The 250,981-nt window shown below is 46.2% G+C and overlaps 32 non-coding genes and 9 pseudogenes across 32 annotated transcripts; all 41 read left to right on the top strand.

Moving 5' to 3' along the window:
• The first annotated feature begins 5,365 nt into the window (after positions 1-5,365).
• LOC136574083 (U2 spliceosomal RNA) lies at positions 5,366-5,542 on the top strand (annotated as a pseudogene).
• A 7,967-nt stretch (positions 5,543-13,509) lies between these two features.
• LOC136574097 (U2 spliceosomal RNA) lies at positions 13,510-13,683 on the top strand (annotated as a pseudogene).
• A 7,962-nt stretch (positions 13,684-21,645) lies between these two features.
• Positions 21,646-21,835, top strand: LOC136573884 (U2 spliceosomal RNA). The gene has a single exon (XR_010786099.1). It is a non-coding gene; the product is annotated as a U2 spliceosomal RNA (small nuclear RNA).
• A 7,978-nt stretch (positions 21,836-29,813) lies between these two features.
• On the top strand, positions 29,814-29,991 carry LOC136574052 (U2 spliceosomal RNA; annotated as a pseudogene).
• A 2,668-nt stretch (positions 29,992-32,659) lies between these two features.
• On the top strand, positions 32,660-32,850 carry LOC136573773 (U2 spliceosomal RNA). Its single transcript, XR_010785992.1, has one exon. It is a non-coding gene; the product is annotated as a U2 spliceosomal RNA (small nuclear RNA).
• A 7,700-nt stretch (positions 32,851-40,550) lies between these two features.
• On the top strand, positions 40,551-40,744 carry LOC136574100 (U2 spliceosomal RNA). The gene has a single exon (XR_010786229.1). It is a non-coding gene; the product is annotated as a U2 spliceosomal RNA (small nuclear RNA).
• Positions 40,745-48,393: 7,649 nt separating this feature from the next.
• Positions 48,394-48,580, top strand: LOC136573965 (U2 spliceosomal RNA). The gene has a single exon (XR_010786164.1). It is a non-coding gene; the product is annotated as a U2 spliceosomal RNA (small nuclear RNA).
• Positions 48,581-56,546: 7,966 nt separating this feature from the next.
• LOC136574050 (U2 spliceosomal RNA) lies at positions 56,547-56,734 on the top strand. Its single transcript, XR_010786213.1, has one exon. It is a non-coding gene; the product is annotated as a U2 spliceosomal RNA (small nuclear RNA).
• Positions 56,735-64,407: 7,673 nt separating this feature from the next.
• Positions 64,408-64,595, top strand: LOC136573889 (U2 spliceosomal RNA). Its single transcript, XR_010786104.1, has one exon. It is a non-coding gene; the product is annotated as a U2 spliceosomal RNA (small nuclear RNA).
• Positions 64,596-72,560: 7,965 nt separating this feature from the next.
• LOC136574059 (U2 spliceosomal RNA) lies at positions 72,561-72,739 on the top strand (annotated as a pseudogene).
• A 2,687-nt stretch (positions 72,740-75,426) lies between these two features.
• Positions 75,427-75,617, top strand: LOC136574092 (U2 spliceosomal RNA). Its single transcript, XR_010786226.1, has one exon. It is a non-coding gene; the product is annotated as a U2 spliceosomal RNA (small nuclear RNA).
• A 7,676-nt stretch (positions 75,618-83,293) lies between these two features.
• Positions 83,294-83,479, top strand: LOC136573898 (U2 spliceosomal RNA). Its single transcript, XR_010786110.1, has one exon. It is a non-coding gene; the product is annotated as a U2 spliceosomal RNA (small nuclear RNA).
• A 2,695-nt stretch (positions 83,480-86,174) lies between these two features.
• On the top strand, positions 86,175-86,365 carry LOC136574081 (U2 spliceosomal RNA). The gene has a single exon (XR_010786221.1). It is a non-coding gene; the product is annotated as a U2 spliceosomal RNA (small nuclear RNA).
• Positions 86,366-94,131: 7,766 nt separating this feature from the next.
• On the top strand, positions 94,132-94,319 carry LOC136574108 (U2 spliceosomal RNA). Its single transcript, XR_010786236.1, has one exon. It is a non-coding gene; the product is annotated as a U2 spliceosomal RNA (small nuclear RNA).
• A 2,655-nt stretch (positions 94,320-96,974) lies between these two features.
• Positions 96,975-97,165, top strand: LOC136574069 (U2 spliceosomal RNA). Its single transcript, XR_010786217.1, has one exon. It is a non-coding gene; the product is annotated as a U2 spliceosomal RNA (small nuclear RNA).
• Positions 97,166-99,838: 2,673 nt separating this feature from the next.
• LOC136574058 (U2 spliceosomal RNA) lies at positions 99,839-100,029 on the top strand. Its single transcript, XR_010786214.1, has one exon. It is a non-coding gene; the product is annotated as a U2 spliceosomal RNA (small nuclear RNA).
• A 7,670-nt stretch (positions 100,030-107,699) lies between these two features.
• LOC136573934 (U2 spliceosomal RNA) lies at positions 107,700-107,887 on the top strand. The gene has a single exon (XR_010786135.1). It is a non-coding gene; the product is annotated as a U2 spliceosomal RNA (small nuclear RNA).
• Positions 107,888-110,574: 2,687 nt separating this feature from the next.
• Positions 110,575-110,765, top strand: LOC136574046 (U2 spliceosomal RNA). The gene has a single exon (XR_010786210.1). It is a non-coding gene; the product is annotated as a U2 spliceosomal RNA (small nuclear RNA).
• A 2,664-nt stretch (positions 110,766-113,429) lies between these two features.
• Positions 113,430-113,620, top strand: LOC136574034 (U2 spliceosomal RNA). Its single transcript, XR_010786204.1, has one exon. It is a non-coding gene; the product is annotated as a U2 spliceosomal RNA (small nuclear RNA).
• Positions 113,621-116,276: 2,656 nt separating this feature from the next.
• On the top strand, positions 116,277-116,467 carry LOC136574022 (U2 spliceosomal RNA). The gene has a single exon (XR_010786198.1). It is a non-coding gene; the product is annotated as a U2 spliceosomal RNA (small nuclear RNA).
• A 2,689-nt stretch (positions 116,468-119,156) lies between these two features.
• LOC136573831 (U2 spliceosomal RNA) lies at positions 119,157-119,347 on the top strand. Its single transcript, XR_010786049.1, has one exon. It is a non-coding gene; the product is annotated as a U2 spliceosomal RNA (small nuclear RNA).
• A 7,981-nt stretch (positions 119,348-127,328) lies between these two features.
• LOC136574063 (U2 spliceosomal RNA) lies at positions 127,329-127,509 on the top strand (annotated as a pseudogene).
• Positions 127,510-135,464: 7,955 nt separating this feature from the next.
• On the top strand, positions 135,465-135,643 carry LOC136574057 (U2 spliceosomal RNA; annotated as a pseudogene).
• Positions 135,644-143,616: 7,973 nt separating this feature from the next.
• LOC136573861 (U2 spliceosomal RNA) lies at positions 143,617-143,804 on the top strand. The gene has a single exon (XR_010786078.1). It is a non-coding gene; the product is annotated as a U2 spliceosomal RNA (small nuclear RNA).
• Positions 143,805-146,474: 2,670 nt separating this feature from the next.
• LOC136574011 (U2 spliceosomal RNA) lies at positions 146,475-146,665 on the top strand. The gene has a single exon (XR_010786192.1). It is a non-coding gene; the product is annotated as a U2 spliceosomal RNA (small nuclear RNA).
• A 2,659-nt stretch (positions 146,666-149,324) lies between these two features.
• LOC136574000 (U2 spliceosomal RNA) lies at positions 149,325-149,515 on the top strand. The gene has a single exon (XR_010786183.1). It is a non-coding gene; the product is annotated as a U2 spliceosomal RNA (small nuclear RNA).
• A 7,656-nt stretch (positions 149,516-157,171) lies between these two features.
• LOC136574024 (U2 spliceosomal RNA) lies at positions 157,172-157,361 on the top strand. Its single transcript, XR_010786199.1, has one exon. It is a non-coding gene; the product is annotated as a U2 spliceosomal RNA (small nuclear RNA).
• A 2,656-nt stretch (positions 157,362-160,017) lies between these two features.
• LOC136573988 (U2 spliceosomal RNA) lies at positions 160,018-160,208 on the top strand. The gene has a single exon (XR_010786179.1). It is a non-coding gene; the product is annotated as a U2 spliceosomal RNA (small nuclear RNA).
• Positions 160,209-162,919: 2,711 nt separating this feature from the next.
• LOC136573977 (U2 spliceosomal RNA) lies at positions 162,920-163,110 on the top strand. Its single transcript, XR_010786171.1, has one exon. It is a non-coding gene; the product is annotated as a U2 spliceosomal RNA (small nuclear RNA).
• Positions 163,111-165,764: 2,654 nt separating this feature from the next.
• Positions 165,765-165,955, top strand: LOC136573966 (U2 spliceosomal RNA). The gene has a single exon (XR_010786165.1). It is a non-coding gene; the product is annotated as a U2 spliceosomal RNA (small nuclear RNA).
• A 2,638-nt stretch (positions 165,956-168,593) lies between these two features.
• On the top strand, positions 168,594-168,784 carry LOC136573955 (U2 spliceosomal RNA). Its single transcript, XR_010786154.1, has one exon. It is a non-coding gene; the product is annotated as a U2 spliceosomal RNA (small nuclear RNA).
• A 7,934-nt stretch (positions 168,785-176,718) lies between these two features.
• LOC136573924 (U2 spliceosomal RNA) lies at positions 176,719-176,906 on the top strand. Its single transcript, XR_010786126.1, has one exon. It is a non-coding gene; the product is annotated as a U2 spliceosomal RNA (small nuclear RNA).
• An 8,004-nt stretch (positions 176,907-184,910) lies between these two features.
• Positions 184,911-185,088, top strand: LOC136574056 (U2 spliceosomal RNA; annotated as a pseudogene).
• Positions 185,089-193,051: 7,963 nt separating this feature from the next.
• On the top strand, positions 193,052-193,228 carry LOC136574079 (U2 spliceosomal RNA; annotated as a pseudogene).
• Positions 193,229-201,193: 7,965 nt separating this feature from the next.
• On the top strand, positions 201,194-201,373 carry LOC136574066 (U2 spliceosomal RNA; annotated as a pseudogene).
• A 7,615-nt stretch (positions 201,374-208,988) lies between these two features.
• Positions 208,989-209,178, top strand: LOC136573841 (U2 spliceosomal RNA). Its single transcript, XR_010786059.1, has one exon. It is a non-coding gene; the product is annotated as a U2 spliceosomal RNA (small nuclear RNA).
• A 7,957-nt stretch (positions 209,179-217,135) lies between these two features.
• On the top strand, positions 217,136-217,325 carry LOC136573933 (U2 spliceosomal RNA). Its single transcript, XR_010786134.1, has one exon. It is a non-coding gene; the product is annotated as a U2 spliceosomal RNA (small nuclear RNA).
• Positions 217,326-225,218: 7,893 nt separating this feature from the next.
• On the top strand, positions 225,219-225,409 carry LOC136574073 (U2 spliceosomal RNA). Its single transcript, XR_010786220.1, has one exon. It is a non-coding gene; the product is annotated as a U2 spliceosomal RNA (small nuclear RNA).
• Positions 225,410-233,345: 7,936 nt separating this feature from the next.
• On the top strand, positions 233,346-233,540 carry LOC136574101 (U2 spliceosomal RNA). The gene has a single exon (XR_010786230.1). It is a non-coding gene; the product is annotated as a U2 spliceosomal RNA (small nuclear RNA).
• A 7,907-nt stretch (positions 233,541-241,447) lies between these two features.
• LOC136573964 (U2 spliceosomal RNA) lies at positions 241,448-241,630 on the top strand. Its single transcript, XR_010786163.1, has one exon. It is a non-coding gene; the product is annotated as a U2 spliceosomal RNA (small nuclear RNA).
• A 7,982-nt stretch (positions 241,631-249,612) lies between these two features.
• Positions 249,613-249,801, top strand: LOC136574070 (U2 spliceosomal RNA). The gene has a single exon (XR_010786218.1). It is a non-coding gene; the product is annotated as a U2 spliceosomal RNA (small nuclear RNA).
• The last annotated feature ends 1,180 nt before the right edge of the window (positions 249,802-250,981 follow it).

Genomic DNA, 250,981 nt, shown 5'->3' with positions numbered 1-250,981 from the left:
TGCCTCAAGCCTTAGAAGTGGAGTTGGGCGGACCGGGCTACAGGTGAAACCCATTTCGGGTTATCGCTTCTCGGCCTTTTGGCTAAGATCAAGTGTACCTGGTACAGGCGGTCTTAGTCAGAAGGTAACTCGGGTACCCCTCTCCTCTGCCTGGCGGGATCGCCCACTCCGGTGGGCTTCACCCGCCTGCTGCTATCGGGGAGAGGGATTAGTCCCAGGGTAAACGGGTTGCGATCCCCCTGCCTCTTCTGGTCTCCGGGCCAGAGGAGGGCGCTACTATTGTTGAGTCACAAAGCGGTTTTGTGACTTCCCTTCTACAAACATGGGCGAAAGCCCACAAGAAATACCGGCATATGCGCGGATTAAGAACACAGTACGTGTCTCTTTTACGAATAGTGCGGATACACGTGGCCTGAGGTATGTGGTTGAGGACGTGCTACAAGGAGTATTTAATGTGCAAAAGAGAGAGATTCTAGCGATCCAAGACTACCCCAAGCGACGGATCTACGACGTTACCCTAACTGAAACTGGCATATTTCGAGATCTGGTGGCGGCCATCCCAGAGAAGAAAGATCCGAAGCTTGCGGGTGTCTTGCTGGTCGAGCACGTCCTCGACATAACTAAACTCGTGGTGATTAAGATGTACTCTCCTTACATTGACGTGAAAGAGGTTGAGGCTTTCCTATCACGATATTTTAAATCCGTCAGATGTATGGGAAAAATTATGAACGAGTTTGGCATCTGGACCTCGAAGTGGCGTTTCCAGGCCACGTGTATAAGTGACCCCAGTTGGCCGGGGGGAGTGATCTTACCGCCCGCGCGTTTTAAATTGGGCAAAGTGAATGGCGACCTGTACTTTGCGGGAATGCCCGACTTCTGCAGGGTTTGTTCAACATACGGTCACCAAAAAGAAAACTGTGCGAGTACTTGTAAGAAATGTGGGGGCACTGATCACGAGACAAGCGAGTGCAAAAAAGGCAAAGGTTGTTATTTCTGCGGCAGTGTTGGTCACCTCTACACGTTTTGCCCCCACAGAGCACAGAAGACGGAGCAGCAAGGGCGACCCGGACCGAAGGAGCAGCCAGGGCAGCCAGATGACCAAGCAGCACCCCCCCAGGGAGAGGAACCTGAGGAGATGGAGGTCTCTAGTGGACCCCCCCAGACCGGTAAGGAACAGCGGAGCATAAAGAGGAGGGTGAGTGACCGGCGGACAGGCTCTCCCTCCCGGGAAACCGGTGGAGGTGGTAGAGCCGGGGAAGCCGGTCCAGGCCCTCCCAAGATGCCCGCTCAAGCGGTGCCTGAGGTGGAGGACCCAGGGGGCACGGCGGCAGCAACACAGAAAAGGCGGAAAGGCTCGGGAGGCAGGCTCTATTCGGAGGTGGTGCAGGGGGGAACCCCGGAGATTCCGACTCAGTTGGAGGACCCTGGGGAAGTACCCCCTGCGGTGTCAGCCCAGAAGGCCCCTCCCCCTCCCTGCCAGGAGGGGGCGCGGGGTGCCACCTCCGAGGGCAGAGATACATGCGAGAGCCGAGTACCCACCCCGGCGGAGGGGTCAGATATGAGCACGGGAGCTGGCCTGCCAGCCCCCTTGGAGTTCCCAGTAGAAATAGAATCGGTATGGGACTTTACGCAAATCCCTCTCTCGGGCACCGTAGGGGGTCCACTAAGCGAGGTAGGTTCCTCTCCAGCATCGACATTTACGATGGACTCGGATGCGGGGGGGTGTGAGAGTGTCAGCGAGGTCTTTGGCTTGCCCGGGGACTTCTGAGCAGAGACCCACACATTTCCTAGTCCCCCATGGCTGCTCTATCGGGACTCACGTTTAACGTCAGAAGTATCGAGAGCCACGTGAGGAGGGTCGCCCTCTTCAACTACCTGACGATTTTCGCTGCCTCCGTCTTTTTCCTGCAGGAGTGCGGGATCCCGCATAGAGCCCAGTACAAAAAATACCAAGAGGACTGGGTACATGGACCGTCGGTCTGGTCCGGCTCTAACGAGACCAGATCGGCGGGGGTCGCCATTCTTTTTAAAGGAAACGTTTTAATTGATGTTATTAACGAAATTTTACCAGGCAGAATTTTATTGGTCAAAGCTTTTATTAACGGAGTAAAGTGGCAGTTTTTAAATTTTTATGGTGCAACCGATAAGAACACCCGAGCAGAAATGTTAGAGATTTTACCCCTTTTTTTAAACGATTCAGATCCTCTGATTTTAGCGGGAGATTTTAATTGTATTTTAAAGGGGGAACGCCGGCTTTCAAGCTCAGTGAGCAGAAATTATGACAAAACCTCAGCCTTGCTAAAAAACATCATCTCAGACGCCAAGCTCACTGATGCTTACAAAAAATGCAACCCCAACGCATCAGAGGAAGCCGGCGTTACCTGGAGCAACAGACTGTGCAGCTCCAGGATCGATTTTATGTTCTGCTCTTACCAAGTACTGCCTTTTAGATGTGACCTTTTTACCAATGTTTTCTCGGATCATAAGCTTTTATATTTTAAAGTTGATTCAGTTTTAAAGAGAAAATCCGGTAAGAATGCCTGGAAGTTTAACGTGTCCCTTTTAGAAGATCCGCAGGTTTTATCTGATTTTATCACTTTTTATAAAGACTGCAGGCGAGTAAAAGATCCCAACACTCCCACCAGCCAATGGTGGGAGAAGATGAAACTGAAAATAAAAACATTTTTTATTAAGGTTGGGATCGCTAAAGCAAAAGCAAAACGCACATTTTATTCTAATCTGAATACTCGTCTGCAGACCCTGTATAAGTTCAGAGAACATGACATAGAGGTGGACCACGAGATCATCGAGGTGAAGAAAGAGATCGCCCGGTGCCTGGAGCAGAGGGGAAAGGAGATAATCTTCCGTTCGAAAGTGCAACACCTGGAGGAGAACGAGACCTGCTCCAGGTACTTCTTCAAGAAGATAAGAGACAAGCGGACAGTCCTCGATGATCTCGATGGCACCAAGGACATACAGGGTATTTTAAAGAAAGTGTATGGTTTTTATGCGGATCTTTTTAATACTAAACCTGTTGACATTGATTTTATGAATGACTCGTTGAAGGAGATCACTGACGTTTTAGATCCTGGTTCTCGTGAGATTTTACTAAGGGACATCACAGAACAGGAGATTTTAGACACTATTAAAAGTTTTAAACCAGGTAAGGTGCCTGGGCCCGATGGTATACCCATAGAGTTTTATGTCACCTTTTTTGGTATTTTTAAGGATGACCTTTTCTCCCTTTTTACTGAGGTTTTTATGTCTAAAGCCCTCCCGGGGTCCTGGAAGAAGGGTGACGTGTCTCTTTTATACAAGAAAGGAGACAAGACGGACATCAAGAACTGGAGACCGATCACCCTTCTGAACAGTGACTACAAAATAATGGCCAAAATATGTGCAAACCGCCTCAAGACCGTAATAAGCACAGTTGTACACCCCAACCAGGTCTGTGGGGTGCCCGGGAGGGCAATATGGGAGAATCTTAACCTGATCAAAGATTGTATTAGCGACACAAAATCAAGAAGCGGAAAAATGGCAATTTTAACTATCGACTTTGAAAAAGCCTTTGACCGCGTGTCGCATTTTTATCTTTTTAAGGTTTTAGAGAGAATGGGTATACCGGAAGGTTTTTTATTGTCTTTAAAAGCGTTTTACAACAACTGCACGAGTAGAATTTTAGTCAACGGTTTTAGGACACAGGAAGTGCTTTTAAACTCCGGGGTGAAGCAGGGGTGTCCCTTGTCCCCACTACTTTTTATATGCGCCCTAGAGCCTCTTTTATGCACCATACGGCGGGACAAGCAGATCCGTGGGATCCCCCTGCCCGGCGGCGGGGGGATCGAGGCTAAAGTAGTGGGGTACATGGACGATGTGGCAATCCTCGGAAGGGACACCCTGTCGATCCAGAAGGCTATTAGACAAATTGAGTTTTATTGCTGCGCCTCGGGTTTTAAAGTCAATTTTAACAAAAGTAGTGTTTTAAACATCGGGGACCTGCCCTTGCCAGATGTCCCCATTCCTGTGTCCGACTCGGTGCAGATTTTAGGAGTCTCCTTCAACGAGGATAACAGAGGTCTTAACAGCTGGGACTTGGTGGCACAAAAGATAAACAAGAAAATCTGTATGTGGAGCATGCGGCAGCTGACCATGGAGGGGAAGGTTTTAATCACCAAATCTGTGATTTTACCTATTTTATTGTACCTGAGTTTAGTGTTTCCCCCTCCTGGCAGAGTTTTTAATAAAATTGTTAAAGCATGCTTCACATTTTTATGGAGCTCCAAGATGGAGAAACTAAGCAGGGAAATCGTGATGAAGCCGAAGGAGATGGGCGGAAAAGATTTCCCTGATTTTAAAGCCTTTTTATATACAAAGTATTTTAGTTTATGTATTGGTGCTCTTTTTAAAAACCACTATTGGTCCTATTTTATCCGGTATAACACAGGCTATTTTATGAGGAGGAACAATTGGTTCAAGACGGTTTTAAATTCCCCTTACTCTTTTAATCTGCCCGGAGAATACAAGATTTTAGAGAAAATAGCGATTTTATATGATTTTACTGGCAAAAGCCCACAAGTTTTAATGAATAGTAAAGTCATTTTAAAGGATATTAAGAAAAGTGGTTTTTATGTTCAAGTAAGTAATTTTAACGAAAGACAAAGCAAGGAAACTTGGACAATGGTTAATTATTATATTTTTAATTCACAGAAAGATCTGGCCTGGAGCTGCGTCCATGACTGTCTTCCGTGCCGGGCATTCCAGCATCGTAGAGGTTTGACCAACACTGCCGCGTGCCCAAGACCAGGATGTGCAGGAGAAGAGACGACGACCCACCTGATGTGGACCTGCTACATTACAAAAAGAGTATGGACTAAGATATTGCCGCTACTGATTAAGATAACAGGACTTAAGAGACTAACATTGGATGCCGTCCTGTATGGATGCCTGGAATGCCCCACACGGACTCAGAAAATTATGGCATGGAAGATGGTCAATTCGGTCAAAGCAGCTCTATGGAAATCCAGAAATATTTTAGTTTTTAAACATGAAATTTTAACTGTGAAGGACATTTTAGCCATTACTCTTAATGAGATGCACCAGTACTTTTTAGTGGATAAGAAAAATTTCCCAATTTTAGCGAGAAAATGGCTTTTATCAGAATGGAGCTCCATAATATGATGCCACCAAGGGCCCTTTTATGTGATATTATCTTGTTCTGTATTTTTAACATGTATTTTATGTAGACGAATGTTTTAAATGGTATGTTTTAATGTGTTGTTTAATATGTTTTAATGTACTGTTTTTAACAATTGACAAAACGTCTATGTAAATATGTGTTGTACAAATAAAAACGCCCCCCATATGGAGGGCTTGTCAACTTAAAAAAAAATCTGTTCTTATCAGTTTAATATCTGATACGTCCCCTATCTGGGGACCATATATTAAATGGATTTTTAGAACAGGGAGCTGGAAAAAGAGCTTGCTCTGTCCACTCCACGCATTGACCTGGTATTGCAGTACCTCCAGGACCGGTGCACCCCCTTTCCTACAACCGTTTCCAAAAGCAGAAAAACAACACCGACGAGCAAGAGGTGCAGCGCAGCTGTGGCGGCGGCTGCTGCTACCACCACCACCACCCAAGCACTTTGATTGACACTCAGCCCGTCTGCTCGCAACATTGTATCCACTGAGCAGCTGCGTCTGCCAGAGTGTGCACAGCACAGGTACAACTGGAAGCAAAACAACACACACACCAGTTCATATGGCAGCCGCACTCTATAGTTCGTACCTACCGCTGCGCTAATAGCCAAGTTGGAAACATCGGGCAGGCACAGCGTATCCTGGCAGCCTGCGTCTGTATGCTCCACGTATTCGGGTCATGGGTGTATGTGCAGGGGGCCCGGAGCCCTAGGGGGCCCATAAAGTCTCTCTTCCCCACATTGTAAACCAATGCTATCAATGAAGCTTTATAGTTTGGGGGCCCAGTTCCAGACTTTGTACTGGGGCCCCGCAGCTTCAAGTTACACCTCCGGATCAGGATAATGCTAGGCCATTCCAACCAGCCTGTGTGTGTGACCTGCAGTCGCTGGTAGTCGAAAAGCGGCCGGCCCCGGATGCGCGCTTCAGAGTGGACAGACAGCAGCGGACCCCCAATCACACAGGCCCAAGGCTTGCTATGTAGCACGGAATACCTCATTGGACTGCAGCACTCCACGCGGGCTGAGATACACGCTCCACGTGGGATGGGCAGTATTCGTCCATGAAGATCCAGGCCAACGTTTAGAGATGGAGCAACACTCGGGGAGCAAAGAACTCCAACGAACGGACGTCTACTTTACAAGGATGTATTGCTTTATTCAATGCATGGACACAGAAACAGTTCAACCGCTCGATTACAGACCGCAGTCAATACAGTAAAGAAAGAAATGTGTCTGTTTAATGTAAACTTGCATGGAGCTCGTTTGTCAGCCACTGACTGACTGAATGCTGAAACGTGGTCTAACGTTACATGCACCACCAGGGATAAGGCCTTGCCTATAAGCATTCCCCAGCTGGCAAAAACGGAACCTCCCTGCCTATTCCTCACCATGGAAGAACGGAACCTACCTTTTTTTTTTAAAAAAAGAAAGCCACAGCAGCAGCCAACTCGATTTTGGTAGGCCGCTGTCTCCCCCTTGTGTGCTGCATAAAAAATGCACTCCACTAAAAATAACATTGATCCACGAAATAGAGCGTAGGGAGAGAATGAGGCTTCTAGATGAGCCGTCAGGCTATGATAAATTGTATCACACCTGGGCGATATGGATAGATGCCCGGAGCTCACCCCTATTTACTAGGTGGTTACAGACAGGGACATGTGAGTAACACGTTTAAACCACAATCGTAAAGAGAAACAACAATCCCGGAGCCCGCCCCTCCCCCCCCCTTTTTGTTTTATTTTCTCTTTCTCCCGTGTCATAGATACCTACCATCCCTTACCACTCCCCCCCTTACCCTCCCCTCATTCCCCTGTTTGTAGACCTTATAAAATATCACAGACAAACATGATATAGTTCAACTCGAAATTGATTTATTAAGTTTCATTGTCAAAGTTAATTTTACATTGCTTTGAGATAAGGCAAAAGTTTCCCCCCCTCCATGAAACCAATAAAACCTATATTGAATAAAATAAAAATGATGCAGTTACCGGTAGTTCTGCAGCTTCTTGGTGGAAATAAAGACCATCTCCCGTCTCCCAGCTGCAGCAGAGACTGACTGAAATGGCTGCCAAGCCCGGTATTAATGCTTCTAAATTGATGACATCACAAAGGAGTGACATCATCAGCCTTCCAAACACCTGGCTCAATTGCATACAGTATGTATGTATGTATGTATGCATGTATGTGAGTCTATCTATCTATCTATCTATCTATCTATCTTTATTAATTATGTAGAATATAGATATGGATTATTTCTAAATTACAGATTTTGTAGATATAGATTAAAGATAGATTTAAGATTGTTTGTGTGTGTATGTGTGTGTGTATATAAGTGTGTGTGTGTGTATATATATATATATATATATATATATATATATATATAGTGTGTGTATATATATATAATGTATATATGTAAAAAAAATATAAAATCTGTAGTTATGTATGTATGTATGTATGTATGTATGTATGGCGGGAAAAAAAGGCCTGCTGTATGTTTTTAAGTTCTTCGGATGACCATGCCGCTCTAATATTCTCCTTACTAGGGTCTACTAATGCTGGCCCAGGGGAAGGCAATAAAGCCCTATGGGGCCGAAGCCAATTTCCCTTATTTTAGGTAAAAAGTTTCCATCCGTCCCTACTCGAAATGCGGCTGGCCGAAGAGATCCCTCCAACCGACCGGCCGACGCACCTTCAGAGACAAACTAGTGCTTGCTTCTAGTGTCATCGCCGGCTTAACCCTCGTTTGTAGGGAGCTGACGAGTCCTGCAGCAGCAGGCTCTGCAAGCCTAGGATGCGTGAGCTCGGTGCAAGAGGAAGGACTGAGGGTGTGAGGCTGGGCGCGGTTGAGAAGGCGTGGGGCGGGGCTATGTAAAGTTTTACAAGCTCTCCCCGCTGCCTGGGTGCATTGTGGGTGCGCCCAGAGTGCTGGCTGAGCGTGTTGCCTCAAGCCTTAGAAGTGGAGTTGGGCGGACCGGGCTACAGGTGAAACCCATTTCGGGTTATCGCTTCTCGGCCTTTTGGCTAAGACCAAGTGTACCTAGTACAGGAAGTCTTAGCCGGAAGGTAACTCGGGTACCCCTCTCCTTTGCCTGGCGGGATCGCCCACTTCGGTGGGCTTCACCCGCCTGCTGCCATCAGGGAGAGGGATTAGTCCCAGGGTAAACGGGTTGCGATCCCCCTGCCTCTTCTGGTCTCCGGGCCAGGAGAGGGCGCTTTACATACCACATCACAAAAGCGGTTTTGTGATATTCTCAAATACCAAAAATGGGCGAGGGCCCACACGACATACCGGCTTATGCGCGGATAAAGAACACTATACGTGTGTCTTTTTCAGATAGTGCGGACACACGTGGTCTGAAATATGTGGTTGAGGACGTGCTTAAAGGCGTTTTTAACGTACAAAAACACGAGATCCTGGCTATACAAGACTACCCGAAGCGACGGATCTACGATGTAACCTTGACAGAGACAGGCATCTTCCGGGACCTGGTCGCAGCCATATCAACAAAAAAAGATCCGAAGCTGGAGGGAGTCTTGTTAGTCGAGCACGTCCTCGACATCACTAAACTCGTGGTGATTAAGATGTATTCGCCCTACACTGACGTGAAGGAAGTTGAGGACTTTCTTTTACGATACTTCAAAGCGGTCAGATGTACGGGTAAGATTATGAACGAGTTTGGCATATGGACTTCAAAATGGCGCTTCCAGACCACGTGTGTAAGTGACCCCAGTTGGCCGGGGGGAGTGATCTTACCGCCCGCGCGTTTTAAATTGGGCAAGGTGAATGGCGACCTATACTTTGCGGGAATGCCCGACTTTTGCAGGATTTGCTCAAAATACGGTCATCAAAAAGAGTCCTGTGCAAGCACTTGTAAGAAATGTGGGGGTACGGATCACGAGACGAGTAAATGCCAGAAAGGAAAAGGGTGCTATTTTTGCGGCGGTGTTGGTCACCTCTATACGTTTTGCCCCCACAGAGCACAGAGGACGGAGCAGCAAGGGCGACCCGGACCCAAAGAGCAGCCGGGGCAGCCAGATGACCAGAAAACACCCCCCCAGGGAGAGGAACCTGAGGAGATGGAGGTTGCAAGTGGACCCCCCCAAAACGAAGGCAAGGAGCAGCGGAGCATCAAGCGGAGGGTGAGTGATCGGCGGACAGGCTCTCCCTCCCGGGAAACCGGTCGAGGTAGTAGAGCCAAGGAAGCCGGTCCAGGCTCTCCCACGATGCCCGCTCAAGCGGTGCCTGAGGCGGAGGACCCTGGGGGCACGGCGGCAGCTCAAAAAAGGCGGAAAGGCTCAGGTGACAGGCTGTACTCGGAGGTGGTGCAGGGGGGAACACCGGAGATCCCGACGAAGTCGGAGGACCCGGTGAAAGTACCCCCTGCGGTGCCATCCCAGAATGCCCCGCCCCCTCCTGTCCAGGAGGGGGCACGGGGTGCCACCTCTGAGGAGGCCGAGGAAATGAGCCAAGTACCCACCCCGGCGGAGGGGAAAGAGAAGGACATGGGAGCTGGCCTGCTAGCCCCCATGGAGATTCAGGAAACAATAGAATCAATATGGGACCTCACGCAGATCCCTCTCTCGGGCACCGTCGGGGGTCCACTGAGTGAAGTAGGTTCCTCTCCAGCATCAGCGTTCACATTAGATTCGGATGCGGGGGGGTGTGAGAGTGCCAGCGAGGTCTTTGGCTTGCCCGGAGACTTCTAAAGAGAAGACCCACGTTATACCATAGTCTCCAATGGCTGCTCTGTCGGGACTCACATTTAATGTCAGAAGCATCGAGAGCCACGTGAGGAGGGTCGCCCTCTTCAGCTATCTGACTATTTTTGCTGCCTCCGTCTTTTTCCTGCAGGAGTGCGGGATCCCGCATAGGGCCCAGTACAAAAAATACCAAGAGGACTGGGTACATGGACCGTCGGTCTGGTCCGGCTCTAACGAGACCAGATCGGCGGGGGTCGCCATTCTTTTTAAAGGGAACGTTTTTATTGATGTTATTAACGAAATTTTACCAGGCAGAGTTTTATTGGTCAAAGCGCTTATTAATGGTATAAAGTGGCAGTTTTTAAATTTTTATGGGTCAACAGATAAAAATGAAAGAGCGGAGATGTTGGAGATTTTACCCTTGTTTTTAAACGATTCTGATCCTCTGATTTTAGCGGGGGATTTTAATTGTATTTTAAAGGGGGAACGCCGGCTTTCTAGCTCAGTGAGCAGAAATTACGACAAAACCTCATCTTTGTTAAAAAATGTAATTTTAGACGCCAAGCTCACTGATGCTTTTAAAACATGCAATCCCAACGCATCAGAGGAAGCCGGCGTCACCTGGAGCAATAAGATCTGCAGCTCCAGGATAGATTTTATGTTCTGCTCTTATCAAGTACTGCCTTTTAGATGTGATTCTTTTACCAACGTGTTTTCTGACCATAAGCTTTTATATTTTAAAGTTGATACAGTTTTAAAAAGAAAAACTGGAAAGAATGCCTGGAAATTTAACGTGTCCCTTTTAGAAGATCCGCAGGTTTTATCCGATTTTATCGCTTTTTATAGAAACTGCAGACGAGTGAAGGATCCCAACACTCCCACCAGCCAGTGGTGGGAGATGATGAAACAAAAAATCAAAACATTCTTCATCAAGGTTGGGATCACCAAAGCTAGAGAGAAACGTATATTTTATTCCAACCTGAACACTCGTTTGCAGACCCTGTATAAGTTCCGTGAACATGATATAGAGGTGGACCACGAGATCATCGAGGTGAAGAAAGAGATCGCCCGGTGCCTGGAGCAGAGGGGAAAGGAGATTATATTCCGTTCAAAAGTAAAACACCTGGAGGAGAACGAGACCTGCTCCAGGTACTTCTTTAAGAAGATAAGAGACAAGCGGACAGTCCTCGATGATCTCGGTGGCACCAAGGACATACAGGGTATTTTAAAGAAAGTGCATGAGTTTTATGCGGATCTTTTTAATACAAAAACTGTTGACAGTGATTTTATGAATGACTCGTTGAAGGAGATCACTGACGTTTTAGATCCTGGTTCTTGTGAAATTTTATTACGGGACATCACAGAACAGGAGATTTTAGACACTATCAAAAGTTTTAAACCAGGCAAGGTGCCTGGGCCCGATGGTATACCCATAGAGTTTTATGTCACCTTTTTTGGTATTTTTAAGGATGACCTCTTCTCCCTTTTTACAGAAGTTTTTATGTCTAAAGCCCTCCCGGGGTCCTGGAAGAAGGGTGACGTGTCTCTCCTTTACAAAAAAGGAGACAAGACCGATATTAAAAACTGGAGACCGATCACCCTTCTGAACAGTGACTACAAAACAATGGCTAAGATATGTGCAAACCGTTTAAAGACCGTGATAAACAAAATTGTACACCCCAACCAGGTCTGTGGGGTGCCCGGGAGGGCAATATGGGAGAGTCTTAACCTCATAAAAGACTGTATAAGTGACACCAAGGCAAGGAAAGGTCAAATGGCAATTTTAACAATAGATTTCGAGAAAGCCTTTGACCGGGTGTCACATTTTTATCTTTTTAAGGTTTTAGAGAGAATGGGTATACCGGAAGGTTTTTTATTGTCTTTAAAAGCGTTTTACAATAATTGCACGAGCAGAATTTTAGTAAATGGTTTTAAAACACAGGAAGTGCTTTTAAACTCCGGGGTGAAGCAGGGGTGTCCCTTGTCCCCACTACTTTTTATATGCGCACTAGAGCCTCTTTTATGTACATTCAGACGGGACAAGCAGATCCGTGGGATCCCCCTGCCCGGCGGGGGGGGGATCGAGGCCAAAGTAGTGGGGTACATGGACGATGTGGCAATTCTCGGAAGGGACACCCCGTCGATCCAGAAGGCTGCGAGACAGATTGAGTTTTTTTGCTGCGCCTCGGGTTTTAAAGTGAATTTTAACAAAAGTAGCATTTTAAACATCGGGGACCTGCCTTTGCCAGACGTCCCCATTCCTGTGTCTGACTCGGTGCAGATTTTAGGTGTCTCCTTCAACGAGGACAACAGAGGTCTTAATAGTTGGGACTTGGTGGCACAAAAAATAAATAAGAAATTCTGTATGTGGGGTATGAGAAAGCTGACCATGGAGGGGAAAGTTTTAATAACCAAAATGGTGATTTTACCTATTTTATTATATTTGAGTTTGGTGTTCCCCCCTCCTGGGAGGGTTTTTAACAAAATCGTTAAAGCTGCTTTTACCTTTTTATGGAGTTCCAAGATGGAGAAACTTAAACGCGAGATTGTGATGAAACCAAAAATAATGGGTGGAAAAGACTTTCCCGATTTTAAAGCCTTTTTATACACCAAGTATTTTAGCATGTGCCTGGGCGCACTTTTTAAAAACCACTTCTGGTCTTATTTTTTAAGATATAACACAGGTTATTTTATGAGGCGTCACGGGTGGTTTAAAACCATTTTAAACTCACCTTATTCTTTTAACCTGTCACCAGAATATAAGATTTTAGAAAAAATTGTGGTTTTATATGATTTTACCGGAAAAAGTGCGCAGATTTTAATGAATAGTAAATTAATGATAAAAAATATTAAAGAAAGTGGTTTTTATGTTCAAATTAGTAATTTTAATGAGAGCAAAACCAAAGAAATATGGAGAAAGATAAATAACCACATTTTTAATTCACAGAAAGACCTGGCCTGGAGCTGCGTCCATGACTGTCTTCCGTGCCGGGCATTCCAGCATCGTAGAGGATTGACCAACACCGCCGCGTGCCCAAGACCCGGATGTGGAGAAGAGGAGACAACACAGCATCTGATATGGACTTGTTTTTTAACCAAGAGAGTATGGACTCAGATTTTACCATTAATACGAAAGATAACTGGACTGAGGAGAATAACGCTACAAGCAATATTATATGGATGTCTGGAATGCCCCACACGGTCGCAAGAAATTATGGCATGGAAGATAGTCAACTCGGTCAAAGCAGCTCTGTGGAAGGCCAGGAACATTTTAGTCTTCAAACGCGAAGTTTTATCTGTGAAAGATATTTTATCTATGGCTCTTAATGAAATGTATCAATATTATATTGTGGACAGGAAAAACTTTCCTATTTTATCAAGAAAATGGCTTTTAAGGGAATGGAACTCCATCATATAGTGCCACCAAGTGCCCTTTTATGTGTTTTTAATGTGAATTTTAACAACATGTAATGTATGTTTTGAATGTTTTTTATGGTATGTTTTAAATATGTTCTATAATGTGTTTTTAAATGTACTATATATGAACATTCTAACATGTCAAAGTCAAAACGTGTTGTTTAAAATAAACGCCCCCCATCTGGAGGGTTAGTCAACTTAAAAAAAAAAAAAATCTGTTCTTATCAGTTTAATATCTGATACGTCCCCTATCTGGGGACCATATATTAAATGGATTTTTAGAACAGGGAGCTGGAAAAAGAGCTTGCTCTGTCCACTCCACGCATTGACCTGGTATTGCAGTACCTCCAGGACCGGTGCACCCCCTTTCCTACAACCGTTTCCAAAAGCAGAAAAACAACACCGACGAGCAAGAGGTGCAGCGCAGCTGTGGCGGCGGCTGCTGCTACCACCACCACCCAAGCACTTTGATTGACACTCAGCCCGTCTGCTCGCAACATTGTATCCACTGAGCAGCTGCGTCTGCCAGAGTGTGCACAGCACAGGTACAACTGGAAGCAAAACAACACACACACCAGTTCATATGGCAGCCGCACTCTATAGTTCGTACCTACCGCTGCGCTAATAGCCAAGTTGGAAACATCGGGCAGGCACAGCGTATCCTGGCAGCCTGCGTCTGTATGCTCCACGTATTCGGGTCATGGGTGTATGTGCAGGGGGCCCGGAGCCCTAGGGGGCCCATAAAGTCTCTCTTCCCCACATTGTAAACCAATGCTATCAATGAAGCTTTATAGTTTGGGGGCCCAGTTCCAGACTTTGTACTGGGGCCCCGCAGCTTCAAGTTACACCTCCGGATCAGGATAATGCTAGGCCATTCCAACCAGCCTGTGTGTGTGACCTGCAGTCGCTGGTAGTCGAAAAGCGGCCGGCCCCGGATGCGCGCTTCAGAGTGGACAGACAGCAGCGGACCCCCAATCACACAGGCCCAAGGCTTGCTATGTAGCACGGAATACCTCATTGGACTGCAGCACTCCACGCGGGCTGAGATACACGCTCCACGTGGGATGGGCAGTATTCGTCCATGAAGATCCAGGCCAACGTTTAGAGATGGAGCAACACTCGGGGAGCAAAGAACTCCAACGAACGGACGTCTACTTTACAAGGATGTATTGCTTTATTCAATGCATGGACACAGAAACAGTTCAACCGCTCGATTACAGACCGCAGTCAATACAGTAAAGAAAGAAATGTGTCTGTTTAATGTAAACTTGCATGGAGCTCGTTTGTCAGCCACTGACTGACTGAATGCTGAAACGTGGTCTAACGTTACATGCACCACCAGGGATAAGGCCTTGCCTATAAGCATTCCCCAGCTGGCAAAAACGGAACCTCCCTGCCTATTCCTCACCATGGAAGAACGGAACCTACCTTTTTTTTTAAAAAAAGAAAGCCACAGCAGCAGCCAACTCGATTTTGGTAGGCCGCTGTCTCCCCCTTGTGTGCTGCATAAAAAATGCACTCCACTAAAAATAACATTGATCCACGAAATAGAGCGTAGGGAGAGAATGAGGCTTCAAGATGAGCCGTCAGGCTATGATAAATTGTATCACACCTGGGCGATATGGATAGATGCCCGGAGCTCACCCCTATTTACTAGGTGGTTACAGACAGGGACATGTGAGTAACACGTTTAAACCACAATCGTAAAGAGAAACAACAATCCCGGAGCCCGCCCCCCCCCCCCTTTTTGTTTTATTTTCTCTTTCTCCCGTGTCATAGATACCTACCATCCCTTACCACTCCCCCCCTTACCCTCCCCTCATTCCCCTGTTTGTAGACCTTATAAAATATCACAGACAAACATGATATAGTTCAACTCGAAATTGATTTATTAAGTTTCATTGTCAAAGTTAATTTTACATTGCTTTGAGATAAGGCAAAAGTTTCCCCCCCTCCATGAAACCAATAAAACCTATATTGAATAAAATAAAAATGATGCAGTTACCGGTAGTTCTGCAGCTTCTTGGTGGAAATAAAGACCATCTCCCGTCTCCCAGCTGCAGCAGAGACTGACTGAAATGGCTGCCAAGCCCGGTATTAATGCTTCTAAATTGATGACATCACAAAGGAGTGACATCATCAGCCTTCCAAACACCTGGCTCAATTGCATACAGTATGTATGTATGTATGTATGCATGTATGTGAGTCTATCTATCTATCTATCTATCTATCTATCTATCTATCTATCTATCTATCTATCTATCTATCTTTATTAATTATGTAGAATATAGATATGGATTATTTCTAAATTACAGATTTTGTAGATATAGATTAAAGATAGATTTAAGATTGTTTGTGTGTGTATGTGTGTGTGTATATAAGTGTGTGTGTGTGTATATATATATATATATATATATATATATATATATAGTGTGTGTATATATATATAATGTATATATGTAAAAAAAATATAAAATCTGTAGTTATGTATGTATGTATGTATGTATGTATGTATGGCGGGAAAAAAAGGCCTGCTGTATGTTTTTAAGTTCTTCGGATGACCATGCCGCTCTAATATTCTCCTTACTAGGGTCTACTAATGCTGGCCCAGGGGAAGGCAATAAAGCCCTATGGGGCCGAAGCCAATTTCCCTTATTTTAGGTAAAAAGTTTCCATCCGTCCCTACTCGAAATGCGGCTGGCCGAAGAGATCCCTCCAACCGACCGGCCGACGCACCTTCAGAGACAAACTAGTGCTTGCTTCTAGTGTCATCGCCGGCTTAACCCTCGTTTGTAGGGAGCTGACGAGTCCTGCAGCAGCAGGCTCTGCAAGCCTAGGATGCGTGAGCTCGGTGCAAGAGGAAGGACTGAGGGTGTGAGGCTGGGCGCGGTTGAGAAGGCGTGGGGCGGGGCTATGTAAAGTTTTACAAGCTCTCCCCGCTGCCTGGGTGCATTGTGGGTGCGCCCAGAGTGCTGGCTGAGCGTGTTGCCTCAAGCCTTAGAAGTGGAGTTGGGCGGACCGGGCTACAGGTGAAACCCATTTCGGGTTATCGCTTCTCGGCCTTTTGGCTAAGACCAAGTGTACCTGGTACAGGAAGTCTTAGCCGGAAGGTAACTCGGGTACCCCTCTCCTTTGCCTGGCGGGATCGCCCACTTCGGTGGGCTTCACCCGCCTGCTGCCATTAGGGAGAGGGATTAGTCCCAGAGTAAACGAGTTGCGATCCCCCTGCCTCTTCTGGTCTCCGGGCCAGAGGAGGGCGCTTCTACCTAGGCGTCACAAAGCGGTTTTGTGACACCAAACTACAAAATGGGTGAAAACCCAACAGAAATACCGGCTTATGCGCGGATAAAGAACACCGTACGTGTCTCTTTTACGGAAAGTGCGGATACACGTGGCCTGAGGTATGTGGTCGAGGACGTGCTACAAGGAGTGTTTAATGTACAAAAACGTGAGATTCTAGCGATCCAAGACTACCCCAAGCGACGGATCTATGACGTCACCCTAACTGAGACGGGCATCTTTCGAGACCTGGTTGCAGCCATACCGAGCAAAAAAGATCCGAAGCTTGCGGGTGTCTTGCTGGTCGAGCACGTCCTCGACATAACCAAACTCGTGGTGATTAAGATGTATTCACCCTACATTGACGTTAAAGAGGTTGAGGATTTCCTCCTACGCTATTTTAAATCCGTCAGATGTATGGGAAAGATAATGAACGAGTTTGGCATCTGGACCTCGAAGTGGCGTTTCCAGGCCACGTGTGTAAGTGACCCCAGTAAGCCGGGGGGAGTGATCTTGCCGCCAGCGCGTTTTAAATTGGGCAAAGTGAATGGCGACCTGTACTTTGCGGGAATGCCCGACTTCTGCAGGATTTGTTCACAATACGGTCACCATAAGGATTCCTGTGCGAGCACCTGTAGGAAGTGTGGGGGCACGGATCACGAAACTAGTCAATGTCAGAAAGGGAAAGGATGTTATTTTTGCGGCAGTGTTGGTCACCTCTACACGTTTTGCCCCCACAGAGCACAGAAGACGGAGCAGCAAGGGCGACCCGGACCCAAAGAGCAGCCAGGGCAGCCAGATGACCAAGCAGCACCCCCCCAGGGAGAGGAACCTGAGGAGATGGAGGTCTCCAGTGGACCCCCCCAGAGTGGTAAGGAGCAGCGGAGCATCAAAAGGAGGGTGAGTGACCGGCGGACAGGCTCTCCCTCCCGGGAAACCGGTAGAGGTAGTAGAGCCGGGGAAGCCGGTCCAGGCCCTCCGAAGATGCCCGCTCAAGCGGTGCCCGAGGTGGAGGACCCAGGGGGCACAGCGGCCGCAACGCAGAAACGGCGGAAAGGCTCAGGAGGCAAGCTTTATTCGGAGGTGGTGCAGGGGGGAACCCCGGAGATCCCGGCGAAGTCGGAGGACCCGGGGAAAGTACCCCCTGCTGTGTCATCCCAGAAGGCCCCTCCCCCTCCCGGCCAGGAGGGGGCGCGGGGTGCCACCTCCGAGGGCACAGAAACGCAAGTGAGCCAAGTACCCACCCCGGCGGAGGGGACAGAAATAAGCACGGGAGCCGGCCTGCTGGCCCCCTTGGAGTTTCCGGAAGGAATAGAATCGGTATGGGATCTAACGCAAATGCCTCTCTCGGGCACCGTCGGGGGTCCACTAAGTGGAGTGGGTTCCTCTCCAGCATCGCCGTTCTCGATAGATTCGGATGCGGGGGGGTGTGAGAGTGCTAGCGAGGTCTTTGGCTTGCCCGGAGACTTTTGAAGACCCACGTATATCCTAGTCTCCAATGGCTGCTCTGTCGGGACTCACTTTTAACGTCAGAAGTATCGAGAGCCACGTGAGGAGGGTCGCCCTCTTCAACTACCTGACTATCTTTGCTGCCTCCGTATTTTTCCTGCAGGAGTGCGGCATCCCGCATAGAGCAAACTACAAAAAATACCAAGATGACTGGGTACATGGACCGTCGGTCTGGTCCGGCTCTAACGAGACCAGATCGGCGGGGGTCGCCATTCTTTTTAAGGGTAACGTTTTAATTGACGTTATTAATGAAATTTTACCAGGCAGAGTTTTATTGGTCAAGGCTTTTATCAATGGTATAAAGTGGCAGTTTTTAAACTTTTATGGATCAGCGGATAAGAAAGAGCGAGCAGAGATGCTAGAGATTTTACCCCTTTTTATTAATGATTCTGACCCCCTGATTTTAGCAGGGGATTTTAATTGTATTTTAAAGGGGGAACGCCGGCTTTCTAGCTCAGTGAGCAGAAATTATGATAAGACCTCTTCAATGTTAAAAAATCTGATTTTAGACGCCAAGCTCACTGATGCTTTTAAGAAATGCAATCCCAACGCATCAGAGGAAGCCGGCGTCACCTGGAGCAACAAGATCTGCAGCTCCAGGATAGATTTTATGTTCTGTTCTTATCAAGTACTGCCTTTTAGATGTGATTCTTTTACCAACATTTTCTCTGACCATAAGCTTTTATATTTTAAAGTTGATACCGTTTTAAAGAGGAAATCCGGTAAAAGTGCCTGGAAGTTTAACGTGTCCCTTTTAGAAGATCCGCAGGTTTTATCCGATTTTATCACTTTTTATAAAGACTGCAGGCGAGTGAAAGATCCCAACACTCCCACCAGCCAGTGGTGGGAGATGATGAAGCAAAAAATTAAAAACTTTTTTATCAAGGTTGGGATCGCCAAGGCTAAAGAAAAGCGGACATTTTATTCCAACCTGAACACTCGCCTGCAAACCCTGTATAAGTTCCGTGAACATGATATAGAGGTGGACCACGAGATCATCGAGGTGAAGAAAGAGATCGCCCGGTGCCTGGAGCAGAGGGGAAAAGAAATAATCTTCCGCTCTAAAGTACAACATCTGGAGGAAAATGAAACCTGCTCCAGGTACTTCTTCAAGAAGATAAGAGACAAGCGCACAGTCCTCGATGATCTCGGTGGCACCAAGGACATACAGGGTATTTTAAAGAAAGTGTATGAGTTTTATGCGGATCTTTTTAATACTAAACCTGTTGACAGTGATTTTATGAATGACTCGTTGAAGGAGATCACTGACGTTTTAGATCCTGGTTCTCGTGAGATTTTATCAAGGGACATCACAGAACAGGAGATTTTAGAGACTATTAAGAGTTTTAAACCAGGTAAGGTGCCTGGGCCCGATGGTATACCCATTGAGTTTTATGTCACCTTTTTTGGTATTTTTAAGGATGACCTCTTCTCCCTTTTTATTGAAGTTTTTATGTCTAAAGCCCTCCCGGGGTCCTGGAAGAAGGGTGACGTGTCTCTCCTATACAAAAAAGGAGACAAGACCGATATTAAAAACTGGAGACCGATCACCCTTCTGAACAGTGACTACAAAATAATGGCCAAAATATGTGCGAACAGACTAAAGACCGTAGTAAGCAAAATTGTACACCCCAACCAGGTCTGTGGGGTGCCCGGGAGGGCAATATGGGAGAATCTTAACCTGATCAAAGATGTTATTAGTGACACAAAATCAAGACAAGGTCAAATGGCTATTTTAACAATAGACTTCGAGAAAGCCTTTGACCGAGTGTCACATTTTTATCTTTTTAAGGTTTTAGAGAGAATGGGTATACCGGAAGGTTTTTTATTGTCTCTTAAAGCGTTTTACGATAATTGCACAAGCAGAATTTTAGTCAATGGTTTTAGGACACAGGAAGTACTTTTAGATTCCGGGGTGAAGCAGGGGTGTCCCTTGTCCCCACTACTTTTTATCTGCGCCCTAGAGCCTCTTTTATGTACAATCCGACGGGACAAGCTGATCCGAGGGATCCCCCTGCCCGGCGGGGGGGGGATCGAGGCCAAAGTAGTGGGGTACATGGACGATGTGGCAATACTTGGAAGGGACACCCTGTCAATCCAGAGAGCATCAAGGCAAATTGAGTTTTATTGCTGCGCCTCGGGTTTTAAGGTAAATTTTAACAAGAGTAGTATTTTAAACATCGGGGACCTGCCATTGTCAGATGTCCCCATCCCTGTGTCCGACTCAGTGCAAATTTTAGGTGTCTCCTTCAACGAGGACAACAGAGGTCTTAATAGTTGGGACTTGGTGGCACAGAAAGTCAATAAGAAAATTTGTATGTGGAGCATGCGGCAGCTGACCATGGAGGGGAGGGTTTTAATCACAAAGTCAGTGATTTTACCCATTTTACTGTATTTAAGCTTGGTGTTTCCCCCTCCTGGCAGAGTTTTTAATAAAATTGTAAAGGCATGCTTCACATTCTTATGGAGCTCCAAGATGGAAAAACTCAGCAGGGAAATCGTAATGAAGCCGAAGGAGATGGGAGGAAAAGATTTCCCTGATTTTAAAGCCTTTTTATATACGAAGTATTTTAGTTTGTGTATTGGTGCTCTTTTTAAAAATCACTATTGGTCTTATTTTTTACGATACAACACTGGCTATTTTATGAGGAGGAATGGATGGTTCCACACGGTTTTAAATTCCCCTTATTCTTTTAACTTGCCCCGTGAGTATAAGATTTTAGAAAAAATAGTGATTTTATATAATTTTACTGGCAAAAGTGCGCAAATTTTAATGAACAGTAAAGGCATTTTAAAAACCATAAAAGAAAGTGGTTTTTATGTACAAGTCAGTAATTTTAACGAAAAAAAGAGTAAAGAGACCTGGATGATGGTTAACCACTATATTTTTAATTCACAGAAAGATCTGGCCTGGAGCTGCGTCCATGACTGTCTTCCATGCCGGGCATTCCAGCATCGTAGAGGTTTGACCAACACTGCCGCATGCCCAAGACCCGGATGCCCAGGAGAAGAGACAACACTACATCTAATATGGACTTGTTTTATCGCCAAGAAAGTATGGACTAAGATATTGCCGCTCATGAGAAAGATTACCGGACTTAAGAGACTTACATTGGATGTCGTTTTATATGGATGCCTGGAATGCCCCACACAGACTCAAAGAATTATGGCATGGAAGATGGTCAACTCGGTCAAAGCAGCTCTGTGGAAAACCAGAAACATTTTAGTTTTTAAACATGAAGTTTTATCTGTGAAGGACATTTTATCAATTACTCTTAATGAGATGCACCAGTACTTTTTAGTAGACAAGAAAAATTTTCCTGTTTTAGCGAGAAAATGGCTTTTAGCAGAATGGAGCTCCATAATTTGATGCCACCAAGGGCCCTTTTATGTGATTTTTAATTTGTTTTGTATTTTAACATGTATTATACGTAGACAAATGTTTTAAATGGTATGTTTTAATGTGTTATTAATATGTTTTAATGTACTATTGATAAGCATTTTTAAAGCGTCTATGTAAATATATGTTGTGCAAATAAAAACACCCCCCCTTGTGGAGGGTTTGTCAACTTAAAAAATCTGTTCTTATCAGTTTAATATCTGATACGTCCCCTATCTGGGGACCATATATTAAATGGATTTTTAGAACAGGGAGCTGGAAAAAGAGCTTGCTCTGTCCACTCCACGCATTGACCTGGTATTGCAGTACCTCCAGGACCGGTGCACCCCCTTTCCTACAACCGTTTCCAAAAGCAGAAAAACAACACCGACGAGCAAGAGGTGCAGCGCAGCTGTGGCGGCGGCTGCTGCTACCACCACCACCCAAGCACTTTGATTGACACTCAGCCCGTCTGCTCGCAACATTGTATCCACTGAGCAGCTGCGTCTGCCAGAGTGTGCACAGCACAGGTACAACTGGAAGCAAAACAACACACACACCAGTTCATATGGCAGCCGCACTCTATAGTTCGTACCTACCGCTGCGCTAATAGCCAAGTTGGAAACATCGGGCAGGCACAGCGTATCCTGGCAGCCTGCGTCTGTATGCTCCACGTATTCGGGTCATGGGTGTATGTGCAGGGGGCCCGGAGCCCTAGGGGGCCCATAAAGTCTCTCTTCCCCACATTGTAAACCAATGCTATCAATGAAGCTTTATAGTTTGGGGGCCCAGTTCCAGACTTTGTACTGGGGCCCCGCAGCTTCAAGTTACACCTCCGGATCAGGATAATGCTAGGCCATTCCAACCAGCCTGTGTGTGTGACCTGCAGTCGCTGGTAGTCGAAAAGCGGCCGGCCCCGGATGCGCGCTTCAGAGTGGACAGACAGCAGCGGACCCCCAATCACACAGGCCCAAGGCTTGCTATGTAGCACGGAATACCTCATTGGACTGCAGCACTCCACGCGGGCTGAGATACACGCTCCACGTGGGATGGGCAGTATTCGTCCATGAAGATCCAGGCCAACGTTTAGAGATGGAGCAACACTCGGGGAGCAAAGAACTCCAACGAACGGACGTCTACTTTACAAGGATGTATTGCTTTATTCAATGCATGGACACAGAAACAGTTCAACCGCTCGATTACAGACCGCAGTCAATACAGTAAAGAAAGAAATGTGTCTGTTTAATGTAAACTTGCATGGAGCTCGTTTGTCAGCCACTGACTGACTGAATGCTGAAACGTGGTCTAACGTTACATGCACCACCAGGGATAAGGCCTTGCCTATAAGCATTCCCCAGCTGGCAAAAACGGAACCTCCCTGCCTATTCCTCACCATGGAAGAACGGAACCTACCTTTTTTTTTTAAAAAAAGAAAGCCACAGCAGCAGCCAACTCGATTTTGGTAGGCCGCTGTCTCCCCCTTGTGTGCTGCATAAAAAATGCACTCCACTAAAAATAACATTGATCCACGAAATAGAGCGTAGGGAGAGAATGAGGCTTCAAGATGAGCCGTCAGGCTATGATAAATTGTATCACACCTGGGCGATATGGATAGATGCCCGGAGCTCACCCCTATTTACTAGGTGGTTACAGACAGGGACATGTGAGTAACACGTTTAAACCACAATCGTAAAGAGAAACAACAATCCCGGAGCCCGCCCCCCCCCCCCTTTTTGTTTTATTTTCTCTTTCTCCCGTGTCATAGATACCTACCATCCCTTACCACTCCCCCCCTTACCCTCCCCTCATTCCCCTGTTTGTAGACCTTATAAAATATCACAGACAAACATGATATAGTTCAACTCGAAATTGATTTATTAAGTTTCATTGTCAAAGTTAATTTTACATTGCTTTGAGATAAGGCAAAAGTTTCCCCCCCTCCATGAAACCAATAAAACCTATATTGAATAAAATAAAAATGATGCAGTTACCGGTAGTTCTGCAGCTTCTTGGTGGAAATAAAGACCATCTCCCGTCTCCCAGCTGCAGCAGAGACTGACTGAAATGGCTGCCAAGCCCGGTATTAATGCTTCTAAATTGATGACATCACAAAGGAGTGACATCATCAGCCTTCCAAACACCTGGCTCAATTGCATACAGTATGTATGTATGTATGTATGCATGTATGTGAGTCTATCTATCTATCTATCTATCTATCTATCTATCTATCTATCTTTATTAATTATGTAGAATATAGATATGGATTATTTCTAAATTACAGATTTTGTAGATATAGATTAAAGATAGATTTAAGATTGTTTGTGTGTGTATGTGTGTGTGTATATAAGTGTGTGTGTGTGTATATATATATATATATATATATATATATATATATATATAGTGTGTGTATATATATATAATGTATATATGTAAAAAAAATATAAAATCTGTAGTTATGTATGTATGTATGTATGTATGTATGGCGGGAAAAAAAGGCCTGCTGTATGTTTTTAAGTTCTTCGGATGACCATGCCGCTCTAATATTCTCCTTACTAGGGTCTACTAATGCTGGCCCAGGGGAAGGCAATAAAGCCCTATGGGGCCGAAGCCAATTTCCCTTATTTTAGGTAAAAAGTTTCCATCCGTCCCTACTCGAAATGCGGCTGGCCGAAGAGATCCCTCCAACCGACCGGCCGACGCACCTTCAGAGACAAACTAGTGCTTGCTTCTAGTGTCATCGCCGGCTTAACCCTCGTTTGTAGGGAGCTGACGAGTCCTGCAGCAGCAGGCTCTGCAAGCCTAGGATGCGTGAGCTCGGTGCAAGAGGAAGGACTGAGGGTGTGAGGCTGGGCGCGGTTGAGAAGGCGTGGGGCGGGGCTATGTAAAGTTTTACAAGCTCTCCCCGCTGCCTGGGTGCATTGTGGGTGCGCCCAGAGTGCTGGCTGAGCGTGTTGCCTCAAGCCTTAGAAGTGGAGTTGGGCGGACCGGGCTACAGGTGAAACCCATTTCGGGTTATCGCTTCTCGGCCTTTTGGCTAAGACCAAGTGTACCTGGTACAGGAAGTCTTAGCCGGAAGGTAACTCGGGTACCCCTCTCCTTTGCCTGGCGGGATCGCCCACTTCGGTGGGCTTCACCCGCCTGCTGCTATTAGGGAGAGGGATTAGTCCCAGGGTAAACGAGTCGCGATCCCCCTGCCTCTTCTGGTCTCCGGGCCAGGAGAGGGCGTTTTCCCTTTTGGTGTGTGTCACATAGCGGTTGATTGTGACCCACCATTTCTTCTTCAAACATGGGCGAAAGCCCACAAGAAATACCGGCATATGCGCGGATCAAGAACACTGTACGTGTCTCTTTTTCAGATAGTGCGGACACACGTGGTCTGAAGTATGTGGTCGAGGACGTGCTGCAAGGAGTGTTCAAGATACAAAAGAGAGAGATCCTTGCGATCCAAGATTACCCCAAGCGACGGATCTATGACGTGACCCTGACCGAAGCGGGCATCTTTAGAGACCTGGTCTCAGCCATCCCAATAAGAAAAGATCCGAAGCTTGAGGGTGTCTTGCTGGTCGAGCACGTCCTCGACATAACCAAACTTGTGGTGATTAAAATGTATTCTCCCTACACTGATGTAAAAGAGGTCGAGGACTTTCTCTTACGTTATTTTAAATCGGTCAGATGTATGGGAAAGATTATGAACGAGTTTGGTATTTGGACCTCGAAGTGGCGATTCCAGGCCACGTGTGTAAGTGACCCCAGTTGGCCGGGGGGAGTGATCTTACCGCCTGCGCGTTTTAAATTGGGCAAAGTGAATGGCGACCTATACTTTGCGGGAATGCCTGACTTCTGTAGGACTTGTTCAACATACGGTCACCAAAAAGATTCCTGTGCGAGTACTTGCAAGAAATGTGGGGGCACTGATCATGAGACAAGCGGGTGTAAAAAAGGCAAAGGATGCTATTTCTGCGGCAATGTTGGTCACCTCTACACGTTTTGCCCCCACAGAGCACAGAAGACGGAGCAGCAAGGGCGACCCGGAACCGAGGAGCGGCCAGGGCAGCCAAAAGACCAAGCAGCACCCCCCCAGGGAGAGGAGCCTGAGGAGATGGAGGTCTCCAGTGGGCCCCCACAAGGTGGTAAGGAGCAGCGGAGCATTAAGAGGAGGGTGAGCGACCGGCGGACTGGCTCTCCCTCCCGGGAAACCGGTAGAGGTGGCAGAGCCGGGGAAGCCGGTCCGGGCCCTCCCAAGGTGCCCGCTGAGGCGGTGTCCGAGGCGGAGGACCCTGGGGGCACGGCGGCAGCAACACAAAAACGGAGGAAAGGCTCGGGTGGTAGGCTGTACTCGGAGGTGGTGCAGGGGGGAACACCGGAGATCCCGACGAAGTCGGAGGACCCGGTGGAAGTACCCCCTGCGGTGCCATCCCAGAAGGCCCCTCCCCCTCCTCGCCAGGAGGGGGCGCGGGGTGCCACCTCCGAAGGTGCAGAGTCGGAAGCGAGCCGAGTACCCACCCCGGCTGAGGGGACAGAGACGGTCACGGGAGCTGGCCTGCCAGCCCCCATGGAGATTCCGGAGGCGATCGAGGCGATTTGGGATCTTACGCAGATCCCTCTCTCGGGCACCGTAGGGGGCCCACTAAGTGAGGTAGGTTCCTCTCCAGCATCACCGTTCACGATAGATTCGGATGCGGGGGGGTGTGAGAGTGTCAGCGAGGTCTTTGGCTTGCCCGGAGACTTCTAAAGAAAAGACCCACGCATATCCCTAGTCTCCAATGGCTGCTCTATCGGGACTCACTTTTAATGTCAGAAGCATCGAGAGCCACGTGAGGAGGGTCGCCCTCTTCAGCTATCTGACTATTTTTGCTGCCTCCGTTTTTTTCCTACAGGAGTGCGGGATCCCGCATAGGGCCCAGTATAAAAAATACCAAGATGACTGGGTACATGGACCGTCGGTCTGGTCCGGCTCTAACGAGACCAGATCGGCGGGGGTCGCCATTCTTTTTAAGGGTAACGTTTTAATTGACGTTATTAATGAAATTTTACCAGGCAGAGTTTTATTGGTCAAAGCTTTTATCAATGGTATTAAGTGGCAGTTTTTAAACTTTTATGGTGCAACAGACAAAAACACCCGAGCAGAAATGCTAGAGATTTTACCCCTTTTTATTAACGATTCAGAACCCCTGATTTTAGCAGGTGATTTTAATTGTATTTTAAAGGGGGAACGCCGGCTTTCTAGCTCAGTGAGCAGGAACTACGACAAGACCTCTTCCATACTAAAAAATGTGATTTTAGACAGTAAGCTCACTGATGCTTTTAAAAAATGTAATCCTAACGCATCAGAGGAAGCCGGCGTTACCTGGAGCAACAGACTGTGCAGCTCCAGGATCGATTTTATGTTCTGCTCGTACCAAGTACTGCCTTTTAGATGTGATTCTTTTACCAACATTTTCTCTGACCATAAGCTTTTATATTTTAAAGTTGATACCGTTTTTAAGAGAAAATCCGGTAAGAATGCCTGGAAGTTTAACGTGTCCCTTTTAGAAGATCCGCAGGTTTTATCTGATTTTATCACTTTTTATAAAGACTGCAGGCGAGTAAAAGATCCCAACACTCCCACCAGCCAGTGGTGGGAGAAGATGAAACTGAAAATAAAAAACTTTTTTATCAAGGTTGGGATCAATAAAGCAAAAGAAAAACGTACATTTTATTCTAACCTGAACACTCGCCTGCAGACCCTGTATAAGTTCCGTGAACATGACATAGAGGTGGACCACGAGATCATCGAGGTGAAGAAAGAGATCGCCCGGTGCCTGGAGCAGAGGGGAAAAGAAATCATCTTCCGTTCCAAAGTACAACACCTAGAGGAGAACGAGACCTGCTCCAGGTACTTCTTTAAGAAGATAAGAGACAAGCGGACAGTCCTCGATGATCTCGGTGGCACCAAGGACATACAGGGTATTTTAAAGAAAGTGTATGAGTTTTATGCGGATCTTTTTAATACTAAGTCTGTTGACAGTGATTTTATGAATGACTCGTTGAAGGAGATCACTGACGTTTTAGATCCTGGTTCTCGTGAGATTTTATTAAGGGACATCACAGAACAGGAGATTTTAGACACTATTAAGAGTTTTAAACCAGGTAAGGTGCCTGGGCCCGATGGTATACCCATTGAGTTTTATGTCACCTTTTTTGGTATTTTTAAGGATGACCTCTTCTCCCTTTTTACGGAAGTTTTTATGTCTAAAGCCCTCCCGGGGTCCTGGAAGAAGGGTGACGTGTCTCTCCTGTACAAAAAAGGAGACAAGACCGACATCAAAAACTGGAGACCGATCACCCTTCTGAACAGCGACTACAAGATAATGGCAAAAATATGTGCGAACAGACTAAAGACCGTAGTAAGCAAAGTTGTACACCCCAACCAGGTCTGTGGGGTGCCCGGGAGGAGCATATGGGAGAATCTTAACCTTTTAAAAGATTGTATTAGCGACACAAAGTCCAGGAACGGGAAAATGGCCATATTAACGATCGACTTTGAAAAAGCCTTTGACCGTGTGTCCCACTTTTATCTTTTTAAGGTTTTAGAGAGAATGGGTATACCGGAAGGTTTTTTATTGTCTTTAAAAGCGTTTTACAACAACTGCACGAGCAAAATTTTAGTCAATGGTTTTAGGACACAGGAAGTACTTTTAAACTCCGGGGTGAAGCAGGGGTGTCCCTTGTCCCCACTACTTTTTATATGCGCATTAGAGCCTCTTTTATGTACCATACGGCGGGACAAGCAGATCCGTGGGATCCCCCTGCCCGGCGGGGGGGGGATCGAGGCTAAAGTAGTGGGGTACATGGACGATGTGGCAATACTTGGAAGGGACACCCTGTCGATCCAGAAGGCTGTAAGGCAGATTGAGTTTTATTGCTGCGCCTCGGGTTTTAAGGTAAATTTTAACAAAAGTAGTATTTTAAATATTGGGGACCTGCCCTTGCCAGATGTCCCCATTCCTGTGTCCGACTCGGTGCAGATTTTAGGTGTCTCCTTCAACGAGGACAACAGAGGTCTTAACAGCTGGGACTTGGTGGCACAAAAGATAAATAAGAAAATCTGTATGTGGAGCATGCGGCAGCTGACCATGGAGGGGAAGGTTTTAATCACAAAGTCAGTGATTTTACCTATTTTATTGTACCTGAGTTTAGTGTTTCCCCCTCCTGGCAGAGTTTTTAATAAAATTGTAAAGGCATGCTTCACATTTTTATGGAACTCCAAGATGGAAAAACTAAGCAGGGAAATAGTGATGAAGCCAAAGACAATGGGCGGAAAAGATTTCCCTGATTTTAAAGCCTTTTTATATACAAAGTATTTTAGTTTGTGTATTGGTGCTCTTTTTAAAAACCACTATTGGTCCTATTTTATCCGGTATAACACAGGCTATTTTATGAGGAGGAACAATTGGTTCAAGACGGTTTTAAATTCCCCTTACTCTTTTAATCTACCCGGAGAATACAAGATTTTAGAGAAAATAGCGATTTTATATGATTTTACTGGCAAAAGCCCACAAGTTTTAATGAATAGTAAAGTCATTTTAAAGGATATTAAGAAAAGTGGTTTTTATGTTCAAGTAAGTAATTTTAACGAAACACAAAGCAAAGAAACTTGGACAATGGTTAATTATTATATTTTTAATTCACAGAAAGATCTGGCCTGGAGCTGCGTCCATGACTGTCTTCCATGCCGGGCATTCCAGCATCGTAGAGGTTTGACCAGCACTGCCGCGTGCCCAAGACCAGGATGTGCAGGAGAAGAAACGACGACCCACCTGATGTGGACCTGCTACATAACAAAGAGAGTATGGACAAAGATACTGCCGCTACTGATTAAAATAACAGGACTTAAGAGACTAACATTGGATGCCGTCCTGTATGGATGCTTGGAATGCCCCACACGGACTCAGAAAATTATGGCATGGAAGATGGTCAATTCGGTCAAAGCAGCTCTGTGGAAATCCAGAAACATTTTAGTTTTTAAACATGAAATTTTAACTGTGAAGGACATTTTAGCCATTACTCTTAATGAGATGCACCAGTACTTTTTAGTGGATAAGAAAAATTTCCCGATTTTAGCGAGAAAATGGCTTTTATCAGAATGGAGCTCCATAATATGATGCCACCAAGGGCCCTTTTATGTGATATTAACTTGTTCTGTATTTTTAACATGTATTTTATGTAGACGAATGTTTTAAATGGTATGTTTTAATGTGTTGTTTAATATGTTTTAATGTACTGTTTTTAACAATTGCAAAACGTCTATGTAAATATGTGTTGGACAAATAAAAACGCCCCCCATATGGAGGGCTTGTCAACTTAAAAAAAAAATCTGTTCTTATCAGTTTAATATCTGATACGTCCCCTATCTGGGGACCATATATTAAATGGATTTTTAGAACAGGGAGCTGGAAAAAGAGCTTGCTCTGTCCACTCCACGCATTGACCTGGTATTGCAGTACCTCCAGGACCGGTGCACCCCCTTTCCTACAACCGTTTCCAAAAGCAGAAAAACAACACCGACGAGCAAGAGGTGCAGCGCAGCTGTGGCGGCGGCTGCTGCTACCACCACCACCCAAGCACTTTGATTGACACTCAGCCCGTCTGCTCGCAACATTGTATCCACTGAGCAGCTGCGTCTGCCAGAGTGTGCACAGCACAGGTACAACTGGAAGCAAAACAACACACACACCAGTTCATATGGCAGCCGCACTCTATAGTTCGTACCTACCGCTGCGCTAATAGCCAAGTTGGAAACATCGGGCAGGCACAGCGTATCCTGGCAGCCTGCGTCTGTATGCTCCACGTATTCGGGTCATGGGTGTATGTGCAGGGGGCCCGGAGCCCTAGGGGGCCCATAAAGTCTCTCTTCCCCACATTGTAAACCAATGCTATCAATGAAGCTTTATAGTTTGGGGGCCCAGTTCCAGACTTTGTACTGGGGCCCCGCAGCTTCAAGTTACACCTCCGGATCAGGATAATGCTAGGCCATTCCAACCAGCCTGTGTGTGTGACCTGCAGTCGCTGGTAGTCGAAAAGCGGCCGGCCCCGGATGCGCGCTTCAGAGTGGACAGACAGCAGCGGACCCCCAATCACACAGGCCCAAGGCTTGCTATGTAGCACGGAATACCTCATTGGACTGCAGCACTCCACGCGGGCTGAGATACACGCTCCACGTGGGATGGGCAGTATTCGTCCATGAAGATCCAGGCCAACGTTTAGAGATGGAGCAACACTCGGGGAGCAAAGAACTCCAACGAACGGACGTCTACTTTACAAGGATGTATTGCTTTATTCAATGCATGGACACAGAAACAGTTCAACCGCTCGATTACAGACCGCAGTCAATACAGTAAAGAAAGAAATGTGTCTGTTTAATGTAAACTTGCATGGAGCTCGTTTGTCAGCCACTGACTGACTGAATGCTGAAACGTGGTCTAACGTTACATGCACCACCAGGGATAAGGCCTTGCCTATAAGCATTCCCCAGCTGGCAAAAACGGAACCTCCCTGCCTATTCCTCACCATGGAAGAACGGAACCTACCTTTTTTTTTTAAAAAAAGAAAGCCACAGCAGCAGCCAACTCGATTTTGGTAGGCCGCTGTCTCCCCCTTGTGTGCTGCATAAAAAATGCACTCCACTAAAAATAACATTGATCCACGAAATAGAGCGTAGGGAGAGAATGAGGCTTCAAGATGAGCCGTCAGGCTATGATAAATTGTATCACACCTGGGCGATATGGATAGATGCCCGGAGCTCACCCCTATTTACTAGGTGGTTACAGACAGGGACATGTGAGTAACACGTTTAAACCACAATCGTAAAGAGAAACAACAATCCCGGAGCCCGCCCCCCCCCCCCTTTTTGTTTTATTTTCTCTTTCTCCCGTGTCATAGATACCTACCATCCCTTACCACTCCCCCCCTTACCCTCCCCTCATTCCCCTGTTTGTAGACCTTATAAAATATCACAGACAAACATGATATAGTTCAACTCGAAATTGATTTATTAAGTTTCATTGTCAAAGTTAATTTTACATTGCTTTGAGATAAGGCAAAAGTTTCCCCCCCTCCATGAAACCAATAAAACCTATATTGAATAAAATAAAAATGATGCAGTTACCGGTAGTTCTGCAGCTTCTTGGTGGAAATAAAGACCATCTCCCGTCTCCCAGCTGCAGCAGAGACTGACTGAAATGGCTGCCAAGCCCGGTATTAATGCTTCTAAATTGATGACATCACAAAGGAGTGACATCATCAGCCTTCCAAACACCTGGCTCAATTGCATACAGTATGTATGTATGTATGTATGCATGTATGTGAGTCTATCTATCTATCTATCTATCTATCTATCTATCTATCTATCCATCTATCTTTATTAATTATGTAGAATATAGATATGGATTATTTCTAAATTACAGATTTTGTAGATATAGATTAAAGATAGATTTAAGATTGTTTGTGTGTGTATGTGTGTGTGTATATAAGTGTGTGTGTGTGTATATATATATATATATATATATATATATATATATTGTGTGTATATATATATAATGTATATATGTAAAAAAAATATAAAATCTGTAGTTATGTATGTATGTATGTATGTATGTATGTATGGCGGGAAAAAAAGGCCTGCTGTATGTTTTTAAGTTCTTCGGATGACCATGCCGCTCTAATATTCTCCTTACTAGGGTCTACTAATGCTGGCCCAGGGGAAGGCAATAAAGCCCTATGGGGCCGAAGCCAATTTCCCTTATTTTAGGTAAAAAGTTTCCATCCGTCCCTACTCGAAATGCGGCTGGCCGAAGAGATCCCTCCAACCGACCGGCCGACGCACCTTCAGAGACAAACTAGTGCTTGCTTCTAGTGTCATCGCCGGCTTAACCCTCGTTTGTAGGGAGCTGACGAGTCCTGCAGCAGCAGGCTCTGCAAGCCTAGGATGCGTGAGCTCGGTGCAAGAGGAAGGACTGAGGGTGTGAGGCTGGGCGCGGTTGAGAAGGCGTGGGGCGGGGCTATGTAAAGTTTTACAAGCTCTCCCCGCTGCCTGGGTGCATTGTGGGTGCGCCCAGAGTGCTGGCTGAGCGTGTTGCCTCAAGCCTTAGAAGTGGAGTTGGGCGGACCGGGCTACAGGTGAAACCCATTTCGGGTTATCGCTTCTCGGCCTTTTGGCTAAGATCAAGTGTAGTATCTGTTCTTATCAGTTTAATATCTGATACGTCCCCTATCTGGGGACCATATATTAAATGGATTTTTAGAACAGGGAGCTGGAAAAAGAGCTTGCTCTGTCCACTCCACGCATTGACCTGGTATTGCAGTACCTCCAGGACCGATGCACCCCCTTTCCTACAACCGTTTCCAAAAGCAGAAAAACAACACCGACGAGCAAGAGGTGCAGCGCAGCTGTGGCGGCGGCTGCTGCTACCACCACCACCCAAGCACTTTGATTGACACTCAGCCCGTCTGCTCGCAACATTGTATCCACTGAGCAGCTGCGTCTGCCAGAGTGTGCACAGCACAGGTACAACTGGAAGCAAAACAACACACACACCAGTTCATATGGCAGCCGCACTCTATAGTTCGTACCTACCGCTGCGCTAATAGCCAAGTTGGAAACATCGGGCAGGCACAGCGTATCCTGGCAGCCTGCGTCTGTATGCTCCACGTATTCGGGTCATGGGTGTATGTGCAGGGGGCCCGGAGCCCTAGGGGGCCCATAAAGTCTCTCTTCCCCACATTGTAAACCAATGCTATCAATGAAGCTTTATAGTTTGGGGGCCCAGTTCCAGACTTTGTACTGGGGCCCCGCAGCTTCAAGTTACACCTCCGGATCAGGATAATGCTAGGCCATTCCAACCAGCCTGTGTGTGTGACCTGCAGTCGCTGGTAGTCGAAAAGCGGCCGGCCCCGGATGCGCGCTTCAGAGTGGACAGACAGCAGCGGACCCCCAATCACACAGGCCCAAGGCTTGCTATGTAGCACGGAATACCTCATTGGACTGCAGCACTCCACGCGGGCTGAGATACACGCTCCACGTGGGATGGGCAGTATTCGTCCATGAAGATCCAGGCCAACGTTTAGAGATGGAGCAACACTCGGGGAGCAAAGAACTCCAACGAACGGACGTCTACTTTACAAGGATGTATTGCTTTATTCAATGCATGGACACAGAAACAGTTCAACCGCTCGATTACAGACCGCAGTCAATACAGTAAAGAAAGAAATGTGTCTGTTTAATGTAAACTTGCATGGAGCTCGTTTGTCAGCCACTGACTGACTGAATGCTGAAACGTGGTCTAACGTTACATGCACCACCAGGGATAAGGCCTTGCCTATAAGCATTCCCCAGCTGGCAAAAACGGAACCTCCCTGCCTATTCCTCACCATGGAAGAACGGAACCTACCTTTTTTTTTTAAAAAAAGAAAGCCACAGCAGCAGCCAACTCGATTTTGGTAGGCCGCTGTCTCCCCCTTGTGTGCTGCATAAAAAATGCACTCCACTAAAAATAACATTGATCCACGAAATAGAGCGTAGGGAGAGAATGAGGCTTCAAGATGAGCCGTCAGGCTATGATAAATTGTATCACACCTGGGCGATATGGATAGATGCCCGGAGCTCACCCCTATTTACTAGGTGGTTACAGACAGGGACATGTGAGTAACACGTTTAAACCACAATCGTAAAGAGAAACAACAATCCCGGAGCCCGCCCCCCCCCCCTTTTTGTTTTATTTTCTCTTTCTCCCGTGTCATAGATACCTACCATCCCTTACCACTCCCCCCCTTACCCTCCCCTCATTCCCCTGTTTGTAGACCTTATAAAATATCACAGACAAACATGATATAGTTCAACTCGAAATTGATTTATTAAGTTTCATTGTCAAAGTTAATTTTACATTGCTTTGAGATAAGGCAAAAGTTTCCCCCCCTCCATGAAACCAATAAAACCTATATTGAATAAAATAAAAATGATGCAGTTACCGGTAGTTCTGCAGCTTCTTGGTGGAAATAAAGACCATCTCCCGTCTCCCAGCTGCAGCAGAGACTGACTGAAATGGCTGCCAAGCCCGGTATTAATGCTTCTAAATTGATGACATCACAAAGGAGTGACATCATCAGCCTTCCAAACACCTGGCTCAATTGCATACAGTATGTATGTATGTATGTATGCATGTATGTGAGTCTATCTATCTATCTATCTATCTATCTATCTATCTATCTATCTATCTATCTATCTTTATTAATTATGTAGAATATAGATATGGATTATTTCTAAATTACAGATTTTGTAGATATAGATTAAAGATAGATTTAAGATTGTTTGTGTGTGTATGTGTGTGTGTATATAAGTGTGTGTGTGTGTATATATATATATATATATATATATATATATATATATATATAGTGTGTGTATATATATATAATGTATATATGTAAAAAAAATATAAAATCTGTAGTTATGTATGTATGTATGTATGTATGTATGTATGGCGGGAAAAAAAGGCCTGCTGTATGTTTTTAAGTTCTTCGGATGACCATGCCGCTCTAATATTCTCCTTACTAGGGTCTACTAATGCTGGCCCAGGGGAAGGCAATAAAGCCCTATGGGGCCGAAGCCAATTTCCCTTATTTTAGGTAAAAAGTTTCCATCCGTCCCTACTCGAAATGCGGCTGGCCGAAGAGATCCCTCCAACCGACCGGCCGACGCACCTTCAGAGACAAACTAGTGCTTGCTTCTAGTGTCATCGCCGGCTTAACCCTCGTTTGTAGGGAGCTGACGAGTCCTGCAGCAGCAGGCTCTGCAAGCCTAGGATGCGTGAGCTCGGTGCAAGAGGAAGGACTGAGGGTGTGAGGCTGGGCGCGGTTGAGAAGGCGTGGGGCGGGGCTATGTAAAGTTTTACAAGCTCTCCCCGCTGCCTGGGTGCATTGTGGGTGCGCCCAGAGTGCTGGCTGAGCGTGTTGCCTCAAGCCTTAGAAGTGGAGTTGGGCGGACCGGGCTACAGGTGAAACCCATTTCGGGTTATCGCTTCTCGGCCTTTTGGCTACGATCAAGTGCAGTTGATCTGGCCAGAGGGCTTGGTGATCGTTTTACTGCTTGGCAGTAGTCTTGCTGTGGTTTCCAGGAATCGACAGACGTATTGAAGATGGCCGGTATCCAGAATACTATTCGTTTTATTGTGGACAGTACAAGTGGAACCAAGAACACCGTCGTGTATGTTGTCCGGGACATTATCATGGAGGAAATCGGAGTTCCCAAGGATGAAATCTTTTGTGTCCAGGATTTCCCAAGGATTGGACAATACGACGTCACTTTCTGCGGAGAAACAGTCTGCCTAAACGTGTTTGAGTGGTTGAGGAGCCATAAAGACACCGCACTACTGCAAGGAATAAAGGTAATCCCTTTATTTGGCATTCAAGAAAAGCCCTTAATCTTGCATGTTTATAATCCTTATACGGATAAGGACATGATTGTGAACTTTCTTAAGCGCTACTGTGACGTAGTAAGAGGTGGAGAGAAAATGACCAATATACTTGGGATTTTTAATTCTAAGTACAAATTCTGGGTCAGACTAAGAATGGACGCCAGTAAACTTGGAGGAGTTACGCACCCACCGGCGAACTTCACTATCGCAGGTAACCGGGGATACCTTTATTACCCGGGACAACCCACCTTTTGTAGGAATTGCAACCAGTTTGGACACACTAAAGAGGATTGTTCCAGTGGCCTGGTTTGCAGGAATTGTCAGGAGACTGGACATCATGCCGGCAATTGTCCAAAGCCAAAATGCTGTGATTTGTGTGGTGATGATGACCACATGTGTAGAGACTGCCCTTTGAATTTACCGTCCAGGGGTGCCTGGAAGCCTAAAACCAACATGGCGGCTACCAGTAGTGAGGCTACCACCAGTCGTGTGGCTTCTGCCAGTAATGTGGCTTCCATTAGTGGTGTTACACCTGCTGTTGCAAACGAGGTTGCTACTGTGTTTAAACCTGTGGTGACTGCAGCGGAGAGTCCTGCAAAACCTCCTCAGACAACTGAGAAAGAGAAGTCTGTTGGGTCAAAAAAACCTAAAACTGCAGAGGTGGGAGCTAAAGAGGTGGAGGAGACCATTAAAAGGAAGATTGGGAGTCAAAAAAAAAAAGGAAGCCGCAGGTTGGGAGTGCTACTCCTGAAGAGCAGGTGGCTGGGGTAATCAGGCAGCTGGAGGAGATCGTTGAGCAAGTGGACAGCCCTATTAACCCTTCAGCGAACATTGAGGAGTTTTCCTCTCCTGAGACAGTCCAGAGTAAGAGGGAGGGTGGAGGTGAGCTAAATGTTTCCAGCGAGGAGGAGTTTGTGGAGGTGGCTGATAAAAATGCAGCGAAAAAAAGAAGATGCACTAAAAGCAAAGAGACTCTAATGGAGGTCAGCAACCCATTTGAGACTTTGGCGCAGGACCTTGAGTGCTCAGGTGAGAGTGGCGAGGACTGATCAAATGAGCCACCATGAGTCCATATATCACCTGTATTTTGTGGTTTAGCCACTTTAAGTGTGAAGATATATATACAGTATATGACTTTCTTTTTTGCATGAGCTGTGATATGTTGCTATAAGCTTACACCTGAGATATGGTTCTGAATATATGCTCCCAGAATGTGAGGGTTTTTAAATCAAAGGCCAGAAGAGCTGCAATTTTTAGTTTTTTGTGTCAGAAAAAAGCAGATTTGTTTTGCCTTCAGGAGTGCGGCATTAACTCCGATATCAGCCCTTCAGAATGGCCTTATGGTGCTGCTGTGTGGTCTGGGAGCGTATATAATAAGAACGATGGAGTTGGCATACTAATTAACTCCAAAGAGTTGGCGCTACAGAGTAGCGAAGTAATTGAGGCGGGGAGATGCATCTCTGCAGTGCTGCTATATAGAGGTATACAGTTCCGTGTCATTAACGTGTACGCACCTCCAGAAAAACAGGAGAGAAGTGCTCTGTTTGAGAAAATTAAGCTATTTATGCAGGGAAGGATACCCACCGTCCTCATAGGGGACATGAATTGTGATATCTCTAAGAAAGCTTTTGATGTGTCTGCAAAACTTTTATTTGAATTGTGTACTGATTTTCATTTGAGGGATATCCAGCAGGCGTGTGGCATATCCCCTCACCTTAATACCTACCATGCGGACAGGGGTGGAGTCCACTCCAAGATTGATTTTTGTTTCTTATCAGAGAATGTATCTGCAATAAGCTATGTACAAGAGATGGCGCTATTCTCTGACCACGAATGTTTGTTATGTGGGGTGGAGGTGGGGAACGGTGTTGTGTGGGGGAAGGGAGTCTGGAAGTTGAACCTGAAGCATTTGGAGGGGCAGGATATTAAAAAACAGTATGAAGGTTTGTATAGAAAGTGGAGGGAAAGGAAAGGAGATTTTGTAAATATCCTAGACTGGTGGGACTGGGTAAAGGGGAAAACTAAGGCTTTTTTCAGGTCTGTAGGGTATAAAGTAGCCAGGGAAAGGAAGGCAGAATATGTGAGGCTTAGCAATAGGCTGAGTTTCCTGATAAAGTTGCGGGATAGCGGGATAGACGTGCAAGAAGATATCCTGAAGTGCAGGAGAGAAATCAATAGTTTCCTGGTGGAGAAGGGAAAGGGGATAATGTACCGCGCCAAGTTGGACAAGATGCTACATGATGAGACATGCTCGCGGTTTTTCTTTAAAAAAGTGTTCTCAAAAAAACCAACTTTTGAAATAATAGAGAAGGAGACAGGAGGAGAAGTGAGGGGGGAGGAGGTGCATGAAGAGGTAGCGTCCTTTTATGAGGACTTGTACAAAGAAAAATGGAGGGATGAAGTCCTGGAGGGTGATGTGCTAAGCATACTTGAGAATAAATTGGGGGAGGCGGAGCAAGTGTCCGTCGCACGTGATATTACTGCTAAAGAGGTGTGGGAGGCGGTCCAGAGTATGGCCGCTAATAAAACTCCCGGTATGGATGGGTTACCTATTGAATATTATCGTATGCTGTGGAGTGTGATAGGGAAAGATGTGTGTGAAGTGTGCCAGTACATGTGGGTGAATGTGGATGTAGCGGAAAGTATGCGAGGTGGAGTGGTTGTATTAATCCCTAAAAAGGGCAATCTGAAAAACTTAAAGAATTGGCGCCCGATTACGCTTTTAAATGTTGATTATAAAATTTATGCTAAGATCATTGCAAATCGGATGCGTGCGGTAGTGGAGAGTGTGGTGAGCGAGGACCAGTACTGTGCGGTGCCCGGTAGGAGGGTGCATGAGAGTCTGTGTCTGGTGCGGGATTGTCTGGGTGATTGTAAGGAGCGAAAGAAGAGTGTGTATGTGGTGAGCTTGGACTTTGAAAAAGCGTATGATAGGTTGTCGCATGGGTTCTTGTTTCGAGTGTTGGTACGTATGGGGTTCCCGGGTATGTTTGTAGAGCGAGTGAGGAGTCTGTATGAAAGGATTTATAGTAGTATGTTAGTGAATGGGAAGGTTGGAAGGAGAGTGAATGTGATGTCTGGTGTGCGTCAGGGGTGTCCGCTGTCGGCTGTGGTTTTCATCTGTGCCATGGAACCGTTACTATGCCTGATAAGACAAGATAAGATGGTGAGGGGGATTCACATCCCAGGTAGTGACGGCAGAGAGCTAAAGGTATGTGCGTATATGGATGATGTGTGTGTGATGTGTGAGTCTGAGAGTGCAGTGAGGAGAGTGAAGCTGTTAGTGTCTGTGTTTTGTGGTGCGTCTGCGTTCCGTATTAACTGGGATAAAAGTGAGTGCAAGGTGTTTGGTGAGACTGGAGTGAGTGCAGATATAGGTCTAAATAATGTGTCTGGGCCAATTAAAATCTTAGGTATTAAGTTTAACAACAATTTAAAGGGGGAAGAGAGCTGGGAGGAGGCAAGGCAGAAGGTGGAGAAAAGGTTAAATTTTTGGAAATTACGCAACCTCACTATGATAGGCAAAATTTTAATAATAAAGAGCGTAATTTTGCCCATTTTTTTATATGTGGCATTAGTCTTTCCTCCGGGATACATGGGTCAGAGGAGGCTGAACAGAGTCATGTTTCTTTTCTTCTGGGGGTCCAAAATGGAACGTCTGAGGAGGGAGGTAGTGTATAAGAGTTGGGAGAGAGGAGGAATGGGCTTTCCAAATTTAGAGATATACTTTGGATGTAACAGTATAGTCTTCCTTTTGAGCATGTTGCAAAAGACAACAAAAGGAGCGTGTATGATGCGGTACCTAGCAGGGAGATGGTTCGTGCGCATGAAATGGTGTGAATATGATTTAAGGAAACCAGTTGCTTTCCAGATCCCCAAGTGGTATGAATGGACGGTATGCTTTGTTGCGAAGTTTGAGTTGGATGATTGTGAAGTGAAGATACTAAAGAATAAGCGAATGGTGAAACGAATGATTGAGAGTAAGGATGAGGTGTCTGATATTAATTCTGTTAGCAGAGTGAATGTGGAGAGAGTGTGGAAGAAAGTGCGGATGGATGGGATGAGTAATAGGCAGAGTGAGATTGTATGGCAGAGTCTGCATGGAGTGTTACCGGTGCGAGAGTTTCAGCGTGTGAGAGGTTTGGTGAGGAGTGAGAGATGTCCGAGAGAGGGGTGCGGTGGATGTGAGAATGTGGTTCATTTATTTTGGAATTGCAGCCATGCACAGAATGTGCTGCGGAGACTTGGTCTGTTATGTAAAGAAATAACAGGAGTTAATTTCATGTCCTTTGAGTTAGTTATGTTTGGTTTAGGTGCGAGAGGCAGTGTGAGAGAGAGACTGTTGTGGTTGTTTATGGCGTGTGTGAAGGAAGTGTTGTGGGATGTAAGGAATGTGTATGTGTTCAAGAGGAAGGATGTAAGTGAGAGGGACAGCGTGAGAATGGTGTTGGGGAAATTATACTTCATTTATTTATGGGACAAAAGAAAGGATGGAGTCGATGCGGAAGGAATATGGAAGGTTAAAAAATGGATACAATTAGTTGATTTGTCATGATTTGTAATGTATTTATGTTGTATAAATGTGATGGATTTATTATGTTGTGAATAAATAAAAACCTTATGGTTTATCAAAAAAAAAAAAAAAAAAAAAAAAAAAAAAATCTGTTCTTATCAGTTTAATATCTGATACGTCCCCTATCTGGGGACCATATATTAAATGGATTTTTAGAACAGGGAGCTGGAAAAAGAGCTTGCTCTGTCCACTCCACGCATTGACCTGGTATTGCAGTACCTCCAGGACCGGTGCACCCCCTTTCCTACAACCGTTTCCAAAAGCAGAAAAACAACACCGACGAGCAAGAGGTGCAGCGCAGCTGTGGCGGCGGCTGCTGCTACCACCACCACCCAAGCACTTTGATTGACACTCAGCCCGTCTGCTCGCAACATTGTATCCACTGAGCAGCTGCGTCTGCCAGAGTGTGCACAGCACAGGTACAACTGGAAGCAAAACAACACACACACCAGTTCATATGGCAGCCGCACTCTATAGTTCGTACCTACCGCTGCGCTAATAGCCAAGTTGGAAACATCGGGCAGGCACAGCGTATCCTGGCAGCCTGCGTCTGTATGCTCCACGTATTCGGGTCATGGGTGTATGTGCAGGGGGCCCGGAGCCCTAGGGGGCCCATAAAGTCTCTCTTCCCCACATTGTAAACCAATGCTATCAATGAAGCTTTATAGTTTGGGGGCCCAGTTCCAGACTTTGTACTGGGGCCCCGCAGCTTCAAGTTACACCTCCGGATCAGGATAATGCTAGGCCATTCCAACCAGCCTGTGTGTGTGACCTGCAGTCGCTGGTAGTCGAAAAGCGGCCGGCCCCGGATGCGCGCTTCAGAGTGGACAGACAGCAGCGGACCCCCAATCACACAGGCCCAAGGCTTGCTATGTAGCACGGAATACCTCATTGGACTGCAGCACTCCACGCGGGCTGAGATACACGCTCCACGTGGGATGGGCAGTATTCGTCCATGAAGATCCAGGCCAACGTTTAGAGATGGAGCAACACTCGGGGAGCAAAGAACTCCAACGAACGGACGTCTACTTTACAAGGATGTATTGCTTTATTCAATGCATGGACACAGAAACAGTTCAACCGCTCGATTACAGACCGCAGTCAATACAGTAAAGAAAGAAATGTGTCTGTTTAATGTAAACTTGCATGGAGCTCGTTTGTCAGCCACTGACTGACTGAATGCTGAAACGTGGTCTAACGTTACATGCACCACCAGGGATAAGGCCTTGCCTATAAGCATTCCCCAGCTGGCAAAAACGGAACCTCCCTGCCTATTCCTCACCATGGAAGAACGGAACCTACCTTTTTTTTTTAAAAAAAGAAAGCCACAGCAGCAGCCAACTCGATTTTGGTAGGCCGCTGTCTCCCCCTTGTGTGCTGCATAAAAAATGCACTCCACTAAAAATAACATTGATCCACGAAATAGAGCGTAGGGAGAGAATGAGGCTTCAAGATGAGCCGTCAGGCTATGATAAATTGTATCACACCTGGGCGATATGGATAGATGCCCGGAGCTCACCCCTATTTACTAGGTGGTTACAGACAGGGACATGTGAGTAACACGTTTAAACCACAATCGTAAAGAGAAACAACAATCCCGGAGCCCGCCCCCCCCCCCCCCTTTTTGTTTTATTTTCTCTTTCTCCCGTGTCATAGATACCTACCATCCCTTACCACTCCCCCCCTTACCCTCCCCTCATTCCCCTGTTTGTAGACCTTATAAAATATCACAGACAAACATGATATAGTTCAACTCGAAATTGATTTATTAAGTTTCATTGTCAAAGTTAATTTTACATTGCTTTGAGATAAGGCAAAAGTTTCCCCCCCTCCATGAAACCAATAAAACCTATATTGAATAAAATAAAAATGATGCAGTTACCGGTAGTTCTGCAGCTTCTTGGTGGAAATAAAGACCATCTCCCGTCTCCCAGCTGCAGCAGAGACTGACTGAAATGGCTGCCAAGCCCGGTATTAATGCTTCTAAATTGATGACATCACAAAGGAGTGACATCATCAGCCTTCCAAACACCTGGCTCAATTGCATACAGTATGTATGTATGTATGTATGCATGTATGTGAGTCTATCTATCTATCTATCTATCTATCTTTATTAATTATGTAGAATATAGATATGGATTATTTCTAAATTACAGATTTTGTAGATATAGATTAAAGATAGATTTAAGATTGTTTGTGTGTGTATGTGTGTGTGTATATAAGTGTGTGTGTGTGTATATATATATATATATATATATATATATATATATAGTGTGTGTATATATATATATAATGTATATATGTAAAAAAAATATAAAATCTGTAGTTATGTATGTATGTATGTATGTATGTATGTATGGCGGGAAAAAAAGGCCTGCTGTATGTTTTTAAGTTCTTCGGATGACCATGCCGCTCTAATATTCTCCTTACTAGGGTCTACTAATGCTGGCCCAGGGGAAGGCAATAAAGCCCTATGGGGCCGAAGCCAATTTCCCTTATTTTAGGTAAAAAGTTTCCATCCGTCCCTACTCGAAATGCGGCTGGCCGAAGAGATCCCTCCAACCGACCGGCCGACGCACCTTCAGAGACAAACTAGTGCTTGCTTCTAGTGTCATCGCCGGCTTAACCCTCGTTTGTAGGGAGCTGACGAGTCCTGCAGCAGCAGGCTCTGCAAGCCTAGGATGCGTGAGCTCGGTGCAAGAGGAAGGACTGAGGGTGTGAGGCTGGGCGCGGTTGAGAAGGCGTGGGGCGGGGCTATGTAAAGTTTTACAAGCTCTCCCCGCTGCCTGGGTGCATTGTGGGTGCGCCCAGAGTGCTGGCTGAGCGTGTTGCCTCAAGCCTTAGAAGTGGAGTTGGGCGGACCGGGCTACAGGTGAAACCCATTTCGGGTTATCGCTTCTCGGCCTTTTGGCTAAGATCAAGTGTAAAGCTTGGTCTGAGCTGTGGGCCGTGGGTGTGCTGGGGTTCACCCAGTGAGAAGGATCACTTTATCTGTGGTGTTACACCGACAGTTACCTTGCAGGATGTACGGCATCAAGAACACGATCCGGTTTGAGGTGGAGTCCAAGAGCAGCCTAAAGAACAACCTGGTTTACATCGTCCGGGACGTACTGTTGGAAAAAGGTGATGTACCTGTGGAGGAGATCTATAGTGTCCAGGACTTTCCCCGTCAGGGGCAATATGATGTCACTTTTTGTGATGAAGGGGCATGCCTAAACGTGTTTGAATGGCTGCGAACCCAGAGAGACACTGAGCTCCTTAACGGGGTTAAAATAACCCCCCTGTTTGGCTTGCAGGAGAGGCTGGTGACTGTGCACGTGTTTAACCCTTACACGGATGTGGGCCTCCTTTTCAGTTTCCTTGAGCAGTATTGCGACCACGTACGAGGTGGTGAAAAACAGAAGAATATCCTAGGAATATTTAACTGTAAATATAAATTCATGGTGAGACTGAAGAGGAACCCAAGTCGTATCGGGGGAGTGATGCACCCCCCTGCCAATTTTTCCATTGCTGGCTACCGTGGCTACTTACATTATGCAGGACAGCCGACCTATTGCCGGAATTGCGAACAGTTTGGTCACATTAAAGCGGACTGCACCAAAGGCCTTGTGTGCAGAAACTGCAAGGGTGTTGGGCACCATGCTGGCGACTGCCCTAAGCCAAAGAGGTGCGATCTTTGTGGGTCGTCTGAGCACGTGGTGAAAGATTGCCCGGCGAACGGTGGTTTTGGTGGCTGGCGGCGACCCCCTGAGGAGGGAGCAGCAGCCAGCAAGGCGAGCACGTCTGCAGGTGCGGCTGCTGCAGAACCTCGGCCATCAGCTGCAGCTAACGAGGTGTCTGTCCAGCCTGAGCAGGGAGCTGCTGAGAGAGTTACACCTGTTGTTCCTGTGAGAGCCAAGGCAGTGAGAGCTGCAGCTGCGTCTGTGTCTGCGGCTGCTAAAGCAGGAAAAGAGGAGGAAATTAAGAGGAAAGTGGATACCCAAAAAGTACCTGAGACGCCGCATGTTGGGAGTGCTACTCCGGAAGAGCAGGTGGTTGGGGTTATCAGACAGTTGGAGGAGATCATCGAGGAAGTGGACAGCCCCATTAACCCCTCAGGGAACATTGAGGAGTTTTCCTCCCCTGAGACAGTCCTGAGTAAGAGGGAGGGTGGAGGTGGTGGGCTGAATGACTCCAGTGAGGAGGAGTTTGTGGAGGTGGCTGGAAAGAACACAGCCAAAAAAAGAAGGTGCACAAAAAGTAAAGAGACGCTCATGGAGGTCAGTAACCCTTTCGAGACTTTGGCGCAAGACCTGGAGTGCTCAGGTGAGAGTGGCGAGGACTGATAAAATGAGCCACAAAGTGCCTATATAATCCTGTGTATTTAGTGGTTTAGCCACTTTAAGTGGAAGGCATATAAGTGTATGACATTTGTTAAAAGGTCTTTGCGTGAACTAAGACATTTTTCTGCAAAGGTATAACAATTATGGTTTTGAATATATGTTCCCAGAACGTGCGCGTTTTTAAATCAAAGGCCAGAAGGGCAGCAATTTTTAGTTTTTTGCATCAGAAGAATGCTGATTTATTTTGCTTGCAGGAGTGTGGTATAGACACTGATGTCAGCCCGTCAGAATGGCCTTATGGTGCTGCAGCATGGTCGGGGAGTACATATAATAAAAACGACGGAGTCGGCATACTTATTAACTCCAGAGAGTTGGCGCTACAGAGTAGCGAAATAATTGAGGCTGGAAGATGCATCTCCGCGGTGTTATTATATAGAGGTACGCAATTCCGTGTTATTAATGTGTATGCACCTGCGGAGAAGCATGAGAGGAGCGCTCTATTTAACAAAATAAAGTTTTTCATGCAAGGAAGGACACCTACCGTCCTCATAGGGGACATGAATTGTGACCTCTCAAAAAAATCGTTTGACGTGTCTGCAAAATGTTTATTTGAACTATGCTCTGATTTTCACCTGAGGGATATCCAACAGGCGTGTGGCATATCCCCTCAGCTTAATACATACCATGCGGACAGGGGTGGAGTCCACTCCAAAATTGATTATTGTTTTTTATCAGAAGGTCTATCTGCCACAAGTTATGTTCAGGAGATGGCGCTATTCTCAGATCATGAGTGTCTGTTATGTGGGGTGGAGGTAGGGAACGGTGTTGTGTGGGGGAGGGGAGTCTGGAAGCTGAACCTCAAGCTTCTGGAGGGACAGGACATAAAAAAACAATATGAAAGTCTGTATAGGAGGTGGAGGGACAGAAAGGGGGACTTTGTAAATGTCTTAGATTGGTGGGATTGGGTAAAGGGGAAAACTAAAACCTTTTTCAAGTCGGCAGGATACAAAGTAGCCAGGGAAAGGAAGGCAGAGTACGTGAGGCTTGGCAACAAACTAAGCCTGTTGATAAAATTGCGCGATAACGGAAGAGATGTGCAAGAAGACATCTTGAAAACCAGAAGAGAGATAAATAATTATCTAGTGGAAAAAGGGAAGAGCATAATGTACCGCGCTAAATTAGACAAGATGCTGCATGATGAGACATGTTCGCGGTTCTTTTTTAAAAAAGTGTTTTCTAAAAAACCTACCTTCGAAGTAATAGAGAGAGAGACAGGAGGGGAGGTGAGGGGGGAGGAGGTGTACGAAGAGGTAGCATCCTTCTATGAGGACTTATATAAGGTAAAATGGAGGGATGAAGTCCTGGAGGATGACGTGTTAACTACACTTGAAAACAAGTTAGGGGAGGCGGACCAAGTGTCCATCACACATGACATCACCGCTAAAGAAGTGTGGGAGGCGGTCCAGAGTATGGCCGCTAATAAAACGCCTGGTATGGATGGGTTACCGATTGAATATTATCGTATGCTGTGGAGTGTGATAGGGAAAGATGTGTGTGAAGTGTGCCAGTACATGTGGGTGAATGTGGATATGGCTGAAAGTATGCGAGGTGGACTGGTTGTATTAATCCCCAAAAAGGGCAATCTGAAAAATTTAAAAAATTGGCGTCCGATTACGCTTCTTAATGCTGACTATAAAATTTATGCTAAAATCATTGCAAATCGGATGCGTGCGGTAGTGGAGAGCGTGGTGAGCGAGGACCAGTACTGTGCGGTGCCTGGTAGGAGGGTGCATGAGAGTCTGTGTCTGGTGCGGGATTGTCTGGGAGATTGTAAGGAGCGAAAGAAGAGTGTGTATGTGGTGAGCTTGGATTTTGAAAAAGCGTATGATAGGTTGTCGCATGGATTCTTGTTCCGAGTGTTGGTGCGCATGGGGTTCCCGGGTATGTTTGTAGAGCGAGTGAGGAGTCTGTATGAAAGGATTTATAGTAGTATGTTAGTGAATGGGAAGGTTGGAAGGAGAGTGAATGTGATGTCTGGTGTGCGTCAGGGGTGTCCGCTGTCGGCCGTGGTATTCATCTGCGCCATGGAACCGTTACTATGCCTGATAAGACAGGAGAAGATGGTGAGGGGGATCCACATCCCAGGTAGTGACGGCAGAGAGCTAAAGGTATGTGCGTATATGGATGATGTGTGTGTGATGTGTGAGTCTGAGAGTGCAGTGAGGAGAGTGAAGCTGTTAGTGTCTGTGTTTTGTGGTGCGTCTGCGTTCCGTGTCAACTGGGATAAAAGTGAGTGCAAGGTGTTTGGTGAGACTGGAGTGGATGCAGATATAGGTTTAAATATTGTGCCCGGGCCAATTAAAATTCTAGGCATTAGGTTTAATAACAATTTACAGGGGGAAGAGAGCTGGGAGGAGGCAAGACAGAAGGTGGAGAACCGGCTAAATTTTTGGAAATTACGCAACCTGACTATGATAGGCAAAATCGTAATATTAAAGAGCGTAATTTTGCCCATTTTCTTATACGTGGCATTAGTTTTCCCTCCGGGATACATGGGTCAGAGGAGGCTGAACAGGGTCATGTTTCTGTTCTTCTGGGGGTCCAAAATGGAACGTCTGAGGAGGGAGGCAGTGTACAAGAGTTGGGAGAGAGGAGGGATGGGCTTTCCCAATTTAGAGACATACTTTGGATGCAACAGCGTAGTTTTCCTACTAAGCATGTTGCAAAAAACCACCAAAGGGGCGTGCATGATGAGGTATCTAGCAGGGAGATGGTTTGTACGTATGAAATGGTGCGAATACAACTTGAGGAAACCAGTTGCTTTCCAAATCCCTAAGTGGTATGAATGGACAGTATGTTTTGTGGCGAAGTTTGAGTTGGATGACTGTGAAGTGAATGTACTTAAGAATAAGCGAATGGTGAAACGAATGATTGAGAGTAAGGATGAGGTGTCTGATATTAATTCTGTTAGCAGAGTGAATGTGGAGAGAGTGTGGAAGAAAGTGCGGATGGATGGGATGAGTAATAGGCAGAGTGAGATTGTATGGCAGAGTCTGCATGGCGTGTTACCGGTGCGAGAGTTTCAGCGTGTGAGAGGTTTGGTGAGGAGTGAGAGATGTCCGAGAGAGGGGTGCGGTGGATGTGAGAATGTGGTTCATTTATTTTGGAACTGCAGCCATGCACAAAATGTGCTGCGGAGACTTGGCTCGTTATGTAAGGAGATAACAGGAGTTAATTTCATGTCCTTTGAGTTAGTTATGTTTGGTTTAGGTGTGAGAGGCAGTGTGAGAGAGAGACTGTTGTGGCTGTTTATGGCGTGTGTGAAGGAAGTGTTGTGGGATGTAAGGAATGTGTATGTGTTCAAGAGAAAGGATGTAAGTGAGAGGGACAGCGTGCGAATGGTGTTGGGGAAATTATACTTCATTTATTTATGGGACAAAAGAAAGGATGGAGTCGATGCGGAAGGAATATGGAAGGTTAAAAAATGGATACAATTAGTTGATTTGTCATGATTTGTAATGTATTTATGTTGTATAATGTGATGGATTTATTATGTTGTGAATAAATAAAAACCTTTGGTTATAAAAAAAAAAAAAAAAAAATCTGTTCTTATCAGTTTAATATCTGATACGTCCCCTATCTGGGGACCATATATTAAATGGATTTTTAGAACAGGGAGCTGGAAAAAGAGCTTGCTCTGTCCACTCCACGCATTGACCTGGTATTGCAGTACCTCCAGGACCGGTGCACCCCCTTTCCTACAACCGTTTCCAAAAGCAGAAAAACAACACCGACGAGCAAGAGGTGCAGCGCAGCTGTGGCGGCGGCTGCTGCTACCACCACCACCCAAGCACTTTGATTGACACTCAGCCCGTCTGCTCGCAACATTGTATCCACTGAGCAGCTGCGTCTGCCAGAGTGTGCACAGCACAGGTACAACTGGAAGCAAAACAACACACACACCAGTTCATATGGCAGCCGCACTCTATAGTTCGTACCTACCGCTGCGCTAATAGCCAAGTTGGAAACATCGGGCAGGCACAGCGTATCCTGGCAGCCTGCGTCTGTATGCTCCACGTATTCGGGTCATGGGTGTATGTGCAGGGGGCCCGGAGCCCTAGGGGGCCCATAAAGTCTCTCTTCCCCACATTGTAAACCAATGCTATCAATGAAGCTTTATAGTTTGGGGGCCCAGTTCCAGACTTTGTACTGGGGCCCCGCAGCTTCAAGTTACACCTCCGGATCAGGATAATGCTAGGCCATTCCAACCAGCCTGTGTGTGTGACCTGCAGTCGCTGGTAGTCGAAAAGCGGCCGGCCCCGGATGCGCGCTTCAGAGTGGACAGACAGCAGCGGACCCCCAATCACACAGGCCCAAGGCTTGCTATGTAGCACGGAATACCTCATTGGACTGCAGCACTCCACGCGGGCTGAGATACACGCTCCACGTGGGATGGGCAGTATTCGTCCATGAAGATCCAGGCCAACGTTTAGAGATGGAGCAACACTCGGGGAGCAAAGAACTCCAACGAACGGACGTCTACTTTACAAGGATGTATTGCTTTATTCAATGCATGGACACAGAAACAGTTCAACCGCTCGATTACAGACCGCAGTCAATACAGTAAAGAAAGAAATGTGTCTGTTTAATGTAAACTTGCATGGAGCTCGTTTGTCAGCCACTGACTGACTGAATGCTGAAACGTGGTCTAACGTTACATGCACCACCAGGGATAAGGCCTTGCCTATAAGCATTCCCCAGCTGGCAAAAACGGAACCTCCCTGCCTATTCCTCACCATGGAAGAACGGAACCTACCTTTTTTTTTTAAAAAAAGAAAGCCACAGCAGCAGCCAACTCGATTTTGGTAGGCCGCTGTCTCCCCCTTGTGTGCTGCATAAAAAATGCACTCCACTAAAAATAACATTGATCCACGAAATAGAGCGTAGGGAGAGAATGAGGCTTCAAGATGAGCCGTCAGGCTATGATAAATTGTATCACACCTGGGCGATATGGATAGATGCCCGGAGCTCACCCCTATTTACTAGGTGGTTACAGACAGGGACATGTGAGTAACACGTTTAAACCACAATCGTAAAGAGAAACAACAATCCCGGAGCCCGCCCCCCCCCCCCCTTTTTGTTTTATTTTCTCTTTCTCCCGTGTCATAGATACCTACCATCCCTTACCACTCCCCCCCTTACCCTCCCCTCATTCCCCTGTTTGTAGACCTTATAAAATATCACAGACAAACATGATATAGTTCAACTCGAAATTGATTTATTAAGTTTCATTGTCAAAGTTAATTTTACATTGCTTTGAGATAAGGCAAAAGTTTCCCCCCCTCCATGAAACCAATAAAACCTATATTGAATAAAATAAAAATGATGCAGTTACCGGTAGTTCTGCAGCTTCTTGGTGGAAATAAAGACCATCTCCCGTCTCCCAGCTGCAGCAGAGACTGACTGAAATGGCTGCCAAGCCCGGTATTAATGCTTCTAAATTGATGACATCACAAAGGAGTGACATCATCAGCCTTCCAAACACCTGGCTCAATTGCATACAGTATGTATGTATGTATGTATGCATGTATGTGAGTCTATCTATCTATCTATCTATCTATCTATCTATCTATCTATCTATCTATCTTTATTAATTATGTAGAATATAGATATGGATTATTTCTAAATTACAGATTTTGTAGATATAGATTAAAGATAGATTTAAGATTGTTTGTGTGTGTATGTGTGTGTGTATATAAGTGTGTGTGTGTGTATATATATATATATATATATATATATATATATATATATAGTGTGTGTATATATATATAATGTATATATGTAAAAAAAATATAAAATCTGTAGTTATGTATGTATGTATGTATGTATGTATGTATGGCGGGAAAAAAAGGCCTGCTGTATGTTTTTAAGTTCTTCGGATGACCATGCCGCTCTAATATTCTCCTTACTAGGGTCTACTAATGCTGGCCCAGGGGAAGGCAATAAAGCCCTATGGGGCCGAAGCCAATTTCCCTTATTTTAGGTAAAAAGTTTCCATCCGTCCCTACTCGAAATGCGGCTGGCCGAAGAGATCCCTCCAACCGACCGGCCGACGCACCTTCAGAGACAAACTAGTGCTTGCTTCTAGTGTCATCGCCGGCTTAACCCTCGTTTGTAGGGAGCTGACGAGTCCTGCAGCAGCAGGCTCTGCAAGCCTAGGATGCGTGAGCTCGGTGCAAGAGGAAGGACTGAGGGTGTGAGGCTGGGCGCGGTTGAGAAGGCGTGGGGCGGGGCTATGTAAAGTTTTACAAGCTCTCCCCGCTGCCTGGGTGCATTGTGGGTGCGCCCAGAGTGCTGGCTGAGCGTGTTGCCTCAAGCCTTAGAAGTGGAGTTGGGCGGACCGGGCTACAGGTGAAACCCATTTCGGGTTATCGCTTCTCGGCCTTTTGGCTAAGACCAAGTGTACCTAGTACAGGAAGTCTTAGCCGGAAGGTAACTCGGGTACCCCTCTCCTTTGCCTGGCGGGATCGCCCACTTCGGTGGGCTTCACCCGCCTGCTGCCATCAGGGAGAGGGATTAGTCCCAGGGTAAACGGGTTGCGATCCCCCTGCCTCTTCTGGTCTCCGGGCCAGGAGAGGGCGCTTTACATACCACATCACAAAAGCGGTTTTGTGATATTCTCAAATACCAAAAATGGGCGAGGGCCCACACGACATACCGGCTTATGCGCGGATAAAGAACACTATACGTGTGTCTTTTTCAGATAGTGCGGACACACGTGGTCTGAAATATGTGGTTGAGGACGTGCTTAAAGGCGTTTTTAACGTACAAAAACACGAGATCCTGGCTATACAAGACTACCCGAAGCGACGGATCTACGATGTAACCTTGACAGAGACAGGCATCTTCCGGGACCTGGTCGCAGCCATATCAACAAAAAAAGATCCGAAGCTGGAGGGAGTCTTGTTAGTCGAGCACGTCCTCGACATCACTAAACTCGTGGTGATTAAGATGTATTCGCCCTACACTGACGTGAAGGAAGTTGAGGACTTTCTTTTACGATACTTCAAAGCGGTCAGATGTACGGGTAAGATTATGAACGAGTTTGGCATATGGACTTCAAAATGGCGCTTCCAGACCACGTGTGTAAGTGACCCCAGTTGGCCGGGGGGAGTGATCTTACCGCCCGCGCGTTTTAAATTGGGCAAGGTGAATGGCGACCTATACTTTGCGGGAATGCCCGACTTTTGCAGGATTTGCTCAAAATACGGTCATCAAAAAGAGTCCTGTGCAAGCACTTGTAAGAAATGTGGGGGTACGGATCACGAGACGAGTAAATGCCAGAAAGGAAAAGGGTGCTATTTTTGCGGCGGTGTTGGTCACCTCTATACGTTTTGCCCCCACAGAGCACAGAGGACGGAGCAGCAAGGGCGACCCGGACCCAAAGAGCAGCCGGGGCAGCCAGATGACCAGAAAACACCCCCCCAGGGAGAGGAACCTGAGGAGATGGAGGTTGCAAGTGGACCCCCCCAAAACGAAGGCAAGGAGCAGCGGAGCATCAAGCGGAGGGTGAGTGATCGGCGGACAGGCTCTCCCTCCCGGGAAACCGGTCGAGGTAGTAGAGCCAAGGAAGCCGGTCCAGGCTCTCCCACGATGCCCGCTCAAGCGGTGCCTGAGGCGGAGGACCCTGGGGGCACGGCGGCAGCTCAAAAAAGGCGGAAAGGCTCAGGTGACAGGCTGTACTCGGAGGTGGTGCAGGGGGGAACACCGGAGATCCCGACGAAGTCGGAGGACCCGGTGAAAGTACCCCCTGCGGTGCCATCCCAGAATGCCCCGCCCCCTCCTGTCCAGGAGGGGGCACGGGGTGCCACCTCTGAGGAGGCCGAGGAAATGAGCCAAGTACCCACCCCGGCGGAGGGGAAAGAGAAGGACATGGGAGCTGGCCTGCTAGCCCCCATGGAGATTCAGGAAACAATAGAATCAATATGGGACCTCACGCAGATCCCTCTCTCGGGCACCGTCGGGGGTCCACTGAGTGAAGTAGGTTCCTCTCCAGCATCAGCGTTCACATTAGATTCGGATGCGGGGGGGTGTGAGAGTGCCAGCGAGGTCTTTGGCTTGCCCGGAGACTTCTAAAGAGAAGACCCACGTTATACCATAGTCTCCAATGGCTGCTCTGTCGGGACTCACATTTAATGTCAGAAGCATCGAGAGCCACGTGAGGAGGGTCGCCCTCTTCAGCTATCTGACTATTTTTGCTGCCTCCGTCTTTTTCCTGCAGGAGTGCGGGATCCCGCATAGGGCCCAGTACAAAAAATACCAAGAGGACTGGGTACATGGACCGTCGGTCTGGTCCGGCTCTAACGAGACCAGATCGGCGGGGGTCGCCATTCTTTTTAAAGGGAACGTTTTTATTGATGTTATTAACGAAATTTTACCAGGCAGAGTTTTATTGGTCAAAGCGCTTATTAATGGTATAAAGTGGCAGTTTTTAAATTTTTATGGGTCAACAGATAAAAATGAAAGAGCGGAGATGTTGGAGATTTTACCCTTGTTTTTAAACGATTCTGATCCTCTGATTTTAGCGGGGGATTTTAATTGTATTTTAAAGGGGGAACGCCGGCTTTCTAGCTCAGTGAGCAGAAATTACGACAAAACCTCATCTTTGTTAAAAAATGTAATTTTAGACGCCAAGCTCACTGATGCTTTTAAAACATGCAATCCCAACGCATCAGAGGAAGCCGGCGTCACCTGGAGCAATAAGATCTGCAGCTCCAGGATAGATTTTATGTTCTGCTCTTATCAAGTACTGCCTTTTAGATGTGATTCTTTTACCAACGTGTTTTCTGACCATAAGCTTTTATATTTTAAAGTTGATACAGTTTTAAAAAGAAAAACTGGAAAGAATGCCTGGAAATTTAACGTGTCCCTTTTAGAAGATCCGCAGGTTTTATCCGATTTTATCGCTTTTTATAGAAACTGCAGACGAGTGAAGGATCCCAACACTCCCACCAGCCAGTGGTGGGAGATGATGAAACAAAAAATCAAAACATTCTTCATCAAGGTTGGGATCACCAAAGCTAGAGAGAAACGTATATTTTATTCCAACCTGAACACTCGTTTGCAGACCCTGTATAAGTTCCGTGAACATGATATAGAGGTGGACCACGAGATCATCGAGGTGAAGAAAGAGATCGCCCGGTGCCTGGAGCAGAGGGGAAAGGAGATTATATTCCGTTCAAAAGTAAAACACCTGGAGGAGAACGAGACCTGCTCCAGGTACTTCTTTAAGAAGATAAGAGACAAGCGGACAGTCCTCGATGATCTCGGTGGCACCAAGGACATACAGGGTATTTTAAAGAAAGTGCATGAGTTTTATGCGGATCTTTTTAATACAAAAACTGTTGACAGTGATTTTATGAATGACTCGTTGAAGGAGATCACTGACGTTTTAGATCCTGGTTCTTGTGAAATTTTATTACGGGACATCACAGAACAGGAGATTTTAGACACTATCAAAAGTTTTAAACCAGGCAAGGTGCCTGGGCCCGATGGTATACCCATAGAGTTTTATGTCACCTTTTTTGGTATTTTTAAGGATGACCTCTTCTCCCTTTTTACAGAAGTTTTTATGTCTAAAGCCCTCCCGGGGTCCTGGAAGAAGGGTGACGTGTCTCTCCTTTACAAAAAAGGAGACAAGACCGATATTAAAAACTGGAGACCGATCACCCTTCTGAACAGTGACTACAAAACAATGGCTAAGATATGTGCAAACCGTTTAAAGACCGTGATAAACAAAATTGTACACCCCAACCAGGTCTGTGGGGTGCCCGGGAGGGCAATATGGGAGAGTCTTAACCTCATAAAAGACTGTATAAGTGACACCAAGGCAAGGAAAGGTCAAATGGCAATTTTAACAATAGATTTCGAGAAAGCCTTTGACCGGGTGTCACATTTTTATCTTTTTAAGGTTTTAGAGAGAATGGGTATACCGGAAGGTTTTTTATTGTCTTTAAAAGCGTTTTACAATAATTGCACGAGCAGAATTTTAGTAAATGGTTTTAAAACACAGGAAGTGCTTTTAAACTCCGGGGTGAAGCAGGGGTGTCCCTTGTCCCCACTACTTTTTATATGCGCACTAGAGCCTCTTTTATGTACATTCAGACGGGACAAGCAGATCCGTGGGATCCCCCTGCCCGGCGGGGGGGGGATCGAGGCCAAAGTAGTGGGGTACATGGACGATGTGGCAATTCTCGGAAGGGACACCCCGTCGATCCAGAAGGCTGCGAGACAGATTGAGTTTTATTGCTGCGCCTCGGGTTTTAAAGTGAATTTTAACAAAAGTAGCATTTTAAACATCGGGGACCTGCCTTTGCCAGACGTCCCCATTCCTGTGTCTGACTCGGTGCAGATTTTAGGTGTCTCCTTCAACGAGGACAACAGAGGTCTTAATAGTTGGGACTTGGTGGCACAAAAAATAAATAAGAAATTCTGTATGTGGGGTATGAGAAAGCTGACCATGGAGGGGAAAGTTTTAATAACCAAAATGGTGATTTTACCTATTTTATTATATTTGAGTTTGGTGTTCCCCCCTCCTGGGAGGGTTTTTAACAAAATCGTTAAAGCTGCTTTTACCTTTTTATGGAGTTCCAAGATGGAGAAACTTAAACGCGAGATTGTGATGAAACCAAAAATAATGGGTGGAAAAGACTTTCCCGATTTTAAAGCCTTTTTATACACCAAGTATTTTAGCATGTGCCTGGGCGCACTTTTTAAAAACCACTTCTGGTCTTATTTTTTAAGATATAACACAGGTTATTTTATGAGGCGTCACGGGTGGTTTAAAACCATTTTAAACTCACCTTATTCTTTTAACCTGTCACCAGAATATAAGATTTTAGAAAAAATTGTGGTTTTATATGATTTTACCGGAAAAAGTGCGCAGATTTTAATGAATAGTAAATTAATGATAAAAAATATTAAAGAAAGTGGTTTTTATGTTCAAATTAGTAATTTTAATGAGAGCAAAACCAAAGAAATATGGAGAAAGATAAATAACCACATTTTTAATTCACAGAAAGACCTGGCCTGGAGCTGCGTCCATGACTGTCTTCCGTGCCGGGCATTCCAGCATCGTAGAGGATTGACCAACACCGCCGCGTGCCCAAGACCCGGATGTGGAGAAGAGGAGACAACTACCCATCTGTTATGGACTTGTTTTTTAACCAAGAGAGTATGGACTCAGATTTTACCATTAATACGAAAGATAACTGGACTGAGGAGAATAACGCTACAAGCAATATTATATGGATGTCTGGAATGCCCCACACGGTCGCAAGAAATTATGGCATGGAAGATAGTCAACTCGGTCAAAGCAGCTCTGTGGAAGGCCAGGAACATTTTAGTCTTCAAACGCGAAGTTTTATCTGTGAAAGATATTTTATCTATGGCTCTTAATGAAATGTATCAATATTATATTGTGGACAGGAAAAACTTTCCTATTTTATCAAGAAAATGGCTTTTAAGGGAATGGAACTCCATCATATAGTGCCACCAAGTGCCCTTTTATGTGTTTTTAATGTGAATTTTAACAACATGTAATGTATGTTTTGAATGTTTTTTATGGTATGTTTTAAATATGTTCTATAATGTGTTTTTAAATGTACTATATATGAACATTCTAACATGTCAAAGTCAAAACGTGTTGTTTAAAATAAACGCCCCCCATCTGGAGGGTTAGTCAACTTAAAAAAAAATCTGTTCTTATCAGTTTAATATCTGATACGTCCCCTATCTGGGGACCATATATTAAATGGATTTTTAGAACAGGGAGCTGGAAAAAGAGCTTGCTCTGTCCACTCCACGCATTGACCTGGTATTGCAGTACCTCCAGGACCGGTGCACCCCCTTTCCTACAACCGTTTCCAAAAGCAGAAAAACAACACCGACGAGCAAGAGGTGCAGCGCAGCTGTGGCGGCGGCTGCTGCTACCACCACCACCCAAGCACTTTGATTGACACTCAGCCCGTCTGCTCGCAACATTGTATCCACTGAGCAGCTGCGTCTGCCAGAGTGTGCACAGCACAGGTACAACTGGAAGCAAAACAACACACACACCAGTTCATATGGCAGCCGCACTCTATAGTTCGTACCTACCGCTGCGCTAATAGCCAAGTTGGAAACATCGGGCAGGCACAGCGTATCCTGGCAGCCTGCGTCTGTATGCTCCACGTATTCGGGTCATGGGTGTATGTGCAGGGGGCCCGGAGCCCTAGGGGGCCCATAAAGTCTCTCTTCCCCACATTGTAAACCAATGCTATCAATGAAGCTTTATAGTTTGGGGGCCCAGTTCCAGACTTTGTACTGGGGCCCCGCAGCTTCAAGTTACACCTCCGGATCAGGATAATGCTAGGCCATTCCAACCAGCCTGTGTGTGTGACCTGCAGTCGCTGGTAGTCGAAAAGCGGCCGGCCCCGGATGCGCGCTTCAGAGTGGACAGACAGCAGCGGACCCCCAATCACACAGGCCCAAGGCTTGCTATGTAGCACGGAATACCTCATTGGACTGCAGCACTCCACGCGGGCTGAGATACACGCTCCACGTGGGATGGGCAGTATTCGTCCATGAAGATCCAGGCCAACGTTTAGAGATGGAGCAACACTCGGGGAGCAAAGAACTCCAACGAACGGACGTCTACTTTACAAGGATGTATTGCTTTATTCAATGCATGGACACAGAAACAGTTCAACCGCTCGATTACAGACCGCAGTCAATACAGTAAAGAAAGAAATGTGTCTGTTTAATGTAAACTTGCATGGAGCTCGTTTGTCAGCCACTGACTGACTGAATGCTGAAACGTGGTCTAACGTTACATGCACCACCAGGGATAAGGCCTTGCCTATAAGCATTCCCCAGCTGGCAAAAACGGAACCTCCCTGCCTATTCCTCACCATGGAAGAACGGAACCTACCTTTTTTTTTAAAAAAAAGAAAGCCACAGCAGCAGCCAACTCGATTTTGGTAGGCCGCTGTCTCCCCCTTGTGTGCTGCATAAAAAATGCACTCCACTAAAAATAACATTGATCCACGAAATAGAGCGTAGGGAGAGAATGAGGCTTCAAGATGAGCCGTCAGGCTATGATAAATTGTATCACACCTGGGCGATATGGATAGATGCCCGGAGCTCACCCCTATTTACTAGGTGGTTACAGACAGGGACATGTGAGTAACACGTTTAAACCACAATCGTAAAGAGAAACAACAATCCCGGAGCCCGCCCCCCCCCCCCCCTTTTTGTTTTATTTTCTCTTTCTCCCGTGTCATAGATACCTACCATCCCTTACCACTCCCCCCCTTACCCTCCCCTCATTCCCCTGTTTGTAGACCTTATAAAATATCACAGACAAACATGATATAGTTCAACTCGAAATTGATTTATTAAGTTTCATTGTCAAAGTTAATTTTACATTGCTTTGAGATAAGGCAAAAGTTTCCCCCCCTCCATGAAACCAATAAAACCTATATTGAATAAAATAAAAATGATGCAGTTACCGGTAGTTCTGCAGCTTCTTGGTGGAAATAAAGACCATCTCCCGTCTCCCAGCTGCAGCAGAGACTGACTGAAATGGCTGCCAAGCCCGGTATTAATGCTTCTAAATTGATGACATCACAAAGGAGTGACATCATCAGCCTTCCAAACACCTGGCTCAATTGCATACAGTATGTATGTATGTATGTATGCATGTATGTGAGTCTATCTATCTATCTATCTATCTATCTATCTTTATTAATTATGTAGAATATAGATATGGATTATTTCTAAATTACAGATTTTGTAGATATAGATTAAAGATAGATTTAAGATTGTTTGTGTGTGTATGTGTGTGTGTATATAAGTGTGTGTGTGTGTATATATATATATATATATATATATATATATATATATATATATATATATATATATATATATATAGTGTGTGTATATATATATAATGTATATATGTAAAAAAAATATAAAATCTGTAGTTATGTATGTATGTATGTATGTATGGCGGGAAAAAAAGGCCTGCTGTATGTTTTTAAGTTCTTCGGATGACCATGCCGCTCTAATATTCTCCTTACTAGGGTCTACTAATGCTGGCCCAGGGGAAGGCAATAAAGCCCTATGGGGCCGAAGCCAATTTCCCTTATTTTAGGTAAAAAGTTTCCATCCGTCCCTACTCGAAATGCGGCTGGCCGAAGAGATCCCTCCAACCGACCGGCCGACGCACCTTCAGAGACAAACTAGTGCTTGCTTCTAGTGTCATCGCCGGCTTAACCCTCGTTTGTAGGGAGCTGACGAGTCCTGCAGCAGCAGGCTCTGCAAGCCTAGGATGCGTGAGCTCGGTGCAAGAGGAAGGACTGAGGGTGTGAGGCTGGGCGCGGTTGAGAAGGCGTGGGGCGGGGCTATGTAAAGTTTTACAAGCTCTCCCCGCTGCCTGGGTGCATTGTGGGTGCGCCCAGAGTGCTGGCTGAGCGTGTTGCCTCAAGCCTTAGAAGTGGAGTTGGGCGGACCGGGCTACAGGTGAAACCCATTTCGGGTTATCGCTTCTCGGCCTTTTGGCAAAGATCAAGTGTAAAGCTTGGTCTGAGCTGTGGGCCGTGGGTGTGCTGGGGTTCACCCAGTGAGAAGGATCACTTTATCTGTGGTGTTACACCGACAGTTACCTTGCAGGATGTACGGCATCAAGAACACGATCCGGTTTGAGGTGGAGTCCAAGAGCAGCCTAAAGAACAACCTGGTTTACATCGTCCGGGACGTACTGTTGGAAAAAGGTGATGTACCTGTGGAGGAGATTTATAGTGTCCAGGACTTTCCCCGTCAGGGGCAATATGATGTCACTTTTTGTGATGAAGGGGCATGCCTAAACGTGTTTGAATGGCTGCGAACCCAGAGAGACACTGAGCTCCTTAACGGGGTTAAAATAACCCCCCTGTTTGGCTTGCAGGAGAGGCTAGTGACTGTGCACGTGTTTAACCCCTACACGGATGTGGGCCTCCTTTTCAGTTTCCTTGAGCAGTATTGCGACCACGTACGAGGTGGTGAAAAACAGAAGAATATCCTAGGAATATTTAACTGTAAATATAAATTCATGGTGAGACTGAAGAGGAACCCAAGTCGTATCGGGGGAGTGATGCACCCCCCTGCCAATTTTTCCATTGCTGGCTACCGTGGCTACTTACATTATGCAGGACAGCCGACCTATTGCCGGAATTGCGAGCAGTTTGGTCACATTAAAGCGGACTGCACCAAAGGCCTTGTGTGCAGAAACTGCAAGGGTGTTGGGCACCATGCTGGCGACTGCCCTAAGCCAAAGAGGTGCGATCTTTGTGGGTCGTCTGAGCACGTGGTGAAAGATTGCCCGGCGAACGGTGGTTTTGGTGGCTGGCGGCGACCCCCTGAGGAGGGAGCAGCAGCCAGCAAGGCGAGCACGTCTGCAGGTGCGGCTGCTGCAGAACCTCGGCCATCAGCTGCAGCTAACGAGGTGTCTGTCCAGCCTGAGCAGGGAACTGCTGAAAGTATTACACCTGTTGTTCCTGTGAGAGCCAAGGCAGTGAGAGCTGCAGCTGCGTCTGTGTCTGCGGCTGCTAAAGCAGGAAAAGAGGAGGAAATTAAGAGGAAAGTGGATACCCAAAAAGTACCTGAGACGCCGCATGTTGGGAGTGCTACTCCGGAAGAGCAGGTGGTTGGGGTTATCAGACAGTTGGAGGAGATCATCGAGGAAGTGGACAGCCCCATTAACCCCTCAGGGAACATTGAGGAGTTTTCCTCCCCTGAGACAGTCCTGAGTAAGAGGGAGGGTGGAGGTGGAGGTGGTGGGCTGAATGACTCCAGTGAGGAGGAGTTTGTGGAGGTGGCTGGAAAGAACACAGCCAAAAAAAGAAGGTGCACAAAAAGTAAAGAGACGCTCATGGAGGTCAGTAACCCTTTCGAGACTTTGGCGCAAGACCTGGAGTGCTCAGGTGAGAGTGGCGAGGACTTATAAAATGAGCCACAAAGTGTCTATATAATCCTGTGTATTTAGTGGTTTAGCCACTTTAAGTGGAAGGCATATAAGTGTATGACATTTGTTGAAAGGTCTTTGCGTGAACTAAGACATTTTTCTGCAAAGGTATAACAATTATGGTTTTGAATATATGTTCCCAGAACGTGCGCGTTTTTAAATCAAAGGCCAGAAGGGCAGCAATTTTTAGTTTTTTGCATCAGAAGAATGCTGATTTATTTTGCTTGCAGGAGTGTGGTATAGACACTGATGTCAGCCCGTCAGAATGGCCTTATGGTGCTGCAGCATGGTCGGGGAGTACATATAATAAAAACGATGGAGTCGGCATACTTATTAACTCCAGAGAGTTGGCGCTACAGAGTAGCGAAATAATTGAGGCTGGAAGATGCATCTCCGCGGTGTTATTATATAGAGGTACGCAATTCCGTGTTATTAATGTGTATGCACCTGCGGAGAAGCATGAGAGGAGCGCTCTATTTAACAAAATAAAGTTTTTCATGCAAGGAAGGACACCTACCGTCCTCATAGGAGACATGAATTGTGACCTCTCAAAAAAATCGTTTGACGTGTCTGCAAAATGTTTATTTGAACTATGCTCTGATTTTCACCTGAGGGATATCCAACAGGCGTGTGGCATATCCCCTCAGCTTAATACATACCATGCGGACAGGGGTGGAGTCCACTCCAAAATTGATTATTGTTTTTTATCAGAAGGTCTATCTGCCACAAGTTATGTTCAAGAGATGGCGCTATTCTCAGATCATGAGTGTCTGTTATGTGGGGTGGAGGTAGGGAACGGTGTTGTGTGGGGGAGGGGAGTCTGGAAGCTGAACCTCAAGCTTCTGGAGGGACAGGACATAAAAAAACAATATGAAAGTCTGTATAGGAGGTGGAGGGACAGAAAGGGGGACTTTGTAAATGTCTTAGATTGGTGGGATTGGGTAAAGGGGAAAACTAAAACCTTTTTCAAGTCGGCAGGATACAAAGTAGCCAGGGAAAGGAAGGCAGAGTACGTGAGGCTTGGCAACAAACTAAGCCTGTTGATAAAATTGCGCGATAACGGAAGAGATGTGCAAGAAGACATCTTGAAAACCAGAAGACAGATAAATAATTATCTAGTGGAAAAAGGGAAGAGCATAATGTACCGCGCTAAATTAGACAAGATGCTGCATGATGAGACATGTTCGCGGTTCTTTTTTAAAAAAGTGTTTTCTAAAAAACCTACCTTCGAAGTAATAGAGAGAGAGACAGGAGGGGAGGTGAGGGGGGAGGAGGTGTACGAAGAGGTAGCATCCTTCTATGAGGACTTATATAAGGTAAAATGGAGGGATGAAGTCCTGGAGGATGACGTGTTAACTACACTTGAAAACAAGTTAGGGGAGGCGGACCAAGTGTCCATCACACATGACATCACCGCTAAAGAAGTGTGGGAGGCGGTCCAGAGTATGGCCGCTAATAAAACGCCTGGTATGGATGGGTTACCGATTGAATATTATCGTATGCTGTGGAGTGTGATAGGGAAAGATGTGTGTGAAGTGTGCCAGTACATGTGGGTGAATGTGGATGTAGCGGAAAGTATGCGAGGTGGAGTGGTTGTATTAATACCCAAAAAGGGCAATCTGAAAAATTTAAAAAATTGGCGCCCGATTACGCTTCTTAATGCTGACTATAAAATTTATGCTAAAATCATTGCAAATCGGATGCGTGCGGTAGTGGAGAGCGTGGTGAGCGAGGACCAGTACTGTGCGGTGCCCGGTAGGAGGGTGCATGAGAGTCTGTGTCTGGTGCGGGATTGTCTGGGAGATTGTAAGGAGCGAAAGAAGAGTGTGTATGTGGTGAGCTTGGACTTTGAAAAAGCGTATGATAGGTTGTCGCATGGGTTCTTGTTCCGAGTGTTGGTGTGCATGGGGTTCCCGGGTATGTTTGTAGAGCGAGTGAGGAGTCTGTATGAAAGGATTTATAGTAGTATGTTAGTGAATGGGAAGGTTGGAAGGAGAGTGAATGTGATGTCTGGTGTGCGTCAGGGGTGTCCGCTGTCGGCCGTGGTTTTCATCTGCGCCATGGAGCCGTTACTATGTCTAATAAGACAGGATAAGATGATAAGGGGGATCCACATCCCAGGTAGTGACGGCAGAGAGCTAAAGGTGTGTGCGTATATGGATGATGTGTGTGTGATGTGTGAGTCTGAGAGTGCAGTGAGGAGAGTGAAGCTGTTGGTGTCCGTGTTTTGTGGTGCGTCTGCGTTCCGTGTCAACTGGGATAAAAGTGAGTGCAAGGTGTTTGGTGAGACTGGAGTGGATGCAGATATAGGTTTAAATATTGTGTCCGGGCCAATTAAAATTCTAGGCATTAGGTTTAATAACAATTTACAGGGGGAAGAGAGCTGGGAGGAGGCAAGACAGAAGGTGGAGAACCGGTTAAATTATTGGAAATTACGCAACCTGACTATGATAGGCAAAATCGTAATATTAAAGAGCGTAATTTTGCCCATTTTCTTATACGTGGCATTAGTTTTCCCTCCGGGATACATGGGTCAGAGGAGGCTGAACAGAGTCATGTTTTTGTTCTTCTGGGGGTCCAAAATGGAACGTCTGAGGAGGGAGGTAGTGTACAAGAGTTGGGAGAGAGGAGGGATGGGCTTTCCCAATTTAGAGACATACTTTGGATGCAACAGCGTAGTTTTCCTACTAAGCATGTTGCAAAAAACCACCAAAGGGGCGTGCATGATGAGGTATCTAGCAGGGAGATGGTTTGTACGTATGAAATGGTGCGAATACGACTTGAGGAAACCAGTTGCTTTCCAAATCCCTAAGTGGTATGAATGGACAGTATGTTTTGTGGCGAAGTTTGAGTTGGATGACTGCGAAGTGAATGTACTTAAGAATAAGCGAATGGTTAAACGAATGATTGAGAGTAAGGACGAGATGTCTGATATTAATTCTGTTAGCAGAGTGAATGTGGAGAGAGTGTGGAAGAAAGTGCGGATGGATGGGATGAGCAATAGGCAGAGTGAGATTGTATGGCAGAGTCTGCATGGCGTGTTACCGGTGCGAGAGTTTCAGCGTGTGAGAGGTTTGGTGAGGAGTGAGAGATGTCCGAGAGAGGGGTGCGGTGGATGTGAGAATGTGGTTCATTTATTTTGGAACTGCAGCCATGCACAAAATGTGCTGCGGAGACTTGGTCCGTTATGTAAGGAAATAACAGGAGTTAATTTCATGTCCTTTGAGTTAGTTATGTTTGGTTTGGGTGCGAGAGGCAGTGTGAGAGAGAGACTGTTGTGGCTGTTTATGGCGTGCGTGAAGGAAGTGTTGTGGGATGTAAGGAATGTGTATGTGTTCAAGAGGAAGGATGTAAGTGAGAGGGACAGCGTGCGAATGGTGTTGGGGAAATTATACTTCATTTATTTATGGGACAAAAGAAAGGATGGAGTCGATGCGGAAGGAATATGGAAGGTTAAAAAATGGATACAATTAGTTGATTTGTCATGATTTGTAATGTATTTATGTTGTATAAATGTGATGGAATTATTATGTTGTGAATAAATAAAAACCTTTGGTTATAAAAAAAAAAAAAAATCTGTTCTTATCAGTTTAATATCTGATACGTCCCCTATCTGGGGACCATATATTAAATGGATTTTTAGAACAGGGAGCTGGAAAAAGAGCTTGCTCTGTCCACTCCACGCATTGACCTGGTATTGCAGTACCTCCAGGACCGGTGCACCCCCTTTCCTACAACCGTTTCCAAAAGCAGAAAAACAACACCGACGAGCAAGAGGTGCAGCGCAGCTGTGGCGGCGGCTGCTGCTACCACCACCACCCAAGCACTTTGATTGACACTCAGCCCGTCTGCTCGCAACATTGTATCCACTGAGCAGCTGCGTCTGCCAGAGTGTGCACAGCACAGGTACAACTGGAAGCAAAACAACACACACACCAGTTCATATGGCAGCCGCACTCTATAGTTCGTACCTACCGCTGCGCTAATAGCCAAGTTGGAAACATCGGGCAGGCACAGCGTATCCTGGCAGCCTGCGTCTGTATGCTCCACGTATTCGGGTCATGGGTGTATGTGCAGGGGGCCCGGAGCCCTAGGGGGCCCATAAAGTCTCTCTTCCCCACATTGTAAACCAATGCTATCAATGAAGCTTTATAGTTTGGGGGCCCAGTTCCAGACTTTGTACTGGGGCCCCGCAGCTTCAAGTTACACCTCCGGATCAGGATAATGCTAGGCCATTCCAACCAGCCTGTGTGTGTGACCTGCAGTCGCTGGTAGTCGAAAAGCGGCCGGCCCCGGATGCGCGCTTCAGAGTGGACAGACAGCAGCGGACCCCCAATCACACAGGCCCAAGGCTTGCTATGTAGCACGGAATACCTCATTGGACTGCAGCACTCCACGCGGGCTGAGATACACGCTCCACGTGGGATGGGCAGTATTCGTCCATGAAGATCCAGGCCAACGTTTAGAGATGGAGCAACACTCGGGGAGCAAAGAACTCCAACGAACGGACGTCTACTTTACAAGGATGTATTGCTTTATTCAATGCATGGACACAGAAACAGTTCAACCGCTCGATTACAGACCGCAGTCAATACAGTAAAGAAAGAAATGTGTCTGTTTAATGTAAACTTGCATGGAGCTCGTTTGTCAGCCACTGACTGACTGAATGCTGAAACGTGGTCTAACGTTACATGCACCACCAGGGATAAGGCCTTGCCTATAAGCATTCCCCAGCTGGCAAAAACGGAACCTCCCTGCCTATTCCTCACCATGGAAGAACGGAACCTACCTTTTTTTTTTAAAAAAAGAAAGCCACAGCAGCAGCCAACTCGATTTTGGTAGGCCGCTGTCTCCCCCTTGTGTGCTGCATAAAAAATGCACTCCACTAAAAATAACATTGATCCACGAAATAGAGCGTAGGGAGAGAATGAGGCTTCAAGATGAGCCGTCAGGCTATGATAAATTGTATCACACCTGGGCGATATGGATAGATGCCCGGAGCTCACCCCTATTTACTAGGTGGTTACAGACAGGGACATGTGAGTAACACGTTTAAACCACAATCGTAAAGAGAAACAACAATCCCGGAGCCCGCCCCCCCCCCCTTTTTGTTTTATTTTCTCTTTCTCCCGTGTCATAGATACCTACCATCCCTTACCACTCCCCCCCTTACCCTCCCCTCATTCCCCTGTTTGTAGACCTTATAAAATATCACAGACAAACATGATATAGTTCAACTCGAAATTGATTTATTAAGTTTCATTGTCAAAGTTAATTTTACATTGCTTTGAGATAAGGCAAAAGTTTCCCCCCCTCCATGAAACCAATAAAACCTATATTGAATAAAATAAAAATGATGCAGTTACCGGTAGTTCTGCAGCTTCTTGGTGGAAATAAAGACCATCTCCCGTCTCCCAGCTGCAGCAGAGACTGACTGAAATGGCTGCCAAGCCCGGTATTAATGCTTCTAAATTGATGACATCACAAAGGAGTGACATCATCAGCCTTCCAAACACCTGGCTCAATTGCATACAGTATGTATGTATGTATGTATGCATGTATGTGAGTCTATCTATCTATCTATCTATCTATCTTTATTAATTATGTAGACTATAGATATGGATTATTTCTAAATTACAGATTTTGTAGATATAGATTAAAGATAGATTTAAGATTGTTTGTGTGTGTATGTGTGTGTGTATATAAGTGTGTGTGTGTGTATATATATATATATATATATATATATATATATATATATATATAGTGTGTGTATATATATATAATGTATATATGTAAAAAAAATATAAAATCTGTAGTTATGTATGTATGTATGTATGTATGTATGTATGTATGTATGGCGGGAAAAAAAGGCCTGCTGTATGTTTTTAAGTTCTTCGGATGACCATGCCGCTCTAATATTCTCCTTACTAGGGTCTACTAATGCTGGCCCAGGGGAAGGCAATAAAGCCCTATGGGGCCGAAGCCAATTTCCCTTATTTTAGGTAAAAAGTTTCCATCCGTCCCTACTCGAAATGCGGCTGGCCGAAGAGATCCCTCCAACCGACCGGCCGACGCACCTTCAGAGACAAACTAGTGCTTGCTTCTAGTGTCATCGCCGGCTTAACCCTCGTTTGTAGGGAGCTGACGAGTCCTGCAGCAGCAGGCTCTGCAAGCCTAGGATGCGTGAGCTCGGTGCAAGAGGAAGGACTGAGGGTGTGAGGCTGGGCGCGGTTGAGAAGGCGTGGGGCGGGGCTATGTAAAGTTTTACAAGCTCTCCCCGCTGCCTGGGTGCATTGTGGGTGCGCCCAGAGTGCTGGCTGAGCGTGTTGCCTCAAGCCTTAGAAGTGGAGTTGGGCGGACCGGGCTACAGGTGAAACCCATTTCGGGTTATCGCTTCTCGGCCTTTTGGCTAAGATCAAGTGTACCTGGTACAGGCGGTCTTAGTCAGAAGGTAACTCGGGTACCCCTCTCCTCTGCCTGGCGGGATCGCCCACTCCGGTGGGCTTCACCCGCCTGCTGCTATCGGGGAGAGGGATTAGTCCCAGGGTAAACGGGTTGCGATCCCCCTGCCTCTTCTGGTCTCCGGGCCAGAGGAGGGCGCTACTATTGTTGAGTCACAAAGCGGTTTTGTGACTTCCCTTCTACAAACATGGGCGAAAGCCCACAAGAAATACCGGCATATGCGCGGATTAAGAACACAGTACGTGTCTCTTTTACGAATAGTGCGGATACACGTGGCCTGAGGTATGTGGTTGAGGACGTGCTACAAGGAGTATTTAATGTGCAAAAGAGAGAGATTCTAGCGATCCAAGACTACCCCAAGCGACGGATCTACGACGTTACCCTAACTGAAACTGGCATATTTCGAGATCTGGTGGCGGCCATCCCAGAGAAGAAAGATCCGAAGCTTGCGGGTGTCTTGCTGGTCGAGCACGTCCTCGACATAACTAAACTCGTGGTGATTAAGATGTACTCTCCTTACATTGACGTGAAAGAGGTTGAGGCTTTCCTATCACGATATTTTAAATCCGTCAGATGTATGGGAAAAATTATGAACGAGTTTGGCATCTGGACCTCGAAGTGGCGTTTCCAGGCCACGTGTATAAGTGACCCCAGTTGGCCGGGGGGAGTGATCTTACCGCCCGCGCGTTTTAAATTGGGCAAAGTGAATGGCGACCTGTACTTTGCGGGAATGCCCGACTTCTGCAGGGTTTGTTCAACATACGGTCACCAAAAAGAAAACTGTGCGAGTACTTGTAAGAAATGTGGGGGCACTGATCACGAGACAAGCGAGTGCAAAAAAGGCAAAGGTTGTTATTTCTGCGGCAGTGTTGGTCACCTCTACACGTTTTGCCCCCACAGAGCACAGAAGACGGAGCAGCAAGGGCGACCCGGACCGAAGGAGCAGCCAGGGCAGCCAGATGACCAAGCAGCACCCCCCCAGGGAGAGGAACCTGAGGAGATGGAGGTCTCCAGTGGACCCCCCCAGACCGGTAAGGAACAGCGGAGCATAAAGAGGAGGGTGAGTGACCGGCGGACAGGCTCTCCCTCCCGGGAAACCGGTGGAGGTGGTAGAGCCGGGGAAGCCGGTCCAGGCCCTCCCAAGATGCCCGCTCAAGCGGTGCCTGAGGTGGAGGACCCAGGGGGCACGGCGGCAGCAACACAGAAAAGGCGGAAAGGCTCGGGAGGCAGGCTCTATTCGGAGGTGGTGCAGGGGGGAACCCCGGAGATTCCGACTCAGTTGGAGGACCCTGGGGAAGTACCCCCTGCGGTGTCAGCCCAGAAGGCCCCTCCCCCTCCCTGCCAGGAGGGGGCGCGGGGTGCCACCTCCGAGGGCAGAGATACATGCGAGAGCCGAGTACCCACCCCGGCGGAGGGGTCAGATATGAGCACGGGAGCTGGCCTGCCAGCCCCCTTGGAGTTCCCAGTAGAAATAGAATCGGTATGGGACTTTACGCAAATCCCTCTCTCGGGCACCGTAGGGGGTCCACTAAGCGAGGTAGGTTCCTCTCCAGCATCGACTTTTACGATGGACTCGGATGCGGGGGGGTGTGAGAGTGTCAGCGAGGTCTTTGGCTTGCCCGGGGACTTCTGAGCAGAGACCCACACATTTCCTAGTCCCCCATGGCTGCTCTATCGGGACTCACGTTCAACGTCAGAAGCATCGAGAGCCACGTGAGGAGGGTCGCCCTCTTCAACTACCTGACGATTTTCGCTGCCTCCGTCTTTTTCCTGCAGGAGTGCGGGATCCCGCATAGAGCCCAGTACAAAAAATACCAAGAGGACTGGGTACATGGACCGTCGGTCTGGTCCGGCTCTAACGAGACCAGATCGGCGGGGGTCGCCATTCTTTTTAAAGGAAACGTTTTAATTGACGTTATTAACGAAATTTTACCAGGCAGAATTTTATTGGTCAAAGCTTTTATTAACGGAGTAAAGTGGCAGTTTTTAAATTTTTATGGTGCAACAGATAAAAACACCCGAGCAGAAATGTTAGAGATTTTACCCCTCTTTTTAAACGATTCAGATCCTCTCATTTTAGCGGGAGATTTTAATTGTATTTTAAAGGGGGAACGCCGGCTTTCAAGCTCAGTGAGCAGAAATTATGATAAAACCTCAGCCTTGCTAAAAAACATCATCTCAGACGCCAAGCTCACTGATGCTTACAAAAAATGCAACCCCAGCGCATCAGAGGAAGCCGGCGTTACCTGGAGCAACAGACTGTGCAGCTCCAGGATCGATTTTATGTTCTGCTCTTACCAAGTACTGCCTTTTAGATGTGACCTTTTTACCAATGTTTTCTCGGATCATAAGCTTTTATATTTTAAAGTTGATTCAGTTTTAAAGAGAAAATCCGGTAAGAATGCCTGGAAGTTTAATGTGTCCCTTTTAGAAGATCCGCAGGTTTTATCTGATTTTATCACTTTTTATAAAGACTGCAGGCGAGTAAAAGATCCCAACACTCCCACCAGCCAGTGGTGGGAGAAGATGAAACTGAAAATAAAAACATTTTTTATTAAGGTTGGGATCGCTAAAGCTAAAGCAAAACGTACATTTTATTCTAATCTGAATACTCGCCTGCAGACCCTGTATAAGTTCAGAGAACATGACATAGAGGTGGACCACGAGATCATCGAGGTGAAGAAAGAGATCGCCCGGTGCCTGGAGCAGAGGGGAAAAGAAATTATATTCCGTTCGAAAGTGCAACATCTGGAGGAGAACGAGACCTGCTCCAGGTACTTCTTCAAGAAGATAAGAGACAAGCGGACAGTCCTCGATGATCTCGATGGCACCAAGGACATACAGGGTATTTTAAAGAAAGTGTATGGTTTTTATGCGGATCTTTTTAATACTAAACCTGTTGACATTGATTTTATGAATGACTCGTTGAAGGAGATTACCGACGTTTTAGATCCTGGTTCTCGTGAGATTTTACTAAGGGACATCACAGAACAGGAGATTTTAGACACTATTAAAAGTTTTAAACCAGGTAAGGTGCCTGGGCCCGATGGTATACCCATAGAGTTTTATGTCACCTTTTTTGGTATTTTTAAGGATGACCTTTTCTCCCTTTTTACTGAGGTTTTTATGTCTAAAGCCCTCCCGGGGTCCTGGAAGAAGGGTGACGTGTCTCTTTTATACAAGAAAGGAGACAAGACGGACATCAAGAACTGGAGACCGATCACCCTTCTGAACAGTGACTACAAAATAATGGCCAAAATATGTGCAAACCGCCTCAAGACCGTAATAAGCAAAATTGTACACCCCAACCAGGTCTGTGGGGTGCCCGGGAGGGCAATATGGGAGAATCTTAACCTGATCAAAGATTGTATTAGCGACACAAAATCAAGAAGCGGAAAAATGGCAATTTTAACCATCGACTTTGAAAAAGCCTTTGACCGCGTGTCGCATTTTTATCTTTTTAAGGTTTTAGAGAGAATGGGTATACCGGAAGGTTTTTTATTGTCTTTAAAAGCGTTTTACAACAACTGCACGAGTAGAATTTTAGTCAACGGTTTTAGGACACAGGAAGTGCTTTTAAACTCCGGGGTGAAGCAGGGGTGTCCCTTGTCCCCACTACTTTTTATATGCGCACTAGAGCCTCTTTTATGCACCATACGGCGGGACAAGCAGATCCGTGGGATCCCCCTGCCCGGCGGCGGGGGGATCGAGGCTAAAGTAGTGGGGTACATGGACGATGTGGCAATCCTCGGAAGGGACACCCTGTCGATCCAGAAGGCTATTAGACAAATTGAGTTTTATTGCTGCGCCTCGGGTTTTAAAGTCAATTTTAACAAAAGTAGTGTTTTAAAAATCGGGGACCTGCCCTTGCCAGATGTCCCCATTCCTGTGTCCGACTCGGTGCAGATTTTAGGAGTCTCCTTCAACGAGGATAACAGAGGTCTTAACAGCTGGGACTTGGTGGCACAAAAAATCAATAAGAAAATCTGTATGTGGAGCATGCGGCAGCTGACCATGGAGGGGAAGGTTTTAATCACCAAATCTGTGATTTTACCTATTTTATTGTACCTCAGTTTAGTGTTTCCCCCTCCTGGCAGAGTTTTTAATAAAATTATTAAAGCATGCTTCACATTTTTATGGAGCTCCAAGATGGAGAAACTAAGCAGGGAAATCGTGATGAAGCCGAAGGAGATGGGAGGAAAAGATTTCCCTGATTTTAAAGCCTTTTTATATACAAAGTATTTTAGTTTGTGTATTGGTGCTCTTTTTAAAAACCACTATTGGTCCTATTTTATCCGGTATAACACAGGCTATTTTATGAGGAGGAACAATTGGTTCAAGACGGTTTTAAATTCCCCTTACTCTTTTAATCTGCCCGGAGAATACAAGATTTTAGAGAAAATAGCGATTTTATATGATTTTACTGGCAAAAGCCCACAAGTTTTAATGAATAGTAAAGTCATTTTAAAGGATATTAAGAAAAGTGGTTTTTATGTTCAAGTAAGTAATTTTAACGAAAAACAAAGCAAGGAAACTTGGACAATGGTTAATTATTATATTTTTAATTCACAGAAAGATCTGGCCTGGAGCTGCGTCCATGACTGTCTTCCATGCCGGGCATTCCAGCATCGTAGAGGTTTGACCAACACTGCCGCGTGCCCAAGACCAGGATGTGCAGGAGAAGAGACGACGACCCACCTGATGTGGACCTGCTACATAACAAAGAGAATATGGACTAAGATGTTGCCGCTACTGATTAAAATAACAGGACTTAAGAGACTAACATTGGATGCCGTCCTGTATGGATGCCTGGAATGCCCCACACGGACTCAGAAAATTATGGCATGGAAGATGGTCAATTCGGTCAAAGCAGCTCTATGGAAATCCAGAAACATTTTAGTTTTTAAACATGAAATTTTAACTGTGAAGGACATTTTAGCCATTACTCTTAATGAGATGCACCAGTACTTTTTAGTGGATAAGAAAAATTTCCCAGTTTTAGCGAGAAAATGGCTTTTATCAGAATGGAGCTCCATAATATGATGCCACCAAGGGCCCTTTTATGTGATATTAACTTGTTCTGTATTTTTAACATGTATTTTATGTAGACGAATGTTTTAAATGGTATGTTTTAATGTGTTGTTTAATATGTTTTAATGTACTGTTTTTAACAATTGCAAAAACGTCTATGTAAATATGTGTTGGACAAATAAAAAACGCCCCCCATATGGAGGGCTTGTCAACTTAAAAAAAAAAATCTGTTCTTATCAGTTTAATATCTGATACGTCCCCTATCTGGGGACCATATATTAAATGGATTTTTAGAACAGGGAGCTGGAAAAAGAGCTTGCTCTGTCCACTCCACGCATTGACCTGGTATTGCAGTACCTCCAGGACCGGTGCACCCCCTTTCCTACAACCGTTTCCAAAAGCAGAAAAACAACACCGACGAGCAAGAGGTGCAGCGCAGCTGTGGCGGCGGCTGCTGCTACCACCACCACCCAAGCACTTTGATTGACACTCAGCCCGTCTGCTCGCAACATTGTATCCACTGAGCAGCTGCGTCTGCCAGAGTGTGCACAGCACAGGTACAACTGGAAGCAAAACAACACACACACCAGTTCATATGGCAGCCGCACTCTATAGTTCGTACCTACCGCTGCGCTAATAGCCAAGTTGGAAACATCGGGCAGGCACAGCGTATCCTGGCAGCCTGCGTCTGTATGCTCCACGTATTCGGGTCATGGGTGTATGTGCAGGGGGCCCGGAGCCCTAGGGGGCCCATAAAGTCTCTCTTCCCCACATTGTAAACCAATGCTATCAATGAAGCTTTATAGTTTGGGGGCCCAGTTCCAGACTTTGTACTGGGGCCCCGCAGCTTCAAGTTACACCTCCGGATCAGGATAATGCTAGGCCATTCCAACCAGCCTGTGTGTGTGACCTGCAGTCGCTGGTAGTCGAAAAGCGGCCGGCCCCGGATGCGCGCTTCAGAGTGGACAGACAGCAGCGGACCCCCAATCACACAGGCCCAAGGCTTGCTATGTAGCACGGAATACCTCATTGGACTGCAGCACTCCACGCGGGCTGAGATACACGCTCCACGTGGGATGGGCAGTATTCGTCCATGAAGATCCAGGCCAACGTTTAGAGATGGAGCAACACTCGGGGAGCAAAGAACTCCAACGAACGGACGTCTACTTTACAAGGATGTATTGCTTTATTCAATGCATGGACACAGAAACAGTTCAACCGCTCGATTACAGACCGCAGTCAATACAGTAAAGAAAGAAATGTGTCTGTTTAATGTAAACTTGCATGGAGCTCGTTTGTCAGCCACTGACTGACTGAATGCTGAAACGTGGTCTAACGTTACATGCACCACCAGGGATAAGGCCTTGCCTATAAGCATTCCCCAGCTGGCAAAAACGGAACCTCCCTGCCTATTCCTCACCATGGAAGAACGGAACCTACCTTTTTTTTTTAAAAAAAGAAAGCCACAGCAGCAGCCAACTCGATTTTGGTAGGCCGCTGTCTCCCCCTTGTGTGCTGCATAAAAAATGCACTCCACTAAAAATAACATTGATCCACGAAATAGAGCGTAGGGAGAGAATGAGGCTTCAAGATGAGCCGTCAGGCTATGATAAATTGTATCACACCTGGGCGATATGGATAGATGCCCGGAGCTCACCCCTATTTACTAGGTGGTTACAGACAGGGACATGTGAGTAACACGTTTAAACCACAATCGTAAAGAGAAACAACAATCCCGGAGCCCGCCCCCCCCCCCCCCCTTTTTGTTTTATTTTCTCTTTCTCCCGTGTCATAGATACCTACCATCCCTTACCACTCCCCCCCTTACCCTCCCCTCATTCCCCTGTTTGTAGACCTTATAAAATATCACAGACAAACATGATATAGTTCAACTCGAAATTGATTTATTAAGTTTCATTGTCAAAGTTAATTTTACATTGCTTTGAGATAAGGCAAAAGTTTCCCCCCCTCCATGAAACCAATAAAACCTATATTGAATAAAATAAAAATGATGCAGTTACCGGTAGTTCTGCAGCTTCTTGGTGGAAATAAAGACCATCTCCCGTCTCCCAGCTGCAGCAGAGACTGACTGAAATGGCTGCCAAGCCCGGTATTAATGCTTCTAAATTGATGACATCACAAAGGAGTGACATCATCAGCCTTCCAAACACCTGGCTCAATTGCATACAGTATGTATGTATGTATGTATGCATGTATGTGAGTCTATCTATCTATCTATCTATCTATCTATCTATCTATCTATCTATCTATCTTTATTAATTATGTAGAATATAGATATGGATTATTTCTAAATTACAGATTTTGTAGATATAGATTAAAGATAGATTTAAGATTGTTTGTGTGTGTATGTGTGTGTGTATATAAGTGTGTGTGTGTGTATATATATATATATATATATATATATATATATATATATATATATATAGTGTGTGTATATATATATATAATGTATATATGTAAAAAAAATATAAAATCTGTAGTTATGTATGTATGTATGTATGTATGTATGTATGGCGGGAAAAAAAGGCCTGCTGTATGTTTTTAAGTTCTTCGGATGACCATGCCGCTCTAATATTCTCCTTACTAGGGTCTACTAATGCTGGCCCAGGGGAAGGCAATAAAGCCCTATGGGGCCGAAGCCAATTTCCCTTATTTTAGGTAAAAAGTTTCCATCCGTCCCTACTCGAAATGCGGCTGGCCGAAGAGATCCCTCCAACCGACCGGCCGACGCACCTTCAGAGACAAACTAGTGCTTGCTTCTAGTGTCATCGCCGGCTTAACCCTCGTTTGTAGGGAGCTGACGAGTCCTGCAGCAGCAGGCTCTGCAAGCCTAGGATGCGTGAGCTCGGTGCAAGAGGAAGGACTGAGGGTGTGAGGCTGGGCGCGGTTGAGAAGGCGTGGGGCGGGGCTATGTAAAGTTTTACAAGCTCTCCCCGCTGCCTGGGTGCATTGTGGGTGCGCCCAGAGTGCTGGCTGAGCGTGTTGCCTCAAGCCTTAGAAGTGGAGTTGGGCGGACCGGGCTACAGGTGAAACCCATTTCGGGTTATCGCTTCTCGGCCTTTTGGCTAAGATCAAGTGTAGTATCTGTTCTTATCAGTTTAATATCTGATACGTCCCCTATCTGGGGACCATATATTAAATGGATTTTTAGAACAGGGAGCTGGAAAAAGAGCTTGCTCTGTCCACTCCACGCATTGACCTGGTATTGCAGTACCTCCAGGACCGGTGCACCCCCTTTCCTACAACCGTTTCCAAAAGCAGAAAAACAACACCGACGAGCAAGAGGTGCAGCGCAGCTGTGGCGGCGGCTGCTGCTACCACCACCACCCAAGCACTTTGATTGACACTCAGCCCGTCTGCTCGCAACATTGTATCCACTGAGCAGCTGCGTCTGCCAGAGTGTGCACAGCACAGGTACAACTGGAAGCAAAACAACACACACACCAGTTCATATGGCAGCCGCACTCTATAGTTCGTACCTACCGCTGCGCTAATAGCCAAGTTGGAAACATCGGGCAGGCACAGCGTATCCTGGCAGCCTGCGTCTGTATGCTCCACGTATTCGGGTCATGGGTGTATGTGCAGGGGGCCCGGAGCCCTAGGGGGCCCATAAAGTCTCTCTTCCCCACATTGTAAACCAATGCTATCAATGAAGCTTTATAGTTTGGGGGCCCAGTTCCAGACTTTGTACTGGGGCCCCGCAGCTTCAAGTTACACCTCCGGATCAGGATAATGCTAGGCCATTCCAACCAGCCTGTGTGTGTGACCTGCAGTCGCTGGTAGTCGAAAAGCGGCCGGCCCCGGATGCGCGCTTCAGAGTGGACAGACAGCAGCGGACCCCCAATCACACAGGCCCAAGGCTTGCTATGTAGCACGGAATACCTCATTGGACTGCAGCACTCCACGCGGGCTGAGATACACGCTCCACGTGGGATGGGCAGTATTCGTCCATGAAGATCCAGGCCAACGTTTAGAGATGGAGCAACACTCGGGGAGCAAAGAACTCCAACGAACGGACGTCTACTTTACAAGGATGTATTGCTTTATTCAATGCATGGACACAGAAACAGTTCAACCGCTCGATTACAGACCGCAGTCAATACAGTAAAGAAAGAAATGTGTCTGTTTAATGTAAACTTGCATGGAGCTCGTTTGTCAGCCACTGACTGACTGAATGCTGAAACGTGGTCTAACGTTACATGCACCACCAGGGATAAGGCCTTGCCTATAAGCATTCCCCAGCTGGCAAAAACGGAACCTCCCTGCCTATTCCTCACCATGGAAGAACGGAACCTACCTTTTTTTTTTAAAAAAAGAAAGCCACAGCAGCAGCCAACTCGATTTTGGTAGGCCGCTGTCTCCCCCTTGTGTGCTGCATAAAAAATGCACTCCACTAAAAATAACATTGATCCACGAAATAGAGCGTAGGGAGAGAATGAGGCTTCAAGATGAGCCGTCAGGCTATGATAAATTGTATCACACCTGGGCGATATGGATAGATGCCCGGAGCTCACCCCTATTTACTAGGTGGTTACAGACAGGGACATGTGAGTAACACGTTTAAACCACAATCGTAAAGAGAAACAACAATCCCGGAGCCCGCCCCCCCCCCCCTTTTTGTTTTATTTTCTCTTTCTCCCGTGTCATAGATACCTACCATCCCTTACCACTCCCCCCTTACCCTCCCCTCATTCCCCTGTTTGTAGACCTTATAAAATATCACAGACAAACATGATATAGTTCAACTCGAAATTGATTTATTAAGTTTCATTGTCAAAGTTAATTTTACATTGCTTTGAGATAAGGCAAAAGTTTCCCCCCCTCCATGAAACCAATAAAACCTATATTGAATAAAATAAAAATGATGCAGTTACCGGTAGTTCTGCAGCTTCTTGGTGGAAATAAAGACCATCTCCCGTCTCCCAGCTGCAGCAGAGACTGACTGAAATGGCTGCCAAGCCCGGTATTAATGCTTCTAAATTGATGACATCACAAAGGAGTGACATCATCAGCCTTCCAAACACCTGGCTCAATTGCATACAGTATGTATGTATGTATGTATGCATGTATGTGAGTCTATCTATCTATCTATCTATCTATCTATCTATCTATCTTTATTAATTATGTAGAATATAGATATGGATTATTTCTAAATTACAGATTTTGTAGATATAGATTAAAGATAGATTTAAGATTGTTTGTGTGTGTATGTGTGTGTGTATATAAGTGTGTGTGTGTGTATATATATATATATATATATATATATATATATATATATATATATATATATATATAGTGTGTGTATATATATATAATGTATATATGTAAAAAAAATATAAAATCTGTAGTTATGTATGTATGTATGTATGTATGTATGGCGGGAAAAAAAGGCCTGCTGTATGTTTTTAAGTTCTTCGGATGACCATGCCGCTCTAATATTCTCCTTACTAGGGTCTACTAATGCTGGCCCAGGGGAAGGCAATAAAGCCCTATGGGGCCGAAGCCAATTTCCCTTATTTTAGGTAAAAAGTTTCCATCCGTCCCTACTCGAAATGCGGCTGGCCGAAGAGATCCCTCCAACCGACCGGCCGACGCACCTTCAGAGACAAACTAGTGCTTGCTTCTAGTGTCATCGCCGGCTTAACCCTCGTTTGTAGGGAGCTGACGAGTCCTGCAGCAGCAGGCTCTGCAAGCCTAGGATGCGTGAGCTCGGTGCAAGAGGAAGGACTGAGGGTGTGAGGCTGGGCGCGGTTGAGAAGGCGTGGGGCGGGGCTATGTAAAGTTTTACAAGCTCTCCCCGCTGCCTGGGTGCATTGTGGGTGCGCCCAGAGTGCTGGCTGAGCGTGTTGCCTCAAGCCTTAGAAGTGGAGTTGGGCGGACCGGGCTACAGGTGAAACCCATTTCGGGTTATCGCTTCTCGGCCTTTTGGCTAGATCAAGTGCAGTTGGTCTGGTCAGGGGCTTGAGTGATCTGGGTTAGCCCAGCGATCACCGTACTGCTTGGCAGTAGTCACACTGTGATTTTTCAGAAATCGACAGACTTATTGAAGATGTCTGGGATCCAGAATACCATACGTTTCATGGTGGACAGTAAGGATGGGACCAAGAATACCGTCGTGTATGTTGTCCGGGACATTATTATGGTGGAAATCGGAGTGCCCAAAGATGAGATCTTTTGCGTCCAGGATTTTCCGAGACTCGGCCAATACGACGTCACTTTCTGCGGAGAAGGAGTTTGTCTGAACGTGTACGAGTGGTTGAGGAGCCATAAAGACATTCCGCTACTACGGGGTGTAAAGGTAATCCCTTTATTTGGCATACAAGAGAAACCATTAATCTTGCATGTATACAACCCGTACACAGATAAGGACATGATAGTGAACTTTCTCAAGCGTTACTGTGATGTGGTTAAAGGTGGCGAAAAAATGACTAATATACTTGGCATTTTTAACTCCAAGTACAAGTTTTGGGTTAGGCTGAGAATGGACGCTACCAAAATTGGGGGAGTGACGCATCCACCTGCGAATTTTACCATAGCAGGTAACCGGGGATATCTTTACTACCCGGGGCAACCGACCTTCTGCAGGAATTGCAACCAGTTTGGGCACACTAAGGAAGACTGTTCCAGTGGTCTAGTCTGCAGAAACTGCCAGGAGACCGGGCATCACGCTGGCAGTTGTCCAAAGCCGAAATGCTGCGACCTGTGTGGCGATAATGACCATATGTGCAGGGACTGTCCGTTAAACCTACCGTCCAGGGGCGCCTGGAAGACTAAATCCTACGCGGCGGCTACTAGTCGTGAGGCTACTACCATTCATGTGGCTCCTACTAGTAATGTGGCTTCTACTAGCAGTGCAACACCTGTTGCTATAAGTGAGGTTGCTACTGTGACTAAGCCTGTGGTGACTGCGGCGGAGAACACTGCAAGACCTCCCCAGACTACTGAGAAGGATAAGCCTGCGGGGTCAAAAAATCCTAAAACTGCAGAGGTAGAAGAGAACATCAGGAGGAAGATTGGGAGTCATAAGCCCAATGTTGGGAGTGCTACTCCTGAAGACCAGGTGGCGGGAGTAATTAGGCAGTTGGAAGAGATAATTGAAGAGGTGGACAGCCCCATTAACCCCTCGGGAAAGATTGAGGAGTTTTCGTCTCCTGAAGCAGTCCTGTGCAAGAGGGAGGGGGGAGGTGGACTTGATGTCTCCAGCGAGGAGGAATTTGTGCAGGTTGCGGACCAAAACACAGCGAAAAAGAGAAAGTGCACAAAGAGTAGAGAGACGCTTATGGAGGTCAGTAACCCCTTTAAGACTCTGGCGCAGGACCTTGAGTGCTCAGGTGAGAGTGGCGAGGAGGTATAATCTGAGCCGCTATGAGTGCATATATCCTGGTTTTGTGGTTTAGCCACTTTAAAGGTGAAGATATATATACAGTATATGACTTTCTTGTTTTGCATGAGCTGTGATATGTTGCTATAAGCTTACACCTGAGATATGGTTCTAAATATATGCTCCCAGAATGTAAGAGTTTTCAAGTCAAAGGCCAGAAGAGTTGCAGTTTTTGATTTTTTGCGTCAGAAAAAAGCTGACTTATTTTGCGTTCAGGAGTGCGGTATAGACTCTGATATCAGCCCTTCAGAATGGCCTTATGGTGCTGCTGTGTGGTCTGGGAGCATATATAATAAGAATGACGGAGTGGGTATACTGGTTAACTCCAGAGAATTGGCGCTACAGAGCAGCGAGGTCATCGAGGCGGGGAGATGCATCTCCGCAGTGCTGCTATACAGAGGCATACGTTTCCGCGTTATTAACGTGTACGCTCCTGCTGAGAAACAGGAGAGGAGCGCCTTATTTGACAAAATTAAATTATTTTTGCAAGGAAGGATACCAACTGTCCTCATAGGAGATATGAACTGTGACATCACCAGAAAAGCATTTGATGTGTCTGCAAAGCTTTTATTTGAATTGTGTTGTGATTTTCGTTTAAAAGATATACAGCAAGCATGTGGCATATCCCCACAGCTAAGTACTTACCATGCGGACAGGGGTGGGGTCCACTCCAAAATTGATTATTGTTTTCTGTCTGAAGATATAACTGCAGTAAGTTATACACAAGAAATGACCTTTTTTTCAGATCACGAGTGTTTGTTATGTGGGGTGGAGGTGGGGAACAGTGTTGTGTGGGGGAGGGGAGTCTGGAAGCTGAACCTGAAGCTTCTGGAGGGGCAGGATATCCAAAAACAATATGAAGGCCTATATAGAAAGTGGAGGGAGAGAAGAGGCGAGTTTATAAATATCCTAAATTGGTGGGACTGGGTAAAGGGGAAAACTAAGGCTTTTTTTAAGTCTGTAGGGCATAAAGTAGCCAGGAAAAGGAAGACGGAGTATGTGAGGCTCAGCAACAGACTAAGCTTCTTGATAAAGTTGCGGGACGGCGGGATAGATACACAAGAGGATATCCTAAAGTGTAGGCGAGAAATTAATAGTTACCTAGTGGAGAAAGGGAAGGGCATAATGTACCGCGCCAAGTTGGATAAGATGCTACATGATGAGACATGCTCGCGGTTTTTCTTTAAAAAAGTATTCTCAAAAAAGCCAACTTTTGAAGTAATAGAGAGAGAGACAGGAGGGGAAGTGAGGGGGGAGGAGGTGCATGAGGAGATAGCGTCCTTCTATGAGGAGTTATACAAAGAAAAATGGAGGGATGAAGTCCTGGAGAGTGACATGTTAAGCATGCTTGAAAACAAGTTAGGAGAGGCGGAGCAAGCATCCGTCAACCAAGATATTACCACTAAAGAAGTGTGGGAGGCGGTCCGGAGCATGGGCGCTAATAAAACGCCTGGTATGGATGGGTTACCTATAGAGTATTATCGTATGCTGTGGAGTGTGATAGGGAAAGATGTGTGTGAAGTGTGCCAGTACATGTGGGTGAATGTGGACATGGCTGAAAGTATGCGAGGTGGAGTGGTTGTCTTAATACCCAAAAAGGGCGATTTGAAAAACGTAAAAAACTGGCGCCCGATTACGCTTTTAAATACTGATTATAAGATCTACGCTAAAATTATTGCAAATCGGATGCGTGCGGTAGTAGAGAGTGTGGTGAGCGAGGACCAGTACTGTGCGGTGCCTGGTAGGAGAGTACATGAGAGTCTGTGTCTGGTGCGGGATTGTCTGGGTGATTGTAGGGAGCGAAAGAAGAGTGTGTATGTGGTGAGCTTGGACTTTGAAAAAGCGTATGACAGGTTGTCGCATGGATTCTTGTTCCGAGTGTTGGTGTGCATGGGGTTCCCGGGTATGTTTGTAGAGCGAGTGAGGAGTCTGTATGAAAGGATTTATAGTAGTATGTTAGTGAATGGGAAGGTTGGAAGGAGAGTGAATGTGATGTCTGGTGTGCGTCAGGGGTGTCCGCTGTCGGCCGTGGTTTTCATCTGCGCCATGGAGCCGTTACTATGCCTGATAAGACAGGATAAGATGGTGAGGGGGATCCACATCCCAGGTAGTGACGGCAGAGAGCTGAAGGTATGTGCGTATATGGATGATGTGTGTGTGATGTGTGAGTCTGAGAGTGCAGTGAGGAGAGTGAAGCTATTAGTGTCCGTGTTTTGTGGTGCGTCTGCGTTCCGTATTAACTGGGACAAAAGTGAGTGCAAGGTGTTTGGTGAGACTGGAGTGGATGCAGATATAGGTTTAAATATTGTGTCCGGGCCAATTAAAATCTTAGGCATCAAATTCAATAATAACTTACAGGGGGAAGAGAGCTGGGAGGAGACAAAGCAGAAGGTAGAGAGAAGGCTAGATTTCTGGAAATTGCGCAATCTTACCATGATAGGCAAAATTCTCATATTAAAAAGCGTAATTTTACCAATCTTTCTATACGTGGCATTAGTTTTCCCTCCGGGATACATGAGTCAGAGGAGGATAAACAGAGTCATGTTTCTGTTTTTTTGGGGGTCCAAGATGGAACGCTTGAGGAGGGAGGTAGTACACAAGACATGGGAGAGAGGAGGGATGGGCTTCCCAAATTTAGAGGCATATTTTGGATGTAACAGCATAGTCTTTCTACTGAGTATGTTACACAAGACTACAAAAGGGGCGTGCATGATGCGGTATTTAGCAGGGAGATGGTTCGTGCGCATGAAATGGTGCGAATACGACTTGAGGAAACCAGTCGCTTTCCAAATCCCTAAGTGGTATGAATGGACAGCATGTTTTGTGGCGAAGTTTGAGTTGGATGACTGTGAAGTGAATGTACTTAAGAATAAGCGAATGGTGAAACGAATGATTGAGAGTAAGGATGAGGTGTCTGATATTAATTCTGTTAGCAGAGTGAATGTGGAGAGAGTGTGGAAGAAAGTGCGGATGGATGGGATGAGCAATAGGCAGAGTGAGATTGTATGGCAGAGTCTGCATGGCGTGTTACCGGTGCGAGAGTTTCAGCGTGTGAGAGGTTTGGTGAGGAGTGAGAGATGTCCGAGAGAGGGGTGCGGTGGATGTGAGAATGTGGTTCATTTATTTTGGAACTGCAGCCATGCACAAAATGTGCTGCGGAGACTTGGCTCGTTATGTAAGGAGATAACAGGAGTTAATTTCATGTCCTTTGAGTTAGTTATGTTTGGTTTAGGTGTGAGAGGCAGTGTGAGAGAGAGACTGTTGTGGCTGTTTATGGCGTGTGTGAAGGAAGTGTTGTGGGATGTAAGGAATGTGTATGTGTTCAAGAGGAAGGATGTAAGTGAGAGGGACAGCGTGCGAATGGTGTTGGGGAAATTATACTTTATTTATTTATGGGATAAAAGAAAGGATGGAGTCGATGCGGAAGGAATATGGAAGGTTAAAAAATGGATACAATTAGTTGATTTGTCATGATTTGTAATGTATTTATGTTGTATAAATGTGATGGATTTATTATGTTGTGAATAAATAAAAACCTTTGGTTTATAAAAAAAAAAAAAAAAATCTGTTCTTATCAGTTTAATATCTGATACGTCCCCTATCTGGGGACCATATATTAAATGGATTTTTAGAACAGGGAGCTGGAAAAAGAGCTTGCTCTGTCCACTCCACGCATTGACCTGGTATTGCAGTACCTCCAGGACCGGTGCACCCCCTTTCCTACAACCGTTTCCAAAAGCAGAAAAACAACACCGACGAGCAAGAGGTGCAGCGCAGCTGTGGCGGCGGCTGCTGCTACCACCACCACCCAAGCACTTTGATTGACACTCAGCCCGTCTGCTCGCAACATTGTATCCACTGAGCAGCTGCGTCTGCCAGAGTGTGCACAGCACAGGTACAACTGGAAGCAAAACAACACACACACCAGTTCATATGGCAGCCGCACTCTATAGTTCGTACCTACCGCTGCGCTAATAGCCAAGTTGGAAACATCGGGCAGGCACAGCGTATCCTGGCAGCCTGCGTCTGTATGCTCCACGTATTCGGGTCATGGGTGTATGTGCAGGGGGCCCGGAGCCCTAGGGGGCCCATAAAGTCTCTCTTCCCCACATTGTAAACCAATGCTATCAATGAAGCTTTATAGTTTGGGGGCCCAGTTCCAGACTTTGTACTGGGGCCCCGCAGCTTCAAGTTACACCTCCGGATCAGGATAATGCTAGGCCATTCCAACCAGCCTGTGTATGTGACCTGCAGTCGCTGGTAGTCGAAAAGCGGCCGGCCCCGGATGCGCGCTTCAGAGTGGACAGACAGCAGCGGACCCCCAATCACACAGGCCCAAGGCTTGCTATGTAGCACGGAATACCTCATTGGACTGCAGCACTCCACGCGGGCTGAGATACACGCTCCACGTGGGATGGGCAGTATTCGTCCATGAAGATCCAGGCCAACGTTTAGAGATGGAGCAACACTCGGGGAGCAAAGAACTCCAACGAACGGACGTCTACTTTACAAGGATGTATTGCTTTATTCAATGCATGGACACAGAAACAGTTCAACCGCTCGATTACAGACCGCAGTCAATACAGTAAAGAAAGAAATGTGTCTGTTTAATGTAAACTTGCATGGAGCTCGTTTGTCAGCCACTGACTGACTGAATGCTGAAACGTGGTCTAACGTTACATGCACCACCAGGGATAAGGCCTTGCCTATAAGCATTCCCCAGCTGGCAAAAACGGAACCTCCCTGCCTATTCCTCACCATGGAAGAACGGAACCTACCTTTTTTTTTTAAAAAAAGAAAGCCACAGCAGCAGCCAACTCGATTTTGGTAGGCCGCTGTCTCCCCCTTGTGTGCTGCATAAAAAATGCACTCCACTAAAAATAACATTGATCCACGAAATAGAGCGTAGGGAGAGAATGAGGCTTCAAGATGAGCCGTCAGGCTATGATAAATTGTATCACACCTGGGCGATATGGATAGATGCCCGGAGCTCACCCCTATTTACTAGGTGGTTACAGACAGGGACATGTGAGTAACACGTTTAAACCACAATCGTAAAGAGAAACAACAATCCCGGAGCCCGCCCCCCCCCTTTTTGTTTTATTTTCTCTTTCTCCCGTGTCATAGATACCTACCATCCCTTACCACTCCCCCCCTTACCCTCCCCTCATTCCCCTGTTTGTAGACCTTATAAAATATCACAGACAAACATGATATAGTTCAACTCGAAATTGATTTATTAAGTTTCATTGTCAAAGTTAATTTTACATTGCTTTGAGATAAGGCAAAAGTTTCCCCCCCTCCATGAAACCAATAAAACCTATATTGAATAAAATAAAAATGATGCAGTTACCGGTAGTTCTGCAGCTTCTTGGTGGAAATAAAGACCATCTCCCGTCTCCCAGCTGCAGCAGAGACTGACTGAAATGGCTGCCAAGCCCGGTATTAATGCTTCTAAATTGATGACATCACAAAGGAGTGACATCATCAGCCTTCCAAACACCTGGCTCAATTGCATACAGTATGTATGTATGTATGTATGCATGTATGTGAGTCTATCTATCTATCTATCTATCTATCTATCTATCTATCTATCTATCTATCTTTATTAATTATGTAGAATATAGATATGGATTATTTCTAAATTACAGATTTTGTAGATATAGATTAAAGATAGATTTAAGATTGTTTGTGTGTGTATGTGTGTGTGTATATAAGTGTGTGTGTGTGTGTATATATATATATATATATATATATATATATATATATATATATATATATATATATATATATAGTGTGTGTATATATATATAATGTATATATGTAAAAAAAATATAAAATCTGTAGTTATGTATGTATGTATGTATGTATGTATGTATGGCGGGAAAAAAAGGCCTGCTGTATGTTTTTAAGTTCTTCGGATGACCATGCCGCTCTAATATTCTCCTTACTAGGGTCTACTAATGCTGGCCCAGGGGAAGGCAATAAAGCCCTATGGGGCCGAAGCCAATTTCCCTTATTTTAGGTAAAAAGTTTCCATCCGTCCCTACTCGAAATGCGGCTGGCCGAAGAGATCCCTCCAACCGACCGGCCGACGCACCTTCAGAGACAAACTAGTGCTTGCTTCTAGTGTCATCGCCGGCTTAACCCTCGTTTGTAGGGAGCTGACGAGTCCTGCAGCAGCAGGCTCTGCAAGCCTAGGATGCGTGAGCTCGGTGCAAGAGGAAGGACTGAGGGTGTGAGGCTGGGCGCGGTTGAGAAGGCGTGGGGCGGGGCTATGTAAAGTTTTACAAGCTCTCCCCGCTGCCTGGGTGCATTGTGGGTGCGCCCAGAGTGCTGGCTGAGCGTGTTGCCTCAAGCCTTAGAAGTGGAGTTGGGCGGACCGGGCTACAGGTGAAACCCATTTCGGGTTATCGCTTCTCGGCCTTTTGGCTAAGATCAAGTGTAGTATCTGTTCTTATCAGTTTAATATCTGATACGTCCCCTATCTGGGGACCATATATTAAATGGATTTTTAGAACAGGGAGCTGGAAAAAGAGCTTGCTCTGTCCACTCCACGCATTGACCTGGTATTGCAGTACCTCCAGGACCGGTGCACCCCCTTTCCTACAACCGTTTCCAAAAGCAGAAAAACAACACCGACGAGCAAGAGGTGCAGCGCAGCTGTGGCGGCGGCTGCTGCTACCACCACCACCCAAGCACTTTGATTGACACTCAGCCCGTCTGCTCGCAACATTGTATCCACTGAGCAGCTGCGTCTGCCAGAGTGTGCACAGCACAGGTACAACTGGAAGCAAAACAACACACACACCAGTTCATATGGCAGCCGCACTCTATAGTTCGTACCTACCGCTGCGCTAATAGCCAAGTTGGAAACATCGGGCAGGCACAGCGTATCCTGGCAGCCTGCGTCTGTATGCTCCACGTATTCGGGTCATGGGTGTATGTGCAGGGGGCCCGGAGCCCTAGGGGGCCCATAAAGTCTCTCTTCCCCACATTGTAAACCAATGCTATCAATGAAGCTTTATAGTTTGGGGGCCCAGTTCCAGACTTTGTACTGGGGCCCCGCAGCTTCAAGTTACACCTCCGGATCAGGATAATGCTAGGCCATTCCAACCAGCCTGTGTGTGTGACCTGCAGTCGCTGGTAGTCGAAAAGCGGCCGGCCCCGGATGCGCGCTTCAGAGTGGACAGACAGCAGCGGACCCCCAATCACACAGGCCCAAGGCTTGCTATGTAGCACGGAATACCTCATTGGACTGCAGCACTCCACGCGGGCTGAGATACACGCTCCACGTGGGATGGGCAGTATTCGTCCATGAAGATCCAGGCCAACGTTTAGAGATGGAGCAACACTCGGGGAGCAAAGAACTCCAACGAACGGACGTCTACTTTACAAGGATGTATTGCTTTATTCAATGCATGGACACAGAAACAGTTCAACCGCTCGATTACAGACCGCAGTCAATACAGTAAAGAAAGAAATGTGTCTGTTTAATGTAAACTTGCATGGAGCTCGTTTGTCAGCCACTGACTGACTGAATGCTGAAACGTGGTCTAACGTTACATGCACCACCAGGGATAAGGCCTTGCCTATAAGCATTCCCCAGCTGGCAAAAACGGAACCTCCCTGCCTATTCCTCACCATGGAAGAACGGAACCTACCTTTTTTTTTTAAAAAAAGAAAGCCACAGCAGCAGCCAACTCGATTTTGGTAGGCCGCTGTCTCCCCCTTGTGTGCTGCATAAAAAATGCACTCCACTAAAAATAACATTGATCCACGAAATAGAGCGTAGGGAGAGAATGAGGCTTCAAGATGAGCCGTCAGGCTATGATAAATTGTATCACACCTGGGCGATATGGATAGATGCCCGGAGCTCACCCCTATTTACTAGGTGGTTACAGACAGGGACATGTGAGTAACACGTTTAAACCACAATCGTAAAGAGAAACAACAATCCCGGAGCCCGCCCCCCCCCCCTTTTTGTTTTATTTTCTCTTTCTCCCGTGTCATAGATACCTACCATCCCTTACCACTCCCCCCCTTACCCTCCCCTCATTCCCCTGTTTGTAGACCTTATAAAATATCACAGACAAACATGATATAGTTCAACTCGAAATTGATTTATTAAGTTTCATTGTCAAAGTTAATTTTACATTGCTTTGAGATAAGGCAAAAGTTTCCCCCCCTCCATGAAACCAATAAAACCTATATTGAATAAAATAAAAATGATGCAGTTACCGGTAGTTCTGCAGCTTCTTGGTGGAAATAAAGACCATCTCCCGTCTCCCAGCTGCAGCAGAGACTGACTGAAATGGCTGCCAAGCCCGGTATTAATGCTTCTAAATTGATGACATCACAAAGGAGTGACATCATCAGCCTTCCAAACACCTGGCTCAATTGCATACAGTATGTATGTATGTATGTATGCATGTATGTGAGTCTATCTATCTATCTATCTATCTATCTATCTTTATTAATTATGTAGAATATAGATATGGATTATTTCTAAATTACAGATTTTGTAGATATAGATTAAAGATAGATTTAAGATTGTGTGTGTATGTGTGTGTGTATATAAGTGTGTGTGTGTGTATATATATATAATGTATATATGTAAAAAAAATATAAAATCTGTAGTTATGTATGTATGTATGTATGTATGTATGTATGTATGTATGGCGGGAAAAAAAGGCCTGCTGTATGTTTTTAAGTTCTTCGGATGACCATGCCGCTCTAATATTCTCCTTACTAGGGTCTACTAATGCTGGCCCAGGGGAAGGCAATAAAACCCTATGGGGCCGAAGCCAATTTCCCTTATTTTAGGTAAAAAGTTTCCATCCGTCCCTACTCGAAATGCGGCTGGCCGAAGAGATCCCTCCAACCGACCGGCCGACGTACCTTCAGAGACAAACTAGTGCTTGCTTCTAGTGTCATCGCCGGCTTAACCCTCGTTTGTAGGGAGCTGACGAGTCCTGCAGCAGCAGGCTCTGCAAGCCTAGGATGCGTGAGCTCGGTGCAAGAGGAAGGACTGAGGGTGTGAGGCTGGGCGCGGTTGAGAAGGCGTGGGGCGGGGCTATGTAAAGTTTTACAAGCTCTCCCCGCTGCCTGGGTGCATTGTGGGTGCGCCCAGAGTGCTGGCTGAGCGTGTTGCCTCAAGCCTTAGAAGTGGAGTTGGGCGGACCGGGCTACAGGTGAAACCCATTTCGGGTTATCGCTTCTCGGCCTTTTGGCTAAGCTCAAGTGTAAGCTTGGGCTTGGTCAGGGGTGCGAGTGTCCTGGGTGGACCCAGCGACTTTTGCCTAGTGCAAACCTTTTCTGTGGTTCGTGGACCGACAGTTTCTTTCTAAGGATGTTTGGACTGAAGAACTCTATCCGTCTGGATGTTGACCCGAGCGATTCAAGCAAGAACAGCCTGGTTTACCTCGCCAGAGATATTCTCCAGGAGAAAGCTGGATTTTCCACAGACCAATTCTTCAGCATACAAGACTTCCCCCGACAAGGTACCTATGACATTACTTTTGTTGATGAGTACTCCTGCCTTAATGCCTTTGAATGGCTGCGCAATCACCACAACGAGGATTACCTGCAAGGGGTGAAGGTAACACCGCTGTTTGGCATTTGTGAAAAACCCTTGATTGTCCATGTGTACAACCCGTTCACAGATGTCCAACTGATTATCAGCTTCCTGAAACGACATTGTGAACAGGTGAGAGGAGGTGAGAGGCAGCAGAATGTACTGGGAATATTTAACTGCAAGTACAAATTCTATGTAAAATTCCGGATGAGTACAAGCAGTATCGGTGGTGTGAAGCACCCACCTGCAAATTTTTCAATTGCCGGCAACAGGGGGTATCTGTCGTACCCTGGGCAACCCAGATACTGTCGCAACTGTTGTGAATTTGGGCATGTCAGCTCTGAATGTACCAAGGGGCAGGTGTGTAGAAACTGCCAAGGCACTGGACATCATTCAGGCAGTTGCCCCAAGCCAAAAGCATGTGACCTCTGTGGCTCTTATGAGCATATGTACAAAGACTGCAGGGGAACCAGGCTGTTTGCTGAGGAGAGCACAAGTGCTGGAAGGAGGGAGGAGAATGAGCAGAGGCCATCATTTGCAGAGGTGGTGGCTGGAAAGAGAGAGGAGAAGGAGCAGAGGGCTGCAACTGCAGAGGAGGTGGCTGGAAGGAGGCTGGAGAAAAAGGAACAGAGGGCAGCAACTGCAGAGGAGGTGGCTGGAAGGAGGCTGGAGAAAAAGGAGCAGAGGGCAGCAACTGCTGAGGAGGAGGTGGCTGGAAGGAGGCTGGAGAAAAAGGAGCAGAGGGCAGCAACTGCTGAGGAGGTGGCTGGAAGGAGGCAGGAGAAGAAAGAGCAGAGGGCTGCAACTGCAGAGGAGGTGGCTGGAGAAGGTCCTAGCATAAGGAGGAAAATAGGAGTTAAAAAGGCAGCACCTGTGGAAAGCATGGACGTTCCTACTGTGGCTGAGACCCAGGTGTCTGAGGCAATAAGACACCTGGAGGAGGTGATTGAGAGCGTGGGGAGCCCCACCCATCCCTCTGACCCTGCTAACATTGGCCAGTTTTCCTCACCTGAATGTTCTGCTGGTTCATCTCCAGGGACCGCTTTGTGTAAAAGGGAGGGTGGTGGGTACAGCACAAGCGAGGAGGAGTTCACAGAGGTGGCAGAAGATAGAAAAAAGAAAAGAAAGTATACGAGGAAAAAGGTGGAAGAGATGGAAACCAGCAACCCGCTGGAGGAGGTGGAGGAAGACAGTGAAGGTTCTGTGGGCAGTGATGCAGATGTATAGATGAGGCATTACATGGGGCAAAGACTTGCTCTGATGTTTATTTTGTGCAAAGTGTAAGGTCTGCTGTAATGGGGTTTGTGATTCTATCCCAGAATGTGCGGGTGTTTAAAAACAAGGCCCGGAGAACCGCAATATTGGATCTACTGAAAGAGGAGAAAGCACAAGTGATCTGCGTGCAGGAGTGTGGGATTGTGGGAGGGTTAAGGGAGGATGAGTGGCCTTATGGAAAGGCTGTCTGGTCAGGGAGTGCCCAGAACAAAAATGATGGCGTTGGTATTCTGGTTAAGGGAGGTGGGGTGGAGCTGGAAAGCTATATGATTATTGAAGAGGGTAGATGTCTATCCGCTGTTATGACCTACAGGGGCAGCAGGTTTTTGCTGGTTAATGTTTATGCGCCAAATGACAAAAATGAAAGAAAATTGCTGTTTGAAAAAATGAAATTTTTTATTCAAGGTAGAATGCCGGTCGTTATGATTGGTGACATGAATTGTGACATTAACAAAAAAGCCTTTGATATTTCCGGTAAAACCCTGTCCGAGATAACAAGTGATTTTCATATGCAGGATATGCAAGTTTTGTGTAATATTAATCCTAAGTTAAATACGTATCACTCGGACAGAGGGGGGATCCATTCTTGTTTGGATTATTGTTTTATTTCAGATAATTTGGTGCCGTTGTCTTATCAGCAGAAGCCGGTGGTGTTCTCGGATCATGAGTGCCTGGTATGTGAGTTGGATGTGAATGTGAGGGGTATTCATGGGAGGGGGCTGTGGAAATTAAACATCAGCCACTTGGCGGATAAGGACGTCCGCAGTCAGTATGAGTGTGAGTACAAGAGGTGGTGTGAGAGAAAGAGAGACTTTACAAACATATTACTGTGGTGGGAGTGGGTCAAGGGGAAAACAAAGAGGTTCTTCAAGACACTTGGCTATAAGCTGGCAGCACGGAGGAGGGAGGAGCTTGCCAAACTGAATGCCCGATTATGTTTGTTGTATAAGTTGAGAGAAAGCGGTATGGATGTGCAGAATGAGTTGGTATGTGTGAGAAGAGAGATTAATGCGTATATGATAGAGAAAGGGAGAGGGATAATGTACAGGGCCAAACTAGAGAAAATGGAACAGGATGAAAAGTGTTCTAGGTTCTTTTTTAAGAAAGTTTTTTCCAAAAAACCTGCTCTTGATGTGCTGGTGAAAGAGGATGGATGTGAGGTGAGTGGGGATGGTGTGAATGAGGAAGTGGCTGCGTTCTATGATGAGTTGTATGCGGAGAAATGGAGGGATGAGAGGCTGGAGAGTGATGTGCTGAGTGTGCTTGAGAGAAAGCTTGGGGATGCTGAGAGAGGATATGTGATGAGGCAGATAACTACAGAGGAGGTGTGGAAGGTTGTGCAAAGTATGGCTGCTAACAAGACGCCTGGTGCGGATGGTCTTCCGATTGAGTTCTACCGTATGTTGTGGAGTGTGGTTGGGATGGATGTCTGTGCGGTATGTAAGTATATGTGGGAGAGTGTTGGGATCGCTGAGAGTATGCGTGAGGGAGTGGTTGTGTTAATTCCAAAAAAAGGAGATCGCAGAAGTCTAAAAAACTGGCGGCCAATCACGTTGTTAAACGCTGATTATAAAATATATGCGAAGATCATTGCCAATCGGATGCGTGATGTGGTTGAATGGGTTGTGGGTGAGGATCAGTTTTGTGCGGTGCCTGGGAGACGTGTGCATGAGAGTCTGGTTTTGTTGAGAGATGTGTTGTGGGATTGTAAGAGTCGGAAGAAAGATGTGTATGTGGTTTCGTTAGATTTTGAGAAAGCGTATGATAGGTTGTCGCATGGGTTTTTGTTTAGTGTGTTGATGCGAATGGGTTTTCCAAGTGAGTTTGTAGGGAGAGTCAGAAGTCTGTATGAAAGGATCTATAGTAGAGTGCTTGTGAATGGATGTGTTGGTAGAAGGGTGAATGTGTTTTCTGGCGTGCGGCAGGGCTGCCCGCTATCCCCGGTAGCCTTCATATGCGCAATTGAGCCTTTGTTATGCTTGATGAGAATGGATAAGATTGTGAGAGGGATCCATATTCCTCGGAGTGAGGGGAAAGAATGGAAGGTGAATGCGTATATGGATGATGTATGTGTGGTGTGTGAGTCAGAATGTGCGGTGAGAAGGGTTAAATTATTGGTTTCTATTTTTTGTGGTGCGTCTGCGTTCCGGGTGAATTGGTTGAAGAGTGAGTGTAAAGTGTATGGGGGCGGTAGTGTAAGGGATCTAGGTATGAATGTGGTCACTGGGCCAATTAAGATTTTGGGTGTCCTATTTAATGACAGTATAGACGGGAAAGATAGTTGGGAGGAGGTCATGAAGAGAGTGGAGGCTCGGCTAACTTTTTGGAAGCTGAGAAGTTTGAGTTTGGTGGGGAAAATAGTGATTATCAAGAGCATAATCTTGCCTATCTTTTTGTATATAGCGTTGGTTTTTCCACCTGATTATTTGTACCTTAGAAGGTGGAACAGAATTTTGTTTGTATTTTTTTGGAATTCCAAAATGGAGCGACTGAGAAGGGAAGTGGTGGTTAAGAGCTGGAGGAATGGAGGCATGAGCTTTCCGAACTTAGAGGTGTATTTTGGGGTGAATGCGTTGGTGTTTGTGTTGGCTATGATTGAGAGGGAGGGGAAGGGGTCGTGCATGTTGAGGTATTTGGCTGGGAGACTGTTTGTGAGACTGAAGTGGTGTAAGTATGATCTGAGGAAGCCTGTTGCGTTTGTGGTACCTAAGTGGTATGAATGGTTGGTGAAGTTTGTTGAGAAGTATGAGTTGAATGAGGTGGAAGTGTGTATGTTAAGGAATAAGCGTCTGGTTGTGAGAATGATTGAAGTGAGAGAGGGGATGTGTGAGATAAACATGGTTGCTGGAAAGGATGTGCAGAAAGTCTGGGAGAAAGTACGGATGAATGGGATGACCAACAGACAGACTGAGGTTGTGTGGCAGAGCCTACATGGTGCTCTACCAGTCAGAGAGTTCCAAAGGAACAGGGGCTTAATAGCCAATGAGGCATGCCCAAGGCGGCAGTGTAACGGCTCTGAAAGTGTGACACACTTATTTTGGAATTGCTCTTACGCACAGGACGTTCTGAGGAGGTTGGGCCCTTTGTGCAAAGAGCTTACGGGCGTTACATTTTTTTCCTTTGAGTTATTGATGTTTGGGTTGGCTGTGAGTAAGGGGGTGAAAGAGAGAGTGCTGTGGTTGTTCTTGTCATGTGTGAAAGAGGTACTGTGGGATGTGAGGAATGTGTATGTGTACAAAAGAGTGGATTTGTGTGAGAGAACGAGTGTAAGGATGGTGCTAGGGAAACTGTTTATTTGTTATTTGTGGGATAAAAAAAGGATGGGGGTGGATGCAGAGGGCATATGGAAAATTAAGAAATGGATGCAGTTGGTAAACTTGACATGAGTTCTATGTAGTTATATGTATTGTTATGTTATATGCAAAAAAGAAAATAAATCCTGATGATGAAGTGGGTTAGCATGGCAGTAGTCATGTGAGCGAAGTTTCACTTGAGCGTTTAAGTGAAGTAGTTTACTAACCCTATCTGAGGGAAAAAAAAAAAAAAAAAAAATCTGTTCTTATCAGTTTAATATCTGATACGTCCCCTATCTGGGGACCATATATTAAATGGATTTTTAGAACAGGGAGCTGGAAAAAGAGCTTGCTCTGTCCACTCCACGCATTGACCTGGTATTGCAGTACCTCCAGGACCGGTGCACCCCCTTTCCTACAACCGTTTCCAAAAGCAGAAAAACAACACCGACGAGCAAGAGGTGCAGCGCAGCTGTGGCGGCGGCTGCTGCTACCACCACCACCCAAGCACTTTGATTGACACTCAGCCCGTCTGCTCGCAACATTGTATCCACTGAGCAGCTGCGTCTGCCAGAGTGTGCACAGCACAGGTACAACTGGAAGCAAAACAACACACACACCAGTTCATATGGCAGCCGCACTCTATAGTTCGTACCTACCGCTGCGCTAATAGCCAAGTTGGAAACATCGGGCAGGCACAGCGTATCCTGGCAGCCTGCGTCTGTATGCTCCACGTATTCGGGTCATGGGTGTATGTGCAGGGGGCCCGGAGCCCTAGGGGGCCCATAAAGTCTCTTTTCCCCACATTGTAAACCAATGCTATCAATGAAGCTTTATAGTTTGGGGGCCCAGTTCCAGACTTTGTACTGGGGCCCCGCAGCTTCAAGTTACACCTCCGGATCAGGATAATGCTAGGCCATTCCAACCAGCCTGTGTGTGTGACCTGCAGTCGCTGGTAGTCGAAAAGCGGCCGGCCCCGGATGCGCGCTTCAGAGTGGACAGACAGCAGCGGACCCCCAATCACACAGGCCCAAGGCTTGCTATGTAGCACGGAATACCTCATTGGACTGCAGCACTCCACGCGGGCTGAGATACACGCTCCACGTGGGATGGGCAGTATTCGTCCATGAAGATCCAGGCCAACGTTTAGAGATGGAGCAACACTCGGGGAGCAAAGAACTCCAACGAACGGACGTCTACTTTACAAGGATGTATTGCTTTATTCAATGCATGGACACAGAAACAGTTCAACCGCTCGATTACAGACCGCAGTCAATACAGTAAAGAAAGAAATGTGTCTGTTTAATGTAAACTTGCATGGAGCTCGTTTGTCAGCCACTGACTGACTGAATGCTGAAACGTGGTCTAACGTTACATGCACCACCAGGGATAAGGCCTTGCCTATAAGCATTCCCCAGCTGGCAAAAACGGAACCTCCCTGCCTATTCCTCACCATGGAAGAACGGAACCTACCTTTTTTTTTTAAAAAAAGAAAGCCACAGCAGCAGCCAACTCGATTTTGGTAGGCCGCTGTCTCCCCCTTGTGTGCTGCATAAAAAATGCACTCCACTAAAAATAACATTGATCCACGAAATAGAGCGTAGGGAGAGAATGAGGCTTCAAGATGAGCCGTCAGGCTATGATAAATTGTATCACACCTGGGCGATATGGATAGATGCCCGGAGCTCACCCCTATTTACTAGGTGGTTACAGACAGGGACATGTGAGTAACACGTTTAAACCACAATCGTAAAGAGAAACAACAATCCCGGAGCCCGCCCCCCCCCCCCTTTTTGTTTTATTTTCTCTTTCTCCCGTGTCATAGATACCTACCATCCCTTACCACTCCCCCCCTTACCCTCCCCTCATTCCCCTGTTTGTAGACCTTATAAAATATCACAGACAAACATGATATAGTTCAACTCGAAATTGATTTATTAAGTTTCATTGTCAAAGTTAATTTTACATTGCTTTGAGATAAGGCAAAAGTTTCCCCCCCCTCCATGAAACCAATAAAACCTATATTGAATAAAATAAAAATGATGCAGTTACCGGTAGTTCTGCAGCTTCTTGGTGGAAATAAAGACCATCTCCCGTCTCCCAGCTGCAGCAGAGACTGACTGAAATGGCTGCCAAGCCCGGTATTAATGCTTCTAAATTGATGACATCACAAAGGAGTGACATCATCAGCCTTCCAAACACCTGGCTCAATTGCATACAGTATGTATGTATGTATGTATGTATGCATGTATGTGAGTCTATCTATCTATCTATCTATCTATCTATCTATCTTTATTAATTATGTAGAATATAGATATGGATTATTTCTAAATTACAGATTTTGTAGATATAGATTAAAGATAGATTTAAGATTGTTTGTGTGTGTATGTGTGTGTGTATATAAGTGTGTGTGTGTGTATATATATATATATATATATATATATATATAGTGTGTGTATATATATATAATGTATATATGTAAAAAAAATATAAAATCTGTAGTTATGTATGTATGTATGTATGTATGTATGTATGGCGGGAAAAAAAGGCCTGCTGTATGTTTTTAAGTTCTTCGGATGACCATGCCGCTCTAATATTCTCCTTACTAGGGTCTACTAATGCTGGCCCAGGGGAAGGCAATAAAGCCCTGTGGGGCCGAAGCCAATTTCCCTTATTTTAGGTAAAAAGTTTCCATCCGTCCCTACTCGAAATGCGGCTGGCCGAAGAGATCCCTCCAACCGACCGGCCGACGCACCTTCAGAGACAAACTAGTGCTTGCTTCTAGTGTCATCGCCGGCTTAACCCTCGTTTGTAGGGAGCTGACGAGTCCTGCAGCAGCAGGCTCTGCAAGCCTAGGATGCGTGAGCTCGGTGCAAGAGGAAGGACTGAGGGTGTGAGGCTGGGCGCGGTTGAGAAGGCGTGGGGCGGGGCTATGTAAAGTTTTACAAGCTCTCCCCGCTGCCTGGGTGCATTGTGGGTGCGCCCAGAGTGCTGGCTGAGCGTGTTGCCTCAAGCCTTAGAAGTGGAGTTGGGCGGACCGGGCTACAGGTGAAACCCATTTCGGGTTATCGCTTCTCGGCCTTTTGGCTAAGATCAAGTGTAGTATCTGTTCTTATCAGTTTAATATCTGATACGTCCCCTATCTGGGGACCATATATTAAATGGATTTTTAGAACAGGGAGCTGGAAAAAGAGCTTGCTCTGTCCACTCCACGCATTGACCTGGTATTGCAGTACCTCCAGGACCGGTGCACCCCCTTTCCTACAACCGTTTCCAAAAGCAGAAAAACAACACCGACGAGCAAGAGGTGCAGCGCAGCTGTGGCGGCGGCTGCTGCTACCACCACCACCCAAGCACTTTGATTGACACTCAGCCCGTCTGCTCGCAACATTGTATCCACTGAGCAGCTGCGTCTGCCAGAGTGTGCACAGCACAGGTACAACTGGAAGCAAAACAACACACACACCAGTTCATATGGCAGCCGCACTCTATAGTTCGTACCTACCGCTGCGCTAATAGCCAAGTTGGAAACATCGGGCAGGCACAGCGTATCCTGGCAGCCTGCGTCTGTATGCTCCACGTATTCGGGTCATGGGTGTATGTGCAGGGGGCCCGGAGCCCTAGGGGGCCCATAAAGTCTCTCTTCCCCACATTGTAAACCAATGCTATCAATGAAGCTTTATAGTTTGGGGGCCCAGTTCCAGACTTTGTACTGGGGCCCCGCAGCTTCAAGTTACACCTCCGGATCAGGATAATGCTAGGCCATTCCAACCAGCCTGTGTGTGTGACCTGCAGTCGCTGGTAGTCGAAAAGCGGCCGGCCCCGGATGCGCGCTTCAGAGTGGACAGACAGCAGCGGACCCCCAATCACACAGGCCCAAGGCTTGCTATGTAGCACGGAATACCTCATTGGACTGCAGCACTCCACGCGGGCTGAGATACACGCTCCACGTGGGATGGGCAGTATTCGTCCATGAAGATCCAGGCCAACGTTTAGAGATGGAGCAACACTCGGGGAGCAAAGAACTCCAACGAACGGACGTCTACTTTACAAGGATGTATTGCTTTATTCAATGCATGGACACAGAAACAGTTCAACCGCTCGATTACAGACCGCAGTCAATACAGTAAAGAAAGAAATGTGTCTGTTTAATGTAAACTTGCATGGAGCTCGTTTGTCAGTCACTGACTGACTGAATGCTGAAACGTGGTCTAACGTTACATGCACCACCAGGGATAAGGCCTTGCCTATAAGCATTCCCCAGCTGGCAAAAACGGAACCTCCCTGCCTATTCCTCACCATGGAAGAACGGAACCTACCTTTTTTTTTTAAAAAAAGAAAGCCACAGCAGCAGCCAACTCGATTTTGGTAGGCCGCTGTCTCCCCCTTGTGTGCTGCATAAAAAATGCACTCCACTAAAAATAACATTGATCCACGAAATAGAGCGTAGGGAGAGAATGAGGCTTCAAGATGAGCCGTCAGGCTATGATAAATTGTATCACACCTGGGCGATATGGATAGATGCCCGGAGCTCACCCCTATTTACTAGGTGGTTACAGACAGGGACATGTGAGTAACACGTTTAAACCACAATCGTAAAGAGAAACAACAATCCCGGAGCCCGCCCCCCCCCCTTTTTGTTTTATTTTCTCTTTCTCCCGTGTCATAGATACCTACCATCCCTTACCACTCCCCCCCTTACCCTCCCCTCATTCCCCTGTTTGTAGACCTTATAAAATATCACAGACAAACATGATATAGTTCAACTCGAAATTGATTTATTAAGTTTCATTGTCAAAGTTAATTTTACATTGCTTTGAGATAAGGCAAAAGTTTCCCCCCCCTCCATGAAACCAATAAAACCTATATTGAATAAAATAAAAATGATGCAGTTACCGGTAGTTCTGCAGCTTCTTGGTGGAAATAAAGACCATCTCCCGTCTCCCAGCTGCAGCAGAGACTGACTGAAATGGCTGCCAAGCCCGGTATTAATGCTTCTAAATTGATGACATCACAAAGGAGTGACATCATCAGCCTTCCAAACACCTGGCTCAATTGCATACAGTATGTATGTATGTATGTATGCATGTATGTGAGTCTATCTATCTATCTATCTATCTATCTATCTATCTATCTATCTATCTATCTTTATTAATTATGTAGAATATAGATATGGATTATTTCTAAATTACAGATTTTGTAGATATAGATTAAAGATAGATTTAAGATTGTTTGTGTGTGTATGTGTGTGTGTATATAAGTGTGTGTGTGTGTGTATATATATATATATATATATATATATATATATATATATATATATATATAGTGTGTGTATATATATATAATGTATATATGTAAAAAAAATATAAAATCTGTAGTTATGTATGTATGTATGTATGGCGGGAAAAAAAGGCCTGCTGTATGTTTTTAAGTTCTTCGGATGACCATGCCGCTCTAATATTCTCCTTACTAGGGTCTACTAATGCTGGCCCAGGGGAAGGCAATAAAGCCCTATGGGGCCGAAGCCAATTTCCCTTATTTTAGGTAAAAAGTTTCCATCCGTCCCTACTCGAAATGCGGCTGGCCGAAGAGATCCCTCCAACCGACCGGCCGACGCACCTTCAGAGACAAACTAGTGCTTGCTTCTAGTGTCATCGCCGGCTTAACCCTCGTTTGTAGGGAGCTGACGAGTCCTGCAGCAGCAGGCTCTGCAAGCCTAGGATGCGTGAGCTCGGTGCAAGAGGAAGGACTGAGGGTGTGAGGCTGGGCGCGGTTGAGAAGGCGTGGGGCGGGGCTATGTAAAGTTTTACAAGCTCTCCCCGCTGCCTGGGTGCATTGTGGGTGCGCCCAGAGTGCTGGCTGAGCGTGTTGCCTCAAGCCTTAGAAGTGGAGTTGGGCGGACCGGGCTACAGGTGAAACCCATTTCGGGTTATCGCTTCTCGGCCTTTTGGCTAAGATCAAGTGTAGTATCTGTTCTTATCAGTTTAATATCTGATACGTCCCCTATCTGGGGACCATATATTAAATGGATTTTTAGAACAGGGAGCTGGAAAAAGAGCTTGCTCTGTCCACTCCACGCATTGACCTGGTATTGCAGTACCTCCAGGACCGGTGCACCCCCTTTCCTACAACCGTTTCCAAAAGCAGAAAAACAACACCGACGAGCAAGAGGTGCAGCGCAGCTGTGGCGGCGGCTGCTGCTACCACCACCACCCAAGCACTTTGATTGACACTCAGCCCGTCTGCTCGCAACATTGTATCCACTGAGCAGCTGCGTCTGCCAGAGTGTGCACAGCACAGGTACAACTGGAAGCAAAACAACACACACACCAGTTCATATGGCAGCCGCACTCTATAGTTCGTACCTACCGCTGCGCTAATAGCCAAGTTGGAAACATCGGGCAGGCACAGCGTATCCTGGCAGCCTGCGTCTGTATGCTCCACGTATTCGGGTCATGGGTGTATGTGCAGGGGGCCCGGAGCCCTAGGGGGCCCATAAAGTCTCTCTTCCCCACATTGTAAACCAATGCTATCAATGAAGCTTTATAGTTTGGGGGCCCAGTTCCAGACTTTGTACTGGGGCCCCGCAGCTTCAAGTTACACCTCCGGATCAGGATAATGCTAGGCCATTCCAACCAGCCTGTGTGTGTGACCTGCAGTCGCTGGTAGTCGAAAAGCGGCCGGCCCCGGATGCGCGCTTCAGAGTGGACAGACAGCAGCGGACCCCCAATCACACAGGCCCAAGGCTTGCTATGTAGCACGGAATACCTCATTGGACTGCAGCACTCCACGCGGGCTGAGATACACGCTCCACGTGGGATGGGCAGTATTCGTCCATGAAGATCCAGGCCAACGTTTAGAGATGGAGCAACACTCGGGGAGCAAAGAACTCCAACGAACGGACGTCTACTTTACAAGGATGTATTGCTTTATTCAATGCATGGACACAGAAACAGTTCAACCGCTCGATTACAGACCGCAGTCAATACAGTAAAGAAAGAAATGTGTCTGTTTAATGTAAACTTGCATGGAGCTCGTTTGTCAGCCACTGACTGACTGAATGCTGAAACGTGGTCTAACGTTACATGCACCACCAGGGATAAGGCCTTGCCTATAAGCATTCCCCAGCTGGCAAAAACGGAACCTCCCTGCCTATTCCTCACCATGGAAGAACGGAACCTACCTTTTTTTTTTAAAAAAAGAAAGCCACAGCAGCAGCCAACTCGATTTTGGTAGGCCGCTGTCTCCCCCTTGTGTGCTGCATAAAAAATGCACTCCACTAAAAATAACATTGATCCACGAAATAGAGCGTAGGGAGAGAATGAGGCTTCAAGATGAGCCGTCAGGCTATGATAAATTGTATCACACCTGGGCGATATGGATAGATGCCCGGAGCTCACCCCTATTTACTAGGTGGTTACAGACAGGGACATGTGAGTAACACGTTTAAACCACAATCGTAAAGAGAAACAACAATCCCGGAGCCCGCCCCCCCCCCTTTTTGTTTTATTTTCTCTTTCTCCCGTGTCATAGATACCTACCATCCCTTACCACTCCCCCCCTTACCCTCCCCTCATTCCCCTGTTTGTAGACCTTATAAAATATCACAGACAAACATGATATAGTTCAACTCGAAATTGATTTATTAAGTTTCATTGTCAAAGTTAATTTTACATTGCTTTGAGATAAGGCAAAAGTTTCCCCCCCCTCCATGAAACCAATAAAACCTATATTGAATAAAATAAAAATGATGCAGTTACCGGTAGTTCTGCAGCTTCTTGGTGGAAATAAAGACCATCTCCCGTCTCCCAGCTGCAGCAGAGACTGACTGAAATGGCTGCCAAGCCCGGTATTAATGCTTCTAAATTGATGACATCACAAAGGAGTGACATCATCAGCCTTCCAAACACCTGGCTCAATTGCATACAGTATGTATGTATGTATGTATGCATGTATGTGAGTCTATCTATCTATCTATCTATCTATCTATCTTTATTAATTATGTAGAATATAGATATGGATTATTTCTAAATTACAGATTTTGTAGATATAGATTAAAGATAGATTTAAGATTGTTTGTGTGTGTATGTGTGTGTGTATATAAGTGTGTGTGTGTGTATATATATATATATATATATATATATATATATATATATATATATATATAGTGTGTGTATATATATATATAATGTATATATGTAAAAAAAATATAAAATCTGTAGTTATGTATGTATGTATGTATGTATGTATGTATGGCGGGAAAAAAAGGCCTGCTGTATGTTTTTAAGTTCTTCGGATGACCATGCCGCTCTAATATTCTCCTTACTAGGGTCTACTAATGCTGGCCCAGGGGAAGGCAATAAAGCCCTATGGGGCCGAAGCCAATTTCCCTTATTTTAGGTAAAAAGTTTCCATCCGTCCCTACTCGAAATGCGGCTGGCCGAAGAGATCCCTCCAACCGACCGGCCGACGCACCTTCAGAGACAAACTAGTGCTTGCTTCTAGTGTCATCGCCGGCTTAACCCTCGTTTGTAGGGAGCTGACGAGTCCTGCAGCAGCAGGCTCTGCAAGCCTAGGATGCGTGAGCTCGGTGCAAGAGGAAGGACTGAGGGTGTGAGGCTGGGCGCGGTTGAGAAGGCGTGGGGCGGGGCTATGTAAAGTTTTACAAGCTCTCCCCGCTGCCTGGGTGCATTGTGGGTGCGCCCAGAGTGCTGGCTGAGCGTGTTGCCTCAAGCCTTAGAAGTGGAGTTGGGCGGACCGGGCTACAGGTGAAACCCATTTCGGGTTATCGCTTCTCGGCCTTTTGGCTAAGATCAAGTGTAAAGCTTGGTCTGAGCTGTGGGCCGTGGGTGTGCTGGGGTTCACCCAGTGAGAAGGATCACTTTATCTGTGGTGTTACACCGACAGTTACCTTGCAGGATGTACGGCATCAAGAACACGATCCGGTTTGAGGTGGAGTCCAAGAGCAGCCTAAAGAACAACCTGGTTTACATCGTCCGGGACGTACTGTTGGAAAAAGGTGATGTACCTGTGGAGGAGATTTACAGTGTCCAGGACTTTCCCCGTCAGGGGCAATATGATGTCACTTTTTGTGATGAAGGGGCATGCCTAAACGTGTTTGAATGGCTGCGAACCCAGAGAGACACTGAGCTCCTTAACGGGGTTAAAATAACCCCTCTGTTTGGCTTGCAGGAGAGGCTGGTGACTGTGCACGTGTTTAACCCTTACACGGAAGTGGGCCTCCTTTTCAGTTTCCTTGAGCAGTATTGCGACCACGTACGAGGTGGTGAAAAACAGAAGAATATCCTAGGAATATTTAACTGTAAATATAAATTCATGGTGAGACTGAAGAGGAACCCAAGTCGTATCGGGGGAGTGATGCACCCCCCTGCCAATTTTTCCATTGCTGGCTACCGTGGCTACTTACATTATGCGGGACAGCCGACCTATTGCCGGAATTGCGAGCAGTTTGGTCACATTAAAGCGGACTGTACCAAAGGCCTTGTGTGCAGAAACTGCAAGGGCGTGGGGCACCATGCTGGCGACTGCCCTAAGCCAAAGAGGTGCGATCTTTGTGGGTCGTCTGAGCACGTGGTGAAAGATTGCCCGGCGAACGGTGGTTTTGGTGGCTGGCGGCGACCCCCTGAGGAGGGAGCAGCAGCCAGCAAGGCGAGCACGTCTGCAGGTGCGGCTGCTGCAGAACCTCGGCCATCAGCTGCAGCTAATGAGGTGTCTGTCCAGCCTGAGCAGGGAGCTGCTGAGAGTATTACACCTGTTGTTCCTGTGAGAGCCAAGGCAGTGAGAGCTGCAGCTGCGTCTGTGTCTGCGGCTGCTAAAGCAGGAAAAGAGGAGGAAATTAAGAGGAAAGTGGATACCCAAAAAGTACCTGAGACGCCGCATGTTGGGAGTGCTACTCCGGAAGAGCAGGTGGTTGGGGTTATCAGACAGTTGGAGGAGATCATCGAGGAAGTGGACAGCCCCATTAACCCCTCAGGGAACATTGAGGAGTTTTCCTCCCCTGAGACAGTCCTGAGTAAGAGGGAGGGTGGAGGTGGAGGTGGTGGGCTGAATGACTCCAGTGAGGAGGAGTTTGTGGAGGTGGCTGGAAAGAACACAGCCAAAAAAAGAAGGTGCACAAAAAGTAAAGAGACGCTCATGGAGGTCAGTAACCCTTTCGAGACTTTGGCGCAAGACCTGGAGTGCTCAGGTGAGAGTGGCGAGGACTTATAAAATGAGCCACAAAGTGTCTATATAATCCTGTGTATTTAGTGGTTTAGCCACTTTAAGTGGAAGGCATATAAGTGTATGACATTTGTTAAAAGGTCTTTGCGTGAACTAAGACATTTTTCTGCAAAGGTATAACAATTATGGTTTTGAATATATGTTCCCAGAACGTGCGCGTTTTTAAATCAAAGGCCAGAAGGGCAGCAATTTTTAGTTTTTTGCATCAGAAGAATGCTGATTTATTTTGCTTGCAGGAGTGTGGTATAGACACTGATGTCAGCCCGTCAGAATGGCCTTATGGTGCTGCAGCATGGTCGGGGAGTACATATAATAAAAACGATGGAGTCGGCATACTTATTAACTCCAGAGAGTTGGCGCTACAGAGTAGCGAAATAATTGAGGCTGGAAGATGCATCTCCGCGGTGTTATTATATAGAGGTACGCAATTCCGTGTTATTAATGTGTATGCACCTGCGGAGAAGCATGAGAGGAGCGCTCTATTTAACAAAATAAAGTTTTTCATGCAAGGAAGGACACCTACCGTCCTCATAGGGGACATGAATTGTGACCTCTCAAAAAAATCGTTTGACGTGTCTGCAAAATGTTTATTTGAACTATGCTCTGATTTTCACCTGAGGGATATCCAACAGGCGTGTGGCATATCCCCTCAGCTTAATACATACCATGCGGACAGGGGTGGAGTCCACTCCAAAATTGATTATTGTTTTTTATCAGAAGGTCTATCTGCCACAAGTTATGTTCAAGAGATGGCGCTATTCTCAGATCATGAGTGTCTGTTATGTGGGGTGGAGGTAGGGAACAGTGTTGCGTGGGGGAGGGGAGTCTGGAAGCTGAACCTCAAGCTTCTGGAGGGACAGGACATAAAAAAACAATATGAAAGTCTGTATAGGAGGTGGAGGGACAGAAAGGGGGACTTTGTAAATGTCTTAGATTGGTGGGATTGGGTAAAGGGGAAAACTAAAACCTTTTTCAAGTCGGCAGGATACAAAGTAGCCAGGGAAAGGAAGGCAGAGTACGTGAGGCTTGGCAACAAACTAAGCCTGTTGATAAAATTGCGCGATAACGGAAGAGATGTGCAAGAAGACATCTTGAAAACCAGAAGAGAGATAAATAATTATCTAGTGGAAAAAGGGAAGAGCATAATGTACCGCGCTAAATTAGACAAGATGCTGCATGATGAGACATGTTCGCAGTTCTTTTTTAAAAAAGTGTTTTCTAAAAAACCTACCTTCGAAGTAATAGAGAGAGAGACAGGAGGGGAGGTGAGGGGGGAGGAGGTACATGAAGAGGTAGCATCCTTCTATGAGGACTTATATAAGGTAAAATGGAGGGATGAAGTCCTGGAGGATGACGTATTAACTACACTTGAAAACAAGTTAGGGGAGGCGGACCAAGTGTCCATCACACATGACATCACCGCTAAAGAAGTGTGGGAGGCGGTCCAGAGTATGGCCGCTAATAAAACGCCTGGTATGGATGGGTTACCGATTGAATACTATCGTATGCTGTGGAGTGTGATAGGGAAAGATGTGTGTGAAGTGTGCCAGTACATGTGGGTGAATGTGGATGTAGCTGAAAGTATGCGAGGTGGAGTGGTTGTATTAATCCCCAAAAAGGGCAATCTGAAAAATTTAAAAAATTGGCGTCCGATTACGCTTCTTAATGCTGACTATAAAATTTATGCTAAAATCATTGCAAATCGGATGCGTGCGGTAGTGGAGAGCGTGGTGAGCGAGGACCAGTACTGTGCGGTGCCTGGTAGGAGGGTACATGAGAGTCTGTGTCTGGTGCGGGATTGTCTGGGTGATTGTAAGGAGCGAAAGAAGAGGGTGTATGTGGTGAGCTTGGACTTTGAAAAAGCGTATGATAGGTTGTCGCATGGGTTCTTGTTCCGAGTGTTGGTGTGTATGGGGTTCCCGGGTATGTTTGTAGAGCGAGTGAGGAGTCTGTATGAAAGGATTTATAGTAGTATGTTGGTGAATGGGAAGGTTGGAAGGAGAGTGAATGTGATGTCTGGTGTGCGTCAGGGGTGTCCGCTGTCGGCCGTGGTTTTCATCTGCGCCATGGAGCCGTTACTATGTCTAATAAGACAGGAGAAGATGGTGAGGGGGATCCACATCCCAGGTAGTGACGGCAGAGAGTTAAAGGTGTGTGCGTATATGGATGATGTGTGTGTGATGTGTGAGTCTGAGAGTGCAGTGAGGAGAGTGAAGCTGTTGGTGTCCGTGTTTTGTGGTGCGTCTGCGTTCCGTGTCAACTGGGATAAAAGTGAGTGCAAGGTGTTTGGTGAGACTGGAGTGGATGCAGATATAGGTTTAAATATTGTGTCCGGGCCAATTAAAATTCTAGGCATTAGGTTTAATAACAATTTACAGGGGGAAGAGAGCTGGGAGGAGGCAAGACAGAAGGTGGAGAACCGGTTAAATTTTTGGAAATTACGCAACCTGACTATGATGGGCAAAATCGTAATATTAAAGAGCGTAATTTTGCCCATTTTCTTATACGTGGCATTAGTTTTCCCTCCGGGATACATGGGTCAGAGGAGGCTGAACAGGGTCATGTTTCTGTTCTTCTGGGGGTCCAAAATGGAACGTCTGAGGAGGGAGGCAGTGTACAAGAGTTGGGAGAGAGGAGGGATGGGCTTTCCCAATTTAGAGACATACTTTGGATGCAACAGCGTAGTTTTCCTACTAAGCATGTTGCAAAAAACCACCAAAGGGGCGTGCATGATGAGGTATCTAGCAGGGAGATGGTTTGTACGTATGAAATGGTGCGAATACGACTTGAGGAAACCAGTTGCTTTCCAAATCCCTAAGTGGTATGAATGGACAGTATGTTTTGTGGCGAAGTTTGAGTTGGATGACTGTGAAGTGAATGTACTTAAGAATAAGCGAATGGTGAAACGAATGATTGAGAGTAAGGATGAGGTGTCTGATATTAATTCTGTTAGCAGAGTGAATGTGGAGAGAGTGTGGAAGAAAGTGCGGATGGATGGGATGAGTAATAGGCAGAGTGAGATTGTATGGCAGAGTCTGCATGGCGTGTTACCGGTGCGAGAGTTTCAGCGTGTGAGAGGTTTGGTGAGGAGTGAGAGATGTCCGAGAGAGGGGTGCGGTGGATGTGAGAATGTGGTTCATTTATTTTGGAATTGCAGCCATGCACAAAATGTGCTGCGGAGACTTGGTCCGTTATGCAAAGAAATAACAGGAGTTAATTTCATGTCCTTTGAGTTAGTTATGTTTGGTTTGGGTGTGAGAGGCAGTGTGAGAGAGAGACTGTTGTGGCTGTTTATGGCGTGCGTGAAGGAAGTGTTGTGGGATGTAAGGAATGTGTATGTGTTCAAGAGGAAGGATGTAAGTGAGAGGGACAGCGTGCGAATGGTGTTGGGGAAATTATACTTTATTTATTTATGGGACAAAAGAAAGGATGGAGTCGATGCGGAAGGAATATGGAAGGTTAAAAAATGGATACAATTAGTTGATTTGTCATGATTTGTAATGTATTTATGTTGTATAATGTGATGGATTTATTATGTTGTGAATAAATAAAAACCTTTGGTTATAAAAAAAAAAAAAAAAAAAATCTGTTCTTATCAGTTTAATATCTGATACGTCCCCTATCTGGGGACCATATATTAAATGGATTTTTAGAACAGGGAGCTGGAAAAAGAGCTTGCTCTGTCCACTCCACGCATTGACCTGGTATTGCAGTACCTCCAGGACCGGTGCACCCCCTTTCCTACAACCGTTTCCAAAAGCAGAAAAACAACACCGACGAGCAAGAGGTGCAGCGCAGCTGTGGCGGCGGCTGCTGCTACCACCACCACCCAAGCACTTTGATTGACACTCAGCCCGTCTGCTCGCAACATTGTATCCACTGAGCAGCTGCGTCTGCCAGAGTGTGCACAGCACAGGTACAACTGGAAGCAAAACAACACACACACCAGTTCATATGGCAGCCGCACTCTATAGTTCGTACCTACCGCTGCGCTAATAGCCAAGTTGGAAACATCGGGCAGGCACAGCGTATCCTGGCAGCCTGCGTCTGTATGCTCCACGTATTCGGGTCATGGGTGTATGTGCAGGGGGCCCGGAGCCCTAGGGGGCCCATAAAGTCTCTCTTCCCCACATTGTAAACCAATGCTATCAATGAAGCTTTATAGTTTGGGGGCCCAGTTCCAGACTTTGTACTGGGGCCCCGCAGCTTCAAGTTACACCTCCGGATCAGGATAATGCTAGGCCATTCCAACCAGCCTGTGTGTGTGACCTGCAGTCGCTGGTAGTCGAAAAGCGGCCGGCCCCGGATGCGCGCTTCAGAGTGGACAGACAGCAGCGGACCCCCAATCACACAGGCCCAAGGCTTGCTATGTAGCACGGAATACCTCATTGGACTGCAGCACTCCACGCGGGCTGAGATACACGCTCCACGTGGGATGGGCAGTATTCGTCCATGAAGATCCAGGCCAACGTTTAGAGATGGAGCAACACTCGGGGAGCAAAGAACTCCAACGAACGGACGTCTACTTTACAAGGATGTATTGCTTTATTCAATGCATGGACACAGAAACAGTTCAACCGCTCGATTACAGACCGCAGTCAATACAGTAAAGAAAGAAATGTGTCTGTTTAATGTAAACTTGCATGGAGCTCGTTTGTCAGCCACTGACTGACTGAATGCTGAAACGTGGTCTAACGTTACATGCACCACCAGGGATAAGGCCTTGCCTATAAGCATTCCCCAGCTGGCAAAAACGGAACCTCCCTGCCTATTCCTCACCATGGAAGAACGGAACCTACCTTTTTTTTTTAAAAAAAGAAAGCCACAGCAGCAGCCAACTCGATTTTGGTAGGCCGCTGTCTCCCCCTTGTGTGCTGCATAAAAAATGCACTCCACTAAAAATAACATTGATCCACGAAATAGAGCGTAGGGAGAGAATGAGGCTTCAAGATGAGCCGTCAGGCTATGATAAATTGTATCACACCTGGGCGATATGGATAGATGCCCGGAGCTCACCCCTATTTACTAGGTGGTTACAGACAGGGACATGTGAGTAACACGTTTAAACCACAATCGTAAAGAGAAACAACAATCCCGGAGCCCGCCCCCCCCCCCCCCCTTTTTGTTTTATTTTCTCTTTCTCCCGTGTCATAGATACCTACCATCCCTTACCACTCCCCCCCTTACCCTCCCCTCATTCCCCTGTTTGTAGACCTTATAAAATATCACAGACAAACATGATATAGTTCAACTCGAAATTGATTTATTAAGTTTCATTGTCAAAGTTAATTTTACATTGCTTTGAGATAAGGCAAAAGTTTCCCCCCCTCCATGAAACCAATAAAACCTATATTGAATAAAATAAAAATGATGCAGTTACCGGTAGTTCTGCAGCTTCTTGGTGGAAATAAAGACCATCTCCCGTCTCCCAGCTGCAGCAGAGACTGACTGAAATGGCTGCCAAGCCCGGTATTAATGCTTCTAAATTGATGACATCACAAAGGAGTGACATCATCAGCCTTCCAAACACCTGGCTCAATTGCATACAGTATGTATGTATGTATGTATGCATGTATGTGAGTCTATCTATCTATCTATCTATCTATCTATCTATCTATCTATCTATCTATCTATCTTTATTAATTATGTAGAATATAGATATGGATTATTTCTAAATTACAGATTTTGTAGATATAGATTAAAGATAGATTTAAGATTGTTTGTGTGTGTATGTGTGTGTGTATATAAGTGTGTGTGTGTGTATATATATATATATATATATATATATATATATATATATATAGTGTGTGTATATATATATAATGTATATATGTAAAAAAAATATAAAATCTGTAGTTATGTATGTATGTATGTATGTATGTATGTATGTATGGCGGGAAAAAAAGGCCTGCTGTATGTTTTTAAGTTCTTCGGATGACCATGCCGCTCTAATATTCTCCTTACTAGGGTCTACTAATGCTGGCCCAGGGGAAGGCAATAAAGCCCTATGGGGCCGAAGCCAATTTCCCTTATTTTAGGTAAAAAGTTTCCATCCGTCCCTACTCGAAATGCGGCTGGCCGAAGAGATCCCTCCAACCGACCGGCCGACGCACCTTCAGAGACAAACTAGTGCTTGCTTCTAGTGTCATCGCCGGCTTAACCCTCGTTTGTAGGGAGCTGACGAGTCCTGCAGCAGCAGGCTCTGCAAGCCTAGGATGCGTGAGCTCGGTGCAAGAGGAAGGACTGAGGGTGTGAGGCTGGGCGCGGTTGAGAAGGCGTGGGGCGGGGCTATGTAAAGTTTTACAAGCTCTCCCCGCTGCCTGGGTGCATTGTGGGTGCGCCCAGAGTGCTGGCTGAGCGTGTTGCCTCAAGCCTTAGAAGTGGAGTTGGGCGGACCGGGCTACAGGTGAAACCCATTTCGGGTTATCGCTTCTCGGCCTTTTGGCTAAGATCAAGTGTAGTATCTGTTCTTATCAGTTTAATATCTGATACGTCCCCTATCTGGGGACCATATATTAAATGGATTTTTAGAACAGGGAGCTGGAAAAAGAGCTTGCTCTGTCCACTCCACGCATTGACCTGGTATTGCAGTACCTCCAGGACCGGTGCACCCCCTTTCCTACAACCGTTTCCAAAAGCAGAAAAACAACACCGACGAGCAAGAGGTGCAGCGCAGCTGTGGCGGCGGCTGCTGCTACCACCACCACCCAAGCACTTTGATTGACACTCAGCCCGTCTGCTCGCAACATTGTATCCACTGAGCAGCTGCGTCTGCCAGAGTGTGCACAGCACAGGTACAACTGGAAGCAAAACAACACACACACCAGTTCATATGGCAGCCGCACTCTATAGTTCGTACCTACCGCTGCGCTAATAGCCAAGTTGGAAACATCGGGCAGGCACAGCGTATCCTGGCAGCCTGCGTCTGTATGCTCCACGTATTCGGGTCATGGGTGTATGTGCAGGGGGCCCGGAGCCCTAGGGGGCCCATAAAGTCTCTCTTCCCCACATTGTAAACCAATGCTATCAATGAAGCTTTATAGTTTGGGGGCCCAGTTCCAGACTTTGTACTGGGGCCCCGCAGCTTCAAGTTACACCTCCGGATCAGGATAATGCTAGGCCATTCCAACCAGCCTGTGTGTGTGACCTGCAGTCGCTGGTAGTCGAAAAGCGGCCGGCCCCGGATGCGCGCTTCAGAGTGGACAGACAGCAGCGGACCCCCAATCACACAGGCCCAAGGCTTGCTATGTAGCACGGAATACCTCATTGGACTGCAGCACTCCACGCGGGCTGAGATACACGCTCCACGTGGGATGGGCAGTATTCGTCCATGAAGATCCAGGCCAACGTTTAGAGATGGAGCAACACTCGGGGAGCAAAGAACTCCAACGAACGGACGTCTACTTTACAAGGATGTATTGCTTTATTCAATGCATGGACACAGAAACAGTTCAACCGCTCGATTACAGACCGCAGTCAATACAGTAAAGAAAGAAATGTGTCTGTTTAATGTAAACTTGCATGGAGCTCGTTTGTCAGCCACTGACTGACTGAATGCTGAAACGTGGTCTAACGTTACATGCACCACCAGGGATAAGGCCTTGCCTATAAGCATTCCCCAGCTGGCAAAAACGGAACCTCCCTGCCTATTCCTCACCATGGAAGAACGGAACCTACCTTTTTTTTTAAAAAAAAGAAAGCCACAGCAGCAGCCAACTCGATTTTGGTAGGCCGCTGTCTCCCCCTTGTGTGCTGCATAAAAAATGCACTCCACTAAAAATAACATTGATCCACGAAATAGAGCGTAGGGAGAGAATGAGGCTTCAAGATGAGCCGTCAGGCTATGATAAATTGTATCACACCTGGGCGATATGGATAGATGCCCGGAGCTCACCCCTATTTACTAGGTGGTTACAGACAGGGACATGTGAGTAACACGTTTAAACCACAATCGTAAAGAGAAACAACAATCCCGGAGCCCGCCCCCCCCCCCCCTTTTTGTTTTATTTTCTCTTTCTCCCGTGTCATAGATACCTACCATCCCTTACCACTCCCCCCCTTACCCTCCCCTCATTCCCCTGTTTGTAGACCTTATAAAATATCACAGACAAACATGATATAGTTCAACTCGAAATTGATTTATTAAGTTTCATTGTCAAAGTTAATTTTACATTGCTTTGAGATAAGGCAAAAGTTTCCCCCCCCTCCATGAAACCAATAAAACCTATATTGAATAAAATAAAAATGATGCAGTTACCGGTAGTTCTGCAGCTTCTTGGTGGAAATAAAGACCATCTCCCGTCTCCCAGCTGCAGCAGAGACTGACTGAAATGGCTGCCAAGCCCGGTATTAATGCTTCTAAATTGATGACATCACAAAGGAGTGACATCATCAGCCTTCCAAACACCTGGCTCAATTGCATACAGTATGTATGTATGTATGTATGCATGTATGTGAGTCTATCTATCTATCTATCTATCTATCTATCTATCTATCTATCTATCTATCTTTATTAATTATGTAGAATATAGATATGGATTATTTCTAAATTACAGATTTTGTAGATATAGATTAAAGATAGATTTAAGATTGTTTGTGTGTGTATGTGTGTGTGTATATAAGTGTGTGTGTGTGTATATATATATATATATATATATATATATATAGTGTGTGTATATATATATAATGTATATATGTAAAAAAAATATAAAATCTGTAGTTATGTATGTATGTATGTATGTATGTATGGCGGGAAAAAAAGGCCTGCTGTATGTTTTTAAGTTCTTCGGATGACCATGCCGCTCTAATATTCTCCTTACTAGGGTCTACTAATGCTGGCCCAGGGGAAGGCAATAAAGCCCTATGGGGCCGAAGCCAATTTCCCTTATTTTAGGTAAAAAGTTTCCATCCGTCCCTACTCGAAATGCGGCTGGCCGAAGAGATCCCTCCAACCGACCGGCCGACGCACCTTCAGAGACAAACTAGTGCTTGCTTCTAGTGTCATCGCCGGCTTAACCCTCGTTTGTAGGGAGCTGACGAGTCCTGCAGCAGCAGGCTCTGCAAGCCTAGGATGCGTGAGCTCGGTGCAAGAGGAAGGACTGAGGGTGTGAGGCTGGGCGCGGTTGAGAAGGCGTGGGGCGGGGCTATGTAAAGTTTTACAAGCTCTCCCCGCTGCCTGGGTGCATTGTGGGTGCGCCCAGAGTGCTGGCTGAGCGTGTTGCCTCAAGCCTTAGAAGTGGAGTTGGGCGGACCGGGCTACAGGTGAAACCCATTTCGGGTTATCGCTTCTCGGCCTTTTGGCTAAGATCAAGTGTAGTATCTGTTCTTATCAGTTTAATATCTGATACGTCCCCTATCTGGGGACCATATATTAAATGGATTTTTAGAACAGGGAGCTGGAAAAAGAGCTTGCTCTGTCCACTCCACGCATTGACCTGGTATTGCAGTACCTCCAGGACCGGTGCACCCCCTTTCCTACAACCGTTTCCAAAAGCAGAAAAACAACACCGACGAGCAAGAGGTGCAGCGCAGCTGTGGCGGCGGCTGCTGCTACCACCACCACCCAAGCACTTTGATTGACACTCAGCCCGTCTGCTCGCAACATTGTATCCACTGAGCAGCTGCGTCTGCCAGAGTGTGCACAGCACAGGTACAACTGGAAGCAAAACAACACACACACCAGTTCATATGGCAGCCGCACTCTATAGTTCGTACCTACCGCTGCGCTAATAGCCAAGTTGGAAACATCGGGCAGGCACAGCGTATCCTGGCAGCCTGCGTCTGTATGCTCCACGTATTCGGGTCATGGGTGTATGTGCAGGGGGCCCGGAGCCCTAGGGGGCCCATAAAGTCTCTCTTCCCCACATTGTAAACCAATGCTATCAATGAAGCTTTATAGTTTGGGGGCCCAGTTCCAGACTTTGTACTGGGGCCCCGCAGCTTCAAGTTACACCTCCGGATCAGGATAATGCTAGGCCATTCCAACCAGCCTGTGTGTGTGACCTGCAGTCGCTGGTAGTCGAAAAGCGGCCGGCCCCGGATGCGCGCTTCAGAGTGGACAGACAGCAGCGGACCCCCAATCACACAGGCCCAAGGCTTGCTATGTAGCACGGAATACCTCATTGGACTGCAGCACTCCACGCGGGCTGAGATACACGCTCCACGTGGGATGGGCAGTATTCGTCCATGAAGATCCAGGCCAACGTTTAGAGATGGAGCAACACTCGGGGAGCAAAGAACTCCAACGAACGGACGTCTACTTTACAAGGATGTATTGCTTTATTCAATGCATGGACACAGAAACAGTTCAACCGCTCGATTACAGACCGCAGTCAATACAGTAAAGAAAGAAATGTGTCTGTTTAATGTAAACTTGCATGGAGCTCGTTTGTCAGCCACTGACTGACTGAATGCTGAAACGTGGTCTAACGTTACATGCACCACCAGGGATAAGGCCTTGCCTATAAGCATTCCCCAGCTGGCAAAAACGGAACCTCCCTGCCTATTCCTCACCATGGAAGAACGGAACCTACCTTTTTTTTTTAAAAAAAGAAAGCCACAGCAGCAGCCAACTCGATTTTGGTAGGCCGCTGTCTCCCCCTTGTGTGCTGCATAAAAAATGCACTCCACTAAAAATAACATTGATCCACGAAATAGAGCGTAGGGAGAGAATGAGGCTTCAAGATGAGCCGTCAGGCTATGATAAATTGTATCACACCTGGGCGATATGGATAGATGCCCGGAGCTCACCCCTATTTACTAGGTGGTTACAGACAGGGACATGTGAGTAACACGTTTAAACCACAATCGTAAAGAGAAACAACAATCCCGGAGCCCGCCCCCCCCCCCCCTTTTTGTTTTATTTTCTCTTTCTCCCGTGTCATAGATACCTACCATCCCTTACCACTCCCCCCCTTACCCTCCCCTCATTCCCCTGTTTGTAGACCTTATAAAATATCACAGACAAACATGATATAGTTCAACTCGAAATTGATTTATTAAGTTTCATTGTCAAAGTTAATTTTACATTGCTTTGAGATAAGGCAAAAGTTTCCCCCCCCTCCATGAAACCAATAAAACCTATATTGAATAAAATAAAAATGATGCAGTTACCGGTAGTTCTGCAGCTTCTTGGTGGAAATAAAGACCATCTCCCGTCTCCCAGCTGCAGCAGAGACTGACTGAAATGGCTGCCAAGCCCGGTATTAATGCTTCTAAATTGATGACATCACAAAGGAGTGACATCATCAGCCTTCCAAACACCTGGCTCAATTGCATACAGTATGTATGTATGTATGTATGCATGTATGTGAGTCTATCTATCTATCTATCTATCTATCTATCTATCTTTATTAATTATGTAGAATATAGATATGGATTATTTCTAAATTACAGATTTTGTAGATATAGATTAAAGATAGATTTAAGATTGTTTGTGTGTGTATGTGTGTGTGTATATAAGTGTGTGTGTGTGTATATATATATATATATATATATATATATATATATATATAGTGTGTGTATATATATATAATGTATATATGTAAAAAAAATATAAAATCTGTAGTTATGTATGTATGTATGTATGTATGTATGGCGGGAAAAAAAGGCCTGCTGTATGTTTTTAAGTTCTTCGGATGACCATGCCGCTCTAATATTCTCCTTACTAGGGTCTACTAATGCTGGCCCAGGGGAAGGCAATAAAGCCCTATGGGGCCGAAGCCAATTTCCCTTATTTTAGGTAAAAAGTTTCCATCCGTCCCTACTCGAAATGCGGCTGGCCGAAGAGATCCCTCCAACCGACCGGCCGACGCACCTTCAGAGACAAACTAGTGCTTGCTTCTAGTGTCATCGCCGGCTTAACCCTCGTTTGTAGGGAGCTGACGAGTCCTGCAGCAGCAGGCTCTGCAAGCCTAGGATGCGTGAGCTCGGTGCAAGAGGAAGGACTGAGGGTGTGAGGCTGGGCGCGGTTGAGAAGGCGTGGGGCGGGGCTATGTAAAGTTTTACAAGCTCTCCCCGCTGCCTGGGTGCATTGTGGGTGCGCCCAGAGTGCTGGCTGAGCGTGTTGCCTCAAGCCTTAGAAGTGGAGTTGGGCGGACCGGGCTACAGGTGAAACCCATTTCGGGTTATCGCTTCTCGGCCTTTTGGCTAAGATCAAGTGTAGTATCTGTTCTTATCAGTTTAATATCTGATACGTCCCCTATCTGGGGACCATATATTAAATGGATTTTTAGAACAGGGAGCTGGAAAAAGAGCTTGCTCTGTCCACTCCACGCATTGACCTGGTATTGCAGTACCTCCAGGACCGGTGCACCCCCTTTCCTACAACCGTTTCCAAAAGCAGAAAAACAACACCGACGAGCAAGAGGTGCAGCGCAGCTGTGGCGGCGGCTGCTGCTACCACCACCACCCAAGCACTTTGATTGACACTCAGCCCGTCTGCTCGCAACATTGTATCCACTGAGCAGCTGCGTCTGCCAGAGTGTGCACAGCACAGGTACAACTGGAAGCAAAACAACACACACACCAGTTCATATGGCAGCCGCACTCTATAGTTCGTACCTACCGCTGCGCTAATAGCCAAGTTGGAAACATCGGGCAGGCACAGCGTATCCTGGCAGCCTGCGTCTGTATGCTCCACGTATTCGGGTCATGGGTGTATGTGCAGGGGGCCCGGAGCCCTAGGGGGCCCATAAAGTCTCTCTTCCCCACATTGTAAACCAATGCTATCAATGAAGCTTTATAGTTTGGGGGCCCAGTTCCAGACTTTGTACTGGGGCCCCGCAGCTTCAAGTTACACCTCCGGATCAGGATAATGCTAGGCCATTCCAACCAGCCTGTGTGTGTGACCTGCAGTCGCTGGTAGTCGAAAAGCGGCCGGCCCCGGATGCGCGCTTCAGAGTGGACAGACAGCAGCGGACCCCCAATCACACAGGCCCAAGGCTTGCTATGTAGCACGGAATACCTCATTGGACTGCAGCACTCCACGCGGGCTGAGATACACGCTCCACGTGGGATGGGCAGTATTCGTCCATGAAGATCCAGGCCAACGTTTAGAGATGGAGCAACACTCGGGGAGCAAAGAACTCCAACGAACGGACGTCTACTTTACAAGGATGTATTGCTTTATTCAATGCATGGACACAGAAACAGTTCAACCGCTCGATTACAGACCGCAGTCAATACAGTAAAGAAAGAAATGTGTCTGTTTAATGTAAACTTGCATGGAGCTCGTTTGTCAGCCACTGACTGACTGAATGCTGAAACGTGGTCTAACGTTACATGCACCACCAGGGATAAGGCCTTGCCTATAAGCATTCCCCAGCTGGCAAAAACGGAACCTCCCTGCCTATTCCTCACCATGGAAGAACGGAACCTACCTTTTTTTTTTAAAAAAAGAAAGCCACAGCAGCAGCCAACTCGATTTTGGTAGGCCGCTGTCTCCCCCTTGTGTGCTGCATAAAAAATGCACTCCACTAAAAATAACATTGATCCACGAAATAGAGCGTAGGGAGAGAATGAGGCTTCAAGATGAGCCGTCAGGCTATGATAAATTGTATCACACCTGGGCGATATGGATAGATGCCCGGAGCTCACCCCTATTTACTAGGTGGTTACAGACAGGGACATGTGAGTAACACGTTTAAACCACAATCGTAAAGAGAAACAACAATCCCGGAGCCCGCCCCCCCCCCCCCCTTTTTGTTTTATTTTCTCTTTCTCCCGTGTCATAGATACCTACCATCCCTTACCACTCCCCCCCTTACCCTCCCCTCATTCCCCTGTTTGTAGACCTTATAAAATATCACAGACAAACATGATATAGTTCAACTCGAAATTGATTTATTAAGTTTCATTGTCAAAGTTAATTTTACATTGCTTTGAGATAAGGCAAAAGTTTCCCCCCCCTCCATGAAACCAATAAAACCTATATTGAATAAAATAAAAATGATGCAGTTACCGGTAGTTCTGCAGCTTCTTGGTGGAAATAAAGACCATCTCCCGTCTCCCAGCTGCAGCAGAGACTGACTGAAATGGCTGCCAAGCCCGGTATTAATGCTTCTAAATTGATGACATCACAAAGGAGTGACATCATCAGCCTTCCAAACACCTGGCTCAATTGCATACAGTATGTATGTATGTATGTATGCATGTATGTGAGTCTATCTATCTATCTATCTATCTATCTATCTATCTATCTATCTATCTATCTATCTATCTTTATTAATTATGTAGAATATAGATATGGATTATTTCTAAATTACAGATTTTGTAGATATAGATTAAAGATAGATTTAAGATTGTTTGTGTGTGTATGTGTGTGTGTATATAAGTGTGTGTGTGTGTATATATATATATATATATATATATATATATATATATATATATATATAGTGTGTGTGTATATATATATATAATGTATATATGTAAAAAAAATATAAAATCTGTAGTTATGTATGTATGTATGTATGTATGGCGGGAAAAAAAGGCCTGCTGTATGTTTTTAAGTTCTTCGGATGACCATGCCGCTCTAATATTCTCCTTACTAGGGTCTACTAATGCTGGCCCAGGGGAAGGCAATAAAGCCCTATGGGGCCGAAGCCAATTTCCCTTATTTTAGGTAAAAAGTTTCCATCCGTCCCTACTCGAAATGCGGCTGGCCGAAGAGATCCCTCCAACCGACCGGCCGACGCACCTTCAGAGACAAACTAGTGCTTGCTTCTAGTGTCATCGCCGGCTTAACCCTCGTTTGTAGGGAGCTGACGAGTCCTGCAGCAGCAGGCTCTGCAAGCCTAGGATGCGTGAGCTCGGTGCAAGAGGAAGGACTGAGGGTGTGAGGCTGGGCGCGGTTGAGAAGGCGTGGGGCGGGGCTATGTAAAGTTTTACAAGCTCTCCCCGCTGCCTGGGTGCATTGTGGGTGCGCCCAGAGTGCTGGCTGAGCGTGTTGCCTCAAGCCTTAGAAGTGGAGTTGGGCGGACCGGGCTACAGGTGAAACCCATTTCGGGTTATCGCTTCTCGGCCTTTTGGCTAAGATCAAGTGTAGTATCTGTTCTTATCAGTTTAATATCTGATACGTCTCCTATCTGGGGACCATATATTAAATGGATTTTTAGAACAGGGAGCTGGAAAAAGAGCTTGCTCTGTCCACTCCACGCATTGACCTGGTATTGCAGTACCTCCAGGACCGGTGCACCCCCTTTCCTACAACCGTTTCCAAAAGCAGAAAAACAACACCGACGAGCAAGAGGTGCAGCGCAGCTGTGGCGGCGGCTGCTGCTACCACCACCACCCAAGCACTTTGATTGACACTCAGCCCGTCTGCTCGCAACATTGTATCCACTGAGCAGCTGCGTCTGCCAGAGTGTGCACAGCACAGGTACAACTGGAAGCAAAACAACACACACACCAGTTCATATGGCAGCCGCACTCTATAGTTCGTACCTACCGCTGCGCTAATAGCCAAGTTGGAAACATCGGGCAGGCACAGCGTATCCTGGCAGCCTGCGTCTGTATGCTCCACGTATTCGGGTCATGGGTGTATGTGCAGGGGGCCCGGAGCCCTAGGGGGCCCATAAAGTCTCTCTTCCCCACATTGTAAACCAATGCTATCAATGAAGCTTTATAGTTTGGGGGCCCAGTTCCAGACTTTGTACTGGGGCCCCGCAGCTTCAAGTTACACCTCCGGATCAGGATAATGCTAGGCCATTCCAACCAGCCTGTGTGTGTGACCTGCAGTCGCTGGTAGTCGAAAAGCGGCCGGCCCCGGATGCGCGCTTCAGAGTGGACAGACAGCAGCGGACCCCCAATCACACAGGCCCAAGGCTTGCTATGTAGCACGGAATACCTCATTGGACTGCAGCACTCCACGCGGGCTGAGATACACGCTCCACGTGGGATGGGCAGTATTCGTCCATGAAGATCCAGGCCAACGTTTAGAGATGGAGCAACACTCGGGGAGCAAAGAACTCCAACGAACGGACGTCTACTTTACAAGGATGTATTGCTTTATTCAATGCATGGACACAGAAACAGTTCAACCGCTCGATTACAGACCGCAGTCAATACAGTAAAGAAAGAAATGTGTCTGTTTAATGTAAACTTGCATGGAGCTCGTTTGTCAGCCACTGACTGACTGAATGCTGAAACGTGGTCTAACGTTACATGCACCACCAGGGATAAGGCCTTGCCTATAAGCATTCCCCAGCTGGCAAAAACGGAACCTCCCTGCCTATTCCTCACCATGGAAGAACGGAACCTACCTTTTTTTTTTAAAAAAAGAAAGCCACAGCAGCAGCCAACTCGATTTTGGTAGGCCGCTGTCTCCCCCTTGTGTGCTGCATAAAAAATGCACTCCACTAAAAATAACATTGATCCACGAAATAGAGCGTAGGGAGAGAATGAGGCTTCAAGATGAGCCGTCAGGCTATGATAAATTGTATCACACCTGGGCGATATGGATAGATGCCCGGAGCTCACCCCTATTTACTAGGTGGTTACAGACAGGGACATGTGAGTAACACGTTTAAACCACAATCGTAAAGAGAAACAACAATCCCGGAGCCCGCCCCCCCCCCCCTTTTTGTTTTATTTTCTCTTTCTCCCGTGTCATAGATACCTACCATCCCTTACCACTCCCCCCCTTACCCTCCCCTCATTCCCCTGTTTGTAGACCTTATAAAATATCACAGACAAACATGATATAGTTCAACTCGAAATTGATTTATTAAGTTTCATTGTCAAAGTTAATTTTACATTGCTTTGAGATAAGGCAAAAGTTCCCCCCCCCCTCCATGAAACCAATAAAACCTATATTGAATAAAATAAAAATGATGCAGTTACCGGTAGTTCTGCAGCTTCTTGGTGGAAATAAAGACCATCTCCCGTCTCCCAGCTGCAGCAGAGACTGACTGAAATGGCTGCCAAGCCCGGTATTAATGCTTCTAAATTGATGACATCACAAAGGAGTGACATCATCAGCCTTCCAAACACCTGGCTCAATTGCATACAGTATGTATGTATGTATGTATGCATGTATGTGAGTCTATCTATCTATCTATCTATCTATCTATCTATCTATCTATCTATCTTTATTAATTATGTAGAATATAGATATGGATTATTTCTAAATTACAGATTTTGTAGATATAGATTAAAGATAGATTTAAGATTGTTTGTGTGTGTATGTGTGTGTGTATATAAGTGTGTGTGTGTATATATATATATATATATATATATATATATATATATATATATATATAGTGTGTGTATATATATATAATGTATATATGTAAAAAAAATATAAAATCTGTAGTTATGTATGTATGTATGTATGTATGTATGTATGGCGGGAAAAAAAGGCCTGCTGTATGTTTTTAAGTTCTTCGGATGACCATGCCGCTCTAATATTCTCCTTACTAGGGTCTACTAATGCTGGCCCAGGGGAAGGCAATAAAGCCCTATGGGGCCGAAGCCAATTTCCCTTATTTTAGGTAAAAAGTTTCCATCCGTCCCTACTCGAAATGCGGCTGGCCGAAGAGATCCCTCCAACCGACCGGCCGACGCACCTTCAGAGACAAACTAGTGCTTGCTTCTAGTGTCATCGCCGGCTTAACCCTCGTTTGTAGGGAGCTGACGAGTCCTGCAGCAGCAGGCTCTGCAAGCCTAGGATGCGTGAGCTCGGTGCAAGAGGAAGGACTGAGGGTGTGAGGCTGGGCGCGGTTGAGAAGGCGTGGGGCGGGGCTATGTAAAGTTTTACAAGCTCTCCCCGCTGCCTGGGTGCATTGTGGGTGCGCCCAGAGTGCTGGCTGAGCGTGTTGCCTCAAGCCTTAGAAGTGGAGTTGGGCGGACCGGGCTACAGGTGAAACCCATTTCGGGTTATCGCTTCTCGGCCTTTTGGCTAAGATCAAGTGTACCTGGTACAGGCGGTCTTAGTCAGAAGGTAACTCGGGTACCCCTCTCCTCTGCCTGGCGGGATCGCCCACTCCGGTGGGCTTCACCCGCCTGCTGCTATCGGGGAGAGGGATTAGTCCCAGGGTAAACGGGTTGCGATCCCCCTGCCTCTTCTGGTCTCCGGGCCAGAGGAGGGCGCTACTATTGTTGAGTCACAAAGCGGTTTTGTGACTTCCCTTCTACAAACATGGGCGAAAGCCCACAAGAAATACCGGCATATGCGCGGATTAAGAACACAGTACGTGTCTCTTTTACGAATAGTGCGGATACACGTGGCCTGAGGTATGTGGTTGAGGACGTGCTACAAGGAGTATTTAATGTGCAAAAGAGAGAGATTCTAGCGATCCAAGACTACCCCAAGCGACGGATCTACGACGTTACCCTAACTGAAACTGGCATATTTCGAGATCTGGTGGCGGCCATCCCAGAGAAGAAAGATCCGAAGCTTGCGGGTGTCTTGCTGGTCGAGCACGTCCTCGACATAACTAAACTCGTGGTGATTAAGATGTACTCTCCTTACATTGACGTGAAAGAGGTTGAGGCTTTCCTATCACGATATTTTAAATCCGTCAGATGTATGGGAAAAATTATGAACGAGTTTGGCATCTGGACCTCGAAGTGGCGTTTCCAGGCCACGTGTATAAGTGACCCCAGTTGGCCGGGGGGAGTGATCTTACCGCCCGCGCGTTTTAAATTGGGCAAAGTGAATGGCGACCTGTACTTTGCGGGAATGCCCGACTTCTGCAGGGTTTGTTCAACATACGGTCACCAAAAAGAAAACTGTGCGAGTACTTGTAAGAAATGTGGGGGCACTGATCACGAGACAAGCGAGTGCAAAAAAGGCAAAGGTTGTTATTTCTGCGGCAGTGTTGGTCACCTCTACACGTTTTGCCCCCACAGAGCACAGAAGACGGAGCAGCAAGGGCGACCCGGACCGAAGGAGCAGCCAGGGCAGCCAGATGACCAAGCAGCACCCCCCCAGGGAGAGGAACCTGAGGAGATGGAGGTCTCTAGTGGACCCCCCCAGACCGGTAAGGAACAGCGGAGCATAAAGAGGAGGGTGAGTGACCGGCGGACAGGCTCTCCCTCCCGGGAAACCGGTGGAGGTGGTAGAGCCGGGGAAGCCGGTCCAGGCCCTCCCAAGATGCCCGCTCAAGCGGTGCCTGAGGTGGAGGACCCAGGGGGCACGGCGGCAGCAACACAGAAAAGGCGGAAAGGCTCGGGAGGCAGGCTCTATTCGGAGGTGGTGCAGGGGGGAACCCCGGAGATTCCGACTCAGTTGGAGGACCCTGGGGAAGTACCCCCTGCGGTGTCAGCCCAGAAGGCCCCTCCCCCTCCCTGCCAGGAGGGGGCGCGGGGTGCCACCTCCGAGGGCAGAGATACATGCGAGAGCCGAGTACCCACCCCGGCGGAGGGGTCAGATATGAGCACGGGAGCTGGCCTGCCAGCCCCCTTGGAGTTCCCAGTAGAAATAGAATCGGTATGGGACTTTACGCAAATCCCTCTCTCGGGCACCGTAGGGGGTCCACTAAGCGAGGTAGGTTCCTCTCCAGCATCGACATTTACGATGGACTCGGATGCGGGGGGGTGTGAGAGTGTCAGCGAGGTCTTTGGCTTGCCCGGGGACTTCTGAGCAGAGACCCACACATTTCCTAGTCCCCCATGGCTGCTCTATCGGGACTCACGTTTAACGTCAGAAGTATCGAGAGCCACGTGAGGAGGGTCGCCCTCTTCAACTACCTGACGATTTTCGCTGCCTCCGTCTTTTTCCTGCAGGAGTGCGGGATCCCGCATAGAGCCCAGTACAAAAAATACCAAGAGGACTGGGTACATGGACCGTCGGTCTGGTCCGGCTCTAACGAGACCAGATCGGCGGGGGTCGCCATTCTTTTTAAAGGAAACGTTTTAATTGATGTTATTAACGAAATTTTACCAGGCAGAATTTTATTGGTCAAAGCTTTTATTAACGGAGTAAAGTGGCAGTTTTTAAATTTTTATGGTGCAACCGATAAGAACACCCGAGCAGAAATGTTAGAGATTTTACCCCTTTTTTTAAACGATTCAGATCCTCTGATTTTAGCGGGAGATTTTAATTGTATTTTAAAGGGGGAACGCCGGCTTTCAAGCTCAGTGAGCAGAAATTATGACAAAACCTCAGCCTTGCTAAAAAACATCATCTCAGACGCCAAGCTCACTGATGCTTACAAAAAATGCAACCCCAACGCATCAGAGGAAGCCGGCGTTACCTGGAGCAACAGACTGTGCAGCTCCAGGATCGATTTTATGTTCTGCTCTTACCAAGTACTGCCTTTTAGATGTGACCTTTTTACCAATGTTTTCTCGGATCATAAGCTTTTATATTTTAAAGTTGATTCAGTTTTAAAGAGAAAATCCGGTAAGAATGCCTGGAAGTTTAACGTGTCCCTTTTAGAAGATCCGCAGGTTTTATCTGATTTTATCACTTTTTATAAAGACTGCAGGCGAGTAAAAGATCCCAACACTCCCACCAGCCAATGGTGGGAGAAGATGAAACTGAAAATAAAAACATTTTTTATTAAGGTTGGGATCGCTAAAGCAAAAGCAAAACGCACATTTTATTCTAATCTGAATACTCGTCTGCAGACCCTGTATAAGTTCAGAGAACATGACATAGAGGTGGACCACGAGATCATCGAGGTGAAGAAAGAGATCGCCCGGTGCCTGGAGCAGAGGGGAAAGGAGATAATCTTCCGTTCGAAAGTGCAACACCTGGAGGAGAACGAGACCTGCTCCAGGTACTTCTTCAAGAAGATAAGAGACAAGCGGACAGTCCTCGATGATCTCGATGGCACCAAGGACATACAGGGTATTTTAAAGAAAGTGTATGGTTTTTATGCGGATCTTTTTAATACTAAACCTGTTGACATTGATTTTATGAATGACTCGTTGAAGGAGATCACTGACGTTTTAGATCCTGGTTCTCGTGAGATTTTACTAAGGGACATCACAGAACAGGAGATTTTAGACACTATTAAAAGTTTTAAACCAGGTAAGGTGCCTGGGCCCGATGGTATACCCATAGAGTTTTATGTCACCTTTTTTGGTATTTTTAAGGATGACCTTTTCTCCCTTTTTACTGAGGTTTTTATGTCTAAAGCCCTCCCGGGGTCCTGGAAGAAGGGTGACGTGTCTCTTTTATACAAGAAAGGAGACAAGACGGACATCAAGAACTGGAGACCGATCACCCTTCTGAACAGTGACTACAAAATAATGGCCAAAATATGTGCAAACCGCCTCAAGACCGTAATAAGCACAGTTGTACACCCCAACCAGGTCTGTGGGGTGCCCGGGAGGGCAATATGGGAGAATCTTAACCTGATCAAAGATTGTATTAGCGACACAAAATCAAGAAGCGGAAAAATGGCAATTTTAACTATCGACTTTGAAAAAGCCTTTGACCGCGTGTCGCATTTTTATCTTTTTAAGGTTTTAGAGAGAATGGGTATACCGGAAGGTTTTTTATTGTCTTTAAAAGCGTTTTACAACAACTGCACGAGTAGAATTTTAGTCAACGGTTTTAGGACACAGGAAGTGCTTTTAAACTCCGGGGTGAAGCAGGGGTGTCCCTTGTCCCCACTACTTTTTATATGCGCCCTAGAGCCTCTTTTATGCACCATACGGCGGGACAAGCAGATCCGTGGGATCCCCCTGCCCGGCGGCGGGGGGATCGAGGCTAAAGTAGTGGGGTACATGGACGATGTGGCAATCCTCGGAAGGGACACCCTGTCGATCCAGAAGGCTATTAGACAAATTGAGTTTTATTGCTGCGCCTCGGGTTTTAAAGTCAATTTTAACAAAAGTAGTGTTTTAAACATCGGGGACCTGCCCTTGCCAGATGTCCCCATTCCTGTGTCCGACTCGGTGCAGATTTTAGGAGTCTCCTTCAACGAGGATAACAGAGGTCTTAACAGCTGGGACTTGGTGGCACAAAAGATAAACAAGAAAATCTGTATGTGGAGCATGCGGCAGCTGACCATGGAGGGGAAGGTTTTAATCACCAAATCTGTGATTTTACCTATTTTATTGTACCTGAGTTTAGTGTTTCCCCCTCCTGGCAGAGTTTTTAATAAAATTGTTAAAGCATGCTTCACATTTTTATGGAGCTCCAAGATGGAGAAACTAAGCAGGGAAATCGTGATGAAGCCGAAGGAGATGGGCGGAAAAGATTTCCCTGATTTTAAAGCCTTTTTATATACAAAGTATTTTAGTTTATGTATTGGTGCTCTTTTTAAAAACCACTATTGGTCCTATTTTATCCGGTATAACACAGGCTATTTTATGAGGAGGAACAATTGGTTCAAGACGGTTTTAAATTCCCCTTACTCTTTTAATCTGCCCGGAGAATACAAGATTTTAGAGAAAATAGCGATTTTATATGATTTTACTGGCAAAAGCCCACAAGTTTTAATGAATAGTAAAGTCATTTTAAAGGATATTAAGAAAAGTGGTTTTTATGTTCAAGTAAGTAATTTTAACGAAAGACAAAGCAAGGAAACTTGGACAATGGTTAATTATTATATTTTTAATTCACAGAAAGATCTGGCCTGGAGCTGCGTCCATGACTGTCTTCCGTGCCGGGCATTCCAGCATCGTAGAGGTTTGACCAACACTGCCGCGTGCCCAAGACCAGGATGTGCAGGAGAAGAGACGACGACCCACCTGATGTGGACCTGCTACATTACAAAAAGAGTATGGACTAAGATATTGCCGCTACTGATTAAGATAACAGGACTTAAGAGACTAACATTGGATGCCGTCCTGTATGGATGCCTGGAATGCCCCACACGGACTCAGAAAATTATGGCATGGAAGATGGTCAATTCGGTCAAAGCAGCTCTATGGAAATCCAGAAATATTTTAGTTTTTAAACATGAAATTTTAACTGTGAAGGACATTTTAGCCATTACTCTTAATGAGATGCACCAGTACTTTTTAGTGGATAAGAAAAATTTCCCAATTTTAGCGAGAAAATGGCTTTTATCAGAATGGAGCTCCATAATATGATGCCACCAAGGGCCCTTTTATGTGATATTATCTTGTTCTGTATTTTTAACATGTATTTTATGTAGACGAATGTTTTAAATGGTATGTTTTAATGTGTTGTTTAATATGTTTTAATGTACTGTTTTTAACAATTGACAAAACGTCTATGTAAATATGTGTTGTACAAATAAAAACGCCCCCCATATGGAGGGCTTGTCAACTTAAAAAAAAAAAAATCTGTTCTTATCAGTTTAATATCTGATACGTCCCCTATCTGGGGACCATATATTAAATGGATTTTTAGAACAGGGAGCTGGAAAAAGAGCTTGCTCTGTCCACTCCACGCATTGACCTGGTATTGCAGTACCTCCAGGACCGGTGCACCCCCTTTCCTACAACCGTTTCCAAAAGCAGAAAAACAACACCGACGAGCAAGAGGTGCAGCGCAGCTGTGGCGGCGGCTGCTGCTACCACCACCACCCAAGCACTTTGATTGACACTCAGCCCGTCTGCTCGCAACATTGTATCCACTGAGCAGCTGCGTCTGCCAGAGTGTGCACAGCACAGGTACAACTGGAAGCAAAACAACACACACACCAGTTCATATGGCAGCCGCACTCTATAGTTCGTACCTACCGCTGCGCTAATAGCCAAGTTGGAAACATCGGGCAGGCACAGCGTATCCTGGCAGCCTGCGTCTGTATGCTCCACGTATTCGGGTCATGGGTGTATGTGCAGGGGGCCCGGAGCCCTAGGGGGCCCATAAAGTCTCTCTTCCCCACATTGTAAACCAATGCTATCAATGAAGCTTTATAGTTTGGGGGCCCAGTTCCAGACTTTGTACTGGGGCCCCGCAGCTTCAAGTTACACCTCCGGATCAGGATAATGCTAGGCCATTCCAACCAGCCTGTGTGTGTGACCTGCAGTCGCTGGTAGTCGAAAAGCGGCCGGCCCCGGATGCGCGCTTCAGAGTGGACAGACAGCAGCGGACCCCCAATCACACAGGCCCAAGGCTTGCTATGTAGCACGGAATACCTCATTGGACTGCAGCACTCCACGCGGGCTGAGATACACGCTCCACGTGGGATGGGCAGTATTCGTCCATGAAGATCCAGGCCAACGTTTAGAGATGGAGCAACACTCGGGGAGCAAAGAACTCCAACGAACGGACGTCTACTTTACAAGGATGTATTGCTTTATTCAATGCATGGACACAGAAACAGTTCAACCGCTCGATTACAGACCGCAGTCAATACAGTAAAGAAAGAAATGTGTCTGTTTAATGTAAACTTGCATGGAGCTCGTTTGTCAGCCACTGACTGACTGAATGCTGAAACGTGGTCTAACGTTACATGCACCACCAGGGATAAGGCCTTGCCTATAAGCATTCCCCAGCTGGCAAAAACGGAACCTCCCTGCCTATTCCTCACCATGGAAGAACGGAACCTACCTTTTTTTTTAAAAAAAAGAAAGCCACAGCAGCAGCCAACTCGATTTTGGTAGGCCGCTGTCTCCCCCTTGTGTGCTGCATAAAAAATGCACTCCACTAAAAATAACATTGATCCACGAAATAGAGCGTAGGGAGAGAATGAGGCTTCAAGATGAGCCGTCAGGCTATGATAAATTGTATCACACCTGGGCGATATGGATAGATGCCCGGAGCTCACCCCTATTTACTAGGTGGTTACAGACAGGGACATGTGAGTAACACGTTTAAACCACAATCGTAAAGAGAAACAACAATCCCGGAGCCCGCCCCCCCCCCTTTTTGTTTTATTTTCTCTTTCTCCCGTGTCATAGATACCTACCATCCCTTACCACTCCCCCCCTTACCCTCCCCTCATTCCCCTGTTTGTAGACCTTATAAAATATCACAGACAAACATGATATAGTTCAACTCGAAATTGATTTATTAAGTTTCATTGTCAAAGTTAATTTTACATTGCTTTGAGATAAGGCAAAAGTTTCCCCCCCTCCATGAAACCAATAAAACCTATATTGAATAAAATAAAAATGATGCAGTTACCGGTAGTTCTGCAGCTTCTTGGTGGAAATAAAGACCATCTCCCGTCTCCCAGCTGCAGCAGAGACTGACTGAAATGGCTGCCAAGCCCGGTATTAATGCTTCTAAATTGATGACATCACAAAGGAGTGACATCATCAGCCTTCCAAACACCTGGCTCAATTGCATACAGTATGTATGTATGTATGTATGCATGTATGTGAGTCTATCTATCTATCTATCTATCTTTATTAATTATGTAGAATATAGATATGGATTATTTCTAAATTACAGATTTTGTAGATATAGATTAAAGATAGATTTAAGATTGTTTGTGTGTGTATGTGTGTGTGTATATAAGTGTGTGTGTGTGTGTATATATATATATATATATATATATATATATATATATATATATATAGTGTGTGTATATATATATAATGTATATATGTAAAAAAAATATAAAATCTGTAGTTATGTATGTATGTATGTATGTATGTATGTATGGCGGGAAAAAAAGGCCTGCTGTATGTTTTTAAGTTCTTCGGATGACCATGCCGCTCTAATATTCTCCTTACTAGGGTCTACTAATGCTGGCCCAGGGGAAGGCAATAAAGCCCTATGGGGCCGAAGCCAATTTCCCTTATTTTAGGTAAAAAGTTTCCATCCGTCCCTACTCGAAATGCGGCTGGCCGAAGAGATCCCTCCAACCGACCGGCCGACGCACCTTCAGAGACAAACTAGTGCTTGCTTCTAGTGTCATCGCCGGCTTAACCCTCGTTTGTAGGGAGCTGACGAGTCCTGCAGCAGCAGGCTCTGCAAGCCTAGGATGCGTGAGCTCGGTGCAAGAGGAAGGACTGAGGGTGTGAGGCTGGGCGCGGTTGAGAAGGCGTGGGGCGGGGCTATGTAAAGTTTTACAAGCTCTCCCCGCTGCCTGGGTGCATTGTGGGTGCGCCCAGAGTGCTGGCTGAGCGTGTTGCCTCAAGCCTTAGAAGTGGAGTTGGGCGGACCGGGCTACAGGTGAAACCCATTTCGGGTTATCGCTTCTCGGCCTTTTGGCTAAGATCAAGTGTACCTGGTACAGGCGGTCTTAGTCAGAAGGTAACTCGGGTACCCCTCTCCTCTGCCTGGCGGGATCGCCCACTCCGGTGGGCTTCACCCGCCTGCTGCTATCGGGGAGAGGGATTAGTCCCAGGGTAAACGGGTTGCGATCCCCCTGCCTCTTCTGGTCTCCGGGCCAGAGGAGGGCGCTACTATTGTTGAGTCACAAAGCGGTTTTGTGACTTCCCTTCTACAAACATGGGCGAAAGCCCACAAGAAATACCGGCATATGCGCGGATTAAGAACACAGTACGTGTCTCTTTTACGAATAGTGCGGATACACGTGGCCTGAGGTATGTGGTTGAGGACGTGCTACAAGGAGTATTTAATGTGCAAAAGAGAGAGATTCTAGCGATCCAAGACTACCCCAAGCGACGGATCTACGACGTTACCCTAACTGAAACTGGCATATTTCGAGATCTGGTGGCGGCCATCCCAGAGAAGAAAGATCCGAAGCTTGCGGGTGTCTTGCTGGTCGAGCACGTCCTCGACATAACTAAACTCGTGGTGATTAAGATGTACTCTCCTTACATTGACGTGAAAGAGGTTGAGGCTTTCCTATCACGATATTTTAAATCCGTCAGATGTATGGGAAAAATTATGAACGAGTTTGGCATCTGGACCTCGAAGTGGCGTTTCCAGGCCACGTGTATAAGTGACCCCAGTTGGCCGGGGGGAGTGATCTTACCGCCCGCGCGTTTTAAATTGGGCAAAGTGAATGGCGACCTGTACTTTGCGGGAATGCCCGACTTCTGCAGGGTTTGTTCAACATACGGTCACCAAAAAGAAAACTGTGCGAGTACTTGTAAGAAATGTGGGGGCACTGATCACGAGACAAGCGAGTGCAAAAAAGGCAAAGGTTGTTATTTCTGCGGCAGTGTTGGTCACCTCTACACGTTTTGCCCCCACAGAGCACAGAAGACGGAGCAGCAAGGGCGACCCGGACCGAAGGAGCAGCCAGGGCAGCCAGATGACCAAGCAGCACCCCCCCAGGGAGAGGAACCTGAGGAGATGGAGGTCTCTAGTGGACCCCCCCAGACCGGTAAGGAACAGCGGAGCATAAAGAGGAGGGTGAGTGACCGGCGGACAGGCTCTCCCTCCCGGGAAACCGGTGGAGGTGGTAGAGCCGGGGAAGCCGGTCCAGGCCCTCCCAAGATGCCCGCTCAAGCGGTGCCTGAGGTGGAGGACCCAGGGGGCACGGCGGCAGCAACACAGAAAAGGCGGAAAGGCTCGGGAGGCAGGCTCTATTCGGAGGTGGTGCAGGGGGGAACCCCGGAGATTCCGACTCAGTTGGAGGACCCTGGGGAAGTACCCCCTGCGGTGTCAGCCCAGAAGGCCCCTCCCCCTCCCTGCCAGGAGGGGGCGCGGGGTGCCACCTCCGAGGGCAGAGATACATGCGAGAGCCGAGTACCCACCCCGGCGGAGGGGTCAGATATGAGCACGGGAGCTGGCCTGCCAGCCCCCTTGGAGTTCCCAGTAGAAATAGAATCGGTATGGGACTTTACGCAAATCCCTCTCTCGGGCACCGTAGGGGGTCCACTAAGCGAGGTAGGTTCCTCTCCAGCATCGACATTTACGATGGACTCGGATGCGGGGGGGTGTGAGAGTGTCAGCGAGGTCTTTGGCTTGCCCGGGGACTTCTGAGCAGAGACCCACACATTTCCTAGTCCCCCATGGCTGCTCTATCGGGACTCACGTTTAACGTCAGAAGTATCGAGAGCCACGTGAGGAGGGTCGCCCTCTTCAACTACCTGACGATTTTCGCTGCCTCCGTCTTTTTCCTGCAGGAGTGCGGGATCCCGCATAGAGCCCAGTACAAAAAATACCAAGAGGACTGGGTACATGGACCGTCGGTCTGGTCCGGCTCTAACGAGACCAGATCGGCGGGGGTCGCCATTCTTTTTAAAGGAAACGTTTTAATTGATGTTATTAACGAAATTTTACCAGGCAGAATTTTATTGGTCAAAGCTTTTATTAACGGAGTAAAGTGGCAGTTTTTAAATTTTTATGGTGCAACCGATAAGAACACCCGAGCAGAAATGTTAGAGATTTTACCCCTTTTTTTAAACGATTCAGATCCTCTGATTTTAGCGGGAGATTTTAATTGTATTTTAAAGGGGGAACGCCGGCTTTCAAGCTCAGTGAGCAGAAATTATGACAAAACCTCAGCCTTGCTAAAAAACATCATCTCAGACGCCAAGCTCACTGATGCTTACAAAAAATGCAACCCCAACGCATCAGAGGAAGCCGGCGTTACCTGGAGCAACAGACTGTGCAGCTCCAGGATCGATTTTATGTTCTGCTCTTACCAAGTACTGCCTTTTAGATGTGACCTTTTTACCAATGTTTTCTCGGATCATAAGCTTTTATATTTTAAAGTTGATTCAGTTTTAAAGAGAAAATCCGGTAAGAATGCCTGGAAGTTTAACGTGTCCCTTTTAGAAGATCCGCAGGTTTTATCTGATTTTATCACTTTTTATAAAGACTGCAGGCGAGTAAAAGATCCCAACACTCCCACCAGCCAATGGTGGGAGAAGATGAAACTGAAAATAAAAACATTTTTTATTAAGGTTGGGATCGCTAAAGCAAAAGCAAAACGCACATTTTATTCTAATCTGAATACTCGTCTGCAGACCCTGTATAAGTTCAGAGAACATGACATAGAGGTGGACCACGAGATCATCGAGGTGAAGAAAGAGATCGCCCGGTGCCTGGAGCAGAGGGGAAAGGAGATAATCTTCCGTTCGAAAGTGCAACACCTGGAGGAGAACGAGACCTGCTCCAGGTACTTCTTCAAGAAGATAAGAGACAAGCGGACAGTCCTCGATGATCTCGATGGCACCAAGGACATACAGGGTATTTTAAAGAAAGTGTATGGTTTTTATGCGGATCTTTTTAATACTAAACCTGTTGACATTGATTTTATGAATGACTCGTTGAAGGAGATCACTGACGTTTTAGATCCTGGTTCTCGTGAGATTTTACTAAGGGACATCACAGAACAGGAGATTTTAGACACTATTAAAAGTTTTAAACCAGGTAAGGTGCCTGGGCCCGATGGTATACCCATAGAGTTTTATGTCACCTTTTTTGGTATTTTTAAGGATGACCTTTTCTCCCTTTTTACTGAGGTTTTTATGTCTAAAGCCCTCCCGGGGTCCTGGAAGAAGGGTGACGTGTCTCTTTTATACAAGAAAGGAGACAAGACGGACATCAAGAACTGGAGACCGATCACCCTTCTGAACAGTGACTACAAAATAATGGCCAAAATATGTGCAAACCGCCTCAAGACCGTAATAAGCACAGTTGTACACCCCAACCAGGTCTGTGGGGTGCCCGGGAGGGCAATATGGGAGAATCTTAACCTGATCAAAGATTGTATTAGCGACACAAAATCAAGAAGCGGAAAAATGGCAATTTTAACTATCGACTTTGAAAAAGCCTTTGACCGCGTGTCGCATTTTTATCTTTTTAAGGTTTTAGAGAGAATGGGTATACCGGAAGGTTTTTTATTGTCTTTAAAAGCGTTTTACAACAACTGCACGAGTAGAATTTTAGTCAACGGTTTTAGGACACAGGAAGTGCTTTTAAACTCCGGGGTGAAGCAGGGGTGTCCCTTGTCCCCACTACTTTTTATATGCGCCCTAGAGCCTCTTTTATGCACCATACGGCGGGACAAGCAGATCCGTGGGATCCCCCTGCCCGGCGGCGGGGGGATCGAGGCTAAAGTAGTGGGGTACATGGACGATGTGGCAATCCTCGGAAGGGACACCCTGTCGATCCAGAAGGCTATTAGACAAATTGAGTTTTATTGCTGCGCCTCGGGTTTTAAAGTCAATTTTAACAAAAGTAGTGTTTTAAACATCGGGGACCTGCCCTTGCCAGATGTCCCCATTCCTGTGTCCGACTCGGTGCAGATTTTAGGAGTCTCCTTCAACGAGGATAACAGAGGTCTTAACAGCTGGGACTTGGTGGCACAAAAGATAAACAAGAAAATCTGTATGTGGAGCATGCGGCAGCTGACCATGGAGGGGAAGGTTTTAATCACCAAATCTGTGATTTTACCTATTTTATTGTACCTGAGTTTAGTGTTTCCCCCTCCTGGCAGAGTTTTTAATAAAATTGTTAAAGCATGCTTCACATTTTTATGGAGCTCCAAGATGGAGAAACTAAGCAGGGAAATCGTGATGAAGCCGAAGGAGATGGGCGGAAAAGATTTCCCTGATTTTAAAGCCTTTTTATATACAAAGTATTTTAGTTTATGTATTGGTGCTCTTTTTAAAAACCACTATTGGTCCTATTTTATCCGGTATAACACAGGCTATTTTATGAGGAGGAACAATTGGTTCAAGACGGTTTTAAATTCCCCTTACTCTTTTAATCTGCCCGGAGAATACAAGATTTTAGAGAAAATAGCGATTTTATATGATTTTACTGGCAAAAGCCCACAAGTTTTAATGAATAGTAAAGTCATTTTAAAGGATATTAAGAAAAGTGGTTTTTATGTTCAAGTAAGTAATTTTAACGAAAGACAAAGCAAGGAAACTTGGACAATGGTTAATTATTATATTTTTAATTCACAGAAAGATCTGGCCTGGAGCTGCGTCCATGACTGTCTTCCGTGCCGGGCATTCCAGCATCGTAGAGGTTTGACCAACACTGCCGCGTGCCCAAGACCAGGATGTGCAGGAGAAGAGACGACGACCCACCTGATGTGGACCTGCTACATTACAAAAAGAGTATGGACTAAGATATTGCCGCTACTGATTAAGATAACAGGACTTAAGAGACTAACATTGGATGCCGTCCTGTATGGATGCCTGGAATGCCCCACACGGACTCAGAAAATTATGGCATGGAAGATGGTCAATTCGGTCAAAGCAGCTCTATGGAAATCCAGAAACATTTTAGTTTTTAAACATGAAATTTTAACTGTGAAGGACATTTTAGCCATTACTCTTAATGAGATGCACCAGTACTTTTTAGTGGATAAGAAAAATTTCCCAATTTTAGCGAGAAAATGGCTTTTATCAGAATGGAGCTCCATAATATGATGCCACCAAGGGCCCTTTTATGTGATATTATCTTGTTCTGTATTTTTAACATGTATTTTATGTAGACGAATGTTTTAAATGGTATGTTTTAATGTGTTGTTTAATATGTTTTAATGTACTGTTTTTAACAATTGACAAAACGTCTATGTAAATATGTGTTGTACAAATAAAAACGCCCCCCATATGGAGGGCTTGTCAACTTAAAAAAAAAAATCTGTTCTTATCAGTTTAATATCTGATACGTCCCCTATCTGGGGACCATATATTAAATGGATTTTTAGAACAGGGAGCTGGAAAAAGAGCTTGCTCTGTCCACTCCACGCATTGACCTGGTATTGCAGTACCTCCAGGACCGGTGCACCCCCTTTCCTACAACCGTTTCCAAAAGCAGAAAAACAACACCGACGAGCAAGAGGTGCAGCGCAGCTGTGGCGGCGGCTGCTGCTACCACCACCACCCAAGCACTTTGATTGACACTCAGCCCGTCTGCTCGCAACATTGTATCCACTGAGCAGCTGCGTCTGCCAGAGTGTGCACAGCACAGGTACAACTGGAAGCAAAACAACACACACACCAGTTCATATGGCAGCCGCACTCTATAGTTCGTACCTACCGCTGCGCTAATAGCCAAGTTGGAAACATCGGGCAGGCACAGCGTATCCTGGCAGCCTGCGTCTGTATGCTCCACGTATTCGGGTCATGGGTGTATGTGCAGGGGGCCCGGAGCCCTAGGGGGCCCATAAAGTCTCTCTTCCCCACATTGTAAACCAATGCTATCAATGAAGCTTTATAGTTTGGGGGCCCAGTTCCAGACTTTGTACTGGGGCCCCGCAGCTTCAAGTTACACCTCCGGATCAGGATAATGCTAGGCCATTCCAACCAGCCTGTGTGTGTGACCTGCAGTCGCTGGTAGTCGAAAAGCGGCCGGCCCCGGATGCGCGCTTCAGAGTGGACAGACAGCAGCGGACCCCCAATCACACAGGCCCAAGGCTTGCTATGTAGCACGGAATACCTCATTGGACTGCAGCACTCCACATGGGCTGAGATACACGCTCCACGTGGGATGGGCAGTATTCGTCCATGAAGATCCAGGCCAACGTTTAGAGATGGAGCAACACTCGGGGAGCAAAGAACTCCAACGAACGGACGTCTACTTTACAAGGATGTATTGCTTTATTCAATGCATGGACACAGAAACAGTTCAACCGCTCGATTACAGACCGCAGTCAATACAGTAAAGAAAGAAATGTGTCTGTTTAATGTAAACTTGCATGGAGCTCGTTTGTCAGCCACTGACTGACTGAATGCTGAAACGTGGTCTAACGTTACATGCACCACCAGGGATAAGGCCTTGCCTATAAGCATTCCCCAGCTGGCAAAAACGGAACCTCCCTGCCTATTCCTCACCATGGAAGAACGGAACCTACCTTTTTTTTTTAAAAAAAGAAAGCCACAGCAGCAGCCAACTCGATTTTGGTAGGCCGCTGTCTCCCCCTTGTGTGCTGCATAAAAAATGCACTCCACTAAAAATAACATTGATCCACGAAATAGAGCGTAGGGAGAGAATGAGGCTTCAAGATGAGCCGTCAGGCTATGATAAATTGTATCACACCTGGGCGATATGGATAGATGCCCGGAGCTCACCCCTATTTACTAGGTGGTTACAGACAGGGACATGTGAGTAACACGTTTAAACCACAATCGTAAAGAGAAACAACAATCCCGGAGCCCGCCCCCCCCCCCTTTTTGTTTTATTTTCTCTTTCTCCCGTGTCATAGATACCTACCATCCCTTACCACTCCCCCCCTTACCCTCCCCTCATTCCCCTGTTTGTAGACCTTATAAAATATCACAGACAAACATGATATAGTTCAACTCGAAATTGATTTATTAAGTTTCATTGTCAAAGTTAATTTTACATTGCTTTGAGATAAGGCAAAAGTTTCCCCCCCCTCCATGAAACCAATAAAACCTATATTGAATAAAATAAAAATGATGCAGTTACCGGTAGTTCTGCAGCTTCTTGGTGGAAATAAAGACCATCTCCCGTCTCCCAGCTGCAGCAGAGACTGACTGAAATGGCTGCCAAGCCCGGTATTAATGCTTCTAAATTGATGACATCACAAAGGAGTGACATCATCAGCCTTCCAAACACCTGGCTCAATTGCATACAGTATGTATGTATGTATGTATGCATGTATGTGAGTCTATCTATCTATCTATCTATCTATCTATCTATCTTTATTAATTATGTAGAATATAGATATGGATTATTTCTAAATTACAGATTTTGTAGATATAGATTAAAGATAGATTTAAGATTGTTTGTGTGTGTATGTGTGTGTGTATATAAGTGTGTGTGTGTGTATATATATATATATATATATATATATATATATATATATATATATGTATATATATAGTGTGTGTATATATATATAATGTATATATGTAAAAAAAATATAAAATCTGTAGTTATGTATGTATGTATGTATGTATGTATGTATGGCGGGAAAAAAAGGCCTGCTGTATGTTTTTAAGTTCTTCGGATGACCATGCCGCTCTAATATTCTCCTTACTAGGGTCTACTAATGCTGGCCCAGGGGAAGGCAATAAAGCCCTATGGGGCCGAAGCCAATTTCCCTTATTTTAGGTAAAAAGTTTCCATCCGTCCCTACTCGAAATGCGGCTGGCCGAAGAGATCCCTCCAACCGACCGGCCGACGCACCTTCAGAGACAAACTAGTGCTTGCTTCTAGTGTCATCGCCGGCTTAACCCTCGTTTGTAGGGAGCTGACGAGTCCTGCAGCAGCAGGCTCTGCAAGCCTAGGATGCGTGAGCTCGGTGCAAGAGGAAGGACTGAGGGTGTGAGGCTGGGCGCGGTTGAGAAGGCGTGGGGCGGGGCTATGTAAAGTTTTACAAGCTCTCCCCGCTGCCTGGGTGCATTGTGGGTGCGCCCAGAGTGCTGGCTGAGCGTGTTGCCTCAAGCCTTAGAAGTGGAGTTGGGCGGACCGGGCTACAGGTGAAACCCATTTCGGGTTATCGCTTCTCGGCCTTTTGGCTAAGATCAAGTGTACCTGGTACAGGCGGTCTTAGTCAGGAGGTAACTCGGGTACCCCTCTCCTCTGCCTGGCGGGATCGCCCACTCCGGTGGGCTTCACCCGCCTGCTGCTATTGGGGAGAGGGATTAGTCCCAGGGTAAACGAGTCGCGATCCCCCGGCCTCTTCTGGTCTCCGGGCCAGAGGAGGGCACCCACCTAGTTGGACATCACAAGAGCGGTCTTGTGATCACAACGATTTCTAAAATGGGCGAGGGCCCACACGACATACCGGCTTATGCGCGGATTAAGAACACGATACGTGTCTCTTTCTTGGACAGTGCGGACACACGTGGCTTGAAGTATGTGGTCGAGGACGTGCTTAAAGGGGCGTTTAACGTGCAGAAACGCGAAATACTAGCGATACAAGATTACCCCAAGCGTCGGATCTATGACGTGACCTTTACAGAAAATGGCATCTTTCGGGACTTGGTGGCAGCGATTCCCGAGAAAAAAGATCTGAGGCTTGAGGGTGTCTTGCTAGTCGAGCACGTCCTTGACATCACTAAACTCGTAGTGATTAAGATGTATTCTCCCTACATTGACGTGAAAGAGGTCGAGGACTTCCTACTACGTTATTTCAAATTTGTCAGATGTATGGGAAAGATAATGAACGAGTTTGGTATTTGGACCTCAAAATGGCGATTCCAGGCCACGTGTGTAAGTGACCCCAGTCGGCCCGGGGGAGTGATCTTACCGCCCGCGCGTTTTAAATTGGGGAAAGTGAATGGCGACCTGTACTTTGCGGGAATGCCTGACTTCTGCAGGATTTGCTCACAATACGGTCACCAAAAAGAAAATTGCGCAAGTACATGCAAGAAATGTGGGGGCACAGACCATGAGACAAGTCAATGTAAGAAAGGAAAAGGGTGTTTTTTTTGCGGCGGTGTTGGTCACCTCTACACGTCTTGTCCCCACAGAGCACAGAAAGCGGAGCAGCAAGGGCGGCCCGGACCCGAGGAGCGGGCAGGGCAGCCAGAGAACCGAACAACACCCCCCCAGGGAGAGGAACCTGAGGAGATGGAGGTCTCCAGTGGACCCCCCAAGAAGGACGGTTTGGAGCAGCGGAGCATCAAGCGGAGGGTGAGTGACCGGCGGACAGGCTCTCCCTCCCGGGAAACCGGTGGAGGTAGTAGGGCCAAGGAAGCCGGTCCGGACCCTCCCAAGATGCCCGCTCAAGCGGTGCCTGAGGCGGAGGACCCGGGGGGCACGGCGGCAGCAGCAGCAAACAAAAGGAGGAAAGGCTCGGGCGGAAGGTTATACTCGGAGGTGGTGCAGGGGGGAACTCCGGAGATCCCGGCGGAGCCGGAGGACCCGGAGAAAGTACCCCCTGCGGTGTCATCACAGAAGGCCCCTCCCCCTCCCCGGCAGGAGGGGGCGGGGGGAGCCACCTCCGAGAGCGGTGGATCAGGAACGAGCCGAGTACCCACCCCGACAGAAGGGGAAGAGATGGAGACGGGAGCTGGCCTGCTAGCCCCCTTGGAGATTCCGGAGGGAATACAAGCGATATGGGATCTCACGCAGATCCCTCTCTCGGGCACCGTAGGGGGTCCACTTAGTGAGGTAGGTTCCTCTCCAGCATCCCCGCTTACGATGGATTCGGATGCGGGGGGGTGCGAGAGTGCCAGCGAGGTCTTTGGCTTGCCCGGAGACTTCTAAGAGAAGACCCTCGTTATCACCTAGTCTCCAATGGCTGCTCTATCGGGACTCACTTTTAATGTCAGAAGCATCGAGAGCCACGTGAGGAGGGTCGCCCTCTTCAGCTATCTGACAATTTTTGCTGCCTCCGTTTTCTTCCTGCAGGAGTGCGGGATCCCGCATAGGGCCCAGTATAAAAAATACCAAGATGACTGGGTACATGGACCGTCGGTCTGGTCCGGCTCTAACGAGACCAGATCGGCGGGGGTCGCCATTCTTTTTAAAGGGAACGTTTTAATTGATACTATTAACGAAATTTTACCAGGCAGAATTTTATTGGTCAAAGCTTTTATTAATGGTATAAAATGGCAGTTTTTAAACTTTTACGGATCAGCAGATAAGAACGAACGTGCAGAAATGCTAGAGATTTTACCCCTTTTTATTAGCGATTCTGATCCTCTTATTTTAGCGGGGGATTTTAATTGCATTTTAAAGGGGGAACGCCGGCTTTCCAGATCAGTAAGTAGAAATTACGACAAGACCTCTGCTATATTAAACAACGTGATTTTAGACGCCAAACTTACTGATGCTTTTAAAACATGCAACCCCAATGCATCAGAGGAAGCCGGCGTCACCTGGAGCAACAAGATCTGCAGCTCCAGGATAGATTTTATGTTTTGTTCTTATCAAGTACTGCCTTTTAGATGTGATTCTTTTACTAACGTGTTTTCTGATCACAAGCTTTTATATTTTAAAGTTGATACCGTTTTTAAGAGAAAATCCGGTAAGAATGCCTGGAAATTTAACGTGTCCCTTTTAGAAGATCCGCAGATTTTATCTGATTTTATCACTTTTTATAGAAACTGCAGGCGAGTGAAAGATCCCAACACTCCCACCAGCCAGTGGTGGGAGAAGATGAAACAAAAATTCAAATCATTTTTTATCAAGGTTGGGATCTCCAAGGCTAAAGCAAAACGCACATTTTATTCTAATCTGAATACTCGCCTGCAGACCCTGTATAAGTTCCGTGAACATGATATAGAGGTGGACCACGAGATCATCGAGGTGAAGAAAGAGATCGCCCGGTGCCTGGAGCAGAGAGGAAAAGAGATTATATTCCGTTCGAAAGTGAAACATCTGGAGGAGAACGAGACCTGCTCCAGGTACTTCTTTAAGAAAATACGAGACAAGCGGACAGTCCTCGATGATCTCGGTGGCACCAAGGACATACAGGGTATTTTAAAGAAAGTGTATGAGTTTTATGCGGATCTTTTTAATACAAAAACTGTTGACAGTGATTTTATGAATGACTCGTTGAAGGAGATCACTGACGTTTTAGATCCTGGTTCTCGTGAGATTTTATTACGGGACATCACAGAACAGGAGATTTTAGACACTATTAAGAGTTTTAAACCAGGTAAGGTGCCTGGGCCCGATGGTATACCCATAGAGTTTTATGTCACCTTTTTTGGTATTTTTAAGGATGACCTTTTCTCCCTTTTTACTGAGGTTTTTATGTCTAAAGCCCTCCCGGGGTCCTGGAAGAAGGGTGACGTGTCTCTTTTATACAAGAAAGGAGACAAGACAGACATCAAGAACTGGAGACCGATCACCCTTCTGAACAGTGACTACAAAATAATGGCAAAAATATGCGCAAACAGACTCAAGACCGTAGCAAGTAAAATTGTACACCCCAACCAGGTCTGTGGGGTGCCCGGGAGGAGCATATGGGAGAATCTTAACCTGATTAAAGATGTTATTAGTGACACAAAATCAAGACAAGGTCAAATGGCTATTTTAACTATCGACTTCGAGAAAGCCTTTGACCGAGTGTCACATTTTTATCTTTTTAAGGTTTTAGAGAGAATGGGTATACCGGAAGGTTTTTTATTGTCTTTAAAAGCGTTTTACGAGAATTGCACAAGCAAAATTTTAGTAAATGGTTTTAAGACACAGGACGTACTTTTAAATTCCGGGGTGAAGCAGGGGTGTCCCTTGTCCCCACTACTTTTTATCTGCGCACTAGAGCCTCTTTTATGCACAATACGCAGGGATAAGTTGATCCGTGGGATCCCCCTGCCCGGCGGGGGGGGGATCGAGGCCAAAGTAGTGGGGTACATGGACGATGTGGCAATACTTGGAAGGGACACCCTGTCGATCCAGAGAGCAACTAGACAAGTTGAGTTTTATTGCTGCGCCTCGGGTTTTAAGGTAAATTTTAATAAAAGCAGTATTTTAAATATCGGGGACCTGCCATTGTCAGATGTCCCCATTCCTGTGTCTGAATCTGTGCAAATTTTAGGTGTCTCCTTCAACGAGGAAAACAGAGGTCTTAATAGTTGGGACTTGGTGGCACAAAAAATAAACAAGAAAATATGTATGTGGAATATGAGAAGGTTGACCATGGAGGGGAGGGTTTTAATCATAAAAATGGTGATTTTACCGATTTTATTGTATTTAAGCCTAGTGTTCCCCCCTCCTGGTAGAGTTTTTAACAAAATTGTAAAAGCTGTTTTTACCTTCTTCTGGAGCTCCAAAATGGAAAAACTAAAACGAGAAATAGTGATGAAGCCAAAAATAATGGGTGGCAAAGACTTCCCCGATCTGAAAGCCTTTTTATATATAAAGTATTTTAGCATGTGCCTGGGCGCACTTTTTAAAAACCACGCATGGTCTTATTTTTTACGCTACAACACAGGTTATTTTATGAGGCGGAACGGATGGTTCAAAACGGTTTTAAACTCCCCTTATTCTTTTAATCTGTCTAAAGACTATACGATTTTAGAGAAAATTGTGGTTTTATACGATTTTACTGGAAAAAGTGCACAGGTTTTAATAAATTCTAAATTAATGATAAAGAGTTTTAAGGAAAGTGGCTTTTATGTTCAAGTTAGTAATTTTAATGAGAGCAAAACAAAAGAGACGTGGAGAATGGTCAATAATCATATTTTTAACCCACAGAAGGATCTGGCCTGGAGCTGCATACACGACTGTCTTCCATGCCGGGCATTCCAGCATCGTAGAGGACTGACCAACACCGCCGCATGCCCAAGACCCGGATGTGGAGAAGAGGAAACAACACAGCATCTGATATGGACTTGCTTTTTAACCAAAAGGATATGGACTAAGTTTTTACCCTTGCTTAAAAGAATAACCGGACTAAAGAAACTAACACTGGAAGGAATACTATATGGATGTCTGGAATGCCCCACACGGACTCAGAGAATTATGGCATGGAAGATGGTCAACTCGGTGAAGGCAGCTCTGTGGAAGTCCAGAAATATTTTAGTTTTTAAGCACGAGGTTTTATCGGTTAAAGATATTTTATCCATTGCTCTTAATGAATTATATGAATATTATATTGTAGACAGGAAAAACTTTCCTATTTTATCGAGAAAATGGCTGATCGGGGAATGGAGCTCCATCATATAGTGCCACCAAGTGCCCTTTTATGTGGTTTTTAATGTGAATTTTAACAACATGTAATATAGGTAGACAATTTTTGGAATGTTTTATATGGTATGTTTTAATATGTTATACAATGTGTTTTTAATGTACTGTATGAGCATTTTAATATGTCCAAAAATATGTTGTTAAAATAAAAATACCCCTCGGGGTTTGTCAACTTAAAAAAAAAAATCTGTTCTTATCAGTTTAATATCTGATACGTCCCCTATCTGGGGACCATATATTAAATGGATTTTTAGAACAGGGAGCTGGAAAAAGAGCTTGCTCTGTCCACTCCACGCATTGACCTGGTATTGCAGTACCTCCAGGACCGGTGCACCCCCTTTCCTACAACCGTTTCCAAAAGCAGAAAAACAACACCGACGAGCAAGAGGTGCAGCGCAGCTGTGGCGGCGGCTGCTGCTACCACCACCACCCAAGCACTTTGATTGACACTCAGCCCGTCTGCTCGCAACATTGTATCCACTGAGCAGCTGCGTCTGCCAGAGTGTGCACAGCACAGGTACAACTGGAAGCAAAACAACACACACACCAGTTCATATGGCAGCCGCACTCTATAGTTCGTACCTACCGCTGCGCTAATAGCCAAGTTGGAAACATCGGGCAGGCACAGCGTATCCTGGCAGCCTGCGTCTGTATGCTCCACGTATTCGGGTCATGGGTGTATGTGCAGGGGGCCCGGAGCCCTAGGGGGCCCATAAAGTCTCTCTTCCCCACATTGTAAACCAATGCTATCAATGAAGCTTTATAGTTTGGGGGCCCAGTTCCAGACTTTGTACTGGGGCCCCGCAGCTTCAAGTTACACCTCCGGATCAGGATAATGCTAGGCCATTCCAACCAGCCTGTGTGTGTGACCTGCAGTCGCTGGTAGTCGAAAAGCGGCCGGCCCCGGATGCGCGCTTCAGAGTGGACAGACAGCAGCGGACCCCCAATCACACAGGCCCAAGGCTTGCTATGTAGCACGGAATACCTCATTGGACTGCAGCACTCCACGCGGGCTGAGATACACGCTCCACGTGGGATGGGCAGTATTCGTCCATGAAGATCCAGGCCAACGTTTAGAGATGGAGCAACACTCGGGGAGCAAAGAACTCCAACGAACGGACGTCTACTTTACAAGGATGTATTGCTTTATTCAATGCATGGACACAGAAACAGTTCAACCGCTCGATTACAGACCGCAGTCAATACAGTAAAGAAAGAAATGTGTCTGTTTAATGTAAACTTGCATGGAGCTCGTTTGTCAGCCACTGACTGACTGAATGCTGAAACGTGGTCTAACGTTACATGCACCACCAGGGATAAGGCCTTGCCTATAAGCATTCCCCAGCTGGCAAAAACGGAACCTCCCTGCCTATTCCTCACCATGGAAGAACGGAACCTACCTTTTTTTTTAAAAAAAAGAAAGCCACAGCAGCAGCCAACTCGATTTTGGTAGGCCGCTGTCTCCCCCTTGTGTGCTGCATAAAAAATGCACTCCACTAAAAATAACATTGATCCACGAAATAGAGCGTAGGGAGAGAATGAGGCTTCAAGATGAGCCGTCAGGCTATGATAAATTGTATCACACCTGGGCGATATGGATAGATGCCCGGAGCTCACCCCTATTTACTAGGTGGTTACAGACAGGGACATGTGAGTAACACGTTTAAACCACAATCGTAAAGAGAAACAACAATCCCGGAGCCCGCCCCCCCCCCCTTTTTGTTTTATTTTCTCTTTCTCCCGTGTCATAGATACCTACCATCCCTTACCACTCCCCCCCTTACCCTCCCCTCATTCCCCTGTTTGTAGACCTTATAAAATATCACAGACAAACATGATATAGTTCAACTCGAAATTGATTTATTAAGTTTCATTGTCAAAGTTAATTTTACATTGCTTTGAGATAAGGCAAAAGTTTCCCCCCCCTCCATGAAACCAATAAAACCTATATTGAATAAAATAAAAATGATGCAGTTACCGGTAGTTCTGCAGCTTCTTGGTGGAAATAAAGACCATCTCCCGTCTCCCAGCTGCAGCAGAGACTGACTGAAATGGCTGCCAAGCCCGGTATTAATGCTTCTAAATTGATGACATCACAAAGGAGTGACATCATCAGCCTTCCAAACACCTGGCTCAATTGCATACAGTATGTATGTATGTATGTATGCATGTATGTGAGTCTATCTATCTATCTATCTATCTATCTATCTATCTATCTATCTATCTTTATTAATTATGTAGAATATAGATATGGATTATTTCTAAATTACAGATTTTGTAGATATAGATTAAAGATAGATTTAAGATTGTTTGTGTGTGTATGTGTGTGTGTATATAAGTGTGTGTGTGTGTATATATATATATATATATATATATATATATATATATATAGTGTGTGTATATATATATAATGTATATATGTAAAAAAAATATAAAATCTGTAGTTATGTATGTATGTATGTATGTATGTATGTATGGCGGGAAAAAAAGGCCTGCTGTATGTTTTTAAGTTCTTCGGATGACCATGCCGCTCTAATATTCTCCTTACTAGGGTCTACTAATGCTGGCCCAGGGGAAGGCAATAAAGCCCTATGGGGCCGAAGCCAATTTCCCTTATTTTAGGTAAAAAGTTTCCATCCGTCCCTACTCGAAATGCGGCTGGCCGAAGAGATCCCTCCAACCGACCGGCCGACGCACCTTCAGAGACAAACTAGTGCTTGCTTCTAGTGTCATCGCCGGCTTAACCCTCGTTTGTAGGGAGCTGACGAGTCCTGCAGCAGCAGGCTCTGCAAGCCTAGGATGCGTGAGCTCGGTGCAAGAGGAAGGACTGAGGGTGTGAGGCTGGGCGCGGTTGAGAAGGCGTGGGGCGGGGCTATGTAAAGTTTTACAAGCTCTCCCCGCTGCCTGGGTGCATTGTGGGTGCGCCCAGAGTGCTGGCTGAGCGTGTTGCCTCAAGCCTTAGAAGTGGAGTTGGGCGGACCGGGCTACAGGTGAAACCCATTTCGGGTTATCGCTTCTCGGCCTTTTGGCTAAGATCAAGTGTAGTATCTGTTCTTATCAGTTTAATATCTGATACGTCCCCTATCTGGGGACCATATATTAAATGGATTTTTAGAACAGGGAGCTGGAAAAAGAGCTTGCTCTGTCCACTCCACGCATTGACCTGGTATTGCAGTACCTCCAGGACCGGTGCACCCCCTTTCCTACAACCGTTTCCAAAAGCAGAAAAACAACACCGACGAGCAAGAGGTGCAGCGCAGCTGTGGCGGCGGCTGCTGCTACCACCACCACCCAAGCACTTTGATTGACACTCAGCCCGTCTGCTCGCAACATTGTATCCACTGAGCAGCTGCGTCTGCCAGAGTGTGCACAGCACAGGTACAACTGGAAGCAAAACAACACACACACCAGTTCATATGGCAGCCGCACTCTATAGTTCGTACCTACCGCTGCGCTAATAGCCAAGTTGGAAACATCGGGCAGGCACAGCGTATCCTGGCAGCCTGCGTCTGTATGCTCCACGTATTCGGGTCATGGGTGTATGTGCAGGGGGCCCGGAGCCCTAGGGGGCCCATAAAGTCTCTCTTCCCCACATTGTAAACCAATGCTATCAATGAAGCTTTATAGTTTGGGGGCCCAGTTCCAGACTTTGTACTGGGGCCCCGCAGCTTCAAGTTACACCTCCGGATCAGGATAATGCTAGGCCATTCCAACCAGCCTGTGTGTGTGACCTGCAGTCGCTGGTAGTCGAAAAGCGGCCGGCCCCGGATGCGCGCTTCAGAGTGGACAGACAGCAGCGGACCCCCAATCACACAGGCCCAAGGCTTGCTATGTAGCACGGAATACCTCATTGGACTGCAGCACTCCACGCGGGCTGAGATACACGCTCCACGTGGGATGGGCAGTATTCGTCCATGAAGATCCAGGCCAACGTTTAGAGATGGAGCAACACTCGGGGAGCAAAGAACTCCAACGAACGGACGTCTACTTTACAAGGATGTATTGCTTTATTCAATGCATGGACACAGAAACAGTTCAACCGCTCGATTACAGACCGCAGTCAATACAGTAAAGAAAGAAATGTGTCTGTTTAATGTAAACTTGCATGGAGCTCGTTTGTCAGCCACTGACTGACTGAATGCTGAAACGTGGTCTAACGTTACATGCACCACCAGGGATAAGGCCTTGCCTATAAGCATTCCCCAGCTGGCAAAAACGGAACCTCCCTGCCTATTCCTCACCATGGAAGAACGGAACCTACCTTTTTTTTTTAAAAAAAGAAAGCCACAGCAGCAGCCAACTCGATTTTGGTAGGCCGCTGTCTCCCCCTTGTGTGCTGCATAAAAAATGCACTCCACTAAAAATAACATTGATCCACGAAATAGAGCGTAGGGAGAGAATGAGGCTTCAAGATGAGCCGTCAGGCTATGATAAATTGTATCACACCTGGGCGATATGGATAGATGCCCGGAGCTCACCCCTATTTACTAGGTGGTTACAGACAGGGACATGTGAGTAACACGTTTAAACCACAATCGTAAAGAGAAACAACAATCCCGGAGCCCGCCCCCCCCCCCCTTTTTGTTTTATTTTCTCTTTCTCCCGTGTCATAGATACCTACCATCCCTTACCACTCCCCCCCTTACCCTCCCCTCATTCCCCTGTTTGTAGACCTTATAAAATATCACAGACAAACATGATATAGTTCAACTCGAAATTGATTTATTAAGTTTCATTGTCAAAGTTAATTTTACATTGCTTTGAGATAAGGCAAAAGTTTCCCCCCCCTCCATGAAACCAATAAAACCTATATTGAATAAAATAAAAATGATGCAGTTACCGGTAGTTCTGCAGCTTCTTGGTGGAAATAAAGACCATCTCCCGTCTCCCAGCTGCAGCAGAGACTGACTGAAATGGCTGCCAAGCCCGGTATTAATGCTTCTAAATTGATGACATCACAAAGGAGTGACATCATCAGCCTTCCAAACACCTGGCTCAATTGCATACAGTATGTATGTATGTATGTATGCATGTATGTGAGTCTATCTATCTATCTATCTATCTATCTATCTATCTATCTTTATTAATTATGTAGAATATAGATATGGATTATTTCTAAATTACAGATTTTGTAGATATAGATTAAAGATAGATTTAAGATTGTTTGTGTGTGTATGTGTGTGTGTATATAAGTGTGTGTGTGTGTATATATATATATATATATATATATATATATATATAGTGTGTGTATATATATATAATGTATATATGTAAAAAAAATATAAAATCTGTAGTTATGTATGTATGTATGTATGTATGTATGTATGGCGGGAAAAAAAGGCCTGCTGTATGTTTTTAAGTTCTTCGGATGACCATGCCGCTCTAATATTCTCCTTACTAGGGTCTACTAATGCTGGCCCAGGGGAAGGCAATAAAGCCCTATGGGGCCGAAGCCAATTTCCCTTATTTTAGGTAAAAAGTTTCCATCCGTCCCTACTCGAAATGCGGCTGGCCGAAGAGATCCCTCCAACCGACCGGCCGACGCACCTTCAGAGACAAACTAGTGCTTGCTTCTAGTGTCATCGCCGGCTTAACCCTCGTTTGTAGGGAGCTGACGAGTCCTGCAGCAGCAGGCTCTGCAAGCCTAGGATGCGTGAGCTCGGTGCAAGAGGAAGGACTGAGGGTGTGAGGCTGGGCGCGGTTGAGAAGGCGTGGGGCGGGGCTATGTAAAGTTTTACAAGCTCTCCCCGCTGCCTGGGTGCATTGTGGGTGCGCCCAGAGTGCTGGCTGAGCGTGTTGCCTCAAGCCTTAGAAGTGGAGTTGGGCGGACCGGGCTACAGGTGAAACCCATTTCGGGTTATCGCTTCTCGGCCTTTTGGCTAAGATCAAGTGTAGTATCTGTTCTTATCAGTTTAATATCTGATACGTCCCCTATCTGGGGACCATATATTAAATGGATTTTTAGAACAGGGAGCTGGAAAAAGAGCTTGCTCTGTCCACTCCACGCATTGACCTGGTATTGCAGTACCTCCAGGACCGGTGCACCCCCTTTCCTACAACCGTTTCCAAAAGCAGAAAAACAACACCGACGAGCAAGAGGTGCAGCGCAGCTGTGGCGGCGGCTGCTGCTACCACCACCACCCAAGCACTTTGATTGACACTCAGCCCGTCTGCTCGCAACATTGTATCCACTGAGCAGCTGCGTCTGCCAGAGTGTGCACAGCACAGGTACAACTGGAAGCAAAACAACACACACACCAGTTCATATGGCAGCCGCACTCTATAGTTCGTACCTACCGCTGCGCTAATAGCCAAGTTGGAAACATCGGGCAGGCACAGCGTATCCTGGCAGCCTGCGTCTGTATGCTCCACGTATTCGGGTCATGGGTGTATGTGCAGGGGGCCCGGAGCCCTAGGGGGCCCATAAAGTCTCTCTTCCCCACATTGTAAACCAATGCTATCAATGAAGCTTTATAGTTTGGGGGCCCAGTTCCAGACTTTGTACTGGGGCCCCGCAGCTTCAAGTTACACCTCCGGATCAGGATAATGCTAGGCCATTCCAACCAGCCTGTGTGTGTGACCTGCAGTCGCTGGTAGTCGAAAAGCGGCCGGCCCCGGATGCGCGCTTCAGAGTGGACAGACAGCAGCGGACCCCCAATCACACAGGCCCAAGGCTTGCTATGTAGCACGGAATACCTCATTGGACTGCAGCACTCCACGCGGGCTGAGATACACGCTCCACGTGGGATGGGCAGTATTCGTCCATGAAGATCCAGGCCAACGTTTAGAGATGGAGCAACACTCGGGGAGCAAAGAACTCCAACGAACGGACGTCTACTTTACAAGGATGTATTGCTTTATTCAATGCATGGACACAGAAACAGTTCAACCGCTCGATTACAGACCGCAGTCAATACAGTAAAGAAAGAAATGTGTCTGTTTAATGTAAACTTGCATGGAGCTCGTTTGTCAGCCACTGACTGACTGAATGCTGAAACGTGGTCTAACGTTACATGCACCACCAGGGATAAGGCCTTGCCTATAAGCATTCCCCAGCTGGCAAAAACGGAACCTCCCTGCCTATTCCTCACCATGGAAGAACGGAACCTACCTTTTTTTTTTAAAAAAAGAAAGCCACAGCAGCAGCCAACTCGATTTTGGTAGGCCGCTGTCTCCCCCTTGTGTGCTGCATAAAAAATGCACTCCACTAAAAATAACATTGATCCACGAAATAGAGCGTAGGGAGAGAATGAGGCTTCAAGATGAGCCGTCAGGCTATGATAAATTGTATCACACCTGGGCGATATGGATAGATGCCCGGAGCTCACCCCTATTTACTAGGTGGTTACAGACAGGGACATGTGAGTAACACGTTTAAACCACAATCGTAAAGAGAAACAACAATTCCGGAGCCCGCCCCCCCCCCCCCTTTTTGTTTTATTTTCTCTTTCTCCCGTGTCATAGATACCTACCATCCCTTACCACTCCCCCCCTTACCCTCCCCTCATTCCCCTGTTTGTAGACCTTATAAAATATCACAGACAAACATGATATAGTTCAACTCGAAATTGATTTATTAAGTTTCATTGTCAAAGTTAATTTTACATTGCTTTGAGATAAGGCAAAAGTTTCCCCCCCCTCCATGAAACCAATAAAACCTATATTGAATAAAATAAAAATGATGCAGTTACCGGTAGTTCTGCAGCTTCTTGGTGGAAATAAAGACCATCTCCCGTCTCCCAGCTGCAGCAGAGACTGACTGAAATGGCTGCCAAGCCCGGTATTAATGCTTCTAAATTGATGACATCACAAAGGAGTGACATCATCAGCCTTCCAAACACCTGGCTCAATTGCATACAGTATGTATGTATGTATGTATGCATGTATGTGAGTCTATCTATCTATCTATCTATCTATCTTTATTAATTATGTAGAATATAGATATGGATTATTTCTAAATTACAGATTTTGTAGATATAGATTAAAGATAGATTTAAGATTGTTTGTGTGTGTATGTGTGTGTGTATATAAGTGTGTGTGTGTGTATATATATATATATATATATATATATATATATATATAGTGTGTGTATATATATATAATGTATATATGTAAAAAAAATATAAAATCTGTAGTTATGTATGTATGTATGTATGTATGTATGTATGGCGGGAAAAAAAGGCCTGCTGTATGTTTTTAAGTTCTTCGGATGACCATGCCGCTCTAATATTCTCCTTACTAGGGTCTACTAATGCTGGCCCAGGGGAAGGCAATAAAGCCCTATGGGGCCGAAGCCAATTTCCCTTATTTTAGGTAAAAAGTTTCCATCCGTCCCTACTCGAAATGCGGCTGGCCGAAGAGATCCCTCCAACCGACCGGCCGACGCACCTTCAGAGACAAACTAGTGCTTGCTTCTAGTGTCATCGCCGGCTTAACCCTCGTTTGTAGGGAGCTGACGAGTCCTGCAGCAGCAGGCTCTGCAAGCCTAGGATGCGTGAGCTCGGTGCAAGAGGAAGGACTGAGGGTGTGAGGCTGGGCGCGGTTGAGAAGGCGTGGGGCGGGGCTATGTAAAGTTTTACAAGCTCTCCCCGCTGCCTGGGTGCATTGTGGGTGCGCCCAGAGTGCTGGCTGAGCGTGTTGCCTCAAGCCTTAGAAGTGGAGTTGGGCGGACCGGGCTACAGGTGAAACCCATTTCGGGTTATCGCTTCTCGGCCTTTTGGCAAAGATCAAGTGTAAAGCTTGGTCTGAGCTGTGGGCCGTGGGTGTGCTGGGGTTCACCCAGTGAGAAGGATCACTTTATCTGTGGTGTTACACCGACAGTTACCTTGCAGGATGTACGGCATCAAGAACACGATCCGGTTTGAGGTGGAGTCCAAGAGCAGCCTAAAGAACAACCTGGTTTACATCGTCCGGGACGTACTGTTGGAAAAAGGTGATGTACCTGTGGAGGAGATTTATAGTGTCCAGGACTTTCCCCGTCAGGGGCAATATGATGTCACTTTTTGTGATGAAGGGGCATGCCTAAACGTGTTTGAATGGCTGCGAACCCAGAGAGACACTGAGCTCCTTAACGGGGTTAAAATAACCCCCCTGTTTGGCTTGCAGGAGAGGCTGGTGACAGTGCACGTGTTTAACCCTTACACGGATGTGGGCCTCCTTTTCAGTTTCCTTGAGCAGTATTGCGACCACGTACGAGGTGGTGAAAAACAGAAGAATATCCTAGGAATATTTAACTGTAAATATAAATTCATGGTGAGACTGAAGAGGAACCCAAGTCGTATCGGGGGAGTGATGCACCCCCCTGCCAATTTTTCCATTGCTGGCTACCGTGGCTACTTACATTATGCGGGACAGCCGACCTATTGCCGGAATTGCGAGCAGTTTGGTCACATTAAAGCGGACTGTACCAAAGGCCTTGTGTGCAGAAACTGCAAGGGTGTTGGGCACCATGCTGGCGACTGCCCTAAGCCAAAGAGGTGCGATCTTTGTGGGTCGTCTGAGCACGTGGTGAAAGATTGCCCGGCGAACGGTGGTTTTGGTGGCTGGCGGCGACCCCCTGAGGAGGGAGCAGCAGCCAGCAAGGCGAGCACGTCTGCAGGTGCGGCTGCTGCAGAACCTCGGCCATCAGCTGCAGCTAATGAGGTGTCTGTCCAGCCTGAGCAGGGAACTGCTGAAAGTATTACACCTGTTGTTCCTGTGAGAGCCAAGGCAGTGAGAGCTGCAGCTGCGTCTGTGTCTGCGGCTGCTAAAGCAGGAAAAGAGGAGGAAATTAAGAGGAAAGTGGATACCCAAAAAGTACCTGAGACGCCGCATGTTGGGAGTGCTACTCCGGAAGAGCAGGTGGTTGGGGTTATCAGACAGTTGGAGGAGATCATCGAGGAAGTGGACAGCCCCATTAACCCCTCAGGGAACATTGAGGAATTTTCCTCCCCTGAGACAGTCCTGAGTAAGAGGGAGGGGGGAGGTGGAGGTGGTGGGCTGAATGACTCCAGTGAGGAGGAGTTTGTGGAGGTGGCTGGAAAGAACACAGCCAAAAAAAGAAGGTGCACAAAAAGTAAAGAGACGCTCATGGAGGTCAGTAACCCTTTCGAGACTTTGGCGCAAGACCTGGAGTGCTCAGGTGAGAGTGGCGAGGACTTATAAAATGAGCCACAAAGTGTCTATATAATCCTGTGTATTTAGTGGTTTAGCCACTTTAAGTGGAAGGCATATAAGTGTATGACATTTGTTAAAAGGTCTTTGCGTGAACTAAGACATTTTTCTGCAAAGGTATAACAATTATGGTTTTGAATATATGTTCCCAGAACGTGCGCGTTTTTAAATCAAAGGCCAGAAGGGCAGCAATTTTTAGTTTTTTGCATCAGAAGAATGCTGATTTATTTTGCTTGCAGGAGTGTGGTATAGACACTGATGTCAGCCCGTCAGAATGGCCTTATGGTGCTGCAGCATGGTCGGGGAGTACACATAACAAAAACGACGGAGTCGGTATACTTATTAACTCCAGAGAGTTGGCGCTACAGAGTAGCGAAATAATTGAGGCGGGAAGATGCATCTCCGCGGTGTTATTATATAGAGGTACGCAATTCCGTGTTATTAATGTGTATGCACCTGCGGAGAAGCATGAGAGGAGCGCTCTATTTAACAAAATAAAGTTTTTCATGCAAGGAAGGACACCTACCGTCCTCATAGGGGACATGAATTGTGACCTCTCAAAAAAATCGTTTGACGTGTCTGCAAAATGTTTATTTGAATTATGCTCTGATTTTCACCTGAGGGATATCCAACAGGCGTGTGGCATATCCCCTCAGCTTAATACATACCATGCGGACAGGGGTGGAGTCCACTCCAAAATTGATTATTGTTTTTTATCAGAAGGTCTATCTGCCACAAGTTATGTTCAAGAGATGGCGCTATTCTCAGATCATGAGTGTCTGTTATGTGGGGTGGAGGTAGGGAACGGTGTTGTGTGGGGGAGGGGAGTCTGGAAGCTGAACCTCAAGCTTCTGGAGGGACAGGACATAAAAAAACAATATGAAAGTCTGTATAGGAGGTGGAGGGACAGAAAGGGGGACTTTGTAAATGTCTTAGATTGGTGGGATTGGGTAAAGGGGAAAACTAAAACCTTTTTCAAGTCGGCAGGATACAAAGTAGCCAGGGAAAGGAAGGCAGAGTACGTGAGGCTTGGCAACAAACTAAGCCTGTTGATAAAATTGCGCGATAACGGAAGAGATGTGCAAGAAGACATCTTGAAAACCAGAAGACAGATAAATAATTATCTAGTGGAAAAAGGGAAGAGCATAATGTACCGCGCTAAATTAGACAAGATGCTGCATGATGAGACATGTTCGCGGTTCTTTTTTAAAAAAGTGTTTTCTAAAAAACCTACCTTCGAAGTAATAGAGAGAGATACAGGAGGGGAGGTGAGGGGGGAGGAGGTGTACGAAGAGGTAGCATCCTTCTATGAGGACTTATATAAGGTAAAATGGAGGGATGAAGTCCTGGAGGATGACGTGTTAACCACACTTGAAAACAAGTTAGGGGAGGCGGACCAAGTGTCCATCACACATGACATCACCGCTAAAGAAGTGTGGGAGGCGGTCCAGAGTATGGCCGCTAATAAAACGCCTGGTATGGATGGGTTACCGATTGAATATTATCGTATGCTGTGGAGTGTGATAGGGAAAGATGTGTGTGAAGTGTGCCAGTACATGTGGGTGAATGTGGATATGGCTGAAAGTATGCGAGGTGGACTGGTTGTATTAATCCCCAAAAAGGGCAATCTGAAAAATTTAAAAAATTGGCGCCCGATTACGCTTCTTAATGCTGACTATAAAATTTATGCTAAAATCATTGCAAATCGGATGCGTGCGGTAGTGGAGAGTGTGGTGAGCGAGGACCAGTACTGTGCGGTGCCCGGTAGGAGGGTGCATGAGAGTCTGTGTCTGGTGCGGGATTGTCTGGGAGATTGTAAGGAGCGAAAGAAGAGTGTGTATGTGGTGAGCTTGGATTTTGAAAAAGCGTATGATAGGTTGTCGCATGGATTCTTGTTCCGAGTGTTGGTGTGCATGGGGTTCCCGGGTATGTTTGTAGAGCGAGTGAGGAGTCTGTATGAAAGGATTTATAGTAGTATGTTAGTGAACGGGAAGGTTGGAAGGAGAGTGAATGTGATGTCTGGTGTGCGTCAGGGGTGTCCGCTGTCGGCCGTGGTTTTCATCTGCGCCATGGAGCCGTTACTATGTCTAATAAGACAGGAGAAGATGGTGAGGGGGATCCACATCCCAGGTAGTGACGGCAGAGAGTTAAAGGTGTGTGCGTATATGGATGATGTGTGTGTGATGTGTGAGTCTGAGAGTGCAGTGAGGAGAGTGAAGCTGTTGGTGTCTGTGTTTTGTGGTGCGTCTGCGTTCCGTGTCAACTGGGATAAAAGTGAGTGCAAGGTGTTTGGTGAGACTGGAGTGGATGCAGATATAGGTTTAAATATTGTGTCCGGGCCAATTAAAATTCTAGGCATTAGGTTTAATAACAATTTACAGGGGGAAGAGAGCTGGGAGGAGGCAAGACAGAAGGTGGAGAACCGGTTAAATTTTTGGAAATTACGCAACCTGACTATGATAGGCAAAATCGTAATATTAAAGAGCGTAATTTTGCCCATTTTCTTATACGTGGCATTAGTTTTCCCTCCGGGATACATGGGTCAGAGGAGGCTGAACAGGGTCATGTTTCTGTTCTTCTGGGGGTCCAAAATGGAACGTCTGAGGAGGGAGGCAGTGTACAAGAGTTGGGAGAGAGGAGGGATGGGCTTTCCCAATTTAGAGACATACTTTGGATGCAACAGCGTAGTTTTCCTACTAAGCATGTTGCAAAAAACCACCAAAGGGGCGTGCATGATGAGGTATCTAGCAGGGAGATGGTTTGTACGTATGAAATGGTGCGAATACGACTTGAGGAAACCAGTTGCTTTCCAAATCCCTAAGTGGTATGAATGGACAGCATGTTTTGTGGCGAAGTTTGAGTTGGATGACTGTGAAGTGAATGTACTTAAGAATAAGCGAATGGTTAAACGAATGATTGAGAGTAAGGACGAGATGTCTGATATTAATTCTGTTAGCAGAGTGAATGTGGAGAGAGTGTGGAAGAAAGTGCGGATGGATGGGATGAGTAATAGGCAGAGTGAGATTGTATGGCAGAGTCTGCATGGCGTGTTACCGGTGCGAGAGTTTCAGCGTGTGAGAGGTTTGGTGAGGAGTGAGAGATGTCCGAGAGAGGGGTGCGGTGGATGTGAGAATGTGGTTCATTTATTTTGGAACTGCAGCCATGCACAAAATGTGCTGCGGAGACTTGGTCTGTTATGCAAAGAAATAACAGGAATTAATTTCATGTCCTTTGAGTTAGTTATGTTTGGTTTGGGTGCGAGAGGCAGTGTGAGAGAGAGACTGTTGTGGCTGTTTATGGCGTGCGTGAAGGAAGTGTTGTGGGATGTAAGGAATGTGTATGTGTTCAAGAGGAAGGATGTAAGTGAGAGGGACAGCGTGCGAATGGTGTTGGGGAAATTATACTTCATTTATTTATGGGACAAAAGAAAGGATGGAGTCGATGCGGAAGGAATATGGAAGGTCAAAAAATGGATACAATTAGTTGATTTGTCATGATTTGTAATGTATTTATGTTGTATAATGTGATGGATTTATTATGTTGTGAATAAATAAAAACCTTTGGTTATAAAAAAAAAAAAAAAAAAAAAAATCTGTTCTTATCAGTTTAATATCTGATACGTCCCCTATCTGGGGACCATATATTAAATGGATTTTTAGAACAGGGAGCTGGAAAAAGAGCTTGCTCTGTCCACTCCACGCATTGACCTGGTATTGCAGTACCTCCAGGACCGGTGCACCCCCTTTCCTACAACCGTTTCCAAAAGCAGAAAAACAACACCGACGAGCAAGAGGTGCAGCGCAGCTGTGGCGGCGGCTGCTGCTACCACCACCACCCAAGCACTTTGATTGACACTCAGCCCGTCTGCTCGCAACATTGTATCCACTGAGCAGCTGCGTCTGCCAGAGTGTGCACAGCACAGGTACAACTGGAAGCAAAACAACACACACACCAGTTCATATGGCAGCCGCACTCTATAGTTCGTACCTACCGCTGCGCTAATAGCCAAGTTGGAAACATCGGGCAGGCACAGCGTATCCTGGCAGCCTGCGTCTGTATGCTCCACGTATTCGGGTCATGGGTGTATGTGCAGGGGGCCCGGAGCCCTAGGGGGCCCATAAAGTCTCTCTTCCCCACATTGTAAACCAATGCTATCAATGAAGCTTTATAGTTTGGGGGCCCAGTTCCAGACTTTGTACTGGGGCCCCGCAGCTTCAAGTTACACCTCCGGATCAGGATAATGCTAGGCCATTCCAACCAGCCTGTGTGTGTGACCTGCAGTCGCTGGTAGTCGAAAAGCGGCCGGCCCCGGATGCGCGCTTCAGAGTGGACAGACAGCAGCGGACCCCCAATCACACAGGCCCAAGGCTTGCTATGTAGCACGGAATACCTCATTGGACTGCAGCACTCCACGCGGGCTGAGATACACGCTCCACGTGGGATGGGCAGTATTCGTCCATGAAGATCCAGGCCAACGTTTAGAGATGGAGCAACACTCGGGGAGCAAAGAACTCCAACGAACGGACGTCTACTTTACAAGGATGTATTGCTTTATTCAATGCATGGACACAGAAACAGTTCAACCGCTCGATTACAGACCGCAGTCAATACAGTAAAGAAAGAAATGTGTCTGTTTAATGTAAACTTGCATGGAGCTCGTTTGTCAGCCACTGACTGACTGAATGCTGAAACGTGGTCTAACGTTACATGCACCACCAGGGATAAGGCCTTGCCTATAAGCATTCCCCAGCTGGCAAAAACGGAACCTCCCTGCCTATTCCTCACCATGGAAGAACGGAACCTACCTTTTTTTTTTAAAAAAAGAAAGCCACAGCAGCAGCCAACTCGATTTTGGTAGGCCGCTGTCTCCCCCTTGTGTGCTGCATAAAAAATGCACTCCACTAAAAATAACATTGATCCACGAAATAGAGCGTAGGGAGAGAATGAGGCTTCAAGATGAGCCGTCAGGCTATGATAAATTGTATCACACCTGGGCGATATGGATAGATGCCCGGAGCTCACCCCTATTTACTAGGTGGTTACAGACAGGGACATGTGAGTAACACGTTTAAACCACAATCGTAAAGAGAAACAACAATCCCGGAGCCCGCCCCCCCCCCCTTTTTGTTTTATTTTCTCTTTCTCCCGTGTCATAGATACCTACCATCCCTTACCACTCCCCCCCTTACCCTCCCCTCATTCCCCTGTTTGTAGACCTTATAAAATATCACAGACAAACATGATATAGTTCAACTCGAAATTGATTTATTAAGTTTCATTGTCAAAGTTAATTTTACATTGCTTTGAGATAAGGCAAAAGTTTCCCCCCCCTCCATGAAACCAATAAAACCTATATTGAATAAAATAAAAATGATGCAGTTACCGGTAGTTCTGCAGCTTCTTGGTGGAAATAAAGACCATCTCCCGTCTCCCAGCTGCAGCAGAGACTGACTGAAATGGCTGCCAAGCCCGGTATTAATGCTTCTAAATTGATGACATCACAAAGGAGTGACATCATCAGCCTTCCAAACACCTGGCTCAATTGCATACAGTATGTATGTATGTATGTATGCATGTATGTGAGTCTATCTATCTATCTATCTATCTATCTTTATTAATTATGTAGAATATAGATATGGATTATTTCTAAATTACAGATTTTGTAGATATAGATTAAAGATAGATTTAAGATTGTTTGTGTGTGTATGTGTGTGTGTATATAAGTGTGTGTGTGTGTATATATATATATATATATATATATATATATATATATATATAGTGTGTGTATATATATATAATGTATATATGTAAAAAAAATATAAAATCTGTAGTTATGTATGTATGTATGTATGTATGTATGTATGTATGGCGGGAAAAAAAGGCCTGCTGTATGTTTTTAAGTTCTTCGGATGACCATGCCGCTCTAATATTCTCCTTACTAGGGTCTACTAATGCTGGCCCAGGGGAAGGCAATAAAGCCCTATGGGGCCGAAGCCAATTTCCCTTATTTTAGGTAAAAAGTTTCCATCCGTCCCTACTCGAAATGCGGCTGGCCGAAGAGATCCCTCCAACCGACCGGCCGACGCACCTTCAGAGACAAACTAGTGCTTGCTTCTAGTGTCATCGCCGGCTTAACCCTCGTTTGTAGGGAGCTGACGAGTCCTGCAGCAGCAGGCTCTGCAAGCCTAGGATGCGTGAGCTCGGTGCAAGAGGAAGGACTGAGGGTGTGAGGCTGGGCGCGGTTGAGAAGGCGTGGGGCGGGGCTATGTAAAGTTTTACAAGCTCTCCCCGCTGCCTGGGTGCATTGTGGGTGCGCCCAGAGTGCTGGCTGAGCGTGTTGCCTCAAGCCTTAGAAGTGGAGTTGGGCGGACCGGGCTACAGGTGAAACCCATTTCGGGTTATCGCTTCTCGGCCTTTTGGCTAAGATCAAGTGTAGTATCTGTTCTTATCAGTTTAATATCTGATACGTCCCCTATCTGGGGACCATATATTAAATGGATTTTTAGAACAGGGAGCTGGAAAAAGAGCTTGCTCTGTCCACTCCACGCATTGACCTGGTATTGCAGTACCTCCAGGACCGGTGCACCCCCTTTCCTACAACCGTTTCCAAAAGCAGAAAAACAACACCGACGAGCAAGAGGTGCAGCGCAGCTGTGGCGGCGGCTGCTGCTACCACCACCACCCAAGCACTTTGATTGACACTCAGCCCGTCTGCTCGCAACATTGTATCCACTGAGCAGCTGCGTCTGCCAGAGTGTGCACAGCACAGGTACAACTGGAAGCAAAACAACACACACACCAGTTCATATGGCAGCCGCACTCTATAGTTCGTACCTACCGCTGCGCTAATAGCCAAGTTGGAAACATCGGGCAGGCACAGCGTATCCTGGCAGCCTGCGTCTGTATGCTCCACGTATTCGGGTCATGGGTGTATGTGCAGGGGGCCCGGAGCCCTAGGGGGCCCATAAAGTCTCTCTTCCCCACATTGTAAACCAATGCTATCAATGAAGCTTTATAGTTTGGGGGCCCAGTTCCAGACTTTGTACTGGGGCCCCGCAGCTTCAAGTTACACCTCCGGATCAGGATAATGCTAGGCCATTCCAACCAGCCTGTGTGTGTGACCTGCAGTCGCTGGTAGTCGAAAAGCGGCCGGCCCCGGATGCGCGCTTCAGAGTGGACAGACAGCAGCGGACCCCCAATCACACAGGCCCAAGGCTTGCTATGTAGCACGGAATACCTCATTGGACTGCAGCACTCCACGCGGGCTGAGATACACGCTCCACGTGGGATGGGCAGTATTCGTCCATGAAGATCCAGGCCAACGTTTAGAGATGGAGCAACACTCGGGGAGCAAAGAACTCCAACGAACGGACGTCTACTTTACAAGGATGTATTGCTTTATTCAATGCATGGACACAGAAACAGTTCAACCGCTCGATTACAGACCGCAGTCAATACAGTAAAGAAAGAAATGTGTCTGTTTAATGTAAACTTGCATGGAGCTCGTTTGTCAGCCACTGACTGACTGAATGCTGAAACGTGGTCTAACGTTACATGCACCACCAGGGATAAGGCCTTGCCTATAAGCATTCCCCAGCTGGCAAAAACGGAACCTCCCTGCCTATTCCTCACCATGGAAGAACGGAACCTACCTTTTTTTTTTAAAAAAAGAAAGCCACAGCAGCAGCCAACTCGATTTTGGTAGGCCGCTGTCTCCCCCTTGTGTGCTGCATAAAAAATGCACTCCACTAAAAATAACATTGATCCACGAAATAGAGCGTAGGGAGAGAATGAGGCTTCAAGATGAGCCGTCAGGCTATGATAAATTGTATCACACCTGGGCGATATGGATAGATGCCCGGAGCTCACCCCTATTTACTAGGTGGTTACAGACAGGGACATGTGAGTAACACGTTTAAACCACAATCGTAAAGAGAAACAACAATCCCGGAGCCCGCCCCCCCCCCCCCCTTTTTGTTTTATTTTCTCTTTCTCCCGTGTCATAGATACCTACCATCCCTTACCACTCCCCCCCTTACCCTCCCCTCATTCCCCTGTTTGTAGACCTTATAAAATATCACAGACAAACATGATATAGTTCAACTCGAAATTGATTTATTAAGTTTCATTGTCAAAGTTAATTTTACATTGCTTTGAGATAAGGCAAAAGTTTCCCCCCCCTCCATGAAACCAATAAAACCTATATTGAATAAAATAAAAATGATGCAGTTACCGGTAGTTCTGCAGCTTCTTGGTGGAAATAAAGACCATCTCCCGTCTCCCAGCTGCAGCAGAGACTGACTGAAATGGCTGCCAAGCCCGGTATTAATGCTTCTAAATTGATGACATCACAAAGGAGTGACATCATCAGCCTTCCAAACACCTGGCTCAATTGCATACAGTATGTATGTATGTATGTATGCATGTATGTGAGTCTATCTATCTATCTATCTATCTATCTATCTATCTATCTATCTATCTATCTATCTTTATTAATTATGTAGAATATAGATATGGATTATTTCTAAATTACAGATTTTGTAGATATAGATTAAAGATAGATTTAAGATTGTTTGTGTGTGTGTATATGTGTGTATGTGTATGTGTGTGTGTGTGTGTATATAAGTGTGTGTGTGTGTATATATATATATATATATATATATATATATATATATATATATATAGTGTGTGTATATATATATAATGTATATATGTAAAAAAAATATAAAATCTGTAGTTATGTATGTATGTATGTATGTATGTATGTATGGCGGGAAAAAAAGGCCTGCTGTATGTTTTTAAGTTCTTCGGATGACCATGCCGCTCTAATATTCTCCTTACTAGGGTCTACTAATGCTGGCCCAGGGGAAGGCAATAAAGCCCTATGGGGCCGAAGCCAATTTCCCTTATTTTAGGTAAAAAGTTTCCATCCGTCCCTACTCGAAATGCGGCTGGCCGAAGAGATCCCTCCAACCGACCGGCCGACGCACCTTCAGAGACAAACTAGTGCTTGCTTCTAGTGTCATCGCCGGCTTAACCCTCGTTTGTAGGGAGCTGACGAGTCCTGCAGCAGCAGGCTCTGCAAGCCTAGGATGCGTGAGCTCGGTGCAAGAGGAAGGACTGAGGGTGTGAGGCTGGGCGCGGTTGAGAAGGCGTGGGGCGGGGCTATGTAAAGTTTTACAAGCTCTCCCCGCTGCCTGGGTGCATTGTGGGTGCGCCCAGAGTGCTGGCTGAGCGTGTTGCCTCAAGCCTTAGAAGTGGAGTTGGGCGGACCGGGCTACAGGTGAAACCCATTTCGGGTTATCGCTTCTCGGCCTTTTGGCTAAGATCAAGTGTAGTATCTGTTCTTATCAGTTTAATATCTGATACGTCCCCTATCTGGGGACCATATATTAAATGGATTTTTAGAACAGGGAGCTGGAAAAAGAGCTTGCTCTGTCCACTCCACGCATTGACCTGGTATTGCAGTACCTCCAGGACCGGTGCACCCCCTTTCCTACAACCGTTTCCAAAAGCAGAAAAACAACACCGACGAGCAAGAGGTGCAGCGCAGCTGTGGCGGCGGCTGCTGCTACCACCACCACCCAAGCACTTTGATTGACACTCAGCCCGTCTGCTCGCAACATTGTATCCACTGAGCAGCTGCGTCTGCCAGAGTGTGCACAGCACAGGTACAACTGGAAGCAAAACAACACACACACCAGTTCATATGGCAGCCGCACTCTATAGTTCGTACCTACCGCTGCGCTAATAGCCAAGTTGGAAACATCGGGCAGGCACAGCGTATCCTGGCAGCCTGCGTCTGTATGCTCCACGTATTCGGGTCATGGGTGTATGTGCAGGGGGCCCGGAGCCCTAGGGGGCCCATAAAGTCTCTCTTCCCCACATTGTAAACCAATGCTATCAATGAAGCTTTATAGTTTGGGGGCCCAGTTCCAGACTTTGAACTGGGGCCCCGCAGCTTCAAGTTACACCTCCGGATCAGGATAATGCTAGGCCATTCCAACCAGCCTGTGTGTGTGACCTGCAGTCGCTGGTAGTCGAAAAGCGGCCGGCCCCGGATGCGCGCTTCAGAGTGGACAGACAGCAGCGGACCCCCAATCACACAGGCCCAAGGCTTGCTATGTAGCACGGAATACCTCATTGGACTGCAGCACTCCACGCGGGCTGAGATACACGCTCCACGTGGGATGGGCAGTATTCGTCCATGAAGATCCAGGCCAACGTTTAGAGATGGAGCAACACTCGGGGAGCAAAGAACTCCAACGAACGGACGTCTACTTTACAAGGATGTATTGCTTTATTCAATGCATGGACACAGAAACAGTTCAACCGCTCGATTACAGACCGCAGTCAATACAGTAAAGAAAGAAATGTGTCTGTTTAATGTAAACTTGCATGGAGCTCGTTTGTCAGCCACTGACTGACTGAATGCTGAAACGTGGTCTAACGTTACATGCACCACCAGGGATAAGGCCTTGCCTATAAGCATTCCCCAGCTGGCAAAAACGGAACCTCCCTGCCTATTCCTCACCATGGAAGAACGGAACCTACCTTTTTTTTTTAAAAAAAGAAAGCCACAGCAGCAGCCAACTCGATTTTGGTAGGCCGCTGTCTCCCCCTTGTGTGCTGCATAAAAAATGCACTCCACTAAAAATAACATTGATCCACGAAATAGAGCGTAGGGAGAGAATGAGGCTTCAAGATGAGCCGTCAGGCTATGATAAATTGTATCACACCTGGGCGATATGGATAGATGCCCGGAGCTCACCCCTATTTACTAGGTGGTTACAGACAGGGACATGTGAGTAACACGTTTAAACCACAATCGTAAAGAGAAACAACAATCCCGGAGCCCGCCCCCCCCCCTTTTTGTTTTATTTTCTCTTTCTCCCGTGTCATAGATACCTACCATCCCTTACCACTCCCCCCCTTACCCTCCCCTCATTCCCCTGTTTGTAGACCTTATAAAATATCACAGACAAACATGATATAGTTCAACTCGAAATTGATTTATTAAGTTTCATTGTCAAAGTTAATTTTACATTGCTTTGAGATAAGGCAAAAGTTTCCCCCCCCCTCCATGAAACCAATAAAACCTATATTGAATAAAATAAAAATGATGCAGTTACCGGTAGTTCTGCAGCTTCTTGGTGGAAATAAAGACCATCTCCCGTCTCCCAGCTGCAGCAGAGACTGACTGAAATGGCTGCCAAGCCCGGTATTAATGCTTCTAAATTGATGACATCACAAAGGAGTGACATCATCAGCCTTCCAAACACCTGGCTCAATTGCATACAGTATGTATGTATGTATGTATGCATGTATGTGAGTCTATCTATCTATCTATCTATCTATCTATCTTTATTAATTATGTAGAATATAGATATGGATTATTTCTAAATTACAGATTTTGTAGATATAGATTAAAGATAGATTTAAGATTGTTTGTGTGTGTATGTGTGTGTGTATATAAGTGTGTGTGTGTGTATATATATATATATATATATATATATATATATATATATATATAGTGTGTGTATATATATATAATGTATATATGTAAAAAAAATATAAAATCTGTAGTTATGTATGTATGTATGTATGTATGTATGGCGGGAAAAAAAGGCCTGCTGTATGTTTTTAAGTTCTTCGGATGACCATGCCGCTCTAATATTCTCCTTACTAGGGTCTACTAATGCTGGCCCAGGGGAAGGCAATAAAGCCCTATGGGGCCGAAGCCAATTTCCCTTATTTTAGGTAAAAAGTTTCCATCCGTCCCTACTCGAAATGCGGCTGGCCGAAGAGATCCCTCCAACCGACCGGCCGACGCACCTTCAGAGACAAACTAGTGCTTGCTTCTAGTGTCATCGCCGGCTTAACCCTCGTTTGTAGGGAGCTGACGAGTCCTGCAGCAGCAGGCTCTGCAAGCCTAGGATGCGTGAGCTCGGTGCAAGAGGAAGGACTGAGGGTGTGAGGCTGGGCGCGGTTGAGAAGGCGTGGGGCGGGGCTATGTAAAGTTTTACAAGCTCTCCCCGCTGCCTGGGTGCATTGTGGGTGCGCCCAGAGTGCTGGCTGAGCGTGTTGCCTCAAGCCTTAGAAGTGGAGTTGGGCGGACTGGGCTACAGGTGAAACCCATTTCGGGTTATCGCTTCTCGGCCTTTTGGCTAAGATCAAGTGTAGTATCTGTTCTTATCAGTTTAATATCTGATACGTCCCCTATCTGGGGACCATATATTAAATGGATTTTTAGAACAGGGAGCTGGAAAAAGAGCTTGCTCTGTCCACTCCACGCATTGACCTGGTATTGCAGTACCTCCAGGACCGGTGCACCCCCTTTCCTACAACCGTTTCCAAAAGCAGAAAAACAACACCGACGAGCAAGAGGTGCAGCGCAGCTGTGGCGGCTGCTACCACCACCACCCAAGCACTTTGATTGACACTCAGCCCGTCTGCTCGCAACATTGTATCCACTGAGCAGCTGCGTCTGCCAGAGTGTGCACAGCACAGGTACAACTGGAAGCAAAACAACACACACACCAGTTCATATGGCAGCCGCACTCTATAGTTCGTACCTACCGCTGCGCTAATAGCCAAGTTGGAAACATCGGGCAGGCACAGCGTATCCTGGCAGCCTGCGTCTGTATGCTCCACGTATTCGGGTCATGGGTGTATGTGCAGGGGGCCCGGAGCCCTAGGGGGCCCATAAAGTCTCTCTTCCCCACATTGTAAACCAATGCTATCAATGAAGCTTTATAGTTTGGGGGCCCAGTTCCAGACTTTGTACTGGGGCCCCGCAGCTTCAAGTTACACCTCCGGATCAGGATAATGCTAGGCCATTCCAACCAGCCTGTGTGTGTGACCTGCAGTCGCTGGTAGTCGAAAAGCGGCCGGCCCCGGATGCGCGCTTCAGAGTGGACAGACAGCAGCGGACCCCCAATCACACAGGCCCAAGGCTTGCTATGTAGCACGGAATACCTCATTGGACTGCAGCACTCCACGCGGGCTGAGATACACGCTCCACGTGGGATGGGCAGTATTCGTCCATGAAGATCCAGGCCAACGTTTAGAGATGGAGCAACACTCGGGGAGCAAAGAACTCCAACGAACGGACGTCTACTTTACAAGGATGTATTGCTTTATTCAATGCATGGACACAGAAACAGTTCAACCGCTCGATTACAGACCGCAGTCAATACAGTAAAGAAAGAAATGTGTCTGTTTAATGTAAACTTGCATGGAGCTCGTTTGTCAGCCACTGACTGACTGAATGCTGAAACGTGGTCTAACGTTACATGCACCACCAGGGATAAGGCCTTGCCTATAAGCATTCCCCAGCTGGCAAAAACGGAACCTCCCTGCCTATTCCTCACCATGGAAGAACGGAACCTACCTTTTTTTTTTAAAAAAAGAAAGCCACAGCAGCAGCCAACTCGATTTTGGTAGGCCGCTGTCTCCCCCTTGTGTGCTGCATAAAAAATGCACTCCACTAAAAATAACATTGATCCACGAAATAGAGCGTAGGGAGAGAATGAGGCTTCAAGATGAGCCGTCAGGCTATGATAAATTGTATCACACCTGGGCGATATGGATAGATGCCCGGAGCTCACCCCTATTTACTAGGTGGTTACAGACAGGGACATGTGAGTAACACGTTTAAACCACAATCGTAAAGAGAAACAACAATCCCGGAGCCCGCCCCCCCCCCTTTTTGTTTTATTTTCTCTTTCTCCCGTGTCATAGATACCTACCATCCCTTACCACTCCCCCCCTTACCCTCCCCTCATTCCCCTGTTTGTAGACCTTATAAAATATCACAGACAAACATGATATAGTTCAACTCGAAATTGATTTATTAAGTTTCATTGTCAAAGTTAATTTTACATTGCTTTGAGATAAGGCAAAAGTTTCCCCCCCCCTCCATGAAACCAATAAAACCTATATTGAATAAAATAAAAATGATGCAGTTACCGGTAGTTCTGCAGCTTCTTGGTGGAAATAAAGACCATCTCCCGTCTCCCAGCTGCAGCAGAGACTGACTGAAATGGCTGCCAAGCCCGGTATTAATGCTTCTAAATTGATGACATCACAAAGGAGTGACATCATCAGCCTTCCAAACACCTGGCTCAATTGCATACAGTATGTATGTATGTATGTATGCATGTATGTGAGTCTATCTATCTATCTATCTATCTATCTATCTATCTTTATTAATTATGTAGAATATAGATATGGATTATTTCTAAATTACAGATTTTGTAGATATAGATTAAAGATAGATTTAAGATTGTTTGTGTGTGTATGTGTGTGTGTATATAAGTGTGTGTGTGTGTATATATATATATATATATATATATATATAGTGTGTGTATATATATATAATGTATATATGTAAAAAAAATATAAAATCTGTAGTTATGTATGTATGTATGTATGTATGTATGGCGGGAAAAAAAGGCCTGCTGTATGTTTTTAAGTTCTTCGGATGACCATGCCGCTCTAATATTCTCCTTACTAGGGTCTACTAATGCTGGCCCAGGGGAAGGCAATAAAGCCCTATGGGGCCGAAGCCAATTTCCCTTATTTTAGGTAAAAAGTTTCCATCCGTCCCTACTCGAAATGCGGCTGGCCGAAGAGATCCCTCCAACCGACCGGCCGACGCACCTTCAGAGACAAACTAGTGCTTGCTTCTAGTGTCATCGCCGGCTTAACCCTCGTTTGTAGGGAGCTGACGAGTCCTGCAGCAGCAGGCTCTGCAAGCCTAGGATGCGTGAGCTCGGTGCAAGAGGAAGGACTGAGGGTGTGAGGCTGGGCGCGGTTGAGAAGGCGTGGGGCGGGGCTATGTAAAGTTTTACAAGCTCTCCCCGCTGCCTGGGTGCATTGTGGGTGCGCCCAGAGTGCTGGCTGAGCGTGTTGCCTCAAGCCTTAGAAGTGGAGTTGGGCGGACCGGGCTACAGGTGAAACCCATTTCGGGTTATCGCTTCTCGGCCTTTTGGCTAAGATCAAGTGTAGTATCTGTTCTTATCAGTTTAATATCTGATACGTCCCCTATCTGGGGACCATATATTAAATGGATTTTTAGAACAGGGAGCTGGAAAAAGAGCTTGCTCTGTCCACTCCACGCATTGACCTGGTATTGCAGTACCTCCAGGACCGGTGCACCCCCTTTCCTACAACCGTTTCCAAAAGCAGAAAAACAACACCGACGAGCAAGAGGTGCAGCGCAGCTGTGGCGGCGGCTGCTGCTACCACCACCACCCAAGCACTTTGATTGACACTCAGCCCGTCTGCTCGCAACATTGTATCCCTTGAGCAGCTGCGTCTGCCAGAGTGTGCACAGCACAGGTACAACTGGAAGCAAAACAACACACACACCAGTTCATATGGCAGCCGCACTCTATAGTTTGTACCTACCGCTGCGCTAATAGCCAAGTTGGAAACATCGGGCAGGCACAGCGTATCCTGGCAGCCTGCGTCTGTATGCTCCACGTATTCGGGTCATGGGTGTATGTGCAGGGGGCCCGGAGCCCTAGGGGGCCCATAAAGTCTCTCTTCCCCACATTGTAAACCAATGCTATCAATGAAGCTTTATAGTTTGGGGGCCCAGTTCCAGACTTTGTACTGGGGCCCCGCAGCTTCAAGTTACACCTCCGGATCAGGATAATGCTAGGCCATTCCAACCAGCCTGTGTGTGTGACCTGCAGTCGCTGGTAGTCGAAAAGCGGCCGGCCCCGGATGCGCGCTTCAGAGTGGACAGACAGCAGCGGACCCCCAATCACACAGGCCCAAGGCTTGCTATGTAGCACGGAATACCTCATTGGACTGCAGCACTCCACGCGGGCTGAGATACACGCTCCACGTGGGATGGGCAGTATTCGTCCATGAAGATCCAGGCCAACGTTTAGAGATGGAGCAACACTCGGGGAGCAAAGAACTCCAACGAACGGACGTCTACTTTACAAGGATGTATTGCTTTATTCAATGCATGGACACAGAAACAGTTCAACCGCTCGATTACAGACCGCAGTCAATACAGTAAAGAAAGAAATGTGTCTGTTTAATGTAAACTTGCATGGAGCTCGTTTGTCAGCCACTGACTGACTGAATGCTGAAACGTGGTCTAACGTTACATGCACCACCAGGGATAAGGCCTTGCCTATAAGCATTCCCCAGCTGGCAAAAACGGAACCTCCCTGCCTATTCCTCACCATGGAAGAACGGAACCTACCTTTTTTTTTTAAAAAAAGAAAGCCACAGCAGCAGCCAACTCGATTTTGGTAGGCCGCTGTCTCCCCCTTGTGTGCTGCATAAAAAATGCACTCCACTAAAAATAACATTGATCCACGAAATAGAGCGTAGGGAGAGAATGAGGCTTCAAGATGAGCCGTCAGGCTATGATAAATTGTATCACACCTGGGCGATATGGATAGATGCCCGGAGCTCACCCCTATTTACTAGGTGGTTACAGACAGGGACATGTGAGTAACACGTTTAAACCACAATCGTAAAGAGAAACAACAATCCCGGAGCCCGCCCCCCCCCCCCCCCTTTTTGTTTTATTTTCTCTTTCTCCCGTGTCATAGATACCTACCATCCCTTACCACTCCCCCCCTTACCCTCCCCTCATTCCCCTGTTTGTAGACCTTATAAAATATCACAGACAAACATGATATAGTTCAACTCGAAATTGATTTATTAAGTTTCATTGTCAAAGTTAATTTTACATTGCTTTGAGATAAGGCAAAAGTTTCCCCCCCCTCCATGAAACCAATAAAACCTATATTGAATAAAATAAAAATGATGCAGTTACCGGTAGTTCTGCAGCTTCTTGGTGGAAATAAAGACCATCTCCCGTCTCCCAGCTGCAGCAGAGACTGACTGAAATGGCTGCCAAGCCCGGTATTAATGCTTCTAAATTGATGACATCACAAAGGAGTGACATCATCAGCCTTCCAAACACCTGGCTCAATTGCATACAGTATGTATGTATGTATGTATGCATGTATGTGAGTCTATCTATCTATCTATCTATCTATCTTTATTAATTATGTAGAATATAGATATGGATTATTTCTAAATTACAGATTTTGTAGATATAGATTAAAGATAGATTTAAGATTGTTTGTGTGTGTATGTGTGTGTGTATATAAGTGTGTGTGTGTGTATGTATATATATATATATATATATATATATATATATATATAGTGTGTGTATATATATATAATGTATATATGTAAAAAAAATATAAAATCTGTAGTTATGTATGTATGTATGTATGCATGGCGGGAAAAAAAGGCCTGCTGTATGTTTTTAAGTTCTTCGGATGACCATGCCGCTCTAATATTCTCCTTACTAGGGTCTACTAATGCTGGCCCAGGGGAAGGCAATAAAGCCCTATGGGGCCGAAGCCAATTTCCCTTATTTTAGGTAAAAAGTTTCCATCCGTCCCTACTCGAAATGCGGCTGGCCGAAGAGATCCCTCCAACCGACCGGCCGACGCACCTTCAGAGACAAACTAGTGCTTGCTTCTAGTGTCATCGCCGGCTTAACCCTCGTTTGTAGGGAGCTGACGAGTCCTGCAGCAGCAGGCTCTGCAAGCCTAGGATGCGTGAGCTCGGTGCAAGAGGAAGGACTGAGGGTGTGAGGCTGGGCGCGGTTGAGAAGGCGTGGGGCGGGGCTATGTAAAGTTTTACAAGCTCTCCCCGCTGCCTGGGTGCATTGTGGGTGCGCCCAGAGTGCTGGCTGAGCGTGTTGCCTCAAGCCTTAGAAGTGGAGTTGGGCGGACCGGGCTACAGGTGAAACCCATTTCGGGTTATCGCTTCTCGGCCTTTTGGCTAAGACCAAGTGTACCTGGTACAGGAAGTCTTAGCCGGAAGGTAACTCGGGTACCCCTCTCCTTTGCCTGGCGGGATCGCCCACTTCGGTGGGCTTCACCCGCCTGCTGCCATTAGGGAGAGGGATTAGTCCCAGAGTAAACGAGTTGCGATCCCCCTGCCTCTTCTGGTCTCCGGGCCAGAGGAGGGCGCTTCTACCTAGGCGTCACAAAGCGGTTTTGTGACACCAAACTACAAAATGGGTGAAAACCCAACAGAAATACCGGCTTATGCGCGGATAAAGAACACCGTACGTGTCTCTTTTACGGAAAGTGCGGATACACGTGGCCTGAGGTATGTGGTCGAGGACGTGCTACAAGGAGTGTTTAATGTACAAAAACGTGAGATTCTAGCGATCCAAGACTACCCCAAGCGACGGATCTATGACGTCACCCTAACTGAGACGGGCATCTTTCGAGACCTGGTTGCAGCCATACCGAGCAAAAAAGATCCGAAGCTTGCGGGTGTCTTGCTGGTCGAGCACGTCCTCGACATAACCAAACTCGTGGTGATTAAGATGTATTCACCCTACATTGACGTTAAAGAGGTTGAGGATTTCCTCCTACGCTATTTTAAATCCGTCAGATGTATGGGAAAGATAATGAACGAGTTTGGCATCTGGACCTCGAAGTGGCGTTTCCAGGCCACGTGTGTAAGTGACCCCAGTAAGCCGGGGGGAGTGATCTTGCCGCCAGCGCGTTTTAAATTGGGCAAAGTGAATGGCGACCTGTACTTTGCGGGAATGCCCGACTTCTGCAGGATTTGTTCACAATACGGTCACCATAAGGATTCCTGTGCGAGCACCTGTAGGAAGTGTGGGGGCACGGATCACGAAACTAGTCAATGTCAGAAAGGGAAAGGATGTTATTTTTGCGGCAGTGTTGGTCACCTCTACACGTTTTGCCCCCACAGAGCACAGAAGACGGAGCAGCAAGGGCGACCCGGACCCAAAGAGCAGCCAGGGCAGCCAGATGACCAAGCAGCACCCCCCCAGGGAGAGGAACCTGAGGAGATGGAGGTCTCCAGTGGACCCCCCCAGAGTGGTAAGGAGCAGCGGAGCATCAAAAGGAGGGTGAGTGACCGGCGGACAGGCTCTCCCTCCCGGGAAACCGGTAGAGGTAGTAGAGCCGGGGAAGCCGGTCCAGGCCCTCCGAAGATGCCCGCTCAAGCGGTGCCCGAGGTGGAGGACCCAGGGGGCACAGCGGCCGCAACGCAGAAACGGCGGAAAGGCTCAGGAGGCAAGCTTTATTCGGAGGTGGTGCAGGGGGGAACCCCGGAGATCCCGGCGAAGTCGGAGGACCCGGGGAAAGTACCCCCTGCTGTGTCATCCCAGAAGGCCCCTCCCCCTCCCGGCCAGGAGGGGGCGCGGGGTGCCACCTCCGAGGGCACAGAAACGCAAGTGAGCCAAGTACCCACCCCGGCGGAGGGGACAGAAATAAGCACGGGAGCCGGCCTGCTGGCCCCCTTGGAGTTTCCGGAAGGAATAGAATCCATATGGGATCTAACGCAAATCCCTCTCTCGGGCACCGTCGGGGGTCCACTAAGTGGAGTGGGTTCCTCTCCAGCATCGCCGTTCTCGATAGATTCGGATGCGGGGGGGTGTGAGAGTGCTAGCGAGGTCTTTGGCTTGCCCGGAGACTTTTGAAGACCCACGTATATCCTAGTCTCCAATGGCTGCTCTGTCGGGACTCACTTTTAACGTCAGAAGTATCGAGAGCCACGTGAGGAGGGTCGCCCTCTTCAACTACCTGACTATCTTTGCTGCCTCCGTATTTTTCCTGCAGGAGTGCGGCATCCCGCATAGAGCAAACTACAAAAAATACCAAGATGACTGGGTACATGGACCGTCGGTCTGGTCCGGCTCTAACGAGACCAGATCGGCGGGGGTCGCCATTCTTTTTAAGGGTAACGTTTTAATTGACGTTATTAATGAAATTTTACCAGGCAGAGTTTTATTGGTCAAGGCTTTTATCAATGGTATAAAGTGGCAGTTTTTAAACTTTTATGGATCAGCGGATAAGAAAGAGCGAGCAGAGATGCTAGAGATTTTACCCCTTTTTATTAATGATTCTGACCCCCTGATTTTAGCAGGGGATTTTAATTGTATTTTAAAGGGGGAACGCCGGCTTTCTAGCTCAGTGAGCAGAAATTATGATAAGACCTCTTCAATGTTAAAAAATCTGATTTTAGACGCCAAGCTCACTGATGCTTTTAAGAAATGCAATCCCAACGCATCAGAGGAAGCCGGCGTCACCTGGAGCAACAAGATCTGCAGCTCCAGGATAGATTTTATGTTCTGTTCTTATCAAGTACTGCCTTTTAGATGTGATTCTTTTACCAACATTTTCTCTGACCATAAGCTTTTATATTTTAAAGTTGATACCGTTTTAAAGAGGAAATCCGGTAAAAGTGCCTGGAAGTTTAACGTGTCCCTTTTAGAAGATCCGCAGGTTTTATCCGATTTTATCACTTTTTATAAAGACTGCAGGCGAGTGAAAGATCCCAACACTCCCACCAGCCAGTGGTGGGAGATGATGAAGCAAAAAATTAAAAACTTTTTTATCAAGGTTGGGATCGCCAAGGCTAAAGAAAAGCGGACATTTTATTCCAACCTGAACACTCGCCTGCAAACCCTGTATAAGTTCCGTGAACATGATATAGAGGTGGACCACGAGATCATCGAGGTGAAGAAAGAGATCGCCCGGTGCCTGGAGCAGAGGGGAAAAGAAATAATCTTCCGCTCTAAAGTACAACATCTGGAGGAAAATGAAACCTGCTCCAGGTACTTCTTCAAGAAGATAAGAGACAAGCGCACAGTCCTCGATGATCTCGGTGGCACCAAGGACATACAGGGTATTTTAAAGAAAGTGTATGAGTTTTATGCGGATCTTTTTAATACTAAACCTGTTGACAGTGATTTTATGAATGACTCGTTGAAGGAGATCACTGACGTTTTAGATCCTGGTTCTCGTGAGATTTTATCAAGGGACATCACAGAACAGGAGATTTTAGAGACTATTAAGAGTTTTAAACCAGGTAAGGTGCCTGGGCCCGATGGTATACCCATTGAGTTTTATGTCACCTTTTTTGGTATTTTTAAGGATGACCTCTTCTCCCTTTTTATTGAAGTTTTTATGTCTAAAGCCCTCCCGGGGTCCTGGAAGAAGGGTGACGTGTCTCTCCTATACAAAAAAGGAGACAAGACCGATATTAAAAACTGGAGACCGATCACCCTTCTGAACAGTGACTACAAAATAATGGCCAAAATATGTGCGAACAGACTAAAGACCGTAGTAAGCAAAATTGTACACCCCAACCAGGTCTGTGGGGTGCCCGGGAGGGCAATATGGGAGAATCTTAACCTGATCAAAGATGTTATTAGTGACACAAAATCAAGACAAGGTCAAATGGCTATTTTAACAATAGACTTCGAGAAAGCCTTTGACCGAGTGTCACATTTTTATCTTTTTAAGGTTTTAGAGAGAATGGGTATACCGGAAGGTTTTTTATTGTCTCTTAAAGCGTTTTACGATAATTGCACAAGCAGAATTTTAGTCAATGGTTTTAGGACACAGGAAGTACTTTTAGATTCCGGGGTGAAGCAGGGGTGTCCCTTGTCCCCACTACTTTTTATCTGCGCCCTAGAGCCTCTTTTATGTACAATCCGACGGGACAAGCTGATCCGAGGGATCCCCCTGCCCGGCGGGGGGGGGATCGAGGCCAAAGTAGTGGGGTACATGGACGATGTGGCAATACTTGGAAGGGACACCCTGTCAATCCAGAGAGCATCAAGGCAAATTGAGTTTTATTGCTGCGCCTCGGGTTTTAAGGTAAATTTTAACAAGAGTAGTATTTTAAACATCGGGGACCTGCCATTGTCAGATGTCCCCATCCCTGTGTCCGACTCAGTGCAAATTTTAGGTGTCTCCTTCAACGAGGACAACAGAGGTCTTAATAGTTGGGACTTGGTGGCACAGAAAGTCAATAAGAAAATTTGTATGTGGAGCATGCGGCAGCTGACCATGGAGGGGAGGGTTTTAATCACAAAGTCAGTGATTTTACCCATTTTACTGTATTTAAGCTTGGTGTTTCCCCCTCCTGGCAGAGTTTTTAATAAAATTGTAAAGGCATGCTTCACATTCTTATGGAGCTCCAAGATGGAAAAACTCAGCAGGGAAATCGTAATGAAGCCGAAGGAGATGGGAGGAAAAGATTTCCCTGATTTTAAAGCCTTTTTATATACGAAGTATTTTAGTTTGTGTATTGGTGCTCTTTTTAAAAATCACTATTGGTCTTATTTTTTACGATACAACACTGGCTATTTTATGAGGAGGAATGGATGGTTCCACACGGTTTTAAATTCCCCTTATTCTTTTAACTTGCCCCGTGAGTATAAGATTTTAGAAAAAATAGTGATTTTATATAATTTTACTGGCAAAAGTGCGCAAATTTTAATGAACAGTAAAGGCATTTTAAAAACCATAAAAGAAAGTGGTTTTTATGTACAAGTCAGTAATTTTAACGAAAAAAAGAGTAAAGAGACCTGGATGATGGTTAACCACTATATTTTTAATTCACAGAAAGATCTGGCCTGGAGCTGCGTCCATGACTGTCTTCCATGCCGGGCATTCCAGCATCGTAGAGGTTTGACCAACACTGCCGCATGCCCAAGACCCGGATGCCCAGGAGAAGAGACAACACTACATCTAATATGGACTTGTTTTATCGCCAAGAAAGTATGGACTAAGATATTGCCGCTCATGAGAAAGATTACCGGACTTAAGAGACTTACATTGGATGTCGTTTTATATGGATGCCTGGAATGCCCCACACAGACTCAAAGAATTATGGCATGGAAGATGGTCAACTCGGTCAAAGCAGCTCTGTGGAAAACCAGAAACATTTTAGTTTTTAAACATGAAGTTTTATCTGTGAAGGACATTTTATCAATTACTCTTAATGAGATGCACCAGTACTTTTTAGTAGACAAGAAAAATTTTCCTGTTTTAGCGAGAAAATGGCTTTTAGCAGAATGGAGCTCCATAATTTGATGCCACCAAGGGCCCTTTTATGTGATTTTTAATTTGTTTTGTATTTTAACATGTATTATACGTAGACAAATGTTTTAAATGGTATGTTTTAATGTGTTATTAATATGTTTTAATGTACTATTGATAAGCATTTTTAAAGCGTCTATGTAAATATATGTTGTGCAAATAAAAACACCCCCCCTTGTGGAGGGTTTGTCAACTTAAAAAAAAATCTGTTCTTATCAGTTTAATATCTGATACGTCCCCTATCTGGGGACCATATATTAAATGGATTTTTAGAACAGGGAGCTGGAAAAAGAGCTTGCTCTGTCCACTCCACGCATTGACCTGGTATTGCAGTACCTCCAGGACCGGTGCACCCCCTTTCCTACAACCGTTTCCAAAAGCAGAAAAACAACACCGACGAGCAAGAGGTGCAGCGCAGCTGTGGCGGCGGCTGCTGCTACCACCACCACCCAAGCACTTTGATTGACACTCAGCCCGTCTGCTCGCAACATTGTATCCACTGAGCAGCTGCGTCTGCCAGAGTGTGCACAGCACAGGTACAACTGGAAGCAAAACAACACACACACCAGTTCATATGGCAGCCGCACTCTATAGTTCGTACCTACCGCTGCGCTAATAGCCAAGTTGGAAACATCGGGCAGGCACAGCGTATCCTGGCAGCCTGCGTCTGTATGCTCCACGTATTCGGGTCATGGGTGTATGTGCAGGGGGCCCATAAAGTCTCTCTTCCCCACATTGTAAACCAATGCTATCAATGAAGCTTTATAGTTTGGGGGCCCAGTTCCAGACTTTGTACTGGGGCCCCGCAGCTTCAAGTTACACCTCCGGATCAGGATAATGCTAGGCCATTCCAACCAGCCTGTGTGTGTGACCTGCAGTCGCTGGTAGTCGAAAAGCGGCCGGCCCCGGATGCGCGCTTCAGAGTGGACAGACAGCAGCGGACCCCCAATCACACAGGCCCAAGGCTTGCTATGTAGCACGGAATACCTCATTGGACTGCAGCACTCCACGCGGGCTGAGATACACGCTCCACGTGGGATGGGCAGTATTCGTCCATGAAGATCCAGGCCAACGTTTAGAGATGGAGCAACACTCGGGGAGCAAAGAACTCCAACGAACGGACGTCTACTTTACAAGGATGTATTGCTTTATTCAATGCATGGACACAGAAACAGTTCAACCGCTCGATTACAGACCGCAGTCAATACAGTAAAGAAAGAAATGTGTCTGTTTAATGTAAACTTGCATGGAGCTCGTTTGTCAGCCACTGACTGACTGAATGCTGAAACGTGGTCTAACGTTACATGCACCACCAGGGATAAGGCCTTGCCTATAAGCATTCCCCAGCTGGCAAAAACGGAACCTCCCTGCCTATTCCTCACCATGGAAGAACGGAACCTACCTTTTTTTTTTAAAAAAAGAAAGCCACAGCAGCAGCCAACTCGATTTTGGTAGGCCGCTGTCTCCCCCTTGTGTGCTGCATAAAAAATGCACTCCACTAAAAATAACATTGATCCACGAAATAGAGCGTAGGGAGAGAATGAGGCTTCAAGATGAGCCGTCAGGCTATGATAAATTGTATCACACCTGGGCGATATGGATAGATGCCCGGAGCTCACCCCTATTTACTAGGTGGTTACAGACAGGGACATGTGAGTAACACGTTTAAACCACAATCGTAAAGAGAAACAACAATCCCGGAGCCCGCCCCCCCCCTTTTTGTTTTATTTTCTCTTTCTCCCGTGTCATAGATACCTACCATCCCTTACCACTCCCCCCCTTACCCTCCCCTCATTCCCCTGTTTGTAGACCTTATAAAATATCACAGACAAACATGATATAGTTCAACTCGAAATTGATTTATTAAGTTTCATTGTCAAAGTTAATTTTACATTGCTTTGAGATAAGGCAAAAGTTTCCCCCCCTCCATGAAACCAATAAAACCTATATTGAATAAAATAAAAATGATGCAGTTACCGGTAGTTCTGCAGCTTCTTGGTGGAAATAAAGACCATCTCCCGTCTCCCAGCTGCAGCAGAGACTGACTGAAATGGCTGCCAAGCCCGGTATTAATGCTTCTAAATTGATGACATCACAAAGGAGTGACATCATCAGCCTTCCAAACACCTGGCTCAATTGCATACAGTATGTATGTATGTATGTATGCATGTATGTGAGTCTATCTATCTATCTATCTATCTATCTATCTATCTATCTATCTATCTATCTATCTATCTATCTATCTATCTATCTATCTATCTATCTATCTTTATTAATTATGTAGAATATAGATATGGATTATTTCTAAATTACAGATTTTGTAGATATAGATTAAAGATAGATTTAAGATTGTTTGTGTGTGTATGTGTGTGTGTATATAAGTGTGTGTGTGTGTATATATATATATATATATATATATATATATATATATATATAGTGTGTGTATATATATATAATGTATATATGTAAAAAAAATATAAAATCTGTAGTTATGTATGTATGTATGTATGTATGTATGTATGTATGGCGGGAAAAAAAGGCCTGCTGTATGTTTTTAAGTTCTTCGGATGACCATGCCGCTCTAATATTCTCCTTACTAGGGTCTACTAATGCTGGCCCAGGGGAAGGCAATAAAGCCCTATGGGGCCGAAGCCAATTTCCCTTATTTTAGGTAAAAAGTTTCCATCCGTCCCTACTCGAAATGCGGCTGGCCGAAGAGATCCCTCCAACCGACCGGCCGACGCACCTTCAGAGACAAACTAGTGCTTGCTTCTAGTGTCATCGCCGGCTTAACCCTCGTTTGTAGGGAGCTGACGAGTCCTGCAGCAGCAGGCTCTGCAAGCCTAGGATGCGTGAGCTCGGTGCAAGAGGAAGGACTGAGGGTGTGAGGCTGGGCGCGGTTGAGAAGGCGTGGGGCGGGGCTATGTAAAGTTTTACAAGCTCTCCCCGCTGCCTGGGTGCATTGTGGGTGCGCCCAGAGTGCTGGCTGAGCGTGTTGCCTCAAGCCTTAGAAGTGGAGTTGGGCGGACCGGGCTACAGGTGAAACCCATTTCGGGTTATCGCTTCTCGGCCTTTTGGCTAAGATCAAGTGTACCTGGTACAGGCGGTCTTAGTCAGAAGGTAACTCGGGTACCCCTCTCCTCTGCCTGGCGGGATCGCCCACTCCGGTGGGCTTCACCCGCCTGCTGCTATCGGGGAGAGGGATTAGTCCCAGGGTAAACGGGTTGCGATCCCCCTGCCTCTTCTGGTCTCCGGGCCAGAGGAGGGCGCTACTATTGTTGAGTCACAAAGCGGTTTTGTGACTTCCCTTCTACAAACATGGGCGAAAGCCCACAAGAAATACCGGCATATGCGCGGATTAAGAACACAGTACGTGTCTCTTTTACGAATAGTGCGGATACACGTGGCCTGAGGTATGTGGTTGAGGACGTGCTACAAGGAGTATTTAATGTGCAAAAGAGAGAGATTCTAGCGATCCAAGACTACCCCAAGCGACGGATCTACGACGTTACCCTAACTGAAACTGGCATATTTCGAGATCTGGTGGCGGCCATCCCAGAGAAGAAAGATCCGAAGCTTGCGGGTGTCTTGCTGGTCGAGCACGTCCTCGACATAACTAAACTCGTGGTGATTAAGATGTACTCTCCTTACATTGACGTGAAAGAGGTTGAGGCTTTCCTATCACGATATTTTAAATCCGTCAGATGTATGGGAAAAATTATGAACGAGTTTGGCATCTGGACCTCGAAGTGGCGTTTCCAGGCCACGTGTATAAGTGACCCCAGTTGGCCGGGGGGAGTGATCTTACCGCCCGCGCGTTTTAAATTGGGCAAAGTGAATGGCGACCTGTACTTTGCGGGAATGCCCGACTTCTGCAGGGTTTGTTCAACATACGGTCACCAAAAAGAAAACTGTGCGAGTACTTGTAAGAAATGTGGGGGCACTGATCACGAGACAAGCGAGTGCAAAAAAGGCAAAGGTTGTTATTTCTGCGGCAGTGTTGGTCACCTCTACACGTTTTGCCCCCACAGAGCACAGAAGACGGAGCAGCAAGGGCGACCCGGACCGAAGGAGCAGCCAGGGCAGCCAGATGACCAAGCAGCACCCCCCCAGGGAGAGGAACCTGAGGAGATGGAGGTCTCCAGTGGACCCCCCCAGACCGGTAAGGAACAGCGGAGCATAAAGAGGAGGGTGAGTGACCGGCGGACAGGCTCTCCCTCCCGGGAAACCGGTGGAGGTGGTAGAGCCGGGGAAGCCGGTCCAGGCCCTCCCAAGATGCCCGCTCAAGCGGTGCCTGAGGTGGAGGACCCAGGGGGCACGGCGGCAGCAACACAGAAAAGGCGGAAAGGCTCGGGAGGCAGGCTCTATTCGGAGGTGGTGCAGGGGGGAACCCCGGAGATTCCGACTCAGTTGGAGGACCCTGGGGAAGTACCCCCTGCGGTGTCAGCCCAGAAGGCCCCTCCCCCTCCCTGCCAGGAGGGGGCGCGGGGTGCCACCTCCGAGGGCAGAGATACATGCGAGAGCCGAGTACCCACCCCGGCGGAGGGGTCAGATATGAGCACGGGAGCTGGCCTGCCAGCCCCCTTGGAGTTCCCAGTAGAAATAGAATCGGTATGGGACTTTACGCAAATCCCTCTCTCGGGCACCGTAGGGGGTCCACTAAGCGAGGTAGGTTCCTCTCCAGCATCGACTTTTACGATGGACTCGGATGCGGGGGGGTGTGAGAGTGTCAGCGAGGTCTTTGGCTTGCCCGGGGACTTCTGAGCAGAGACCCACACATTTCCTAGTCCCCCATGGCTGCTCTATCGGGACTCACGTTCAACGTCAGAAGCATCGAGAGCCACGTGAGGAGGGTCGCCCTCTTCAACTACCTGACGATTTTCGCTGCCTCCGTCTTTTTCCTGCAGGAGTGCGGGATCCCGCATAGAGCCCAGTACAAAAAATACCAAGAGGACTGGGTACATGGACCGTCGGTCTGGTCCGGCTCTAACGAGACCAGATCGGCGGGGGTCGCCATTCTTTTTAAAGGAAACGTTTTAATTGACGTTATTAACGAAATTTTACCAGGCAGAATTTTATTGGTCAAAGCTTTTATTAACGGAGTAAAGTGGCAGTTTTTAAATTTTTATGGTGCAACAGATAAAAACACCCGAGCAGAAATGTTAGAGATTTTACCCCTCTTTTTAAACGATTCAGATCCTCTCATTTTAGCGGGAGATTTTAATTGTATTTTAAAGGGGGAACGCCGGCTTTCAAGCTCAGTGAGCAGAAATTATGATAAAACCTCAGCCTTGCTAAAAAACATCATCTCAGACGCCAAGCTCACTGATGCTTACAAAAAATGCAACCCCAGCGCATCAGAGGAAGCCGGCGTTACCTGGAGCAACAGACTGTGCAGCTCCAGGATCGATTTTATGTTCTGCTCTTACCAAGTACTGCCTTTTAGATGTGACCTTTTTACCAATGTTTTCTCGGATCATAAGCTTTTATATTTTAAAGTTGATTCAGTTTTAAAGAGAAAATCCGGTAAGAATGCCTGGAAGTTTAATGTGTCCCTTTTAGAAGATCCGCAGGTTTTATCTGATTTTATCACTTTTTATAAAGACTGCAGGCGAGTAAAAGATCCCAACACTCCCACCAGCCAATGGTGGGAGAAGATGAAACTGAAAATAAAAACATTTTTTATTAAGGTTGGGATCGCTAAAGCTAAACCAAAACGCACATTTTATTCTAATCTGAACACTCGCCTGCAGACCCTGTATAAGTTCAGAGAACATGACATAGAGGTGGACCACGAGATCATCGAGGTGAAGAAAGAGATCGCCCGGTGCCTGGAGCAGAGGGGAAAAGAAATTATATTCCGTTCGAAAGTGCAACATCTGGAGGAGAACGAGACCTGCTCCAGGTACTTCTTCAAGAAGATAAGAGACAAGCGCACAGTCCTCGATGATCTCGGTGGCACCAAGGACATACAGGGTATTTTAAAGAAAGTGTATGGTTTTTATGCGGATCTTTTTAATACTAAACCTGTTGACATTGATTTTATGAATGACTCGTTGAAGGAGATTACCGACGTTTTAGATCCTGGTTCTCGTGAGATTTTACTAAGGGACATCACAGAACAGGAGATTTTAGACACTATTAAAAGTTTTAAACCAGGTAAGGTGCCTGGGCCCGATGGTATACCCATAGAGTTTTATGTCACCTTTTTTGGTATTTTTAAGGATGACCTTTTCTCCCTTTTTACTGAGGTTTTTATGTCTAAAGCCCTCCCGGGGTCCTGGAAGAAGGGTGACGTGTCTCTTTTATACAAGAAAGGAGACAAGACGGACATCAAGAACTGGAGACCGATCACCCTTCTGAACAGTGACTACAAAATAATGGCCAAAATATGTGCAAACCGCCTCAAGACCGTAATAAGCAAAATTGTACACCCCAACCAGGTCTGTGGGGTGCCCGGGAGGGCAATATGGGAGAATCTTAACCTGATCAAAGATTGTATTAGCGACACAAAATCAAGAAGCGGAAAAATGGCAATTTTAACCATCGACTTTGAAAAAGCCTTTGACCGCGTGTCGCATTTTTATCTTTTTAAGGTTTTAGAGAGAATGGGTATACCGGAAGGTTTTTTATTGTCTTTAAAAGCGTTTTACAACAACTGCACGAGTAGAATTTTAGTCAACGGTTTTAGGACACAGGAAGTGCTTTTAAACTCCGGGGTGAAGCAGGGGTGTCCCTTGTCCCCACTACTTTTTATATGCGCACTAGAGCCTCTTTTATGCACCATACGGCGGGACAAGCAGATCCGTGGGATCCCCCTGCCCGGCGGCGGGGGGATCGAGGCTAAAGTAGTGGGGTACATGGACGATGTGGCAATCCTCGGAAGGGACACCCTGTCGATCCAGAAGGCTATTAGACAAATTGAGTTTTATTGCTGCGCCTCGGGTTTTAAAGTCAATTTTAACAAAAGTAGTGTTTTAAAAATCGGGGACCTGCCCTTGCCAGATGTCCCCATTCCTGTGTCCGACTCGGTGCAGATTTTAGGAGTCTCCTTCAACGAGGATAACAGAGGTCTTAACAGCTGGGACTTGGTGGCACAAAAAATCAATAAGAAAATCTGTATGTGGAGCATGCGGCAGCTGACCATGGAGGGGAAGGTTTTAATCACCAAATCTGTGATTTTACCTATTTTATTGTACCTCAGTTTAGTGTTTCCCCCTCCTGGCAGAGTTTTTAATAAAATTGTTAAAGCATGCTTCACATTTTTATGGAGCTCCAAGATGGAGAAACTAAGCAGGGAAATCGTGATGAAGCCGAAGGAGATGGGAGGAAAAGATTTCCCTGATTTTAAAGCCTTTTTATATACAAAGTATTTTAGTTTGTGTATTGGTGCTCTTTTTAAAAACCACTATTGGTCCTATTTTATCCGGTATAACACAGGCTATTTTATGAGGAGGAACAATTGGTTCAAGACGGTTTTAAATTCCCCTTACTCTTTTAATCTGCCCGGAGAATACAAGATTTTAGAGAAAATAGCGATTTTATATGATTTTACTGGCAAAAGCCCACAAGTTTTAATGAATAGTAAAGTCATTTTAAAGGATATTAAGAAAAGTGGTTTTTATGTTCAAGTAAGTAATTTTAACGAAAAACAAAGCAAGGAAACTTGGACAATGGTTAATTATTATATTTTTAATTCACAGAAAGATCTGGCCTGGAGCTGCGTCCATGACTGTCTTCCATGCCGGGCATTCCAGCATCGTAGAGGTTTGACCAACACTGCCGCGTGCCCAAGACCAGGATGTGCAGGAGAAGAGACGACGACCCACCTGATGTGGACCTGCTACATAACAAAGAGAATATGGACTAAGATGTTGCCGCTACTGATTAAAATAACAGGACTTAAGAGACTAACATTGGATGCCGTCCTGTATGGATGCCTGGAATGCCCCACACGGACTCAGAAAATTATGGCATGGAAGATGGTCAATTCGGTCAAAGCAGCTCTATGGAAATCCAGAAACATTTTAGTTTTTAAACATGAAATTTTAACTGTGAAGGACATTTTAGCCATTACTCTTAATGAGATGCACCAGTACTTTTTAGTGGATAAGAAAAATTTCCCAGTTTTAGCGAGAAAATGGCTTTTATCAGAATGGAGCTCCATAATATGAAGCCACCAAGGGCCCTTTTATGTGATATTAACTTGTTCTGTATTTTTAACATGTATTTTATGTAGACGAATGTTTTAAATGGTATGTTTTAATGTGTTGTTTAATATGTTTTAATGTACTGTTTTTAACAATTGCAAAAACGTCTATGTAAATATGTGTTGGACAAATAAAAAACGCCCCCCATATGGAGGGCTTGTCAACTTAAAAAAAAAATCTGTTCTTATCAGTTTAATATCTGATACGTCCCCTATCTGGGGACCATATATTAAATGGATTTTTAGAACAGGGAGCTGGAAAAAGAGCTTGCTCTGTCCACTCCACGCATTGACCTGGTATTGCAGTACCTCCAGGACCGGTGCACCCCCTTTCCTACAACCGTTTCCAAAAGCAGAAAAACAACACCGACGAGCAAGAGGTGCAGCGCAGCTGTGGCGGCGGCTGCTGCTACCACCACCACCCAAGCACTTTGATTGACACTCAGCCCGTCTGCTCGCAACATTGTATCCACTGAGCAGCTGCGTCTGCCAGAGTGTGCACAGCACAGGTACAACTGGAAGCAAAACAACACACACACCAGTTCATATGGCAGCCGCACTCTATAGTTCGTACCTACCGCTGCGCTAATAGCCAAGTTGGAAACATCGGGCAGGCACAGCGTATCCTGGCAGCCTGCGTCTGTATGCTCCACGTATTCGGGTCATGGGTGTATGTGCAGGGGGCCCGGAGCCCTAGGGGGCCCATAAAGTCTCTCTTCCCCACATTGTAAACCAATGCTATCAATGAAGCTTTATAGTTTGGGGGCCCAGTTCCAGACTTTGTACTGGGGCCCCGCAGCTTCAAGTTACACCTCCGGATCAGGATAATGCTAGGCCATTCCAACCAGCCTGTGTGTGTGACCTGCAGTCGCTGGTAGTCGAAAAGCGGCCGGCCCCGGATGCGCGCTTCAGAGTGGACAGACAGCAGCGGACCCCCAATCACACAGGCCCAAGGCTTGCTATGTAGCACGGAATACCTCATTGGACTGCAGCACTCCACGCGGGCTGAGATACACGCTCCACGTGGGATGGGCAGTATTCGTCCATGAAGATCCAGGCCAACGTTTAGAGATGGAGCAACACTCGGGGAGCAAAGAACTCCAACGAACGGACGTCTACTTTACAAGGATGTATTGCTTTATTCAATGCATGGACACAGAAACAGTTCAACCGCTCGATTACAGACCGCAGTCAATACAGTAAAGAAAGAAATGTGTCTGTTTAATGTAAACTTGCATGGAGCTCGTTTGTCAGCCACTGACTGACTGAATGCTGAAACGTGGTCTAACGTTACATGCACCACCAGGGATAAGGCCTTGCCTATAAGCATTCCCCAGCTGGCAAAAACGGAACCTCCCTGCCTATTCCTCACCATGGAAGAACGGAACCTACCTTTTTTTTTTAAAAAAAGAAAGCCACAGCAGCAGCCAACTCGATTTTGGTAGGCCGCTGTCTCCCCCTTGTGTGCTGCATAAAAAATGCACTCCACTAAAAATAACATTGATCCACGAAATAGAGCGTAGGGAGAGAATGAGGCTTCAAGATGAGCCGTCAGGCTATGATAAATTGTATCACACCTGGGCGATATGGATAGATGCCCGGAGCTCACCCCTATTTACTAGGTGGTTACAGACAGGGACATGTGAGTAACACGTTTAAACCACAATCGTAAAGAGAAACAACAATCCCGGAGCCCGCCCCCCCCCCTTTTTGTTTTATTTTCTCTTTCTCCCGTGTCATAGATACCTACCATCCCTTACCACTCCCCCCCTTACCCTCCCCTCATTCCCCTGTTTGTAGACCTTATAAAATATCACAGACAAACATGATATAGTTCAACTCGAAATTGATTTATTAAGTTTCATTGTCAAAGTTAATTTTACATTGCTTTGAGATAAGGCAAAAGTTTCCCCCCCTCCATGAAACCAATAAAACCTATATTGAATAAAATAAAAATGATGCAGTTACCGGTAGTTCTGCAGCTTCTTGGTGGAAATAAAGACCATCTCCCGTCTCCCAGCTGCAGCAGAGACTGACTGAAATGGCTGCCAAGCCCGGTATTAATGCTTCTAAATTGATGACATCACAAAGGAGTGACATCATCAGCCTTCCAAACACCTGGCTCAATTGCATACAGTATGTATGTATGTATGTATGCATGTATGTGAGTCTATCTATCTATCTATCTATCTATCTATCTATCTATCTATCTATCTTTATTAATTATGTAGAATATAGATATGGATTATTTCTAAATTACAGATTTTGTAGATATAGATTAAAGATAGATTTAAGATTGTTTGTGTGTGTATGTGTGTGTGTATATAAGTGTGTGTGTGTATATATATATATATATATATATATATATATATATATATATAGTGTGTGTATATATATATAATGTATATATGTAAAAAAAATATAAAATCTGTAGTTATGTATGTATGTATGTATGTATGGCGGGAAAAAAAGGCCTGCTGTATGTTTTTAAGTTCTTCGGATGACCATGCCGCTCTAATATTCTCCTTACTAGGGTCTACTAATGCTGGCCCAGGGGAAGGCAATAAAGCCCTATGGGGCCGAAGCCAATTTCCCTTATTTTAGGTAAAAAGTTTCCATCCGTCCCTACTCGAAATGCGGCTGGCCGAAGAGATCCCTCCAACCGACCGGCCGACGCACCTTCAGAGACAAACTAGTGCTTGCTTCTAGTGTCATCGCCGGCTTAACCCTCGTTTGTAGGGAGCTGACGAGTCCTGCAGCAGCAGGCTCTGCAAGCCTAGGATGCGTGAGCTCGGTGCAAGAGGAAGGACTGAGGGTGTGAGGCTGGGCGCGGTTGAGAAGGCGTGGGGCGGGGCTATGTAAAGTTTTACAAGCTCTCCCCGCTGCCTGGGTGCATTGTGGGTGCGCCCAGAGTGCTGGCTGAGCGTGTTGCCTCAAGCCTTAGAAGTGGAGTTGGGCGGACCGGGCTACAGGTGAAACCCATTTCGGGTTATCGCTTCTCGGCCTTTTGGCTAAGATCAAGTGTACCTGGTACAGGCGGTCTTAGTCAGAAGGTAACTCGGGTACCCCTCTCCTCTGCCTGGCGGGATCGCCCACTCCGGTGGGCTTCACCCGCCTGCTGCTATCGGGGAGAGGGATTAGTCCCAGGGTAAACGGGTTGCGATCCCCCTGCCTCTTCTGGTCTCCGGGCCAGAGGAGGGCGCTACTATTGTTGAGTCACAAAGCGGTTTTGTGACTTCCCTTCTACAAACATGGGCGAAAGCCCACAAGAAATACCGGCATATGCGCGGATTAAGAACACAGTACGTGTCTCTTTTACGAATAGTGCGGATACACGTGGCCTGAGGTATGTGGTTGAGGACGTGCTACAAGGAGTATTTAATGTGCAAAAGAGAGAGATTCTAGCGATCCAAGACTACCCCAAGCGACGGATCTACGACGTTACCCTAACTGAAACTGGCATATTTCGAGATCTGGTGGCGGCCATCCCAGAGAAGAAAGATCCGAAGCTTGCGGGTGTCTTGCTGGTCGAGCACGTCCTCGACATAACTAAACTCGTGGTGATTAAGATGTACTCTCCTTACATTGACGTGAAAGAGGTTGAGGCTTTCCTATCACGATATTTTAAATCCGTCAGATGTATGGGAAAAATTATGAACGAGTTTGGCATCTGGACCTCGAAGTGGCGTTTCCAGGCCACGTGTATAAGTGACCCCAGTTGGCCGGGGGGAGTGATCTTACCGCCCGCGCGTTTTAAATTGGGCAAAGTGAATGGCGACCTGTACTTTGCGGGAATGCCCGACTTCTGCAGGGTTTGTTCAACATACGGTCACCAAAAAGAAAACTGTGCGAGTACTTGTAAGAAATGTGGGGGCACTGATCACGAGACAAGCGAGTGCAAAAAAGGCAAAGGTTGTTATTTCTGCGGCAGTGTTGGTCACCTCTACACGTTTTGCCCCCACAGAGCACAGAAGACGGAGCAGCAAGGGCGACCCGGACCGAAGGAGCAGCCAGGGCAGCCAGATGACCAAGCAGCACCCCCCCAGGGAGAGGAACCTGAGGAGATGGAGGTCTCTAGTGGACCCCCCCAGACCGGTAAGGAACAGCGGAGCATAAAGAGGAGGGTGAGTGACCGGCGGACAGGCTCTCCCTCCCGGGAAACCGGTGGAGGTGGTAGAGCCGGGGAAGCCGGTCCAGGCCCTCCCAAGATGCCCGCTCAAGCGGTGCCTGAGGTGGAGGACCCAGGGGGCACGGCGGCAGCAACACAGAAAAGGCGGAAAGGCTCGGGAGGCAGGCTCTATTCGGAGGTGGTGCAGGGGGGAACCCCGGAGATTCCGACTCAGTTGGAGGACCCTGGGGAAGTACCCCCTGCGGTGTCAGCCCAGAAGGCCCCTCCCCCTCCCTGCCAGGAGGGGGCGCGGGGTGCCACCTCCGAGGGCAGAGATACATGCGAGAGCCGAGTACCCACCCCGGCGGAGGGGTCAGATATGAGCACGGGAGCTGGCCTGCCAGCCCCCTTGGAGTTCCCAGTAGAAATAGAATCGGTATGGGACTTTACGCAAATCCCTCTCTCGGGCACCGTAGGGGGTCCACTAAGCGAGGTAGGTTCCTCTCCAGCATCGACTTTTACGATGGACTCGGATGCGGGGGGGTGTGAGAGTGTCAGCGAGGTCTTTGGCTTGCCCGGGGACTTCTGAGCAGAGACCCACACATTTCCTAGTCCCCCATGGCTGCTCTATCGGGACTCACGTTCAACGTCAGAAGCATCGAGAGCCACGTGAGGAGGGTCGCCCTCTTCAACTACCTGACGATTTTCGCTGCCTCCGTCTTTTTCCTGCAGGAGTGCGGGATCCCGCATAGAGCCCAGTACAAAAAATACCAAGAGGACTGGGTACATGGACCGTCGGTCTGGTCCGGCTCTAACGAGACCAGATCGGCGGGGGTCGCCATTCTTTTTAAAGGAAACGTTTTAATTGACGTTATTAACGAAATTTTACCAGGCAGAATTTTATTGGTCAAAGCTTTTATTAACGGAGTAAAGTGGCAGTTTTTAAATTTTTATGGTGCAACAGATAAAAACACCCGAGCAGAAATGTTAGAGATTTTACCCCTCTTTTTAAACGATTCAGATCCTCTCATTTTAGCGGGAGATTTTAATTGTATTTTAAAGGGGGAACGCCGGCTTTCAAGCTCAGTGAGCAGAAATTATGATAAAACCTCAGCCTTGCTAAAAAACATCATCTCAGACGCCAAGCTCACTGATGCTTACAAAAAATGCAACCCCAGCGCATCAGAGGAAGCCGGCGTTACCTGGAGCAACAGACTGTGCAGCTCCAGGATCGATTTTATGTTCTGCTCTTACCAAGTACTGCCTTTTAGATGTGACCTTTTTACCAATGTTTTCTCGGATCATAAGCTTTTATATTTTAAAGTTGATTCATTTTAAAGAGAAAATCCGGTAAGAATGCCTGGAAGTTTAATGTGTCCCTTTTAGAAGATCCGCAGGTTTTATCTGATTTTATCACTTTTTATAAAGACTGCAGGCGAGTAAAAGATCCCAACACTCCCACCAGCCAATGGTGGGAGAAGATGAAACTGAAAATAAAAACATTTTTTATTAAGGTTGGGATCGCTAAAGCTAAACCAAAACGCACATTTCATTCTAATCTGAACACTCGCCTGCAGACCCTGTATAAGTTCAGAGAACATGACATAGAGGTGGACCACGAGATCATCGAGGTGAAGAAAGAGATCGCCCGGTGCCTGGAGCAGAGGGGAAAAGAAATTATATTCCGTTCGAAAGTGCAACATCTGGAGGAGAACGAGACCTGCTCCAGGTACTTCTTCAAGAAGATAAGAGACAAGCGCACAGTCCTCGATGATCTCGGTGGCACCAAGGACATACAGGGTATTTTAAAGAAAGTGTATGGTTTTTATGCGGATCTTTTTAATACTAAACCTGTTGACATTGATTTTATGAATGACTCGTTGAAGGAGATTACCGACGTTTTAGATCCTGGTTCTCGTGAGATTTTACTAAGGGACATCACAGAACAGGAGATTTTAGACACTATTAAAAGTTTTAAACCAGGTAAGGTGCCTGGGCCCGATGGTATACCCATAGAGTTTTATGTCACCTTTTTTGGTATTTTTAAGGATGACCTTTTCTCCCTTTTTACTGAGGTTTTTATGTCTAAAGCCCTCCCGGGGTCCTGGAAGAAGGGTGACGTGTCTCTTTTATACAAGAAAGGAGACAAGACGGACATCAAGAACTGGAGACCGATCACCCTTCTGAACAGTGACTACAAAATAATGGCCAAAATATGTGCAAACCGCCTCAAGACCGTAATAAGCAAAATTGTACACCCCAACCAGGTCTGTGGGGTGCCCGGGAGGGCAATATGGGAGAATCTTAACCTGATCAAAGATTGTATTAGCGACACAAAATCAAGAAGCGGAAAAATGGCAATTTTAACCATCGACTTTGAAAAAGCCTTTGACCGCGTGTCGCATTTTTATCTTTTTAAGGTTTTAGAGAGAATGGGTATACCGGAAGGTTTTTTATTGTCTTTAAAAGCGTTTTACAACAACTGCACGAGTAGAATTTTAGTCAACGGTTTTAGGACACAGGAAGTGCTTTTAAACTCCGGGGTGAAGCAGGGGTGTCCCTTGTCCCCACTACTTTTTATATGCGCACTAGAGCCTCTTTTATGCACCATACGGCGGGACAAGCAGATCCGTGGGATCCCCCTGCCCGGCGGCGGGGGGATCGAGGCTAAAGTAGTGGGGTACATGGACGATGTGGCAATCCTCGGAAGGGACACCCTGTCGATCCAGAAGGCTATTAGACAAATTGAGTTTTATTGCTGCGCCTCGGGTTTTAAAGTCAATTTTAACAAAAGTAGTGTTTTAAAAATCGGGGACCTGCCCTTGCCAGATGTCCCCATTCCTGTGTCCGACTCGGTGCAGATTTTAGGAGTCTCCTTCAACGAGGATAACAGAGGTCTTAACAGCTGGGACTTGGTGGCACAAAAAATCAATAAGAAAATCTGTATGTGGAGCATGCGGCAGCTGACTATGGAGGGGAAGGTTTTAATCACCAAATCTGTGATTTTACCTATTTTATTGTACCTCAGTTTAGTGTTTCCCCCTCCTGGCAGAGTTTTTAATAAAATTGTTAAAGCATGCTTCACATTTTTATGGAGCTCCAAGATGGAGAAACTAAGCAGGGAAATCGTGATGAAGCCGAAGGAGATGGGAGGAAAAGATTTCCCTGATTTTAAAGCCTTTTTATATACAAAGTATTTTAGTTTGTGTATTGGTGCTCTTTTTAAAAACCACTATTGGTCCTATTTTATCCGGTATAACACAGGCTATTTTATGAGGAGGAACAATTGGTTCAAGACGGTTTTAAATTCCCCTTACTCTTTTAATCTGCCCGGAGAATACAAGATTTTAGAGAAAATAGCGATTTTATATGATTTTACTGGCAAAAGCCCACAAGTTTTAATGAATAGTAAAGTCATTTTAAAGGATATTAAGAAAAGTGGTTTTTATGTTCAAGTAAGTAATTTTAACGAAAAACAAAGCAAGGAAACTTGGACAATGGTTAATTATTATATTTTTAATTCACAGAAAGATCTGGCCTGGAGCTGCGTCCATGACTGTCTTCCATGCCGGGCATTCCAGCATCGTAGAGGTTTGACCAACACTGCCGCGTGCCCAAGACCAGGATGTGCAGGAGAAGAGACGACGACCCACCTGATGTGGACCTGCTACATAACAAAGAGAATATGGACTAAGATGTTGCCGCTACTGATTAAAATAACAGGACTTAAGAGACTAACATTGGATGCCGTCCTGTATGGATGCCTGGAATGCCCCACACGGACTCAGAAAATTATGGCATGGAAGATGGTCAATTCGGTCAAAGCAGCTCTATGGAAATCCAGAAACATTTTAGTTTTTAAACATGAAATTTTAACTGTGAAGGACATTTTAGCCATTACTCTTAATGAGATGCACCAGTACTTTTTAGTGGATAAGAAAAATGTCCCAGTTTTAGCGAGAAAATGGCTTTTATCAGAATGGAGCTCCATAATATGAAGCCACCAAGGGCCCTTTTATGTGATATTAACTTGTTCTGTATTTTTAACATGTATTTTATGTAGACGAATGTTTTAAATGGTATGTTTTAATGTGTTGTTTAATATGTTTTAATGTACTGTTTTTAACAATTGCAAAAACGTCTATGTAAATATGTGTTGGACAAATAAAAAACGCCCCCCATATGGAGGGCTTGTCAACTTAAAAAAAAATCTGTTCTTATCAGTTTAATATCTGATACGTCCCCTATCTGGGGACCATATATTAAATGGATTTTTAGAACAGGGAGCTGGAAAAAGAGCTTGCTCTGTCCACTCCACGCATTGACCTGGTATTGCAGTACCTCCAGGACCGGTGCACCCCCTTTCCTACAACCGTTTCCAAAAGCAGAAAAACAACACCGACGAGCAAGAGGTGCAGCGCAGCTGTGGCGGCGGCTGCTGCTACCACCACCACCCAAGCACTTTGATTGACACTCAGCCCGTCTGCTCGCAACATTGTATCCACTGAGCAGCTGCGTCTGCCAGAGTGTGCACAGCACAGGTACAACTGGAAGCAAAACAACACACACACCAGTTCATATGGCAGCCGCACTCTATAGTTCGTACCTACCGCTGCGCTAATAGCCAAGTTGGAAACATCGGGCAGGCACAGCGTATCCTGGCAGCCTGCGTCTGTATGCTCCACGTATTCGGGTCATGGGTGTATGTGCAGGGGGCCCGGAGCCCTAGGGGGCCCATAAAGTCTCTCTTCCCCACATTGTAAACCAATGCTATCAATGAAGCTTTATAGTTTGGGGGCCCAGTTCCAGACTTTGTACTGGGGCCCCGCAGCTTCAAGTTACACCTCCGGATCAGGATAATGCTAGGCCATTCCAACCAGCCTGTGTGTGTGACCTGCAGTCGCTGGTAGTCGAAAAGCGGCCGGCCCCGGATGCGCGCTTCAGAGTGGACAGACAGCAGCGGACCCCCAATCACACAGGCCCAAGGCTTGCTATGTAGCACGGAATACCTCATTGGACTGCAGCACTCCACGCGGGCTGAGATACACGCTCCACGTGGGATGGGCAGTATTCGTCCATGAAGATCCAGGCCAACGTTTAGAGATGGAGCAACACTCGGGGAGCAAAGAACTCCAACGAACGGACGTCTACTTTACAAGGATGTATTGCTTTATTCAATGCATGGACACAGAAACAGTTCAACCGCTCGATTACAGACCGCAGTCAATACAGTAAAGAAAGAAATGTGTCTGTTTAATGTAAACTTGCATGGAGCTCGTTTGTCAGCCACTGACTGACTGAATGCTGAAACGTGGTCTAACGTTACATGCACCACCAGGGATAAGGCCTTGCCTATAAGCATTCCCCAGCTGGCAAAAACGGAACCTCCCTGCCTATTCCTCACCATGGAAGAACGGAACCTACCTTTTTTTTTTAAAAAAAGAAAGCCACAGCAGCAGCCAACTCGATTTTGGTAGGCCGCTGTCTCCCCCTTGTGTGCTGCATAAAAAATGCACTCCACTAAAAATAACATTGATCCACGAAATAGAGCGTAGGGAGAGAATGAGGCTTCAAGATGAGCCGTCAGGCTATGATAAATTGTATCACACCTGGGCGATATGGATAGATGCCCGGAGCTCACCCCTATTTACTAGGTGGTTACAGACAGGGACATGTGAGTAACACGTTTAAACCACAATCGTAAAGAGAAACAACAATCCCGGAGCCCGCCCCCCCCCCCCTTTTTGTTTTATTTTCTCTTTCTCCCGTGTCATAGATACCTACCATCCCTTACCACTCCCCCCCTTACCCTCCCCTCATTCCCCTGTTTGTAGACCTTATAAAATATCACAGACAAACATGATATAGTTCAACTCGAAATTGATTTATTAAGTTTCATTGTCAAAGTTAATTTTACATTGCTTTGAGATAAGGCAAAAGTTTCCCCCCCCTCCATGAAACCAATAAAACCTATATTGAATAAAATAAAAATGATGCAGTTACCGGTAGTTCTGCAGCTTCTTGGTGGAAATAAAGACCATCTCCCGTCTCCCAGCTGCAGCAGAGACTGACTGAAATGGCTGCCAAGCCCGGTATTAATGCTTCTAAATTGATGACATCACAAAGGAGTGACATCATCAGCCTTCCAAACACCTGGCTCAATTGCATACAGTATGTATGTATGTATGTATGCATGTATGTGAGTCTATCTATCTATCTATCTATCTATCTTTATTAATTATGTAGAATATAGATATGGATTATTTCTAAATTACAGATTTTGTAGATATAGATTAAAGATAGATTTAAGATTGTTTGTGTGTGTATGTGTGTGTGTATATAAGTGTGTGTGTGTGTATATATATATATATATATATATATATATATATATATATATATATATATAGTGTGTGTATATATATATAATGTATATATGTAAAAAAAATATAAAATCTGTAGTTATGTATGTATGTATGTATGTATGTATGTATGGCGGGCAAAAAAGGCCTGCTGTATGTTTTTAAGTTCTTCGGATGACCATGCCGCTCTAATATTCTCCTTACTAGGGTCTACTAATGCTGGCCCAGGGGAAGGCAATAAAGCCCTATGGGGCCGAAGCCAATTTCCCTTATTTTAGGTAAAAAGTTTCCATCCGTCCCTACTCGAAATGCGGCTGGCCGAAGAGATCCCTCCAACCGACCGGCCGACGCACCTTCAGAGACAAACTAGTGCTTGCTTCTAGTGTCATCGCCGGCTTAACCCTCGTTTGTAGGGAGCTGACGAGTCCTGCAGCAGCAGGCTCTGCAAGCCTAGGATGCGTGAGCTCGGTGCAAGAGGAAGGACTGAGGGTGTGAGGCTGGGCGCGGTTGAGAAGGCGTGGGGCGGGGCTATGTAAAGTTTTACAAGCTCTCCCCGCTGCCTGGGTGCATTGTGGGTGCGCCCAGAGTGCTGGCTGAGCGTGTTGCCTCAAGCCTTAGAAGTGGAGTTGGGCGGACCGGGCTACAGGTGAAACCCATTTCGGGTTATCGCTTCTCGGCCTTTTGGCTAAGATCAAGTGTACCTGGTACAGGCGGTCTTAGTCAGAAGGTAACTCGGGTACCCCTCTCCTCTGCCTGGCGGGATCGCCCACTCCGGTGGGCTTCACCCGCCTGCTGCTATCGGGGAGAGGGATTAGTCCCAGGGTAAACGAGTCGCGATCCCCCTGCCTCTTCTGGTCTCCGGGCCAGAGGAGGGCGCTATATTTTGTGGTGTCACAAAGCGTTTTGTGACGTACCTTCCATTCCAACATGGGCGAAAGCCCACAAGAAATACCGGCATATGCGCGGATTAAGAACACAGTACGTGTCTCTTTTACGAATAGTGCGGATACACGTGGCCTGAGGTATGTGGTTGAGGACGTGCTACAAGGAGTATTTAATGTGCAAAAGAGAGAGATTCTAGCGATCCAAGACTACCCCAAGCGACGGATCTATGACGTTACCCTAACAGAAACTGGCATATTTCGAGATCTGGTGGCGGCCATCCCAGAGAAGAAAGATCCGAAGCTTGAGGGGGTCTTGCTGGTCGAGCACGTCCTCGACATAACTAAACTCGTAGTGATTAAGATGTATTCTCCTTACATTGACGTGAAAGAGGTTGAGGCTTTCCTATCACGATATTTTAAATCCGTCAGATGTATGGGAAAAATTATGAACGAGTTTGGCATCTGGACCTCAAAGTGGCGTTTCCAGGCCACGTGTATAAGTGACCCCAGTTGGCCGGGGGGAGTGATCTTACCGCCCGCGCGTTTTAAATTGGGCAAAGTGAATGGCGACCTGTACTTTGCGGGAATGCCCGACTTCTGCAGGGTTTGTTCAACATACGGTCACCAAAAAGAAAACTGTGCGAGTACTTGCAAGAAATGTGGGGGCACTGATCACGAGACAAGCGAGTGCAAAAAAGGCAAAGGTTGTTATTTCTGCGGCAGTGTTGGTCACCTCTACACGTTTTGCCCCCACAGAGCACAGAAGACGGAGCAGCAAGGGCGACCCGGACTGAAGGAGCAGCCAGGGCAGCCAGATGACCGGAATGCACCCCCCCAGGGAGAGGAACCTGAGGAGATGGAGGTCTCCAGTGGACCCCCCCAGACCGGTAAGGAGCAGCGGAGCATAAAGAGGAGGGTGAGCGACCGGCGGACAGGCTCTCCCTCCCGGGAAACCGGTGGAGGTGGTAGAGCCGGGGAAGCCGGTCCAGGCCCTCCCAAGATGCCCGCTCAAGCGGTGCCTGAGGTGGAGGACCCAGGGGGCACGGCGGCAGCAAAACAAAAAAGGCGGAAAGGCTCAGGAGGCAGGCTCTATTCGGAGGTGGTGCAGGGGGTGACCCCGGAGATCCCGACGAAGTCGGAGGACCCGGGGAAAGTACCCCCTGCGGAGTCATCGCAGAAGGCCCCTCCCCCTCCCTGCCAGGAGGGGGCGCGGGGTGCCACCTCCGAGAGCACAGAGACATGTGAGAGCCGAGTACCCACCCCGGCGGAGGGGACAGATATGAGCATGGGAGCTGGCCTGCTAGCCCCCTTGGAGTTCCCAGAAGGAATCGAGTCAGTATGGGACTTTACACAAATCCCTCTCTCGGGCACCGTAGGGGGTCCACTAAGCGAGGTAGGTTCCTCTCCAGCATCGACATTCACGATGGACTCGGATGCGGGGGGGTGTGAGAGTGTCAGCGAGGTCTTTGGCTTGCCCGGGGACTTCTGAGCAGAGACCCACACATTTCCTAGTCCCCCATGGCTGCTCTATCGGGACTCACGTTTAACGTCAGAAGTATCGAGAGCCACGTGAGGAGGGTCGCCCTCTTCAACTACCTGACGATTTTCGCTGCCTCCGTCTTTTTCCTGCAGGAGTGCGGGATCCCGCATAGAGCCCAGTACAAAAAATACCAAGAGGACTGGGTACATGGACCGTCGGTCTGGTCCGGCTCTAACGAGACCAGATCGGCGGGGGTCGCCATTCTTTTTAAAGGAAACGTTTTAATTGATGTTATTAACGAAATTTTACCAGGCAGAATTTTATTGGTCAAAGCTTTTATTAACGGAGTAAAGTGGCAGTTTTTAAATTTTTATGGTGCAACAGATAAGAACACCCGAGCAGAAATGTTAGAGATTTTACCCCTTTTTTTAAACGATTCAGATCCTCTGATTTTAGCGGGAGATTTTAATTGTATTTTAAAGGGGGAACGCCGGCTTTCAAGCTCAGTGAGCAGAAACTACGACAAAACCTCAGCCTTGCTAAAAAACATCATCTCAGACGCCAAGCTCACTGATGCTTACAAAAAATGCAACCCCAACGCATCAGAGGAAGCCGGCGTTACCTGGAGCAACAGACTGTGCAGCTCCAGGATCGATTTTATGTTCTGCTCTTACCAAGTACTGCCTTTTAGATGTGACCTTTTTACCAATGTTTTCTCGGATCATAAGCTTTTATATTTTAAAGTTGATTCAGTTTTAAAGAGAAAATCCGGTAAGAATGCCTGGAAGTTTAACGTGTCCCTTTTAGAAGATCCGCAGGTTTTATCTGATTTTATCACTTTTTATAAAGACTGCAGGCGAGTAAAAGATCCCAACACTCCCACCAGCCAGTGGTGGGAGAAGATGAAACTGAAAATAAAAACATTTTTTATTAAGGTTGGGATCGCTAAAGCTAAAGCAAAACGTACATTTTATTCTAATCTGAATACTCGCCTGCAGACCCTGTATAAGTTCAGAGAACATGATATAGAGGTGGACCACGAGATCATCGAGGTGAAGAAAGAGATCGCCCGGTGCCTGGAGCAGAGGGGAAAAGAAATTATATTCCGTTCGAAAGTGCAACATCTGGAGGAGAACGAGACCTGCTCCAGGTACTTCTTCAAGAAGATAAGAGACAAGCGGACAGTCCTCGATGATCTCGGTGGCACCAAGGACATACAGGGTATTTTAAAGAAAGTGTATGAGTTTTATGCGGATCTTTTTAATACTAAACCTGTTGACAGTGATTTTATGAATGACTCGTTGAAGGAGATCACTGACGTTTTAGATCCTGGTTCTCGTGAGATTTTACTAAGGGACATCACAGAACAGGAGATTTTAGACACTATTAAAAGTTTTAAACCAGGTAAGGTGCCTGGGCCCGATGGTATACCCATAGAGTTTTATGTCACCTTTTTTGGTATTTTTAAGGATGACCTTTTCTCCCTTTTTACTGAGGTTTTTATGTCTAAAGCCCTCCCGGGGTCCTGGAAGAAGGGTGACGTGTCTCTTTTATACAAGAAAGGAGACAAGACGGACATCAAGAACTGGAGACCGATCACCCTTCTCAACAGCGACTACAAGATAATGGCCAAAATATGTGCAAACCGCCTCAAGACCGTAATAAGCAAAGTTGTACACCCCAACCAGGTCTGTGGGGTGCCCGGGAGGGCAATATGGGAGAATCTTAACCTAATCAAAGATTGTATTAGCGACACAAAATCAAGAAGCGGAAAAATGGCAATTTTAACTATCGACTTTGAAAAAGCCTTTGACCGCGTGTCGCATTTTTATCTTTTTAAGGTTTTAGAGAGAATGGGTATACCGGAAGGTTTTTTATTGTCTTTAAAAGCGTTTTACAACAACTGCACGAGTAGAATTTTAGTCAACGGTTTTAGGACACAGGAAGTGCTTTTAAACTCCGGGGTGAAGCAGGGGTGTCCCTTGTCCCCACTACTTTTTATATGCGCATTAGAGCCTCTTTTATGCACCATACGGCGGGACAAGCAGATCCGTGGGATCCCCCTGCCCGGCGGCGGGGGGATCGAGGCTAAAGTAGTGGGGTACATGGACGATGTGGCAATCCTCGGAAGGGACACCCTGTCGATCCAGAAGGCTATTAGACAAATTGAGTTTTATTGCTGCGCCTCGGGTTTTAAAGTCAATTTTAACAAAAGTAGTGTTTTAAACATCGGGGACCTGCCTTTGTCAGATGTCCCCATTCCTGTGTCCGACTCGGTGCAGATTTTAGGAGTCTCCTTCAACGAGGATAACAGAGGTCTTAACAGCTGGGACTTGGTGGCACAAAAAATCAATAAGAAAATCTGTATGTGGAGCATGCGGCAGCTGACCATGGAGGGGAAGGTTTTAATCACCAAATCTGTGATTTTACCGATTTTATTGTACCTCAGTTTAGTGTTTCCCCCTCCTGGCAGAGTTTTTAATAAAATTGTAAAAGCATGCTTCACATTTTTATGGAGCTCCAAGATGGAGAAACTAAGCAGGGAAATCGTGATGAAGCCGAAGGAGATGGGAGGAAAAGATTTCCCTGATTTTAAAGCCTTTTTATATACAAAGTATTTTAGTTTGTGTATTGGTGCTCTTTTTAAAAACCACTATTGGTCCTATTTTATCCGGTATAACACAGGCTATTTTATGAGGAGGAACAATTGGTTCAAGACGGTTTTAAATTCCCCTTACTCTTTTAATCTACCCGGAGAATACAAGATTTTAGAGAAAATAGCGATTTTATATGATTTTACTGGCAAAAGCCCACAAGTTTTAATGAATAGTAAAGTCATTTTAAAGGATATTAAGAAAAGTGGTTTTTATGTTCAAGTAAGTAATTTTAACGAAAGACAAAGCAAGGAAACTTGGACAATGGTTAATTATTATATTTTTAATTCACAGAAAGATCTGGCCTGGAGCTGCGTCCATGACTGTCTTCCATGCCGGGCATTCCAGCATCGTAGAGGTTTGACCAACACTGCCGCGTGCCCAAGACCAGGATGTGCAGGAGAAGAAACAACGACCCACCTGATGTGGACCTGCTACATAACAAAGAGAGTATGGACTAAGATATTGCCGCTACTGATTAAGATAACAGGACTCAAGAGACTAACATTAGATGCCGTCCTGTATGGATGCTTGGAATGCCCCACACGGACTCAGAAAATTATGGCATGGAAGATGGTCAATTCGGTCAAAGCAGCTCTATGGAAATCCAGAAACATTTTAGTTTTTAAACATGAAATTTTAACTGTGAAGGACATTTTAGCCATTACTCTTAATGAGATGCACCAATACTTTTTAGTGGATAAGAAAAATTTCCCGATTTTAGCGAGAAAATGGCTTTTATCAGAATGGAGCTCCATAATATGATGCCACCAAGGGCCCTTTTATGTGATATTAACTTGTTCTGTATTTTTAACATGTATTTTAAGTAGACGAATGTTTTAAATGGTATGTTTTAATGTGTTGTTTAATATGTTTAATGTACTGTTTTTAACAATTGACAAAACGTCTATGTAAATATGTGTTGGACAAATAAAAACGCCCCCCATATGGAGGGCTTGTCAACTTAAAAAAAAAAAATCTGTTCTTATCAGTTTAATATCTGATACGTCCCCTATCTGGGGACCATATATTAAATGGATTTTTAGAACAGGGAGCTGGAAAAAGAGCTTGCTCTGTCCACTCCACGCATTGACCTGGTATTGCAGTACCTCCAGGACCGGTGCACCCCCTTTCCTACAACCGTTTCCAAAAGCAGAAAAACAACACCGACGAGCAAGAGGTGCAGCGCAGCTGTGGCGGCGGCTGCTGCTACCACCACCACCCAAGCACTTTGATTGACACTCAGCCCGTCTGCTCGCAACATTGTATCCACTGAGCAGCTGCGTCTGCCAGAGTGTGCACAGCACAGGTACAACTGGAAGCAAAACAACACACACACCAGTTCATATGGCAGCCGCACTCTATAGTTCGTACCTACCGCTGCGCTAATAGCCAAGTTGGAAACATCGGGCAGGCACAGCGTATCCTGGCAGCCTGCGTCTGTATGCTCCACGTATTCGGGTCATGGGTGTATGTGCAGGGGGCCCGGAGCCCTAGGGGGCCCATAAAGTCTCTCTTCCCCACATTGTAAACCAATGCTATCAATGAAGCTTTATAGTTTGGGGGCCCAGTTCCAGACTTTGTACTGGGGCCCCGCAGCTTCAAGTTACACCTCCGGATCAGGATAATGCTAGGCCATTCCAACCAGCCTGTGTGTGTGACCTGCAGTCGCTGGTAGTCGAAAAGCGGCCGGCCCCGGATGCGCGCTTCAGAGTGGACAGACAGCAGCGGACCCCCAATCACACAGGCCCAAGGCTTGCTATGTAGCACGGAATACCTCATTGGACTGCAGCACTCCACGCGGGCTGAGATACACGCTCCACGTGGGATGGGCAGTATTCGTCCATGAAGATCCAGGCCAACGTTTAGAGATGGAGCAACACTCGGGGAGCAAAGAACTCCAACGAACGGACGTCTACTTTACAAGGATGTATTGCTTTATTCAATGCATGGACACAGAAACAGTTCAACCGCTCGATTACAGACCGCAGTCAATACAGTAAAGAAAGAAATGTGTCTGTTTAATGTAAACTTGCATGGAGCTCGTTTGTCAGCCACTGACTGACTGAATGCTGAAACGTGGTCTAACGTTACATGCACCACCAGGGATAAGGCCTTGCCTATAAGCATTCCCCAGCTGGCAAAAACGGAACCTCCCTGCCTATTCCTCACCATGGAAGAACGGAACCTACCTTTTTTTTTTAAAAAAAGAAAGCCACAGCAGCAGCCAACTCGATTTTGGTAGGCCGCTGTCTCCCCCTTGTGTGCTGCATAAAAAATGCACTCCACTAAAAATAACATTGATCCACGAAATAGAGCGTAGGGAGAGAATGAGGCTTCAAGATGAGCCGTCAGGCTATGATAAATTGTATCACACCTGGGCGATATGGATAGATGCCCGGAGCTCACCCCTATTTACTAGGTGGTTATAGACAGGGACATGTGAGTAACACGTTTAAACCACAATCGTAAAGAGAAACAACAATCCCGGAGCCCGCCCCCCCCCCCTTTTTGTTTTATTTTCTCTTTCTCCCGTGTCATAGATACCTACCATCCCTTACCACTCCCCCCCTTACCCTCCCCTCATTCCCCTGTTTGTAGACCTTATAAAATATCACAGACAAACATGATATAGTTCAACTCGAAATTGATTTATTAAGTTTCATTGTCAAAGTTAATTTTACATTGCTTTGAGATAAGGCAAAAGTTTCCCCCCCTCCATGAAACCAATAAAACCTATATTGAATAAAATAAAAATGATGCAGTTACCGGTAGTTCTGCAGCTTCTTGGTGGAAATAAAGACCATCTCCCGTCTCCCAGCTGCAGCAGAGACTGACTGAAATGGCTGCCAAGCCCGGTATTAATGCTTCTAAATTGATGACATCACAAAGGAGTGACATCATCAGCCTTCCAAACACCTGGCTCAATTGCATACAGTATGTATGTATGTATGTATGTATGCATGTATGTGAGTCTATCTATCTATCTATCTATCTATCTATCTATCTATCTTTATTAATTATGTAGAATATAGATATGGATTATTTCTAAATTACAGATTTTGTAGATATAGATTAAAGATAGATTTAAGATTGTTTGTGTGTGTATGTGTGTGTGTATATAAGTGTGTGTGTGTGTATATATATATAATGTATATATGTAAAAAAAATATAAAATCTGTAGTTATGTATGTATGTATGTATGTATGTATGTATGGCGGGAAAAAAAGGCCTGCTGTATGTTTTTAAGTTCTTCGGATGACCATGCCGCTCTAATATTCTCCTTACTAGGGTCTACTAATGCTGGCCCAGGGGAAGGCAATAAAGCCCTATGGGGCCGAAGCCAATTTCCCTTATTTTAGGTAAAAAGTTTCCATCCGTCCCTACTCGAAATGCGGCTGGCCGAAGAGATCCCTCCAACCGACCGGCCGACGCACCTTCAGAGACAAACTAGTGCTTGCTTCTAGTGTCATCGCCGGCTTAACCCTCGTTTGTAGGGAGCTGACGAGTCCTGCAGCAGCAGGCTCTGCAAGCCTAGGATGCGTGAGCTCGGTGCAAGAGGAAGGACTGAGGGTGTGAGGCTGGGCGCGGTTGAGAAGGCGTGGGGCGGGGCTATGTAAAGTTTTACAAGCTCTCCCCGCTGCCTGGGTGCATTGTGGGTGCGCCCAGAGTGCTGGCTGAGCGTGTTGCCTCAAGCCTTAGAAGTGGAGTTGGGCGGACCGGGCTACAGGTGAAACCCATTTCGGGTTATCGCTTCTCGGCCTTTTGGCTACGATCAAGTGCAGTTGATCTAGCCGGAGGGCTTGGTGATCGTTTTACTGCTTGGCAGTAGTCTTGCTGTGGTTTCCAGGAATCGACAGACGTATTGAAGATGGCCGGTATCCAGAATACTATTCGTTTTATGGTGGACAGTACAAGTGGAACCAAGAACACCGTCGTGTATGTTGTCCGGGACATTATCATGGAGGAAATCGGAGTGCCCAAGGATGAAATCTTTTGTGTCCAGGATTTCCCAAGGATTGGACAATACGACGTCACTTTCTGCGGAGAAACAGTCTGCCTAAACGTGTTTGAGTGGTTGAGGAGCCATAAAGACACCGCACTACTGCAAGGAATAAAGGTAATCCCTTTATTTGGCATTCAAGAAAAGCCCTTAATCTTGCATGTTTATAATCCTTATACGGATAAGGACATGATTGTGAACTTTCTTAAGCGCTACTGTGACGTAGTAAGAGGTGGAGAGAAAATGACCAATATACTTGGGATTTTTAATTCTAAGTACAAATTCTGGGTCAGACTAAGAATGGACGCCAGTAAACTTGGAGGAGTTACGCACCCACCGGCGAACTTCACTATCGCAGGTAACCGGGGATACCTTTATTACCCGGGACAACCCACCTTTTGTAGGAATTGCAACCAGTTTGGACACACTAAAGAGGATTGTTCCAGTGGCCTGGTTTGCAGGAATTGTCAGGAGACTGGACATCATGCCGGCAATTGTCCAAAGCCAAAATGCTGTGATTTGTGTGGTGATGATGACCACATGTGTAGAGACTGCCCTTTGAATTTACCGTCCAGGGGTGCCTGGAAGCCTAAAACCAACATGGCGGCTACCAGTAGTGAGGCTACTACCAGCCGTGTGGCTTCTGCCAGTAATGTGGCTTCCATTAGTGGTGTTACACCTGCTGTTGAAAACGAGGTTGCTACTGTGTTTAAACCTGTGGTGACTGCAGCGGAGAGTCCTGCAAAACCTCCTCAGACAACTGAGAAAGAGAAGTCTGTTGGGTCAAAAAAACCTAAAACTGCAGAGGTGGGAGCTAAAGAGGTGGAGGAGACCATTAAAAGGAAGATTGGGAGTCAGAAGCCGCAGGTTGGGAGTGCTACTCCTGAAGAGCAGGTGGCTGGGGTAATCAGGCAGCTGGAGGAGATCGTTGAGCAAGTGGACAGCCCTATTAACCCTTCAGCGAACATTGAGGAGTTTTCCTCTCCTGAGACAGTCCAGAGTAAGAGGGAGGGGGGAGGTGAGCTAAATGTTTCCAGCGAGGAGGAGTTTGTGGAGGTGGCTGAGAAAAATGCAGCGAAAAAAAGAAGATGCACTAAAAGCAAAGAGACTCTAATGGAGGTCAGCAACCCATTTGAGACTTTGGCGCAGGACCTTGAGTGCTCAGGTGAGAGTGGCGAGGACTGATCAAATGAGCCACCATGAGTCCATATATCACCTGTATTTTGTGGTTTAGCCACTTTAAGTGTGAAGATATATATACAGTATATGACTTTCTTTTTTGCATGAGCTGTGATATGTTGCTATAAGCTTACACCTGAGATATGGTTCTGAATATATGCTCCCAGAATGTGAGGGTTTTTAAATCAAAGGCCAGAAGAGCTGCAATTTTTAGTTTTTTGTGTCAGAAAAAAGCCGATTTGTTTTGCCTTCAGGAGTGCGGCATTAACTCCGATATCAGCCCTTCAGAATGGCCTTATGGTGCTGCTGTGTGGTCTGGGAGCGTATATAATAAGAACGATGGAGTTGGCATACTAATTAACTCCAAAGAGTTGGCGCTACAGAGTAGCGAAGTAATTGAGGCGGGGAGATGCATCTCTGCAGTGCTGCTATATAGAGGTATACAGTTCCGTGTCATTAACGTGTACGCACCTCCAGAAAAACAGGAGAGAAGTGCTCTGTTTGAGAAAATTAAGCTATTTATGCAGGGAAGGATACCCACCGTCCTCATAGGGGACATGAATTGTGACATCTCTAAGAAAGCTTTTGATGTGTCTGCAAAACTTTTATTTGAATTGTGTACTGATTTTCGTTTGAGGGATATCCAGCAGGCGTGTGGCATATCCCCTCACCTTAATACCTACCATGCGGACAGGGGTGGAGTCCACTCCAAGATTGATTTTTGTTTCTTATCAGAGAATGTATCTGCAATAAGTTATGTACAAGAGATGGCGCTATTCTCTGACCACGAATGTTTGTTATGTGGGGTGGAGGTGGGGAACGGTGTTGTGTGGGGGAAGGGAGTCTGGAAGTTGAACCTGAAGCATTTGGAGGGGCAGGATATTAAAAAACAGTATGAAGGTTTGTATAGGAAGTGGAGGGAAAGAAAAGGAGATTTTGTAAATATCCTAGACTGGTGGGACTGGGTAAAGGGGAAAACTAAGGCTTTTTTCAGGTCTGTAGGGTATAAAGTAGCCAGGGAAAGGAAGGCACAATATGTGAGGCTTAGCAATAGGCTGACTTTCCTGATAAAGTTGCGGGACAGCGGGATAGACGTGCAAGAAGATATCCTGAAGTGCAGGAGAGAAATCAATAGTTTCCTGGTGGAGAAGGGAAAGGGGATAATGTACCGCGCCAAGTTGGACAAGATGCTGCATGATGAGACATGCTCGCGGTTTTTCTTTAAAAAAGTGTTCTCAAAAAAACCAACTTTTGAAATAATAGAGAAGGAGACAGGAGGGGAAGTGAGGGGGGAGGAGGTGCATGAAGAGATAGCGTCCTTCTATGAGGACTTGTACAAAGAAAAATGGAGGGATGAAGCCCTGGAGGGTGATGTGCTAAGCATACTTGAGAATAAATTGGGGGAGGCGGAGCAGGCGTCCGTCGCACGTGATATTACTGCTAAAGAGGTGTGGGAGGCGGTCCAGAGTATGGCCACTAATAAAACCCCCGGTATGGATGGGTTACCTATTGAATATTATCGTATGCTGTGGAGTGTGATAGGGAAAGATGTGTGTGAAGTGTGCCAGTACATGTGGGTGAATGTGGATGTAGCTGAAAGTATGCGAGGTGGAGTGGTTGTATTAATCCCTAAAAGGGGCAATCTGAAAAACTTAAAGAATTGGCGTCCGATTACGCTTTTAAATGTGGATTATAAAATTTATGCTAAAATCATTGCAAATCGGATGCGTGCGGTAGTGGAGAGCGTGGTGAGCGAGGACCAGTACTGTGCGGTGCCCGGTAGGAGAGTGCATGAGAGTCTGTGTCTGGTGCGGGATTGTCTGGGAGATTGTAAGGAGCGAAAGAAGAGTGTGTATGTGGTGAGCTTGGACTTTGAAAAAGCGTATGATAGGTTGTCGCATGGGTTCTTGTTCCGAGTGTTGGTGTGCATGGGGTTCCCGGGTATGTTTGTAGAGCGAGTGAGGAGTCTGTATGAAAGGATTTATAGTAGTATGTTAGTGAATGGGAAGGTTGGAAGGAGAGTGAATGTGATGTCTGGTGTGCGTCAGGGGTGTCCGCTGTCGGCCGTGGTTTTCATCTGTGCCATGGAGCCGTTACTATGTCTAATAAGACAGGATAAGATGGTGAGGGGGATCCACATCCCAGGTAGTGACGGCAGAGAGCTGAAGGTATGTGCGTATATGGATGATGTGTGTGTGATGTGTGAGTCTGAGAGTGCAGTGAGGAGAGTGAAGCTGTTAGTGTCTGTGTTTTGTGGTGCGTCTGCGTTCCGTATTAACTGGGATAAAAGTGAGTGCAAGGTGTTTGGTGAGACTGGAGTGAGTGCAGATATAGGTCTAAATAATGTGTCTGGGCCAATTAAAATCTTAGGTATTAAGTTTAACAACAATTTAAAGGGGGAAGAGAGCTGGGAGGAGGCAAGGCAGAAGGTGGAGAACAGGTTAAATTTTTGGAAATTACGCAACCTCACTATGATAGGCAAAATTTTAATAATAAAGAGCGTAATTTTGCCCATTTTTTTATATGTGGCATTAGTCTTTCCTCCGGGATACATGGGTCAGAGGAGGCTGAACAGAGTTATGTTTCTTTTCTTCTGGGGGTCCAAAATGGAACGTCTGAGGAGGGAGGTAGTGTATAAGAGTTGGGAGAGAGGAGGAATGGGCTTTCCAAATTTAGAGATATACTTTGGATGTAACAGTATAGTCTTCCTTTTGAGCATGTTGCAAAAGACAACAAAAGGAGCGTGTATGATGCGGTACCTAGCAGGGAGATGGTTCGTGCGCATGAAATGGTGTGAATATGATTTAAGGAAACCAGTTGCTTTCCAGATCCCCAAGTGGTATGAATGGACGGTATGCTTTGTTGCGAAGTTTGAGTTGGATGATTGTGAAGTGAAGATACTAAAGAATAAGCGAATGGTGAAGCGAATGATTGAGAGTAAGGATGAGGTGTCTGATATTAATTCTGTTAGCAGAGTGAATGTGGAGAGAGTGTGGAAGAAAGTGCGGATTGATGGGATGAGCAATAGGCAGAGTGAGATTGTATGGCAGAGTCTGCATGGTGTGTTACCGGTGCGAGAGTTTCAGCGTGTGAGAGGTTTGGTGAGGAGTGAGAGATGTCCGAGAGAGGGGTGCGGTGGATGTGAGAATGTGGTTCATTTATTTTGGAATTGCAGCCATGCACAGAATGTGCTGCGGAGACTTGGTCCGTTATGTAAGGAAATAACAGGAGTTAATTTCATATCCTTTGAGTTAGTTATGTTTGGTTTAGGTGTGAGAGGCAGTGTGAGAGAGAGACTGTTGTGGTTGTTTATGGCGTGTGTGAAGGAAGTGTTATGGGATGTAAGGAATGTGTATGTGTTCAAGAGGAAGGATGTAAGTGAGAGGGACAGCGTGCGAATGGTGTTGGGGAAATTATACTTCATTTATTTATGGGACAAAAGAAAGGATGGAGTCGATGCGGAGGGAATATGGAAGGTTAAAAAATGGATACAATTAGTTGATTTGTCATGATTTGTAATGTATTTCTGTTGTGTAAATGTGATGGATTTATTATGTTGTGAATAAATAAAAACCTTATGGTTTATCAAAAAAAAAAAAAATCTGTTCTTATCAGTTTAATATCTGATACGTCCCCTATCTGGGGACCATATATTAAATGGATTTTTAGAACAGGGAGCTGGAAAAAGAGCTTGCTCTGTCCACTCCACGCATTGACCTGGTATTGCAGTACCTCCAGGACCGGTGCACCCCCTTTCCTACAACCGTTTCCAAAAGCAGAAAAACAACACCGACGAGCAAGAGGTGCAGCGCAGCTGTGGCGGCGGCTGCTGCTACCACCACCACCCAAGCACTTTGATTGACACTCAGCCCGTCTGCTCGCAACATTGTATCCACTGAGCAGCTGCGTCTGCCAGAGTGTGCACAGCACAGGTACAACTGGAAGCAAAACAACACACACACCAGTTCATATGGCAGCCGCACTCTATAGTTCGTACCTACCGCTGCGCTAATAGCCAAGTTGGAAACATCGGGCAGGCACAGCGTATCCTGGCAGCCTGCGTCTGTATGCTCCACGTATTCGGGTCATGGGTGTATGTGCAGGGGGCCCGGAGCCCTAGGGGGCCCATAAAGTCTCTCTTCCCCACATTGTAAACCAATGCTATCAATGAAGCTTTATAGTTTGGGGGCCCAGTTCCAGACTTTGTACTGGGGCCCCGCAGCTTCAAGTTACACCTCCGGATCAGGATAATGCTAGGCCATTCCAACCAGCCTGTGTGTGTGACCTGCAGTCGCTGGTAGTCGAAAAGCGGCCGGCCCCGGATGCGCGCTTCAGAGTGGACAGACAGCAGCGGACCCCCAATCACACAGGCCCAAGGCTTGCTATGTAGCACGGAATACCTCATTGGACTGCAGCACTCCACGCGGGCTGAGATACACGCTCCACGTGGGATGGGCAGTATTCGTCCATGAAGATCCAGGCCAACGTTTAGAGATGGAGCAACACTCGGGGAGCAAAGAACTCCAACGAACGGACGTCTACTTTACAAGGATGTATTGCTTTATTCAATGCATGGACACAGAAACAGTTCAACCGCTCGATTACAGACCGCAGTCAATACAGTAAAGAAAGAAATGTGTCTGTTTAATGTAAACTTGCATGGAGCTCGTTTCTCAGCCACTGACTGACTGAATGCTGAAACGTGGTCTAACGTTACATGCACCACCAGGGATAAGGCCTTACCTATAAGCATTCCCCAGCTGGCAAAAACGGAACCTCCCTGCCTATTCCTCACCATGGAAGAACGGAACCTACCTTTTTTTTTTAAAAAAAGAAAGCCACAGCAGCAGCCAACTCGATTTTGGTAGGCCGCTGTCTCCCCCTTGTGTGCTGCATAAAAAATGCACTCCACTAAAAATAACATTGATCCACGAAATAGAGCGTAGGGAGAGAATGAGGCTTCAAGATGAGCCGTCAGGCTATGATAAATTGTATCACACCTGGGCGATATGGATAGATGCCCGGAGCTCACCCCTATTTACTAGGTGGTTACAGACAGGGACATGTGAGTAACACGTTTAAACCACAATCGTAAAGAGAAACAACAATTCCGGAGCCCGCCCCCCCCCTTTTTGTTTTATTTTCTCTTTCTCCCGTGTCATAGATACCTACCATCCCTTACCACTCCCCCCCTTACCCTCCCCTCATTCCCCTGTTTGTAGACCTTATAAAATATCACAGACAAACATGATATAGTTCAACTCGAAATTGATTTATTAAGTTTCATTGTCAAAGTTAATTTTACATTGCTTTGAGATAAGGCAAAAGTTTCCCCCCCTCCATGAAACCAATAAAACCTATATTGAATAAAATAAAAATGATGCAGTTACCGGTAGTTCTGCAGCTTCTTGGTGGAAATAAAGACCATCTCCCGTCTCCCAGCTGCAGCAGAGACTGACTGAAATGGCTGCCAAGCCCGGTATTAATGCTTCTAAATTGATGACATCACAAAGGAGTGACATCATCAGCCTTCCAAACACCTGGCTCAATTGCATACAGTATGTATGTATGTATGTATGTATGCATGTATGTGAGTCTATCTATCTATCTATCTATCTATCTATCTTTATTAATTATGTAGAATATAGATATGGATTATTTCTAAATTACAGATTTTGTAGATATAGATTAAAGATAGATTTAAGATTGTTTGTGTGTGTATGTGTGTGTGTATATAAGTGTGTGTGTATATAAGTGTGTGTGTGTGTTTATATATATATATATATATATATATATATATATATATAGTGTGTGTATATATATATAATGTATATATGTAAAAAAAATATAAAATCTGTAGTTATGTATGTATGTATGTATGTATGTATGTATGGCGGGAAAAAAAGGCCTGCTGTATGTTTTTAAGTTCTTCGGATGACCATGCCGCTCTAATATTCTCCTTACTAGGGTCTACTAATGCTGGCCCAGGGGAAGGCAATAAAGCCCTATGGGGCCGAAGCCAATTTCCCTTATTTTAGGTAAAAAGTTTCCATCCGTCCCTACTCGAAATGCGGCTGGCCGAAGAGATCCCTCCAACCGACCGGCCGACGCACCTTCAGAGACAAACTAGTGCTTGCTTCTAGTGTCATCGCCGGCTTAACCCTCGTTTGTAGGGAGCTGACGAGTCCTGCAGCAGCAGGCTCTGCAAGCCTAGGATGCGTGAGCTCGGTGCAAGAGGAAGGACTGAGGGTGTGAGGCTGGGCACGGTTGAGAAGGCGTGGGGCGGGGCTATGTAAAGTTTTACAAGCTCTCCCCGCTGCCTGGGTGCATTGTGGGTGCGCCCAGAGTGCTGGCTGAGCGTGTTGCCTCAAGCCTTAGAAGTGGAGTTGGGCGGACCGGGCTACAGGTGAAACCCATTTCGGGTTATCGCTTCTCGGCCTTTTGGCTAAGACCAAGTGTACCTGGTACAGGAAGTCTTAGCCGGAAGGTAACTCGGGTACCCCTCTCCTTTGCCTGGCGGGATCGCCCACTTCGGTGGGCTTCACCCGCCTGCTGCCATTAGGGAGAGGGATTAGTCCCAGAGTAAACGAGTTGCGATCCCCCTGCCTCTTCTGGTCTCCGGGCCAGAGGAGGGCACTTATTCCTAGGCGTCACAAGGCGGTTTGTGACACTATAGCTACAACATGGGTGAAAACCCAACCGAAATACCGGCTTATGCGCGGATAAAGAACACCGTACGTGTCTCTTTTACCAATAGTGCGGATACACGTGGCCTGAGGTATGTGGTCGAGGACGTGCTACAAGGAGTGTTTAATGTACAAAAACGTGAGATTCTAGCGATCCAAGACTACCCCAAGCGACGGATCTATGACGTCACCCTAACTGAGACGGGCATCTTTCGAGACCTGGTTGCAGCCATACCGAGCAAAAAAGATCCGAAGCTTGAGGGTGTCTTGCTGGTCGAGCACGTCCTCGACATAACCAAACTCGTGGTGATTAAGATGTATTCACCCTACATTGACGTTAAAGAGGTTGAGGATTTCCTTCTACGCTATTTTAAATCCGTCAGATGTATGGGAAAGATAATGAACGAGTTTGGCATCTGGACCTCGAAGTGGCGTTTCCAGGCCACGTGTGTAAGTGACCCCAGTAAGCCGGGGGGAGTGATCTTGCCGCCAGCGCGTTTTAAATTGGGCAAAGTGAATGGCGACCTGTACTTTGCGGGAATGCCCGACTTCTGCAGGATTTGTTCACAATACGGTCACCATAAGGATTCCTGTGCGAGCACCTGTAAGAAGTGTGGGGGCACGGATCACGAAACTAGTCAATGTCAGAAAGGGAAAGGATGTTATTTTTGCGGCAGTGTTGGTCACCTCTACACGTTTTGCCCCCACAGAGCACAGAAGACGGAGCAGCAAGGGCGACCCGGACCCAAAGAGCAGCCAGGGCAGCCAGATGACCAAGCAGCACCCCCCCAGGGAGAGGAACCTGAGGAGATGGAGGTCTCCAGTGGACCCCCCCAGAGTGGTAAGGAGCAGCGGAGCATCAAAAGGAGGGTGAGTGACCGGCGGACAGGCTCTCCCTCCCGGGAAACCGGTAGAGGTAGTAGAGCCGGGGAAGCCGGTCCAGGCCCTCCGAAGATGCCCGCTCAAGCGGTGCCCGAGGTGGAGGACCCAGGGGGCACAGCGGCCGCAACGCAGAAACGGCGGAAAGGCTCAGGAGGCAAGCTTTATTCGGAGGTGGTGCAGGGGGGAACCCCGGAGATCCCGGCGAAGTCGGAGGACCCGGGGGAAGTACCCCCTGCTGTGTCATCCCAGAAGGCCCCTCCCCCTCCCGGCCAGGAGGGGGCGCGGGGTGCCACCTCCGAGGGCACAGAAACGCAAGTGAGCCAAGTACCCACCCCGGCGGAGGGGACAGAAATAAGCACGGGAGCCGGCCTGCTGGCCCCCTTGGAGTTTCCGGAAGGAATAGAATCGGTATGGGATCTAACGCAAATCCCTCTCTCGGGCACCGTCGGGGGTCCACTAAGTGGAGTGGGTTCCTCTCCAGCATCGCCGTTCTCGATAGATTCGGATGCGGGGGGGTGTGAGAGTGCTAGCGAGGTCTTTGGCTTGCCCGGAGACTTTTGAAGACCCACGTATATCCTAGTCTCCAATGGCTGCTCTGTCGGGACTCACTTTTAATGTCAGAAGTATCGAGAGCCACGTGAGGAGGGTCGCCCTCTTCAACTACCTGACTATCTTTGCTGCCTCCGTATTTTTCCTGCAGGAGTGCGGCATCCCGCATAGAGCAAACTACAAAAAATACCAAGATGACTGGGTACATGGACCGTCGGTCTGGTCCGGCTCTAACGAGACCAGATCGGCGGGGGTCGCCATTCTTTTTAAGGGTAACGTTTTAATTGACGTTATTAATGAAATTTTACCAGGCAGAGTTTTATTGGTCAAAGCTTTTATCAATGGTATAAAGTGGCAGTTTTTAAACTTTTATGGATCAGCGGATAAGAAAGAGCGAGCAGAGATGCTAGAGATTTTACCCCTTTTTATTAATGATTCTGACCCCCTGATTTTAGCAGGGGATTTTAATTGTATTTTAAAGGGGGAACGCCGGCTTTCTAGCTCAGTGAGCAGAAATTATGATAAGACCTCTTCAATGTTAAAAAATCTGATTTTAGACGCCAAGCTCACTGATGCTTTTAAGAAATGCAATCCCAACGCATCAGAGGAAGCCGGCGTCACCTGGAGCAACAAGATCTGCAGCTCCAGGATAGATTTTATGTTCTGTTCTTATCAAGTACTGCCTTTTAGATGTGATTCTTTTACCAACATTTTCTCTGACCATAAGCTTTTATATTTTAAAGTTGATACCGTTTTAAAGAGGAAATCCGGTAAAAATGCCTGGAAGTTTAACGTGTCCCTTTTAGAAGATCCGCAGGTTTTATCCGATTTTATCACTTTTTATAAAGACTGCAGGCGAGTGAAAGATCCCAACACTCCCACCAGCCAGTGGTGGGAGATGATGAAGCAAAAAATTAAAAACTTTTTTATCAAGGTTGGGATCGCCAAGGCTAAAGAAAAGCGGACATTTTATTCCAACCTGAACACTCGCCTGCAAACCCTGTATAAGTTCCGTGAACATGATATAGAGGTGGACCACGAGATCATCGAGGTGAAGAAAGAGATCGCCCGGTGCCTGGAGCAGAGGGGAAAAGAAATAATCTTCCGCTCTAAAGTACAACATCTGGAGGAAAATGAAACCTGCTCCAGGTACTTCTTCAAGAAGATAAGAGACAAGCGCACAGTCCTCGATGATCTCGGTGGCACCAAGGACATACAGGGTATTTTAAAGAAAGTGTATGAGTTTTATGCGGATCTTTTTAATACTAAACCTGTTGACAGTGATTTTATGAATGACTCGTTGAAGGAGATCACTGACGTTTTAGATCCTGGTTCTCGTGAGATTTTATCAAGGGACATCACAGAACAGGAGATTTTAGAGACTATTAAGAGTTTTAAACCAGGTAAGGTGCCTGGGCCCGATGGTATACCCATTGAGTTTTATGTCACCTTTTTTGGTATTTTTAAGGATGACCTCTTCTCCCTTTTTATTGAAGTTTTTATGTCTAAAGCCCTCCCGGGGTCCTGGAAGAAGGGTGACGTGTCTCTCCTATACAAAAAAGGAGACAAGACCGATATTAAAAACTGGAGACCGATCACCCTTCTGAACAGTGACTACAAAATAATGGCCAAAATATGTGCGAACAGACTAAAGACCGTAGTAAGCAAAATTGTACACCCCAACCAGGTCTGTGGGGTGCCCGGGAGGGCAATATGGGAGAATCTTAACCTGATCAAAGATGTTATTAGTGACACAAAATCAAGACAAGGTCAAATGGCTATTTTAACAATAGACTTAGAGAAAGCCTTTGACCGAGTGTCACATTTTTATCTTTTTAAGGTTTTAGAGAGAATGGGTATACCGGAAGGTTTTTTATTGTCTTTAAAAGCGTTTTACGATAATTGCACAAGCAGAATTTTAGTCAATGGTTTTAGGACACAGGAAGTACTTTTAAATTCCGGGGTGAAGCAGGGGTGTCCCTTGTCCCCACTACTTTTTATCTGCGCCCTAGAGCCTCTTTTATGTACAATCCGACGGGACAAGCTGATCCGAGGGATCCCCCTGCCCGGCGGGGGGGGGATCGAGGCCAAAGTAGTGGGGTACATGGACGATGTGGCAATACTTGGAAGGGACACCCTGTCAATCCAGAGAGCATCAAGGCAAATTGAGTTTTATTGCTGCGCCTCGGGTTTTAAGGTAAATTTTAACAAGAGTAGTATTTTAAACATCGGGGACCTGCCATTGTCAGATGTCCCCATCCCTGTGTCCGACTCAGTGCAAATTTTAGGTGTCTCCTTCAACGAGGACAACAGAGGTCTTAATAGTTGGGACTTGGTGGCACAGAAAGTCAATAAGAAAATTTGTATGTGGAGCATGCGGCAGCTGACCATGGAGGGGAGGGTTTTAATCACAAAGTCAGTGATTTTACCCATTTTACTGTATTTAAGCTTGGTGTTTCCCCCTCCTGGCAGAGTTTTTAATAAAATTGTAAAGGCATGCTTCACATTCTTATGGAGCTCCAAGATGGAAAAACTCAGCAGGGAAATCGTAATGAAGCCGAAGGAGATGGGAGGAAAAGATTTCCCTGATTTTAAAGCCTTTTTATATACGAAGTATTTTAGTATGTGTATTGGTGCTCTTTTTAAAAATCACTATTGGTCTTATTTTTTACGATACAACACTGGCTATTTTATGAGGAGGAATGGATGGTTCCACACGGTTTTAAATTCCCCTTATTCTTTTAACTTGCCCCGTGAGTATAAGATTTTAGAAAAAATAGTGATTTTATATAATTTTACTGGCAAAAGTGCGCAAATTTTAATGAACAGTAAAGGCATTTTAAAAACCATAAAAGAAAGTGGTTTTTATGTACAAGTCAGTAATTTTAACGAAAAAAAGAGTAAAGAGACCTGGATGATGGTTAACCACTATATTTTTAATTCACAGAAAGATCTGGCCTGGAGCTGCGTCCATGACTGTCTTCCATGCCGGGCATTCCAGCATCGTAGAGGTTTGACCAACACTGCCGCATGCCCAAGACCCGGATGCCCAGGAGAAGAGACAACACTACATCTAATATGGACTTGTTTTATCGCCAAGAAAGTATGGACTAAGATATCACCGCTTATGATAAAGATCACCGGACTTAAGAAACTGACATTGGATGCCGTTTTATATGGATGCCTGGAATGCCCCACACAGACTCAAAGAATTATGGCATGGAAGATGGTCAACTCGGTCAAAGCAGCTCTGTGGAAAACCAGAAACATTTTAGTTTTTAAACATGAAGTTTTATCTGTGAAGGACATTTTATCAATTACTCTTAATGAGATGCACCAGTACTTTTTAGTAGACAAGAAAAATTTTCCTGTTTTAGCGAGAAAATGGCTTTTAGCAGAATGGAGCTCCATAATTTGATGCCACCAAGGGCCCTTTTATGTGATTTTTAATTTGTTTTGTATTTTAACATGTATTATACGTAGACAAATGTTTTAAATGGTATGTTTTAATGTGTTATTAATATGTTTTAATGTACTATTGATAAGCATTTTTAAAGCGTCTATGTAAATATATGTTGTGCAAATAAAAACACCCCCCCTTGTGAAGGGTTTGTCAACTTAAAAAAAAAAATCTGTTCTTATCAGTTTAATATCTGATACGTCCCCTATCTGGGGACCATATATTAAATGGATTTTTAGAACAGGGAGCTGGAAAAAGAGCTTGCTCTGTCCACTCCACGCATTGACCTGGTATTGCAGTACCTCCAGGACCGGTGCACCCCCTTTCCTACAACCGTTTCCAAAAGCAGAAAAACAACACCGACGAGCAAGAGGTGCAGCGCAGCTGTGGCGGCGGCTGCTGCTACCACCACCACCCAAGCACTTTGATTGACACTCAGCCCGTCTGCTCGCAACATTGTATCCACTGAGCAGCTGCGTCTGCCAGAGTGTGCACAGCACAGGTACAACTGGAAGCAAAACAACACACACACCAGTTCATATGGCAGCCGCACTCTATAGTTCGTACCTACCGCTGCGCTAATAGCCAAGTTGGAAACATCGGGCAGGCACAGCGTATCCTGGCAGCCTGCGTCTGTATGCTCCACGTATTCGGGTCATGGGTGTATGTGCAGGGGGCCCGGAGCCCTAGGGGGCCCATAAAGTCTCTCTTCCCCACATTGTAAACCAATGCTATCAATGAAGCTTTATAGTTTGGGGGCCCAGTTCCAGACTTTGTACTGGGGCCCCGCAGCTTCAAGTTACACCTCCGGATCAGGATAATGCTAGGCCATTCCAACCAGCCTGTGTGTGTGACCTGCAGTCGCTGGTAGTCGAAAAGCGGCCGGCCCCGGATGCGCGCTTCAGAGTGGACAGACAGCAGCGGACCCCCAATCACACAGGCCCAAGGCTTGCTATGTAGCACGGAATACCTCATTGGACTGCAGCACTCCACGCGGGCTGAGATACACGCTCCACGTGGGATGGGCAGTATTCGTCCATGAAGATCCAGGCCAACGTTTAGAGATGGAGCAACACTCGGGGAGCAAAGAACTCCAACGAACGGACGTCTACTTTACAAGGATGTATTGCTTTATTCAATGCATGGACACAGAAACAGTTCAACCGCTCGATTACAGACCGCAGTCAATACAGTAAAGAAAGAAATGTGTCTGTTTAATGTAAACTTGCATGGAGCTCGTTTGTCAGCCACTGACTGACTGAATGCTGAAACGTGGTCTAACGTTACATGCACCACCAGGGATAAGGCCTTGCCTATAAGCATTCCCCAGCTGGCAAAAACGGAACCTCCCTGCCTATTCCTCACCATGGAAGAACGGAACCTACCTTTTTTTTTTAAAAAAAGAAAGCCACAGCAGCAGCCAACTCGATTTTGGTAGGCCGCTGTCTCCCCCTTGTGTGCTGCATAAAAAATGCACTCCACTAAAAATAACATTGATCCACGAAATAGAGCGTAGGGAGAGAATGAGGCTTCAAGATGAGCCGTCAGGCTATGATAAATTGTATCACACCTGGGCGATATGGATAGATGCCCGGAGCTCACCCCTATTTACTAGGTGGTTACAGACAGGGACATGTGAGTAACACGTTTAAACCACAATCGTAAAGAGAAACAACAATCCCGGAGCCCGCCCCCCCCCCCCCTTTTTGTTTTATTTTCTCTTTCTCCCGTGTCATAGATACCTACCATCCCTTACCACTCCCCCCCTTACCCTCCCCTCATTCCCCTGTTTGTAGACCTTATAAAATATCACAGACAAACATGATATAGTTCAACTCGAAATTGATTTATTAAGTTTCATTGTCAAAGTTAATTTTACATTGCTTTGAGATAAGGCAAAAGTTTCCCCCCCTCCATGAAACCAATAAAACCTATATTGAATAAAATAAAAATGATGCAGTTACCGGTAGTTCTGCAGCTTCTTGGTGGAAATAAAGACCATCTCCCGTCTCCCAGCTGCAGCAGAGACTGACTGAAATGGCTGCCAAGCCCGGTATTAATGCTTCTAAATTGATGACATCACAAAGGAGTGACATCATCAGCCTTCCAAACACCTGGCTCAATTGCATACAGTATGTATGTATGCATGTATGTGAGTCTATCTATCTATCTATCTATCTATCTATCTTTATTAATTATGTAGAATATAGATATGGATTATTTCTAAATTACAGATTTTGTAGATATAGATTAAAGATAGATTTAAGATTGTTTGTGTGTGTATGTGTGTGTGTATATAAGTGTGTGTGTGTGTATATATATATAATGTATATATGTAAAAAAAATATAAAATCTGTAGTTATGTATGTATGTATGTATGTATGTATGTATGGCGGGAAAAAAAGGCCTGCTGTATGTTTTTAAGTTCTTCGGATGACCATGCCGCTCTAATATTCTCCTTACTAGGGTCTACTAATGCTGGCCCAGGGGAAGGCAATAAAGCCCTATGGGGCCGAAGCCAATTTCCCTTATTTTAGGTAAAAAGTTTCCATCCGTCCCTACTCGAAATGCGGCTGGCCGAAGAGATCCCTCCAACCGACCGGCCGACGCACCTTCAGAGACAAACTAGTGCTTGCTTCTAGTGTCATCGCCGGCTTAACCCTCGTTTGTAGGGAGCTGACGAGTCCTGCAGCAGCAGGCTCTGCAAGCCTAGGATGCGTGAGCTCGGTGCAAGAGGAAGGACTGAGGGTGTGAGGCTGGGCGCGGTTGAGAAGGCGTGGGGCGGGGCTATGTAAAGTTTTACAAGCTCTCCCCGCTGCCTGGGTGCATTGTGGGTGCGCCCAGAGTGCTGGCTGAGCGTGTTGCCTCAAGCCTTAGAAGTGGAGTTGGGCGGACCGGGCTACAGGTGAAACCCATTTCGGGTTATCGCTTCTCGGCCTTTTGGCTAAGACCAAGTGTACCTAGTACAGGAAGTCTTAGCCGGAAGGTAACTCGGGTACCCCTCTCCTTTGCCTGGCGGGATCGCCCACTTCGGTGGGCTTCACCCGCCTGCTGCCATCAGGGAGAGGGATTAGTCCCAGGGTAAACGGGTTGCGATCCCCCTGCCTCTTCTGGTCTCCGGGCCAGGAGAGGGCGCTTTTCATACCATATCACAAAAGCGGTTTTGTGATATTCTCAAATACTAAAAATGGGCGAGGGCCCACACGACATACCGGCTTATGCGCGGATAAAGAACACTATACGTGTGTCTTTTTCAGATAGTGCGGACACACGTGGTCTGAAATATGTGGTTGAGGACGTGCTTAAAGGCGTTTTTAACGTACAAAAACACGAGATCCTGGCTATACAAGACTACCCGAAGCGACGGATCTACGATGTAACCTTGACAGAGACAGGCATCTTCCGGGACCTGGTCGCAGCCATATCAACAAAAAAAGATCCGAAGCTGGAGGGAGTCTTGTTAGTCGAGCACGTCCTCGACATCACTAAACTCGTGGTGATTAAGATGTATTCGCCCTACACTGACGTGAAGGAAGTTGAGGACTTTCTTTTACGATACTTCAAAGCGGTCAGATGTACGGGTAAGATTATGAACGAGTTTGGCATATGGACTTCAAAATGGCGCTTCCAGACCACGTGTGTAAGTGACCCCAGTTGGCCGGGGGGAGTGATCTTACCGCCCGCGCGTTTTAAATTGGGCAAGGTGAATGGCGACCTATACTTTGCGGGAATGCCCGACTTTTGCAGGATTTGCTCAAAATACGGTCATCAAAAAGAGTCCTGTGCAAGCACTTGTAAGAAATGTGGGGGTACGGATCACGAGACGAGTAAATGCCAGAAAGGAAAAGGGTGCTATTTTTGCGGCGGTGTTGGTCACCTCTATACGTTTTGCCCCCACAGAGCACAGAGGACGGAGCAGCAAGGGCGACCCGGACCCAAAGAGCAGCCGGGGCAGCCAGATGACCAGAAAACACCCCCCCAGGGAGAGGAACCTGAGGAGATGGAGGTTGCAAGTGGACCCCCCCAAAACGAAGGCAAGGAGCAGCGGAGCATCAAGCGGAGGGTGAGTGATCGGCGGACAGGCTCTCCCTCCCGGGAAACCGGTCGAGGTAGTAGAGCCAAGGAAGCCGGTCCAGGCTCTCCCACGATGCCCGCTCAAGCGGTTCCTGAGGCGGAGGACCCTGGGGGCACGGCGGCAGCTCAAAAAAGGCGGAAAGGCTCAGGTGACAGGCTGTACTCGGAGGTGGTGCAGGGGGGAACACCGGAGATCCCGACGAAGTCGGAGGACCCGGTGAAAGTACCCCCTGCGGTGCCATCCCAGAATGCCCCGCCCCCTCCTGTCCAGGAGGGGGCACGGGGTGCCACCTCTGAGGAGGCCGAGGAAATGAGCCAAGTACCCACCCCGGCGGAGGGGAAAGAGAAGGACATGGGAGCTGGCCTGCTAGCCCCCATGGAGATTCAGGAAACAATAGAATCAATATGGGACCTCACGCAGATCCCTCTCTCGGGCACCGTCGGGGGTCCACTGAGTGAAGTAGGTTCCTCTCCAGCATCAGCGTTCACATTAGATTCGGATGCGGGGGGGTGTGAGAGTGCCAGCGAGGTCTTTGGCTTGCCCGGAGACTTCTAAAGAGAAGACCCACGTTATACCATAGTCTCCAATGGCTGCTCTGTCGGGACTCACATTTAATGTCAGAAGCATCGAGAGCCACGTGAGGAGGGTCGCCCTCTTCAGCTATCTGACTATTTTTGCTGCCTCCGTCTTTTTCCTGCAGGAGTGCGGTATCCCGCATAGGGCCCAGTACAAAAAATACCAAGAGGACTGGGTACATGGACCGTCGGTCTGGTCCGGCTCTAACGAGACCAGATCGGCGGGGGTCGCCATTCTTTTTAAAGGGAACGTTTTTATTGATGTTATTAACGAAATTTTACCAGGCAGAGTTTTATTGGTCAAAGCGTTTATTAATGGTATAAAGTGGCAGTTTTTAAATTTTTATGGGTCAACAGATAAAAATGAAAGAGCGGAGATGTTGGAGATTTTACCCTTGTTTTTAAACGATTCTGATCCTCTGATTTTAGCGGGGGATTTTAATTGTATTTTAAAGGGGGAACGCCGGCTTTCTAGCTCAGTGAGCAGAAATTACGACAAAACCTCATCTTTGTTAAAAAATGTAATTTTAGACGCCAAGCTCACTGATGCTTTTAAAACATGCAATCCCAACGCATCAGAGGAAGCCGGCGTCACCTGGAGCAACAAGATCTGCAGCTCCAGGATAGATTTTATGTTCTGCTCTTATCAAGTACTGCCTTTTAGATGTGATTCTTTTACCAACGTGTTTTCTGACCATAAGCTTTTATATTTTAAAGTTGATACAGTTTTAAAAAGAAAAACTGGAAAGAATGCCTGGAAATTTAACGTGTCCCTTTTAGAAGATCCGCAGGTTTTATCCGATTTTATCGCTTTTTATAGAAACTGCAGACGAGTGAAGGATCCCAACACTCCCACCAGCCAGTGGTGGGAGATGATGAAACAAAAAATCAAAACATTCTTCATCAAGGTTGGGATCACCAAAGCTAGAGAGAAACGTATATTTTATTCCAACCTGAACACTCGTCTGCAGACCCTGTATAAGTTCCGTGAACATGATATAGAGGTGGACCACGAGATCATCGAGGTGAAGAAAGAGATCGCCCGGTGCCTGGAGCAGAAGGGAAAGGAGATTATATTCCGTTCAAAAGTAAAACACCTGGAGGAGAACGAGACCTGCTCCAGGTACTTCTTTAAGAAGATAAGAGACAAGCGGACAGTCCTCGATGATCTCGGTGGCACCAAGGACATACAGGGTATTTTAAAGAAAGTGCATGAGTTTTATGCGGATCTTTTTAATACAAAAACTGTTGACAGTGATTTTATGAATGACTCGTTGAAGGAGATCACTGACGTTTTAGATCCTGGTTCTTGTGAAATTTTATTACGGGACATCACAGAACAGGAGATTTTAGACACTATCAAAAGTTTTAAACCAGGCAAGGTGCCTGGGCCCGATGGTATACCCATAGAGTTTTATGTCACCTTTTTTGGTATTTTTAAGGATGACCTCTTCTCCCTTTTTACAGAAGTTTTTATGTCTAAAGCCCTCCCGGGGTCCTGGAAGAAGGGTGACGTGTCTCTCCTTTACAAAAAAGGAGACAAGACCGATATTAAAAACTGGAGACCGATCACCCTTCTGAACAGTGACTACAAAACAATGGCTAAGATATGTGCAAACCGTTTAAAGACCGTGATAAACAAAATTGTACACCCCAACCAGGTCTGTGGGGTGCCCGGGAGGGCAATATGGGAGAGTCTTAACCTCATAAAAGACTGTATAAGTGACACCAAGGCAAGGAAAGGTCAAATGGCAATTTTAACAATAGATTTCGAGAAAGCCTTTGACCGGGTGTCACATTTTTATCTTTTTAAGGTTTTAGAGAGAATGGGTATACCGGAAGGTTTTTTATTGTCTTTAAAAGCGTTTTACAACAACTGCACGAGCAGAATTTTAGTCAACGGTTTTAGGACACAGGAAGTGCTTTTAAACTCCGGGGTGAAGCAGGGGTGTCCTTTGTCCCCACTACTTTTTATATGCGCACTAGAGCCTCTTTTATGTACATTCAGACGGGACAAGCAGATCCGTGGGATCCCCCTGCCCGGCGGGGGGGGGATCGAGGCCAAAGTAGTGGGGTACATGGACGATGTGGCAATTCTCGGAAGGGACACCCCGTCGATCCAGAAGGCTGCGAGACAGATTGAGTTTTATTGCTGCGCCTCGGGTTTTAAAGTGAATTTTAACAAAAGTAGCATTTTAAACATCGGGGACCTGCCTTTGCCAGACGTCCCCATTCCTGTGTCTGACTCGGTGCAGATTTTAGGTGTCTCCTTCAACGAGGACAACAGAGGTCTTAATAGTTGGGACTTGGTGGCACAAAAAATAAATAAGAAATTCTGTATGTGGGGTATGAGAAAGCTGACCATGGAGGGGAAAGTTTTAATAACCAAAATGGTGATTTTACCTATTTTATTATATTTGAGTCTGGTGTTCCCCCCTCCTGGGAGGGTTTTTAACAAAATCGTTAAAGCTGCTTTTACCTTTTTATGGAGTTCCAAGATGGAGAAACTTAAACGCGAGATTGTGATGAAACCAAAAATAATGGGTGGAAAAGACTTTCCCGATTTTAAAGCCTTTTTATACACCAAGTATTTTAGCATGTGCCTGGGCGCACTTTTTAAAAACCACTTCTGGTCTTATTTTTTAAGATATAACACAGGTTATTTTATGAGGCGTCACGGGTGGTTTAAAACGGTTTTAAACTCACCTTATTCTTTTAACCTGTCACCAGAATATAAGATTTTAGAAAAAATTGTGGTTTTATATGATTTTACCGGAAAAAGTGCGCAGATTTTAATGAATAGTAAATTAATGATAAAAAATATTAAAGAAAGTGGTTTTTATGTTCAAATTAGTAATTTTAATGAGAGCAAAACCAAAGAAATATGGAGAAAGATAAATAACCACATTTTTAATTCACAGAAAGACCTGGCCTGGAGCTGCGTCCATGACTGTCTTCCGTGCCGGGCATTCCAGCATCGTAGAGGATTGACCAACACCGCCGCATGCCCAAGACCCGGATGTGGAGAAGAGGAGACAACTACCCATCTGTTATGGACTTGTTTTTTAACCAAGAGAGTATGGACTCAGATTTTACCATTAATACGAAAGATAACTGGACTGAGGAGAATAACGCTACAAGCAATATTATATGGATGTCTGGAATGCCCCACACGGTCGCAAGAAATTATGGCATGGAAGATAGTCAACTCGGTCAAAGCAGCTCTGTGGAAGGCCAGGAACATTTTAGTCTTCAAACGCGAAGTTTTATCTGTGAAAGATATTTTATCTATGGCTCTTAATGAAATGTATCAATATTATATTGTGGACAGGAAAAACTTTCCTATTTTATCAAGAAAATGGCTTTTAAGGGAATGGAACTCCATTATATAGTGCCACCAAGTGCCCTTTTATGTGTTTTTTAATGTGAATTTTAACAACATGTAATGTATGTTTTGAATGTTTTTTATGGTATGTTTTAAATATGTTCTATAATGTGTTTTTAAATGTACTATATATGAACATTCTAACATGTCAAATGTCAAAACGTGTTGTTTAAAATAAACGCCCCCCATCTGGAGGGTTAGTCAACTTAAAAAAAAAAAATCTGTTCTTATCAGTTTAATATCTGATACGTCCCCTATCTGGGGACCATATATTAAATGGATTTTTAGAACAGGGAGCTGGAAAAAGAGCTTGCTCTGTCCACTCCACGCATTGACCTGGTATTGCAGTACCTCCAGGACCGGTGCACCCCCTTTCCTACAACCGTTTCCAAAAGCAGAAAAACAACACCGACGAGCAAGAGGTGCAGCGCAGCTGTGGCGGCGGCTGCTGCTACCACCACCACCCAAGCACTTTGATTGACACTCAGCCCGTCTGCTCGCAACATTGTATCCACTGAGCAGCTGCGTCTGCCAGAGTGTGCACAGCACAGGTACAACTGGAAGCAAAACAACACACACACCAGTTCATATGGCAGCCGCACTCTATAGTTCGTACCTACCGCTGCGCTAATAGCCAAGTTGGAAACATCGGGCAGGCACAGCGTATCCTGGCAGCCTGCGTCTGTATGCTCCACGTATTCGGGTCATGGGTGTATGTGCAGGGGGCCCGGAGCCCTAGGGGGCCCATAAAGTCTCTCTTCCCCACATTGTAAACCAATGCTATCAATGAAGCTTTATAGTTTGGGGGCCCAGTTCCAGACTTTGTACTGGGGCCCCGCAGCTTCAAGTTACACCTCCGGATCAGGATAATGCTAGGCCATTCCAACCAGCCTGTGTGTGTGACCTGCAGTCGCTGGTAGTCGAAAAGCGGCCGGCCCCGGATGCGCGCTTCAGAGTGGACAGACAGCAGCGGACCCCCAATCACACAGGCCCAAGGCTTGCTATGTAGCACGGAATACCTCATTGGACTGCAGCACTCCACGCGGGCTGAGATACACGCTCCACGTGGGATGGGCAGTATTCGTCCATGAAGATCCAGGCCAACGTTTAGAGATGGAGCAACACTCGGGGAGCAAAGAACTCCAACGAACGGACGTCTACTTTACAAGGATGTATTGCTTTATTCAATGCATGGACACAGAAACAGTTCAACCGCTCGATTACAGACCGCAGTCAATACAGTAAAGAAAGAAATGTGTCTGTTTAATGTAAACTTGCATGGAGCTCGTTTGTCAGCCACTGACTGACTGAATGCTGAAACGTGGTCTAACGTTACATGCACCACCAGGGATAAGGCCTTGCCTATAAGCATTCCCCAGCTGGCAAAAACGGAACCTCCCTGCCTATTCCTCACCATGGAAGAACGGAACCTACCTTTTTTTTTTAAAAAAAGAAAGCCACAGCAGCAGCCAACTCGATTTTGGTAGGCCGCTGTCTCCCCCTTGTGTGCTGCATAAAAAATGCACTCCACTAAAAATAACATTGATCCACGAAATAGAGCGTAGGGAGAGAATGAGGCTTCAAGATGAGCCGTCAGGCTATGATAAATTGTATCACACCTGGGCGATATGGATAGATGCCCGGAGCTCACCCCTATTTACTAGGTGGTTACAGACAGGGACATGTGAGTAACACGTTTAAACCACAATCGTAAAGAGAAACAACAATCCCGGAGCCCGCCCCCCCCCCTTTTTGTTTTATTTTCTCTTTCTCCCGTGTCATAGATACCTACCATCCCTTACCACTCCCCCCCTTACCCTCCCCTCATTCCCCTGTTTGTAGACCTTATAAAATATCACAGACAAACATGATATAGTTCAACTCGAAATTGATTTATTAAGTTTCATTGTCAAAGTTAATTTTACATTGCTTTGAGATAAGGCAAAAGTTTCCCCCCCTCCGTGAAACCAATAAAACCTATATTGAATAAAATAAAAATGATGCAGTTACCGGTAGTTCTGCAGCTTCTTGGTGGAAATAAAGACCATCTCCCGTCTCCCAGCTGCAGCAGAGACTGACTGAAATGGCTGCCAAGCCCGGTATTAATGCTTCTAAATTGATGACATCACAAAGGAGTGACATCATCAGCCTTCCAAACACCTGGCTCAATTGCATACAGTATGTATGTATGTATGTATGCATGTATGTGAGTCTATCTATCTATCTATCTATCTATCTATCTATCTATCTTTATTAATTATGTAGAATATAGATATGGATTATTTCTAAATTACAGATTTTGTAGATATAGATTAAAGATAGATTTAAGATTGTTTGTGTGTGTATGTGTGTGTGTATATAAGTGTGTGTGTGTGTATATATATATATATATATATATATATATAGTGTGTGTATATATATATAATGTATATATGTAAAAAAAATATAAAATCTGTAGTTATGTATGTATGTATGTATGTATGTATGTATGGCGGGAAAAAAAGGCCTGCTGTATGTTTTTAAGTTCTTCGGATGACCATGCCGCTCTAATATTCTCCTTACTAGGGTCTACTAATGCTGGCCCAGGGGAAGGCAATAAAGCCCTATGGGGCCGAAGCCAATTTCCCTTATTTTAGGTAAAAAGTTTCCATCCGTCCCTACTCGAAATGCGGCTGGCCGAAGAGATCCCTCCAACCGACCGGCCGACGCACCTTCAGAGACAAACTAGTGCTTGCTTCTAGTGTCATCGCCGGCTTAACCCTCGTTTGTAGGGAGCTGACGAGTCCTGCAGCAGCAGGCTCTGCAAGCCTAGGATGCGTGAGCTCGGTGCAAGAGGAAGGACTGAGGGTGTGAGGCTGGGCGCGGTTGAGAAGGCGTGGGGCGGGGCTATGTAAAGTTTTACAAGCTCTCCCCGCTGCCTGGGTGCATTGTGGGTGCGCCCAGAGTGCTGGCTGAGCGTGTTGCCTCAAGCCTTAGAAGTGGAGTTGGGCGGACCGGGCTACAGGTGAAACCCATTTCGGGTTATCGCTTCTCGGCCTTTTGGCTAAGACCAAGTGTACCTAGTACAGGAAGTCTTAGCCGGAAGGTAACTCGGGTACCCCTCTCCTTTGCCGGGCGGGATCGCCCACTTCGGTGGGCTTCACCCGCCTGCTGCCATCAGGGAGAGGGATTAGTCCCAGGGTAAACGGGTTGCGATCCCCCTGCCTCTTCTGGTCTCCGGGCCAGGAGAGGGCGCTTTACATACCACATCACAAAAGCGGTTTTGTGATATTCTCAAATACCAAAAATGGGCGAGGGCCCACACGACATACCGGCTTATGCGCGGATAAAGAACACTATACGTGTGTCTTTTTCAGATAGTGCGGACACACGTGGTCTGAAATATGTGGTTGAGGACGTGCTTAAAGGCGTTTTTAACGTACAAAAACACGAGATCCTGGCTATACAAGACTACCCGAAGCGACGGATCTACGATGTAACCTTGACAGAGACAGGCATCTTCCGGGACCTGGTCGCAGCCATATCAACAAAAAAAGATCCGAAGCTGGAGGGAGTCTTGTTAGTCGAGCACGTCCTCGACATCACTAAACTCGTGGTGATTAAGATGTATTCGCCCTACACTGACGTGAAGGAAGTTGAGGACTTTCTTTTACGATACTTCAAAGCGGTCAGATGTACGGGTAAGATTATGAACGAGTTTGGCATATGGACTTCAAAATGGCGCTTCCAGACCACGTGTGTAAGTGACCCCAGTTGGCCGGGGGGAGTGATCTTACCGCCCGCGCGTTTTAAATTGGGCAAGGTGAATGGCGACCTATACTTTGCGGGAATGCCCGACTTTTGCAGGATTTGCTCAAAATACGGTCATCAAAAAGAGTCCTGTGCAAGCACTTGTAAGAAATGTGGGGGTACGGATCACGAGACGAGTAAATGCCAGAAAGGAAAAGGGTGCTATTTTTGCGGCGGTGTTGGTCACCTCTATACGTTTTGCCCCCACAGAGCACAGAGGACGGAGCAGCAAGGGCGACCCGGACCCAAAGAGCAGCCGGGGCAGCCAGATGACCAGAAAACACCCCCCCAAGGAGAGGAACCTGAGGAGATGGAGGTTGCAAGTGGACCCCCCCAAAACGAAGGCAAGGAGCAGCGGAGCATCAAGCGGAGGGTGAGTGATCGGCGGACAGGCTCTCCCTCCCGGGAAACCGGTCGAGGTAGTAGAGCCAAGGAAGCCGGTCCAGGCTCTCCCACGATGCCCGCTCAAGCGGTGCCTGAGGCGGAGGACCCTGGGGGCACGGCGGCAGCTCAAAAAAGGCGGAAAGGCTCAGGTGACAGGCTGTACTCGGAGGTGGTGCAGGGGGGAACACCGGAGATCCCGACGAAGTCGGAGGACCCGGTGAAAGTACCCCCTGCGGTGCCATCCCAGAATGCCCCTCCTGTCCAGGAGGGGGCACGGGGTGCCACCTCTGAGGAGGCCGAGGAAATGAGCCAAGTACCCACCCCGGCGGAGGGGAAAGAGAAGGACATGGGAGCTGGCCTGCTACCCCCCATGGAGATTCAGGAAACAATAGAATCAATATGGGACCTCACGCAGATCCCTCTCTCGGGCACCGTCGGGGGTCCACTGAGTGAAGTAGGTTCCTCTCCAGCATCAGCGTTCACATTAGATTCGGATGCGGGGGGGTGTGAGAGTGCCAGCGAGGTCTTTGGCTTGCCCGGAGACTTCTAAAGAGAAGACCCACGTTATACCATAGTCTCCAATGGCTGCTCTGTCGGGACTCACATTTAATGTCAGAAGCATCGAGAGCCACGTGAGGAGGGTCGCCCTCTTCAGCTATCTGACTATTTTTGCTGCCTCCGTCTTTTTCCTGCAGGAGTGCGGTATCCCGCATAGGGCCCAGTACAAAAAATACCAAGAGGACTGGGTACATGGACCGTCGGTCTGGTCCGGCTCTAACGAGACCAGATCGGCGGGGGTCGCCATTCTTTTTAAAGGGAACGTTTTTATTGATGTTATTAACGAAATTTTACCAGGCAGAGTTTTATTGGTCAAAGCGTTTATTAATGGTATAAAGTGGCAGTTTTTAAATTTTTATGGGTCAACAGATAAAAATGAAAGAGCGGAGATGTTGGAGATTTTACCCTTGTTTTTAAACGATTCTGATCCTCTGATTTTAGCGGGGGATTTTAATTGTATTTTAAAGGGGGAACGCCGGCTTTCTAGCTCAGTGAGCAGAAATTACGACAAAACCTCATCTTTGTTAAAAAATGTAATTTTAGACGCCAAGCTCACTGATGCTTTTAAAACATGCAATCCCAACGCATCAGAGGAAGCCGGCGTTACCTGGAGCAACAAGATCTGCAGCTCCAGGATAGATTTTATGTTCTGCTCTTATCAAGTACTGCCTTTTAGATGTGATTCTTTTACCAACGTGTTTTCTGACCATAAGCTTTTATATTTTAAAGTTGATACAGTTTTAAAAAGAAAAACTGGAAAGAATGCCTGGAAATTTAACGTGTCCCTTTTAGAAGATCCGCAGGTTTTATCCGATTTTATCGCTTTTTATAGAAACTGCAGACGAGTGAAGGATCCCAACACTCCCACCAGCCAGTGGTGGGAGATGATGAAACAAAAAATCAAAACATTCTTCATCAAGGTTGGGATCACCAAAGCTAGAGAGAAACGTATATTTTATTCCAACCTGAACACTCGTCTGCAGACCCTGTATAAGTTCCGTGAACATGATATAGAGGTGGACCACGAGATCATCGAGGTGAAGAAAGAGATCGCCCGGTGCCTGGAGCAGAGGGGAAAGGAGATTATATTCCGTTCAAAAGTAAAACACCTGGAGGAGAACGAGACCTGCTCCAGGTACTTCTTCAAGAAGATACGTGACAAACGCACAGTCCTCGATGATCTCGGTGGCACCAAGGACATACAGGGTATTTTAAAGAAAGTGCATGAGTTTTATGCGGATCTTTTTAATACAAAAACTGTTGACATTGATTTTATGAATGACTCGTTGAAGGAGATCACTGACGTTTTAGATCCTGGTTCTTGTGAAATTTTATTACGGGACATCACAGAACAGGAGATTTTAGACACTATCAAAAGTTTTAAACCAGGCAAGGTGCCTGGGCCCGATGGTATACCCATAGAGTTTTATGTCACCTTTTTTGGTATTTTTAAGGATGACCTCTTCTCCCTTTTTACAGAAGTTTTTATGTCTAAAGCCCTCCCGGGGTCCTGGAAGAAGGGTGACGTGTCTCTCCTTTACAAAAAAGGAGACAAGACCGATATTAAAAACTGGAGACCGATCACCCTTCTGAACAGTGACTACAAAACAATGGCTAAGATATGTGCAAACCGTTTAAAGACCGTGATAAACAAAATTGTACACCCCAACCAGGTCTGTGGGGTGCCCGGGAGGGCAATATGGGAGAGTCTTAACCTCATAAAAGACTGTATAAGTGACACCAAGGCAAGGAAAGGTCAAATGGCAATTTTAACAATAGATTTCGAGAAAGCCTTTGACCGGGTGTCACATTTTTATCTTTTTAAGGTTTTAGAGAGAATGGGTATACCGGAAGGTTTTTTATTGTCTTTAAAAGCGTTTTACAATAATTGCACGAGCAGAATTTTAGTAAATGGTTTTAAAACACAGGAAGTGCTTTTAAACTCCGGGGTGAAGCAGGGGTGTCCCTTGTCCCCACTACTTTTTATATGCGCACTAGAGCCTCTTTTATGTACATTCAGACGGGACAAGCAGATCCGTGGGATCCCCCTGCCCGGCGGGGGGGGGATCGAGGCCAAAGTAGTGGGGTACATGGACGATGTGGCAATTCTCGGAAGGGACACCCCGTCGATCCAGAAGGCTGCGAGACAGATTGAGTTTTATTGCTGCGCCTCGGGTTTTAAAGTGAATTTTAACAAAAGTAGCATTTTAAACATCGGGGACCTGCCTTTGCCAGACGTCCCCATTCCTGTGTCTGACTCGGTGCAGATTTTAGGTGTCTCCTTCAACGAGGACAACAGAGGTCTTAATAGTTGGGACTTGGTGGCACAAAAAATAAATAAGAAATTCTGTATGTGGGGTATGAGAAAGCTGACCATGGAGGGGAAAGTTTTAATAACCAAAATGGTGATTTTACCTATTTTATTATATTTGAGTTTGGTGTTCCCCCCTCCTGGGAGGGTTTTTAACAAAATCGTTAAAGCTGCTTTTACCTTTTTATGGAGTTCCAAGATGGAGAAACTTAAACGCGAGATTGTGATGAAACCAAAAATAATGGGTGGAAAAGACTTTCCCGATTTTAAAGCCTTTTTATACACCAAGTATTTTAGCATGTGCCTGGGCGCACTTTTTAAAAACCACTTCTGGTCTTATTTTTTAAGATATAACACAGGTTATTTTATGAGGCGTCACGGGTGGTTTAAAACCATTTTAAACTCACCTTATTCTTTTAACCTGTCACCAGAATATAAGATTTTAGAAAAAATTGTGGTTTTATATGATTTTACCGGAAAAAGTGCGCAGATTTTAATGAATAGTAAATTAATGATAAAAAATATTAAAGAAAGTGGTTTTTATGTTCAAATTAGTAATTTTAATGAGAGCAAAACCAAAGAAATATGGAGAAAGATAAATAACCACATTTTTAATTCACAGAAAGACCTGGCCTGGAGCTGCGTCCATGACTGTCTTCCGTGCCGGGCATTCCAGCATCGTAGAGGATTGACCAACACCGCCGCGTGCCCAAGACCCGGATGTGGAGAAGAGGAGACAACTACCCATCTGTTATGGACTTGTTTTTTAACCAAGAGAGTATGGACTCAGATTTTACCATTAATACGAAAGATAACTGGACTGAGGAGAATAACGCTACAAGCAATATTATATGGATGTCTGGAATGCCCCACACGGTCGCAAGAAATTATGGCATGGAAGATAGTCAACTCGGTCAAAGCAGCTCTGTGGAAGGCCAGGAACATTTTAGTCTTCAAACGCGAAGTTTTATCTGTGAAAGATATTTTATCTATGGCTCTTAATGAAATGCATCAATATTATATTGTGGACAGGAAAAACTTTCCTATTTTATCAAGAAAATGGCTTTTAAGGGAATGGAACTCCATTATATAGTGCCACCAAGTGCCCTTTTATGTGTTTTTTAATGTGAATTTTAACAACATGTAATGTATGTTTTGAATGTTTTTATGGTATGTTTTAAATATGTTCTATAATGTGTTTTTAAATGTACTATATATGAACATTCTAACATGTCAAATGTCAAAACGTGTTGTTTAAAATAAACGCCCCCCATCTGGAGGGTTAGTCAACTTAAAAAAAAAAAAAAAATCTGTTCTTATCAGTTTAATATCTGATACGTCCCCTATCTGGGGACCATATATTAAATGGATTTTTAGAACAGGGAGCTGGAAAAAGAGCTTGCTCTGTCCACTCCACGCATTGACCTGGTATTGCAGTACCTCCAGGACCGGTGCACCCCCTTTCCTACAACCGTTTCCAAAAGCAGAAAAACAACACCGACGAGCAAGAGGTGCAGCGCAGCTGTGGCGGCGGCTGCTGCTACCACCACCACCCAAGCACTTTGATTGACACTCAGCCCGTCTGCTCGCAACATTGTATCCACTGAGCAGCTGCGTCTGCCAGAGTGTGCACAGCACAGGTACAACTGGAAGCAAAACAACACACACACCAGTTCATATGGCAGCCGCACTCTATAGTTCGTACCTACCGCTGCGCTAATAGCCAAGTTGGAAACATCGGGCAGGCACAGCGTATCCTGGCAGCCTGCGTCTGTATGCTCCACGTATTCGGGTCATGGGTGTATGTGCAGGGGGCCCGGAGCCCTAGGGGGCCCATAAAGTCTCTCTTCCCCACATTGTAAACCAATGCTATCAATGAAGCTTTATAGTTTGGGGGCCCAGTTCCAGACTTTGTACTGGGGCCCCGCAGCTTCAAGTTACACCTCCGGATCAGGATAATGCTAGGCCATTCCAACCAGCCTGTGTGTGTGACCTGCAGTCGCTGGTAGTCGAAAAGCGGCCGGCCCCGGATGCGCGCTTCAGAGTGGACAGACAGCAGCGGACCCCCAATCACACAGGCCCAAGGCTTGCTATGTAGCACGGAATACCTCATTGGACTGCAGCACTCCACGCGGGCTGAGATACACGCTCCACGTGGGATGGGCAGTATTCGTCCATGAAGATCCAGGCCAACGTTTAGAGATGGAGCAACACTCGGGGAGCAAAGAACTCCAACGAACGGACGTCTACTTTACAAGGATGTATTGCTTTATTCAATGCATGGACACAGAAACAGTTCAACCGCTCGATTACAGACCGCAGTCAATACAGTAAAGAAAGAAATGTGTCTGTTTAATGTAAACTTGCATGGAGCTCGTTTGTCAGCCACTGACTGACTGAATGCTGAAACGTGGTCTAACGTTACATGCACCACCAGGGATAAGGCCTTGCCTATAAGCATTCCCCAGCTGGCAAAAACGGAACCTCCCTGCCTATTCCTCACCATGGAAGAACGGAACCTACCTTTTTTTTTTAAAAAAAGAAAGCCACAGCAGCAGCCAACTCGATTTTGGTAGGCCGCTGTCTCCCCCTTGTGTGCTGCATAAAAAATGCACTCCACTAAAAATAACATTGATCCACGAAATAGAGCGTAGGGAGAGAATGAGGCTTCAAGATGAGCCGTCAGGCTATGATAAATTGTATCACACCTGGGCGATATGGATAGATGCCCGGAGCTCACCCCTATTTACTAGGTGGTTACAGACAGGGACATGTGAGTAACACGTTTAAACCACAATCGTAAAGAGAAACAACAATCCCGGAGCCCGCCCCCCCCCCCTTTTTGTTTTATTTTCTCTTTCTCCCGTGTCATAGATACCTACCATCCCTTACCACTCCCCCCCTTACCCTCCCCTCATTCCCCTGTTTGTAGACCTTATAAAATATCACAGACAAACATGATATAGTTCAACTCGAAATTGATTTATTAAGTTTCATTGTCAAAGTTAATTTTACATTGCTTTGAGATAAGGCAAAAGTTTCCCCCCCTCCATGAAACCAATAAAACCTATATTGAATAAAATAAAAATGATGCAGTTACCGGTAGTTCTGCAGCTTCTTGGTGGAAATAAAGACCATCTCCCGTCTCCCAGCTGCAGCAGAGACTGACTGAAATGGCTGCCAAGCCCGGTATTAATGCTTCTAAATTGATGACATCACAAAGGAGTGACATCATCAGCCTTCCAAACACCTGGCTCAATTGCATACAGTATGTATGTATGTATGTATGCATGTATGTGAGTCTATCTATCTATCTATCTATCTATCTTTATTAATTATGTAGAATATAGATATGGATTATTTCTAAATTACAGATTTTGTAGATATAGATTAAAGATAGATTTAAGATTGTTTGTGTGTGTATGTGTGTGTGTATATAAGTGTGTGTGTGTGTATATATATATATATATATATATATATATATATATATATATAGTGTGTGTATATATATATAATGTATATATGTAAAAAAAATATAAAATCTGTAGTTATGTATGTATGTATGTATGTATGTATGTATGGCGGGAAAAAAAGGCCTGCTGTATGTTTTTAAGTTCTTCGGATGACCATGCCGCTCTAATATTCTCCTTACTAGGGTCTACTAATGCTGGCCCAGGGGAAGGCAATAAAGCCCTATGGGGCCGAAGCCAATTTCCCTTATTTTAGGTAAAAAGTTTCCATCCGTCCCTACTCGAAATGCGGCTGGCCGAAGAGATCCCTCCAACCGACCGGCCGACGCACCTTCAGAGACAAACTAGTGCTTGCTTCTAGTGTCATCGCCGGCTTAACCCTCGTTTGTAGGGAGCTGACGAGTCCTGCAGCAGCAGGCTCTGCAAGCCTAGGATGCGTGAGCTCGGTGCAAGAGGAAGGACTGAGGGTGTGAGGCTGGGCGCGGTTGAGAAGGCGTGGGGCGGGGCTATGTAAAGTTTTACAAGCTCTCCCCGCTGCCTGGGTGCATTGTGGGTGCGCCCAGAGTGCTGGCTGAGCGTGTTGCCTCAAGCCTTAGAAGTGGAGTTGGGCGGACCGGGCTACAGGTGAAACCCATTTCGGGTTATCGCTTCTCGGCCTTTTGGCTAAGACCAAGTGTACTTTGTACAGGAGGTCTTGGCCGGAAGGTATCTCAGGCACCCCTCTCCTCGGCCTGGCGGGATCGCCCACTCCGGTGGGCTAAACCCGCCTGCTGCTATTGGGGAGAGGGACTAGGTCCTCGAGTAAACGAGTTGCGATCCCCCTTGCCCGCTTGGCCTTGTGCCAAGTGAGGATAGTTTACAACTACAGAGTTGTAAGGCGTGTTGCGAAGTGAGTCATGGGTGCGGACCCTGACTCTATACCGGCCTATGCCCGGATACAGAACACCATCCGTGTGATTTTTACCGAAGAAGCGGCGGGTACACGTGGCCTGCGTTATGTGGTAGAGGACGTGCTCATGGGCGTTTTCAACATCCAGAAACGGGAAATATTGGCGATACAGGACTACCCCAAGCGTAGGACTTATGATGCTACCTTTACGCAGAAAGGTATTTTCAGTGATTTAATCAATGCGATTCCTACTAAACAAGATCCACGGCTTGAGGGTGTCCAGTTGGTTGAGCACGTCCTAGATGTGACCAAGCTTGTTGTGATTAAGATGTATTCTCCCTACGCTGACCAAAAAGAAGTGGAAGCCTTCCTACATGGCTATTTCAAATCGGTCAAGTGTATGGGAAAGATTATGAACGAGCTTGGTATTTGGACATCTAAATGGAGGTTCCAGGTCACGTGTATTAAGGACCCTGGGTGCCCAGGGGGTCTCAAATTACCGCCTGCTCGTTTTAAACTGGGTAACGTGAGTGGCGACCTCTATTTTGCGGGAATGCCTGATTTTTGCCGCAACTGTAAAAAATATGGCCATGACAAAGACAGTTGCGGCGTCACCTGCAGGAATTGTGAAGGCTCAGATCACGAAACCAATCAGTGTCCTATGGCGAAAAAATGTCATCTATGCGGCAGAGTTGGTCACCTCTTTTATGCTTGTCCCCATAGGGCACGAAATACGGAGCAGCGAGGGCAGCCAAGGAAGCCAGCAGACCAAACCGCACCCCCCCAAGGAGAGGAACAGGAGGACATGGACACTTCCAGCAGACCCCCCCAAAATGAGGAAGGAACATCCAAAGAGCAGCGGCGTAGCAAGAGGAGGGCTACGGATCGGCCGATGGACATCCCATCCCAGAAATCTGGGTCAGAGGGGAAGTCCGATGAAGCTGGTCCTAGCCCGCAGGAGACGCCGGCTGCGAGGGTACCCGAGGCAGAAGACCCCGGGGGTGACGCAGCAGCAATGAAAAGGCGGAAAGGCTCGAAGGCCACCCTGTACTCGGAGGTGGTACGGGGGGGACCCAAGGAAGTACCTGCTGACGCAGCGAAACCGGACGGTCCCCCCAAGGTGCCAACCACCAGTGCCCCTCCCCCTCCCTGCCAGGTGGGGGACCCGAGGGCAACCTCCGAGATGGTGGCGGCGAGCCGAGTACCCACCCCTGCAGAGGGGAAAAGTGAACGGCAGAAGGCCGATATGTCGACCCCTGGGGTAAGCACATTACCAATGTCATCAATATGGGATCTGTCTGACATTCCTGCCTCGGGTGTCCCGGGGGGGCAGCTGAGTGATGGGAGTTCCTCTCCAGCATCATCATTGTTTACGGTAGACTCGGATGCGGGGGGGTATGAGAGCTCCAGCGGGGTCTCTGGCGTAGCCGGAGAGTGTGGTTTTTAAGTTGAACATCGTGAGCGTATTCCAAGACATCTACGCACACACTCAATGATGGCGGACCTTTCATGTCTCACTTTTAACGTAAGAAGCCTCGAGAGCAAAGTGAGACGGGCTGCCCTGTTTAACTACTTAACCATTTTTGCTGCTTCCGTATTCTTCCTGCAGGAATGCGGCATCCCGCACAAATCCCAATACAAAAAGTACGAGAAGGATTGGGTACATGGGCCATCAGTCTGGTCTGGATCTAACGAATCCAGATCAGCAGGGGTCGCCATTCTTTTTAAAGGGAACGTTTTTATTGAAAATTTTTATGAAATTTTACCAGGCAGAATTTTATTGGTCAGAGCTTTTATCAACGGTATTAAATGTCAGTTTTTAAATTTTTACGGTTCTCCGGAAAAGAAGGTGAGAGCAGAAATGTTGGAGATTTTACCCCTTTTTATAAACACCTCTTATCCCCTTATTTTAGCTGGAGATTTTAATTGTGTTTTAAGGGGGGAACGCCGGTTCTCTAACTCCGTAAGCAGGAACTACGATAAAACCTCCAATATGCTGAAGAATCTCGTCACAGACCACCTGCTTACGGATGTTTTTAAGACCTGTAACCCGCTTTTACCTGAAGAGGCCGGCGTGACCTGGAGCAACACCACCTGCAGCTCCAGGATCGATTTTATCTTCTGCTCTCACCAGGTACAACCTTTTAGATCTGATGTTTTTAATAATACCCTCTCTGACCACAAGGTTTTATTTTTTAAAGCAAACCTTGGAGAAAGAAGGAGAACCAGTAATGCCTGGAAGATGAACGTGTCCCTTCTACAAGATCCGCAGATTTTATCTGATTTTATTACTTTTTTTAAAGAATGCAGACGGGTAAGAGATCCCAACATTCCCACCAGCCAGTGGTGGGAAAAGATGAAAATCAAGATCAAGGACTATTTTATCCAGGTTGGGATCTCCAGAGCCAAAGAAAAACGGGCTTTTTATTCCAATCTAAATACCCGTCTGCAGACCCTGTACAAGATGAAAGAGCACGGTATAGAGGTAACTAAGGAAGTAATGGACGCCAAGAAAGATATCGCCAAATGCCTGGAGCAGAGAGGTAAAGAAATAATATTCCGTTCTAGAGTCAAGCACCTCGAAGAGAATGAGACCTGCTCCAGGTATTTTTTTAAGAAAGTTACCGAGAGAAAATGTATTTTAAATGAACTCGATGGAATTACCGACGTACAGGGTCTTTTAGGAAAAGTACATGGTTTTTATGCGGATCTTTTTAACACTAAAAGTGTGGATATAAGTTTTATGGAAGACTCATTAAAGGAGATCACGGATGTTTTAGACCCTGTCTCCCAGAGCCTTTTATTACGTGATATTTCGGAGCAGGAGATTTTAGATACCATCCGTAGTTTTAAACCAGGCAAGGTGCCTGGTCCGGACGGTATACCCATTGAGTTTTATGTCACGTTTTACGGAATTTTAAAAGAGGATTTTTATTCTCTTTTTAGCGAGATTTTTAATTCCAAGAGCCTCCCAGGGTCATGGCGGAAGGGTGAGGTGTCTCTACTATACAAGAAAGGGGATAAGACAGACATAAAAAACTGGAGACCCATCACCCTTCTAAACGCCGATTATAAGATCATGGCTAAAATCTGCGCCAACAGACTTAAAGAAATCATACATAAAATTATACACACCAATCAAGTCTGTGGCGTCCCTGGGAGGGCTATACACGAAAATCTTAACCTTTTAAAAGACTGCATCAGCGACACGAAGTCGAGGCATGGCAAAATGGCCATTTTATCCATAGATTTCGAGAAGGCCTTCGACAGAGTGTCGCATTTTTATCTTTTTAAGGTTTTAGAGAAGATGGGTATACCGGAAGGCTTTTTACTGTCTCTAAGAGCCTTTTATGATAACTGCACCAGCAAGATTTTAGTAAACGGTTTTAAGACGCAGGATGTCCTTTTAAAATCCGGGGTGAAGCAGGGGTGTCCCTTGTCCCCACTACTTTTTATCTGTGCACTGGAGCCTCTTTTATGCGCCATAAGGAAAGACAAGCAAGTTCGTGGAGTCCCCCTACCGGGTGGGGGGGGGTATCGAGGCCAAAGTAGTGGGGTACATGGATGATGTCGCTGTGCTGTGCAGGGACACCCTCTCAATTCAGAAAACCTTGAGGCAAATTCAGTATTTTTGTTGCTCCTCCGGTTTTAAGGTAAATTTTAATAAAAGCAACATTTTAAATATAGGAGATATGCTTTTAGCGGACATTCCTGTTCCTGTTTCTGAATCAGTGCAGATTTTAGGTGTCTCCTTTAATGAGTCAAACAATGGTTTTACCAGTTGGGACTTGGTGGCACAAAAAATAAACAAAAAACTGTGTATGTGGAGCATGCGGCAGCTGACGCTGGAGGGGAAGGTTTTAATTACAAAGATGATTATTTTACCGATTTTACTATACCTCAGTTTGGTGTTTCCCCCTCCAGACCGGCTGCTAAAGAAAATCACAAAAGCATGCTTCACCTTCCTATGGAACTCCAAGATGGAAAAACTTAGACGAGAAATAGTTTTAAAACCCAAACCCATGGGGGGGAAGGATTTCCCTGATTTTAAGGCTTTTCTTTTAACTAAGTTTTTTAGTATGTGTTTGAATGCTGTTTTTAAGAGTCATTATTGGTCTTACTTCGTCCGTTTTAATACAGGTTATTTTATGCGTAGACATAGGTGGTTTTCCACAGTTTTAAACTCCCCCTATTCTTTTAACCTGACAGACGAGTACAAGATTTTAGCAAAAACAGTGATTTTATATGATCTGAGTGGTAAGACTGTACAATATCTTTTAAATAGTAAAAAAACATATAAGGACATAAAGGAAAGTGGTTTTATGGCGCCTGCAGGGAATTTTAATGAAGAAAAAACAAAACAAATATGGAGAATGGTGAATGATAATTCTCTTTTTAATTCCCAGAAGGACCTTGCCTGGAGCTGCGTTCACGAGTGTCTTCCATGCCGGGCATTCCAGCATCGAAGAGGGCTGACCAACTCTGCCGCATGCCCAAGACCAGGATGCCGAGATGACGAGACGATACAACACCTGATGTGGACCTGTTACTTCGCCCAACTTATATGGACTAAAATAAGCCCTCTTCTACGTAAAATCACCCGGATGAAAGAGCTAAAGATGGAGACCGTGCTGTACGGATGCCTGGAGTGCCCCACATGGACCGAGAGGATAATGGCATGGAAGACCATCAACTGCGTGAAGGCAGCTCTATGGAAGGCCCGAAACATTTTACTGTTTAAACATGAGATTTTAACAGTGCAGGACGTTTTATCTATTTGTTTTAGCGAGATGTATGATTATTTTATAATAGATAAAAAGAACTTTCCGATTTTATCCAGAAAATGGCTTTTAAGTGAGTGGAGTTCCATATTGTGATGCCACCAAGTGCCCATTTTATGTGTATGTATATCTGTATTTTTAAAGAGTTTTGTTTTAGAACATTTTAGGTTTTAAAACGTTCCTAAAGTGCATTTATTTTGTAAAACTCTTGATGTTTCAATAAAGTCACCCCACTAGTTGGGGATGTTAACTCAAAAAATCTGTTCTTATCAGTTTAATATCTGATACGTCCCCTATCTGGGGACCATATATTAAATGGATTTTTAGAACAGGGAGCTGGAAAAAGAGCTTGCTCTGTCCACTCCACGCATTGACCTGGTATTGCAGTACCTCCAGGACCGGTGCACCCCCTTTCCTACAACCGTTTCCAAAAGCAGAAAAACAACACCGACGAGCAAGAGGTGCAGCGCAGCTGTGGCGGCGGCTGCTGCTACCACCACCACCCAAGCACTTTGATTGACACTCAGCCCGTCTGCTCGCAACATTGTATCCACTGAGCAGCTGCGTCTGCCAGAGTGTGCACAGCACAGGTACAACTGGAAGCAAAACAACACACACACCAGTTCATATGGCAGCCGCACTCTATAGTTCGTACCTACCGCTGCGCTAATAGCCAAGTTGGAAACATCGGGCAGGCACAGCGTATCCTGGCAGCCTGCGTCTGTATGCTCCACGTATTCGGGTCATGGGTGTATGTGCAGGGGGCCCGGAGCCCTAGGGGGCCCATAAAGTCTCTCTTCCCCACATTGTAAACCAATGCTATCAATGAAGCTTTATAGTTTGGGGGCCCAGTTCCAGACTTTGTACTGGGGCCCCGCAGCTTCAAGTTACACCTCCGGATCAGGATAATGCTAGGCCATTCCAACCAGCCTGTGTGTGTGACCTGCAGTCGCTGGTAGTCGAAAAGCGGCCGGCCCCGGATGCGCGCTTCAGAGTGGACAGACAGCAGCGGACCCCCAATCACACAGGCCCAAGGCTTGCTATGTAGCACGGAATACCTCATTGGACTGCAGCACTCCACGCGGGCTGAGATACACGCTCCACGTGGGATGGGCAGTATTCGTCCATGAAGATCCAGGCCAACGCTTAGAGATGGAGCAACACTCGGGGAGCAAAGAACTCCAACGAACGGACGTCTACTTTACAAGGATGTATTGCTTTATTCAATGCATGGACACAGAAACAGTTCAACCGCTCGATTACAGACCGCAGTCAATACAGTAAAGAAAGAAATGTGTCTGTTTAATGTAAACTTGCATGGAGCTCGTTTGTCAGCCACTGACTGACTGAATGCTGAAACGTGGTCTAACGTTACATGCACCACCAGGGATAAGGCCTTGCCTATAAGCATTCCCCAGCTGGCAAAAACGGAACCTCCCTGCCTATTCCTCACCATGGAAGAACGGAACCTACCTTTTTTTTTTAAAAAAAGAAAGCCACAGCAGCAGCCAACTCGATTTTGGTAGGCCGCTGTCTCCCCCTTGTGTGCTGCATAAAAAATGCACTCCACTAAAAATAACATTGATCCACGAAATAGAGCGTAGGGAGAGAATGAGGCTTCAAGATGAGCCGTCAGGCTATGATAAATTGTATCACACCTGGGCGATATGGATAGATGCCCGGAGCTCACCCCTATTTACTAGGTGGTTACAGACAGGGACATGTGAGTAACACGTTTAAACCACAATCGTAAAGAGAAACAACAATCCCGGAGCCCGCCCCCCCCCCCCCCTTTTTGTTTTATTTTCTCTTTCTCCCGTGTCATAGATACCTACCATCCCTTACCACTCCCCCCCTTACCCTCCCCTCATTCCCCTGTTTGTAGACCTTATAAAATATCACAGACAAACATGATATAGTTCAACTCGAAATTGATTTATTAAGTTTCATTGTCAAAGTTAATTTTACATTGCTTTGAGATAAGGCAAAAGTTTCCCCCCCCTCCATGAAACCAATAAAACCTATATTGAATAAAATAAAAATGATGCAGTTACCGGTAGTTCTGCAGCTTCTTGGTGGAAATAAAGACCATCTCCCGTCTCCCAGCTGCAGCAGAGACTGACTGAAATGGCTGCCAAGCCCGGTATTAATGCTTCTAAATTGATGACATCACAAAGGAGTGACATCATCAGCCTTCCAAACACCTGGCTCAATTGCATACAGTATGTATGTATGTATGTATGTATGCATGTATGTGAGTCTATCTATCTATCTATCTATCTATCTATCTATCTATCTATCTTTATTAATTATGTAGAATATAGATATGGATTATTTCTAAATTACAGATTTTGTAGATATAGATTAAAGATAGATTTAAGATTGTTTGTGTGTGTATGTGTGTGTGTATATAAGTGTGTGTGTGTGTATATATATATATATATATATATATATATATATATATATATATATATATATATATATATATAGTGTGTGTATATATATATAATGTATATATGTAAAAAAAATATAAAATCTGTAGTTATGTATGTATGTATGTATGTATGTATGTATGGCGGGAAAAAAAGACCTGCTGTATGTTTTTAAGTTCTTCGGATGACCATGCCGCTCTAATATTCTCCTTACTAGGGTCTACTAATGCTGGCCCAGGGGAAGGCAATAAAGCCCTATGGGGCCGAAGCCAATTTCCCTTATTTTAGGTAAAAAGTTTCCATCCGTCCCTACTCGAAATGCGGCTGGCCGAAGAGATCCCTCCAACCGACCGGCCGACGCACCTTCAGAGACAAACTAGTGCTTGCTTCTAGTGTCATCGCCGGCTTAACCCTCGTTTGTAGGGAGCTGACGAGTCCTGCAGCAGCAGGCTCTGCAAGCCTAGGATGCGTGAGCTCGGTGCAAGAGGAAGGACTGAGGGTGTGAGGCTGGGCGCGGTTGAGAAGGCGTGGGGCGGGGCTATGTAAAGTTTTACAAGCTCTCCCCGCTGCCTGGGTGCATTGTGGGTGCGCCCAGAGTGCTGGCTGAGCGTGTTGCCTCAAGCCTTAGAAGTGGAGTTGGGCGGACCGGGCTACAGGTGAAACCCATTTCGGGTTATCGCTTCTCGGCCTTTTGGCTAAGACCAAGTGTACCTAGTACAGGAAGTCTTAGCCGGAAGGTAACTCGGGTACCCCTCTCCTTTGCCTGGCGGGATCGCCCACTTCGGTGGGCTTCACCCGCCTGCTGCCATCAGGGAGAGGGATTAGTCCCAGGGTAAACGGGTTGCGATCCCCCTGCCTCTTCTGGTCTCCGGGCCAGGAGAGGGCGCTTTACATACCACATCACAAAAGCGGTTTTGTGATATTCTCAAATACCAAAAATGGGCGAGGGCCCACACGACATACCGGCTTATGCGCGGATAAAGAACACTATACGTGTGTCTTTTTCAGATAGTGCGGACACACGTGGTCTGAAATATGTGGTTGAGGACGTGCTTAAAGGCGTTTTTAACGTACAAAAACACGAGATCCTGGCTATACAAGACTACCCGAAGCGACGGATCTACGATGTAACCTTGACAGAGACAGGCATCTTCCGGGACCTGGTCGCAGCCATATCAACAAAAAAAGATCCGAAGCTGGAGGGAGTCTTGTTAGTCGAGCACGTCCTCGACATCACTAAACTCGTGGTGATTAAGATGTATTCGCCCTACACTGACGTGAAGGAAGTTGAGGACTTTCTTTTACGATACTTCAAAGCGGTCAGATGTACGGGTAAGATTATGAACGAGTTTGGCATATGGACTTCAAAATGGCGCTTCCAGACCACGTGTGTAAGTGACCCCAGTTGGCCGGGGGGAGTGATCTTACCGCCCGCGCGTTTTAAATTGGGCAAGGTGAATGGCGACCTATACTTTGCGGGAATGCCCGACTTTTGCAGGATTTGCTCAAAATACGGTCATCAAAAAGAGTCCTGTGCAAGCACTTGTAAGAAATGTGGGGGTACGGATCACGAGACGAGTAAATGCCAGAAAGGAAAAGGGTGCTATTTTTGCGGCGGTGTTGGTCACCTCTATACGTTTTGCCCCCACAGAGCACAGAGGACGGAGCAGCAAGGGCGACCCGGACCCAAAGAGCAGCCGGGGCAGCCAGATGACCAGAAAACACCCCCCCAGGGAGAGGAACCTGAGGAGATGGAGGTTGCAAGTGGACCCCCCCAAAACGAAGGCAAGGAGCAGCGGAGCATCAAGCGGAGGGTGAGTGATCGGCGGACAGGCTCTCCCTCCCGGGAAACCGGTCGAGGTAGTAGAGCCAAGGAAGCCGGTCCAGGCTCTCCCACGATGCCCGCTCAAGCGGTGCCTGAGGCGGAGGACCCTGGGGGCACGGCGGCAGCTCAAAAAAGGCGGAAAGGCTCAGGTGACAGGCTGTACTCGGAGGTGGTGCAGGGGGGAACACCGGAGATCCCGACGAAGTCGGAGGACCCGGTGAAAGTACCCCCTGCGGTGCCATCCCAGAATGCCCCCTCCTGTCCAGGAGGGGGCACGGGGTGCCACCTCTGAGGAGGCCGAGGAAATGAGCCAAGTACCCACCCCGGCGGAGGGGAAAGAGAAGGACATGGGAGCTGGCCTGCTACCCCCCATGGAGATTCAGGAAACAATAGAATCAATATGGGACCTCACGCAGATCCCTCTCTCGGGCACCGTCGGGGGTCCACTGAGTGAAGTAGGTTCCTCTCCAGCATCAGCGTTCACATTAGATTCGGATGCGGGGGGGTGTGAGAGTGCCAGCGAGGTCTTTGGCTTGCCCGGAGACTTCTAAAGAGAAGACCCACGTTATACCATAGTCTCCAATGGCTGCTCTGTCGGGACTCACATTTAATGTCAGAAGCATCGAGAGCCACGTGAGGAGGGTCGCCCTCTTCAGCTATCTGACTATTTTTGCTGCCTCCGTCTTTTTCCTGCAGGAGTGCGGTATCCCGCATAGGGCCCAGTACAAAAAATACCAAGAGGACTGGGTACATGGACCGTCGGTCTGGTCCGGCTCTAACGAGACCAGATCGGCGGGGGTCGCCATTCTTTTTAAAGGGAACGTTTTTATTGATGTTATTAACGAAATTTTACCAGGCAGAGTTTTATTGGTCAAAGCGTTTATTAATGGTATAAAGTGGCAGTTTTTAAATTTTTATGGGTCAACAGATAAAAATGAAAGAGCGGAGATGTTGGAGATTTTACCCTTGTTTTTAAACGATTCTGATCCTCTGATTTTAGCGGGGGATTTTAATTGTATTTTAAAGGGGGAACGCCGGCTTTCTAGCTCAGTGAGCAGAAATTACGACAAAACCTCATCTTTGTTAAAAAATGTAATTTTAGACGCCAAGCTCACTGATGCTTTTAAAACATGCAATCCCAACGCATCAGAGGAAGCCGGCGTTACCTGGAGCAACAAGATCTGCAGCTCCAGGATAGATTTTATGTTCTGCTCTTATCAAGTACTGCCTTTTAGATGTGATTCTTTTACCAACGTGTTTTCTGACCATAAGCTTTTATATTTTAAAGTTGATACAGTTTTAAAAAGAAAAACTGGAAAGAATGCCTGGAAATTTAACGTGTCCCTTTTAGAAGATCCGCAGGTTTTATCCGATTTTATCGCTTTTTATAGAAACTGCAGACGAGTGAAGGATCCCAACACTCCCACCAGCCAGTGGTGGGAGATGATGAAACAAAAAATCAAAACATTCTTCATCAAGGTTGGGATCACCAAAGCTAGAGAGAAACGTATATTTTATTCCAACCTGAACACTCGTCTGCAGACCCTGTATAAGTTCCGTGAACATGATATAGAGGTGGACCACGAGATCATCGAGGTGAAGAAAGAGATCGCCCGGTGCCTGGAGCAGAGGGGAAAGGAGATTATATTCCGTTCAAAAGTAAAACACCTGGAGGAGAACGAGACCTGCTCCAGGTACTTCTTCAAGAAGATACGTGACAAACGCACAGTCCTCGATGATCTCGGTGGCACCAAGGACATACAGGGTATTTTAAAGAAAGTGCATGAGTTTTATGCGGATCTTTTTAATACAAAAACTGTTGACAGTGATTTTATGAATGACTCGTTGAAGGAGATCACTGACGTTTTAGATCCTGGTTCTTGTGAAATTTTATTACGGGACATCACAGAACAGGAGATTTTAGACACTATCAAAAGTTTTAAACCAGGCAAGGTGCCTGGGCCCGATGGTATACCCATAGAGTTTTATGTCACCTTTTTTGGTATTTTTAAGGATGACCTCTTCTCCCTTTTTACAGAAGTTTTTATGTCTAAAGCCCTCCCGGGGTCCTGGAAGAAGGGTGACGTGTCTCTCCTTTACAAAAAAGGAGACAAGACCGATATTAAAAACTGGAGACCGATCACCCTTCTGAACAGTGACTACAAAACAATGGCTAAGATATGTGCAAACCGTTTAAAGACCGTGATAAACAAAATTGTACACCCCAACCAGGTCTGTGGGGTGCCCGGGAGGGCAATATGGGAGAGTCTTAACCTCATAAAAGACTGTATAAGTGACACCAAGGCAAGGAAAGGTCAAATGGCAATTTTAACAATAGATTTCGAGAAAGCCTTTGACCGGGTGTCACATTTTTATCTTTTTAAGGTTTTAGAGAGAATGGGTATACCGGAAGGTTTTTTATTGTCTTTAAAAGCGTTTTACAATAATTGCACGAGCAGAATTTTAGTAAATGGTTTTAAAACACAGGAAGTGCTTTTAAACTCCGGGGTGAAGCAGGGGTGTCCCTTGTCCCCACTACTTTTTATATGCGCACTAGAGCCTCTTTTATGTACATTCAGACGGGACAAGCAGATCCGTGGGATCCCCCTGCCCGGCGGGGGGGGGATCGAGGCCAAAGTAGTGGGGTACATGGACGATGTGGCAATTCTCGGAAGGGACACCCCGTCGATCCAGAAGGCTGCGAGACAGATTGAGTTTTATTGCTGCGCCTCGGGTTTTAAAGTGAATTTTAACAAAAGTAGCATTTTAAACATCGGGGACCTGCCTTTGCCAGACGTCCCCATTCCTGTGTCTGACTCGGTGCAGATTTTAGGTGTCTCCTTCAACGAGGACAACAGAGGTCTTAATAGTTGGGACTTGGTGGCACAAAAAATAAATAAGAAATTCTGTATGTGGGGTATGAGAAAGCTGACCATGGAGGGGAAAGTTTTAATAACCAAAATGGTGATTTTACCTATTTTATTATATTTGAGTTTGGTGTTCCCCCCTCCTGGGAGGGTTTTTAACAAAATCGTTAAAGCTGCTTTTACCTTTTTATGGAGTTCCAAGATGGAGAAACTTAAACGCGAGATTGTGATGAAACCAAAAATAATGGGTGGAAAAGACTTTCCCGATTTTAAAGCCTTTTTATACACCAAGTATTTTAGCATGTGCCTGGGCGCACTTTTTAAAAACCACTTCTGGTCTTATTTTTTAAGATATAACACAGGTTATTTTATGAGGCGTCACGGGTGGTTTAAAACCATTTTAAACTCACCTTATTCTTTTAACCTGTCACCAGAATATAAGATTTTAGAAAAAATTGTGGTTTTATATGATTTTACCGGAAAAAGTGCGCAGATTTTAATGAATAGTAAATTAATGATAAAAAATATTAAAGAAAGTGGTTTTTATGTTCAAATTAGTAATTTTAATGAGAGCAAAACCAAAGAAATATGGAGAAAGATAAATAACCACATTTTTAATTCACAGAAAGACCTGGCCTGGAGCTGCGTCCATGACTGTCTTCCGTGCCGGGCATTCCAGCATCGTAGAGGATTGACCAACACCGCCGCGTGCCCAAGACCCGGATGTGGAGAAGAGGAGACAACTACCCATCTGTTATGGACTTGTTTTTTAACCAAGAGAGTATGGACTCAGATTTTACCATTAATACGAAAGATAACTGGACTGAGGAGAATAACGCTACAAGCAATATTATATGGATGTCTGGAATGCCCCACACGGTCGCAAGAAATTATGGCATGGAAGATAGTCAACTCGGTCAAAGCAGCTCTGTGGAAGGCCAGGAACATTTTAGTCTTCAAACGCGAAGTTTTATCTGTGAAAGATATTTTATCTATGGCTCTTAATGAAATGTATCAATATTATATTGTGGACAGGAAAAACTTTCCTATTTTATCAAGAAAATGGCTTTTAAGGGAATGGAACTCCATTATATAGTGCCACCAAGTGCCCTTTTATGTGTTTTTTAATGTGAATTTTAACAACATGTAATGTATGTTTTGAATGTTTTTATGGTATGTTTTAAATATGTTCTATAATGTGTTTTTAAATGTACTATATATGAACATTCTAACATGTCAAATGTCAAAACGTGTTGTTTAAAATAAACGCCCCCCATCTGGAGGGTTAGTCAACTTAAAAAAAAAATCTGTTCTTATCAGTTTAATATCTGATACGTCCCCTATCTGGGGACCATATATTAAATGGATTTTTAGAACAGGGAGCTGGAAAAAGAGCTTGCTCTGTCCACTCCACGCATTGACCTGGTATTGCAGTACCTCCAGGACCGGTGCACCCCCTTTCCTACAACCGTTTCCAAAAGCAGAAAAACAACACCGACGAGCAAGAGGTGCAGCGCAGCTGTGGCGGCGGCTGCTGCTACCACCACCACCCAAGCACTTTGATTGACACTCAGCCCGTCTGCTCGCAACATTGTATCCACTGAGCAGCTGCGTCTGCCAGAGTGTGCACAGCACAGGTACAACTGGAAGCAAAACAACACACACACCAGTTCATATGGCAGCCGCACTCTATAGTTCGTACCTACCGCTGCGCTAATAGCCAAGTTGGAAACATCGGGCAGGCACAGCGTATCCTGGCAGCCTGCGTCTGTATGCTCCACGTATTCGGGTCATGGGTGTATGTGCAGGGGGCCCGGAGCCCTAGGGGGCCCATAAAGTCTCTCTTCCCCACATTGTAAACCAATGCTATCAATGAAGCTTTATAGTTTGGGGGCCCAGTTCCAGACTTTGTACTGGGGCCCCGCAGCTTCAAGTTACACCTCCGGATCAGGATAATGCTAGGCCATTCCAACCAGCCTGTGTGTGTGACCTGCAGTCGCTGGTAGTCGAAAAGCGGCCGGCCCCGGATGCGCGCTTCAGAGTGGACAGACAGCAGCGGACCCCCAATCACACAGGCCCAAGGCTTGCTATGTAGCACGGAATACCTCATTGGACTGCAGCACTCCACGCGGGCTGAGATACACGCTCCACGTGGGATGGGCAGTATTCGTCCATGAAGATCCAGGCCAACGCTTAGAGATGGAGCAACACTCGGGGAGCAAAGAACTCCAACGAACGGACGTCTACTTTACAAGGATGTATTGCTTTATTCAATGCATGGACACAGAAACAGTTCAACCGCTCGATTACAGACCGCAGTCAATACAGTAAAGAAAGAAATGTGTCTGTTTAATGTAAACTTGCATGGAGCTCGTTTGTCAGCCACTGACTGACTGAATGCTGAAACGTGGTCTAACGTTACATGCACCACCAGGGATAAGGCCTTGCCTATAAGCATTCCCCAGCTGGCAAAAACGGAACCTCCCTGCCTATTCCTCACCATGGAAGAACGGAACCTACCTTTTTTTTTTAAAAAAAGAAAGCCACAGCAGCAGCCAACTCGATTTTGGTAGGCCGCTGTCTCCCCCTTGTGTGCTGCATAAAAAATGCACTCCACTAAAAATAACATTGATCCACGA

This window comes from Eleutherodactylus coqui, chromosome 7 (assembly GCF_035609145.1).
Source record: "Eleutherodactylus coqui strain aEleCoq1 chromosome 7, aEleCoq1.hap1, whole genome shotgun sequence".
Taxonomy (NCBI): domain Eukaryota; kingdom Metazoa; phylum Chordata; class Amphibia; order Anura; family Eleutherodactylidae; genus Eleutherodactylus; species Eleutherodactylus coqui.
Note: the sequence above shows the minus strand (reverse complement) of the source record. Positions and strands in the feature narration are given on the sequence as shown.